The sequence below is a fragment of the Centropristis striata genome, chromosome 13 (assembly GCF_030273125.1).
Source record: "Centropristis striata isolate RG_2023a ecotype Rhode Island chromosome 13, C.striata_1.0, whole genome shotgun sequence".
NCBI classification, from domain to species: domain Eukaryota; kingdom Metazoa; phylum Chordata; class Actinopteri; order Perciformes; family Serranidae; genus Centropristis; species Centropristis striata.
Genome location: NC_081529.1, coordinates 34,564,473 through 34,852,830, shown reverse-complemented (window position 1 = coordinate 34,852,830; position 288,358 = coordinate 34,564,473). Strand labels below are relative to the sequence as shown.

At 37.2% G+C, this 288,358-nt stretch overlaps 3 protein-coding genes across 4 annotated transcripts in view; 2 read left to right on the top strand and 1 right to left on the bottom strand.

Annotated features, from left to right (window-relative positions):
* prkcab (protein kinase C, alpha, b) overlaps positions 1-54,563 on the bottom strand; it is a 203,583-nt gene extending 149,020 nt beyond the window's left edge. For both annotated transcript variants that reach the window (XM_059347130.1, XM_059347131.1), the window contains exons 1-2: positions 54,290-54,563; positions 51,576-51,607 (exon numbers count right to left, since the gene is read on the bottom strand). In XM_059347130.1, coding sequence (XP_059203113.1) covers positions 51,576-51,607; positions 54,290-54,456 — 199 coding nt within the window. In that variant the 5' untranslated portion in view covers positions 54,457-54,563. The remainder of the gene's footprint in view (positions 1-51,575; positions 51,608-54,289) is intronic.
* LOC131982622 (uncharacterized) lies at positions 48,827-51,403 on the top strand. The gene is made up of 5 exons (XM_059347148.1): positions 48,827-48,972; positions 49,067-49,125; positions 50,059-51,160; positions 51,233-51,277; positions 51,349-51,403. Exons 1-4 carry the CDS (start codon positions 48,950-48,952, stop codon positions 51,243-51,245), a joined length of 1,197 nt encoding a protein of 398 aa, XP_059203131.1. The 5' UTR covers positions 48,827-48,949; the 3' UTR covers positions 51,246-51,277; positions 51,349-51,403.
* Positions 54,564-56,735: 2,172 nt separating the features above from the next.
* On the top strand, positions 56,736-276,033 carry cep112 (centrosomal protein 112). Its single transcript, XM_059347126.1, has 27 exons — positions 56,736-56,845; positions 59,301-59,406; positions 59,611-59,801; positions 60,926-61,068; positions 74,673-74,757; positions 79,614-79,691; positions 88,834-88,881; positions 88,986-89,060; positions 104,702-104,788; positions 111,913-112,012; positions 113,434-113,552; positions 115,438-115,581; positions 126,377-126,531; positions 128,451-128,580; positions 129,894-129,986; positions 130,355-130,414; positions 133,861-133,940; positions 157,614-157,749; positions 164,328-164,435; positions 176,330-176,512; positions 194,610-194,840; positions 213,202-213,264; positions 220,549-220,698; positions 247,925-248,014; positions 265,938-266,039; positions 269,962-270,026; positions 275,612-276,033. Exons 2-27 carry the CDS (start codon positions 59,307-59,309, stop codon positions 275,613-275,615), a joined length of 2,820 nt encoding a protein of 939 aa, XP_059203109.1. The 5' UTR covers positions 56,736-56,845; positions 59,301-59,306; the 3' UTR covers positions 275,616-276,033.
* The last annotated feature ends 12,325 nt before the right edge of the window (positions 276,034-288,358 follow it).

Genomic DNA, 288,358 nt, shown 5'->3' with positions numbered 1-288,358 from the left:
TATAATCTACAACTTTAAAATGTTTTTTTTTAAATTACTACACTGTAAAAATGTCCCGTTGTTTTTACAGAAAAAAACTGGCAGCTGTGGTTACCAGAATATTTCTGCAAAAAATACAACTTTACAGAACAACTTGTAAATTAGATACATACATACATACATTAAATACATCCTAAAACTGTAGTAATTTAAAAAAAATACATTTTAAAGTTGTAGATTATACCGTCCTTTACTGCTAATTTAAGAGGATTATGCTCCTTTTTATACTAATTATTTATGCAAAATTTTGTTTTGGCTGATATTTACATTTACAGTGTTTCATTTTTACTGAAACTGAATTTTACAGTCTTTTACTGTCGTGGTTTAGCAGTTTTTCACTGTAAAATCTACAGACATTTTTTACAGTGTACAGAGGGAGAAAACCTGATAACGTCTGATTGGTCGAGAGCAGGTGGGAGGACTCTGAGTGAAGTTCAAGGTGGATTTGGCCTCGTCAGATAGATTACATCACAGCGCTTATGTTGTCCTCAGTCTCCTCCCACACAGCCTGCAGGTTGGCAGGCTGGCAGTTATCACCTTGGCTCCCTGTCTCCTGAGATCTGTGTTTGATTATGCATGTCTGGATGGCTTGTTGCAGCAGACACACAGACAGTGGAGACGCTCTCCCCGGGGTGCAGGATTGTTTTTGTTTTTTACATGTTGTCGGCTGTTTTTACTCACATTCCCGTCATACAAAATGTATTACTACTTTTTCTTTTTTTTGTGTGTTATTGTTGTTTGTTTGTTCATTGTTGTCTCATTGTGACTACATGGATGTATGTGTTGTGTACTTATGTGTTTGTAAGTTAATAACAAGTTATGTGTGTTAATAATGGTAATAATGAGTTTATAAACTACATTACTATGTGTTCTACATACATATATATAAATATTATTGTTATATAACTGAATATAGTAAATTAACATAGGGAGAAGGGATTTAATAAGCTTTGACTCCTTTTGAACACAAATAAGTGTTGAGTCTTGTTGTTGTTTCATTTTGTGTTGTTGTCTTGTATTTATTGGTGTTCGTTTGTTTTTAAATGTTCATCTTTTATTTTGTGTTCAAATAAATTCTCAATCAATCAATACAGTAAAAACAGTAAATCAGCCACAAAAAAAGCCTGTAAAAAACACTTTTCATACAGATTAGTGACGGGAATTTGGTCTCTTTTTAGTGATCCGGATCATTTGGCTCAAAAAAGTATCGATACTAAAACGTCGTATCCGGATACTCATTTTCAAAAGTATTGATGAAAAGTGTTGTTTTCTCTCTTGAAGTCCCAGAATGAAGCAGAGAAAAGTCGACTCATCAAGCTTGCCCAATATTGTGCACAGCATACAAAATATTGTTCTAATTGTTATTGTTTATTGTATTTATTTATTTTTTGCACTGTAAAAAATAATCTGTTTAATTTACGGTAAAATACCGGCAGCTGTGGTTGCCAGAACTTCACCGTAAAAATGGGTTTTCTACTGTAAATGTTTATGTGAAGATCAGCAAAAACTGTAATTTAGACTGAGTAGTCCCTTTATGTTTCGGGTAATTGTGTCCTTGTCACAATATGGTATTTCTCCATTCATTTAACATGAAAATGTTTTTATTTTTACAGTAAAACTGCATGTTTTCAAAAGTTTTTAAAAAGTTGTGTACTATTCCTTGATTTACGGTAATTAAAAGTGTATGTTATGGTGATATGCACTTTTTTAATTTACGCCCTATTTCTCATGCAATTTGACAGTGTTTTACTGTAATTTCTACAAATATTTTTTACAGTGTGCACTACCTCAGACCTGAAGCTTGTTATCATAGTTGCAGTTTCTTTTTGCACGTTTTTTATTATAAATATTAAACCTTTTGTTCTGTTAATTTTTACATGTTGCATTTTTCTTGCTAATAAAAATATTTCTGTTAAATTTTGGGGTCTTTGTTTTTATCCTGGTGGTATCACATTGAATTGTAAATTGATTCATGGATGCTCAAAGAGTGAGTCTCCAGTCTGGCTGCAGACTGTAAATATTGTTAATAACGTATTGTTTTCTACGTCATTAGTTGCCTAACACCCCTGGAATACATTATGCAGAAAAAAATTGGCATATATGAATTTAAGTTGCATGCACATGCATTACTAATGATGCACAAACACACATGCGGCTCGCATACTGAAACAAATGCAGCCAGTGTTTTCAGCACTAATAGTGTTTGTATTAAGAAACGTCCACAGGGGGATCGGATCAATTATTCCAAACTACAGGTGGGAGTGTTTGGCTGCTAGACATCTCTGAGTCACACAGGGGGAATAGTGATACTGCCTCATGAATTAAATATCACTCTGAACACAGACGCTGACACACACACACACACACAGGTTTAAACACATGAGGGCAAACACCCATTTATGCTCTCCAGCGGTGTGTTTGCACACAGAGACATATGCACATAAATGCACAGAGACATTTTAACAAACAGACATTTCTGCTTTATTTCTGCCAGACAAGATGGACACACCAGCAGCTACACATACAGTGTGCAGTGAGGACACACAATGTGGGATTTTATGGGGAAAAAATGCCCCCGGACCCCCTAGACAGATATTTTCAAAATGTCACAGTAGGATAACAATAAAGTTTCTATATCACAGTATTTCCCCGATTGTGAAGAATGTTATGTGAGGTGTTTGCTTACATTTAGCTCTCAGAGTGCACAAGATTGATGCATTTTACTTAAGAATATGCAAAATTTTCTCCCGGGGGCAGACAGTCTAGATTATGTGTCTCAAACTAGCGGCCCGTGGGCCAGTTGTGGCCCTCGTGACGATATTTTGTGGCCCCCACCTTGATATGAAAGTTTATTGTGAGTTTTATATGAATGGCACTTTACCGTGTTGTGTGTGAAAGGTCCCTTTATTACTTTTATTTGGTAATTTTGTGTCTTTATTTGGTAATTTTGTGTCTTTTTAAAAATAATTTTGTGTCTTTTTTGTCATTTTGTGTCTTTTTTAAATAATTTTGTGTCTTTTTTGGTAATTCTATCTTTTTTTGGTCCTTTTGTTTTCTTTTTTTAAGTAATTTATTTTTTCTGTCATTTTTGGTCATTTTGTGTCTTTTTTTAAAATAATTTTGTGTCTTTTTTTAATTGTGTCTTTTTTGTTCATTGTGTTTCTTTTTTTGGTAATTTTGTGTCTTTTTTTAGTAATTTAGTTTTTTTCTGTCATTTTGTATCTTTTTTTTGGTAATTTTGTGTCTTTTTTTGGTCATTTTGTTACTGCTTCCAGCGGCCCCCAGGTGATCTGAGTTTGAGACCCCTGGCCTAGATGGTTATTTATTATTATTTGCTAATAATCAATGGTCGAGAGTAAATATTTTGTATTCCGCAACTGTTGAGATTTGCACTTTTATTTTGTTGAACTTTTTTTATTTATTCATACAGACTAAAAAAAAAATCACATTTTCTATATGTTTTTCAGTATTTTGTAATATCGTCAAGAACATTGTTATCGCAAAAAACACCCTGAAACATTGTGATATTATTTTAGGTCCATATCGCCCAGCCCTAGTCTGCACTCACTACATCTGGCTCTCTTGTCTCCTCACACACACACACACACACACACACACACTTGTCTAGTCAGTGATGTATCACCTGCAGTGGTCTGAGGCTCGGAGCCCCCTGAGTCTGTGTATCAGGTGTCACAGTGGTAGTAAAGTAATGAGTCCAGCCAGCTGAAACACACACAGCACCCAACTAGACCACACAACAGACGAGTAAGCAAGTGTAAGCAATGGTTTATATTTCACCAAAAGTCAATTTTTTAATGTTCTGTTCATGTTTCACTGTTACTGTCTTTTTTTTAGTGATTTTGTGTCTTTTTTTGTAATTTTGTGTCTTTTTTTGGTAATTTTGTGCCTTTTTTTAAGTAATTTAGTGGGGTTTTTTAGTCATTTTGTGTCTTTTTTTGGTCATTTTGTGTCTTTTTTAAGTAGTTTAGTTTTTTCTGTCATTTTGTGCCCTTTTTTTAAGTAATGTAGTGTTTTTTTCTGTCAATTTGTGTCTTTTTTTGGTAATTTTGTGCCTTTTTTTAAGTAATTTAGTGGGGTTTTTTAGTCATTTTGTGTCTTTTTTTGGTCATTTTGTGTCTTTTTTGGTCATTTTGCATCTTTTTTGTCATTTTGTGTCTTTTTTGGTCATTTTGTGTCTTTGTTAAGTAGTTTAGTTTTTTCTGTCATTTGGGGTCTTTTTTTAAGTAATTCAAGCTTTTCCAGTACCTTTCAACGGTTGCAAATGTCATGTTTTAGATGAGAACTTCGATACTAAAAGGGGTCATTTCACTTAACCATAACAACAGCGATGGTATTACACTTTTAACAACTAAAAGTAGTTTGCTAATCTCATAAAACAGACTGGTATGGGAATCTAGGGGCTTCAGGAGCCCTCACATCCACTAGGAACTAGAAAAACTCCCTTCAGTAAGAAGATACAGGGGAGAGCAACAAGAAACATCTGAGAAACAAGAAGACGCAGGCGGAGCGCTCTTCATTTCAGATTATAGGCTACAGGCTGTTCAGTTTATAGAGTTTTTTCCATTGAAAATGCGGTTATCTATAGTCAGATTGCAAGAGAAATACAGTAAGAATTTCAAGCATTTACAAGCACTTAATCCAAAATCCAAGAACTTTTCAAACCTTGAAATTCAACATTAAAATTCAAGCATTTTCAAGGATTTCAAGCATCCGTACCAACCCTGACAGAATAAATACGCTCCAGACAAGCAGAGCTGCATTTATCTTATCACATCTCATTCCTCAGTAACATAAACACAACACAGAGATTGTAGCAGATCCAGGTATTAGACCAGACCGGCTACACGAGCACACATGCTAATGTAAAAGAAAAGGAGTTGAATATATATAATACATGCATACGGCGCCCGAGGAGGAAGCGTTCCTTCCACTGACTCCGGCCTCCATGTGCGCGGCGGCCTACGCGCACAGAGAGCCGGCGGTCGGGCAAAAGGTCAAAGGTCACGGCCGAGTCCCAGTCTGCTGCCTGGGGACAAGCTGATACCACACATCAACATCAGAGCATCTTCAGCTCCTGAGGCACTGCATGTCCTAGACTAATTTGTTTGGGACCAGTGAAGTCAAGGCTAAATCTGTCTCAGGACATTTTGCAACATAAATAGTACTTTTCTTCACATTTCAGTCACTTTTCATAAATTCTCTCACAGGACTTATTTATCATCTTTTCTCTCCATTTCTCGTCTTCAGCTCTCTTTTAAATACAGAGACCAAAAGGAAAGAAAAAAATATAAATCAAACCCCCTATAACCCCCCTGCAATTATAAAGCAGTACAGCCCGAGGCACCAGGGGTCTCAAACTCAAACTACCGGGGGGCCGCTGGAGGCAGGAACAAAAATACTAAAACAAAATACACAAAATGACAGAAAAAAGACACAAAATTATAAAAAAAGACACAAAATTATTTAAAAAGGACACAAAATGACCAAAAAAAAGACATGAAACTACTAAAAAAAGAAACAAAATTATTTAAAAAGGACACAAAATGACCAAAAAGACACAAAATTACAAAAAAGACACACAAAATGACTAGAAGACTAAATTACTTTAAAAAGACACAAAATTATTTTAAAAAAGACACAAAATGACCCAAAAAAGACACATTACCAAAAAAGACACAAAATTATCAAAAAGACATAAAATTATTTTAAAAAGACAAAATGACACAAAAAGACATGAAATTAGTAAAAAAAGACACAAAATTATTAAAAAAAAGACACAAAATTATAAAAAAAAAGACAAAAAATTACAGAAAAAACTAATTTACTTAAAAAATAAAAAAAATGACCAACAAAGACACATAATAACCAAAAAAGACAACTTTTTTTTAAAGACACAAAATTACAAAAAAAGTAACTAAAGGGACCTTCCACACACAACACGGTAAAGTACCATTCATATAAAACTCACATTAAGCTTTCATATCAAGGTGGGGGCCACAAAATATCGTCACGAGGGCCACAATTGGGCCGCGGGCCGCGAGTTTGAGACCCCTGGTCTCTACACAATTCACATTTTCTCATTTTAAATCAACCTACGGATATTAAAAGATAAAAAAGAGTCTTTTCTCCAGGCAGATTCCTGCTGCAGCGGCTGATACAGACGTGATACAATGTGGCAGCTAAACAGTTTGTTCTCTTACTACTGAAATATGTCTCTATCTCTTTGATGTTTGCTCTCGCCCTTTTTCTTGTTCTGTTTCTCGTTTTCTCTTCACATCAAAGCCACGAGCAGATGATTCTTACCTCTCCTACCATCCTGCAGCACTGACTGGTTGGTTCCCTGAGAAGCTGCATGCTGATGAGCTGCAACAGTCTCACATGTTGTTTGTTATCATGAATTTGTGATATGTAACAATGAGCTTCTGAAGAGTTTCTTTGTGACATTAAAGCAACAATATGTCATGTTTGAAAGAGGAGATAATAATAATATATCAGGCCTGGTGCAGGAAGACATACATACAAACCAATTTACTCTTATTTTTGTTCATATTCAAGATGTTCTCTTCGCATTGATTTCTTATTTTTGCTCCTCTGCTTAGTAAAATAAAATGTTATGAGTGTTTGAGAGCCAAGAAAATAAAAAATAAAAAGTTTTCACAGTCCACAAATTGGAAATTTGAGGAACACAAAAAATGCATGAATATCAAATCATCTGAATCAGATTACTATATATTATTATGATAGATAGATAGATAGATAGATAGATAGATAGATAGATAGATAGATAGATAGATAGATAGATAGATAGATAGATAGATAGATAGATAGATAGATAGATAGATAGATAGATAGATAGATAGATAGATAGATAGATAGATAGATAGATAGATAGATAGATATTTTTGGTAATTTTACTTTTTGGGTAATTTTGAGTCTTTTTATCTTTTTATTTTATGATAATTTTAATAATATAATTTTAATAATTTTATTATAAATTATTTTTGGGGGTTATTATAAGTCTTTTTTTAGTAATTTTAAATCTTTCTTTGGTCCTTTATTGTTTTTTTTTGTCAGTTTACATATTTTATTGGTCATTTTACATGTTTTTTTGTCATTTTAAATCTTCTTTTGTTTTTTGCTCTTTTATGACTGTTCTTATTTGGACATTTTAAGTCTTTTTTTTCTAGGTCTATTGTTTCGCAGTTCACAAAATGTAAATTTGAGGAATACAAAAAATGCACAAATGCCATATAATCTAAATCACATTATTATACACTATATTATATTTTTTATATATATTTAGCAGTCCACAAATTTTGCATTTCAGAAACCCAAAAAATGCATGAATATCATATAATCTAAGTCAGATAATTATATACTCTATTATTATATTTATATATAAGATTATTATTTGTTTTAATTTATTTTTATCAAAGACGAAGAAAGAAGAAATCTGTCATGTGAAACAACCAGAACAGTTCAAACTTTTTTTGTATCAAATGCTAAGAAGATTTTTATTTTAAGCTCCTTTCATTTTCTGTCAAACATGGCCAACCTGAACCAAGAACCTTAAGAACCTCACACTGTCACAAAATCAACATTTCACAACAAAAAAGGAGTAAAACCTCGACCAAAGGGTCACAGAAACATAGAGGAGCTCCTTCAGCTAAAAACACGTTCAGTTCAAATTAGGTGCATTTTGAAATCCGTTTCATCCAGAACTTCAACACTGATATTACAACTCGGAGCGGTTTTCAAGAAGAATCTCAGAGATCTTCTGCTGATCAGAGAGCACCACATCAGATCTGCTTCATGTGTCAGAACCAGAATCAAAAACGTCTTGCATGTAACAAAATGACCCAAAGACTTCAGTTTGAATAAAAATTACATCTGACAAATGCTTCCAGCAGAGCGTTGGTTAAGATGTGTGAATCATGAGGAATTAATGTAGAAGTATGAATCATGTTTTCTACCCTGTGATGGAGAATTACACATCCACCTGCAGTCAGATGAGCAAACACGATACTTCAATTAACATGAATCATCGCAGCCTTTACTGGCACAAAACACTGCTTAGGAAATTGTGAATAACAGCAGAAAATTTGCTGATACACACACACACATACAGGTATATCAGAGTTAGAGATATAGGCTTGGTTTTTTTTGGTTAAGTTTTTGTAGCAATGAAATAAAAACAGGCAGATAAGTAATATGGAGTAAAAGAGGTGACAGGAAAGAAAATTAAGAGGAAAAACATGCAACAAAAAGGGAAATTAAGGAAAGAAGGCAAGGGGAAATAAAACTGATTTGATTGAACTGAGTTAGAGTTTGTGTTATTGTTTTATTATCATCTGATTGTGAACCACAAAATTCAATTTAATATATTGCACAGACTAAATTACTCCAAAATGAAGCTGCATAAAATATTTCCTGAAGTCTCTCCTTTCTGTGAGAAATATGAGTCCGTGGAGGCTACAATATCTCATAGTTTCAGGGGTACCTCAGGGCACGCACTGTGGCCCCTTTATTTATTTATTTTTTTAATTTTTTTATTTATTTGTCCTGTCCTTTTTGTTTCATCTAGTTTGTTGATGCAGGGCTCTGCTTGTTTACTTGCTATTCATTTTTCATTAGTCTTTTTTGTCAGGGATTAGTTTTTCTCACCTTCTGTAAAAAACAAAGGAAACCTAACTGTCGACTGCTAATTTCTCTGTTAACCCTTAATAGGGCACTCATTGAAATACTTGCAAATTCCATATTTCAAACCTAGAGAATATTGGAGGATATTACATACTGACAGAATGTGTAAAAAAAACATACAGACCCGGGGAAGGGGGGTAATATTTTGAGAAAAAAGTTCCAAATTTATGACAAAAAAATCTCAAATTAACGGTAAAAAAAAGTTACAAATTTGTGAGAAAAAATCTCAAATTTGTGACCAAAAATATCTTAAATGAATGGTAAAAAAGTTACAAATTCATGAGAAAAAAAATCTCAAATTAAAGGTAAAAAAAAGTTACAAATTTATGAGTAAAAAATCTCAAATTAACGGTAAAAAAAGTTACAAATTTGTAAGAAAAAAATATCAAATTTGTGACCAAAAACATCTTAAATAAACGGTAAAAAAAGTTACAAGTTTATGAGAAAAAAAATCTCAAATTAATGGTAAAAAAAGTTACAAATTTGTAAGAAAAAAATCTCAAATTTGTGACCAAAAACATCTCAAATTAATGGTAAGTTACAAATTTAGGAGAAAAAAAATTCAAATTAACGGTAAAAAAAACTTACTGAAAATGTGCAGATTTATGAAATTTAAAGTGGTGAATCTGCGAGAAAAAAATTTGCTTTTTCCCCCACTTTTGTTCTCTTAAATCTGCGACTTTTTTTGTAGATTTGCCACTTTAATCGAGTGAATTTGCAATTTTTTTCTCGAAATATTACCTCCCCCCACTGAAGTTACAAAATACGGTTCTTCGCCCGATAAAGGGTTAAGTGACTGGTTTCCCAAAAAACATATTTGAAACATATTATCATCTGATTGTGAGTCAGAAGAGCTCAGAATAGTTGGAGGCTTCTTGTTCTGACATATTGTTGAGCAGAAGAGCTGATCCAGGGTCAGCCGGGGCCAAGTAGAGCAGTAGTTCTACTAAGACAAATAATGAAGCAGACAACAACTAAAACATCTCTCTGTCTGTGCATTTATATATTTTTTATATTTTATTGTTTCTTTTAATCTAAGTCCTTTGCTATCAGTTTAAAGGTCCATTCTGACCTCCTGAGTGTGTAACAGTCAGCTTCAAGCCAGAGACTCCTTGGAAAGTAACAACTTGATACTTTGGGATTTGTCAGAAAAGACACAAAATTACCCAAAAAAGAATCAAAGTAAGACACAAAATGACAAAAATTACATAAAATTAAGCAAAAAAATGACTAAAATTGACCACAAAATGACAAAAAATGACCACAATATGATACAAATTGACCAATAAAGACACAAAATGACCCACAAAGACACAAACTGACCAAAAAAGACAAAATGACAAAAAAAGACACAAAATGACCAAAAAAAGACACAAAATTACAAAAAAAAAACCCACAAAATTACAAAAAAAGACACAAAATTACCAAAAAAAGACATTAAATGACCAAAAAGACTAAAACACATGAACACTTTAACACAGTGGAGTGATTTGGCGACCCCCAGAAATCATCTCACGACCCCAATTGGGGTCGGGACCCCAAGGTTGAGAATAGCTGAAGTAGGCAAGAGGCCACACACACATTTACACATGCACACACATACTGTACTTTACACACACATCCACACACAAACACATCCAGATGCACAGATGCAAATATACAGATGCTGGACGAGAACCCACAGATGGACACTCACACATGCAGACACACACACAGCCTCCTCAGATATGCACACACTTAAACACACACACACACACACACACACTGAGAAACACACACTGGCACAGCCTCTTATTCTCTGTCCCTCTCTTAAGCCGTCCAGAAGTGTATTTTTGTAGCACGAAAACTGCCGAGCCCCAGAGAAACACAGTCACGCTGTATTGAGGTCAAGAGGATTGAGCCAGAGAACCAGAAGGCCACTGTTAGCAGAGGAGCAGTCAGTAAACTGGGAGGCTGCTGCTGCTGCTGTTTCAGCCTCTTTACTGCTGATTAATGGCACTCCACTGACAACGAGTGCACGACTCTTCTCATCATCACTCGGAGTCTCTGTGCTCGGCTAATTGGCCTAGTTAATCCACACGCCTTTTTAGCAGTCCACAAATTTTGTATTTCAGAAACCCCAAAAATGCATGAATATCATATAATCTAAGTCAGATAATTATATACTCTATTATTATATTTATATATAAGATTATTGTTTGTTTTAATGTATTTTTATCAAAGACAAAGAAAGAAGAAATCTGTCATGTGAAACAACCAAAACTGTTCAAACTTTACCATTAAAAGAAATTACTTAAAAAGAATCAAAATGACCAAAAAAAAAGACAGAATTACCAAAAAAAGACACAAAATTACAAAAAAAAGACAAAAAATGACCAAAAAAAATACACATAATTACCAAAAAAGACACAAAATGACCAAAAAAGACACAAAACGACAGAAAAAAAACTAAATGGCCAAAAAAAAAGCGGTTTTCAAGAAGAATCTCAAAGATCCTCTGCTGATCAGAGAGCACCAGTCAGTTTTTTTGGTCATTTTAAGTCTTTTTCCGTAATTGTACGTAATTTTTTGGGTTATTATAAGTCTTGTTTTAGTAATTTTAAATCCTTGTTGGTCCTTTAATGTTTTAATGTCAGTTTACATATTTTTTTTGGTCATTTTAAATCTTTTTTTTTGTTTTTTGGTGTTTTTATGACTCTTTTTAGTCATTTTACGTCTTTATTTGGACATTTGAAGTCCAAGAAAGAAAGAAAGAAAGAAAGAAAGAAATGAATTTATGTTGTTTCAGCCTCTTTACTGCTGATTAATGCCACTCGACTGACAACGAGTGCACGACTCTTCTCACCACTCGGCGTCTCTGTGCTCGGCTAATTGGCCTAGTTAATCCACACGCCTGCACCCGAGCCTGCTGCAGAGCGATTAGTCAGCCTGTGGAGTGCACGGCTCGTAGCATTTGGAGCTGAATAAGGCAGAAGAAGAAAAAAAACCAGGCAGCAGCTGTGGTGAAATGGCATTCTGTGCTTTCTGCAAGATGGTTTCAATTAGCACCTGCTACCTCCCACGCCAGCCCGCGCTCTCTATTGTCTTTTTTTATATTTCTTTGACTTTTTTTTACTTTCCTCTCTGTTCACTTTCAACAACAATGATGTGACTTTTTCGGCAGAGATAGTGAAAGAGCTTTAAGGACAGCAGGTCAGCAGGTCGCTCTGAATGTTCAAACCACTTATTGGTAGTAAAACCTGTAAAAACTGCTCAAAGTGCTTTTTGGACACAAACCATGTCTTATTCTGAAGTATTGAATTATTGTACAGTGAGAAACTCTCACTGTACAATAATAAGCTGGACACCAAGGTTATGATAGTTAACGAAAACTAACGAAATAACGAAAACTAGAATTGAAAAATCAACAGTTCTCTACATTTATTTATCTGATCTTTATCTTATCTAGTTAATGTCTTACTGGTTGTATAATAAGGCCATACAGAATAAGGCATTAATAACTACTTATATGACTAATTAAGAGCCAATATGTTACTTATTTGCATGCTAATAAGCAACTAATTAATGTTGAATATGTGTTCCTTAATCTAAAGTGTTACCGAAACTTCTTTTTAACATTTAGGAAGACTTGGATGCCAACAGGTTTTTGGATATGCGCAAAAACATTTAATCACAAGGCCGACCTTTTAAAGAATTGGTTGAAAAAAAAGAAAGAGGGAGGTTGTTCTCACATTTGAAAAAGTCCACAACCAGTTAAAAACATCCTATTTGATGCAAAGAAACAGCTGTTCCACTTTTTCATATTTTGACGAGATAAATGATATGTTAGGGAATCCACAACTTTTTAAACACAGATGATAATTTTACATTAATAAGATTATGCACAGCTGCATATAAACAGGAATACCAGTGGAAAAATATATGGTCGCTAATGTATTATTATATTATATTACATTATGAAGCATATTATAAAGATTTAGAAGGTCAAGTACCCTATATTTGCTGATTTGACCTTATAAGTCATTATGAAATGCTTTATAATGTGTTACTCTTACTGTAATAAAGTATTATGAGTTTTATGATTGATTATAATTATATTATATATTATTCTATAAGCAGATTATAATGCATTAAAGACATAGAAAGTGCTACAGAATGTTAATTTTTGTAAATATGTATTTGTTCTTAATGACTTTCTTGGTTAAATAAAGGTAAAAAAAAAAAAAAAAAACCTTAATATTGTCTGAATGTAATTACTGTCAATGACAAAGCTTCACACACTTTAAAGTTGATATTATTAATAATTTGTCTCAGATGACAATGTGAAATGTTAAAGTGTTTTCTCATAGGGATGAATCTGCAGCTCCACTCTGCTTTATGAAGCTTTATAGTCACTTTCAGCTCATTAAATTATCTGTTTAGCTGCAATTTCACTAATTGGATTTTCTCTTATTTTATCGTTTTTGGCCCCAGCAGGCAGCTGTTAAAAATAAATAAATAAATAAAAAAGAAACCCTCTTAAAAACCCACCATACACTACCTGATTAGCCCCAAACAGCAGACAGACACAGTTAGTAACAAGCTGGTGAACATATTGGAGCATTTAACAGCTAAAGAGGCAGATATTTCCCTCCGGAGGCGTCAGAAACCAAAAACAAGAGCTAAAACAGCTGATTAATGCTTTTCTGAAGAACAAAAAGAGGAGAATTGTGATCTCAGCCTCCATCTATCTGGTCAACACTCCCTCTGCTCTTGGTGCACTAAATAACTCATGACCTTTTACCGTGCCGACAGGACGATATGTCAGGGAAATGGGAAATGCATGAGGTTGCCATTTAAACCTGATTTAAACCTACAGCCGTCTTCTGCTATGAGAAAAAATGAACAATGGCTCCTGTGAGCTGTGTGCCTTTTATCCTGTCACACAGGCTGAATGAAGGATTTGATGATACATAAATGGCCATAGTGAGGAAAAGATCATAAGTTCTGATTTCTGATATTTAACCCTTTGATGCTCAACATATTGGCACCTTTTCTAAAGCACAACATGGGTCCAAAATAACCTGCATTCATTCCCTTCATGTTATTTAATGCTGCTGTGTGTTTCTGTGCTCTATCTTTTGATATCAACTTATTTTATCATTGAATATTCCAAGTATTCTTTAAATATCTTGTTTTTGAAAACAACAGATCATTATTTCCATTTTTCATCTCATACTTTATGAAGAAAAAAGTTTTTGTATTATTATATAGCTAACTACTTGGCTAAGTAGCTTGCTAAGCTAAGTACTTAGCCAAGAAGTTAGCTACGTAGTTAGCTTAGCAAGCTACTTAGCCAAATACTTAGCCATGAAGTTAACTAGGTATTTAGCTTAGCAAGCTACTTAGCTAAATACTTAGCCAAGAAGTTAGCTTAACAAGCTACTTAGCTAAAAATGGATATGGGTCATTTTTGACCCATGTTGTGTATTAGAAGAGTAGTGACACAAAAAGGGATTTTATTCAAAACTGAATAAAGGAAAACATAAAATTAGGATGTATGATGATCAAAAACAAACTAATTGAGGAAAACCTGGAATACTCATTTTTTGCAAAGATATAAAACATAAGAACTCAGTCGGGTCACTTTAGACCCATGTTGTGCATCAAAGGATTGGTGTTAGCCAGGCTACCGTTTTAACATGATAAAGGAAATATTACTCTGGGAAATAATATGTAGCTATATCTGTCTTTGGCTACGGTCTATGGTTCATCCTCAGGGAAACCATGAATGTCGGCACAAAACTCAACCAATCAAACAGCTGTTGTCTGGACTAGAGTGGTTGAAAAAGAGACAAAAGTGTGCAGGACGAGTGGTTTTGAGACTCGAAACCTTCTCTTCACTTAAACTGGTCATTTTGCTAATTTTGTGTCCTTTTTTTGGTAATTTTGTGTCTTTTTTTGGTAATTTTGTGTCTTTTTTGGTCATTTTGCATCTTTTTTGTCATTTTGTTTCTTTTTTGGGGTCATTTTGTGTCTTTTTTGGTCATTTTGAGTCTTTTTTTGGTCATTTTGTGTCTTTTTTTGGTCATTTTGTGTCTTTTTTTTTACATTTTGTGTCTTATTTTGGTCATTTTGTGTCTTTTTTTGGTCATTTTAAGTCTTTTTTTTGGTCATTTTGTGTCTTTTTTTTTGGTCATTTTGTGTCTTTTTTTTTACATTTTGTGTCTTTTTTGGTCACTTTGTCTTTTTTTTTGTCATTTTTACTGGGGCGGTTTTAGTCATTTTGTGTCTTTTTTCTCAAAAAATGAAGAAGAAGATGAAGGGTCATTTCAACGAAAAACTCCAGTGAAAATGTCACACTGGAAATGCAAACAGAAGCGTGCAGGACGAGTGGTTCTGAGACTCCAAACCTCCTCTTCACTTAAACTGCTCTACAGATTCAGCCGGCCCGTTGAATACGTCTGTGGTTAACCTCACTTTCAGATATAATTACGCCCACCGCTCTCACTCCTCTCTCTGCCGCTGACTTTCTTCTTCCAGCCCTCCACCTCTCTGCTCCACGTGAAGAGCTGCTCTTACAAACGGAGGCCTAATGTTTCACTCAACAGCCTCCACGCCACGCCGCCGTGTGAAACCTGCTCCGTCCGTCCTGCAGCCGGCTGGATCAGAGAGCTGTTGACAGACTGAACCGACGTGTCGAGGCACCATGGCTCTATCACATTCAGTTTGCATTACAGAGGCTGCAGGGCGTCGCAGCGATAATGTGCTTTTGTAATACCTGCGGGATGGAAAAAGCCTGTTCCGTGTTCAGGGTATAGATGTGTGTGTGTGTGTGTGTGTGTGTGTGTGTTGATGTATGGCTTTCTATTCCTGCTCTGCAGAGAGATACTGTATGTTGGTGATTCTGCTCCAGCACCGTCTCTTTATACTCAAATAATACAATAATGTGCACGAACATCAGCTGGAGCTTTATGTTTATGCAGGACACAAGTTATACAGGTGAAATTAATACACATTTTAAGGCAGCTATTCTCAACCTCGGGGTCGCGAGATGATTTCTGGGGGTCGCCAAATCATTTTGGAAGTCAGCTCTGTCTCCACTGTGTTAAAGTGTTCATGTGTTTTAGTCTTTTTGGTCAATTTGTGTCTTTTTTGGTAATTTTGTCCTTTTTTTTTTTTTTTTTTAGCAATTTTGTGTCTTTTTTTGTCATTTTGTGTCTTTTTCTGGTCATTTTGTGTCTTTTTTTGTAATTTTGTGTCTTTTTATTGGTAATTTTGTGTCTTTTTTGCTCATTTTGTGTCTTTTCCTGGTCATTTTGTGTCTTTTTTGGTAATTTTGTCCTTTTTTTTTTTTTTTTTTTAGCAATTTTGTGTCTTTTTTAGTCATTTTGTGTCTTTTTCTGGTCATTTTGTGTCTTTTTTGGTCATTTTGTGTCTTTTTTGGTCATTTTGTTTCTTTGTTTGGGCCATTTTGTGTCTTTTTTGGTCATTTTGTGGTCACTTCGTCTTTTTAGGTAATTTTGTTTCCTTTTTTTGGTCATTTTGTGTCTTTTCTGGTCATTTTTTGTCTTTTTTTGATCATTTTGTGGTCAATTTGTGTCTTTTTTGGTCATTTCGTTTCTTTTTTTGGTCATTTTGTTTCTTTTTTGGGTCTTTTTGTGTGTTTTTTTTGGTCAATTTGAACTTATTTAGAAAGTATAGCTGGAGGAGATGTATGTGAGAATATAGGATAATTCTATGGTCTGTTTGTTGAAAAAGTATACAGAAATTGCATTTCATATCAATTATTGTGATAGTACTGAATTGGTAGAAAAGCAAGCGCTAGTGAACAAAGCCGGTCATTGTTTGGAGAATTCATTACATTTCTAGGGTTCATCCCTATGTTCCCCGGTCCTTTTTTAGAAAAAAGGTCCTATGTTCCCCGTTTTTCCCAAAAAGGGTCCTATGCTCCCCAGTGTCATACAAACAGGGGAACATAGACGGGTCATTTCGACGAAAAACTCCAGTGAAAATGTCTTACTGGAAATGCAAAGGGATTCAGGAGCTTCTGTCATCAAAATCGTTTAATTTTCAAAAGTTGTTTATGTTGTTGTTTAAGTTGTTTATGACCAAACGTTATGAACCAGCCACTCCACCATTCACCTGAACCAACCTGAGTATTGCTAATCTGACACAGACGATCTGTTGTAGTGAGCTCCGAGTGTTAAAGTGTAACTCTGGACGACATCCAGACTTGTTGTTACTGATACCTGAAGCAGCTACCTGATAGAGGCTCTGCTATCTGATACGGCTAGTCCCTAAATTAAGATAAAAGGGGAGTGATCAAAGGTGAACAGGTGGTAAACTGAGCTTCACCTTCTCTTTCACCTTTCAGGAGGTTACCACTAACAGTCCTCTTGATCTGTAAGGCAGCTATTCTCAACCTGGGGGTCCCGGCCCCGATTGGGGTCGCGAGATGATTTCTGGGGGTCGCCAAATCATTTTGGAAGTCAGCTCTGTCTCCACTGTGTTAGTGTTCATGTGTTTTGGTGTTTTTGGTCATTTAATGTCTTTTTTTGGTCATTTTGTTAGTTTTTTTTTTGTCATTTTGTGTTGTTTTTTGTCATTTTGTGTCTTTTTTTGGTCATTTTTTGTCATTTTGTGGTCAATTTGAGTCCTTTTAGCTTAATTTTATGTATTTCTTTGGTAATGTTGTGTCTTTTTTGGTAACTTTGGATCATTTTTTGGTAATTTTGTGTCCTTTCTGGTCATTTTGTGTCTTTCTTTGATCATTTTGTGGTACATTTGTGTCTTTTTTTGGTTATTTTGTTTCCTTTTTTGGTCATTTTGTGTCTTTTTTAGTCATTTTGTGCCTTTTTTGGTCATTTTTTTGTATTTATGTAATTATGTGATCATTTTGTGTCATTTTGTGGTCAATTTGATTCTTTTTTTGGTAATTTTGTGTCTTTTCTGACAAATCCCAAAGTATCAAGTTGTTACTTTCCAAGGAGTCTCTGGCTTGAAGCTGACTGTTACACACTCAGGAGGTCAGAATGGACCTTTAAACTGATAGCAAAGGACTTAGATTAAAAGTAACAATAAAATATAAAAAATATATATAAATGCACAGACAGAGAGACGTTTTAGTTGTTGTCTGCTTCATTATTTGTCCAAAATTCGTCGTATCAACTGAGTTTGTCTGATCTGAACTAAAGAGCCAGAACATCTTTGAGCTCCTGCTTCTTTCTGCATGAACATGTCCTCCCTCTGGCTTGAATACTGAACAGGGAGATTTGTGGAGCAGCCCCATTCACCGTTTCGCAAATTCATCATGTTTATATTTCCTGGTTGTATCGTATGGATGGAGAACACAATAAAACATGTGTAGAAGTCACTGGTGACTGGAGAGAAGAAATGTGTAATGAGAAAGTGAAGAAAATGAGCTTTGGCTTAAGTTGTTGTTGGCCATATTTCTGTTTTCATAATGTAATTAAAATCCTCAGGATGCATTATTACAGACAGACATACCAACAAAACAGTTGGTGAGAAACTATGCAGCCACCTCAAACCCACACACATCCTTTTATTCACTTCAGGGCAGCGAGGATAACAGATTTACTAACTGTTTCATTCATTTAATTTAGCTGTAAGCATACACTGTAAAAATGTAAAATCTGGCAGCTGTGGTTACCAAAATATTTCCATAAAAAATACAGTACATATGTCAACATCTTTACAGAACAACTTGTAAATTTTACATCCTAAAACTGTAGTAATTAAAAAAAAACCATTTTAATGTTGTAGATTATAGCGTCCTTTACTGCTAATTAACAGGATGATGCTGCTTTTATACTAATTATTTATGCAAAATTGACATGCAGATTTTGCTTATTATGCATTGAATACCAGTAAATTAATATTCAGTTATTATTTATTGTACACTGAATACCAGTAAAATTTACAAGTTGTTCTGTAAAGTTGTTTACATATGTACATTTTTTTTTCTGTAAAAGCAACATCATTTTTTTAGTCATTTTATGTCTTTTTTTGGTAATTTGTGTCTTTTTGTGTTTTTTTTTTCTTTTTTGTTCATTTTGTGTCTGTTGTTGTCTTTTTTAGTTATTTTGTGTCTTTTTTTAGTCATTTTGTTTCTTTTTGTGTCTTTTTTTAGTAATTTTGTGTCTTTTTTAGTCTTTGTGTCTTTTTTTAGTCATTTTGTGTCTTTTTTAGTCTTTGTGTCTTTTTTTAGTCATTTTGTGTCTTTTTTGTCATTTTGTGTCTTTTTTTAGTCATTTTGTGTCTTTTTTTGCCATTTTGTGTCTTTTTTTGTCATTTTGTGTCTTTTTTTAGTCATTTTGTGTCTTTTTTTAGTCCTTTAGTCCAACATAAAATGTTATTTTCAAAAACACTATTATGCTCAATAAAGAATTTTAAATGTTGCAATTGTGAACAAAGGTTGCAAATATAACATATAAGAGGGTTACATCAAGTCCTATCATTTATATATATATATTTTTTAAATATATTTGACCTTGTCTTCAGTTTTACTTGGTATATCATCATCAAAATGAAACTCAATACCAACATTCAGTTATTATTTATTGTACATTGAATACCTGCAAATTTTACAAGCTGTTCTGTAAAGTTGTATTTTTTGCAGAATTATTCTGGTAACCACAGCTGACATTTTTTTTCTGTAAAAGCAACAGAATTAAAAAAAAATTACAGTGTAATTGATGGACTGCTTTCATGAAATCAAAGAGTATTTTGCCTTTTATTTTCTCTCTTTATTATTTTCTCTATCATGAGATGCTGCAGGAATAAAATAAAATTGAAGTTGCCGACTCCGACACACAAACAGCAGAACAGAACAGAATCTACAGTCCTACTCTCCCGTGTCATTTTTTATCCGTGGTACCCCGGAGACGCAGATCAAAAGATAAAATTCCTTCCATTCTACGATACAAGATGCCAAAAAAAACATGGTAGCAAAAGCAGTGACTCTCCCCTGTGGAGCCTGTTGCTATATTTGCCCTGAGCGGAGCAGGGAGGCTGGGAAAGACGAGGAGGAGACACGACCACGGCACCTTCAATTAGAGACTCGGACCTGACAGCCTCCGTCCCCCCACAAGAGAGCACAAGGTGCTGCAGAGCTAATACTGCAGATGGAGCAGCAGCGGTGGAGGTGGATGCATGTATGCATGCAAGAGGAGGGCAATAAAAGGAGAAGTCTGCATGTGCACTGATGTGTTTGGACAACTGGCTGCGTCTGCAAAAACTCCTGCTTTAATGAGAGTTTTTAACAATGTGTGAAAGAGAGATAATGCATTAACAGCCTGTCAGAAATACAGGCATCTCATATCACACATACACTGCAGAAAAGGTGTCTAGAAACAAGATAAAACAGTAAATCTGAGGGAAATGATCTTGCTGCATGGACAGATAATTTACCTTGACAAGATTACTTAAATTAAGATTATTAAATCTAGAAATAAACATGTTGAACGCTTAAAACCAGAACAAAACCCAGTTCAAACCACTTAAAACCAGAATAAAACCATTAAAAACCAGAATGAAACCAAGAGATTTCTTAAATTAAGGTTATTAAATCTAGAAATAAGCATGTTGAACGCTTAAAATAAGAAATTAGCTCTTAAAACAAGAATAAAAGCAGAATAAAACCACATAAAACCAGAATAAAACCCAGTTCAAACCACTTAAAACCAGAATGAAACCAAGAGATTTCTTAAATTAAGATTATTAAATCTAGAAATAAGCATGTTGAACACTTAAAACAAGAATAAAACCAGAATAAAACCCAGTTCAAACCACTTAAAACCAGAATAAAACCATTAAAAACCAGAATGAAACCAAGAGATTTCTTAAATTAAGGTTATTAAATCTAGAAATAAACATGTTGAACGCTTAAAATAAGAAATTAGCTCTTAAAACAAGAATAAAACCAGAATAAAACCACATAAAACCAGAATAAAACCCAGTTCAAACCACTTAAAACTAGAATGAAACCAAGAGATTTCTTAAATTAAGATTATTAAATCTAGAAATAAGCATGTTGAACACTTAAAACAAGAATAAAACCAGAATAAAACCCAGTTTAAACCACTTAAAACCAGAATAAAACCATTAAAAACCAGAATGAAACCAAGAGATTTCTTAAATTAAGGTTATTAAATCTAGAAATAAACATGTTGAACACTTAAAATAAGAAATTAGCTCTTAAAACAAGAATAAAACCAGAATAAAACCACATAAAACCAGAATAAAACCCAGTTCAAACCACTTAAAACTAGAATGAAACCAAGAGATTTCTTAAATTAAGATTATTATGTCTAGAAATAAGCATGTTGAACGCTTAAAATAAGAAATTAACTCTTAAAACAAGATAAAAACTTAAAACAAAACTTCCTTCACCTCAATAACTCCAAAACTAAAATCATACTGTTCAGTCCTCCAAACACAATTAGTCAATTCCAAAATCATCTCGGTCCATGTGCACTGATGTGTTTGGAAAAGTGGCTGCGTCTGCAAAAACTCCTGCTTTAATGTGAGTTTTTAACAATGTGTGAAAGAGAGATAATGCATTAACAGCCTGTCAGAAATACAGGCATTTTGTGTCTTTTTTAGTCATTTTGTGTCTTTTTTTAGTCCTTTAGTCCAACATAAAATGTGATTTTGAATCTTTTTTTTTACTTCCAAAACACTATCATGCTCAATAAATAATTTGTAATGTTGCAATTGTGAACAAAGGTTGCAAATATAACATATAAAGGGTTCCATCCAGTTTATCTTCTGTTTTACTTGGCAGATCATCATCAAACTGAAACTGAACACCAGTAAATTAACATTCAGTTATTATTTATTGTACACTGAATTCCAGTAAAATTTTCAAGTTGCATTCAATGTGAGTTTTTAACGATGTGTGAAAGAGAGTTAATGCATTAACAGCCTGTCAGAAATACAGGCATTTTGTGTCTTTTTTTAGTCATTTTGTCTCTTTTTTTAGTCATTTTGTCTCTTTTTTTAGTCCTTTAGTCCAACATAAAATGTGATTTTGAATCTTTTTTTTACTTTCAAAACACTATCATGCTCAATAAAGAATTTTAAATGTTGTTTTAAATGTGAAAGAGAGTTAATGCATTAACAGCCTGTCAGAAATACAGGCATTTTGTGTCTTTTTTAGTTATTTTGTGTCTTTTTTAGTCATTTTGTCTCTTTTTTTAGTCCTTTAGTCCAACATAAAATGTGATTTTGAATCTTTTTTTTACTTTCAAAACACTATCATGCTCAATAAATAATTTTAAATGTTAAATGTTGTTTTAAATGTGAAAGAGAGATAATGCATTAACAGCCTGTCAGAAATACAGGCATCTGATATCACACGTACACTGCAGAAAGGTGTCTTAAAACAAGATAAAAACACTAAATCTTGCTGCATATTTAGAAGTCATAACCATGAAACCAGTAGCTTTCTACAAGTAGTCATTCCAACTCGACAGGCTTGTTGGAGGCACAGGTTGACACAGTAGTGCAGGGATGGGCAACTTAATTGCTGCAGGGGGCCACCATTTTTCATGGCCACTACCACAGGGCCACATATAGGAGCGTGCACTTAACCAGATGTGATGAAACTGCAGTTTTAAATGTGTTTACAGTGCAGTAACTTAACATATTTCATGCTCAAATGCATGTTAAACAGTATAAATAGGAACACAAAAGGTTTGAAGCTAATAAAAAATAACCACTTACTGTGATTTATTTTGTTTTCAGTGCAAGAACAGCAGAACAACATTTGCAACATTTAAAATTCTTCATTGAGCATGATAGTGTTTTGGAAGTTTAAAAAAAAAAAGATTCAAAATCACATTTTATGTTGTTTTTTCTTTGATTCTTTTGGGTTCAAACTGTTGATCCAGTAAGTCAGGATGAAAAAACAATTATCAGGTTATATAGGTGAGGTTGTGCTGAAAAAAATATTTTTTAAGTGTATACAGGCAGGATGAAAAGGATTAAAAAATGGGAAAAAAATAGCCCAAAACTCCACAGAGTTAAGGAAAATCACTTGGTAGGATGGTAGAGAAGGAGAGGAGGAAGGACCCATAAAACTTTGGAGCACATCCGAATCATGGGGAGGTTACAGAAAAAAATGTCTACCGTTTGTTAACATTTGTGCTGCATTTATATGGTTTTGGAATAATAGGAGAAATTGGTTCCAAACTGGAAAAAAATCATGTGAATGGCCCTTCAAGTTGAAAAGTTGACATTATGAGATGAGAGAGGTTTGCATTGTTGGAGGTCTGTGCCTTTCTGGTTACATCTGCAACAGTGGTGGGCCGTCAGGGCCAGCAAGGCCTTCTCTGCTGGCCTAACATAACCAGAAATCATGATCATAATTATGATAAAGGTTCATTTAATTTTTAATTTTCTTTCCCTAAATATCTAAAAGTATTCATATTCTCCTCATGTCATTATGTTCCTTCCAGTGCTGTTGTTTTTAGGTTAGAGTTTTTATCCAATCAGAATTCAGCTATCTTATGTTGCCAGGCTGTATGAAATCTGCCCGGGCCTTCAGAATCAACAATGCGGGCGTCTGTGCACTGTAAGTGAACGGGCAAATACAGTTGATAGATAGTTGCGATAGCCAATCAGATCATGAGTTGTGTCAGTAAGGCCCTCTAGCTGGCCTCACGTTGAACGTGACATTTACGCGTCCTGTGATTGGATATAATATATATATATATAATAATATGGATACTTACTAGTTTGAGCCACGGCAGGGCTATGCAGATCAACAGAGTCACACCCGAGACTGTTAACGGTATGTAAATAATGTGGCGCATTGGCGCAGCTGTGTGGTTGTACTCAAAGCAACAGGTCACAGAAAGTCGTGATACGTCACGTTTTGACATGAAAAAGTTTTTTTACAAAGAGACTTGTTTATTGTGTCGCTGTCGCCAAAGTATGGCCGTCTTGTTAGTGTCTTTCTGATATTAAACTGCGATTTTGCAATGTATTGTACAATCTTGTTAAAGCTTGCTTTCTTTGTGGACTCATTTAATAAAACTTTTTGGAAAGATAATTTTAAAGACCGTTTTATTTTTAAGTTTTGACAGTAGCATATCAGATATGTTTTAATTGCTAATGCGGTATTGTTGATTTTTAAAATGCGCCGGATAATAGCCCATTTTGTAAACAACTGAGGTGATGCAATGCCTAGTAGTGCTTAAGTGTGTTTCTAACTACTCTCCAGTCCTGGTGTTATAATGCTGCATAATGAAAGGTGTTTATTGACTAAGTTGGACATCACTGAAGGCCTAAGTGTGAAATGCACCCACTCTTTTAAGATTTCATGCTTAAAATGCATGTAGTTGTACTGAGGGCCACTTCAAGTGAGGGTGCGGGCCGTATGTGGCCCCCGGGCCTCCAGTTGCCCATCCCTGCAGTAGTGTATCAGATAGAAGCTATTGAAAGTCGCTGAAATGGACAAAATGATTAAAAAAATATAATGCATGTATTTTATGTTTCCAAGGGCCAGCAATGACCAATTAGCAGCTTTACTCTAGTTCATCTTAAGTAATTAATGTGACAATGATTAAAAATCAGCATCAAGGTTTTTCACGTCATTTTCACAGCTCGGCTAAGAGCCTTCAAACTTCAGAATACTAAACTAATTAACATAAACATTTCCAAACACTATCTGCTCAGTGTTTACTCTCAGCTTATGTTTAAGTACAAATTAGCATATTTTAATTTGCTTACAGCGGGGAATTTGTTTCTGGTGGTAAATACGTTGACAGATGGACAGTCAGGTAAAAAGGGAGCGAGGTGTGAGGATGACTAAGAGCTGAGCTGCAGTCTCTTACTGGGTGACCCTCACACACACACACACACACACACACACACCCTCACACACACACACACACACACCGCGCCACAGGAGCAGGAAGAGGGAACACACGCTTCAGAAAACTGGCACACACATCTTCTAACCCTCTGCCTCTCGCTGTCTCCCTGCATCTTTGTCCTTGCACAGAAATAGCAAAATTATTACTGTGATGCCAGGAAAGTCCCATGTGTCCATCTCAGACACACACTCCCTGCTTTTACTCTGATACGTGTCTTTTAGTTACCTTTTATCTGCACCTCATGACTTTTTATTATTTTATACAGTCTATGCTTTTTACAGTACATTCAAGCATGTAGCTGACACCTTTATTATTAACCCTTTGATGCACAACATGGGTCTAAAGTGATCCAATATGTATGAGTTTTTATGTTCTATATCTTTGCAATAAATTATTTTCATCATTCAGTATTCCAGGTTTTCCTCAATTAGTTTGTTTTTGATCATCATACATCCTAATTTTATGTTTTCCTTTATTATTATTTTTTTATAAAATCTGTTTTTCTGTCACTACTCTTCGAATGCACAACATGGGGGAAAAATGACCCATATCCATTTTTTTAGCTAAGTAGCTTGCTAAGCTAACTACTTAGCTAACTTCTTGGCTAAGTATTTAGCTAAGTAGCTTGCTAAGTTAACTACTTACGTAACTTCTTGACTAAGAAGCTTGCTAAGCTAACTACTTAGCTAACTTCTTGGCTAAGTAGCTTGCTAAGTTAACTACTTACCTAACTTCTTGGCTAAGAAGCTTGCTAAGTTAACTACTTAGCTAACTTCTTGGCTAAGAAGCTTGCTAAGCTAACTACTTAGCTAACTTCTTGGCTAAGTAGCTTGCTAAGTTAACTACTTACCTAACTTCTTGGCTAAGAAGCTTGCTAAGCTAACTACTTAGCTAACTTCTTGGCTAAGAAGCTTGCTAAGCTAACTAATTAGCTAACTTCTTGGCTTAGTATTTAGCTAAGTAGCTCGCTAAGCTAACTACTTAGCTAACTTCTTGGCTTAGTATTTAGCTAAGTAGCTTGCTAAGCTAACTACTTAGCTAACTTCTTGGCTAAGTAGTTAGCTTAGCAAGCTACTTAGCCAAGTAATTAGCTATGTAATAATTCAAAAACTTTTTTTTCTTCATAAAGTATGAGAGGCAAAATGGAAATAATGATCTGTTGTTATCAAAAACAAGATATTTAAAGAATACTTGGAGTATTCAATAATAAAATAAGTTGATATCAAAAGATAGAGCACAGAAACACACAGCAGCATTAAATAACATAAAGGGAATGAATGTTGTGCATTAGAAGGGTTAATGGTGACTTAAAATAATAGGAAAATAAGGAAGGTAGTCAGTAGTCAATTAATCGAAAGTTAATAAACTATTTTGATCATAATTTTAAATTATTTTCAAGCAAACATGTCTCATATTTGACTGTTCCAGCTCCTCACATGTGCAGATCTGCTGCTTTTCTTTGTCTCATCTGATAATAAACTGAAAATCTTCTGACATTTACTTTTTTATCTTTTTGACATTTTAATTTTTTGACATTCTTTACAGAAAATGATTAAATGAGAATAAGAAACTTTGCTGATTTTCAACAGGCTCTATGTCATTGTAGTGTGGGCATTATGTGCCCATGAATAAGCATGTTGAACCTTGAAAAGACAAAGACAAGACAAGAATAATGCTACATTTTATTACTTTTAGAGCTTAAATGTTAAAAAATATAAGACGTATCATGACTCTTTGCCAAAATAGTCAGCTCAGTGTTGAAAAAAACATGCATGATGACATTGGTTTTATATTTTCATTCATCCCACTATGACCTTCTCCAGCATCAACAACACAAATTATGCATAAGTGTGCATATGAGATCTTGGAGGGGAGCGCCAAATGAAAACCACTTTTGCTTTTTTTTTTTTTTTTTCGTCCTTGGAGCCTCCAGCATCATACCTGAGGACGCTCCACTCACACACGCTGGAAAAGCTCCTGGGTGCACATTGTGCTCACCTTATGTGGGTCAAGGCTGATACCTCTGACTTAAACCATTCCTAAAATAGCCGCGGGTGTAATCACGGCAGAATTCATTAAGCACAGCTGGAGCGGAGAGACGCCGAGTGTCTCTGAATCCCCCCGAGGAGAGTCTCCTCATCCAGGAGAGACAGAGGAGTGTCGCACACAGTGTTGTTATCGATCCACTCACCTTGAGTTTTAGACGGTAGCTAAGTAACACTAAACATAGTATACGTTGTCATGGCAACAGATGGTTTATGTAGATCAGGGGTCTCAAACTTAAATGACCTGGGGGCCGCTGGAGGCAGTCTCAAAATGACAAAAAACAAGACCCAAAATGACTAAAAAAAGACGCAAAATGACTGAAAAAACACTAAATTACTTTAAAAAAGACACAAAATGACCAAAAAAAGGACAAAAAATGACTAAAAAAATGACACAAAATGACCAAAAAAAGACATAAAATTACAACAACAAAAAAAGACCAAAGAAAGACACAAAATGACGAAAACAGACACAAAATGACTGAAAAAACACTAAATTACTTGAAAAAGACACAAAATGACCAAAAAGACAATAAATTACTAAAAAAGACAAAAAATGACAAAAAAAGACACAAAATGACTATTAAAAAAGACACAAAACGACTATTAAAAAAGACACAAAATGACTATTAAAAAAAGACACAAAACGACTATTAAAAAGACACAAAATGACTATTAAAAAAGACACAAAACGACTATTAAAAAAGACACAAAATGACTGAAAAAACACAAAATTACTTAAAAAATAAACAAAATGACCAAAAAAAGACACAGAATTACCAAAAAAAGACACAAAATTACTTTAAAAAAAGACTGGAATTATTTAAAAAGACACAAAATGACCAAAAAAAGACACAAAATTACAAAAAAAAAAAACCCACAAAATTACCAAAAAAGACACAAAATTATTTTAGAAAAAGACGCAATATTACCAGAAAAAAGTAGTTAAAGGGACCTTCCACACACAACACGGCAAAGTTCCATTCATATAAAACTCACATTAAACTTTCATATTAAGGTGGGGGCCACAAAATATCGTCACAAGGGCCACAATTGGCCCGCGGGCCGCGAGTTTGAGACCCCTGATGTAGATAAAAGGAATCGACCAATAACAGGGTTAAATGTCTAACGCTGGATTGTACCGCAGGTCTTCTGTTCTGTGTCTTTTATAGAAATCTCTGCTGCAGCATCTATAATTTATAAAAGTTCAGCATGCTGCCATCTTTCACCCCAGAAAGCTCTGCTGAGATACAGAACAGTGTTCCCACTATGAGCTGGCTCTGTGTCAGTGTGTACACGGGTCACATCATCCTAGGCAGATTGTTAGACATGAGCTTAAACTAACTCCTCCAAATAAAGTGAAACCTTACAGAAACACAGTGAGCTGGGAAGTCGTTTTCTAACAGATGCTCCAACAGAGTGGGAGAAAGTTATCAGCCTGTTTGTGGTGGTAACACTGAGCCAGCTGGTTCTTACATCTTGTCACAAATCTCTTCTGTCTCCCCATTTGGTGCCATTTTTTAAAAACCACACAGATTAAATCAGTGTTGTGACTGTTCCTGTCACTCTTTACTGTAGTAAATGCAACAGCACCAACATGCAGACACACCGTTTTTTCTTGCAACCCTTACTCCGAAAAATAAAAGCCTGACAGATTTATCGGTTGATTGATAGTATCGGCCGTTATCAGTGTATCTGCTGTTCTATATGTACTATAATAAAAAGTTGACACAATATATAATGCAGAAAACCTTCCTTGGAATGATTTAGAAATGATGGAAAAAAAAGACTAAAAAAAGACACAAAATGACAAACAAAAGACACAAAATGATTAAAAAAAGACATAAGAATGACCAAAAAAGGCACAAAATGACTTAAAAAAGACACAAAATGACCACAAGAAACACAAAATTACCCAAAAAAAGACAGAAAAAGACACAAAATAACTTAAAAAAGACACAAAATGACTAAAAAAAGACAGAAGAAGACACAAAATGACTAAAAAAAGACACAAAATGACCAAAGAAAGACACAAAATGACCAAAAAAGACACAAAATGACTAAAAAAAAGACACAAAATGACTAAAAAAAGACACAAAATGACCAAAAAAAGACACAAAATGACCAAAGAAAGACACAAAATCACTAAAAAAAGACACAAAATGACCAAAAAAAGACAAAAAAGACACAAAATGACCAAAAAACGGCACAAAACGACTAACAAAAGACACAAAATGACCAAAAAAAGACACAAAATGACTAAAAACGACACAAAATGACTAAAAAAGACACAAAAATGACTACAAGAGACACAAAATGACACACAAAAGACACAAAATGACTAAAAAAAGACATGAAAAGCATTCAAAAATGGACAAAATAGCCCAAAAAGACTCCATAGAGTCAATTTAATCGTGGCAGCTAAAATCGTGATCACGATTAAAACTGCATTAATCGTGCAGCCCTAATTGGCAGTTTGGTTGCATGGGTAAAACAAGTGTCTTTGTGAAAACAGCGTCACACACGTTGATCTTCCAGAACCTTCCTCTGCTCCCTCGTCACCTCCCAGCGAGCCTCTCTGATGCTCTTTTGCCTTTGTTTGTTCAAACAGAGATTAGAAGAGAACAGCGTGTGTCATCTTACTACACTGAATTGTGTCTCGGCAAAAACACACACAGGCAGCTCCCTGACAATTAACTACCCACTCTCAGCTGAGTAATGCCGCCGAGCCTCCAAAAAGACCCCTTTTTAATGTCACCACATGACATTGTGTTATGCAAGCGAAAACACTGTGACATGATCTGCTGAGACAGTCTGCAGAAATGAAAATATTGCACTCGTGGCGGTCACTGCCGGCTGATTCTCATGAACATGGTGCAGCTCATATAAAACATCCAAGAGCATTGGATTGATATTTTATTTGACCCTTTATAACATATACAAGTTAAAGACTAAAACAAAATGAGTAAAAAAAGACACAAAATTATTAAAAAAAGACACAAAATGACAAAAAAAGACACAAAATGACCATAAAAAGACACAAAATGACAAAAAAGACACAAAATGGACAAAAAAAGACAGAAAAAGACACAAAATAAATTTAAAAAAGACACAAAATGACTAAAAAAGACACAAAAAGACACAGAATGACTAAAAAGACACAAAATGACTAATAAAAAGACACAAAATGACTAAAAAAATACACAAAATGACAAAAAAAGATACAAAATGACCATAAAAAGACACAAAATGACAAAAAAGACACAAAATGACCAAAAAAAGACAGAAAAAGGCACAAAATAATTTTAAAAAAGACACAAAATGACTAAAAAAGACACAAAAATACACAGAATGACTAAAAAAGACACAAAATTACTAAAAAAAAATACAAAATTACTAAAAAAGGACACAAAACGGACACAAAATTACTAAAAAAAGACACAAAATTACTAAAAAGACACAAAATTACTAAAAAAAGACAGAAAAACATACAAAATGACTTAAAAAAAGACACAAAATGACAAAAAAGTATTTAAAAAAACTTCAGGTTTTAGGGGCTTTTTTTTAAATTTCCCAGAGGTTTTACAGGTTTCTTTCCAAGCTTTCCAAGTGTTTTAGGCCTAAATGGGTTAATAAAGGATGTCCTTATAATCTCCACAGACAGAACTCAGACTGCTGCTCTGAACGGGGACAGTGTCTGTGGTGAATTGGCTCTGAAATGATCTCCTCCCTGTTTGTTTTTGTGCTCCGGGATGAGATCACAGAGTGGTTTTAGGATTCCATCACTTCATTCATATCTTCATTTATACGGCCTGAGATCTCAAACGTTCACAAAATAAAAGTCCCAGTCACAGCTGCTGATTTTATCCCGTTTTCCACGTAGAAACGGACTCTGAGGAGGTGAAGCCCGGCTCTCGTGTTGTGCCATGGTTGTTTTTTTAAAGGGAAGTGCTTCGCCCGGGGTGGTTGGCAGGAATTTGGCAGTGAGGGCCAAGCTCTGTTGCCATGGTAACCTTGTCACACCATGCTGGCAAAGACTTTACAGTAGCTATTAAAGATGATAATAAATACACTGTACATGTGTGCCTGTGATTGTATAACGCCATAAAGTATTAATTATATTCTGTAGAGAGAAAAAAAAATATCTTTGTATAAAATAAGTTTGTAGGAAAAAAAACATATAGATAAGATATAGAGAAGTTTTTCATTTTTGCAAGGTGCAAGAGATATCATACCGTAAAATATTGTATTGCAGTGTCTTGGCTGTACACTGTAAAAAATGTCTTTTATTTTAGATTTTACGGTTAAAAACTGCTAAATCATGACAGTAAAAGACCCTAAAATGATAAATGGGTTAATTCAGTTTCAGTAACAATGAAACACCGTAAATGAAATCAGCCAAAACTGTATTTTTTTTTACAGTATTTAAAAAAACAAAAACATTACTCCACTGTAAAATATACTGGCACCACTTGTGTAACAAAAATATACTGTAATATATATCTATACAAGCCATCACTGTAATTTTTGCATTTATTTTTTGTAAAAAAAATACTTTTTCTAACAAAAAATGTACTAAACACCATATCTCTAACAAAAATATACTGTAATATTTAATGGTAAAATCTTTAATTTATACGTTTTTATTTATAAAGTATTTTCTTGTCAGTTATATGGCAGAACAGTGTTTCTTTTGATGGAAAAACTTTTTATTTATACGGTAAAAAACGGCAATCTTAAAACGTGAAATCAACAGTGCCGATATCTTTTTACCGTAATATTTTAAAAAGTTGCACCATATTTATTACGGTAAACCACAGCTGCCGTTTTTTACCGTAAAAACAACAGTTTGTTTTTTTTACAGTGCAGTACAGAGTCAATACTTCTATACAGTGTGTGACTTTTGTGATATTTGAAGCTGAGAAACTGCTGAAATCGGAACATAGACAGTATTTTAATCCGTACTGTACACTTTTTTTAAAAATCTGTAGATTTTACGGTGAGAAACTGCTAAACCATGATAGAAAAAGACCCTAAAAAGATAAATGGGTTAATTCAGTTAAAACAAAAAATAACTCCAACAAAAATATACTGTAATATTTAATGGTTAAATCTTTAATTCATGCAGCATTTATAAAGTATTTTCTTGTCAATTATATGGCAGAAAAGCATTTCTTTTGATGGAAAAACTTTTTTAAAAAAAGTAATATTAAAAAAGTTCCACCATATTTATTACAGTAACCTTCTGGCAACCTCTTTTACCGTAAAAACAACAGGGTTTGTTTTTTTTACTGTGCAGTACAGAGTCAATACTTGTAGACAATGAGTGACTTTTGTGATATTTGAAGTTCCACGGGAAGAAACTGCTGAAATTGGAAAATAGCCAGTATTTTAATCTGTACTGTATATACTGGAAATAATGTTTGAGGTTTGTAAATGTGTAATTGCAGTGGGATTAATATAGTACTAGCAGTGAGGGCTGTAATCATTAAGACAGGATGAGATCTGATAACAAAAGACACTTCAGAGGAGCTGTTAAAATGATAACAAAATGGAAACGGCACACTTTGTTGTTACAGTAAGTGGTGAGTGGGGAGTGGAGAGAAAAGGAGGAAGAAGGAGGAGAGGAGGGAGCAACACTCTGTAGTAAAAAAGGAGATTTTAAAAAGTGGAGCAGAGACAAGCAGCGGCAGAATTACTCATAATTATCCCGGCCAGCTAAGCTTCCACTCTCAGCATAATTAATGCCATTCAGCTGGGAGACGATGATTTAAAACCGTCGATATATTAAACATTGTTCTCCACGTTCAACAAGCCTGTTTTAATGAGATACTTCTCAGTCTCAGCGCTGAGCTCGATACCTTTCAACAGATATGAAGTTCAGGAGGGAAACTGAAAGGGATGCTGCGGGATTTTGATGTCAATCAGGTTAGGTTATAATTTTGTGTCTTTTTTGGTAACGCTGTGTATTTTTTTGTAATTTTGTGTCTTCTTTTGGTCATTTTGATACTGCCTCCAGCGGCCCCCAGGTAATTTGAGTTTGAGACCCCTGCCCTAGACACACACACACACACACACACACACACACACACACACACACTTCTTGCTTTTATAGATAGATTTTCATATTAAATAAAGAAACTAGAAAATTTCCTCTGGGGAAATTCTGAAAGGGCCATGGGAGCTACTGCCGGTGTGTCTACACTATGATGAGATTCTTCAGAGATTTCAAACTATGCCCTTTAACCTCAAAATGTGTGTGTGTGTGTGTGTGTGTGTGTGTGTGTGTGTGTGTGTGTGTGTATCTGTAACTGTAATCACATCAAAGATCAAAGCAATCAACAGAATCAACTGCCACCTGAATGTTCCGTAACAATGACAGCAGATGTGGACAGACTGGAATTTCTGGCCTCGAACAGAAAGCATTTTGGGCAAAACCATAATACCTATCATTGATCCGACTTCACTTTGAGCGTCCTGAGTTCTTCTTGAACGTCGACATATGTTTTTTTTTTCATGAAAAATGAAAAAATAGCTTTGTTAGAGCGATCTAAAAAAACTGTTACATCTCCCTTTTTCAGAAATCTTCCTACGTTTTTAATATGGGACCCAATGAGGCTGTTGGTGGTTTTGGTGGATCATCTGTGCGTCCTACGCCCAAACTATAACTCTGACAGCTTTACCAGAGGATTGTGAGTGAAAAGACTAATTTTCCTACGTTTCTATGTATAAATTATCTCTGTAGAGTGGAATTTGTGGCCTGGAGCGCAGTTTTCAAATTTATTTTTTGACAATTTTTTTCTCTCCCTCTACACTCTGGCGATGATGTCACATACTGTGACACGAACATTCCGTGCAATACACACCCATTATAATCTCAGAATTTCTCCAAAAATTATCATGGTCATTGAACAGGGATTGATAAAAAACTATATGACCTATCGAAACGTGGATTAATACACCGATACACAAAACTTGTGTCTACTGTTTAAAGTTTAAATGGAGTCTCTAAAATGCTGGTCCCTACAACTATTGCTGTATGGGACCTGTGCTTGGTGCGATTGCCCCGTGGCCCTTATAATGAGCTTTGCTTTTAAACTAATGGAATCTCTAACTCAAGCTTTTTTAAAAATGTTTTTTTACAATGTGTCATAGTCAAGTAGAGCAGAGAGAACACCCACAATGTTGAGCAGGAGATTAATACTTTTTACAACAAAGCAACAGGGCTTTGATGTGTTTGATAAGAATGAATCCAGAAAGTCTCGATGTGTGGAGCTCAGAGGAGCAGGAGGACCCTGGTCACGTTGTGTAAGATGCTGATTGTTTAGGGTTCCCATCAGGAGCTCTCATCTTCCAACACCCCCACACTCCTGCCTCCTGATTGGTTAATGAGGTCCACCAGCGCTCCATTGTGAGCGGAGGAAGGGATCGGCTCCACACCCACGCTGCCATTAGGCCTCGGCTATTCACAGGCATGTGTCAGCCCTCGTCATGCTAACTGACACATACATGATGTCGCCCACGGGGGTAACAAATGTCCCGGAGAGAGAGAGAGAGAGAGAGAGAGAGAGAGAGAGAGAGAGAGAGAGACCCTCATCTGTGTGCATGATAAAGATCTCATCATTATCACTTGAGGAGAAGTAAATAGTCACTGGGTTGGAAATGAGAGGAGGCATGTTGGCTGCACTTGGTATGCAAATATATATTTGAAATGCAACAACAAACCACGCTGGTTACAGTTACGGAGACGTCACCATGGAAGCAAAGAGAAAGAGCTCCGGACTTCAGAAGAACCGCAAACAACACGGAGATGATTCACGCTGACGACAAACATCTCGCCCTCTGAAATGCCCCAAAGTAGCAAAGAACATGAGAGAAGAATGTTGTTTATTATTTTCATGCACTGTTAATGGCTTCAGATTAATTTGCTGGTGCATATCATTTTTTTGTGAGTAAATCCAAAGAGTCATCACAAAACATATTACAATCATGGAGATCCGATGTGCAAGAAAGTCTAACAGAGGAAGAATGGGCTAGAGCAGGGGTCTCAGACTCAAATTACCTGGGGGCCGCTGGAGGCATGACCAAAAAAAGACACAAAATTACTGAAAAAAGATGCAAAATGACTGAGAAAAAACACTAAATTACTTAAAAAAGACACAAAATGACAAAAAAAGACATAAAATGACAAAAAAAATACACAGAATTACCAAAAAAGACACACTTTTTTTTTTTTAAAAGACCCAAAATGACACAAAAAAGACACAAAATGACAGAAAAAAACCCTAAATTACTTAAAAAAGAAACAAAATGACCAACAAAAGACACAAAATTACCAAAGAAGACACAAAATCATGAAAAAAAGACACAAAATCACGAAAAAAAGACATAAAATTACCAAAAAAAGACACAAAATGACAAAAAAGGCACAAAATGACAGAAAAAAACCCTAAATTACTTAAAAAAGAAACAAAATGACCAACAAAATGACAGAAAAAAACCTAAATTACTTAAAAAAGAAACAAAATGACCAACAAAAGACACAAAATTACCAAAAAAAGTAATTAAAGGGACCTTCCACACACAACACAGTAAAGTGCCATTGAAGTAGATGGCTGGAATGATGAGCTCAACTGAAGATTTATTTCTCTTTTCATTTTTTCTTGATTTAGTATACACATTTAGAGCTTTATAGACATGTATATGTATCTGTGTGTGTGTATATTTGCTGCCACTCTAACCATCCTGATAAATTAATATATATCCTTGAGACAGACAGAGTTAGTGAGCAGCTGGTGAAGGTGGATCAGAGCGTTTAGCAGCTAAAGAGACAGATATCTCTCCTCCACCTCTGTTTTCACTCTGCTCTCTCTCTCTCTCTCTCTTTCATCTGCTCTCTCTCTCACTCTGTTTTCTTTATCTTTGCCAAAACTCTGCAGCAAGAAGCCAGAATGTGTAAAAGTCCTCTTTGACTTCTTCATCTCCTGCACCCTCACACTTCCACCCATGCAATTGAAAACCCTCCTGTGTTTATTGAGTCCTGCACGTACGTGTTCACCTCTGCCTCCTACTCAGCCTCCTTCAAGCTCTCCACATTGTTAAATCTTCTTTAACCCTCTAGAGTCTAAAGCTCCGGAGCACGACTTCTTCATGACGTCACGACATAAAAACATTCAGCAGCATGTTTCCTGCTGTCAGCTCAACTCTAGAGTTTTGGCTTTTACACAAGTTTCCATGTTCAATTTAATGCATCAATTCTTTTTAAGCAAAGGTGGGGAAAAAGGTGTATTAACATGGTTTTATTTTTTTTGCAGAGATTTTTCTAATTTAGCTTTGTGTATTAAGCATTTGTAATGCAATCTTTTGTGTTTACTGTTTTTTTTTTTTGTATGTTTTCTGTAATTTCTTTGTGGTTTTATCTGTGTTTTTTGTTTTTCTTTTTTGGTAAATTTTTTTGGTAAATTTTTTGTTTGTTTTTTCGTGTTTTATGTATTTTTGTGTGTTTTTTTATGTGTGTTTTTTGTAATTTTTGTGTGTTTTTTGTATTTTCACTATGTTTTTGGTGTGTTTTGAAAGTGTATGTGTTTTGTAATTCTGTGTGTGTTTTTGGTTTGTTTTCGTGCTTTATGTATGTTTTTGGTAATTTTTTGTGTTTTTTGTGTGTTTTTTGTATTTTTCTTATGTTTTTGGTGTGTTTTGAGTGTGTTTGTATGTGTTTTTTGTAATTTTGTGTGTTTTTGGTTTGTTTTCTGTGTTTTATGTATGTTTTTTGTCATTTCTTTGTGTTTATTTGTGTTTTTTATGTGTGTTTTTGGACATTTTTGTGTGTTTTTTTAATTTTTTATTATGTTTTTGGTGTGTTTGTATGTGTTTTTTGTAGTTTTGTGTGTGTTTTTGTGGGTTTTTTGTGTTCAAAATGTTGATCCAGTAAGTCAAAATGAAAAAAAAATATATGGTCATATAGGTGAGGTTGTGCTGAAAACATGTCATGGTAAAGATTCTTAAGTGGTTTATACAGGCAGAATGAAAAGGAGTCAAAAACCGACAAAATAGCCCCAAACTCCAAAGGGTTAAGTAATGTGAATGCTTCGACTTCTAAGGATTAAATCTTGTTTTTCTTCTCTCAACCACCACTCCCTCCATCTCCCTCCTGTCTTGTGTCCAGACACAGAGCTCTCCTCCCAGTGACGGCTTCTCAACCCTCCAGATGGCTCAGTTATTTCCACAGACGCTCAAACTCAAAGACTAGAGAGGAAGGGGAGGCAGGGGGCTCCAACACTCAAACACATTCACTAATGCTGCTCTGACATTTGTGCAGGAATAGTTTTCCAATGGGGATTCATAATTAATAAGTCCAACCAGAAATTCAACTAATTAAAACCTATTTTTCTGTCATATTTTGATATGATTCAGCCTTTTGTCCGTGTGTAGTATTTCCTCCAGTCAAAAACTGAATTAAAATAAAACATGGCAAGTGTTGAATGCCTCTCCTGCCGTCTGTCTGCTGAACGAACAGTAAATGCAGCATAACTGCCTATAATTATTTCTGCGTCATTTAATCTCAGTAAAAACACCAATTACATCACAGTGGGGATTCCTAACAAGAAGATGGGTTTGTGGTCAGGTGTCCACCAGATAGTTGCATTATGAATAATTCATATTTTTGCAGTTTAGGGGGAAAAAAACATGCAAATTTACTGGATTAAAGTGGCAAATCTACAAGAAAAAAAATTGAAGATTTAAGAGATTTAAAGTGACAAATCTGCGCGGAAAAAGTCACAGATTTACAAGCAAAAAGTGAAAGAAAAGCAACTTTTTTTCTCGCAGATTCACCACTTTAAATCTCATAAATCTGTCAAATCTACTAGAAAATTAATAAAAAAGACACAAAATGACCAAGAATAGATGTAAAAATGACCAAAAAAGGCACAAAATGACCAAAAACAGATCTGAAAATGACTAAAAAAGACACAAAATGACCCAAATAGATGTAAGAATGACTAAAAAAGACACAAAAGGACCAAAAATAGATGTAAAAATGAATAGAAAATACACAAAATGACCAAAAATAGATGTAAAACCGAGTAAAAAAGAAACAAAATGACCAAAAACCGATATTTTTTTCCAAACAAATGTACCTTTAGTTGTACCAGGCATTAAAATAAACAAGAAAAAATGAAGAAAACAAGGTGGTTTAATATTTTTTCCCATGACTGTACACTTTTACTATCACAGAGAATTAAACTGAGCGACTTTTTTTCTAGTAGATTCACCACTTTAATCTCCTAAATTTATTTCTCAAAATATTACCCCCTCCCCCGGGTCCATATGTTTTTTTTATTTACACATTCTGGCTATATGTAATATCCTCCAATATTCTCTAGGGTTGACATTTAGAATTTGCAAGTATTTCAATGAGTGCCCTATTAAGGGTTAAAAACCCGATAGACCCCATCAGAGCCAAACAACAGAACCTTATACAATGTATATGGGTGGTTGACGTGAACTCAAATTCAAAGTGAAAAAAATAATAATTCAAAAATATATGTCAAATGATATATAATTATATTCCCTTATATGTGAATAATTCAAAACTGAATGTGTCCATTTCTAATTCTTTACATATTATTCACTTTTTGGTGTGGTAGTCCTAAAATGTGTCCACCGGTGCAACACAATAAAGAATGTCATTATTTAATTCAGAGAATGTTGGACAGATAAGATTGATAAGCCAAAGGCATATTAGTTTGTCCCAATTATATTTCCACATCAAACATACCCCCAAAAAATTCAGAATTATGTTATTTATATACTATAAGATGTACACATAGAGACTTCACCCAAATGCCTGGGTTACGTTCATTATAATTGGTATAAAACCCAAGGAATCTTCATTTCATCCTTATAGCTGCATAGTGATGATAACATTATTGTACTATCCCACACTTTTTACATACATTTTTCTTTAAAATACCTTTTCCACTCACAATTCAATTTGTTGCACCACAGGACATTCCGTTGCACCATTGGACAACAGAGTACTAGTATGCCCATGTCGTGTACAAAGTCAAATTAATTATCAAACATTGTCAAATTTACTTTCTGCGTCTCTCTCTCAGGAAGTTCTCTTTCCTCTCAGGATCTTCATTCAGCCTCTCCCTAAACTTCCTAGACCTTTCTTTGGTGGTCATTTCAGCCTCTCACTTTCAACATGGAAATCAAACTAGCTTTAACAAAACAGGGAAGGAGATGTTATGTTTGACTAGGATGTCCCCTAGGGGTAAAATATATAATAGGAAGAGGATGGGACCTAGTATAGAGCCCTGAGGGACCCCACAGGTGAGGGGGGCAACAGAGGAGAAGAAATCCCCAAGCAGGACAGAGAAGCTCCCGTCAGCCAGGTAGGACGGGCCATCCAAATGTGGCCGTCCATTAACCTCCATTCATATTTTAGACTCGGATTATATCTCTTTTGCATATTAAAACTAATTTTTCAATAAAACTTGTAATACAAAAAATGTTTGTTTACATGTTTGCTTTCACTATGTTAATTTTCATTATGATAGGAGTAAAGGAAAAAAATAAGTGAAACTGACTTCATGTTGTACTATAGGACAGTGCGTTTCACCAGTGGACATTTTCGAAATCAATGCTAGTTTGCGGACTAGCTATATGAGAGACATTCTTCATCCTGAGTAACAGTGTTAAGGTTTACATTATTTTCAATTATCAATCAATGTAAATTGATAAAAATATTCAGATCAATACTTAAACTGCGTTGTACCAAAGGACTACCTTAAGACGACCAGTTCCAACACTGCACGGAAATAGTAATATTATGAAAATATTTGAGACAGAACTGATCTTGTGTGCAGTCCACCTGCTCCAGAGATGTCTTCTGTCCTTCCTGATTCTGGAAGGACCCCTCTCAGTAATGGGGTGGTCACATTAATGCCTGTTTTATATCTACATAATGCCGTTGCTCCAGGAGGACACCAGTTTTGCGGACAAAATGTAATGTGTCATAATAACTCTACATAGGGACCTTAACACTTATATCCTCTAGATTCATTAAGTAAACACTTGTAAGACATGCATTCAAGTATTTTAATGTATTTAGATTAATTTTTCATTAAATTACAGTTGTTTTAAGATAAGTAATGCTACCTAGTACAGTTGCACCGGTGGACAAATGTCATGTTCAAAACAGAATATTTGCATAGTTGAAGAACGATACTCATTGTTTGCAGATGGATTAGATGTAGAAGAATGAACTGCATATTAAAACATTACTTTTAATGAAATATTATCAAATTTGAGTAATATTTGTCACTGGGAACACAAAAATTGAGCGTCACGTCAACCACCCATATCAAATACACTTATACACCAATGTACTGTACAGTTGTTATGTAAGATAGAATTTTCCACAAGGTTTTTAATGATATTGTGTTGAGTCACATCTTGTAGACTCCCTATGGTGAGCAGAAATAAAGTAGGTTACAGTGAAGGTACAGCAATTCCAAGAAATAGCAATAACTGCAAGGCCCCTGAACAGAGAGGTATTACATATAATCTTTTCTATTAAGTGACTCAGTCGTCTGTAACTCTGCAACATGCGTCCCACATCCATAAGTGCAGAGATGCACACGTCACCTTTGCTACCTTGAACATTAAAAAGGTGCAGCAGTCACCAAGCTGCCAGCAGCAGGGGTTCTGTCCTCCACCCACACACACATCCTTTAGTAATAAAGACGTTTCCACTCTAGCGTCAGGTGTTGTGCAGTGGAGGTGGCTGATCACTGGAGAGTAAACAGAAAAAAGATGCTATCTGGCTTTTCAATGCACAGCAGGAAGCTGCAGACAACCCTTGATCTGCCCACGCCTGACAAACAATAAAGTCCTATCAGCCGTGCAGGGGAAGACTTTCCTGTTTCCGTTTCCCACCTTTCTAATAAGGTGAAGAAGCCTCATTATTCTGATTCTGCACCCTTTGTCACCTTTAGCAGCACAAATACGACTTCCTCACAAACACAAGCGTGGAGCTAAAACAACCCAGTTATCATAACACAGGTTGGAAAAATGGAAGAAGATAACTTCTTCTACGCTTCATTTTAAGATGAAGTGCATTTTGAAATTGGAGAAATGTAAAAATGACCGAAAAAGACACAAAACAACCAAAATAGATGCAAAAAATTGACCAAAAATGACACAAAATTATCAAAATAGACACATATTGACCAAAAATACATGTAAAAATTACCAAACAACAAAAAAACAGATGCAAAAATGACCAAAATAGATGCAAAAATGACACAAAATGATCAAAATAGACACAAATTGACCAAAAATACATGTAAAAATTACCAAACAACAAAAAAACGGATGCAAAAATGACCAAAATAGATGCAAAAATGACACAAAATGATCAAAATAGACACAAATTGACCAAAAGTGCATGTAAAAATTAGCAAACAACCAAAAAACAGATGCAAAAATTACCAAAATAGATGCAAAAATGACACAAAATGATCAAAATAGACACAAATTGACCAAAAATACATGCAAAAATTACCAAACAACCAAGAAACAGATGCAAAAATGACCAAAATAGATGCAAAAATTACACAAAATTGAATAGCCTGCATTTATTAATTAATTAATATTATAGTTTTTGATTTTACAAAGGACATGTTTATTTACACTAATTATTGTGTAATTATCAGACCGCCATTACATTTTACATCTGCTATCTGGCTTTTCAATGCACAGCAGGAAGCTGCAGACAACCCTTGATCTGCCCACGCCTGAGAAACAATAAGGTCCTATCAGCCGTGCAGGGGAAGACTTTCCCGTTTCTAATAAGGTGAAGGAGCCTCATATTCTGATTCTGCACCCTTTGACACCTTTAGCAGCACAAATACTTCCTCACCAACATCACATGAAGCATTTGAGTTAGGGGTGAGCCACATCATATCATTCATGATTATACCGGTATATTTTTTTTATGGGTAAAAAAAATACATATCATTCAATTCAATTCAATTCAATTCAACTTTATTTATAGAGCGCATTTCATGCACAAGGCAGACTCAATGTGCTTCACAATATACATAATTACAGTTGAAAAACAAAACAAAACAGAACAACAGAAAACAAGCAAATACAAACAATTAGAAAAAAAAATAAAATAAAAAAAAAATAAAATAAAATAAGATCAATTACAAATTAATTGACGAGTGCAGGTAGACAAGCTATGCCATATTCACCACATACACACTTACTTACTCACACATGTGCACCCACTCCCACAACCACACGCACACGTACACAGTTCAACCGAATGCTGTTGAAAAAAGATTGGTTTTTAATCTGTTTTTAAAAATGGCTACTGATTTGGCATGTTTAACTGAGTCAGGCAGGGTGTTCCACTTTCGCGGGGCATAAACACTAAAAGCTGCTTGTCCTTCTTTGGATCTGGTGTGAGGGATGAGTAAGTTGCATGATATCATGATATTAGCAACATTCCTACTTCTTGACGTAGTGGCGTTTGGGTTTCCCATTAATGACCTAGACTGTGGCGTCCCGCTATCGTCTCATGTGCTGCGCTAACGTCACATTTCAAGCTACTGAAAGTATATCTAATAAAACTGACCCCCTAGATAGTTTTTAATTTTATTTTTTTTATTAGTTTATTTAAAAGGGGACAGTGCAATTTCATAAAACACATGATTACATATGGTTTAAAAAAGCCAGAATTAGCCAGAAGGCTAGTTTTCATCTGTAGTCCCCTGGCCATGATGTAAAAAAGCAGAGAATTACGAAACAAAAAACAAACAAAAAAAAACACGTACAATATACAAAATACATATGCAAACACTTACGGTACAATTTAAAAAAAAAGTCAGGAGTAATTTTTTTTGTATTTGGCAACTGTTGATATTTGCAATTTACACTACATTTAGATTTAGGATTTATTTTTATTTTGTTGTACGATTTTTATTTATTTATACAGACTAAAAAAATAATTTTCCATATATTTTTCAGTATTTTTTAATATCGTCAAGAATATCGTTATCGCAAAAATACTCTGAAATATCATGATAATCCTTTAGGGCCATATCGCCCAGCCCTAGTCTGAGTGTACATTCCTGCCTTTGATCTTAAAGTTTCACATCTTGAGCTTTATGCATGAATAACAAACTGTACTCACAGAAGGAAATATGTGCATTGATTTACACTCATAGTAATAAATATTTCAGGGAAAAATCTGTTACATATATTAACAATCATACATCCCGTTGCTCCATAGTGTTATCAACAATGCAGAAGCCATTATGCATCCATCCCATGAAGAAAAAAGAACCCCATACATCCAGTCCTCCAGGGATTATCCCACATGGCTCTCTAAAAAGAAACGCATCCCTTATTCACAAGAAAAACATCAAGCGTCCTGTGGACATCCAAGAACATGCATCTCTCAGCCCACTTCCATGATGCGTTCATGGTCAAGCTCCTCTGTCAGACAGTTCAGCCTGAAAACAATACACCTGAGAAAAAATGGATGCAGTCTATTCTGGAGTATTCTCTTCCCCTTGCTATCTATTTTGCAGGGACACGAGCTGTATCCCAAATTCAAGGAGGGATTCTCAAACGGCTGATTTTCGAAGGATTCTACGTCACCGACAGTCGAAGGACTGTAAATAAACGAAGGAATCACAGATTTACGAGCAAAAAGTGAAAGAAAAGCAACTTTTTTTTCTCGCAGATTCACCACTTTAAATCTCTTAAATCTGGCAAATCTACTAGAAAAAATAGACACAAAATGACCAAAAATAGATGTAAAAATGACCAAAAAAGGCACAAAATGACCAAAAACAGATCTGAAAATGACTAAAAAAGACACAAAATGACCCAAATAGATGTAAAAATGAATAAAAAAAAGACACAAAATGACCAAAAATAGATGTAAAAATGAATAAAAAAAGACACAAAAGGACCAAAAATAGATGTAAAACCGAGTAAAAAACAAACAAAATGACCAAAAACAGATCTGAAAATGAATAAAAAAAGACACAAAATGACCAAAAATAGATGTAAAAATGAATAAAAAAAGACACAAAAGGACCAAAAATAGACGTAAAACCGAGTAAAAAAGGCACAAAATGACCATTAACAGATATTTTTCCAACCTTTAGTTGTACCAGGCATTAAAATAAACAAGAAACGGCCCAACGTCCAAGACAGAGTCCTTCTTCTGCCCAAATTCCAAGCAATATGCATTTAAATATATACGTATTTTCAGTTTACACTGAATGTTGTCACATAACTTACAAAACGTGTGTTCAAAGTCAAGCAAAACATAAACATAAACAAATGCCAGAATATTTAGCTAAAGATAATAAACGTCATCTTGACACATTGCCAGTTCAGTGCGTCTCAGTCGGCTAAAGTTATTGTTAATTCATTTCTATGCGTCAGATGATGATGTATTACGTGCAAAGTATACGTAGCGATGCCATTCAGAGAGTTATACGTGTTTATTGTGTTAACAGGGATCGACAGTCTGCTTTTATCCGTTATTCTGTGAAGATTCAACTTCAACATCTTCTTCCATTTCCACAAATATGTGTCAGAGTGCTAGGGAATAGTGTCCCCTAGTAATCCCACAGTGCTTTTAAAAAATATCCCATCTTCTTTTCATTTATTTTAAATTAAATTTTGTTTTGTTTTTTGTTTTCTTTGTTACCTTTGTCAATTTTGTCAATTCTGTATTTTATTGCACTTTCTTGCACTTTTATGTGAAGCACTTTGGTGCGGCTCAGCCGTCTGTAAATGCGATATATAAATAAATCTGACTTGACTTAACTTGACTCGATGCCGTAGCAACGTCATGTCCGAACTGGTTTTGAAATTGTGGCGCTGAATTTAAGCAGGACGTCCAGTTACACAATGACACACACCTGCACACTGAAGGCTCCATTTGTGCGTTATTACAGTGAAAGGAAGGATCCTCGACTTTGGGATACAGCCTGTGTTTCAGCAGAGTTAATTAAAACCACAGATCTCTCACTGCAGCATCACTCTGTTACATGACCCTGCAGAATGACACTAGTTGGCATGCTAACAAACACATGCTAGCACCAGGGTTGATTGGTTGATTGAAAAAGTTCAATATTTTTACAATCTGCTTCTACTCATTGGACACAGTATAATCTAAGGCAGGGGTGTCAAACTCTGGCCCGCGGCCAAATTTGGCCCGCAGTGTAATTTTATTTGGCGAGGCAATACCAAATGATTATCTTATTATTGTACTATAAAAGCTGACCCACCGGTATTATATGGCGCATTTACCGCTAATACTAGATTTATTATTGTTATTTTATTTTTAAATTGTATTAACCTGTTGAAAAACTTTATTTTGATATTTAAATCAGAAGGATGCAAATAGCAAAGAGGCATACGATTTTTTATTTAATTTTTATTTAATAAATTAATGACATTGATGTGTTTTTTATTTGAAATTTGATTTTGCATGTCTGCACTATTTAGTTATATATTGTATGTGTATAAGCGTTGCTGGTTCCATATTTAATGTTAAAGCAAAACATGTTTGGTATATATTAAAAGGTTTATTTGTTCAATGTTGGCCCGCGATTTTATTCAAGTTTTAAATTTTGGCCCATTGTGTATTTGAGTTTGACACCCCTGATCTAAGGCCTTGTAAATGCACAGCAGCTCTACAGATCAATCACACTGCAACATATCTAACTTTAACATAAAACTTGTCATTTCCAGAGACTTTTTTCCTCCTTCCAATATTTCACGATTTATTTTACATTATATTTTTTGTGCCATTTCATGTGCATGGCCCTTACTGATGACCTAATCTTAATTTCCCCACTGGTTTCATCTTGGTCTCCTTTACTCCTCGCCCCATTACTTTTCCTTTCTCCCCTTTAGCTGACACAGTATCAGATGTCTGGAGGGAAATGTTACACTAGCAAAGATGGTGGTGGCTGCAGGGTGTTGATTTCAGAAGCACAAGAGAATCTAATATGACCTTTTGACTGTTAACATGTGCAAAACGCTACATCAGATCACAGAAAGATGTTTTTCAGATAAGCAAAATTAGAAAATATTTCAGTATAAACACACATTGGGCCTCATTCATGAAACGTTAGTAGATTTGTGCGTAGATTTGCACATAAAAGCCTACGCTACTAAAAACCTACTCCGGATTCATGAACGCCGCGGGAAACTCAGATCTGATCGTAAACACGTGTGTATGATCATGAATGCCAATCCATCGTAAGGTGGCAGCGCGCTCCCGATAAACAGCAATTAGCATGAACCCCGCCCATGAATTGCTAATGACCACCATATAAGGAGGTGTGTAGAGGCATCCTGTCAACCTGTCAGTCATGGCACAAAGAAAAAAAGAACGAGAAAGAAAAAAGAATTTTTCCGAAGCGGAGATTGAAGTTATTTTGGGAGAAGTGGAGTCCAAAAAAAAAAATTTATTTTCATCTGTTAGTAGTGGTGTGACAGGGACAGGCAAAGCGAAAGCGTGGAGGGAGGTGACGGACGCAGTAAATGTGGTTTCTGTAGTGCAAAGAACTACGTCCGAGGTTAAACGTAAATGGTTTGACATTAAACTTGACGCAAAGAAACGCATTAGCGCACACAAAAAAAGTACATCTGCCACAGGAGGAGGACGCTCAGAGTCCAAATACCCCGTTGGTGCGCTCTACAACGGCCCGAGTAGCCGCGTGCGCCTCATTGTATGCTCCTGTGGTGTCTGCGGGCTGGCCAGTGGGGTCATAAGCCACGGCGTCAGTGGGTAACCCCTATCCCCTATGGATATAGAAAGGTAAGTCCATATATAACACACACATGTGATTATGCAGGCTATATTCTTACCAATGAGCCAGCCGTCTCTCACAGCTCCATCCTCCAAACGCGTGCCAACTGCGCAATTACGCAGGATGAATGCGTCATGCGTCCCACCGGGCCACCGTGCCACAACGTTTAACAACACACACTTTGCGTCACAGATCAGTTGCACATTCACGGAATGAAAGTTTTTCCGGTTAATGTAAGCAAATGCATCACCGGATGGAGCCTTGATGCGTACGTGTGTGCAGTCTATGGCACCGATAACACCTGGCATGTTTGCAACTGCGCTGAACCCCTGCATTACTTCTGTCTGCCGTTGTGCGCCGTATGGAAATTGGATATACTCTGGCATTAATTTAATGATACCTCTGAGAACTGCAGGCAGGATGCGTCAATTTACATAGATAATTCACAATTATGAGTTTAATCTGAATCTTAATCCCGCCAATTGCCAACTAATTTAACTAAATATGTTATATTTTTAATCGTTTGCCATGTTTATATCACATGTTTCAAAGGCATCTGCGTATTGTGTACATAACAGAACGCATTATGAATTAAAATTGTAATTTCCAACAGTGACGAGCATTATTTATATGCGTTCTTAAATTTACACAAGCACTACGTGTGGTCAGCAGCATGTGTAGATTTTGTTAGTAGCTACGAAAAGATCGGAGCTACTAAAATATTGATGAATGCGGAGATGCACGTAAATTTCCGTCTGCGAACGGTTTACACACAAATTCGTTCTGCTCACGTTTCATGAATGAGGCCCATTGAGTTTACATGGATGACTTTTCCCACACTTATGCTGGGCTGACACTAAAAACTGAAAGTCTTTAGTAAATCTAGGAGTTTTACTGGAGTCACGGCGCTCCGTCATCTCCATTGTTAAGTTTAAGGTAGTAATCTGTTTCATATCAGTCTTTTCAGTGACAGCAGCCAGAGGTGGACAGACTGGAATTTCTGGCCTCGAACAGAAAGCATTTTTGGCAAAACCATAATACCTATCATTGATCCGACTTCACTTTGAGAATCCTGAGTTCTTCCTGAACATCTACATATGTTTTTTTTTTTAAGAAAAATGAAAAATAGCTTTGTTAGAGCGATCAAAAAAAAACTGTTACATCTCCCTTTTTCAGAAATCTTCCTGCATTTTTAATATGGGAGCCAATGAGGCTGTTGGTGCGTGTTGGTGGATCATCTGTGCGTCCTACGCCCAAACTATAACTCTGACAGCTTTACCAGAGGATTGTGAGGGAGAAGACTAATTTTCCTACGTTTCTATGTATAAATTATTTCTGTAGAGTGGAATTTGCGGCCTGGAGCACAGTTTTCAAATTTATTTTTTGACAGTTTTTTCTCTTCCTCTACACTCTGGCGATGATGTCACACACTGTGACACGAACATTCCGTGCAATACACACCCATCATAATCTCAGAATTTCTCCAAAAATGATCATGGTCATTGAACAGGGATTGATAAAAAACTATATGACCTATCGAAACGTGGATTAATACACCGATACACAAGACTTGTGTCTACTGTTTAAAGTTTAAATGGAGTCTCTAGGTGAAATTATGCCGGAGGAGTAGACGTTTAAAAATCTCCAATTATTGTTCTTTTTCGCTCATTTTTTTTCACCCGTCCCATTCATTTCAATGCAAAATTTTGGGCAGTTTTGTATTCTGTAGAGAAAAGTAATAGCACACCGATCCTGATCAAACCGCACGTTTTGAAATATAATTAGGGCCACGGGGCAATCGCACCAACACTGGTCCAATACAGCAATAGCTGTAGTGCAATAGCAATATTGCTATTGTTATACTATTACTATATACTATTGTTATACTGTGGATTTTTTCTTCTTCCCGTTTTTCTTCTTCCTCTTCCGGAGACAATTTCGTCCCGCTACTAGTCCTACAACTTGAAGAGTTGCAGGACAAATTACATATCAAAACGTGCAATCTAGTTGTAGTCTTGTAAATAGTTTCCCTGCAAGATTGACAGTCTGTCTAAAATCTCAGTGTGAGACTAAAAACTATAACACTTGCCTTTAGATGTGAGCAGGTGTGACACAATAGTTATCCAGAAGTATTTTCCAAATTCCAAATAAGTCTTCTGATGTTTAGGTAGCACTAGTCAATGGGTGGTGTTGACAGGCCTCCACACCTGTTAACAATCGGCCCACTAATTGCTGTATGAGCAGCTGTTGCTAATGGGCTCGTTAGGTAAGAAACAGATATAAAGGAGACACAGAAGATCAGAGGTTACTCTCAAGTCCAGTCAGTCCCAGTGAAGTGCTTGTTTCAAACCATAGCTTCTGAAGAGTACAGGCTGCTGCTTTTCAGTTAACTGCCATGGCTCTTGGACTCCTTTTGTGGTATGTTTCATTGATGCTGAGCTTTTCTTTACACCTCATCTGTTTTAATGGATAGGTTTTAATCAGGTTTTTGTTCTTTACTGGCCTTTTGCAGGGTTTCCTGGATTTGTTTTTTGCTGTTTGGCTTCAGCTCTGGATTGCCAGCCACAAGAGGTAAGTACTTTAATTACCACTTCAAGCCTCAGGAATATTTGTTTCACCTTAAGGCAGGACACTAAAGGCAAATTTGGGATTTAAAACATTTTTTTTGCTTCCATAGGATCCAAAATACCCTATTGTACTTTGTCTATACTGCCTTATAAAGCCTAGCTGCAGTAACTACGCAAAGGTTAAAACTGAGAAATTGCTTTAATGTTTTTTTTTTTTTAACTGGCCAGCAAAATGGGTTATAGGTGGGTTAGTGATATGACACTTCTACATTTATTTGTTGTTTTTATGATTTATTTGACCTTTAACCCCAAAAATATAGCTACTGCACTCAGGTTTTGCTGTAAAAGTTTGATTGCAGTAACTTTAATGTGTTCTTTCAACTTTTATATTAGTGAATAAACATTTTCAAATTGATTCCACACAACCGTTTCTGTTTGGGTATTTTTTTCCGTTAACTATTGGTATTGCTTTTTTAATTCTAGGTAACTATAATAACCTTGCCCTTAACATTGATTCATAACATTGACTAAAAATGTCAAATCTCCTGTTAAATCCTTTGACTCCTGTCAAACTTAAACATGAACCACTGCTTTACCCAATGTTCAGATTTGCACATTTAATGACATGCCTCATATAACTTCAGATCTTTAAATATATTAAATCAGGCATTTCTCAAGGTTGTAGTTTTGGATTTTTGTTTAGTATTAATTTTAATTTGTGTTCAAATTCAGTTTTTAGTGTGACAAAGATGGAAACAAAGGACATTTTCACTATAATTTGTTTATTTTGTAACCTCAAAATACAGTTTCAGTTTTCGTTTTTGAAAAACTTGTTTTAATTTCAGTTGAATTAATTTTTTTTTTTATTCTACTTTCCGTTTACTATAACCTTGGTGTTTCCCCTTTTATTCACCTGTTGCGTCTCCTCATTTTCCAGGTCATGGCTATCCTCATAAGTCTGACTACCGTAACATCGGCGCCGATACCGATGACGACGCTCTGATGTTTGACGACAGCACCTGGCAAGAATCAGACCACCAACCCAGTGATCCAAACTACAAACCTGCAGCTGCACAATGGCCAGAACCTGCTGCACCGCCACAAAGCCTGCCCAACAACCCCAGTCCTCCTGAGGTGGAGAGGCCAGTTACTGGAGGTTCTGGATACTGGGGCAAACCTGAGACCCTGCAGCCCTCAATCCCCTCCAGCCCAAACTACAGGCCAGCTGTCCCCGTAAAGCCTCAACCAGGTCCTGTAAAGCCTCAATCGGGTGGCGTCTCTACTGTTTTTGTGCAACCATCTTCCAGTTTTGTATCCCAACAGCCTTCCCAAGACCAGGACTCAAACTCCGGCTCCAGTGGAAGTGGCTCAACCTTTACTCGTCTCGTCTACGAGGACGTTTTTCAATATCCATCTGAGAACAAACCTGAACCAGCTGCTTCTACAAACCGTATGCCTGCACCTCCAGCTGGTGTTTCGACTGCTTTTGCACGTCCAACAACCCATGTATCTGCACCATCCTCTGGATTTCAACAGCCTGAGCCTGTTTACAATGTGGCTGGTACGTCAGTTTCTGTTTCCCCGAACCAGGACTACAAGGAAGAGTTTCGTTATCCATCTAGAATCGCTGGACCTTCTGGTACTGCACAAGGGTACAACCAGGGTAATTATATGAGACCGCCTACATCTCCAGCTGGTGTTTCTACTGCTTTTGCACCATCCTCTGGCCAGGGTACCTACAGGAGACCCTCATCCCAAAGTTTCCCAAATATAGGAAAGTACTTTGAGTCTCGGTTTCCACAAAAACCAGCAATCAGCAAGCAAAAGGTCACTAAAACAGTGAGTGAACCGAGCCTTCCTCCCCTGCTGCCCCGTCGAATCTATATTGTCCAGTCCAGAAATGGCTACCAGCGAGCCAGGTACCTCCACACCGCCACCAGCTACACCCAGCCCACACACCCCATCGTCATGATGCCTATAAGAGCAAAGGCTGTTAAGGGTAAAGCAGCTGCCCCAAAGGGCGTGAAGAACCCTCAGAGGTATGTCGACAACTTCAAACGTCACGAAGCTTCACTTGTCTGGAACTCTACCTGATCATATTTACATTTCAGGACCAACTGGTAACCAACATGGCTGCTAATGCATCAAAGTTGCAGGTAAATGTTTAAATTAAAATGCACATTTCAAAGTAAAACATCTGTCAAATATTAACCTGATTTCTTTGCAGGATGAAGAAATTAACCCCACCAAGAAATAAAAAATAAAGCTTTTGAAAATTTTAACCGTCTGCTGTCTGTGTATGCTTTGTTACAGAAGATGTTGCAGATCAAGCTTTCAATCTCTCAAACTGAGCTTTAGCAGAATGAATGGAACATAAAAACTGGATTTTAGAAAGATGACAAAACTTTTTTTTTTTTATTTATATAATGCACTGAATGCATGCATGTGGCTTACCTTGGCATTGAAATCCTTGTTTCCCAAATCCCCTGCAACAAGAAACACCATAGCAGAATTAGTAGTGCTTTATCCTGCCTCAATAGATGCAAAGATCAAAGTTTCTGGACCTGGTTAATGCCATGAATTTAAAATATTGACGCTGAATCTTAAGCTGTTTTAGATCCCAATTAGCTCTTGCACATCAGCATCTATTCTTCTTGGGGTCTATCATCATATAAGTGACAAATACAATGTAGAAATACACAGAATTGATAAAAGACATGACATACATTATATGAATACATAACATAAAGCAAAGAACACAGACAATACATAATTACATTTCACAAAACATGGTTGACATCACAACACAAAGACAGCTGCACACTGCAAAAAGGTGTCTGAAAACACTAAATCTGAAGGAAATTATCTTGCTGCATGGACAGCAATGATTTCTTAAATTAACATGTTGAACGCTTAAAATAAGAAATTAAAGCTGCAAGCAGCGATGAACTGGCCTGAGCAGAGTGCACTTTATTTGTTTCTTACCAAGATAAAAAACTTTAGATTTCGAAGTGTTATCTTTTGAAACATGCTTTTTTTTTTTTTCTAGATTTAACAATCTTAATTTAAGAAATCTTGTAAAGTGAAATTCTGTCCATGTAGCAAGATAATTTCCCTCAGATTTACTGTTATCTTTTTAGACACACCTTTTTTGCAGTGTATCAATTAAAGTTTATATTATTGACTTAAGCTATATAGGTTTAATTTAGTAACATAAGGGAGTTAGTTCCACTGCATTACTATATATATATATATATATATATACATTGAATCATATTCTTGGATCTTGGTAAAGTGAAACAATCTCCAGCTGCCTTGTTGAATAATTATGTTCCTCTGAACTTAGACACATTTCTATTAAGAGATGATTTTGTTATGTCATTCTTAATAAAAACCATTAGTAATGACAAATCCAGTTTTTACTTCTAACCAGCCTAATGAGCTGTTACAAGTCTGAGAGCACTAAAATGTGATTAAGCAAAGGGAATGCTAACGACATTTAAGGGACCAAGTGACTGCAAACTCATCACGTTTAGGTTATTAACATAGTAAACTTGCTGAAGAACCACAAAAAGCATTGCAATAGTTGCTTTTTATAAAATAAAAACCTAATTTTCAAATTTTCCACTTACAGGTACATCTCAAAAAATTTGAATATCACTGAAAAGTTCAGTATTTTTTTTCGATCATTTCTGAAAGTGAAGTGTGAAGTAACTTTGATTTTGATGAAATTCTGAAATTGCCATTTTTTATTTTTTGTTGTGATGTACTTCCTGGTACGTAACTATGACGACCCACAGAAATTAATAAAAAATTCTAAAAAAATAAAACATTTCAGAAAGTGAAACTCGTATATTATATATCATATATCATTATGCATAGAGTTAAATATTTCAGGCCTGTTTTTCTTGTAATTTTGATGATTCTGGCTTAGAGATGATGAAAACATAAAAGTGTCTCGGTATAAAATGAGGATATTGATCAGAAGTTGAATATGTGAGTCCACAGTTGGTATTTTGTGGTTTTTTTGGGTCATTTATGCATCTGTTTGGTCATTTGATGTATTTTCTTTATGTTGTTTCTCTTGGTAATTGTATGTCTTTTTGGCCATTTTTGTGTCTAGGTACATCTCAAAACATTAGAATATCATGAAAAAGTTCAATATTTTTGTCAATCATTTCAGAAAGTGAAACTCATACATTATATAGATTCATTACACATAGAGTGAAATATTTCAAGCAGGTTTTTCTTGTAATTTTGATGATTCTGGCTTAGAGATAATGAAAACACGAAACTCTGTCTCAGAATAAAATGAAAATATTGATCAGAAGTTGAATATGTGAGTCCACAGTTGGTATTTAGTGTCTCTTTTGGTAAATATATGTCTCTTTTTGGTCATTTTATGTATTTTCTTTGTTATGTTGTGTCTCTTGGTAATTTTATGTCTTTTTTGGCCATTTTTATGTCTTTTTTTGGGTCCTTTTGTATCTATTTTTGTGTCTTTTTTTTACACAGGTACATCTCCAAAAATTAGAATATCATGAAAAAGTTCAATATTTTTTGTCAATCATTCCAGAAAGTGAAACTCATACATTATATAGATTCATTACACATAGAGTGAAATATTTCAAGCAGGTTTTTCTTGTAATTTTGATGATTCTGGCTTAGAGAGAATGAAAACACAAAACTCTGTATAAAATGAGAATATCGATCAGAAGCTGAATATGTGAGTCCTAGAATTATAATAATTAGAATATTGTGAAGAAGTTCAATTTTGGAGTCCACAGTTGGCATTTTGTGTCTCTTTTGGTAAATTTATGTCTCTTTTTGGTCATTTTTTTGTCTTTTTAGTAATTTTTGTGTCTTTTTGTGTCATTTTTGTATCCATTTTTGTGTCTTTTTATTAAACACAGGTACATCTAAAAAAATAGAATATGAAAAAGTTCAATATTTTTTGTCAATTATATCAGAAAGTGAAACTCATACATTATATAGATTCATTACACATAGAGTGAAATATTTCAAGCAGGTTTTTCTTGTAATTTTGATGATTCTGGCTTAGAGATAATGCAAACATAAAACATTTTTATGAAATAAAAAGCAACCATCAAAGTGAGAGAGGTCGGACAGACAGACAGACAGACAGACAGGTGTGCATTAAAGCTTACCATATGAAGTCTGTACAGTGGCTGCAGAACGTCGGCTGCTTGAAAAACCTCGCAGTAAATTTGTGGTTTTTCACTTCATGCACGTTTTTCTGTCGCAGGGCACCTTTACGCGCAAAACGGTTCCCAACCCCAGCCGAGTCATTATAGTGCAGAAGATGATCAGCCATGATGTGGGCAAACAAAACAAAACTACGCGTCCACAACTTGGTGTTGTCCCCGACCGGTCTGTATCAGGTCCTGGTCTCGTCACAGCTCTGGACAAAGAGTCGGTGTGTGTGTGTGTGTGTGTGGTGGTGGAGGAGCTGCTGACGGAGCGCACGCCTCCCCTCTGCCTGCGCTCCAGCTCAGCGCGTCTTTTTCATTCAAAGTGACGTCGGCGGAGTCTGCCTTCACGTGCTGTGGGAATATTGCGCTTCAATTTCAGCGCACAATTAACCCCAGAGCAGAGTTTATTAGTTTAGAGGTGCATAAACACACAATAGACGTCTACTTATGATTTTTTATGTGGATTAATTCAGGATTTTTTGTTTGTTAGAAAATGTTTTTAATCTCTAATCTAATTCTCCTCAATCCGCTGCTGACCAATCCGGTAAACTGCAGCTGTTGTGCGACATCTTGTGGACTTGCACTACATTGCATGTTTTGCAACGATTTAAGAAAGACATAGACTTAAACTGCACTGTAAGACTTTGCTGTAAATTTACAGTCAAATTCTAACAGTAACTTGCTGTATTATGATTGTACAGTATATTGCTGTGAAAACAATGCATTGTAGGAGTTATCATGATTACTCAGGCATTCCAACGATCAAAATTATATTTTTTTTTTTCAGGAATTTACTGTTTTCAGCTGAGCATGTCAGGAAAATAAAGTCATTATTTTCGAAAAGAAGACAAGTTTTATTTTATTTCTTTTTTGTCTGGGCTGAAATAATCACAGTGTGTTGTTTTTTCCAGCAATTCTAATATACAGTTTAAATGGATTAGTTGTAACATAATTTAGAGTTAAACATTTAAATGTCATGCTATTTTTTTTCTGCGTTACGAGACAGTCTGTCAGTAAACGGACCTGTATTTCTATAAAACAGTAGAGGTACTGTAAATTTTACAGTAACTTACTGGCGAAACTGCTGCCAGTAATTTACTGTAATTTTACAGTAAAAAGTTTTACAGTGTGCTCTTTCTGTAAAGGACACCCTGCATATGTTTTTCCATTTATTTTGGTCTTGCCCTTTCTCGGCTAAATTGTGGAAATATATTTGTAACCTGATTTCTTTTTCGTTTGAACCTCATTTGTCACTGTGCTTTGAACATGCACCATTTTGTTTCACTCACTTTCCTTTTGAAAAGGAAAAACAATACTATATCATCAATCTTATACAATTGGTCAAATGGCATATCCATAAATGTCGCTACATTAATCGAAAACCTCTCTTTCTTGTCTTTGTAAATGAAACCAAACAGTATATTGAGTCTATTAATAAATCTTCCAACTTGAAAGCTGTAAAAACTTTGAATTTATGTAAACTTTACAGTTTTTTCGTATGAGGACTTGCCTGTGTATTGTTGAGACCCCCTGACGGCGTTTTGTATCGTTGTTGTATTGTTGGTGTATTGTCTTGCATTGTGTTGCTTTACTAAAGTTTAAAAAAAAAATACATTGCATGTTTTGATTAAACTGGGAACCCTTCAATGTGGAGAGAGGACACTTTCAAATATTCCACTTATACTGTTGGTACATCTCAAAAAATTAGAATATCATGAAAAAAGTTCAATATTTTTTTTCAATCATTTAAGGAAGTGAAACTCATACATCATATAGAGTGGAATGTTTCAATTTTTACATCAATTTTACACACATGGGTCAAAAATGACTAATTCATCCAAATTTGATTTAAATTAAATGACCTAATACTATAATAATAATAATAATAATAATAATAATAATAATAATAATAATAATAGTAGTTTGTTTCAAATAGTTACTTCAGCAGTAAGAGGGGCCAAACACTCATATATATTTAACATGTTTATGTATAATTTTGTCACACATACAGTGGATCTGGAAGCGCTTCACTTTTCCACATTTTTTTATGTTTCAGCCTTTTTCCAAAATTGATCAAATTCATTTTTCCTTAAAATTATACACACAATACCCCATAATGAAATGTTTGACCCATGTTGTGCATCAAAAGTGTAGTGATACAAAAGGGGTTTTTATTCAAAATGTAAGAAATGAAAACAAAAAATTAGGATGTATGATGATCAAAAACAAGTTGATTCAGAAAAAACCTGGAATACTGAATGATGAAATTAATTTATTGCAAAGATAAAGAAAATAAAAACTTAGTCGGGTCACTTTAGACCCATGTTGTGCAAAGGAAATATCTTTAAAGGGAGATAAATGGGGGGAAAGTGATGGAAAAACAAAAAAAAACGAGATGCAGTTTCTATGGCAACGGGCAGACGCTACGTCGCCACGGAAACCGGATGTGTCGTAAAGTAAGGAGGACGCTAAAGTTTTGAAACGTTTTGAGCCGCCAAATCAGCGCTCAAAGTAAGTCCTGTTAAGTCTTTATTTTATATTTTCATCACTAACGGGTCTGTTTGGTCGTGTAGTGTTTAGTGTTTCAGGAAGTCTGTGAAAAAGAAGAACATCCAGCGAGCATTTAACGGGTCAGTTAGCTTGTTGCTAACTGTAGTCTCAGTCTCAGTGTAGCTAACGTTAGCTAGGCAGGTTAGCCCGTTAGTGAACACTGTAATTATTATGTAGTTGTGTTATGATGTTATGTCATGCTTATATTCCGTGACACGATGTTCCCTATTTGTTATAACTAGCAATCAGCTACGAACACTTCTTATAGCTAGCGTTAGCTAATGCTACATATACACCAGAAGACTTTGAAAAGATTTGGAAAAGATTCCTGAAAAACTATCTGCTGACATCTAAAGACATTTAGTGTTTAGAGTTTTTAGTCTCACACTGAGATTTTAGACAGACTGTCAATCTTGCAGGGAAACTATTTACAAGACTACAACTAGGAGAGAGAGAGTAGGAGGAGAAGAGGAGGAGGAGAAGGAGAGGAGGAAGAGAAGGAGCAGGAGAGAGAGGAGGAGGAGAGGAGGATGAGATGAGGAAGAGGAGATAGGAGAGGAGGAAGAGGAGAAGGAGAGGAAGAGGAGGAGAGGAGGAAGAGAAGGAGCAGGAGAGAGAGGAGGAGGAGAGGAGGATGAGATGAGGAAGAGGAGATAGGAGAGGAGGAAGAGGAGAAGGAGAGGAAGAGGAGGAGAGGAGGAAGAAGAGGAGGAGGAGCAGGAGAGAGAAGAGGAGAGCAGGAGGAAGAGGAGCCGAGGAAGAGGAGGAGGAGATAGGAGGAAGAGGCGACAAGGAAGAGGAGGAGGAGAGCAGGAGGAAGAGGAGATGAGGAAGAGGAGGAGAGAGTCGAGGAAGAGGAGACAAGGAAGAGGACGAGTAGGAGGAAGAGGAGTCGAGGAAGAGGAGACAAGGAAGAGGAGAAGGAGGAGTGGAGGAAGAGGAAATGAGGAAGAGGAGAGAAGGAGGAGAGCAGGAGGAAGAGGAGGAGGAGAGCAGGAGGAAGAGGAGATGAGGAAGAGGAGGAGGAGAGCAGGAGGAAGAGGAGATGAGGAAGAGGAGGAGGAGAGCAGGAGGAAGAGGAGAGGAGGAGGAGAAGGAGAGGAAGAGGAGGAGAGGAGGAAGAAGAGGAGGAGCAGGAGAGATAGGAGGAGGAGAGAAGGAGAGGAAGAGGAGGAGAGGAGGAAGAAGAGAAGGAGGAAGATGAGGAGGAGGAGAGGAGAGATACGAGGAAGAGGAGACGAGGAAGAGGAGGAGTAGGAGGAAGAGGAGACAAGGAAGAGGAGCAGGAAGAGGAGAGAGAGGAGGAGAAGGAGAGGAGGAGGAGGAGAAGAAGAGGAGGAGCTCACCTGCTGACATCTAAAGACATTTAGTGTTCAGAGTTTCTAGTCTCACTCTGAGGTTTTAGACAGACTGTCAATCTAGCAGGAAACTATTTACAAGACTACAACTAGATTCTTTTAGCAGTTTTTCCATCATGCTCTTAGTAAAAACTGACTAAATGGAGGAGAAGCAGCTTTTGGCTCCAGCTGCTCTAGTGTGTGACTCAGTGGTTTGTGATGAAAACAACAACAACAACAACAACAACAAAAAGAAGAGAAGACGCCACAAAATGCCCCTCACAAAGCTGAAAAAGGGTTTCTGTTTTTATCACATGAAAAGTTGATTATTTTCCAGTAGAAATTGATATAAGGAAGAATAAAGGAAAGGAACATTTAGAAATGAATTCATGATATATATTTATGTCCTATTTAATTATAATGTGTTTAATTGAATAATTATATTCATCAGCTCTATCAACTTTCATTTCGTTAATCATACATTAATCATTGATTATATATTACTTATTTATGTATGCATTTATTGATACATTTTAACTGGGTCTCCTTATTGTTCTCTTTACTAAGAAACATCTAAATATATGACATCACTAGATTTTTATTGAGGCATTATTGTGATGTTCCTTTTTCCCGTGGAAGTGGTTTTACAGGCCGGTCTGGAACCAGTCTGGAACCAGTCTGGAACCAGTCTGGAACCAGTCAGGAACCAGTCAGGAACCAGTCTGAACATCTATTTTTGGCCGTTTTGTGTCTTTTAAAAAAATCATTTTTACATCTATTTTTCACCATTTTGTGTCTTTTAAAAACATTTTTTCACATCTATTTTTGTTCATTTTGTGTCTTTTTTATCATTTCACATCTATTTTTGGCCATTTTGTGTCTTTGTGACTGATAGGAAACAGAGCAGATTACTACCTTAAACTTAACGATGGAGATGACGGAGCGCCGTGACTCCAGTAAAACTCCTAGATTTACTAAAGACTTTCAGTTTTTACTCTGGGACTGAGGCATTACACAGACAACGCTAGCCAATAGTTACTTGCTTCTGATTGTTTTTTGACACTTATTCATCTCTCCAGGACACCATGAACAAACCCGAGGACTCTTGGGATCGGCTGGACACCGAGTTTGACCTTTTTCTGCTCGACATGAAGCCATATGTACTTAAACACCCCAACAAGACAGGTGACATTACATTATTCTCCTCAGCTTCACTAAACATAGTGTAAACATGTAGCAAAGTTGCTGGTTCTATTTTGGGTTTTCCTTCTACTATTCTAACAAGTTAATGTCACTAGACAACTCCCAGAAAGTAACTGACGGTATTTAACCGTATTTAATGACCTGTAACATCATTTCCCCTGTCTCTCTCTCTCCCTCTGGCCTCAGAGCGCCAGCGTTGTGCCGTATGGATTAAGAAGCTGTGCGACCCGGCCTCATGTGGTTCAGGTCTGACCGGTCGGAAGAACCGCAACATGCATGCCCGTTTGCTCCTTCACATGCTCAAGAGAGGGTTCCTCGAGAGGCCTTTTAACAGCAAACCAGAGCCTGGCAGCCTCAAGACTCTCCCTGCCTACATGGTGAGAACAAAGTTGCTTTGGTGAATCAAAAATATTGCGATCAAGTAGTTACATAACTTAACCCTTTGGAGTTTGGGGCTATTTTGTCGGTTTTGGATCCCTTTTTTTCATTCTGCCTGTATCCACTTAAACTGTAACCACTTAAATATCTTTACCGTGACGTGTTGGTATCATTGTTTTCAGCACAACCTCACCTATATGACCTGGTTATTATTTTTTTAATTTTGACTTACTTGATCAACATTTTGAACACACAAAAAAACACACGAAAAACGAAAAAATGACGAAAAACACCAAAACACATTAAAACCACAGACATTTAAAACAACACACATAATAACACATACAAATACACCAAAAACACACACACAAAATGACAAAAAACACCAAAACCAACAACAAATTTTTTTTTACAAAAAACACGCACAAAATAACAAAAAACACACCAAAAACACAAAGTAACACACAAAAACACACAAAGAAATCACAAAAAACACACAGAAAACAGTATTAGCTGCATTAAAAATTCTGAGTGCACACAAAATCATAAAAAAACACCAAAAACATATATTTACAAAAAACACACATAAAGAACACTTAAATACACATGAAAACACACACAAAAAATATAAAAACACACAAAATCACAAAAACACACATAAAAACACACACATAACACATGAAAACACACAAAAACACAAAGAAACACACAATAAGCACACTGCAAAATTAGAAAAATCTCTGCAAAAAAAGTAAAATCATGTTAATACACTTGGTTGAGGTGTTTTTTACCTTTCCTGAAAAAGAGTTAATGCATTAAATTGGACATGGAAACTTCTGTAAAAGCCAAAACTGTAGAGTTGAGCTGACAGCAGGAAACATGCTGCTGAACGTTTTTACGACGTGAAGTCATGAAGAAGTCGTTCTGTGGACTCCAGAGGGTTTCAACTCTTTAATTTGTAGAATATTTAACTTGGAAAGTGCTGTCATAGTCTAGTCCAAATTAAGCAAAGCTTGAAACTAATGCAATTGGAATTCATTAAATTTCATTGCAATGGATTGCAAATACTGACTTAATTAACCCAATATTCACCTCCTATTCGTCTTTGAATTTGCATTTCTAGTCCATCTACTTGGATGAGCCTCTGAGTGGAGCAGCTCTGCCTGACTGGGTGACTGGAGAGCTGGCTGGATACTCTGATGACTGTCTGACTGCCAGTCTGCTGAAGGAAAGAACAAGTTCTACACCTGTTGCACAACATCACAGGTACTTTCTCTATATACACTACAAACAAGGTGAAATATGTTGACCTTTATCTTTTAAATGGACCTAAATGAATCACGGCAACGACAATCAATCATCTTTGGCTTTTAAACTTTCATTCTAGGGCTGCAACTATTGATTATTTTCACAATAGATTAATCTGGCAGTTATTCTTTTTGGTTAATCGTTTTGTCAATAAAATGGAGCTCTAATTCCCTAGAGCCCAGGGGGACATCTTCAAATGTCATGTTTTATTCTAACATTCCTACAGTCCAAGGTTATTATAGTTAACGAAAACTAGAAGTGAAACATTTTCGTTAACTGAAGTAGAAATAACAATAAAAATAAAAACGAGAGTTTTTGAAGAAACAATAACTAAAAAAACGAAAAAATGTAATACGAGCTGTCTCTGTCCATGAGTCTGCAGATTGGAAATTTCTGATCTGGCACTAAATTATTATACTCTGGTATATTAGTTCTCATACTGTTATGTTTTTGAACCAAGTACTTATTGGTGTTCATATGTATTTACAGGTCTTTTAGTTTACATCAGATTTTTCTTTCTGTTACATACATACGAAAAACTACTAAACAAAGTTATTCATGAAATGTATAAACTGACCAGTCAAACAAATAACAAACAACTAAGACTCACTGGTCTGTTTCTGACATTCTTCTAAATCAGTGATTCCCAACAATGGCGCCAAAGATCCACGGGGGGTCGCGAAGCCCTCTTGACTTTAAGGGATGTAATAAATCTAATGTGTTAAATATAGATGAGTCAGCATTTAATTCATTAGTGGGACAAAAACAACTAAATAAGGGCTACATTAAACGTTTATTCATTTATTTAAATAGAAAAATCACAATAGAAAAGTTTAAAAATAAAGGCTATATCACGAGAATAAGGACTGTGTAACATCCCTCCTGCAGTATACACAGGTAACCTCACCTAGTGGTAACCTCACCTGGTGGTAACCTCACCTAGCGGTAACCTCACCTAGTGGTAACCTCACCTGGTGGTAACCTCACCTGGTGGTAACCTCACCTAGCGGTAACCTCACCTAGTGGTAACCTCACCTAGCGGCAACCTCACCTAGTGGTAACCTCACCTAGCGGTGACCTCACCTAGCGGCAACATCACCTAGCGGTAACCTCACCTAGCGGTAACCTCACCTAGTGGTAACCTCACCTAGCGGTAACCTCACCTAGCGGCAACATCACCTAGCGGTAACCTCACCTGGTGGTAACCTCACCTAGCGGTAACCTCACCTAGTGGTAACCTCACCTGGTGGTAACCTCACCTAGTGGTAACCTCACCTAGTGGTAACCTCACCTGGTGGTAACCTCACCTGGTGGTAACCTCACCTAGCGGTAACCTCACCTAGTGGTAACCTCACCTAGCGGCAACCTCACCTAGTGGTAACCTCACCTAGCGGTGACCTCACCTAGCGGCAACATCACCTAGCGGTAACCTCACCTAGCGGTAACCTCACCTAGTTGTAACCTCACCTAGTGGTAACCTCACCTAGTGGTAACCTCACCTGGTGGTAACCTCCTAGCGGTAACCTCACCTAGCGGCAACCTCACCTAGCGGTAACCTCACCTAGCGGTAACCTCACCTAGCGGTAACCTCACCTAGCGGTAACCTCACCTAGTTGTAACCTCACCTAGCGGTAACCTCACCTAGCGGTAACCTCACCTAGCGGTAACCTCACCTAGAGGTAACCTCACCTAGTGGTAACCTCACCTAGCGGTAGCCTCACCTAGCGGTAACCTCACCTAGTGGTAACCTCACAAGGCGGTAACCTCACCTAGTGGTAACCTCACAAGGCGGTAACCTCACCTAGTGGTAACCTCACAAGGCGGTAACCTCACCTAGAGTCAGATCCAGAAGTAAAATGGAAACTTTCATCTGGTGATTATTGTTGTAATTTTGGTTTATTAGTGAAATGTATGGATTTACGCTGCAGACTAGAGTCCCTTCTAAAAATGACAAGCAAGATTATAGCTGCCTTATATGAATGGATCTAACTTCAGTTATCGTGGTATAGCACCATATAACTTTCCTAAGTGGAATATACTCTCATTTATTCCTTGAAGAGTTCACAGTTGCTTCTAAAAACGTCAATATGAAGTTCTGGCAGCCTTTTCTTTTGAAATGCTTCATGTTTTACAGACGAAAGTCAAATGTGGGGATTCAAGTATAGTTTTATGTTGTGGAACAAATAGAGTTATTGAAAAGAGAGTTCTCTCCTTGTTCCAACTGGGGGCTTGACAACGAAAAAACCTTTTGGCCAGATATAGAAGAGGCTACATATAAGATATTTATCCAGACACTCTGTGTTGATGTTCTTTTATCAGAGTGAAAACATTGAACTGAGCTGTGAAGCTGGATACACACGGCTTTCTTGACTGATCGCCCATCGTATTCGCTCGGCAGCGCTATCTGAAAAGCCAAAGACGTTGCCAAGTTCTTGCATCAGTCTGCTTGAGCTGTCCATTCTGACTTTTCAAAGAGACGCACTTCAAAACAGCATGAGAGGATGAGGAACTTCTAGTATTCTCTATCCATCTTTCTGTTATTCTCCTCTTTATGCTTTCCCAGTCGTTGAACCTGAGGTCTAACCCCCCAAAGAGGAGAGAGGACAGAATAAGGCTCGCTAGCTCGTTAGTTTGTTTCCTAAATAGTTTGATTTCTATTCTTGTATGTGCATCAGCGTAATTACAAATGGAAAACAATTATTTTTTTTTACAAAAAACACATGAAAAAACAAAAAAAAATTCAAAAAACACACAAAATCACAAAAAACACAACAAAACAAATATATATATATATATATATATATATATATTACAAACACACAAAAACAAACATGAAGAACTCATAAATACACACAAAAACACAAAGAAACACACAAAAACACACCCAAAACATTTTTTTTTACAAAAAACACACAAAAAATTACAAAAAACACAAAAATAAACATGAAGAACACATAAAAACACACAAAAACACATGAAAACACACACAAAAAAACACACAAAGAAATTACACAAAACAGTAAACACAAGTAAAAATTGTTTGATTTCTATTCTTGTAGGAGCATCAGCATAATTACAAATAAAAAAAAATGTTTTACAAGAAAAACACAAAAAACACAAAATTTTCAAAAAACACACATAATAACACATAAAATACACCAAAAACACACACAAAAACAAACCAAAAACATATTTTTTTATTACAAACAACACACAAAAAATTAAAAATAAAACACACCAAAACAAACATGAAGAACACAAAAAAAGCACATGAAAACAAAAACACACAAAGAAATTACAAAAAATAGTTGAAATGAAAAACAAAACAAAAAAACACAATTTTTACAAAAAAACACACATAATAACACATAAAAATACACCAAAAACACACACAAATCACCCAAAAACACTTTTTTACAAAAAATTACAAAAAGCACACAAAAACAAACATGAAAAACACATAAAACACACAAAGAAATTACAAAAAACAGTAAACACAAGTGAAAATAGTTTGATTTCTCTTCTTATATGAGCGTCAGCGTTATTACAAATGTGCTGCTTGATTTAAAATGTCTTGACTGAAAGTTAATGTGCTATTCAGGAACACGTGCACACACACACACACACACACACACACACACACACACACACACACACACACACACACACACACATGTTTACACGCAGATTTGCTTCAACATGCTTCCTTAAATCATCAGTCATCCTAATTTGCTGAGGGATGTTTCCTCTGACTGCAGGCAGTTTGACAAAGTGATGTTAGTAATGGCTCAGGGTTTCTCTCTCCAATTAACAAGGAGAGGCAAATCAGAGCCCAGTGGCTTGATATGCTCATTAGCATAATAATAAGAGAGCAGTGTAAGTGTAGTAAAGAGAGCTTAATATCCACCAGGGCACTGTGTGAGACAGAGTACAGGCCCTCTGCTGCCATGTGTAATTCACATTTGACTGTTGGGGGTTGTAGAATATTTGATCCTTAGAAACACATCATTAGGCCTCGCCTTTAAATATTTGTCACACTTTAACTTGCATCATTTAACCCGTGTCCCACAAGCAGAAAATATTTCTAATTCTGGGAAATGACAAAATGAAGTACATTTAAAATGCCAGCATACTTAAAAGTAGAGCTGCACAATTAATTGAATTTTAATCAGGCTGAATATCGATATACAATATATATTTCATAATATATATTTTTATTGTAAAGTGAGAGTAAATGTTCAGTCAAAGCCAAATATGACATGTCACAAGTAGTTTTATTGAAACTGAAAGTGAACATAAATAAATACTGTATATCAAAAAGACACAAAATTACAAAAAAAAGACACAAAATTACAAAAAAAAGACACAAAATTACCAAAAAAGACACAAAATTACAAAAAATTACACAGAATTTCCAAAAAAGACATAAAATTATTAAAAAAAAGACACAAAATGACCAAAAAAGGGACAAAATGATTTAAAACAGACACAACATTTCTAAAAAAAGACACAAAATTACTAAAAAAAGACACAAAATTATTAAAAAAATAGACAAAATTACCAAAAAAAGACACAAAATTACCAAAAAAAGTAATTAAAGGGACCTTCCACACACAACACGGTAAAGTGCCATTCATATAAAACTCACATTAAACTTCCATATCAAGGTGGGGGCCACAAAATATCATCACGAGGGCCGCAATTGGCCCGTGGGCCGCGAGTTTGAGACCCCTGCTCTAGATAGTTTGGGTGTGAGTTGCAGAGTGCTGGAGATATCGGTCATGATTTCTGGAAAGAGACATTTCTGTTGAGTTTCTAATCTTTTCTTTTCTTTGTTTGCCGCTTTGAGCACTACAGATAATTTCTGTGTATTGCCATGTATTTGAGAGATGGCAGACATCCCTGAGGCCAACACAGGGCAGCTCACACTAAAACAATCTATATTGATACATAGAACTGTTAGACCTACAGAAAAAAAAAGCATTTTTGGTTTTGGTCTGAACTGTCCCTTTAAATCAATTAACTGGGCTCAACATGGGCCAGGGGTCGGCAACCTTTACTAACAAAAGAGCCATTGTTGGCCAAAATAAGAGGAAAATTGTCGGAATTTAGCTGCAAACCTTATTTTGAATGAAAATAAAATAGCCTACTAAGTCTAAATTAGTCTACCAACATGACTAATTGGTCAAAATTAGCATTTATTAATATGATTTTGGAGTTTGTTATAGAAAGCTGGTCTAGCTAGAGAAACTCAAAACTAGACTTGAAGTTGGCAAAATGTATAGGTTAAGGTTTTTTAAGATTTTCATTAGCTATGCTGAACATTTTAGTTGACTAATACAGTCATGAAAAAAATGATTGGACCATTGAATAATGAAGAGCTGATATCTAGACATTTTTCATGTTTTTTCTTGATCATGATTTTGGTTATTATCAAGAAAATATGAAAAATATCTAGATATCAGCTCTTCATTATTCAATGGTCCAATAATTTTAAGCTTAAATTAAACTCTTATGATATATCTTTGTTGTTATCATTATATTTGTCCAAACAAACGAACCTTTAGTTGTACCAGACATTAAAATGAACAAGAAAACTGAAGAAAACAAGGGTGATCCAATATTTTTTTCCATGACTGTATGTTAAAAAGAAATTTTTTTTTACATTTTAACTTTATTTTTTAATTTTAACTTTATTGCCGTATATATATTTTTTTGGTCATTTTGTGTATTTTTTTGATAATTTTGTGTCTTTTTCTGGTCATTCCGTGTCTTATTGGTCATTTTTTGTCATTTTGTGGTCAATTTGAGTCCTTTTTTGCTTAATTTTATGTAATCTTTGGTCATTTTGTGTCTTTTTTGATCATTTTTGTCATTTTGTGGTCAATTTAATTCTTTTTTGGGTAATTTTGTGTCTTTTTTTTGTCATTTTGTGTCTTTTTTTGGTCATTTTGTTTCTTTTTGAGCCATTTTGTGTCTTTTTTGGTTATTTTGTGTCTTTCTTGGTCAATTTGTGTCTTTTTGTGATCATTTTGTGGTCAATTTGAGTCCTTTTTTGTTTAATTTTATGTAATTTTTTGGTCATTTTGTGTCTTTTTTGATCATTTTGTTGTCAATTTAATTCTTTTTTGGGTAATTTTGTGTCTTTTCTGACAAATCCCAAAGTATCAAGTTGTTACTTTCCAAGCAGTCTCTGGCTTGAAGCTGACTGTTACACACTCAGGAGGTCAGAATGGACCTTTAAACTGATAGCAAAGGACTTAGATTAAAAGTAACAATAAAATATAAAAAATATATATAAATGCACAGACAGAGAGATGTTTTAGTTGTTGTCTGCTTCATTATTTGTCCAAAATTCGTCGTATCAACTGAGTTTTTATGATCTGAACTGTGAGATTCTGTTCAGTGAGACAACATGATGTTAGATTGGGGGTCGCCACTCAGAAAGGTTGAGTACAGCTGCTGTAGAGGATGGTGCATAGAGAGGTTTTATGGGGAGAGTACCATAGTGTGTTTTTTTGGTCATTTTATGTTTGTTTTTTTGTCATTTTGTTTCTTTTTGGGCCATTTTGTGTCTTTTTTTGGTCAATTTTTGTCTTTTTATGGTCATTTTTTGTCATTTTGAGTCATTTTTTGCTTAATTTTATGTAATTTTTTTGGTCTTTTTGTGTCTTTTTTTGATAATTTTACATAATTTTGTGGTCAATTTAATTCTTTTTTGGGTAATTTTGTGTCTTTTTTTTAATCATTTTGCATCATTTTGTGGTCAATTTAATTCATTTTTTGGTCATTTTGTTTCATTTCTTTGGTCATTTTGTTTCTTTTTAGGCCATTTTGTGTCTTACTTGGTCAATTTGTGTCTTTTTGTAGTCATTTTTTGTCTTTTTGTGGTCAATTTGAGTCCTTTTTTGCTTAATTTATGTCATTTTTTGGTAATTTTGTGTCGTTTTTTGATCATTTTGTGTCATTTTGTGGTCAATTTGATGATTGAGTTGTTGTCTGCTTCATAATTTGTCCAAAATCCGTCGTATCAACTGAGTTTGTATGATCTGAACTGTGAGATTCTGTTCAGTGAGACAACATGCATGTTGAATTGGGGGTCTACTGCTCTGGAGGATGGTGCATAGAGAGGTTTTCTGGGGAGCAGACTGCTGAGTACCATAGTGTCTGATTGGGATAAGACCATGAAAGACGCTCAGATCACAGGCTAACATCCTGATGGAGAAAATTAGCCCGGCCAAGAGTCCTTTTATGTGTCTCTCTCATTTAGATAAGATTAAATGGAAGGAACTCGTCTGATTCCCTATGATGTGGCAACGTTTGATCTCTGTCTCACTCTCCATTAGTCAGGTGATGGGCCGGGCTTCTTTTAGCCTCTGAAAATGCTCCAATTCAAGTTCAGAGATCTAACGGCAAAGTTGGGATGATTTTCTGATGTTTTCAGGTGTTACCTGTCTTTCTGTGTGTGTGTGTTGGTGTGTGTTGTCTCACAGATCCATCATCTAACCTCATTAGTCCAAAATGCCCTGAGCAAATTCCTCCATGCATTCCTCCATTCCTCTATATTTACTGCGCTATTCCTAAAGAAGCCACAAGATGGAGCCACTGCTTTGTCTATAGCGCTCATTCAGACAGAGGAATGCTGTGGGAAAGCTAATGCAGTTAGCAAGAAAGGGGTCAAAAGATCATAAGAAACAGCTTTGATGATTAGCCAACATGTCCCCTTCATCTTCCTGTGTCACCTCGTGTTTACATGAGACAGATAATGATAAAGAGATACGGATGAAATGCTGGTTGTGAGTTTGTTTTGACACGTTAACGTGGTAATCAGCACCCTCAGTGTCAGGTTCACTGCTGTAGTTTTTCTTTAGTTTTGGCTCTATCTCCTTGTATTATTCTGCTCTCCATTTTCACCCCCCTTCCCCCCCTTTTTAGGCCTTTCTTTCTCAATTTTCTGTTGTTTTTCTCACGTCTCTTCCTCTGACTTCTGTCTCCCATGTGTGTGCTTTTTCATCCACATATGAAAACTTTTAACCCCCCTTTCCCCTTTTCCCCCTCCTCTACTTTTTTTTTTTTTCTGCTTAAGTGCGACAATAACAATGTCCTTGCTCCAGACAACTACTCAGTCACATAGATGGAGAGAATTCACTTGAAAAAAAAACACATTTGTTTCTTTAGAACGCCCAAAATTACTAGTAGACAAATGAACATCAACAACCCTGCTGGAGACAACAGTGCAACAGTGTGGATCCTAACCAAACACACAGTAAAATTAAACCTTTCTGGGATCATATCCATGTCGTGCTATGTGTCGTGTTTGGTCATTTTGTGTCTTTTTTTGGTCATTTTGTGTCTTTTTTTTTGTGGTCATTTTGTGTCTTTTTTGGTCATTTTGTGTCTGTTTTTAGTCATTTTGTGTCTTTTTTTTAATCATTTTGTGGTCAATTTGTGTCTTTTTTGGTCATTTTGTTTCCTTTTTTGGTCATTTTGTGTCTTTTTCTGCTTAAGTGCGACAATAACAATGTCCTTGCACCAGACAACTACTTAGTTATAACCAGATAACTACTCAGTCACATAGATGGAGAGAATTCACTTGGAAAAAGCACATTAGTTTCTTTAGAACGCCCAAGATTACTAGTAGACAAAACACTCAACAACCCTGCTGAAGACTGTGCAACAGTGTGGATCCTAACCATACACACCTGTTTTGGAGCTGCAGTAAAATTCATCCTTTCTGGGGATCTGGGATCATATCCATGTCGTGCTATGTGTCGTGTTTGGTCATTTTGTGTCTTTTTTTGGTAATTTTGTGTCATTTTTTAGTCATTTTCTGTCTTTTTTTTGTCTCTTTTTTTTGCTCAAAATCCGGATTCCACGGATTTTGAGTTAAGCGAATCCGTGGCTATTTCACGGATTCCTGTGAGACCAGGTTCTTAGTAAGCTATGAAGCACATTTTAGTTGACTTAAATGTCAAAACTTTTTAAAAATATGATGTAAAAAGGCTTTACAATTTTACAATTGAAGAATACAAATAGTTTTTGGTCTACATCATTGATAAATGAAAATTTTAATGGAAAAGTATATATATATATGTATTTTTCTCAGCCACGGGGGAGCCCCTGCAGGCGGCCTAAAGAGCCACATGAGGCCCTGGAGCCACAGGTTGGCCCCCCCTGCTCTATATAAAACCAATAAAAGAAAGTAAAAAAAAACAAAAACAAAACAATGTCCTTGCATTGCAGCAGTCAGACATTGATGCTGCATAAACGCTTCACGTCGTAGTGTCTGCACTGATATTGCCTCCAGGTGGTTTTAGGGTCTAGTGGAGGGGAGTGGGGATGTTTGTGTCCCAGGGTCAGACTGCCTTCCTGGGGGTGCCCCAGGGCTGAGACCTGGGCCCACTGGCTCTGCACCTGGAGGTCAGGCCGGGGTATGGATGTCAGGCTGCTTTAATCAGCCGAGCTTCTGAGGCTCTACATGGTGTTCTCATTTTCTTCTGTGTGTGTGTGTGTGTGTGTGTGTGTGTGTGTGTGTGTAGCTCTGGCCTGACTTGCCACTGCTTTGATCTCTGGGCCTCAGACTCCAGACACATCTGATTCAATTATCCTCATCCACCTGTTGACTTAGAGGCCCAAGATTGCAAAGCTTGGCCCCCTTATCCAAGTTTCATGGCTGCATGTGTTTGTGCATGTGCATGATGCAGGTGTGTGTGTGTGTGTGTATGCACCCCCCCCCAACACACACACACACACACACACACACACATGCACATACAAACCAGTATGGTGGAATAAGCTGCCTTTGCACATCAGACAAGCCTCCTCGCTGTCCATTTTTAAAACTTATCTTAAAACCTATTTTTATTCCTTTGCTTTTAACCACACACATGAGACTCTGCTCTTGTTTTAGTGGTTTATTTGTTTTTATTTATTGTTTATTTTGTGTTTTACAAATAAAGTTGAGTTGAGAGAGTTGACTATGTGAGATATAATCTGTCGGGTCTGCAGGGTTTTATTTAAAACTCTTGATCACAATTAATTATAAATTAGTAAAAAAAATAGTAAAAATTAGTAAAAGAAATATCCAACATTGTTATTGCAAAGTATTGTTTTTGTCTTTTCCTGTGATAATTTTCTTTTCAAATGTTTGTTATTTAAAGGCATGTCTAGAGCTACAATGCAACAATTATTCGATTAATCAAACAATAATCCATTATTTAATTAATCGTCAACTATTTTGATAATCAAATAATTGGTTTGAGCAGTTTTTTTTCAGTCCAAATTCTATGATTTCAGCTTCTTCAATGTGAATATTTCTGGTTTCTTTTTGATTAATCTTTTAAATAATCGACAGATTAATCGATAATGAAAATAATCGTTAGTTGCAGCCCTAGACATATCCTTAAGAAATTGCATGTATACATCAGTTATTGCTGCTCTCCCATTGTAACTGATGTGCATCAGGACATAAACAGAATACAGAAGTCACTGTTATTGTTACATCTTCACAGGTGGATATTGGTATTCTTTAAGTGTGCAGCAAGTATTTGTCAGGGTGATTGCTTTGCAGCAGTGCAAAAGCAACTTCAAATGAATTAATTAAGCGTTAAAACCGATCCAACAAACTTGTCTCAATAAGAACCTGGCTGTCACTAAGGAGTACCATCTTCTGCTGCATGGTACGGCCCTGTTTTTGCTTGCTTTTGATATCAGGTCTAGTGGTCGACCGATATGGGTTTTTTAGGGCTGATGCAGTCTTAACCGATCCCCGATATGTGCTGCCGATTTTTTTTCCGGCCGATTCTTGAAGCCGATATTGCCTTGACTGCCCTAGACTTGAAGTTGGCAAAATGTATAGGTTAAGACTTTTTGAGATTTCCATAAGCTATGATGCACATTTTAGTTGACTAATACAGTCATGGAAAAAAATATTGGACCATTGAATAATGAAGAGCTGATATGTAGCCATTTTCCATGTTTTTTTCTTGATAAATGATGATTTTGGTTATTATCAAGAAAACATGAAAAATGTCTAGATATCAGCTCTTAAATTAATCCCTTATGATATATATTTGTTGCTATCATTATATTTGTCCAAACAAATGAACTTTTAGTTGTACCATTAAAATGAACAAGAACCTTTAGTAGTGGTCGACCGATACAGGTTTTTTAAGGCCGATACCTATTATTATTACATCAGTCTTAACCGATACCAGAGAGTGCTACAGATTTTTTAATGCCGGTACTGGAAGCCCATATTGCCTTTTCTCCCTCCATTTACATGATAAAAATGACACAATGATAACAAATGTTACACAAGTCTCAATTTAAACCAAAAAAGAAACATTTATTAACAAAACAAACAGAACATATTAACAGTTGGATAGCGAATAATGTGTATGTTGTTCTAGGCCTGGAGGTGGTGGCGCCTCAGATGATCCACATATCTGATTTTTCACGTTTTTCACATCAGATGTTGCACCGAGCCTTGCCTGGTGTTGGCTCAGTGAAATGGGCTAATTGATCGGCGAACACACGCACGTATCGGCCCATGCCGATATAAGTAAAAAACGCAAATATCAGCCCGATTATATCGGCCGGCTGATAAAAAAGAAGACGATTCAGGAACATACCAATAATTTAGCCATCCTCCCACACTTAAGCGCTGTAAAATAGCTACTTGAATATGTTTAAGCTTTGATAGCATTGACTCACAGATTGCTATTGTATGCATGTTCCCTGAATTCAGGTATTTGAGGTATAAGCTGCAAATGACAAAGATGACTCTGCTTGTACTGATTTCCTTCCTGTACTATATTCAGCAGTCTTTCTAGAAACCTCACAGCAATGGTGCTTTCTAAAATGAGATAACACTGCCTGTGACAAATGAGGTTCAATATTCTCAATAGCAGGAATGCTAAAAAAGATTACATGGTGGGAAAAAGAGCGCCCATAGGCTGCAGAATGAGTGAGAAACAGTGAAACAGTGAAACAGTGCCCTCTAGAACCATTATAGATGTCTCTATTAGATGATTTTTTTCTTCTTCTTCATTGTTGTCTTACGTCTTCACATCTTCATTCAATTAGCATTAGTGGGCCATTAGTGGCTCATGTGCCTGCGCTTAATGAGATAGTTATGCCTTAGTGTGTGTGTGTGTGTGAGAGAGAGGGAGACTGTAGTGAGAATGAGAAGTGTGTGTGTGTTTGTGTGCCAATGAATATCAGCCGTTTCCCTGTTTAAAGCATGATGGACATGATGAGAGACAATGATTGAGGTGTGTGATTATAAAAGGATGGTCCAGGCCGTAGCCTGGTCCCTGTGGGCTGTCCATGGAAACAAAGTGATGTATAGCAGAGACGTTTATTGTTCAGATGGGATGAAATGCAGACCACAAACCATGCAACCAATGCCAGATGTTGATCTGTGTACATAGCAAGACAGGCTGCCTATGCAAGCACATTCATATGCAAACAGAGGGAGCAAAGCAGACATGCATACACACACACACATACTGTACTGCAGTAACTACATTTTGGGTCAAAATTGAGTTATAACTAAAAAAATGAACTCCTTAATGTCTGTTTTATCTTGTGACAACATTTTAGATTTCAATTTTGCTTGTTTTTCAGAGAAATAACTATATAAAAACCACAAAATGCAACTCAAAACCAAGCAGTAATTGCACTTACCATAGTCTGCTTTGTATATATTTACTAATTTAAACATAAAAATAATAGAAATTATAAGTTTATTTGAAAGGGAAATTATGATCTAGGTCAGGGGTCTCAAACTCAAATTACCTATGGGCCGCTGGAGGCGGTATCAAAATGACCAAAAAAAGACACATAATGACCAAAAAATTAACAGAATTACCGAAAAAGACACAAAATTATTTAAAAAAAGATACAAAATGACCCACAAAAGACAGAAAATCACCAAAAAATACACAGAATTACCAAAAAAGACACAAAATTATTTAAAAAATATACAAAATGACCCACAAAAGACACTAAATGACCAAAAAAAGCCACAAAATTACCAAAAAAGACACAAAAGTATTTTAAAAAATATACAAAATGACCCACAAAATGACGAAAAAATACACAGAATTACCAAAAGAGACACAAAATTATTTTAAAAAATATACAAAATGACCCACGAAAGACACAAAATGACCAAAAAATACACAGAATTACCAAAAAAGACACAAAATTATTAAAAAAAGATACAAAATGACCCACAAAAGACACAAAATGACAAAAAAATACACAGATTTACCAAAAAGACACAAAATTAATAAAAAAAGACACAAAATTACCAAAATAAGACACAAAATTACCAAAAAAGACACAAAATTACCAAAAAAGTAATTAAAGGGACCTTCCACACACAACACAGTAAAGTGCCATTCATATAAAACTCACATTAAACTTTCATATCAAGGTGGGGGCCACAAAATATCGTCACGAGGGCCACAATTGGCCCACGGGCTGCCAGTTTGAGTCCCATGCTGTCGGCTAAAACACTGTTTCTTTCTGTTTCTCTCTCTCTTCCCTTCCAGAAGGAGGCTGTATGAGGATAAGCCCCGATCCCGACCCTCGTCCTCCAGTCCTCTCAAACAGTCTCCCAGACGTGAAGCCAGGACGGTTAGTTCATCATCACACTTCCTGACATTCTTGTCCTAAGAATCAACAAGTTGGCCTCTCAGATTTATTGGTAGCTGTGATGACACATTGAAATATTAACAGCAAACCCCGCTGGTGCCAACACAAATAGTAGCCACAATGTTTTGCTTTCTTCTTTAATGTGGACCAATTTGGAAATTCCTGAACTCATTTCCCCATGAAGCCAGAGGAAATTCCCTCAACTCATAAATTGCTGGTTTAAGCAACTAAACGGAGCTAATGGTTGTGATCACAATACACTTGACAGTAACATTCACTTGGCTGCGAACTCATCAGGTGCGCCAAGCTGAAACTTATCTCTGTGAGGTTATAGTGCTGTTTAAGAGAGGTGTTGATTCAACTTTATTTAGACATTTTGGAGGATGTAGTTTGTGGTGCTGATGAATTTAACCCATTTAGGCCTAAAACGGCTGTAAAAACTGCCTGTAAAACCTCTGGGCGATTTTAAAATAAGCTCCTAAAACCTGAAGTTTTTCTGTAAATTCAACAGAAGTGTCAACTCTTCTACTAAATAATAGATTTTTCAGCCTCTGTAGCAGATAGAAATGAAATTCAAAAAGTATTTGAGAGCTTATAGCTGTTATATCTGAGCTCCCTCCACTATAGTCGTCTTCACCATGATTTCAGTTCTGGAAAAGTCCCATGATGCATTGTAACACTCCCATATGTATTCTCATTTTGTCTCTTTTTTTTAGTCATTCTGTGTCTCTTTGTGTCTTTTTAGTCATTTTGTGTCTTTTTTTTTTACTTTTTGTGTCTTTTTTGTCATTTTGTGTCTTTTTTTTAGTAATTCTGTGTCTTTTTGTGTTGTTTTTAGTCTTTTTGTGTCTTTTTGGTCGTTTTGTGTCTTTTTTTAGTCATTTTGTGTATTTTTGTGTCTTTTTTAGTCATTCTGTGTCTTTTTTGCTTCTTTTTTAGTCATTTTGTGTCTTTTTTAGTCTTTTTATGCCTTCTTTAGTCATTCTGTGTCTTTTTGCTTCTTTTTTAGTCATTTTGTGTCTTTTTTTTGGTCATTTCGGTTTTAATGGTAGAAATGCGGCAATGCTTTCCCACCTTAAATGGGTTAAGAGAGGTGTTGATTCAACTTTATAGACATTTTGGAGGATTTAGTTTGTGGTGCTGACGAATTTAATTGTGTTACATTGAGAGTTGTTTCTGCTATTTTTATGTTACGGTTATTTCTTTAGGTTTTAATTTTCATTGGTCATTGGTGTAAGCCGAAAGCAATCTGTATTCTGTAATAGGAGAAATGTGTAGCTTATATACAGCATTTCGACTTATTATGCTGTTTCATCTTCATTGTGAGGTTTAAAATGAAATGTGCGGCTCCATTCCAGCATTTTTCTCTTTTGTTAGTAAAGGTTGCTGACCCCTGTATTTGACTCATAGACTGTAGAAACGAAGCAGATGTAGCATCAATCATTCGTTTGTTTTGTTTGGCATTCTGGCTGTCTCTAATGGGGCTATGAGAATTCATAATGAATTTCACATGAAAAAAGTTTTTAATACTTTGACAGTATTTATTTATTTTTTTAAACTTTTTTTTATTAAGTTATTACAGGAACACTCAGAACAGAATCCCCACCCCAAAAAGTGAAAATAAATAAACATATAGATACATTTTATTAATAATAATAATAATAATAATAATAATAATAATAATGATAACAATAATAACAATAATAATAATAATGTACTTAGATGAATAAATCTAAAACAATAAAAGTTAAATATGTTTTAAAAGAGGACATATACAAACATAAAAAGGAGAGAATTTTACAGAAAACAAAAAAAACAAACAAGCAAAAAACATTGGAGAAGTACAGTACATACTGAAGAGTATTTAAGCGGGTTGTCATCTAAGCACAATGAAATCTGTGGTTGTCCTAATTAACTATTATTATAGTATTTATAAAACAGTTATACCTGTTTTATAATAAATAAAAAACACATGAAACTCAAACTTTTTACAATGGGGCTTTTAATGTGTAATCAAAGCATCAATAATCTGATGTACCTGGTAAAAGGGAAAAGGCATTTTACACTTCTTTGGCTCAACTGCTTCTGTGGCCAGAACTATTTGAGGCCATTCATACTTATCAGTGTTTAACACAATGGGTTGAATTCCTGGCGTGGTACGGAGACTTGTGACACGTTGCTTTGAACAGCCGGTGACCCGCATACTCAGCATTCCTAGATATCAAAATGAAACGTTTACTGTGTTTGTTGGAGGGCGAGGCTCTGGGACTTTAATGCCTTTTTAATCAGACGGGGCATTTAATCCCGAGCTATTCATTCAGCCATTTCTCTGTGTCAGTGCAGTTCCGCTGAGGTACACCCAAAGTCCACACTCCACCAGATCCTAATCAAATCCAACAACATCTCTCCTTTCCCTATCGCTCTCTCAACTTTATTAGATATTTCCCCCCCGTTTCAACCTCGCTGCCCAACCTCCACTTGGGTAAACTGATCCTGTATCAACAGAATCCCTGGAAGCTTTCGAATTATACTGTATAAAACAAATCCGGAGGCCCGTTGTTCGTTCGTTTTCCGTTTATTTCAGTCAATAAAAGAGAAGTAACAAACCAGAAAAAAAACCATTGATCAAAGTAAACAATAAGTAAACAGAGAAAGAAAATTGATAATAGACATTTGGACCGAAAAGTCTGAAGTATAGCTTGTTACGCCACCCTGTTACAACTCAAGTTAATTTAAAGGTAAACCCTGTCATACGTAAGGTAAACACTGTCTTATGAAAGGTAAACACTGTCGTACGAAAGGTAAACACTGTCGTAAGAAAGGTAAACACTGTCGTACCTTTATACACTGTCGTACGAAAGGTAAACACTGTCGTACGACAGGTAAACACCGTCTTACAAAACGTAAACACTGTCATACCTTTATACACTGTCGTACGAAAGGTAAACACTGTCGTACCTTTATACACTGTCGTACGAAAGGTAAACACTGTCGTACGACAGGTAAACACCGTCTTACTAAACGTAAACACTGTCATACCTTTATACACTGTCGTACGAAAGGTAAACACCGACGTACGACAGGTAAACACCGTCTTACAAAACGTAAACACTGTCATACCTTTATACACTGTCGTACGAAAGGTGAACACCGTCGTACGACAGGTAAACACCGTCGTACAAAACGTAAACACTGTCATACCTTTATACACTGTCGTACGAAAGGTAAACACCGTCGTACAAAACGTAAACACTGCCATACCTTTATACACTGTCGTACGAAAGGTAAACACTGTCATACCTTTATACACTGTCGTACGATAGGTGAACACCGTCGTATGACAGGTAAACACCGTCGTACAAAACGTAAACACTGTCATACCTTTATACACTGTTGTACGAAAGGTAAACACCGTCATACATAACGTAAACACTGTCATACCTTTATACACTGTCGTACGAAAGGTAAACACTGTCGTACCTTTATACACTGTCGTGCGAAAGGTAAACACCGTCGTATGACAGGTAAACACTGTCATACCTTTATACACTGTCGTACGTAAGGTAAACACTGTTGTATGAAAGGTAAACACCGTCGTATGAAAGGTAAACACCGTCGTACGAAAGGTAAACACTGTCGTACCTTTAAACACTGTCTTATGAAGCGTGAACACCGTCGTACAACAGGTAAACACCTTTCGTACGAAAGGTAAACACGTCGTACGACGGGTAAACACCGTCATACGACAGGTAAACACCATCGTACTGTCGTACCTTTAAACACTGTCGTACCTTTAAACACTGTTGTACGAAAGGTAAACACCGTTGTATGAAAGGTAAACACCGTTGTATGAAAGGTAAACACCGTTGTATGAAAGGTAAACACTGTCGTATGAAAGGTAAACACCGTCGTATGAAAGGTAAACACGTCGTACGAAAGGTAAACACTGTCGTACCTTTAAACACTGTCTTACGAATCGTAAACACCGTCGTACGAAAGGTAAACACGTTGTACGACAGGTAAACACCGTCGTACTGTCGTACCTTTAAACACTGTCGTACCTTTAAACACTGTCGTATGAAAGGTAAACACTGTCGTATGAAAGGTAAACACTGTCGTATGTAATGTAAATATTGTGGGGCACGCAAGACGCTTGTAGAAATGTACAATCTGTTATTTATTAATAAAAGAAATGAGCAGTCACAAAAAAAATGATAACAATATTTTGTATGCTGTGCACAATATTAGGCCTGATAAGTCAACTTGTCTCTGCTTCATTCTGGGACTTCAAGAGAGAAAACAACACTTTTCATCGATGCTTTTGAAAATGAGTATCGTATCTGGATACAACGTTTTAGTATCGATACTTTTCTGAGTATCCATACTTTTGACAACCCTAGTTGGTTGTGGTTTTTAACTTTACAAAAGGCAGGGGAGAACATGGCTGACAGGCAGTTTAGCTGCATGTGCCCCTCTTGTGGAATTTACTGCGTGACGGAAATGATGTGTAACTGCCAAACATCTGGAGTGGTGTATGTGAGAGGGAGCAAAGGGTGGAGAGATGGAGATAACGAGGGAGTAGAAAGCTGTTAGTGTGGGAGGAGAACACATGTGGGTGTACTGTATATCTGCAAGCTTTTAAAGAAGCCTTTTGTTGTTGCCAAGAGAGGAATGGTATTGTGTCAAAACGATAACCTCCATCACTGTCGGCTGTTCGCTTCCTCAGGCCAAACTGCCAATCAAACAAATCATTTCAATTCCCTCCTCTAATTTATAACACTTAATTTTGTTTTTTTCTGTTTACACACTCTTATACTAACCCCTTTTCTCCTCCTCAGGTGGATTTAGGGCTGAAGGCGGATATGTCTCCCGATGACAGTGACCTGGAGGCTCGTCTCAACAGCTGGAACCTGGGGGTGAGTCCAGGGGCCATGCCTTGAGCTGCTGCCTTACATGCAGCTGTCACTGTGCTGCAGCTCATGCACTGTGACAGTGAGTGTGATCGCCTGAGCTCTCGAGTACATCCACATCAATGGGGCAAACATGCTGAGCTGTAAAGGCAGGGTTCCCCCTAGTCCTGGAGAAATGTACATTTAGAGACTAGTGTTCCATTCAGGGAAACAGCTGGAGTTTTATTAAAATCTCCAGAGAAAGGGAACAATATTTAAATACTTTCAATCAATCAATCAGACTTTATTTGTATAGCACTTTTCATACAAGAGAGATGCAACACAAAGTGCTTTACATAAAAAAGGAGAAGGTTATAATAATAATAATAATAATAATATATAATAATAATGATAATAACAAAACATAGAAACAAGCAAACACCCTCCATTCCATTATAAACAAAGCACAAACTGAGGAAGCTCCATTTCAACATGAAGCAGTGAGGAAACACTGGAGGCAGGTTAGAAATTAATTAGATAAAATAAATAAAAAATAAAGTAAGGTATGATTTAAATATAAAAAAAATAAAAGTAAAAAAAACAAACAATAAAAAGTAAAAAAAAAAGCTAGATAAAAAAGATAAATAAATAAATAAATAATTAAGAAGTAGAACATGATAAAATATATATATAAAAATAGACTAGTAAATAGTAGCAAATAAATAAATAATAAATGTTATAACACTAAGATGCATGCAAAAATCTCTAAAAATGGTTCAAGTAAAAGCCAAATTAAAAAGATAAGTCTTCAGTTTGCTCTTTAAGATCTGAAGCGTCTCGGACCACAGAGAGAAAATGACGCTTCACTGTGGGGTTTTATTATAACTTTTGGTTTTATTAAAAGGCCAGAAGACCTGAGGGTCCCCCAGGGTTCAGAGGATAAAAGATCAGATAAAAAGGCTGGACTAAGACCATTAAGAGTTTATAAACCAGTAAAAGAATCTTAAAATCGATTCTGAAACGCGCTTGAAAGTATCAAAATGCTCAATCCACGGAGAAATGTACACAGCCTTTATTCAGAAACTGTTCCTTTAAACGAGCTGCCAGGGGTCATTCTCCGGCTGCAATGACGGTGCAGAAACACCAAATGTGCACATGTGGAAGACCCATTAACCAATCAGAGTAGACTAGGCTTTAAAGCATGTAAACATCTAAATGAAATGTAATGCAAAAATGTAAGCTTTTTAAAAGAGGAGACCAGCCTTATTTGCTGCCACTTCATCATGAATGCTGCTTTCCTGGATTCTCAAGAGAAACTCCTGGAAAATGATTTGTTAATAAGAGCAGGAACCCTGAGAGGTTGTAAAAACCCTTTCACCTAAGTCCTCTTGAAGCCTCTTCCTTAATGCAGCTCTCTGCCGTTGAAGGCGGTGAGGGTGATGAGGAGAGGAAGAAGGGTTGTGTAAACTGAGCATTTGAAGATGTGTGTGCGTCTCTTATCTGCTCTGTCTGGAGTGCACCAGGCCGGGGCTTGATAAGCACTTTGCCCTCATGTCTTTTATTCCCTTATTTATTCCCTATCTCCTCACCTGCATGACCCACAGCCTCTCTTTTTCTTTTGCTTGTCGCATCTGTCCTCTCTTCTACATTATTCACACAAGGAGGTTTTCTACAGAACAGGCCCCCCGCTTTCGGTTTTTCGGTTCTTCATCCTCTAACTCAGGGGTCTCAAACTCAAATTACCTGGGGGCCGCTGGAGGCAGTATCAAAATGACCAAAAAAAGGCACAAAATGACTTAAAAAAAAGACACAAAATGACAAAAAAAAGACATAAAATTACAAAAAATTACACAGAATTACCAATAAAGACACAAGATTATTTTAAAAAGTCACAAAATGACCCCAAAAAGACACAGAGTTACCAAAAAAGACGCAAAATTATTAAAAAGAAGACACAAAATCATTTAAAAAAGACAAAATTATTTAAAAAATACCCAAAATCACCAGAAGAGACACAAAATTATTTAAAAAAGACAAAATTATTTAAAAAAAGACACAAAATTATTTAAAAAAGACAAACTTATTAAAAAAAGACACAAATTTACCAAAAAAGACACAAAATTATTAAAAAAAGACGCAAAATTATTTTAAAAAGACACAAAATTATTGAAAAAAGACACAAAATTATTGAAAAAAGACAAAATTATTAAAAAGAGACACAAAATTACCAAAAAAGACACAAAATTACCAAAAAAAGACACAAAATTACCAAAAAAAGTAATTAAAGGGACCTTCCACACACAACACGGTAAAGTGCCATTCATATAAAACTCACATTAAACTTTCATATCAAGGTGGGGGCCACAAAATATCGTCACGAGGGACAGAATTGGCCCACGGGCCTTGAGTTTGAGACCCATGCTCTGTTCCCAACTGTCTCTCCCTGTTCTCTCTCTCTCCTGACTCTCCTCTGCCTCTCTCTCTCTCTCTCTCTCTCTCTCTCTCTCTCTGCGAGGGTAATCTGAGGTATCTATCAGCAGACGTGAAGCCGTGCACCGCTCCGCTCTGCATTCGTCTGTGTTGAGACGCTGATAAGAGGCATTGCTTGGCAACGCTCCCCCAAGCCTGCATCTTTCAAATCAACAGATGTTCCTTCACACACACACTCACACACTCACACAAACCCCCTTCAAGTTTACAGAAGTTTTATAGATGCACTGCTTCAAAGCACTCTGCTCCTCGGAAATTTCAGCACAGCCAAGCTCCACTTTATCTAGAACATCTTTAGCTTTGCTTTAGATGTTCTGAGGCACTCCTTATCGGTTTGTTCATTTCACCTCTAATGTGCAGTCAGCATGGTGGCCATACTGGACAGTAGACAGCAGATTGCTTCAGACTGCGATAGGAGTTCCTTTAAGAGACACAAAACCTGAGTCAGCTGGACCACCGTCTGTTTCATCTTCCACTCAGTCTGGGGCTCGTCTGCTTCTTACAGTCGCTTCTCTAATGGAAGTTGAGTGTTGCAGTGACAAAAAAATCTCGGTCGACTGGAATTATACCTAAACTTCAACCAATTGATTGGTCGGTTTCAGTTTCTACAACAGAGCTATAGCCCTGTTAAATGAAAACAGTTGAACCAATCGTGTCGTTTCAGCCACGTTGTTTCACATTCATGTAGCATGTGCAGAAAGCTTTTTTTCTGTATAACATGTGCAATAGGCTTTTCCTTTTCTCTTTTTTTTTCCTGAACAGAAGTAAAAATTTAAATTACTTTAGATGGACACAAAATGACCAAAAAAAGACACAAAATTAAAAAAAAAAAGACACAAAATGACCAAAAAAAGACATAAAATTACTAAAAAAAGACACAAAATGACCAAAAAAAGACACAAAATTACTAAAAAAAAAGACACAAAATTACTAAAAAAGACACAAAATGAACAAAAAAAGACACAGAATTCCCAAAAAAGACACTAAATTGCAAAACCCCCCCAAAAAATTACCAAAAAACACATTAAATGACCAAAATGACTAAAACACTTTAACACAGTGGAGACAGAGCTGATTTAAACATGATTTGGCGACCCCCAGAAATCATCTCGCGACCCCAACTGGGGTCGGGACCCCAAGGTTGAGAACAGCTGCTGTAAAACATGCACTAGAACAGACCACTCAGTACAGTGTGTGCAGAGCAGCATCAATGCTGCGTGCCATGACGTGTGATGAATTGCTGCTTAAATTTGGCGCTGGCTAAAAAAGAAAAAAAAAAAAAATCCATATTTACCAAGTGATGAATCAATCAATATCCTTCTAAAGTAGTGCCCAGGCTGAAAACAAGAATGGGATTTCTTTTTATACCACAGACAGCCAGTCATCAGGTTTGATTGAGCACGGCCCACAGGGCGAGGAAGACGTGTAGACTAAATGCTGTGGTGTAATGCTGGCGCAGCGCGCTACTAAACTTGGACGTGCTGCACACGTATGCCTGCGCGCCCACTCTTTTATTTTTGCATGCCCACACACATGCACACACTAGTGTGCACATGTTTTGTGCGAGCTCCCAGCTGGCACGGCGTCCTGTGTCATTGGGACCTGACGTGGATGGATGGAGAGGAACACCATCCACATCACAAGGCCTGGCGCTGCAGCCAAACAAACACACCGTGATTGATGGCTTCCTAGTTTGGGACTAGCGTTGAGTAAGCCGTCAGCGGGCCCGTTCAACCGCAACACAATGGAGGGCCAAGTGGCAGACACTACCACCCAATCCTGGATGAAGAAATAGTTTTTTTACGCAATTTTCTCTTGTTTGCATGCTTTTTTACCCCTCTGAAAGGCTGCACCTAACCCTAGGGCTGACAGCTTCTGGTAGCTTGGTTGATAAACCCTTGTGCACTTTAAATAGAATAGAATAGAGCATGGGTCTCAAACTTGCGGCCCGCGGGCCAATTGCGGCCCTCGTGACGATATTTTGTGGCCCCCACCTTGATATGAAAGTTTAATGTGAGTTTTATATGAATGGCACTTTACCGTGTTGTGTGTTGAAGGTCCCTTTAATTACTTTTTCTTTAATTTTGTGTCTTTTTTTTAGTAAATTTGTCTTTTTTAAAAATAATATTGTGTCTTATTTAAAACAATTTTGTGTCTTTTTTGGTCATTTTGTTTCTTTTTTAAGTAATTATTGTTTTCCCCTGTCATTTTGTGTCTTTTTTGGTCATTTTGTTTCTTTTTTAAGTAATTATTGTTTTCCCCTGTCATTTTGTGTCTTTTTTGGTCATTTTGCGTCTTTTTTTGATCATTTTGTCTTTTTTGGTCATTTTGTGTCTTTTTTTGGTAACTTTGTGTCTTTTTTGGGGTAATTTTGTGTCTTTTTTGGTAATTTTGTGTCTTTTCTGGTAATTGTGTGTCTTTTTTGGTAATTTTGTGTCTTTTTTGTCATTTTTTGTCATTTTTTGGTCAATTTGAGTCCTTTTTTGCTTAATTTTATGTATTTTTTTGGCCAATTCGTGTCTTTTTTGGTAATTTTTTTCCCCTTTTTTTTGGTCATTTTGTGTCTTTTCTGGTCATTTTGTGTCTTTTTTGGTCAATTTGTGACTTTTTTGGTAATTTTGTTTCCTTTTTTTGTCATTTTTTGTCTTTTTTGGGGGTCATTTTGTGTCTTTTTTTTTTGGTCATTTTGTGTCATTTTTGCTCATTTTGTGGTCAATTAAATTTTTTTGGAGTAATTTTGTGTCTTTTCTGACAAATCCCAAAGTATCAAGTTGTTACTTTCCAAGGAGTCTCTGGCTTGAAGCTGACTGTTACACACTCAGGAGGTCAGAATGGACCTTTAAACTGATAGCAAAGGACTTAGATTAAAAGTAACAATAAAATATAGAAAAAATATATAAATGCACAGACAGAGAGATGTTTTAGTTGTTGTCTGCTTCATTATTTGTCCAAAATTCATCATATCAACTGAGTTTGTCTGATCTGAACTGTGAGATTCTGTTCAGTAGTTGAGAACTGAGAGCTGATTTACAGTAATTCTGATTGTAGTAGAGCAGGATGTCTCCTTTTGTCGAGAGCTTATAGCGTGTCAGCTAACAAAATGTCTGACCTGTTTTTACCTGCATCACGACTAAGCAGGGAGGCAGATCCTCTTTCATGTATTTCACCTGTCACTGGCTTCCCCCGAAGCAACAGATGTGACTTTATCCTGGTACAGTAGCTGGAACTATTTTAGTCCCGAGCTTTGAGGCTCTTTCACGTTCTCTTCTCTCATCTCCCATTCATTCTGGATCAGCTTCATGTGGGCTGTGCCACAACATTAAATCCTTTTTTTTTTTTTAACTACTGAATGAGTCCCACACGAGTCGACCCTCCTCCTCTTCCTCCTTGTTCTCCCTCTTCATCCCCATGTTGAAGAGATTAGCAGCAGAACTGTTTACTGTGCGTCACTGCTGTCATCTCCAAAGTCAGCTCTGCTGCTTTGAAAGGCCGTGATCTCGCCGCTAGTTAGCAGCCCCTGTAGACAGCCCCAGTGCATGAGAGGGAAACGCTGTGTGGTAGTGAGAGTTCACAGGGAAATAATGGGGTCATAAACAAACGTCAAATATAGCTAAAAAAGACACAAAATGACAGAACAAAAATGTACTTAAAAAATTCACAAAATGACCAAAAAAGGACACAAAATGACCAAAAAAAGACACAAAATGACCAAATAGAAGACACATAATTACAAAAAAAGACACAAAATTACAAAAAAAGACACAAAATGACCAAAAAGAAGACACAAAATTACAAAAAAGACACAAAATGACAAAGAAAAAACTAAATTACTTAAAAAAGAAACAAAATGACCAAAAAAAGACACAAAATAACCAAAACGAAGACACATAATTACAAAAAAAGACACAAAATTACAAAAAAAGACACAAAATTACAAAAAAAGACACATAATTACCAAAAAAGACACAAAATTATTTAAAAAAGACACAAAATTATTAAAAAACAATTACCAAAAAAGACACAAAATTATTTAAAAAAGACACAAAATTATTAAAAAACAATTACCAAAAAAGACACAAAATTATTATTTTTTAAAAAGACACAAAATGACCAAAAAAGACACAAAATTATTTAAAAAAAGACACAAAGTGACCCAAAAAATACACAAAATGACCTAAAAAATACTCAAAATTACTAAAAAAGACACAAAATTATTTAAAAAAGACACAAAATGACCAAAAAAAGTAATTAAAGGGACCTTCCACACACAACACGGTAAAGTGCCATTCATATAAAACTCACATTAAACTTTCATATCAATGTGGGGGCCACAAAATATCGTCACGAGGGCCACAATTGGCCTGCGGACAAGGGTTTATCAACCAACCTGAATGAGTCCCACACGAGTCGACCCTTCTCCTCTTCCTCCTTGTTCTCCCTCTTCATCCCCATGTTGAAGAGATTAGCAGCAGAACTGTTTACTGTGCGTCACTGCTGTCATCTCTAAAGTCAGCTCTGCTGCTTTGAAAGGCCGTGATCTCGCCGCTAGTTAGCAGCCCCTGTAGACAGCCCCAGTGCATGAGAGGGAAACGCTGTGTGATAGTGAGAGTTCACAGGGAAATAATGGGGTCATAAACAAACGTCAAATAGTGGAATGGGGGGGAAAAATCAGGTTGTCAACACGGAGATCTTTCTGCAGTTTGTGTCACAGTAAGTGAGCTGTATTGATGTAATGCTGCAGAGTCGTGACCCTTTTTTTGCATTCAGGTAGTTTAGCAGCTCTCTCTCTTTTTTTTTTTTTTTTTCCATCTCTTTCGTTTCATATTATAATCAAAGGACATGCCGTGTCAGTGTTTGGCAAGCATGTATACACATTTGTCTCCATGTGAGGGTAAACGGAGCGGGAATAGCTTACAGATTATGGTCCTGAGTGTTGACAAAAGGGCCGTGTTGGGACAGCAAAGAGGGGCTGAGAGCGGAAACAGAGCCGGCCACACACACAACGCCTTGATGTAGCCCGACACATTCTGTCTGTCTAAACAGACAAGAGCTGACGGAAGAAACTTCAGCCGCAGCACCGAGCTTTTGATGTGTTCCCCGCATTGTTTATGACAGTGGTGCCCAACCTTTTTCTTGAGGGATCCACGTTTTTACCATTGTAAACTTTGGCGACCCCCCATTGTCCATTGCTTCTATGAAGCCGAACTCAATGTGACTTTGATAGTACCCTCTCTTTTTCTTTGTTGTTGAGATATTCAGCATCTGTTGAATAGGTGAGGTTACCACTATGTGAGGTTACCACCAGGTGAGGTTACTGCTAGGTGAGGTTACTGCTAGGTGAGGTTGCAACTAGCTGAGGTTACCGCTAGGTGAGGTTACGGCTAGGTGAGGTTGCAACTAGCTGAGGTTACAACTAGCTGAGGTTACCGCTAGGTGAGGTTACGCTAGGTGAAGTTACTGCTAGGTGAGGTTACGGCTAGGTGAGGTTACTGCTAGGTGAGGTTACTGCTAGGTGAGGTTACTGCTAGGTGAGGTTACAACTAGCTGAGGTTACCGCTAGGTGAGGTTACGGCTAGGTGAGGTTGCAACTAGCTGAGGTTACAACTAGCTGAGGTTACCGCTAGGTGAGGTTACGCTAGGTGAAGTTACTGCTAGGTGAGGTTACGGCTAGGTGAAGTTACCGATAGGTGAGGTTACCGCTAGGTGAGGTTACCACTAGGTGAGGTTACCACCAGGTGAAGTTACCACTAGGTGAGGTTACCACTAGGTAAGGCTACCGCTAGGTGAGGTTACATATAGGTGAGGTTACTGCGAGGTGAGGTTACCTCTTGGTGAGGTTACCGCTAGGTGAGGTTACGCTAGGTGAGGTTACCACTAGGTGAGGTTACCACCAGGTGAAGTTACCACTAGGTGAGGTTACCACTAGGTGAGGTTACCACCAGGTGAAGTTACCACTAGGTGAGGTTACCACTAGGTGAGGTTACTGCTAGGTGAGGTTACAACTAGCTGAGGTTACAACTAGCTGAGGTTACCGCTAGGTGAGGTTACGCTAGGTGAAGTTACCGCTAGGTGAGGTTACAGCTAGGTGAAGTTACCACTAGGTGAGGTTAATGCTAGGTGAGGTTACCGCTAGGTGAGGTTACCGCTAGGTGAGGTTACAGCTAGGTGAGGATACCACTAGGTGAGGTTACCGTTAGGTGAGGTTACCACTAGGTGAGGTTACCACCAGGTGAGGTTACCGCTAGCTGAGGCTACCGCTAGGTGAGGCTACCGCTAGGTGAGGCTACCGCTAGGTGAGGTTACCTGTGTATACTGCAGGAGGGATGTTACACATTCTCGCGATATAGCCTTTATTTTTAAACTTTTCTATAGTGATTTTTCTATTTAAATAAAACAATAAATGTTTAATGTAGCCCTTATATAGTTGTTTCTGTCCCACTAATGAATTAAATGCTTACTCATCTATATTTAACACATTAGATTTATTACATCCCTTAAAATAAAGAGGGCTTCACGACCCCCCATGGATCTTTGGCGACCCCCTGGGGGGGTCGGGCCCCCCATGTTGGGAATCACTGGTTTATGACAAACTGAGGGTGGAGGTTAGACTCTGGTGGTGGTGGTGAGGCTTTGTTAGGAGTAGAGAGAGAGGTCTAAAGTTTTTTATTTACTTTTCCAGATTGAAAACCCCAGGTATTTGCGAGAGAATCCCATTCCCTTGTCTCCGGTAAGTTGTCTAGAGGTCTCATCTGGATTTTTTTATTGTTACATGAACAAAGGTCTCTCTTTGAAGTCAACCAATCTTGCTCCTTTTTTTTTTTATCTCTATAGATTTTCAAGCAAAGCTTCGGCAGGAACAGCACCTTGGCTGAGGATCAGGCCCCACAGGTTGCACAGAACAAGGAGGTATACAACACAGTAAGAGCCCTTAGCAAACCCCAAAGCTGCAATGTGTGATAAATATCTGAATTATTTAATAATTCTCTATATAGAGTGGTCTGTTCTTGTGCATGTGTCATTTGTGTCTTTGTCTGTGTGGGTTTTTTTAAGTAATTTTGTGTCTTTTTTGGTAATTTTGTCTTTTTTTGGTCATTTTGTGTCTTTTTTTGGTCATGTTGTGTCTTTTCTGGTCATTTTGTGTCTTTTCTGGTCATTTTGTGTCTTTTTTTGGTCAATTTGAGACTTTTTGTGGTCATTTTTTTGTCATTTTGTGGTCAATTTGAGTCCTTTTTGCTTAATTTTATGTAATGTTTTGGTCAATTTGTGTCTTTTTTGGTCAATTTGTTACTTTTTGTGGTCATTTTGTGGTCAATTTGAGTCCCTTTTTGCTTAATTTTAAGTAATTTTTTGGTCAATTTGCGTCCTTTTTGGTCATTTTATGTCTTTTTTAGTCAATTTGTGACTTTTTGTGGTCATTTTTTGTCATCTTGTGGTCAATTTGAGTCCTTTTTTGCTTAATTTTATGAATTTTTTTGGTAATTTTGTGTCTCTTTTTGATCATTTTGTGGTCAATTTGAGTCCTTTTTTGCTTAATTTTCTGTCTTTTCTGACAAATCCCAAAGTATCAAGTTGTTACTTTCCAAGGAGTCTCTGGCTTGAAGCTGACTGTTACACACTCAGGAGGTCAGAATGGACCTTTAAACTGATAGCAAAGGACTTAGATTAGATCCTCTTTGTATATCCAAAGGCAGTACATGATATTTCTCAGCCTGCCCTTTATGTCCATTCTGCCTAAAACCCTTGCTCGCCACCATTCAGTGCGCTCAGCATTTGTATATAATATAAGCAAGTGTTGAGCACATACAGAAGTTAAAGCTCCCTTGACTGCTTTATGGCATTAGAAGCCCCCACAGCCATGTACATACATCTTTGTGCATGGTTTGTATTGTTGAAATGGCCGAGGCGAGCGTTCCTTTTAGGAGACAAAAATAATGCCTTCTCCCAGTGATGACAGTTTTTTCCTTATGTGGATTTAAGCTGAAAATCCCATTCTGAAAGCATGCTTTGAAGTCCCCTCTGCCCCTCCCCACCTCTGCCGAACCACCACTCTTCCCCCCCACCGCCTTTTCCCGCACTGTTAAATATAAAACTGAGCATGACTTGGCTGTAATAGCCGTGGATTTTCATGTCTGCTCGGGGAAAACGCTCCAGTCAGTTAGATGGGCTTCACCAGGAGGCTGATTCTCATGAACATGGTGCAGCTCATAGCAATAACCCAAAAGCATTGAATACATATTTTCTTTGACCCTTTATAACATATACAATCTAAAGTCACTGTGTAATATGAATTTATAATATTTTAAAAGAATTTTAAGGTATTTTCTGACATTTTTAGAGACACTGTGAGGTAAATTCATTACCGTAACACACTTAAATAATAAAAAAAAACAGCGAAAGGTTTTTTTTTTCTTTCCTTGGCAAGCACTTAAATATGCTCAAGGATAGCTGGTACTCAGCTGATTTGAGTTCTTTTTGGCTTAATTTTGTGTTTTTTGGTCATTTTGTGTCTTTTGTGGTCATTTTGTGTTTTTTTAAGTCAATTTGTGACTATTTGTGGTCATTTTTTGTCATTTTGTGGCCAATTTGAGTCCTTTTTGCTTTATTTTTTGTAATGTTTTGGTCAATTTGTGTCTTTTTGGGTAATTTTGCGTCTTTTTTTAGTCATTTTGTGTCTTTTTTGGGTCATTTTGTGTCTTTTTTGTTCAATTTGTGACTTTTTGTGGTCATTTTCTTAATTTTTTGGCCAATTTGCGTCCTTTTTTGCTTCATTTTATGTAATTTTTTGGTCAATTTGTGTCTTTTTTGGTCATTTTGTGTCTCTTTTTTTAAAGTCATTTTGCGTCTTTTTTTGGTCATCTAGCACCAAAATGTATTTTATTAAAACATACACATTTTTAATGCAAACAATTCTATCATTACCGTAACATTTAACCATTTTTTCTCATCAATTTTCATTCAGATTTTATTCTTCACACATTGTTAAAAACCATTATGTTTGATTATATTCTGTTAAATTATACATTTTTACACAAATGTATATTTATTTTTATAAAGTTTATTAAATATTTATTGTATATAAGTGTGGGGGAAACCATGACATTTTTATCTGGACGCATTACAGTAATGAATTTGTGAATCAAAAAATATTATTTTAGCACAAAACAATGAATTGTGCCTCATTCTGGCTATATTGTTCATTCATATAAAGGTGAAATATATCTAGTTTAATACAGTATGTCCTTGTAATCTTCACAGACAGAACTTAGACTGGCTTCATGAGAATCACCCAGGAGAGTGTAGAGAATGGAGGCAGAATGGGGAAAGAGGATATGAGACATGATGGACAACAATGGTCTTGGCATGTTGACACGTCTTAACAAAGATCTGTGTGTGTTTCTCATGCATGGACACACACAATTCCCCCATATACATCCACCCTGTTGGTCTGCTGCTGGGTTGATATTGAGTGTAGCAACACCAATATGAAAACATTAAAGCAGCAACCCATGCTGTTTGATCCTGCCTCAGACTAGCTGACTGGCTACATACAGCTGCGTGTGTGTGGTGGGAATATAAATGTATCACATCTCAGAAGACCATATTTATTCTTCACACCAACTTTACTTCAGTTACCACTTTATTAGGTACACCAGTTCAATTTACAGCAATGCAATCCCACTCAAAGTCTTGCTTATAATCGTGTGAAGCCTGTAATGTTAAGTAGGGCTGCAACTAACGGTTATTTTCATTATCGATTATAGGGCTGGGCGATATATCGATATAAAAGATATATTTATAAATTTTATATGTGATATGGAATTAGACCATATCACATATATCGATATAGTTCAAATTTGCACTGTGATCCTTGCTCCAGGCAAGCTTCATCTTTTATTTAAGATATATTTTTATTTAAATTTGCACTTTATGGAGCTTTGATTTTTTTTAAAAAGTGCTCCTGTTGTTATACAGTATTTATCTTCACTTAAATAAGTGGTTTCAATAAAACTACTTGTGACATGTCATATTTGGCTTTTGACTTTGACTGAACATTTTCTCTCTCTTTGCGATAAAAATATCGGGATATATATCGTATATAAGATGTTCAGCCTGAATATATCGGGATATGACTTTTGGTCCACATCGCCCAGTGGCTCAGTTGGTAGAGCGGTCACATTCTGATCGGAAGGTTGGTGGTTCGATCCCCGACCATGGCAGCCGACATGTTGAAGTATCCTCGGGCAAGATACTGAACCCCAAATTGCTCATGAATGAGCGTAGTGTGTAGTGTAAAGTGATATATAAGTGCAGTCCATTTACCATTTAACCATTTAGGATATGCTTTAGGTGTCACTACCACAGCTGTGTCCTCAGGTTCTCAGTCAGATCCAGCCCTTGCTTCTTCATAGCTCCACTCATCCAAATATGGTCATTTCTGGGTCCAAAAAACCAACATAGTGACAGCCAAAATACAAAACGTGGCGTCTGAACAGTTGGCAACAAACCACTGGGTGATGTCACAGTTATTCTTTGATATGGTGTGTGATCCAGACTGATTTTATCTCAGCAACTACTGGATAGATCGCTATTAAAGTTTCTACCAAGGTTATTGTAGTTTATGAAAACTAACTAAATAAAAATAAAAACGAGAGATTTTAAATAAAAAAACGGGAGTTTTAAAAAAAAAAAACCCATAACTAACTGAAACTGTATTTCATGGTTACAAAACTAACTAAAACTAACTAAAATTATAGTGAAAATGTCCTTCGTTTTCGTCTTTGTCAACTTTTTTCATACGTAAACCTTTTTGGTTGATATGAAATCTATTTCATGTATCTGGTTTTATGACTTAGTAAACTTATTGGGGCTGAGATGGATCAGACAAAGGAAATAAAGGAAACATTTATTGTGACCTTATTGAATCTGGACCCAACAAATACCCCATTATAAAAAACAACTAAAACTAATAAAAACTGAACTAAAACTAAGCATTTTCCCAAAAATAAAAACTAATTAAAACTAGCAAACTCACTCTTAGAACTCATTAAAACTAACTGAATTTGAAAACAAGAATTCACAACGAAATTCAATCTAAAACTAATGAAAAATCCAAAACTATTATAACCTTGATCTCTACACACATTGTTTCTAGTTTTTACTTACCCACATCCCCTGAGGTTTCCTCTTGCACCATAATGAGTTTGGCATTTGTATTTGTAGTTTAATATTTTATAACCTGGTGGATGGATTGTAATGAAAACATGCTAGACGTATGCATTTAAAATGTCTAGTTGTCCAGTAACAAATCTAATGACATCAGCCATATGCAGAATTTCCCCTTTATTCTGCTGCATTGTCTCAGTTGTCTCTGATTCCCTTTGTGAGGTTCTGGGAAATCCCTTTTAAGTCCCTTTCTGCCCTGTAAAAGAGGAATCATAATAGGTCTGTGGTTTATGACATGCTATTGTAAAGCCCCTTTTAGTTTTTATTATTTAAGATGCCCCGACTGATCATGAGTCACCATTAGCATTTAACCCTCTGGAGTCCATGAAAGCTCCGGAGCACGACACCTCATGATGCTGCAACGTAAAAACTTCAGCAGCATGTTTCCTGCTGTCAGCTTCGCTCTAAACTTTTGGCTTTTCCAAAAGTTTCCATGTCCCATTTAGCACATTAACTCTTTTTGAGCAAAGGTAAAAACCACCTTGACCAAGTGTAACATGATTTTACTGAAGTTTTTGCAGAGATTTTATTGATTTTTACAGTGTGCATTCAGCATTTAATGCAATCTTTTGTGCTTAACCCATTTAAGCCGGTATTTGTATTTGTAGTTTTTTCCACCTATTTTCTGTCTCTTGGCCAATGAAATGCATCAGAATACATGTGGGAGTGTCGCAATGCAACAGGTTGATTTAAAAAAACCCAAAAAAAAAAAAAAAAAAAAAAAACTTTATTGAAGGTTTGGACAAATAAACTCAACTTCTTATAAAAGCCACATGTATAAGCTCTCAAATATAGGTTTTACAGGCATTTTTTTTACAGGCGTTTTAGGCCTAAATGGGTTAATGTTTTTTGTGTGATTTTTGTGGGGGGTTTTTGTGTATTTTTTTGTGTTTTTCTTTTTTAATCATTTTTTGTGTATTTTTTGTGCTTTAATGTTTTTTATGTATGTTTTTTTGTCATTTTTTGTGTGTTTTATGGGTTTTTTTGTGTGTTTTTTTTTGTGTACAAAATGTTGATCCAGTAAGTTAAAATGATAAGTGGGTGAAGTTGTGTTCAAAAAAATGATACCAACATTTTTTAATTCGTTTATACAGGCAGAATTAAAAACAGTGAAAACCCATCAAAATAGCCCCAAACTCCAAAGGGTTAATAAAGTGTGTTAAAGTAAAAAAACTAATAATAATTGTCAGATCATGCTGAAGTTGTGCTAAGAAAATTCCAAATACCAAACATGGGTATAGTAAATATTCTGTGGTATATCAGACCCCAGAGGGTTAAAGGAGTGTGAGGTGGATTTTAGAGGATACAGCTGTTACCACACACACTTTCTATCCAAGTAACTGGAGTCACCAATCCCACCTTAACCATATCATCCCCAATAGCCACTTTAAGCTTTCCTGCAGAACCGCTGAAGCCTTGTCCGACCTCGCCATTGCGTGGCTGTCTAGGTCCAGTCTAGGAAATCACAGTGACATCACTTCCCTTTTAATCCCAAAAGCCTAGTTGAAAATTTACCCAGGTTTAAATCGTTATACACGCCACATGTCATTAAGCTGGCGGCAGCTTAACGAACATCTCAGCTTTCACACCGAACTCATCCTCCCGCTAAGCCACCGACTGCATTGATAAGAACGCTGACTGCTCTTTTCCTATGGAACAATGAGTGGCAGCTGAGAAACTTTGCCGCAAGCAGACATTGCTTTGAGTCACTTAGCTTATATAGTGTGTTTGCTTATGGGTGAGTTATGAAAAATGTCTGGCAGGAGCAACAAAGTCCTGCTAATCCTTCAGCACACCCAAGAAGTGCTCAGAATTATGAGGGCTTGGTCTTTATTTGGAAATTCAATTAAATGGCGTCCAACTGATGAGTCAGGTTTAGCCATAGGCCGCAGTCATGTGATCACAGACGGAGATACTGATAGGCCGTTAAAGCTAGAGTGCAGGACTTTTACTTATAATGCTGGGCTCTGATTGGTTAAAGGCTATGTCAGTCAGCCTGTTTTACCTGATAACCTAACATGCAGGAACGTTGGTGCTTTCACATGATAATTATCAGTAATGTACATATAATGGCTGAATGAGTGAACAGTTAGAAAAGTCTGATAAGTTCAGAAAATTGCTTCACTTTACTGCAATGCAGCCTTTAAAACCAGGTGAAGACAACACCATCAATATTGTGATATGAGACTGGATATTGACTTTTGCAAAATGGCATAATATGGCTGTTTCCACTACAGTCCAATACCCAGAATGAGGCGGGTCTCACTCGCCGAAACGCCCCTAATTTGAATATGAGCTGCCCGGAGCGGGCTTTTGTCGGGACTTTTTTCGTCCCTGTAGAAGAGCAGGGTCTTTTTTCTCCCCTGAAAAAAGCCTGGTAGCTGATTGGATAGAACGCTAAGCAGGATGTGACGTAGTACTGAATGCCACAACAACACGCAACATTTGTAAAAGCCAGCGAAGCAGTGTTGCCAACATAGAGACTTTGTTGCTACAATTAGCAACTTTTCAGACCCACTTAGAAACTGTTTTTCAAGAAAGCGACTGGAGACAAATCCACCGGGGTCCGGCGGCTCGTTAAGAAGAGTAAGAACGAGTCGAAACGGCACATTCCTCCTGCAGCAGTCTCTACCAGCAGCAGTCACAGAGCCGGCTAACAGTTAGCTCTGTAGCAGTACAGTGTGAATGTGCTAATAGGCTAACAGTAAGCTCTGTAGCAGGACAGTGTGTATGTGCTAACAGGCTAACAGTTAGCTCTGTAGCAGTACAGTGTGTATGTGCTAACAGGCTAACAGTTAGCTCTGTAGCAGTACAGTGTGTATGTGCTAATAGGCTAACAGTTAGCTCTGTAGCAGTACAATGTGTATGTGCTAACAGGCTAACAGTTAGCTCTGTAGCAGTACAGTGTGTATGTGCTAACAGGCTAACAGTTAGCTCTGTAGCAGTACAGTGTGTATGTGCTAACAGGCTAACAGTTAGCTCTGTAGCAGTACAGTGTGTATGTGCTAACAGGCTAACAGTTAGCTCTGTAGCAGTACAGTGTGTATGTGCTGCTGCTGCAGGAGGTGTTCACTTAGCGATCTCTGTTTGCACCAGACACTCTGTGCACAGTTAGTGATGCCGGTTAATTCACCATCACTATGTTTATGATCAGCGGAGACGCTGTGCATAATTAGCCCTGCTGGTTTGTTTATAATCAGCTGCTGACATTGTGCACAGTTAGCGACGGCGGCCACAGTTGCGTCTCCCGTTTTTAATCTGTCACAATGATGGAAAACCATACGACACCTCCAGAGTCTTTAAATGGAGACACGAGTGGACTTTAGAGAGGGCGTGGCCTGAGACTTTCCCAGTGTCCACTCTTCCCCCTAAAGGAAACACGGCTAATATTGACATATTGCCCAGCTCTAGCTAGCAGTATGGCGGTATGACAGTGTTTATATAATTACTCTCAATGCCAGAGGTTGGGAGACAACAGTTCCATACTCCGGCTTTAAAGCAGCACGTCTTTCTTTTACAGTTTTCTTGTGAGGGTGAGCATGTTGTCTTCTAGCTAACCCCATGGTACCTGACCTGAGGGATTTTTGGCAGCAGGCACAGCACATTAGATGAGTGTCTTCGTGTCAAGCAGTGGCACTCTAATGATCACAAGACCCTGTCTGGGGATCAGACCCCTTAGCTTTCTTTTGCCGTAATGATGCAGTCTCTCTAATCTACGGATCCTCTGGGATGGAGCTTGAGCTCTCAGCCTGTGATTTAGAGGGCCATAGCCTTTCTTATCTGAACGTTTTTCAAAGCTAAAAAAAGAGCAAGCTAGCGAGCCTTAGTAGTTTAAAGGGGACCGGACTGCTTCAGGCCCAGAGACACGAGGGACCAACAGGGCTCCATAATGATAAAGTTACTACTTCAAGCATTTCTGTCCTCTGTACTTGATTCTTTTGTGCTTGATGTATTCATATCAGCAATCATCTGTTTACTTTACTTTGTGTTTGGAACTAGCCTTCTTTAAAACTATGAGAGTTCTGTTTTTCACCTCAGAGATTTCAATTGTAACCAAAGTTTTTTTTTTTATCCAACCTTACCATCTGGACAGACTACAGTAAATTAACTTCTTGTCAGAGTGTGGAAATGACATCTAGCTGCTCCTCAGTAGATAGCAGAATGCTGCATACCGACTATCCTCGAGCATCTGTGTTTACCGAGGATGAAAGACGCACCAGGACATTGTACGTCTCAGGCAAGACGAAGGAGATGCACAAACGCAACCTTGCTTTGTGGAGCCTAAACAGTTAGCAGACGATTTGTGAACACATCCCTGTGAGGAAAAAAGGCCTTGACCCCCGCGCGGGTTTTAAGAAAACAGAAAAAAAAAGCAACTGTTTCCGTCTTCTCCTCACATTCCCTCTATCATATACCCCCTCCACTACCCTCTTTTTCCCTCCCACCCTCTCATCCTTTCAAGAGCGGAGTGTCAAAAAACATGGCATCTTACAGCGTTCGCTACAACTCTGAAGAAGAGAAGAGGGAAAAAAGCTGTACCACCCAGTCAGGCTGATTGAAGGCATCTCAGACGCCTTAGGTGTACGACATTCCTCCTCCTCCTTCCTTCACTGACGCCTTTATAAACAAGTTTCAAACGCCCCTGATCTAGTTTGACAAACTTTCTCCAAAGAGCATTTGAAGAGAGGATGAGAAAGTGACACCCCCACATGTGCTTTTTTTTTTTTTTTTTTCTCTCTCTCTTTTCTTTTTGGGCGCCGGCAGAATCAGGTCTCCACTTACTCTTCTGCTTTTCAATCACTGCCATCTCTCTCCCTCTCTCTTTCTCACACTTTCTTTTTTTGCTTTTTCCTTTCTACTCTGACAGGTCTCCTGTGGTCGCCTCAATTGCACAAGAAATGGTGGTAAATCAAGAACAAAGACTCAGACATTTAACGGAGCTTTGTCAAGGATACAGTGGATAAATGTAGCTGAAGTGCAATAATGAGGAGAGGCATCTAGAACAGTAGTTCCAAAAATTGAAACAAAATGACCAAAAAATTACATAAAATTAAGCAAAAAAGGACTCAAATTGACCACAAAATGACAAAAAATGAACACAAAAAGTCACAAATTGACCAAAAAAGACACAAAATGACCAAAAAGGACACAAAATGACCTAAAAAGAAACAAAATGATCAAAAAAAAGACACAAAATGACCAGAAAAGACACAAAATGACCAAAAAAGACACAAAATGACCAAAAAAACACAAAATGACCAAAAAATGACATAAAATTAAGCAAATAATGACTCAAATTGACCAGAAAATGACAAAAAAGACACAAAATGACCAGAAAAGACACAAATTTAACAAAAAAGACACAAAATTACCAAAAAAATACACAAAATTACCAAAAAGACACAAAATGACTGAAAAAAGACACAAAATTACCAAAAAAGGAAACAAAATGACTAAAAAATTACATAAAATTAAGCAAAAAAGGACTCAAATTGACCACAAAATGACAAAAAAGACACAAAATGACCAGAAAAGACACAAATTTAACAAAAAAGACACAAAATTACCAAAAAAAGACACAAAATTACCAAAAAGACACAAAATGACTAAAAAAAGACACAAAATTACCAAAAAAGGAAACAAAATGACAAAAAAATTACATAAAATTAAGCAAATAATGACTCAAATTGACCACAAAATGACAAAAAATGACCACAAAAAGTCACAAATTGACAAAAAAATACACAAAATGACCAAAAAAGACACAAAATGACCCAAAAAAGAAACAAAATTATCAAAAAAAGACACAAAATGACCAGAAAAGACACAAAATTACCAAAAAAGACACAAAATTACCAAAAAAATACACAAAATGACCAAAAAAAGACACAAAATGACCAAAAAAAGACATTAAATGACCAAAAAGACGAAAACACAGTAACACATGAACACTTTAACACAGTGGAGACAGAGCTGACTTCCAAAATGATTTGGCTGATCCAGAAGGTAATTTTATAAATCTTAGTTGGGCTTTTATTTTGGTTTAACTAAATTATGATCATCCAAAAAAAGAGTGCTGACATCTTGACAAAATTCAAACCCTTTGGATTTTATAGATTTATGGATACATATTTTCTCTAACACCCAGCATGCTGCTGATGACTGTATTGTATTAATATTTATACACTTTACCGCACTGACTGTTGAATCATATTTTTCATCCAGGCTATCATCACAGCAGCTACCCTTTGATTTTTACCAAGAGAAGGTCTAATGTGGTTCGACTGTGCCAAGCAATGTCGTGGGAATTTTGTACTTAATTGTTTTGATGACTAGAACAAACAAGAGCGAGCCTTGGGATGTTGTTAACCACCGACATGTTCACACACAGAAACCACACGTTCAAAGGAAGAACACTGTCACCCTGCTCCGGGGTTGATTAACACACCAGAACAGACAGTGACTAAACATGAGGAGCGACATCAAAGTAAAAGGCCAGTCGTCTTTCTGTCAAAGGGTCTTTTTGTTTTTCCATGTGTTATGTGTTTGAGAGCGGAGATATCTTGTGTGTCATTTGTAGCAAACTAACCAGAAATCTCACTAATGGAAGGAGTTTCTGTATGATTTCCATCCTTCGATTGTGGAAAACTGATTTTAAGCATCAGTGATGTCATTTTGTTCCAGGAAATAGCCTGGTCCCAAATAGCTAGCTGCTATCAAATATTGCAAATATTGGAAGCTACAAGCAGACTGCATGGCATGAAGAAGCTAATGCTTTTATGATCAAAGTCTCTACATTATGACCTTGCAGTGTCATGTGACCTAATCCACCTATGAGAACAAAGGCTGGACTCAAACAAGAAAAAATAATCAATTACCCTTAAAGGCAAATACAGGCAAAGCTCACACAGAACATAACAGTGGTTCACGAGATGTTTGTGCTTTGTTGTACAACATGAAATATGTTAGTAAATATCCCCACTTGTGAATTTTTAAGTTTTTACATGTCATTTAAAAGCTGGTTGATGTCACACCGAACACGGACGGGAACTCTCTCACTAGATTAAATTAACCTGATCGTCGGCGATATTTCCATTTTAAAATGCGGCTCTGCATATCTAATCAACACTTTCTACACCAGTAGTCCTCCAACCACCAGGGGGCGAACGCATAGTTAAGGTTTCATGTAGTTGCCTTAATAAATAACGAGCGATCGCTAAGCAGGATCTGACGTAGTACTCGACGTCACAACAACACGCACCATTTGTAAAAGCTGGCGAAGCAGTGTTGCTAACTTAGCGACTTTGTTGCTATATTTAGCGACTTTCAGACACCCCTAGCGACTATTTTTTTTAAAACGACTGGCGGCAAATCCAGCGACTTTTTCTGGTGTTATTGGAGACTTTTTGAGGCCGGAGTAAGAACGAGTCCAAGCGGGACATTCCTCCTGCAGCAGTCTTTCCCAGCTGTAGAGCCGGAGGGAATGTTCAGCCCTTAGTGTCCAGTCTGCAAATTGCTAATAGGCTAACAGTTAGCTCTACACTAAAAAGTAAACAAATAACGAGTGATCGCTAAGCAGGATGTGACGTAGTACTCGACGCCACAACAACACGCGCCATTTGTAAAAGCCGGCGAAGCAGTGTTGCCAACAATATTTAGTGACTTTTCAGACCCCCTTAGGGACTATTTTTTTAAAAAAGTGACTGGCAACAAATCCAGCGACTTTTTCTGGTCTATCATCTATCATCTATCATCTATCTGTCTATTCCTATTGTTTGTTTAAAAATAGGGAAAACATCTGTATTATCATTGCACTAACACGATGAATAATCGTGATTGATAATCTTGATTACAGTATTGATCAAAATAATCGTGATTATCATTTTAGCCATAATGGTGCAGCCCTACCTCTAGTCGTGTTTTCTCCTGCAAACTATTGTAGATCGTAAATTAGGTTAAGAAAACAAGTAATTAGGCTAAGGTTAGGCTTGTGTTAAAGAAGACACAGAAGAAATTAGGAAAGATGTATTGTTATTGTTACTGTCAAAGACTGATATGGTACTGTCCCTTTAATGCGACCTGCAGACCAGATAATAAGGACTGCCATGCAAATCTCTCAAAGGATAAACTGCATTTATTTTACATAAAAGAAACCTCCTCTTTTTCTCTGGCACACCCTCTGGCAAACATTTGCATTTTTGCCCCACTAGTGGCAAGACTCTAAAGCGAATAGAATATGTGTATTGAGCATTGCAGCCTCACAGGGCTGCTGTCCTCAAATAAAGTCATTCTTAACCCTTTATCAGGCGAAGAACTATATTTGGTAACTTCAGTGGATATCTAAATGGGGTCCCCATGTCTCTCTGTTTGGTCGTAGAACTCAAATTGACAAAAAAGCAGAAAAGGACACAAAATGACCAAAAAAAGACACAAAATGACCAAAAATAGACTCAAAATGACAAAAAAAGACACAAAATGGCCAAAAAAATAAACAATTACCAAAAAACAAACACAAAATGACCAAAAAAGACACAAAATGACAAAAAACAAACACAAAGTCGCCAAAAACACACACCAAATGACCAAAAAAAGACACAAAATGACAAAAAAAGACACATAATGACCAAAAAAGACACAAAATGACTAAAAAAGACACAGATTGACTAAAAAAGACACAAAATGACCAAAAATAGACTCAAAATGACCAAATAAGACATAAAATGACCAAAAAAGACACAAAATGACCAAAAAAGAAACAAAATGACAAAAAAAGACACATAATGACCAAAAAAGACACAAAATCACCAAAAACACATGAAGACTTTAACACAGTGGAGACAGAGCTGACTGCCAAAATGATTTGGCGACCCCCAGATATCATCTCGCGACCCCAATCGGGGCCGGGCCCCGAGGTTGAGAATCGCTGGGTTAACCGACTGTTAGTCACAGGATTTCTTCAACTAATCAATTACCTAAAAAAAGTCTGTCATTTAGTGTTATTATCTCGCTGCAGACAAAGGGAACGCCTTTCAAAACAAGCCATATTTGTGAATAATATTGTCACGCCAGACATGTGATAATTATTTCCCAGTAATGACGAATGACTAATGGATCATTTTGGATAAAAGGAGCATAGAAGAACAGGTCATTAGGGTTTTGTTTGACTAAGACGGAGAAGCTGACGAGCTTCAGGAGATGTGTTCCAACATGCACATGACAAGGCTGAACTTCTGATCCTCTGAAAACACTGTGTTCAAATGAAAACAGTCACTCTCTTCATGATTAACTGCCATGTGTATGCAGAAGAACACGTACAAACACACAGAGGCTTTCACTTTGTTGTGCTTACTATGGACTGACTGAAGATTTTATCACAAACATGTACACACACACAAAAACACACACTTCATCTCAGCTTCACTCTGCTGTTTTTTGAAGCTCTGCACACAGATAAATGTTTTTAAATGTTAATGTGGTTTATTTCATCATCAGCTGCGCTCGTGTGCAAGACGGGACACACTGCATCTTCTTTCATGCAGATTTATGTTATCTCTGTTATCCTGTCTCTATATATGACTTTTTTCCAAGGCGTGTCTCTAAAAAAAACCCCAGTTAGGATACAGATATCAATGTTTAACTCCCTAGAAAATATGCTACTTCTGTAGCCTGCTATAAAGTCAGATTTCATCCCTCCAAGCAGATGTTTTTTTTTTGCTTACAACTGCCTGCAACTTCATCTCATGTATGAATATATACAAACAGATTCACTGGAGAGAGCTCCAGAAATCCACAGTGTTACATTTTTTTTTTGACATTTGTGTTTCTTTGTGTTTCAAGACTGAGATGAAGATCAAAGTTCAAATTGACCAAAAAAGACACAAAATGGCCCAAAAAAGAAACAAAATGACAAAAAAAGACACAAAATGCCTAAAAAAGAAACAAAATGACCAAAAAAAAGAAACAAAATGACCAAAAAAAGAAACAAAATGACCATAAAAGACACCAAATGGCCCAAAAAAGAAACAAATTGACCAAAAAAGACCTTAAATGACCAAAAAAGACACAAAATGGCCCAAAAAAGAAACAAATTGACCAAAAAACATATTAAATGACCAAAAAAGACACAAAATGACAAAAAAATTAACACAAAATGACCAAAAAAGAAATTAAATGCCCAAAAAAGACACAAAATGACAAAAAATAACAAAATCACCAAAAAAGACACAATTGATCAAAAAAAGACACAAAATGATCAAAAAAGGCATTAAATGACAAAAAACAACAACACAAAATGACCAAAAAAGACATTAAATGACCAAAAAAAGACACAAAATGACAAAAAAACAAACACAAAATGACCAAAAAAGACATTAAATGACCAAAAAAAGACACAAAATGACAAAAAAACTAACACAAAATGACCAAAAAAGACACTAATTGAACAAAAAAGACACAAATTGACCAAAAAAAGACATTAAATGACCAAAAAAGACACAAAATGACCAAAAAAGACACAAAATGGCCCAAAAAAGAAACAAATTGACCAAAAAAGACATTAAATGACCAAAAAACAAACACAAAATGACCAAAAAAGACATTAAATGACCAAAAAAAGACACAAAATGACAAAAAAACAAACACAAAATGACCAAAAAAGACATTAAATGACCAAAAAAAGACACAAAATGACAAAAAAACTAACACAAAATGACCAAAAAAGACACTAATTGAACAAAAAAGACACAAATTGACCAAAAAAAGACATTAAATGACCGAAAAAGACACAAAATGACCAAAAAAGACACAAAATGGCCCAAAAAAGAAACAAATTGACCAAAAAAGACATTAAATGACCAAAAAACAAACACAAAATGACCAAAAAAGACATTAAATGCCCAAAAAAGACACAAAATGACAAAAAAAACCCACAAAATCACCAAAAAGACACAAAATCACCAAAAAAAGACACAATTGATCAAAAAAAGACACAAAATGATCAAAAAAGGCATTAAATGACAAAAAACAACACAAAACTTCTTTCATCCAGATTTATGTTATCTCTGTTATCCCGTCTCTATAAATGATTTTTTTTCCAAGGCGTGTCTTGTTAGGATACAGATATCAATGTTTAACTCCCTAGAAAATATGTTACTTCTGTAGCCTGCTATAAAGTCAGATTTCCCTCCAAGCAGATGTTTTTTTTTTGCTTACAACTGCCTGCAACTTCATCTCATGTATGAATATATACAAACAGATTCACTGGAGAGAGCTCCAGAAATCCACAGTGTTGCATTTTTGACATTTGTGTTTCTTTGTGTTTCAAGACTGAGATGAAGATCAAAGTTCTGGAGTCCAAGCACCAGGAGGAGAAACTGAAGCTGCAGCAGAGACACGATGCAGATGTTGAGAAAGTAAGAATCAAAACTAAAAGGAAGTAAATACTCAGCACCTTCATTTCACTAGCTCAATCTAACATCTTGCTCAAGCTCATATCTTATGAAAAAATGCATATTAGAGAGTTAATTTTAAAAATAAACTGTCCCAAATGATCTGTACACTAAAGAGAACAGCTATAAACCTACAGTTTATCCTAATAAAAAGCCTTTTTTTCTCGTTTTTTTTAGACTTTAGTAATAGCGAATTCATTCTTTGTGCATTTTGTGCGTTTTTTTTCTGACTTAAAGACAACAGAAAACAAAGTGAAAGCAGTTTTCTCTATCAGTCGAACAGCACATTGAACAGATATGCTTTCCTTCTTCCAGACCTACATACTGCCCAGTCTCAACATAAGTGGTGCAAAACAACATAAAAGTGTTTTGCCTGGTTGCTGATTGGATAGAACGCTAAGCAGGATGTGATGTAGTACTAGACGCCACAACAACACGCACCATTTGTAAAAGCCGGAGAAGCAGAGTTGCCAACTTAGCGACTTGGTTGCTATAATTAGCAACTTTTCGGCTCTTCTTAACGAGCTGCAGGGTCCGGCGGCTCGTTAAGAAGAGTAAGAACGAGTCGAAGCGGCACATTCCTCCTGCAGCAGTCTCTCCTGGCTGCAGTCACAGAGCCGGCTAACAGTTAGCTCTGTAGCAGTACAGTGTGTATGTGCTAACAGGCTAACAGTTAGCTCTGTAGCAGTACAGTGTGCATGTGCTAGCAGGCTAACAGTTAGCTCTGTAGCAGTACAGTGTGTATGTGCTGACAGGCTAACAGTTAGCTCTGTAGCAGTACAGTGTGTATGTGCTAATAGGCTAACAGTTAGCTCTGTAGCAGTACAGTGTGTATGTGCTAACAGGCTAACAGTTAGCTCTGTAGCAGTAAAGTGTGTATGTGCTAACAGGCTAAAAGTTAGCTCTGTAGCAGTACAGTGTGTATGTGCTAACAGGCTAACAGTTAGCTCTGTAGCAGTACAGTGTGTATGTGCTAACAGGCTAACAGTTAGCTCTGTAGCAGTACAGTGTGTATGTGCTAACAGGCTAACAGTTAGCTCTGTAGCAGTACAGTGTGTATGTGCTAACAGGCTAACAGTTAGCTCTGTAGCAGTACAGTGTGTATGTGCTAACAGGCTAAAAGTTAGCTCTGTAGCAGTACAGTGTGTATGTGCTAACAGGCTAACAGTTAGCTCTGTAGCAGTGAAGTGTGTATGTGCTAGCAGGCTAACAGTTAGCTCTGTAGCAGTACAGTGTGTATGTGCTAATAGGCTAACAGTTAGCTCTGTAGCAGTACAGTGTGTATGTGCTAACAGGCTAACAGTTAGCTCTGTAGCAGTACAGTGTGTATGTGCTAATAGGCTAACAGTTAGCTCTATAGCAGTACAGTGTGTATGTGCTAACAGGCTAACAGTTAGCTCTGTAACAGTACAGTGTGTATGTGCTGCTGCTGCAGGAGGTGTTCACTTAGTGATCTCTGTTTGTTTACAACAAGCACCAGACACTCTGTGTACAGTTAGTGATGCCGGTTAATTCACCATCACTATGTTTATGATCAGCGGAGACGCTGTGCGACGGCGGCCACAGTTGCGTCTCCCGTGTTTAATCCGTTGCGACGACTACTATTAGAACCTTAAGAGTTAATTTCTTATTTTAAGCGTTCAACATGTTTATTTCTATATTTAACAATCTTAATTCAAGAAATCTTGTCAAGGTAAATTATCTGTCCATGCAGCAAGATCATTTCCCTCAGATTTACTGTTTTTATCTTGTTTTTAGACACACCTTTTTTGCAGTGTATTAAGTGTCAGAAACCCAGACTGAGTCAGTAATGTTGCAGAATCCTCATTGTTGCACGTATATATCAAGTTCTAACATATAAACGAGGCTGAAACGAGGCGATAATTCCTCCTGGGGACGCTGGACAGGCAGCTCTGTTAACTCGAGAGCTCATGAAGACTAGTTAACTTTTGTTACGACGGCCATCATTGGCTCTTGATTCTATTTGGTGGCTAATGAAAAGGAAAGGAACGTGTTTCTTCTCCTTTCATCGCCCCCACTCCGCTAATAATCAGCTCTTCAAAGCTCTTTGTCGGCTGGTGAAAATAGCGGTAAAGCTGGTTTATTTCACACTCGGTGCCCATCAGTTATGCTGCAGATCAAGTATATCTGGGATCTGTCACGTCCTCGCTGTGACTTTCCCTTTGCTGCCACAGAAGCTTTTAATAAAAGGGAAAAACACTCCAATTTTCTCTCCACTTTAAGATGCCCATTGCGTCTTTGTGTTTGACAAGAGACAGGATGACAGCTCGCTCTCTCTCCCTCTCTCGCTCTCTTTAATTACATACAGATTGCGAGTTATGTCCGATTTAATTTCCTTAGAATTTTACCCAGTTGTCCCTCTAATGGCTTCAAAAGGGGGAGTGATTCAGGGGTGCACTGATGGAAGGTGGGCAAGCTCGGTTTAGTTTTAATTAGTCTCCTTATGAATAATGTATCGGCTGCTGAAAGGCTACTGGTCATTGAGGGAACAGGGCTAATGGTTGTGGATCACTACTGTGTTTACTTCTGAAATACTTAATAACCTCAGGTGAAGAAGAACAATAGATCAAAATAAAAGATGCACAATTAAAAACAAAACGAACAACAATAAATACAAGACAGCAACACAAAATGAAACAACAAGACTCAACACTTATATGTGTTCAAAAGGAGTCAAAGCTTATTAAATCCCACCCCTTCTCCCTATGTTAATTTACTATATTCAGTTATATAACAACAATAATATTTATATATATGTATGTATGTATAACACATAGTAATGTAGTACAGTGGTGCCCAACCTTTTTCTTGAGGGACTCACATTTTACCATTGTAAACTTTGGCGACCCCCCCATTGTCCATTGCCTCTATGAAGCCGAACTCAATGTGACTTTCATGGTACCCTCTCTTTTCCTTTTTGAGATATTCAGGATTTTCCTCTCCCTGACGCTTCGCCATTTTCCCATTAGCTCTGTGTTTCTGTTGATAGGCGAGGTTACCGCTAGGTGAGGTTATCTCTAGGTGAGGTTACCGCTAGGTGAGGTTACCGCTGGGTGAGGTTACAGCTGGCTGAGGTTACCACTAGGTGAGGTTACCGCTGGGTGAGGTTACCGCTGGGTGAGGTTACCACTAGGTGAGGTTACCTCTAAGTGATGTTACAGATAGGTGAGGTTACAGCTAGGTGAGATTACCACTAGGTGAGGTTACCTCTAAGTGATGTTACCGCTAGGTGAGGTTACCACTAGGTGAGGTTACCGCTAGGTGAGGTTACCGCTAGGTGAGGTTACCACTAGGTGAGGTTACCGCTAGGTGAGGTTACAGCTGGCTGAGGTTACCACTAGGTGAGGTTACCACTGGGTGAGGTTGCCGCTAGGCGAGGTTACCGCTAGATGAGGTTACCACTAGGCGAGGTTACCATTAGGTGAGGTTACCGCTAGGTGAGGCTACCACTAGGCGAGGTTACCACTAGGTGAGGTTACCGCTAGGTGAGGTTACCGCTAGTTGGCGTTACCACTAGGTGAGGTTACCACTAGGCGAGGTTACCACTAGGTGAGGTTACCGCTAGGTGAGGTTACCACTAGGTGAGGTTACCGCTAGGTGAGGTTACCTGTGTATACTGCAGGAGGGATGTTACACATGTCCTTATTCTCGCGATATAGCCTTTATTTTTAAACTTTTCTATATTGATTTTTCTATTTAAATAAGTGAATAAACGTTTAATGTAGCCCTTATTTAGTTGTTTTCGTCCCACTAATGAATTAAATGCTGACTCATCTATATTTAACGCATTAGATTTATTACATCCCTTAAAATCAAGAGGGCTTCGCGACCCCCCTCTTGGGAACCACTGATGTAGTATATAAACTTATTACTACCATTATTAACATACATAACTTGTTATTATCTTCCACACACATAAGCACACTTACACCCATGTAGACTTTGTAGGGCAGAATAGTTGGCAATGAATAAGTGTATTTGTTTTTAGATTATTTTCTGTGTCTCTGTTCTTCGAGAGTCTCCTCATGTTGTTCCTCCAGGTTTGGTAGCTGTGTTACCTCCATTCTCTGGTGATGTTGGTTAAAGTCACGGACCACCAGGCTGGAGTCCCCCTGCATTAGGATGTGGTATAAAAGCCTCAAATGAGCACCCTAAAAGCTGTCATTTCCCACCTTGTAGTGCACTCTCCCTGGACCTGACAGCGTGTCACCGTCTCGCTTGGTGGACCCCTAAAAAGACAACAATCTCTCTGGGCTCGCCAAATGGAAAAAAATTGGGTATCCCTAAATGTTTGGTGACCTTTGCGCCATGCGCCCCGTCCTCCTTTCATCTAGCCCATCCCATTCTCACAGAGAGGCATATTATTAGTGCACTTGGGTAGAACAAAATGTGAGAAAGAAAGACATTTTTGGCTTTGGGGCAATACTTGATGGAAAATCTGAGCATGACATTCTGTTGGACGAGTTGGTTTTGTTCTGTCTTGTTAATTGGACGCGTAATTAGGGCTGGGCGACATGGCCCTAAAAGAATATCACGATATTTCAGGCTTTTTTTCATGATTTCAACCTTTTTTTTTCATTTTGACTTTTTCTTCATGGCTTCAACTTTTTTCTCTTTTTTTCTAATTTTTTGAATTATTTCTCGTGACTTCTACTTTTTTCTTCTCATTTTGAACTTTTTTTCATGATTTCGACCTTTTTTTTTTTCATTTTGACTTTTTCTTTGTTGCTTCAACTTTTTTCTCATTCTTTCTCATTTTGAATTATTTCTCCTGACTTCTACTTTTTTCTTCTCATTTTGACTTTTTTTCTCTTGACCTCAACTTTTTTCTCGTTATTTTGACTTTTTTTTCGTGACTTTGACACTTTTTTCATATTTTGACTTTTTTCATGATTTCAACCTTTTTTTTCATTTTGATTTTTTCTTTGTGGCTTATTTGTCTTTTCTTTGCATTTTCACTCTTTCTCATAACTTTTTTCTCGTTATTTCAACTTTTTTCTCATTAATTTGATTTTTGACATTTGACATGGACATATCGCCCAGCCCTAAGTGTGAGTACACTTCAGTAAGGTGACTGCGGATTCATCATACCTATAGAAAACAACTTTTAGAGAAACTTTTTGAGCAGAATGAATGAATCCTTTTTGGTAATTTTGTCTTTTTTGGTAATTTTTACAACATTTGTGACACTTTTCTTTTTGTGTCTTTAGTTGGTCATTTTGTGTCTTTTTTAGTAATTTTGTGTCTTTTTTTGGTCATTTTGTGTCCTTTTTTTTGTCATTTTGTGTCTTTTTTTAGTCATTTTGTGTATTTTTTGGTAATTTTGTGTCTTTCTTTATTTGGTCATTTTGTGTCTTTTTCTAGTCATTTTATGTCTTTTTTTTGGTCATTTTGTGTCTTTTTTGGGTCATTTTGTGTCTTTTTTTGGTCATTTTGTGTCTTTTGTATCTTTTTTTTCTCATGACTTCTACTTTTTTCTTCTCATTTTGAACTTTTTTTCATGATTTCAACCTTTTTTTTTATCATTGTGACTTTTTCTTCGTGGCTTCGACATTTTTTTTTTCTCATTTTCACCTTTTTTCTCGTTATTTTGACTATTTTCTCATTAATTTGATTTTGACATTTTTTCTATGGATATATCGCCCAGTCCTAAGTGTGAGTACACTTCAGCCAGGTGACTGTGGATTCATCATACCGAGAGAAAACACCTTTTAGAGAGACTTTTGGGGCAGAAAACCACCCTTGTGAGTCTGTTTACAACCTGTTATAAATGTGTGATGTGCTTACTACCACAGCAGGCAGCAGACACACCCTCAGACAAATTGCATAATGTACACACTGTACATATGCACATTATTTAGCTGAGCCAAGGCAGCGTCTCCTCAGTGCTAGACAGTCCTTTAATACTGCCGCTCCAGCTCTCCATGGCCTTATTTCACTAATTACTCACAGATGGCAGCAGCCAGCAGATGCAGTTACCTCATCACACCTCAGCACAGGTGGTTCGCTCAGATGGTGTTTCACCCAGTTAGCCTGGAGCCTCTTTAGCATTATTAGATAGGCATGTGGAGGATGAGGTCTTGTCAGGTCATACAGTGAATTATGTACACTAAATGTTCCCCGTCCCTTTAAATAACATTTTAAAATCTACGGTTGGTTTTGTTTCGTTGTTCACAAACAATAATCCTTTAACTTCATCAGAAAACATTGATTATTTACATGTAGTAATAGCTAGTTGGACTTTGAGTGCCTTTTTTTAATAGACCTGCTATTCAATGTAAATGTGCCCTGTGAGATTTGTTTGTAAACATGCAATGGATTTTGTTAATGTTCAGCATTTTTAGCAAAATCCATCGTGTGCATACTTGAGGCCGAACAAACTGCAGTGTTTCCCCTACCATTATATTGGTCATTTAGTGTCTTTTTGGTAATTTTGTGTCTTTTTTTAGTCATTTTGTGTCTTTTTTTAGGTAATTTTGTGTCTTTTTTGGTAATTTTGTGTCTTTTTGTGTCTTTTTTTGGTCATTTTGTGTCTTTTTTTTTGTCATTTTTTGTCTTTTTTTAGTCATTTTGTGTCTTTTTCTGTCTTTTTTTGGTCATTTTTTGTCCTTTTGTGTCTTTTTTGGTCATTTTGTGTCTTTTTTTAGTCATTTTGTGTCTTTTTTGGTCATTTTGTGTCTTTTTTTTGTCATTTTGTGTCTCTTTTTTTTTTGGTCATTTTGTGTCATTTTTTGGTGATGATTTCAAAGTTCTGGAAAAGTCCCATGATGCATTGCGACACTCCCACATGTATTCTGATGCATTTAATTGGCCAAGAGGCCGAAAATAGGTGGAAAAAAATACAAATACTACAAAACGACGTATCCACTTTCCCGGCTTTAATGGTAGAATAACGCAACAGTGCCCCCCAGTTTTAATGGTAGAAATGCGGTAATGTTCCCGCCTTAAATGGGTAAATGGAGAACCGTAATGTATGCAAGCTTCTTCCACTTTCTCAACAGTAAAAAAAAAAGTGAATATTCTCAAGTGAGTGTTAAAAAAACAATTTCCCACTCCCTCCCTCCTAGATTCTGGACCGCAAAAATGGTGAGATTGAGGAGATGAAGAGCATGTACCGGGCCAAGCAGAAGGAATCGGAGGAGATGATCCGTAAGCTGGAGAAGAAAGGTGAGAGGTCACAGGATTGCAGGGTTAACTGGAGAGATGTTTACACTAGTGTCTGTGAACACTCAGTGTAAAAAGCCTGAAAAGATACAACTCCAAACGAGGCCGGGCTGGTGTAGTGTGACGTTCTCCAGCTGTGCTGCTCGATCTGAACCAGGGGTCTCAAACTCATGTTACCTGGGGGCCGCTGGAGGCAGTATCAAAATGACCAAAAAGGGCACAAATTTACAAAGAAAAATACACAAAATTACTAAAAAAAGACACAAAATGACCAAAAAAAGACACAAAATGACCAAAAAAATACACAAAATTACTAAAGAAAGACACAAAATTAATAAAAAAAGACACAAAATTTCTAAAAGACAAAATTAATAAAAAAGATACAAAATTATTTTAAAAAACCCCCACAAAATTACCAAAAAGAACTAAATTACTTTAAAAAGACACAAAATGATAAAAAAAACTAAATTACTTTAAAAAGACACAAAATGATGAAAAAAAGAAACAGAATTTCTAAAAAAGACACAAAATTATTTTAAAAAGACACAAGATTATTAAAAAAAGACACAAAATTACGAAAAAAGACACAAAATTATTTAAAAAAGACACAAAATGACCAAAAAAAGACACAAAATTACAAAAAAATACACAAAATTATTTAAAAAAGACACAAACTGACCAAAAAGACACAAAATTATTTTTAAAAAAGACCAAAAAAAATACACAAAATTACTAAAAAAGACAGAATTACCAAAAAAGACAAAAAAAATGACCAAAAAAGACACAAAATGACTAAAATAGACACAAAATTGTTTAAAAAAAGACACAAAATCACCCAAAAAATACACAAAATTATTAAAGAAGACACAAAATTACAAAAAAAAGACACCAAAGTATTACAGAAAAGACATGATTATTAAAAAAAGACACAAAATTATTTAAAAAAGACAAAATTACCAAAAAAAGTAATTAAAGGGACCTTCCACACACAACATGGTAAAGTGCCATTCATATAAAACTCACATTAAACTTTCATATCAAGGTTTGGGCCACAAAATATCGTCACGAGGGCCTCAATTGGTCCGGGGGCCACGAGTTTGAGACCCATGCTGTAAAGTTTAATCTCTCAATATGTCATATATGTGCGTTATTCTCCGTGCTTAATTTCCTTCTTCCCTGTTGCTCTCCACTTCTTTCTTCTGTCTCTAAAAGCATCTGATGAGAAACTTGGCAGAGAGAAGCGCTGCTGGCCATTTGATAGAAGCAATATCTTTTATTGACATTGATTTACTGACAGCGTATCAATGAGTGTGTGTCTGTTAGTGTATATGTGTGTGTGTGTGTGTGTGTGTGTCCATCTGTTCACACACCCCGAGGCAGGGCCTGACTGCTCTCGGTGTGTTTGTGTATGTGCTCTTCCACAGTTCAAAGTGTGCTGCGGGAATCCCAGGTCATCTCTGAGAGCAAAGAGAAGCAGATTGCTGAGCTGAAGAAGATGTCGGATCAGAGCGCCGACTCCCTGAAAAACGAGTGGGAGAAGAAGGTACGAGGAGAAGTTGAAGGGTTTGGATATTGTGCAGCCCAACCCCCTGTAAGCAGCCCTGAGCCACAGGAAGGCTGTTTGATAGCATGAGACTAGCAGACTTTGCTGCAAGCAGCCAGGCAGGCAGGCAGGCTCTGCTGCACTGTTAGAGAAAAATCTTTATTCTTTCATGCTGTGCTTAAGTTAGTGTGGGTTTTTTTAGTGCTGAAAAATTAATGCTCTTTGCCCTGGGTAAATTGCGTTTTCACTCCCGATAGCTGCAGCTAACCGAGCTGTTGGAGCTCAATGAGATCCTAATGAAATTCCCGCTTATCCTTTCAGGGTCACATGTAATGAGCACAGTTTTGCTCAGATGTAATAATAAATGGAAGAAAAAAGACTACTTAGTCATATAAATTGTGTTTATTATTCCCCTTGAATAAGCAAGGCATTCAGGGTTTGTACACATTACCAAAAAAGACACAAAAATACCCAAAAAGACACAAAATGACAGAAAAAAACTAAATTACTTTAAAAAGATGGAAAATGATCCAATAAAAAGACACAGAATTACCAAAAAAGACACAAAATTATTGAAAAAAGACAGAAAATGACCAAAAAAATACACAAAATTACAAAAAAATTCACAAAATTATTTAGAAAAGACACAAAATGACCAAAAAAAGACACAAAATGACAAAAAAAATACACAAAATTACCAAAAAAGACACAAAATTACCAAAAAAAGACACAAAAAGGCACAAAAAGACACAAAATTGTTAAAAAATTCACAAAATGACCAACAAAATTACTAAAAAAAGACACAAATTAATGCTCTTTGCCCTGGGTAAATTGCGTTTTCACTCCCGATAGCTGCAGCTAACCGAGCTGTTGGAGCTCAATGAGATCCTAATGAAATTCCCGCTTATCCTTTCAGGGTCACATGTAATGAGCACAGTTTTGCTCAGATGTAATAATAAATGGAAGAAAAAAGACTACTTAGCCATATAAATTGTGTTTATTATTCCCCTTGAATAAGCAAGGCATTCAGGGTTTGTACACATTTAAAAAAGACGCAAAATGACCAAAAAAGACAGAAAAAAACTAAATTACTTTAAAAAGACGCAAAATGACCAAAAAAAGACAGAAAAAAAAACTAAATTACCAAAAAAGACACATTATTTTAAAAAGACACAAAATGACCAAAAAAATACAAAAAATTACTAAAAAAGACACAAAGTTATTAAAAAAAGAGACAAAATGACCAAAAAAAGACACAGAATGATCAAAAAAGACACAAAATTACTAGAAAAAGACACAAAATTATTTAAAAAATGCACAAAATGACCCAAAAAATATACAAAATTACTAAAAAAGACACAAAATGATCAAAAAAAGACAGAATTCCCCAAAAAGACACAAAATTACCAAAAAATATACACAAAATTACTAAAAAAAGACACAAAATTATTTTAAAAAATACACAGAATTAATGCTCTTTGCCCTGGGTAAATTGCGTTTTTACTCCTTCTATTGCAATCTGACTATATCCATCTATAGACTATAGATAATCACATGTTCAATGTAAAAAGAGTAGCCTATCCGAAAGTGTAACACCATCACTGTTGGTATGGTTCAGTGAAATCTCCCCCTTTTAGTATGTAAGTACTCATCTAAAACATGCAATTTACAACAGGTGGAAGATACTGGAAAAGCTTGAAAATGGACCTTGAAAGTCCTTGAAAAATGCTTGAATTTGACCCCTGCTAAAGTGTACCAACCCTGAACATTACATGCCTAAAGAAAAGGGAAATTATGAAAGAGATGGTGGCAAAAAGAAATCAAGCAAAGTCGTCACAGGGAGGAAGATCTGTGGCTGATATGTTTTCATTCTGTGCCCTTCCAGCTGCATGCTATTGCCACTGAGATGGAGCAAGAGAAGTTTGAACTGCAGAAGAAACACACTGAGAACATCCAGGAGCTGCTGGAGGACACCAACCTCAGACTGGCCAAGATGGAGGCTGAATATAACGCTCGCTCACAGGCCACGGTGAGTACAGGAAGTACAGGTGTTAGCTCTGTGTTTCTATAGGAAAACAGCAAAAACAGTTAGCTCTGCAGCAGTACAGTGCGTATGTGCTAACAGGCTAACAGTTAGCTCTGTAGCAGTACAGTGTGTATGTGCTAATAGGCTAACAGTTAGCTCTGTAGCAGTACAGTGTGTATGTGCTAACAGGCTAACAGTTAGCTCTGTAGCAGTACAGTGTGTATGTGCTAACAGGCTAACAGTTAGCTCTGTAGCAGTACAGTGTGTATGTGCTGCTGCTGCAGGAGGTGTTCACTTAGTGATCTCTGTTTGTTTACAACAAGCACCAGACACTCTGTGTACAGTTAGTGATGCCGGTTAATTCACCATCACTATGTTTATGATCAGCGGAGACGCTGTGCATAATTAGCCATGCTGGTTTGTCGAAACTGTCCAAATAATATATTTAATATATTTAATAATATATAATAATATTCATTGTGTTGAATAGTGAAGACAAGAATAATAGAAATTATAAGTATAAGTAAATTATTATCTGGATAGTAATTAAGTAAAAAAGTGAGATAAAATTATATTAAGACTAAAATATAACTTTATTTTATAATATTAGGTCTGAAGTACACACATCTTTGAATAGAGTTGTTAAACACTTTTAAATACACTTATAACAAATCAATTTGAAAATGTTTATCCACTGAAAACAAAATATAAAAACTGAAAGAAGACAACAACATTATAGTTACTGCACTCTGTTTATCATCACTATTAGAACCTTTTACAGCAAAACCAGAGTGCACTAACTACATTTTTGGGGTCAAAGGTCAAATAAATCATCATGATTTATGAGCATAACAATTACATCATCAATACATGTAGAACTTGTAGAAAAAGTGTCATATCACTGAATTACATATAACCAGTTTGGCTGGCCAGTTAAAAAAAGCAGTTTTTCTCAGTTTAACCCTTTGCGTAGTTGCTGCAGTTAGACTTTGTAGGGCAGAATAGCCTCAGGCTCTTATTATATTATTATTCTGCCTTTCTGAGGCTTCAGATTTAGATATTACACAGCTCAGTCAACCATGGTGATTTATTCACTCACACAAAGGAGATGATTGAAAGCATGTGAGTTTTTTTCCACAGTGTTATTAATAGCTTGATCTTTATACCAAAATAGACTCTGCATGTAGATTTATAGGGTGGAACCAAGCGATTCTGTGTAAAATCAGACATTTATCACACCCATAGAGCCCCAATGAACTGATCCTTTGTTTAATGACAACATTTTTTACCACTGCGACAAATTAGCTAAGAGATCAGCAGTCACATCAGGCTGCTTAGGTTGAGTAGTCCACTATGGAGTCAACCCTAGTCAGCAAAACTTTCATTAGTTTTAGTTTTTATTTCGTTGTCAATTTTTGTTTTCAAGTTCAGTTAATTTTAATTTGTTTTTTTGAGTGTGTTTGCTAGTTTTAATTTGTTTTTATTTTTGGGAAAATGCTTAGTTTTTATTAGTTTTAGTGTTAGTTTTAGTTTTTTTGTGATGGGGTATTTGTTGGGTGCCAGATTCATAAAGTCACAATAAATGTCAAGTCAAGTATAGTTTATTTGTCCCAACTTGGGCAATTTGGTTGCAGTTTAGGTGTGTAAAAGACATGAAAACAATACATTCCAACACACATACATACAACAGATCACAGCCTCAATATATATATATATATATATATATATACATATATAAAAATAAAACAAAACAAAACAAAAACAATATTGCAACAGAAGTCAATTCCAGGTGAAGTGTCCCCCACATATGTCCCCTGTTTCCTTTATTTCCTTTGTCTGATCCATCTCAACCCCAATAAGTTTATTAAGTCATAAAACCAGATAGATTAAATACATTTCATATCAACCAAAAAGGTTTAAAAAAAGTTGACAAAGACGAAAACGAAGGACATTTTCACTGTAATTTTAGTTAGCTTTAGTTAGTTTTGTAACCACAAAATACAGTTTCAGTTAGTTATCGTTTTTAAAAAAACGCTCGTTTTTATTTTTATTTCAGTTAATGGAAATGTTTTTTCAATTCTAGTTTTCGTTATTTCGTTAGTTTTCGTTAACTAAAATAACCTTGACACACACACACATACACACACACACACACACACACACACACACACACACACACACACACACACACACACACACACACACATTCTTGTACTTCTATCTTTGTGAGGGCCCTCATTGGAATAGTGAAGTTGGTAGTTTTAATTAGTTATTAGAGTGACTTTGCTAGTTTTAGTTTAATTTAGTTTTTTAATGCTTTAGTGTTTACTAGTTGTAGTTTTTTGTAATGGGGTATTTGTTGGGTGGGAGATTAAAAGAGGTCACAGTAAATTTTGCCTTTATTTCCTTTGTCTGATCCATCTTCATTATGTATGACAAAAAGTTGACAAAGACAAAAACGAAGGACATTTTCACTATAATTTTAGTTAGTTTTGTAACCACACAATACAGTTTCAGTTAGTTATCATTATCATGTAACCTTTAACCCTTAAAACAAAGTCTGAAATCTCAAAAAAGCCTTTAAAGAAGTGAGGACCGGCCGAAATGTCCTCACTTTGCAGAAATGTCCTCACTCTGTTGGTTAAAAACATGTTCTGGTCCTCACTATGTAGGAAGTACAAGAACACACACACACACACACACACACAGGAAATGGTGGGAAAGTGTCTGTTCTATTTCTGATCATTTTCATGAATGAAAACATTTTTTTACAGTGTCGTCAGCAGCACACTGTATTATTTACAGTATTTTATTTATTGTATTTGTATTTGTATGGCCACAACATTGTATTTGACTCCAAATGGCATCATGTGACAACATTTTTAACACTTTGAATTTTCCCCATGTAACCTCATGTAGCATGATTGAACTTGGATTAGTACACTCATGTTTATTCCAGTCAGTGACTTCCCACCAAAGGGAATGAGTGAGAGAGAGAGCAGCATTAGACGCAGCGTGTGCTTGCTGCAGATTATTTTATATGCCAAACATCACTTTCACTGGAACAAACAGGATTCTGGGATGGGAGTATTTTTGCATAAAACTCTTCAGCTCAAAGGAAAGTGTTTACAGCTTTCATAGCTCTAATTGTAAAACAGTGACCCACACCATTCTCTGTGAAGCTGTTCTCAACCTTGGGGTCCCGACCCCAAATGGGGTCGTCAGATGATTTCTGGGGGTCGCCAAATCATTTTGGAAGTCAGCTCTGTCTCCACTGTGTTAAAGTGTTCATGAGTTTTAGTTTTTTTGTCTTTTTTTTTGTCATTTTGTGTCTTTTTTGGGGCATTTTGTGTCTTTTTTTTGGTCATTTTGTATCTTTTTTTGTCATTTTATGTTCTTTTTGGTCATTTTGTGTCATTTTTTTGTCATTTTGTGTAGTTTTTTAGTCATTTTGTGTCTTTTTTGGTCATTTTGTGTCATTTTTTGATCATTTTGTGCCTTTTTTTGGTCATTTTGTGCCCTTTTTTGGTCATTTTGTGTCTTTTTTTGGTCATTTTGTGTCTTTTTTTGATCATTTTGTGTCATTTTATGGTAATTTTGATTCTTTTTTTGATCATTTTGTGTCTTTTCTGACAAATCCCAAAGTATCAAGTTGTTACTTTCCAAGGAGTCTCTGGCTTGAAGCTGACTGTTACACACTCAGGAGGTCAGAATGGACCTTTAAACTGATAGCAAAGGACTTAGATTAAAAGTAACAATAAAATATAGAAAAATATATATAAATGCACAGACAGAGAGATGTTTTAGTTGTTGTCTGCTTCATTATTTGTCCAAAATTCGTTGTAACAACTGAGTTTGTCTGATCTGAACTGTGAGATTCTGTTCAGTGAGACAACATGATGTTAAATTGGGGGTCACGACTCAAAAAGGTTGAGAAAGTAGTTCTACTGCTCTATGAAGCTCTTATTAATGGAGACGTCCTGTAACCTCTGGGCCAGAATGACTCTCATATCTTACCTCTGTCATCTTTATAAAGGTCTTTGATCCAAGTGTGTATTAAACACACACACACACACACACACGCTTCCCAAAGCTGTGGTTTCTTTGATGTCATATGAAAGGACTTTGGTTTTAAGCAGGATCATTCTCATTACATTAATGGGGATCATCAACACCAGAGGCCAGTTGAACACACATGCTTCATCAATAGTATTGTTATCAGTATCAGTATGGCCTGTCATACATATCACACATATTGCTTCTGGCCTTAATCTGTCAGCAGGCCCACATTTAAGAGGCATCAAACAGTGGACAGGGCAGGGCCCGTGGTCAGGCCCCTCTTTTAATAATTAAGGACAGGCCAGAGAATGAAAAGAGCCTTCTGTCACTGGAAATCAGCTGCTCACACACACACACACACACACACACACACACACACACACACACAATTTGGAGTGGACTTTTCTGAGGTATTACAGCACCCTTCTTTAGTGGTTGGTTTCTCTAAGCTTAAGTCTAAAATCAATTTTTGCGCTACTATCACAAGCTTTACCGCAATCTAGGGCTGGGCGATATGTAACAAAAGTCATATCCAGATATATTTAGGCCCCGTTTACACAAGGACGCTTAAAACAGGTAAAAACGACCTAAGTATTTTATGTGAAGTGCCTTTTGTTTAGACGGTGACGGCGTTTCTGGGGCTTAAAAACACAAAAATGTGTAAAACTGTAATCCGCTCCGCCGTATCGTGTCCGTATACACTCTCATATAAATATATTTACTTCAGAAAACGATTGGCCTCTTTTATTTCATAGGCTATTTTTATTTTGGATATTTTTTTATTTAAATGTGCACTTTATAGAGCTTTGATTTTTTTTTAAATGTTCTCCTGTTGTTATACAGTATTTATGTTCAATTAAATAAACGGTTTCAATAAAACTACTTGTGACATGTTATATTTGGCTTCGACTTTGACTGAACATTTGCTCTCACTTAGCGATAGAAATATCGGGATATATATCTTATATCGATATTCAGCCTAAATACATCGGGATATGACTTTTGGTCCATATCGCCCAGCCCTAATTTGTAGTAATGGCACACTTTTGGTGTGAGGACACCCTTAGAATCAATGTTATGTAGTGTGCTTTTATTGTGAAAAGCTCTGTCTTTCTCTGTTGATTTGTTGCTGATAGTTCTACAAGTAAGTTCAAAATATATCAGTCAGTTTATTCAATATGCAGAGATGTTTTGCTTGTAGAATATTCAGTCCTACACGACTTTGACCCAGCAGCTTCAGTAGTTTTTCAGCATGTGGTTTGTTCACTTAACACTATCTGCCAATTTGTTTCAGGCCACTACTACTCCTCTGCTCACTCTGAGGGGGAGATACAGCTGCTAATAAAAAGTTCATAACCAGGACACAATGTGAAAAGTTCACTCGGTTCACATGTAAAGTATGCATGCCAAGACAAACTCAGATTGATGATTCATGCTCATTCAAACCCAGCGTACTGGATCTGGTTTAATAACAGTGAAATGAAGAATGTTCATGTGCCCAACGCTACCTGGTTGGATTTCTACCCAACGCAGATCAAAGATCTCACAAGGGGCCGACAGATATGTGTGATGTTGTTATTTTTGGACGTTATCTATGCACGGGGCAGAGCCGATGGAGTGACTGAGTGGGTGTTTGAAAGAAAGACAAGCCGCTATCTGCCAAGCTATTGCACCATTCAAACTCTCGACTGTAGTCCATACTTGTCCATGTCCAAATGACGAGATGAGAATGGTCTTGTGCTTAGAGATAAACTAGTGCGAATATACTTCTTTGTACTGTCAAAATTTAACAGAAATATTTTTATTAACAAGAACAAGAACTGTAGCTAACTGCCGCTAACGGCGGCTCTTCTTAACGAGCTGGCCTTCGGCTCGTTAGCGGCTCGTTAAGAAAAGTAAGAACGAGTCGCTGGATTTGTCTCCAGTGGCTTTCTTGAAAAATAGTCGCTAAGGGGGTCTGAAAAGTCGCTAAATTTAGCAACAAAGGCGCTAGGTTGGCAACACTGCTTCACCGGCTTTTACAAATGGCGCGTGTTGTTGTGGCGTCGAGTACTACGTCACATCCTGCTTAGTGTTCTATCCAATCAGCAACCAGGCTTTTTTCAGGGGAGAAAAAAGACCCTGCTCTTCTACAGGGACGAAAAAAGTCCTGACAAAATGGCTAAAAAAAGACACAAAATGACAAAAAAGGAAACAAAATTACCAAAAACGACAAAAATTGACCATAACATGACCAAAAAAGACATAAAATTACCACAAAATGACCAAAAAAGACACAAAATGACAAAAAAGAAAACAAAAAGACAAAAAGGGAAACAAAATGACCAAAAAATACAAAAATTGAACAGAAAATGACCAAAAAAAAGACAAAAATTGACCACAAAATTACCACAAAATGACCAAAAAAGACACAAAATGACGAAAAAAAGACAAAAATTGAACAGAAAATGACAAAAAAAAAAATAATTGACCACAAAATTACCAAAAAGACAAAAATTTACCATGAAATGACCAAAAAAGACACAAAATTACCACAAAATGACCAAAAAAGACATAAAATGACAAAAAAGGAAACAAAATGACCAAAAAAAGATAAAAATTGAACAGAAAATGACCACAAAAAAAGTAACACAAAATGACCAAAAAAGACAAAAATTTACCATAAAATGACCAAAAAAGACAAAAATTGACCACAAAATGACCAAAAAAGACAAAAATTTACCATAAAATGACCAAAAAAGACACAACATGACCACAAAATGACCAAAAAAGACACAAAATGACAAAAAAAAGTGTCAAAAAAAAAAAATAGCTGCCTTAGATAACCATATAACCCCAGTAATAGTCACAGTAAAACAGCTGTAAACTAACTCATGCATTTGTTTGACACCTGTCCTACAAGTCTCCAGTCTACTCTGTCTCCTTCTCATGTGTTCTGTTAGACTTTCTTCTTCTCACACTAGAGTTTAAAACCCAACATGAGAGCGTACACACAGTCTGACCAGCCTCAGGATATGAGTGATGCATGCTGTCTTCCAGTTGCTGGCCTCACTTCTGATACAAAAACTGTAAAAAGGTCATCCATCACTCTCTATGGCTTTTTTTTGCTACAAATTACATGTTTTTTCCATCTTCAAAGCCTCTATCGCTTCTAAATCTGTGACGGGGAGCAGAGCTCATAAAGTAGCTTATGTAGTCTGCTCTTCACACCTTGTAATTCTCCTTCTAAAACACCTAATTAAGGAGATAATGTGCTCCCTGTGAGTGTGTCCAGGTGTGCCCGGTGCAGCTCGGCTCTCTGGCAGCAGATGAGAAGAAGCTCCTCTCCATACTGAGTGTCAGCAGCAACACAGGACGCTTGTTCCTTTTCTTAGAGTCCTACGCAGCTCACACAAAGACTCAAATCTCTCTCATCGGCCTCGCTCACAGCTACTCTAGTACTCTTTACCAACACGCCGCTCCCTCCTCTTCCTCCTCTTCCTCCTCTTCCTCCTCTTCCTCCTCTTCCTCCTGTCATCTCAGGCCTCTGTCATCATCTAGATTGACTAGCACGCTCCGTCTTTAATCAGCGCCCCGTCATCGCCTTTATCAGCCTGAACACACCACATTCCACATTGTCACAAGAACACACACACACACACACACACACACACACACACACACATCCTTGTACTTTTATCTTTGTGAGGGCCCTCATTGTAACAGTGAATTCCCTTGCAAGGTTATAATAGTTTTGAATTTTTCATTAGTTTTAAACAAAATAGTTTTAAGTTCTGTTAATGTAAAACACAACTTGATGACGTGTAAACGGCCCAGTTTCCGTCTCCTGCACGCGCGAGCTTCTTCACCTGACTTAAAACATGATGTTGGATCAACTTAAATACTTAATGCATTCATGCAATTATTAAGTTCATCTTACTTAGAAAAGGTAATTCACCAGACTCAAAACATTGCTTTGAATTAATGTAATAGCAGCAGTTGGCTTAACGTAAAAATTCTAGTGGAAAATGTTAACATACTTTTTTATTAGAGTGTAGTTTTAGTTTTAATTTCTTTGTCAATTTTTGTTTTCAAATTCAGTTAGTTTTAGTTAGTTTTTAGAGTGAGTTTGCTAGTTTTAATTTGTTTTAATTTTTTGGGAAAATGCTTAGTTTTAGTTTAGTTTTTATTAGTTGTAGTTTTTTGTAATGGGGTATTTGTTGGTGGGAGATTAAAAGAGGTCACAGTAAATTTTGCCTTTATTTCCTTTGTCTGATCCATCTTCATTATGTATGAAAAAAGTGGACAAAGATGAAAAACGAAGGACATTTTCACTATAATTTTAGTTAGTTTTAGTTATTTTTGTAACCACATAATACAGTTTCAGTTAATTTTTTAAACTCTCATTTTTGAGAGGACCGGCCAAAATGTCCTCACTTTGCAAAAATGTCCTCACTCTGTTGGTTAAAAATGTGTTCTGGTCCTCACTATGTAGGAAGTACAAGAACACACACACACACACACTTGTACTTCTATCTTTGTGAGGGCCCTCATTGGAACTGTGAATTCCCTTGCAAGGTTATAATAGTTTTGAATTTTTCATTAGTTTTATGTAATGGGGTATTTGTTGGGTGGGAGATTAAAAGAGGTCACATTAAATTTTGCCTTTATTTCCTTTGTCTGATCCATCTTCATTATGTATGAAAAAAATTGACAAAGACGAAAACATTTTCAGGACATTTTCATTATAATTTTAGTTAAGTTTCAGTTAACTGTTGACTGTTAATTTCTCTGTTAAGTTACTGGTTTCCAAATAAACATATTTGAAACACAGTGCCACATGTGGACAGAAACTCCACAGTGAAATACTTAGAGAATATTGGAGGATATTACATATAGCCAGAATGTATAAAAAAAAAACATATGGACCCGGGGGAGGGGGGTCATATTTTGAGAAAAAGGTTTATGAGATTTAAAGTGGTGAATCTGCAAGAAAAAAGTTGCTTTTTCCCACTTTTTTCTTGTAAATCTGCAACTGTTTTTCCTGTGGATTTGCCACTTTAATCTAGTAAATTTGCCACTTCTTTGCCTGATAAAGGGTTATACATGCATTTGAGCATGAAGTATGTTAAGTTACTGCACTGTAAACATATTTAAAATTACAGTTTCATCACATCTGGTTTAGTGCACGCTCCTATATGTGGCCCTGTGGTAGTGAACATGAAAAACTGATTTATACAATCAATATCACACTGTATTAAAGAAGAGTTGAAACTAGTGATTGAGACCATAAACTCATTAGATAAATGTTTGCAGAGGTAATCAATCAAGTGAGATGTAGGGTCTTATTTTCTTACATTTTTATACAATTGAAGAGCTTTTTGCAGTCGCCCCTGCTGGCCATTAGAAAGAATGCTGGTTTTAAGGACTTCCATATTGACTTCACTTTTCAGAAGTGGAGGCTACGTCTTCTTCTTCGTCTTCTTCTTTTACGTAGTCTATGGAATATACTTCCATATTAACCTTTGCCAAGGTTTCAGATACCCTAGACTTCCAATAGCCGTGGTGCAACAACGTGAAATAGTCGTTTGGAGCTTTAGAAACTTTTCAAAGCAACGTCAGTTGCTGCTGCAGTTGAGCTTTTGTTGACTGGATGAAATATTTTCACTTGATAAGATCTTTGCCTGTGTAGCGTTGAAAAGGTTTCTGCTGGTTCGACCTTTGGTACAGTTTGTAAAGAGAATATGTTTTGTTATTGATGACTCACAGATCTTTAGATCATGGGTCTCAAACTCGCGGCCCGCGGGCCAGTTGTGGCCCTCGTGACGATATTTTGTGGCCCCCACCTTGATATGAAAGTTTAATGTGAGTTTTATATGAATGGCACTTTACTGTGTTGTGTGTGGAAGGTCCCTTTAGTTACTTTTTTTGGTAATTTTGTGTCTTTTTTTAGTAATTTTGTGTATGTTTTTGGTAATTCTGTGTCTTTTTTTTGATCATTTTCTGTCTCTTTAAAGTAATTAAGTTTTTTCTGTCATTTTATGTCTTTTTTGGTCATTTTGTGTATTTTTAAAAATATTTTGGTGTCTTTTTTAATAATTGTGTGTCTTTTTTGGTCATTTAGTGTCTTTTTTAAATAATTGTGTGTCTTTCTTAATGTGTGTCTTTTTTCCTCTCATTTTGTGCCTTTTTTGTGTCATTTTGTGTCTTTTTTGTGTCATTTTGTGTCTTTTTAAAGTAATTAAGTGTCTTTTTTAAATAATTGTGTGTCTTTTTTAGTAATTTTGTGTCTTTTTTTGTAATGTTGTGTCTTTTTTTAACTAATTTAGTTTTTTTTCCGTCATTTTGTGTCTTTTTTTTTTTTTTTTTGTAATTTTGTGTCTTTTTTTGGTCATTTTGATGCTGCCTCCAGCGGCCCCCAGGTAATTTCAGTTTGAGACCCCTGCTATAGATAACACCAGTACCAAACAATCTATTTTAAGTCCAACTTTTTAAAGTAAAAAAAATACAACTTGAGCAATAAAAATGTGTCATTTATATATCTTTAACTTCAAATAGTTGACATAAGTTAATTTTCAGAATAAAGGATGAAGTCAGAGTTGTGGTCAACCACATTATTAGCCACATATCTTTCATATTAGCAGGAATATTTCTCTGTGTGACTTTGCTGTCGGAGCATTCGGCCCTCTGATCCCTGGTGTTTTCTCCGTCAGTGGTTGAAGCTGTTGGTTGACTGTTGTCTCTTGTGCTGGTGGTTCAGGAGCTGACGGTGCGTGAGCTGGAGCTGCGGGTGAAGCAGCAGTCGGTGGAGGTGGAGAAGGGCAGCGTGCTGCGTCAGAGGCTGACTCAGGAGAAAACCCAGCTGGAGATCCACATCGCTTCCATCAGTGCTGAGCTGCAGGAGGCCAACAGACGGTCAGTTAAAGAAAAGAGGGGACAAATGTTTAGTGGGGAAAAGAGGATGCTTTTTAAAGCTATTTATGCACCAACTCCTTCTAGGACCTTTAGTCATTACTTAACCCATTTAGACCTAAAACGCCTGGAAAACCTCTGGGCGATTTTGAAAGAACCCCCTAAAACCTGAAGTTTTTCTGGAAATTCAACAGAAGATTTTTCAGCCTCTGTAGCAGATAGAAATGAAATTCAAAAAGTATTTGAGAGCTTATACCTATTAGAAGTTGAGTTTATTTGTCCAAACTTTCAATAAATTTTTTTTTAAAAATCAACAAACTCAGCAAATGTTACATTTGACTGACTAAAAATCCTATGCATAATACTAATACATGCCCATTAGCAAGATGCAAACATGATATGACCACTGGAAGAACAAGACATAGTTCTCATTAGCCTACTGTAATAAAACATAATAATAATAATAATCATAATAATAATAATAATAATGATAATACATAATAATAATAATACATTTAATCTATATTGCACTTTTCAGGGTACTCAACGACGCATAAAGTAATAATAATAATAATAATAATAATATATTATTATTAATATTATTATTATCTCCAGATGGCCACAAATCTGTCTGTTCTTCAGTGAAAATATGTCGTCTAAAAACATATTCCTCATCCATAAATCCCGGTCGATTGGTTCCGAGGGTTCAAAGTCAGCAATTAAATGATCGGCGCTGTTTTCATCAAGATCTCTTCCGTCACTTACTTCTGAGCTCCTCCGCTATCTTCCGTCATGATTTCAAAGTTCTGGAAAAGTCCCATGATGCATTGTGACACTCCCACATGTATTCTCATTTTGTGTCTTTTTTTAAATCATTTTGTGTCTTTTTTTAGTCTTTTTGTGTCTTTGTTTGGTCATTTTGTGTCTTTTTTAGTCATTTTGTGTCTTTTTGTGTCTTTTTTTGGTCATTTTGTGTCTTTTTTAGTCATTTTGTGCGACTAATACTACAAAACGATATATCCGCTTTCCCGGCTTTAATGGTAGAATAACGAAACAGCACCCCCGGTTTTAATGGTAGAAATGCCGTAAAGCTTTCCCGCCTTAAATGGGTTAAACATACACTACAGGCCAAAAGTTTGGAAGCAACTTAAATTTCAGTTCACAACGTCGTTTGTCTTAAAATCCAGTGTGTATTCTCTGTATTTCTGGATGTGTTTACCTTTATTGAATTGAACCATTTTCCTCCATTGACTTTTTCCATTGACATTTTCACCTATTGGTGAATAAATGTTACCAAAAGAAAAGAAGGGCTTAGTTTTAGGGTTGAGAAGATTTGGAAGAGTCACAACTTCAGTTCAAAAGTAAAAAAACAAAACAAATCACAGTTTGCATTATTCACCTTAATCTCTTTGGCTTTTGAGAGTTTGGAGACAAAAATCCCAATAAATCTCAACTGTGTTCATATCTCTGACAAAAGAAACAAGAGTTCAGATTTATACATTAAGGAAAGAAGGAAACACAAAGTCTAAGCAATAAAAACCCAAAGACCAACAAGAGTCAACATGTGTTTTAATAAGTGACTCTTTATATAATAATCATGTTTAATTTGTTGCAAAGTAAAGCAATGAAAATCTTTTTTTGTACAAATTTGATATTGCCTCCAAACTTTTGGCCTGTAGTGTATATATCGTTGTGAAATAAAAAAATAAAGTTCTGAGATACTGTTGGACTTTTTACTTGTAATTGTTATTTTATTGAGTTTGGATGACACACAAATTATGCCTATTTATTCAATATACTATCATGACTTGTGCCAGTTTAAATTTCTTCGTTAATCAAAAAAAAAAAATAGTTTTAAGTTCTGCTAATGTAAAATACAATTTGATGACGTGTAAACGGCCCAGTTTCCGTCTCGTCCACAGAAATCTGACTCTTCAGAAAGAGAAGGAGCAGCAGAAGGAGCAACACGAGGAGAACGTCCAGAAGCTCCAAGCCAACCATGAGACAGACATGAGCCACTTACACCAGGAACATGTTTTATCTGCTGCTAAGGTCCATAGAGCTCTCCCTTAACCCTTTGATGCACAACATATAAACACCTTCTAATGCACAACATGGGTCAAAAATGACCCTCATTCATTCCCTTCATGTTATTTAATGCTGCTGTGTGTTTCTGTGCTCTATCTTTTGATATCTACTTATTTTATGATTGAATATTCCAAGTATTCTTTAAATATCTTGTTTTTGATAACAACAGATCATTATTTCCATTTTGCTTCTCATACATAGAAAAAAAGTTTTGGTATTAATATATAGCTAACTACTTGGCTAAGTAGCTTGCTAAGCTAATTATTTAGCCAAGAAGTTAGCTAAGTAGTTAGCTTAGCAAGCTACTTAGCTAAATATTTAGCCAAGAAGTTAGCTAAGTAGTTAGCTTAGCAAGCTACTTAGCTAAATACTTAGCCAAGAAGTTAGCTAAGTAGTTAGCTTAGCAAGCTACTTAGCTAAATACTTAGCCAAGAAGTTAGCTAAATAGTTAGCTTAGCAAGCTACTTAGCGAAATACTTAGCCAAGAAGTTAGCTAAGTAGTTAGCTTAACAAGCTACTTAGCTAAATACTTAGCCAAGAAATTAGCTAAGTATTTAGCTTAGCAAGCTACTTAGCTAAATACTTAGCCAAGAAATTAGCTAAGTATTTAGCTTAGCAAGCTACTTAGCTAAATACTTAGCCAAGAAGTTAGCTAAGTAGTTAGCTTAACAAGCTACTTAGCGAAATACTTAGCCAAGAAGTTAGCTAAGTAGTTAGCTTAACAAGCTACTTAGCGAAATACTTAGCCAAGAAATTAGCTAAGTATTTAGCTTAGCAAGCTACTTAGCCAAGAAGTTAGCTAAGTAGTTAGCTTAACAAGCTACTTAGCGAAATACTTAGCCAAGAAGTTAGCTAAGTAGTTAGCTTAACAAGCTACTTAGCGAAATACTTAGCCAAGAAATTAGCTAAGTATTTAGCTTAGCAAGCTACTTAGCTAAATACCTAGCCAAGAAGTTAGCTAAGTATTTATCTTAGCAAGCTACTAAAATGGATATGGGTCATTTTTGACCCATGTTGTGCATTAAAAGAGTAGTGACACAAAAAGGGATTTTATTCAAAAATGACTAAAGGAAAACATAAAATTAGGATGTATGATGATCAAAAACAAACTAATTGAGGAAAACCTGGAAAACTGAATGATGAAAATAATTTATTGCAAAGATATAGAACATAAAAACTCAGTCACTTTAGACCATGTTGTGCATCAAAGGGTTAATTGATGCACGCTAAGTGCTTCTTTTTTTTTTACCAATGTCTTCTTTGTTTCTGTCTTTCAGGCGTCTGAGGTGATGGAGGATTTAGAGAAAAGTGTCGCTCTACTGAAACAGCAGCTCCTGGACAGTGAACACAGGAGACACCAACAAGTTAGAGTAAGACTTGGGTGATAATATGCATTTTTTTTACTCATTAAAAAAATATACCGGTATAATATTGTCTATTTTAATCCAAACGGAACCATGATTTACAAAATGAACATCTTGTGTGCATAAGAAGACTTAAAACTTGGAGAATATTTACTGAGGCAATTAATCAAGTAAAAAGTAGCGTCATTTTCTCATGGCCTTCTACACAATCTAACTGCTCTTTGTAACCAGTGGCGAAGAAAGAAAGAATGCAGTTTTAAGGCACTTTCCATTGACTTCACTTCTTAGACCCCAAGGCTACGTTCTTTCTTTTTCCACTCTGTGGATGTGTCAGCTCTGCCACACGGTATCATTTCACCTCTGCTTCCTTTCAGGATCAAGAGATGAAGTTTCAGCAGGAAAAAGATGAAGTGCAGATCAACTGTGAGAAAAAGGTAGTGTATGTACTGCAGGAAAAGCGATCCTCTAAGCTCCATAGCTTCTGTCGCTGCATTAAAACAGCTCTGGACAAAGTTATTACGGTCAAGTGGAGATCAAAGCTCACAGTCACATGTTTTCCTTTTTGGTTCCCTTTACTTTTAGATTTGTGTCTTTTTTTTTTAGTAATTTTGTGTCTTTTTAAGTAATTTAGTTATTTTTCTGTCATTTTGTGTCTTTTTTTGGTCATTTTGCGTCTTTTTGTCTCATTTTGTGTCTTTTTTTAAATCATTTTGTGTATTTTTGTGGTAATTCTGTGTATTTTTTGGTCATTTTGTGTCTTTTTAAATCATTTTGTGTCTTTTTTAGTAATTTTGTGTCTTTTTTTGGTCATTTTGTGTCTTTTTTAAAAATAATTTTGTGTCTTTTTTGGTAATTCTGTGTATTTTTTGGTCATTTTGTGTCTTTTTTTTGGTAATTCTGTGTATTTTTTGGTCATTTTTTGTCTTTTTTTTAGTATTTTTGTCTTTTTTTGTAATTTTGTGTCTTTTTTGAAGTAATTTAGTTATTTTTCTTTCATTTTGTGTCTTTTTTTAGTATTTTGTGTCTTTTTTGGCCATTTTGTGTCTTTTTTAAGTAATTTAGTTATTTTTCTGTCTTTTTTTTTTTTTTTTTTAGTATTTTCGTGTCTTTATCCGTCATTTTGTGTCTTTTTTTTAGATCAACTGAGAAAAAGGTAGAGTGTGTAGTTGAGGAAAAGCGATCCTCTGAGCTCCATAGCTTCTGTCGCTGCATTAAAACAGCTCTGGACAAAGTTATTACGGTCAAGTGGAGATCAAAGCTCACAGTCACATGTTCCTTTTTTGGTTCCCTTTACTTTTAGATTTTATGTCTGGTCTCGTAAAATCAGAGCTGTGATTAACAGGTAGATGAAGGCTTTGGAAAAGAAGAAAGAGGAGGATGGAAAATGCATAATTTAGCATTAGAGTTATCAAGCAAAGAAAGTTTAGAATGGAAGTTAGAAGCAATATGAATAAACTTGCAGAGTCTGCAAAAGAGGACATTCACAAGGGCAATTTTTCTCATTGAAGTATATACTGTATACACTGTAAAAAAAGAACTGTTGTTTTCACGGTAAAAAAAACGGCAGCTGTGGTTGCCAGAACTTTACCGTAATAAATACGGTGCAACTTTTTCTAATATAACGGTAAAAAGATATTAGCACTGTTGATTTCACGTCTAAGATTGCCATTTTATTCCATTTTTTACTGTATAAATTAAGCGTTTTTCCATCAAAAGAAACACTTTTTTTGCCATATAATTGACAAGAAAATACTTTAAATGCTGCATAAATTAAAGATTTTATCATTACATATTACAGTATATTTTGCCATTTTATTCCATTTTTTACTGTATAAATAAAACGTTTTTCCATCAATAGAAATGCTTTTTTGCCATGTAATTGACAAGAAAATACTTTTTTTTATTTTTTTATTTATTTAAACAAAACACAACATAAATCACCAATAGACAAACATTGAAAAAGAATAGAAAAAGAACAACAACACCAAAATCACAAAACCATCCCAAATCAATAAATAAAAGACAAGAAAATGCTTTATAAATGCTGCATGAATTAAAGATTTTATCATTAAATATTACAGTATATTTTTGTTAGAGATATGGTTGTTGTTTAGTACATTTAACAGTGAGAAAAAGTATTTTTACAAAAGAAAAATTTAAAAAATGACAAAAATTATAGTGATGCCTTGTATATATATATATATTACATTAAATACATATTACACTGTATTTTACAGTGGAGTAATGTATTTTTCAAAAAACAAAACTATAGAAAATACAGTTTTGGCTGATATATACGTTTACAGTGTTTCATTGTTACTGAAGCTGAATTAACCCATTTATCTTTTTTTTTAGCAGTTTTTCACCATAAAATCTACAGACATTTTTTACAGTGTAAAACTGTTTTTTACAGTGTACATGGTCCTACACTTAATTGCCTTTACTTGAGAGACCCTCTTCAAAGCGGTGGAGCAGCTGTAAACCATAGAGAGAAGAGACCACTGTTACCAGTCTGAGCTGGACCAGACCGCTCCGAGCCAGACTTCTAAGGTGAAAGTCAGGTTTTAAAGACCAGCTGCACCTGGGTCATCTTCAAAGGTCCACAGCTCTAACTGGCTGGCACACCCAGAGACCCAGAGACCCAGAGACCCAGAGACGGGCCCCTCTCACTGATACACCTGCAACAACTTAACAGGCCCCTGTGCACTTCATTCAGGGTCGGGGGCAATTTAAATTAAGCTCCTCTGGAGGAAAGTCTGCTCTATAGTTTTGATGTTTCCTCTGTTTTTTACTCCGTCCTTGTAATAATCTTTCCCTTTATTCACCTGCTGGATGGGGACATAAGATGTAAACCAGGGGTCTCAAACTCGTGGGCCAATTGTGGCCCTCGTGATGATATTTTGTGGCCCCCACCTTGATATGAAAGTTTAATGTGAGTTTTATATGAATGGCACTTTACCGTGTTGTGTGGAAGGTCCCTTTAATTACTTTTTTAAAATAATTTTGTGTCTTTTTTAATAATTGTGTGTCTTTTTCAATAATTTTGTCTATTTTTTTTGGTCATTTTTGGATCATTTTGTGTCTTTTTTGGTAATTTATGTCTTTTTTCTGGTCATTTTGTGTCATTTTGTGTTGTTTTGAGATAATTGTGTGTCTTTTTTGGTAATTCTGTGTATTTTTTGGTCATTTTGTGTCTTTTTCGTAATTCTGTGTCTTTTTGTAATCTTGTCTTTTTTAAGTAATTTAGCTATTTTTCTGTCATTTTCAGTTTTTTTTAAATAATTGTGTATGTTTTTTTGGAATTTTGTGTCTTTTTTAAATAATTTTGTGTCTTTTTGGTATTTCTGTGTATTTTTTGGTCATTTTATGTCTTTTTTGTAATTTTGTGTCTTTTTTAAGTAATGTAGTTATTTTTCTGTCATTTTTTCTTTTTTTTAGTAATTCTGTGTCTTTTTTTGGTCATTTTGATACTACCTCCAGCGGCCCCCAGGTAATTTGAGTTTGAGACCCCTGATGTAAACAATGAAAGCAAAGGTTTTTTCATTTTCCTTTTTCTTTCCCCTGGAAAAAATGTCTCTTTCCACTCGTCAGGAGTGGTAAATGAGACACGTGTAGGAGGCCAGAGTCTGGTATCTGGACACAAGAAGAGCCCATGTGGCTGCCACAGATCCAGAGTGAGAGGCCCTCTGTGCAGGCAGATAGACTCAGATGGAGCTTTTGATGGGGTGATAGAGAGAAGAGAGGAGAGCAGATGCACAAGGTCACAGGCAGGAGAGTTTTGTTGAGTGATGTTTGATGATGTCTGCTCTTGCACTCACTTGCACCCCTCGTCTCTTTCTGGCTGTCTCTTGCTTTTACCCTCACTCTCTCTTTCCCTCAGGTTTTGGCAATCCACAGTGAAGCAGAAAAAGACAGAACAGAGGCTAAGAGGAAGATAGCCAAACTGGAAGATGCACTCAGGTACAGTGAGAAAGGCCAAACTAAAAGTGTTATTTGTTGCAGTGAAACATTTAAGTGTCTGTTTTTTGAAATTGTACAGTGTCTGTTTTACATTTGAATCTAACAGAAATCCTTTTTATTTAAAACTGATTACAGAGTTATTATTCAAAAATGCTATATCAAATCATACAGTGTGTTTACATGCACAGTTTAATCGAGCTATGCTTAAAAAACGATTTGCCGACTAATAGGACTTCTGTCCTTGTCCCAGTTTACATGCAACTGAGAAAACTGAATAACTGTCGGGAACGTGTCCTCCTCCTCAACACTGGGTGGAGATATGCGTCGTTTCAGTGGGTTAATATGGCGCCTTTCTGTTGACCTCAGTTTGACACTTTGTGCCGTCGCTATTGACCAGTTAACGCGACAGGCTAACGCGACCGGCTAGTGTGACCGGCTCATGTGTGACCGGCTAATGTGAACAGCGAATGTGTGACTAGCTAATGTGCCACCAGCTAATGCGACTGGCTAATGTGCGACCGGCTAATGCGACTGGCTAATGTGACCGGCTTATGTGCAACCGGCTAATATGAACGGCAAATTTGTGACCGGCTAATGTGCGACCAGCTAATGCGACTGGCTAATGTGACCGGCTAATGTGCAACCGGCTAATGTGACAGGCTAACGTGACTGGCTAATGTGCGACCGGCTAATGTGCAACTGGCTAATATGAACGGCAAATTTGTGACCGGCTAATGTGCGACCAGCTAATGCGACTGGCTAACGTGACCGGCTAATGTGAACGGCTAACGTGACTGGCTAATGTGCAACCGGCTAATGTGAACGGCTAACGTGACCGGCTAATGTGCAAATGGCTAATGTGAATGGCTAACATGACCGGCTAATGTGCGAGAGGCTAACGTGACCAGCTAACGTGACCAGCTACTGTGCAACCGGCTAATGTGAACGGCTAACGTGACCGGCTAATGTGCAACCGGCTAATGTGACCGACTAATGTGAACGGCTAACGTGACTGGCTAATGTGTGACCAGCTAATGTGCAACCGGCTAATGTGCAACCGGCTAATTTGAAGAGCTAACGTGACCGGCTAACGTGACTGGCTAATGTGCGACAGGCTAGGTTATGAGCCAAACAAACAAAATCAAAGTACACATCAAATAAATTTTTCCCAAATATGGTTTCTTCAATTTTAGGTAGTTATTATTACACTGATGTTTGTTTACGTGTTAGTTTCCAATAAGTTAAGTTCTACTTGGAGTGTAACATCATGATTACCAGCTGGGATTGACTCAGGATCGGTCGTGCAGGTGTCGCGTCGGGACCTCGGTACCACGACTCCACCAGCCGATCACCACTACAAAGACTCTGGCTTCAAATATCCAAGATGGCCGCCTCTGTATCCGACATATTTTGGCTTCATTTTTGTAAATTGGGAAAAAAAGTGCAGACACGTCATCCATCTTTATACACCGTCTATTTTACAGATGCAGCAAACAAAAGACTCAATAGCTGATCTCTTTGAAGTCTGAATAGAAATTAATTGATATACACTTTACATGAATCATATTAGTGAGCTCTAAAATCATCTGTGATGTGTGTGTGGTCCTCCACCTTCCTGTTGTTTGACATAATGGTAGACACACCGTCACCATGTCAAACATTGTGTGTGTATGTACTGCAGAGTTGAATTATCTCGAGCTGAATACTACAAATCAATGAATACAGCCAAGGAGTGTGTTTGTGTGTATGTGCAAACATAACACAAACCCGATCATAATCTAAGAATATCACCAAAACATAAACAGAGCGATTGTGCCCAGGGTTATTTGACAGTTTTATGTACGAATGTTCTGTGTTATTACTTTATTTTCCCCTTTGGTCATGAAATTTCCAACACTTATTAGTATCACACATTTGAGCCTTGACTTTGTGGCTTTACACTTTATTAGAGAGTTGTTTAAGTCCGCTGACTTGAGTCTTTGATCATAGGAACAGTGTGTATGAATTCTGATTTAAGGTGGAGTTTGGCTTTAACAAGCTAACCCTTGCACACTCTCTTTGATCTTTTTTTATAACTGTGAGTCGTACCGGTAGAGTCGGGAGCCTGGTAACTGTGGTGAGAAGTCATACTGATCACAGCTTTACATGTGATAAGCATTTGTGATGTCCTGAAGAAAACTAGCAGACCTAATCCTGTGCTCTCTACACAAATAAACTCATCACACTGTGAGGGAAATACAGTGGTACTGAAACTGAAAAGATAGAAACGTCATGACATGCCATAGAAATATTTAAAGTACATTTTACTAAACTTGGGGATGAGGAAAAACAATTTAAAACATGTTAAAGCTCAGTGTTTCCCCTACCATTATATTAAAATTAAGCAAAAAAGGACACACAATGACCAAAAAAAGATACAAAATGACTAAACAAAGACATAATATGACCAAAAAAAAGGAAACAAAATGACCAAAAAAGACACAAATTGACCAGAAAAGACACACACTGACCAAAAAAGACACAAAATGACCAAAAAAGACACAAAATGACAAAAAAAAGACACAAAATGACCAAAAAAGGAAACAAAATGACAAAAAAAGACACAAATTGACCACAAAATGATCAAAAAAAGACACAAAGTGACCATAAAAGATACAAAATGACCAAAAAAAGACACAAAAAGACACAAATTGACCAAAAAAGACACAAAATGACCAAAAAAAAGACACACAATGACCAAAAAAAGATACAAAATGACTAAACAAAGACATAATATGACCAAAAAAAGGAAACAAAATGACAAAGAAAGACACAGATTGACCAGAAAAGACACAAACTGACCAAAAAAGGAAACAAAATGACCAAAAAAGACACAAAATGACCACAAAATTATCAAAAAAGACACAAAATGACCATAAAGACAAAAAATTACCAACAAAAAGGAAACAAAATGATCAAAAAAGACAAAAAAATGACCAACAAAAGACACAAAATGACCAAAAAAAGACACAAAATGACCAAAAAAGACACAAAATGACCACAAAGACAAAAAATTACCAACAAAAAGGAAACAAAATGATCAAAAAAGACAAAAAAATGACCAACAAAAGACACAAAATGACCAAAAAAAGGAAACAAAATGACCAAAAAGACACAAATTGACCACAAAATGATCAAAAAAAGACACAAAATGACTAAAAAAAGACATTAAATGACCAAAAAGACTAAAACACATGAACACTTTTACACAGTGGAGACAGAGCTGACTTCCAAAATGATTTGGCGACCCCCAGAAATCATCTCGCGACTCCAATTGGGGTCGGGACCCTGAGGTTGAGAATAGCTGCCATACAGGACCACATTACTTGGTCTCAAGCAGATTACAGTTTTTCCCTGGCGAATCTAGAATGTGTTCCGCACAATTAAACACAACAAGGTCCATTCAGCTGCAGCCATACACAGCCAGGGCCAGTCACAGTGCCATCGCCCCTCTTGAGAGCTTCTCAACTGTTTGTCACTATATAACAGCAACCCAGAGGCAGTGGATTAAAGAGAACCGGGTGCCTTTTTTTGTTTTCTTGGGTCCCAATCAATAGCTCAAGGAACTTTGTGTCTTAGCCAAACACTTTTTAAGTGCCCTCTAAAAACAAGGATAAATCATTTTCCTGAATGAGAAATTGTATTAAGCTGTAGGACATGGTTATTATTACTGTTCCTTTGTGTTTCTGTCAGTGTGAAACAACATGAAAACACATTTTTGCAGTTTAGTATTCAGCGTAAAGATCGCAAAGGGACATTGATGGTTGTGGCTGCTTATTGTTTGTTGCGCTTGTCATTGTCAGCCCGGCAACAGAGGACGAGCTTAAACACAGCAGACGGATCCGTTTGTGCATAAATTATCCTTGTTGTTAGTATCAGTAACGAGCCAGTCATTCCCTCGTTTAGTGTTAAACACTGAGAAACGGCAAGTGGCCCATCGGGCTCTTAGCTAATTAAGTACTCAGGCTTCACACACACACACACACACACACACACACACACACACAACGTGCAGTCTGATGTCTACCTGCCTGCTGTCGTGGCAACACTGACGGCCTTTAAAGGCGATCCAGGAGAACTTCAAAGTCAAAGCAAGACCGCACGCAGGGGTGTGTGTGTGTGTGTGTGTGTTTGTGTGTGTGTGTGTGTGTGTGTGTGTGTGTGTGTGTGTGTGTGTGTGAAGATGGGAGGATGGATGATGAAATTAAACAAGAATTGCTCAACACGTCTGCAGATACTATGTGCACTGTTTTATGATGTGTTTGTTGATCCACACAATATCGACCTAGACTTGTTAGTAATATTTTGATATTTTATGACAACAACAGATTATCAATCAATCAAATTTTATTCAAGACTCAGGGTCCATAGGAGACGCGATATTAAAAACAGGAAGAATACAGGAAATAAATTACACAGCAGACAAAAACATCAACGGGGGGTCACAAAGCCCATTTGATTTTAAGGGATGTAATAAATCTAATGTGTTAAATATAGATGAGTCAGCATTTAATTCATTAGTGGGACAAAAACAACTAAATAAGGGCGACATTAAACATTTATTCATTTATTTAAATAGAAAAATCACAATAGAAAAGTTTCAAAATAAAGGCTATAACGCGAGAATAAGGACATGTGTAACATCCCTCCTGCAGTATACACAGGTAACCTCACCTAGTGGTAACCTCACCTAGCGGTAACCTCACCTAGCGATAACCTCACCTAGCGATAACCTCACCTAGTGGTAACCTCACCTAGCGATAACCTCACCTAGCGGTAACCTCACCTAGTGGTAACCTCACCTAGTGGTAACCTCACCTAGCGGTAACCTCACCTAGCGATAACCTCACCTAGAGGTAACCTGACTTAGTGGTAACCTCGCCTAGCGGTAACCTCACCTAGGGGTAACCTCACCTAGTGGTAGCCTCACCTAGCGATAATCTCACCTAGTGGTAACCTCACAGAGCGGTAACCTCACCTATTAGTAACCTCACCTAACAACAGAGGCTACATAGAAGAAATGGACAATGGGGGGGTCGCCAAAGTTTACAATGGTAAAAATGTGGGTCCCTTAAGACAAAGGTTGGGAACCACTGAGTTAGAGCAACAATCACATTATTTTCGGACAAGGCGACTCATAAATGTATACATCAGATTACGTAAAATCGCTTCACAGGTGGGCACACCCAGGCTAACAAATAGCTGGCTTGCACTGTGCCATCTTGGCTTATTTAACAGTAATCACAAAGCATCATTATAAGCCTCCTTCAGTTTGTGCATGCTGTTCACCTTGTAGTTGCACCACAAACGTGCAGCATACAGGGGTTTGCAAAATGCTTTGAACAGTGTAACTTTGACTTTGTAAGAGCAAGCAGTGATTTTTGGTTGTTTGTATGGAGCATATATCTATTGTCCACACCCCTTTCTTCATATGGTTCACACCTACTCTTTCTTTCCAGTATATTAAAAAAAAAATAAAAGAAATCACCCTGTCCTGCCATGCAAATAAGCATGCGTCAATTTGAGTTCCAGGTCTGTGTTACTATAGCAACAACAACAGAAAAGCACTACAAAGCTTGTGCGGAGAACAAGTTTCTCTCCTCTTCTTTCATCCCGACGTGCCTCAGATCATTACAGGGCATTAGCATAGAGATGGAGAGATGTGCCACAGAGGGGGGAGAAAAGGGGGAGAGGCAGCTCATCTGGGGAACAGCTTGCCTGCTTTTGCAACAGTGACCTCCAAATCACAATTTAAAAACATCAGAAAATCACCTGAATGTTTAAAGTAGAAAAGGAAAAACAGCTGGTTTATTTCTAGATTATGATATTCCTCTCCCTGTGTCTTTTTTTTTTTCTCTCTCTCTAACTCATACCATTTCAGTCCTCCTTCCTGCAGCTTGGCACCCAGCTGGCTTTATCAAAACCATGTGCCTGCTAAGGTGTGGTGCAAACTCTGACTATGTCTGTGCAGCTCAACTTGTGCTTCAGTTTGATCGTTTACAGTTTGGAGTGGCATCAGCTTTAGGCAGCTGGAGGGAAAGCACGCTCAGTTTTTATGAGAGGCTACTCACTGGCTGTCCAAGCCTGTGAACACACTCATACTACCGTGGATGGGATGTGTCATGGTGTGTGGGGTTTACACCAAACCATTCCTTCAGTCATAATCCTGTTAATTTAAAGTTTCTTGCTTTGAAGCTAATGTTTCACTTTCGTGCGTTCTGTACACATGCACAGCCCACCACCAAGCTGCTGTTTGATGTAGCAATCACTTCATGAGAAGTGAAAACATTTCTTTTTGTAGAAAATGAAAGCCCCCAAATTGTAAAAAGGCAGGTTTTTGTGGTTATAAAGTATGTGTAGGTGCTATATAAATACTGTGAAAGTTATCAAAAGCTCATTCCCTGAGAGAAACGAACACAGCCCAGAAATCAGAAACTATGCATATAAACAATAGGTCGAAGTCGTTCCCTGGCTGCAATGACAGTGCAGAAAAGCCAAGAGTACCAATGCAGATTAACTGGAAACACTGACACCCCTTTGCCACCAAGGCAGTTCAGGGACCAGTTTGGGCTTGGGTGACTAATCTCGGACCAGTTCTCCACGTTTCGGCTAGAACCGACTCTCGGCAGGGAAAACTGGTTCCACAGTGCAACAACACGCGCCATTTAAAAAAGCCGGCGAAGTAGCGAGTAGTCACAAGCGACGATAAACATAAGCTCCTTTCATAGTGTGGTCCCGCAAATCCTGCTATACTGCTGTTAAGATCTGTGCCAGATCTTCGGCTTAGGGCGTTAATAGTGATCCCGCAAAGGCAAAGTAATATTCTGTCCTTTCATAGTGCAGTCTGGTGTCGCGTAATGACATGCACAATAGTACAGTGCTAACAGGCTAACAGTTAGCTCTGTAACAGTACAGTGTGTATGTGCTGCTGCAGGAGGTGTTCACTTAGCGATCTCTGTTTGTTTACAACAACACCAGGACACTCTGTGCACAGTTAGTGATGCCGGTTAATTCACAATCACTATGTTTATGATCAGCGGAGAAGCTATGCATAATTAGCCATGCTGGTTTGCTTATGATCAGCTGCTGGCGTTGTGCACAGGTATTGACAGCGGCCACAGTCTCCGTGGCTCTCTAGTCTGTGGAAAAAACACAAACAGGCTCTGAGAAACAACAATAATAACAATGACAATGAATAACAATGTGTTTTTTAACATTAAAGCATGTAAACACGTTGAAGTAGAAACCCAAAATACAAGTATGAACCTGAAAGTGAACATGATAAATGTTCCCCTTTAATTAAGTGTGTGTGTGTGTGTGTGTGTGTGTGTGTGTCTGTGTGGGCCTGTGTGTCATTGTTTCTTGCGTGGTGTTTGTGCAGCACGTCCACATGCTAGCATGAGATAGAGCCTCGTCTACTCTTAAAGGTGTAGGATGCACCCAGTATGGTCTTTCATGTTACTTTGTGTGTGTGTGTGCACATGCATACCCTACATCTGTGTGTGTCTTTGAAGTGGTCTTATCTTTCTCAGCATTCCTCTCCCATGACAGGAGGGATGGAGGGAAGCGGGGGTGGTGGTGGTGGTGGTGGTGGTGGTCCGGAGTGGGACCAGAGGTAGCCGAGCAGCCTGCAACCCCAGTTATTGTTGAGGGGCAGGAGCAGGTGGAGGTATGGATCCTGAATATTGAAAAGCTTCAGCGAGGCTCAATATTTACTCCCATGGCAACGGCACTGAAAGAGCAGGATGGAGATGGGTTAAGCGCCGGTTCGATACCACAAACCTGACAAAAGGATGTTTGTAAAGAGAGCTTTAACTGGGAACCATAGTCAAGGTTGTCAGAGTTAAAGGCAGTTTCATCGTCAGATACTCTTGTTTATTGTTGTTTTGTCAAAAAACAAGAAAATATCACTGCCAGGGTGAAATATTAGTTTCACAAACTTCCCACTTTGATTGCTTAAACTAAATTGGTTGAAAACATTCACCTGCTGTCTTTTTAATGGTTCTAGACCAGGGGTCTCAAACTCAAATTACCTGGGGGCCACTAGAGGCAGTATCAAAATGACCAAAAAAAGACACAAAATTACTAAAAAGAAAAGACACAAAATGACAGAAAAAAACTAAGTTACTTAAAAAAGACACAAAATGACCAAAAAAGACACAGAATTACCAAAAAGAAAATGAACAAAAAAGACACCAAATGAGTGAAAAAACACTAAATTACTTTAAAAAGACATAAAATGACAAAAAATACACAAAATGACAAAAATATACACAGACTTATCAAACAAGAGCACTAGATTATTTTAAAAAAGACAGAAAATGACCCCAAAAAAGACACAAAAGACAGAAAATGACAGAAAAAAGACACAGAATTACCAAAAAAGACTAGCCTGGGTATACCCAGACTGCCTTGCGCGCTCGAATTTAATTTCGAACCTCCAGACGGTCTGGCAACCAAGCCAGTTTTGTAGCCCTGTTTTAGGGATCCAATCACAGAGCGGGGAGGGACGGTGAGACGATGACGCGTCCTACTCAGCACTTGGAAGCTTTCCGGATCCAACATGGCTGCTGCAGACGCGAAACTCTCTTTAGCTGTAGACGGTGTTTTAAATAGTTTAGAGCGAAAGTTGAAAGGTGAAAGGTCTCTCGGCGGCTCCGCTGAGATCACCGGCGTTATGGTAGCGGGGCTATTAGCGTCGCTAGCGGCTATTAGCGCCGCTAGCGGCTAATAGCTATTAGCATCGCTAGCGGCTAATAGCCCCGCTACCGCGGACAGCGGAGCCCCCAGAGACCCGCAGCAGCTTGTTTATTGCCCATAAAATCAGTGGATGTGTGTGGCAGAATGACATGAGGGGGAATAAAGCGTGAAAATAAATAATCTTGCAGAAAGCGAGAACTGGAGAAGCAAAGCAGCAAGCAACACTCTCTCACAGACACACACACAACAAACATCCATCTCTGTTGCTCTACTACGTCATCTGGTATAACTGATCTGATTGGCTAAGAGCTACCTACAGACGCTTTGATAGACATTCTAAGCGTCCAATAAACGGCTCCGGAGGATCGTAAACCACACCTCCGCTACGGAGAAATAAACGGCAGATGTCCAGACCTAATCTCCAATGAGATTTGGTCTGGTGTTAGCCAGGCTAAAAAAAGACAAAAAATTACTTAAAAAAGACACAATATGACCAAAAAAAGACACAGAATTACGAAAAAAGACACCCGATTATTAAAAAAAGATACAAAATGACACAAAAAAGACACAAAATGACAAACAAGAAAGGAAATGATCAAAAAAAGACACAAAATGAACAAAAAAAGTAATTAAAGGGACCTTCCACACACAACACGGTAAAGTGCCATTCATATAAAACTCACATTAAACTTTCATATCAAGGTGGGGGCCACAAAATATCGTCACGAGGGCCGCAATTGGCCCGCGGGCCACCAGTTTCAGACCCATGCTGTAGATGTTTTGTTTTAAAACAAGATGCCTGTAAAAAGAACGTGACATGCGGACATGATGTCTTACATAAATTATATTATAAAAAACTAAAGGCTAAAGTTGAAAGAAAGAAGCAGCATTGTTCTGTTTATATAGTATAGTTTTATAGTACGGTATTATAAATAACAATAAAAGCTGTTTGTTCTAGTATTTGGGCTCATAGTTAATTGGGCTGTAAGGCTAATCTTAGCATCTGCTACCACTGCAGGGAAGTCTAATTTAGCACGTCTAGTCAGAGTTTCTTTGTTAATTTTGAATGAAATGGAGAGATTATGAGGCAGATAAGTTTCTACTATGTTAACAGCTATTCTGCCGTTTTGTCATTCAGCTGTAATTTGTCATATCTGTTCATCTCTGTGTCTTGTTTCACTTCATATGCGCGCCTGATTGATATTGTGACATTTCCATATCACGGTGTAATGGCGTTAAACGCCTCTCCATGCCTACGTGACTATCATGCATAAGTAGAGTTGACATTTTTTACAATAAGCTAGCTTACTTACAAATATGCACTGACAGTATTGTTATTACAGTTAATTAATGTGCTGAAACAACTCAATCCGGTTAGATTGTCTTTGGGGCTTCCAACTTCAATTTTTCCATTGTGAAATGTCAGGGATATGTTAATACAGTGTGTTTACTTTAGGGACTCGTGCCGAGTTGATTTAGCATATTACGCTGTAGTTTGCATAATTCATGGAGCCAAATAGCATCTAAATGCACAGTGAAGGGGGAAAAACCCTGTTCCAAACCACGCCACGAGTAAGATCTCTTCTTTTTTAGTTTAGTTTTTTGTTTATTATTAACTCTATGAAGTCTGTGTCTTTTGTTGTGTCTTTTTTGGTCATTTTGTTTTTTTTTGTTGTGTCTTTTTTAGTCTTTTTGTGTCTTCTCCTGTTTGTTTTGGTCATTTTGTCTTGTCATTTTGTGTCTTTTTTTGTTCATTTTGTGTCTTTTTTAGGCATTTTGTGTCTTTTTTATTTCTTTTTTTAGTCATTTTGTGTCTTTTTTGGTCATTTTGTGTCTTTTTTAGTCCTCTAGTCCAACATAAAATGTGATTTTGAATCTATTTTTTACTTTCAAAGCACTATCATCTCAAATCTAACATATAAGAGGGTTCCATCCAGTTCTATCATTTTATACTAAATATATTTGAGCTTGTCTCCAGTTTTACTTGGTATATCATCATCAAATTGTTTTATTAATATTTTGAATTGACACATATAGGACGGTGCACTTAACCAGATATGATGAAACTGCAATTTTAAATATGTTTACTGTGCAGTAACTTAACATATTTATGCTCAAATGCATGTATAACACTATAAATAGGAATACAAAAGGTTTGAAGCAAATAAAAAACTATTTTTTTCAGTGCAAGAACAGCAGACCAACATAAATTGCAAGAAGTAATTAAGTGCATTTTTACACTGCACTTTTAAGATTTCATGTTTTTGGTCATTTTGTGTCTTTTTTTGTTCATTTTGTGTCTTTTTTGTTCATTTTGTGTCTTTTTTTGTTCATTTTCAGTCTTTTTTTGTCATTTTTCGTCTTTTTTTGTTCATTTTGTGTCTTTTTTGTTCATTTTGTGTTTGTTTTTTTGTTAATTTTGAGTCTATTTGTTTATTTTGTATCTATTTGTCTTCAGTGCAGTAACTTAACATATTTCATGCTCAAATGCATGTAAAACAGTATAAATAGGAATACAAAAGGTTATAAGCAAATGTAAAATAACCACTTACTGTGGTTTTATTTATTTTTTTTCAGTGCAAGAACAGCAGACCAACATTAATTGCAAGAAGTAATTCTGTGCATTTTTACACTGCACTTTTAAGATTTCATGCTCAAATGCATGTAGTTGTACTGAGGGCCACAGCTACATGTCTGGTGATATATTTATGACTTTCTGCACTAAAAACAAGATTTCTAAACAAAATAAAAGGTGCTTTTAGGACAGATATATGTCTAATAACAATAAACAGTGAGAGTACAACTTCTTGTCTCTTGTAGTAAAGAATGAGTTGTGTAGAAATACTAAGTAACTTTCATGTTTTGTGTTGTGAACTCCAAAGCCTTTTTGAAGTAGGAAACAGGCATGTAGCATGTCTTCTTCTTCTTCTGTCCCACGCACATGTTTATCCTCCCACATAGTGGTGGTGTCAGCCTCGGCTGCAGCACATTCTCTTCATCCTCTCTCTCCTTGGGGTGTTTAGTCGGCTTTGACACACGAACCAGCGCGAGGGAAAGTCGCTGCTTTCATCCCGCTGTTGCAGGGAGCCAATGAGCGTCATAGGAGACTGTTTGTATAGTTGAATTGAAATGTCATCTGTCATGTCCAAAACGCTTCAGAAACGCCACGAAGAAGCCCTTTCTGCAGCGTCCAGTCATCTGCAGCTAATGCTGTTCTTGACTTTTCTTTGAAATTAATCTATGCAGGGGCTGTAATTAATCATTATTTACCTTTTTAATCACTTAGTCCAAGAAATGCACTGTAAAAAAGGTGTTTAAAAACAAGATAAAACCACTAAATCTGAGGGAAATGATCTTGCTGCATGGACAGATAATTTACCTTGACAAGATTTCTTGAATTAAGATTATTAAATCTAGAAATAAGCATGTTGAACGCTTAAAATAAGAAATTAACTCTTAAAACAAGATAAATTAAAGCTGCAAGCAGCGATAAACTGGCCTGAGCAAAACTTTAGATTTAGAAGGGTTTGATTTTTTGTTCATTTTGTGACCGAAAAAAGATGTATCATGACACATAAAAGACACAAAATGACCAAAAAAAGACACAAAATTACTAAAAAAAGACACAAAATGACTAAAAAAAGACACAAAAATGACCCAATAAAGACACAAAATGACCAAAAAGAGAAACAAAAGACGTAAAATCACCCAAAAAAGGCATAAAAAGAAAAAGAAATACCAAAAAAAGATGTAAAAATTACCAAAAAACAAGACACAAAATCACCAAAAAAGGATGTACATTGAGATATAAAGAGACACAGAAATAGTTTTTTTAAGAAAAAGAAACTTAATCATTCAACATGATTAGACATGCACTGCAAAAAAGGTGTGTCTAAACAAAATAAAAAATAAAAAATCTGAGGGTAATGATCTTGCTGCATGGACTCATATGAACTACTGTGTTGTAGAAAAACATACAGTCCGTTCCCTACTCACAAATTTAAATAGTTCATTCTCAAATGGTACTTGAAAGATATTTTGATATCCAGCTTACATATATTCAGAACATTATGACCTATTAGTATTACGGGAACCTGGTCTCACAGGAATCCGTGAAATAGCCACGGATTTTGAGCCACGGATTTTTTCACTAAAAATTAGAGAACTGTCCGCCATGTTGTTTTTTTCTGACCGCCGGGACCTTGAAAGTCACGTGACTTCGTACAAACCAATAAAAACATTTTTTTCCATGGAATAGCCACCGGATATGATTGTCATTAACTTGCATTGTAGTGAAATCCGTGTCAGTTTCACGGAAATTTGAGTGATTCGGTGGCTATTTCACGGATTCCTGTGAGACCAGGTAGTATTATGGGTAGGTTCATTTAGACTCAGTAGGCTGTTTAATCTTCATTGTAAGGCTCAAAATAAGTTATGCGACTCCATTATGATATTTTTCTCTTTTTTTTGGCCAACAATGTACTTTAGTTAGTAAAGGTTGTCGACCCCTGATATAAAGTAGTTACATTTCAAAATGTCCAGTAGAAGAAACTCTTTTTGGGTTTGAGGAAATGTTTGGTTGGCTGCTAACATTACTACTTCTATGACTGTAAACACCCAGAAACTGTCACTGATGCTACTGTGAGAGATGGAAATATTAATGATGCCTCTTTTCTTTTTACCTATTCGGCCGTTTTGCTTCATATCTTAAACTAAGAATTGCTGTTTGCAAACAGGCCACATTAAGCTCAAAGATTCTCAGTTTTCTCTCTTTTTTTTTTAACTCTTTCTCTCTTTAGTCTTTAATATGTTCTTGCCCTTGTGCTGTCTCTCTTTTGTGTTCACTTATTTGTGGTCTGTCTCTTATTCTGTGTCTGTTTCTGTCTTCTCTCTCTCTCTCTCTCTCTTTCTCTTTCTCTGGGGATGAAAACCAAGCCTGTTTTATTTTTTCTTCAGAGGGCGCTGAATATTTCAGTTTTGCATTTTCTCTCTTTTTATGTGCTCCCTCGTTTTTTTTTCCAGGCCCCTTTGATGTGTCTGTGGATTCGTTATCATTCCGTTTGGATGAGCTCACAGACGCAGATGCGCGGGCGCTCGCATGCACTTGCGCACACACACCACGTGTACACACACACACACTCTCACTCTCTCTGTGTCTTTTTATACTAGAGACCAGAGGCATCCGCATGCAAGCGTGCATTCTAGTCTGTTTGTCAGTCTTTTCCATGCGCTGCTCCACCCACATCACAGCCCATACAATTCTTAAATACCCTGCTTACATGAAAAGAATATTTGCATAGGCAATTAGAGCTGCTTCTGTGTGCATTCTCTTTAACGTGTACTCTTTTATTATCTCCATGTTAATGCTTCTATACCATAAGTTACTTGTCTCTGTATGTGCAGCATGTCATGTGCTGTGATGCACGCTCACAATTACACATTATTTCTGTTTGTGTTTTTCTGTCTTTTTATGTCTTTTTTGTAACTTAACGTCCTTTGCTTCTTTTTTGGTCATTTTATGTCTTTTTGTGTCTTTTTTCAGTGTTTTTTTTGGTCTCTTTGTGTCTTTTTTTGGTCTTTTTTGTGTCTTTTTTGGTCTTCTTTTGGTCTTTTTACATCTTCTTTTGGTCACAAAATGACCAAAAAAGACAAAAAATTTACAAAAGAGATCAAATTAAAGCTGCCAGCAGCGATGAACTGGTCCGAGCAGAGTGACCTGACAATTTTTTGTTTCTTACCGAGATAAAAAAACAAAAAACATGTCATTTTTTGGTGTTTTTTTGTCTTATTGTGTCTTCTTTTATGATTTTATGTCTTTTGTTTCTTTTTTGGTCATTTTATGTCTTTTGCTTCTTTTTTTGGTAATTTTGTGTCTTTTTGTGTCTTTTTTCAGTATTTTTTTTTGTCTTTTTTGCTGATTTTTTATCCTTTTATGCCTTTTTAGTGATTTAACGTCCTTTGCTTCTTTTTGGTCATTTTATGTCTTTTTGTGTCTTTTTTTGGTCTTTTTGTGTCTTTTTTTGGTCTTTTTTGTGTCTTTTTTTGGTCTTTTTTGTGTCTTTTTTTGGTCACAAAATGACCAAAAGACAAAAAATGTACAAAAGAGATAAATTAAAGCTGCAAGCAGCGATGAACTGAAAAAACTTTAGATTTAGAAGTGTTAGATAATACATGAAAAGAATATTTGCAAAGGCAATTAGAGCTGCTTCTGTGTGCATTCTCTTTAACGTGTACTCTTTTATTATCTCCATGTTAATGCTTCTATACCATAAGTTACTTGTCTCTGTATGTGCAGCATGTCATGTGCTGTGATGCACGCTCACAATTACTCATTATTTCTGTTTGTGTTTTTCTGTCTTTTTATGTCTTTTTTGTGATTTTACATCTTTTGCTTCTTTTTCTGGTCATTTTATGTCTTTTGCTTCTTTTTTTGGTCATTTTGTATCTGTTTTTTTTTTTGTCTTTTTTGCTGATTTTTTATCCTTTTATGTCTTTTTTGTGATTTAACGTCCTTTGCTTCTTTTTTGGTCATTTTATGTCTTTTTGTGTCTTTTTTCAGTGTTTTTTATTTTTTATTTTTGTGTCTTTTTTGTGTCTTTTTTTGGTCTTTTTACATCTGATTTTGGTCACAAAATGACCAAAAAAGACAAAAAAAATTTACAAAAGAGATCAAATTAAAGCTGCAAGCAGCGATGAACTGGTCCGAGCAGAGTGACCTGAAAATTATTTTTCTTACCAAATTATTTTCTTGCCAAGATTTTTTTGTCTTATTTTTTTGTGTGTGTTTTTGTCTTTTTATGTATTTTTTGTGATTTTACATATTTTGTTTCTTTTTTGGTCATTTTATGTCTTTTTGTGTCTTTTTTCAATATTTTTTTGTCTTTTTGCTGATTTTTTTTATCCTTTTATGTCTTTTTTGTGATTTAACGTCCTTTGCTTCTTTTTGGTCATTTTATGTCTTTTTGTGTCTTTTTTCAGTGTCTTTTTTTTGGTCTTTTTGTGTCTTTTTTCTGTATTTTTGTGTCTTTTTTGTTTCTTTTTTTGGTCTTTTTACATCTTAGTTTGGTCATTTTTTAACCAAAATAAGCCAAAAGACAAAAAATGCCCAAAAGAGATAAATTAAAGCTGCAGGCAGTGATGAACTGAAAAAACCTTTAGATTTAGAAGTGTTGGATAATACATGAAAAGAATATTTGCATAGGCAATTAGAGTTGCTTCTGTGTGCATTCTCTTTAACGTGTACTCTTTTATTATCTCCATGTTAATGCTTCTATACAATAAGTCACTTGTCTCTGTATGAGCACCATGTCATGTGGTGCACGCTCACACACACAGGCGGCACGTGGCGTTGTGTGGTTAGGGGCCGTCCGGAAAACGCCGGCACCCCTCCTGTCTGCCAGGCGGCTGGATGGCGGAAGCTCTTTCACCCTTTCTAGCACAAACACTCCTCTCTCCTCGCCGCCTCCCCTTTAAACAGCCGTTTAGGATTGAGGGATGAGAGGACTTCCTCTTTAGAGAAGGCACATCTTTAATTTGAGCCTCCTCTCCTTCCACTTTTCTGACCAGAGATCCATTTAAAGCCAAAGGGCCGCCCTGGCGCTGGCACCCCTCTCCTTCCTTTACCCTCGGAGTCTCTCCCTGCCAGGCCTCCCTCACTCTTTTCTCTGTCCTCTCATCTCACCCTCATGGCTCTGTTATTGATGGTGACACACTGTCTACCGCTCTAAAAAAGGACTCAGGAGGTTAGTTAGTATGACTTCAAAACAGGAGCATTTTCAGCATAAAAAATACAATTTGTTACATGTCCATTGTTCTATTAAGTTGATAACTAAAGTAAGAAATTAACTCTTAAAACAAGATAATTCGCATAAAATAGCAGAATGATACATTGTATCAAGTGGTTTAAGGACAGAGGGAGAAGCATGCATATAAATAATGTCGCCATAATCTAAAACGGATAGAAATGTAGCATGCTACAGCGCTGAGGAATACAGGATTTATTTCTATAAAACAATGCCAATAGATGCTTCAGTTTCTTTAAAAGTTCTGCATCATGTAATCTAAAAGACAATTTATCATTCAACCAAATATCCAAGTACTGATAACAAGAACCGTTTCCAAGGGAGTCCCATCTTCTGCGTCAAGGGTGAACTTATTTAAGTCAACAGTATGTTTTTTTTTTTTTTTTTAAATCATCATTTTCCTGGGATTTAGAACCAATTTAAGGTTGGACAGAGTTCTTTGGATAATGCAGAAATCATTTTGAAGATTATTTAGAGCTTGTTCAACAGATGGAGCAAAATAATATATGATTGAATCATCAGCATAAAGATGAATTAAGCTATTTGTGACACCACAATTAAAATCATTGATATAAATAGAAAAAAGCAGAGGTCCTAAAACTGAACCCTGCGAACCGGTCCATGTCCATTGTTTTATTAAGTTGATAACTTATTTCATGAAGTTGATCAAAATTAAAAAATGAAGGAAGATGTCTTAATATTGTATTACAATATGTCTGACTTGAGTGAAATAAGCAACCTGGTCTCACAGGAATCTGTGAAATAACCACGGATTTGCTTAACTCAAAATCCGTGGAATAGCCACAGAATCACTCAAATTTCCGTGAAACTGACACAGATTTTGCTACAATGCAAGTTAATGACAGTCATATCCCGTGGCTATTCCAACATACAAAGTGATTATGTACATTCACTGACTGAATATTTAGAAAATAAAACATATATTTCTCGCTAGAAATGTGATCAAAATCCATTTTTATGCAGAAACTAAGTCAAAATATAGATTTTTTTCACTAAAAATGAGAGAACTGTCCGCCATGTTTTTTGTTCTGACCGCCGGGACCTTGAAAGTCACGTGACTTGGAACAAACCAATAGGAACAAATATCCATGGAATAGCCACGGGATATGACTGTCATTAACTTGCATTGTAGCCAAATCCGTGTCAGTTTCACGGAAATTTGAGTGATTCCGTGGCTATTCCACGGATTCCTGTGAGACCAGGTTCAAGTTATTTATAATCAATAAAATTGAGGTAACAATTTTTTTTTTGAGTAGAAAGAAAGTAAAATAAAGGAGTTTTAGCAACTTAAATAGAGTAATTTGATCACTTATTAACACTAAAACGTTGATATGAATATTGAGTTGGTTCAACATAATGAAGCTTGTAGAGGACAAAACAAATCATGTTGGTTGTACGAGACTAATTGAGTTAGTTCAGTTGTAAAAGTCTCATTGGAAATACTCAATAATGTCTTAGTTGGAATTACTTAAAAAGATAAATGCAAATTGTTTTGCATTGTCAAACATTTTTTTAAAGTTGAGCCAGTATTATTTTTTTAGAGTGTACCGCTCTAGTGACCACACACACACACACACACACACACACACACACACACACACACACACACACACACACACACACACTGTGAGTTATTCTCAGAGGAATCTGAAGGTGCCATGTGTTCACCTGCTCTCTGCAGCTTTATAGAGCATAATATGTTTCAATGTGTCACATACTTGAAGTTAGCTGCAGTGGGTTTTTTTCGGTGTATCCTCAGAGGTATAGGCCCAGCAGCCAGCTCCAACTTAGTCATAGTGCATTCCTTGAGTAGAGTTGTCAGTCACACACAGAGTTTGCGACTGAGGCTCACGAACAAAGGCAAACGCACATGCGCGCGCTCGATCGCGCACGCCCAAAAAGCTCTGTCGGCTCTCAAGCGAGACACACACCCAATTCATTTCTGCTCTGCCTTGGAAGTTTAAAAAACTTGCTATTTCTGTGACATCCTCTTTTCCATCTTCCTCTCCCTTTTCCTCTTTTCTTTCTTTTTCCGTACCAGTCTCTCTCCGCGTATCCTTTTGTGTCTGTCGGAGCCCGGAAGGCAGTCATGCAACGAGACTGATTAATAATTACAGAGTACACAAAATTGGGAGAGAAAAAAAAACAATTTCTTTGTCGTTTGATGTCCGACATGAGAGAGACCAAAATTACAAAGAGACAGAACACTATAAAGAGGAGAGAAAGCTTGCACATTCCTTTTTCAATCCTCTGCTTCTGTTCTTTGGCTTTTTTTTTTTTTTTCCTCATTTTGCTGTTTGTATCTCCTCTGACTTTCTGTTTCTGTTTTTTTTTTTTTCATTCGGGGTTCTATCTTTATAAAGTCGTGGCTTTGATTTTGGCAAGTGATCAATCACTTCAGAAAAATGCAAACTTGTGAACATGTGTCTTCAGGCAGACTATAGTTGTCTCTGCAGATATAGTTTGTTTCATAGCTTTATGTGCTACCTGCTCTGCTTTCATCGCTGTGTTGACACAAGTTTCCATGTCCAATTTAATGCATTAACCCTTTTTTAGCAAAGGTTAAAAAAAACACCTCGGAGTGTATTAACATGATTTTACTTTTTTTTGCAGAGATTTTTCTAATTTAGCTTTGTGCATTTAGCATTTGTAATGCAATCTTTTGTGTTTACTGTTGTTTTTTTTGTTGTTTTTTGTAATTTCTTTGTGTTTTTATCAGTAGTTTTGACATATTTGTGTTTTTTGCATTTTTATTATGTTTTTGGTGTGTTTTGAGTGTGTTTGTAAGTGTTTGTTGTAATTTTGTGTGTGTTTTTGGTTTGTTTTTTGTGTTTTATGTATGTTTTTTGTAATTTCTTTGTGTTTTTTTAATGTTTTTTGTAATTTTTGTGTTTTTTGTATTTTTATTATGTTTTTGGTGTGTTTTGAATGTGTTTGTATGGTTTTGGGGGTTTTTTTTGTAACTTTGTGTGTGTTTTTGGTTTGTTTTTCGTGTTTTATGTATTTTTTTTGTAATTTTTTCGTGTTTTTGTGTGTTCAAAATGTTGATCCAGTAAGTCAAAATGAAAATAATAATCAGGTCATATAGGTGAGGTTGTGCTGAAAACAATGATACCAACACGTCACGGTAAAGATTTTTAAGTGGTTTATACAGGCAGAATGAAAAAAAGGAGTCCAAAACCGACAAAATAGCCCCAAACTCCAAAGGGTTAAGTAATGTGAATGCTTAGACTTCTAAGGATTAATGGAGCAGATCCTGTGTGAATTGTAACACACACCCTTCACAGTCCTGCTTTGTGAAATACAGAAACATTCTTGGAGAACAGTATTCCCCCACCAGCCGTTATGTGTTGTAATTTTGTCATAGTTGTTCTTCTAATTGGTTTAAAGTCTCAGCCACTGGCCAAAAATGAATTCTTCCTCCTGCTTGTCTGTCCACAGGGAATAATTATCCATACAGTGAGTGTTAATTTACAAGAGAGCAGGAGACAAGCGCACTGACACACAGCCACACATACACATAGCACTGTACCCAGCACACTGTGAAAAGCCAGTTCTATTTCTATTCTATTCTTCCCCTAACATTGTCATCTCTGTGCATTAATCAGAAGAAGAGTGTTGGAAGGTTTCAGTAGCTTTTCCAGTGAAGCTGCAGAGCTGCACTGCAAAAAAGGTGTTTAGAAACCAGATAAAAACAGTAAATCTGAGGGAAATGATCTTGCTGCATGGACAGATAATTTACCTTGACAAGATTTCTTAAATTAAGATTATTAAATCTAGAAATAAGCATGTTGAACGCTTAAGATAAGAAATTAACTCTTAAAACAATATAGTTGTAATTAATTCTACGTTATTTTTCCAGACTACATGTATGGGCATGTGATTGCACAAGTATATTTTTGTCCCCAGCAATGTTCTCTGTCATTAGGGGAATATATTGTTTGGTAAAAAAAATGTAGCAATATGGCTGTTTCCACTACCGGGCAATACCCGGAATGAGGCTGGTCTCACTCGCCGAAACGTCCCTAATTTGAATTCGAGCCGTCCAGAGCGGACTTTTGTCTGGACTTTTTTCGTCCCTGTAGAAGAGCAGGGTCTTTTTTCTCCCCTGAAAAAAGCCTGGTTGCTGATTGGATAGAACGCTAAACAGGATGTGACGTAGTACTCGACGCCACAACAACAAGCAACTTTTGTAAAAGCCGGCGAAACAGTGTTGCCAACTTAGTGATTTTGTTGCTATAATTTGCAACTTTTCAGCTCTTTTTAAGCGTCTCGTTAAGAAGAGTAAGAACGAGTCGAAGCGGCACATTCCTCCTGCAGCAGTCTCTCCCAGCTGCAGTCACAGAGCCGGAGGGGATGTTAACCCCTTAGCCCCTTAGCGTCCAGTCTGCAAATTGCTAATAGGCTAATAGTTAGCTCTGTAGCAGTACAGTGTGTATGTGCTAACAGGCTAACAGTTAGCTCTGTAGCAGTACAGTGTGTATGTGCTAACAGGCTAACAGTTAGCTCTGTAGCAGTACAGTGTGTATGTGCTAACAGGCTAACAGTTAGCTCTGTAGCAGTACAGTGTGTATGTGCTAACAGGCTAACAGTTAGCTCTGTAGCAGTACAGTGTGTATGTGCTAACAGGCTAACAGTTAGCTCTGTAGCAGTACAGTGTGTATGTGCTAACAGGCTAACAGTTAGCTCTGTAGCAGTACAGTGTGTATGTGCTAACAGGCTAACAGTTAGCTCTGTAGCAGTACAGTGTGTATGTGCTGCTGCTGCAGGAGGTGTTCACTTAGTGATCTCTGTTTGTTTACAACAAGCACCAGACACTCTGTGTACAGTTAGTGATGCCGGTTAATTCACCATCACTATGTTTATGATCACTGGAGATGCTGTGCATAATTAGCCATGCTGCTTTGTTTATGATCAGCTGCTGACTTTGTGCACAGTTAGCGACGGCGGCCACAGTTGAGTCTCCCATGTTTAATCCGTCACGATGATCTAAAGCCATACGTCACCTCCAGACCTGAGACTTTCCCGGTTGCCACACGGCTAATGAGACTTAATGATATTCAGTTAACATAATAACAGGAATATATAATATCCAGATTTTTGATTGTATTTCAGCAGCAGGTTCCGTTCAGTAAAATGTCCTGAAATGGATTCAGGAGTCTGCCAACTTCTGCTACAAATCCAATATAAATATCAGATGACAAACACTTGGAGCTCTAAAACGTCTCAGATGTGAAGCCACGTTGACATGATTGTTCATAGTCAAGTCTTTGTCCAAGTCAGAAACAAATCATGTGTTTTATTATTGCATGACTACAGAGTTTGCTCATCTGTCATGAATATAAAAGGGCATTATAGTAAGCCGGGCATTTATTAGTACTTTTTAGTCAGCTGAAATCATCCTTTTTTTTTCAACTTTTTTTACATTTTCTGTTTTATATTTTTATTGATGTGTATACAAAAACAGCAGAGGGACATACTTATATCAGGGTACAATCAGGGTAATTCTGTGTCTTTCTTTTAGTAATTTTGTGTCTTTTTTTGTAATTTGTGCCTTTTTTGGTAATTTTGTGTCTTTTTAAAATAATTTTGTGTCTTTTTTGGTAATTTTGTGTCTTTTTTAGTAATTTTTTGTCCTTTAGTAATTTTGTGTCTTTTTAAAATAATTTTGTGTCTTGTTTTTGTTAATTTGTGTCTTTTTTTTAGTAACTTTGTGTCTTTTTTTTTGTAATTTGTGTCTTTTTTTTGTAATATGTGTCATTTTTGGTAATTTTGTGTCTTTTCAAAGTAATTTAGTGTTTTTTCAGTAATGTTGTGTCTTTTTTAGTAATTTTTTTTTTTTTCTGTCATTTTGTGTCTTTTTTTTAGTAAATTTGTGTCTTTTTTTGATCATTTTGATACTGCCTCCAGCGGCCCCCAGGTAATTTGAGTTTGAGACCCCTGATCTAGAGAATACCTGAGACATGGTGTCGAAGTAAATTTGCCAAAAGTTCGTCAGAGCTGGACAAGAGAAAAACATACGTAAGATTACAGGGTGAGCCTCCACATCTGTCTCAGACATCGACCATATTTGGGAAAATCTGTGCCAACCTTGTCTTCGAATAATGGCATCTACGTTTTTTTACATTCTAACATTTCTCTGGTTGGACAAGGTTAATATTAATATGTGCTCACTGTCTGACTGTATATTTCAACATGTAAATTCTCAGATGGTTTACAAAAATAACACCATCCAATTCATCCTTCACTTCTACCTCTGTCGTTCTTTCTACCCTTATTCCATCCATCCCGACACACACACACACACACACACACACACACACACACACACACACACACTCCCTCCATGGGTTGGGTTTGACAGCTGCTTGGTGCTGCTGCATGTGATGTGGTGGCTGGGCCTGTTGGCTGGCTCTGACAGCTCTCAGTATGAGGCTGTCCCTCTCACTCTGCCTGTCAATCCACCAGCCTGCTACTCCAAGACCTGACATTTGGCAGCAGTAGCAGCAGTGTACCGGCACTGAAGACACACACACACACACACACACACACAAGCAAAGTACATGAGATGATGGACACTGAACATTTGTATGTTATGACTTTTCGGTAACACTTTATATTAAGGTGCACGTATTCAACATTAGTTGCTTATTAGCATGCAAATAAGTAACATATTGGCTCTTAATTAGTCATTATTAAGTAAATATATTCTTTCGAACAGCAAATGTGAGAATGCTGAGCAGCTTTCTTTGATGAGACCCTTTAATATGAATATTGGGTAAACCGAGAAGCAGAACCTGTGGATCAGCACCAAGCTGGACATTAAAAATCATTAATATACTTTTTTTTAAAGCATTCATTAATTATCCTAAACCGCTTATTTTTAAATGTAATATATTATACAACTGTTAAAATGGCATTACATCTGGTGAAGGGTGCATTCTGACTTGTTTAGGGCTTCAAACTCAAAATGTAAGATTTAGGAGATGCCAGTCTTGACTTTGAACTTGAGTGCAAAGACATGACATTTACTTGTGATGTGCAAAACAATGACTTGGTCCCACCTCTGTTCATTCCTTTGTGTGTGTGTGTGTGTGTGTTTGGTTTACAGGGAGATGGAGGGCCAGCTGGACAGATCCAGAGAGAGCCAACGGCAGCAGATCCAGCAGGCAGACATGGCACTGGAGCAGTTCAAGAAACAGGTGGAGCTCAGCTCTGAGAAGACCTACGCCGACATGAAACTCCAGGTCTGTTGCACACACACACACACACAAGCATAAAGTCCATATGTGTATTAGCTAACACAAAGCAGTATCCATGCACACCTGTTTTCTATAACATGTGCATACCGTGCATCCAGTCAGCCTAATATTCATGCACATTAAAACATTTTTGTTTCCTGTTGGGTGCCAAATACGGATGCACTTTTAACCTTCCTCTCTTTTATGTTTGCTTTACCACAAAGGGGTGAGCTGGCAGTAACCAAGACACTACACAAACACTACACACACACACACACGTACATATTTTGTAGTTGCAGAGACACAGCCTGACCACAAATGCAACAGGGCGCCACACTGGCTACACTTAAGTTCCTCCTGATGTCTTTCTTTCTTTCTCCTCTCCCTCCTTCTCTGCCCTTCACTTCCATTTCAGATGCCTTTATTGTCATTGCACAGGGAAGTACAACTAAATTTGCTATCAACCCGTCCAAAACGTATAAAAACACACAAACAATATGACAGAGGTGGACAGGACAGGAAGAAAGAGATGAAGAGAGAGAAATACAGCACAACACGAGGAGAGGAAAGGAGGAAAAAACAATGAAAAAAACCTCAGCAACATAAGCATAATACACTTTATAAACATGAACAGACTTATGACTCACTAACTGTGCACAACGTCAGCAGCTGAAAGCAGCATGGCTAATTATGCACAGCTTCTCCGCTGATCAAAAGCATAGTGATTGTGAATTAACCGGCATCACTAACTGTGCACAGAGTGCCCGGTGCTTGTTGTAAGAAAGAGATCGCCAAGTGAACACCTCCTGCAGCAGCAGCACATATGCACTGTACTGCTACAGAGCTAACTGTTAGCCTGTTAGCACATACACACTGTACTGCTACAGAGCTAACTGTTAGCCTGTTAGCACATACACACTGTACTGCTACAGAGCTAACTGTTAGCCTATTAGCACATACAGACTGTACTGCTACAGAGCTAACTTAGTCTGTTAGCACATACACACTGTACTGCTACAGAGCTAACTGTTAGCCTGTTAGCACATACACACTGTACTGCTACAGAGCTAACTGTTAGCCTGTTAGCACATACACACTGTACTGCTACAAAGCTAACTGTTAGCCTGTTAGCACATACACACTGTACTGCTACAGAGCTAACTTAGTCTGTTAGCACATACACACTGTACTGCTACAGAGCTAACTGTTAGCCTGTTAGCACATACACACTGTACTGCTACAGAGCTAACTGTTAGCCTGTTAGCACATACACACTGTACTGCTACAAAGCTAACTGTTAGCCTGTTAGCACATACACACTGTACTGCTACAGAGCTCACTGTAGCTAACTGCATAACTAACGAAGGCCGTCTCGTTAACGGCTTGTTAAGAAGAGTAAGAAGGAATCGCTGGATTTGTCTCTTTCGTCACTTTCTTGAAACAATAGTCGCTAAGGGGGTCTGAAAACTCGCTCAAATTAGTAATTTGCAGATTGGCAGCTAAGGGGTAAACATCCCCTCCGGCTCTGCAGTTGGGAGAGACTGCTGCGGGAGGAATTTGCTGCTTCGACTCATTCTTACTCTTCTTAACGGAAGAGGAAGAGTACGAACGAGTCTCCAAAAGTCTCCAATAACACCAGAGAAAGTCGCTGTATTTGTGGCCAGTCGCTTTCTTGAAAAATAGTCTCTAAGGGGGTCTGAAAATTCGCTTAATTTAGCAACAAACTCGCTAAGTTGGCAACACTGCTTTGCCGGCTTTTACAAATGTCGCGTGTTGTTGTGGCGTCGAGTCTTCATCACATCCTGCTTAGCGTTCTATCCAATCAGCAACCAGGCTTTTTTCAGGGGAGAAAAAAGACCCTGCTCTTCTACAGGGACGAAAAAAGTCCTGACAAAAGTCCGCTCAGGACGGCTCGTATTCAGCGTTTTGAAACCCGCCTCATTGCGGGTATTGCCCGATAGTGGAAACAGCCCTGTTGTCAGGCAGCCATCCGGTCCTGCAGCAGACTTCTCAACTGCTCCTATACTAAAAAATATATATTATAATAAAGTAGAAATAAGAATATTATCCACCCCAGGCCATTATCACTTATTTAGTCCCAAATGAATGATATGATTGATAATCCTGCTCATTAAGCAGATGCGTTCATTCCTCTACCACCACGTGTTGACCTCACTTCCTCTCAGTGGGCGGGACGTGGGACGGCTGGGTTCCTTTGGAGAACGGTTCCACCGTTAAAGCTGCCAGACTAATTAGTACGTGAGGCCAGCCTCACGATCAGCTCTGCAAACCGCGTGGGCTGCTGCTGCTTATTGGGAGAGTTGGCCAATCAATACGCACTCAGCTGTAAACTTCTGATGCTGTCTTACAAGACAGTTTGGCTATAGGCATTTTTGTTAAGCTCCTTTTTTTTTTTTAGCTATACTGTGTGTGTGCTGTATCGACGAGGCAGCAGTGTGTGGTCCTGCATGTTGGGGAGATTAGGAAGTTTTAGTCACTGATTAGTGAAGTTTTTGGGTAAATCTGTAATGTTGTAGTGGAGAGTAGAGAGTTTGTGTGGGAGTCAAGTTCCTGTGACCTTTGTCCCCCCAGAGTGCATTTAAAATGTGTGTCGTATTGATGGGAGATGAACTATGCTGCTTGCATCTTTGCTCTAAAGAAGGCAGAGAAGTGAGATGTCAGAATGAAAAGTAAACTGTATTCAAGAACTCTTAGGAAAAGAGCACACTAACTACGAAAAAACAGGGTTCGGACAAAGTTTTACAAGTTTGGAAAAAGCTTAATTTTAAGCATTGTGTTTTTTTAAAGTTAGGAATGTGCTTGAATTCAGTATACTTCTTGAAAAATGCTTCATCATGTAAACTGCAGTCCTCCTGCAGCAGTCTCTCCCAGCTGCAGAGCCGGAGGGGATGTTAACCCCTTAGCGTCCAGTCTGCAAATTGCTAACAGGCTAACAGTTAGCTCTGTAGCAGTACAGTGTGTATGCGCTAACAGTTAGCTCTGTAGCAGTACAGTGTGTATGTGCTAACAGTTAGCTCTGTAGCAGTACAGTGTGTATGTGCTAACAGGCTAACAGTTAGCTCTGTAGCATTACAGTGTGTATGTGCTAACAGGCTAACAGTTAGCTCTGTAGCAGTACAGTGTGTATGTGCTGCTGCTGCAGGAGGTGTTCACTTAGCGATCTCTGTTTGTTTACAACAAGCACCGACACTAAAAACTGTTCCTATTGTTTGTTTAAAAGTAGTGCAATAAAAATACAGATGTTTTCCCTAACATGATGAATAATACTGATTAGTAATCGTGATTACAATATTGATGAAAATAATTGTGATTATCATTTTGGCGTAATCGTGCAGCCCTAGCCTGGACCAACAGTGACTGTACACGAAAAACTACTACTACTTACTTTATTTTACTCTATTTTCTACCCTACTTTCTTCTTTACCTTTTCTAGTTGTCTTTTTGGATATTTGTATGTTTTTGTCTATCAGTAATGCAAAATAAATAAAAAGTAAAAAAAAACAAAAACATGCATTCAGTGTTAAAACAAAGAGCGGGTAAACTAATTCTGGATTTGTAGTAACAATTTAGATGTGAAGATGAATGTTTTTGGGTAAAGATACCTTTAATGTAAATGGTAAATGGACCTGCACTTATATAGCGCTTTTCTAGTCACTTTGCGACCACTCAAAGCTCTTTACACTACAGACTGCACTCATTCACCCTTTCACCCAAACATTCATACTGGTGGCAGAGGCTACCCTAAACGGTCCCACCTGCCACCATTGGGAATTCATTCACACACCGATGAACGCAGCATCAGGAGCAATTTGGGGTTCAGTATCTTGCTCAAGGGTACTTCGACATGTAGGGTTACGGTTCGCCATGGTCGGGGATTGAACCACCAACCTTCCGGTTGGGGGCGACCGCTCTACCAACTGAGCCACAGCTGCCCCAATGTGCTTGAAAAGTGCTTAAACTGCTGTACAAACAGTGTAAAAAGTGTTTCTGACAGCCAGAGAGCTTCCTGCTTCTTGAATACAAGTCTCTTTTTAAAAAAAAAAAAAATTCTACCAGGATAGGAAGTGATATCATCTTCTCTCAATGCTTGGAAAATGTCTGTACTGCTCGTCTTCCTTCTTCTCTTCCCTCCTGTTCTCATCCTTCCATCTCTTGCTCCTTCCATCTCCTCCATGGAGCCTCTGGCATCCCAGTCTGACTTTATCCTCAGCTACATCAAAGCCACAGGAGAGAGGAGAAGAGTCTTCTGCATCCCTGTCATCCTCCCTCCATCCCTCCATCCCTCCATCACTCCATCACGTTCTGCTGCAAACCCTTTAATGTCATACAAGTTTCTCACTCTTCCTTTTCATCCTCTCTTCATCTTCTGCCTCTCTGTGTCTGCAGACGCTGTTGTATCTAAACGGATTATCTGTATCACTCCCAAAATCAGACTGCACTTAAAGGAAAGAGTCTGCCCTATTTTGGTTCGGGGAAAAAAAAAAAAGAAGAAGCACCAAACAGAATCACATCTCTGTTGCATGCACAGTTCAAAGGAGGCTTCAGCATTTTAAATGGATTCATCAAAACACATTTAGCATTTCTTGGGTCATTTTGTGTCTTTTTTGGGTCGTTTTGTGTCTCTTTTAAATAATTTTGTGTCTTTTTTAAATAATTTTGTGTCTTTTTTGGGTCATTTTGTGTCTTTTTTAAAATAATTTTGTGTCTTTTTCAGTTATTTTGTGTCTTTTTTTCTCATTTTGTTTCTTTTTTATATAATTATGTGTCTTTTTTTAAATAATTTTGTGTCTTTTTCGGTTATTTTGTGTCTTTTTTTTCTCATTTTGTTTCTTTTTTAAGTAATTTTGTGTCTTGTTTGGGTCATTTTGTGTCTTTTTAAAATTATTTTGTGTCTTTTTTTGTGTCGTTTTGTGTCTTTTTTTGCGTCGTTTTGTGTCTTGTTTGGGTTGTTTTGTGTCTTTTTAAAATAATTTTTGTTTCTTTTTTGTCATTTTGTCTTTTTTAAGTAATTTTGTGTTTTTTTCTGTCATTTTGTGTCTTTGTAATTTTGTGTCTTTTTTTTTGTTCTTTTGTTTATCTAAACGGATTATCTGTATCACTCCCTTCCTCTCTCTGTCTTTCTTTCGTTTTTAAAAATCAGACTGCACTTAAAGGAAAGAGTCTGCCCTATATTGGTTCGGGGAGAAAAAAAAAAAGAATCTCTGTTGCGTGCACAGTTCAAAGGAGGCTTCAGCATTTTAAATGGATTAATCAAAACACATTTAGCATTTCTTGAGCGTTACACACAGCAGAGCCCAAATACAGAGGCGTTTCACTGAATTACATTTCCAATTGTTTTGATTATCATCACCTGAACAGAAAATGTGAAAGTGTAAAGCTGCAAGGAAGTTGGGTTAAGATAAATAGCGTAAATATTGTCAAATCCCTTTTTTTTTTACAGAAAAACACAAAGTCCTCAAAGAGGAAGAAGCCTGAGACTTTCTCACTGCGTCTCTTTTACTCTTCATCTTTCATCATAGCACCATAATTATGTCATACTTTGATAAGTAGGTGAATACATTGATGAGCTTGTTTTACATTATCATTATGATAAGATCACACATAATGAGATGAATGCATTTCTGCCCCATGGCGAGTCATTCCTTTCAAATTAAAAGAAAAAACAGCAGCACTCTGCATTGCTTTTTTGGGGGGGGGGTAATTTTGTGTGTTTTTTTAAATAATTTTGTCTTTTTTTTTGTAATTTTGTGTCTTTTTTTGTAATTTTGTGTCTTCTTTTCAAATAATTTTGGACCGTTTTTGGTAATTTTGTGTCCTTTTTTTTGTAATTTTGTGTATTTTTTGGGTCATTTTATGTCTTTTAAATAATTTTGTGTCTTTTTTTAGTAATTTTGTATCTTTTTAATATAATTTTCTGTCTTTTTTTGGTAATTTTCTGTCCTTTTTTAGTAATTTTGTGTATTTTTTGGGGTCATTTTGTGTCTTTTTTGTGTCATTTTGTGTCTTTTAAATAATTTTATGTCTTTTTTTAGTCATTTTGTGTCTTTTTGGGTCATTTTGTGTCTTTTTAAATCATTTTGTGTCTTTTTAAATAATTATGTGTCTTTTTTTTGGTCATTTTGTTTCTTTTTTAAGTAATTTAGTTTTTTTCTGTCATTTTGTGTCTTTTGTCATTTTGTGTCTTTTTTTTTGGTCATTTTGTCTCTTTTACATTATCATTACAATAAGATCACACATAATGAGATGAATACATTCTACCTCATTCTTTTAGAATTAAAAGAAAAACAGCAGCGTTCTGCATGGGTTTGATTTATTGTACTTAAGCTGTGATTATGCATGCATCAGCTAGAACTAATGAAAAATATTGAACAGGATATAGAACAAAAATGTATGTCCAATCTAATAAAATACGAGATGCTGAGCCTCGTATTGTGTATGGTTTTCACCAACATTAATCTGTTCCAGATTGTGAATCCAGCCTAAATGCTTTACACAAACATTTTATCATTTATATATTTGAATGTTGAATTATTTCCACTCTTTTTCTTTTCTAATTGGTCCAGATGGAGAAGGTAGAGGAGGACCTGACCCGCTCCAAGTCCCTGAGGGAGAACCAGGCCAGAGAGTTCTCCCAACAACTTGATGCACTCAGACAGAAATATGAGCAGCAGGTCTGTAACCTTCTCTCCATCTGCCTACAGTCTGTTTGTCTACATGTATCTATCTGCACGTGTCAATAGTTTTCTTTGCTTCTCTGTTCATGATGAATCCAGGAGGGCAAGTTCTCTTCTAAAGTTTTTTTAAATCTTGGTAAGAAACAAATAATTTGCACCAAATCCAGACTTGAAGTTGAAATGACCAAAAAAGACACAAAATGAGAAGACAAAATTACCAAAAAACACAGAAGAAGACACAAAATGACTAAAAAAAGACACAAAATGACCAAAAAAGGTACAAAATAACTAAAAAAGACACAACAAAAGACACAAAAAGACACAAAATGACCAAAAAAAGAGACAAAATGACTAAAAAAAGACCCATAAAGACACAAAATGACACAAATGACCCAAAAAAAGACACAAAATGACCAAAAAAAACACAGAAGAAGACACAAAATAACTAAGAAGATAGAAAATAAGAAATTAACTCTTAAAACAAGGTAAATTATCTAACACTTCTAAATCTATAGGTGTTTTTTTATCTTGGTAAGAAACAAATAATTTGCACCAAATCCAGACTTGTTGCCTCCATCAGACTAGAAAACAAAGCAGCGTGGAGCCCTACTGTAAATTTACCTCTAAAGTTCTGGCTGTAAACTCCATGAGGCCAGTTTCAGTTTGATGATGATATACCAAGTAAAACTGGAGACAAGCTCAAATAGATTTAGTATCAAATGATAGAACTGGATGGAACCCTCTTATATGTTAGATTTGACACCTTTGTTCACATTTGCTACATTTAAAATTCTTTATTGAGCATGATAGTGTTTTGAAAGTTAAAAAAAAGATTCAAAATCACATTTTATGTTGGACTAAAGGACTAAAAAAGACACAAAATGACCAAAAAAGACACATAAAAGACAGAAAATGACCAAAAAAAAGACACACAATGAGAAGACAAAATGACCAACAAAACACAGAAGAAGACACAAAATAACTAAAAAAGACACAACTAAAGACACAAAATGACAAAAAAGACACAAAATGACCAAAAAAGATACAAAATAACTAAAAAAGACACAACAAAAGACACAAAATGACCAAAAAAACCCACAAAATGACTTACAAAGACACAAAATGACCAAAAAAGACACAAAATGACTTACAATGACAGAACATGACCAAAAAAGACCTATAAAGACACAAAATGACACAAAAAAGACACAAAATTACCCAAAAAAGACACAGAAGACACAAAATTACCCAAAAAAGACACAAAATTACCCAAAAAAGACACAGAAGACACGAATAACTAAAAAAAGACACAAAATAACTAAGAAAAAGACACAACAAAAGACAGAAAATGACAAAAAAAAACACAGAGGAAGACACAAAATGACTTACAAAGACACAAAATGACTAAAAAAAGACACAAAATGACCAAAATTGTTTCGCTAAATACACAAGATACAAATAAAAAAGAGTCCCACTAGAATAAAAACCATCACACACAATTACAAAATCACATTTATGTTGCTAGTAGAGATTTAGTGTGTTCATCTTGTTTTTTTGCAGTCTATTGTTATCTTCCCTTTATTACCAGTGTAGCGTTGGGCAGCTGCAGCCAGCCGAGGGGACTGACTCCATTTAGAAGCGTCGTGTTATTTCTCTCCATCTGTTCCAGCTGATTAATTTCTCATGATAAGGGACACGCTTTAGATTAAGCTCGGATTGCAGCTCAATAAATATCTTAAACGTTGCCAATTGAAAACTAATGCAATCTGCACAGCAGACGCTCGTCCCCTTATCGCCGCGTCTCTGTCACTCGTTTTCCATCAGGAGTCCAGAAATCATCTTTACCACTGGTTGAAATCCAGCCTGCTGATAGGAGGACGTCTCTAAAGAGCATCAGATTCAATTAAAGCACAGAAACGGATATTATGGGAGGCAGACGACTCGTTGTAGGCGTCGAGGAGCAGAGTTTATATTTCTATCACTTACATTTTACACTTTAACCTCTCTGGCTCTAGTGGGATCTTTATCTCTGGCTCTGTACTTTAACAATGTCACAGAATATTTTAGACAGAAAAGAAAAGAAAAAGAACATCTACTCTCACCTCTTTGTGGCCCTCATGACGATATTTTGTGGCCCCCACCTTGATATGAAAGTTTAATGTGAGTTTTATATGAATGGCACTTTACCGTGTTGTGTGTGGAAGGTCCCTTTAATTACATTTTTTGGTCACTTTGTGTCTTTTTAAAATAATTGTATGTCTTTTTTAGTAATTTAGTGTCTTTCTTTAATAATTCTGTGTGTTTTTCTGGTCATTTTGTTTCTTTTTTGGGTCATTTTGTGTCTTTTTTTCATAATTTTGTGTCTTTTTTTTTAATAATTTTGTGTATTGTTTGGTCATTTGTGTCTTTTTGGTCATTTTTGGTCACTTTTTTAAGTCATTTAGTGTTTTTTCAGTCATTCTGTGTATTTTTTTGGTAATTTTGTCTAATTTTTTAGTAATTTTGTGTCTTTTTTTGTAATTTTGTGTCATTTTTTTGTAATTTTGTGTCTTTGTTTTGGTAATTTTGTGTCTTTTTGTAATAATTTTGTGTCTTTTTTAGTAATTTTGTGTATTTTTTTGGTCATGTTGTGTCTTTTTTGTGTGTTTTTTAATAATTTTGTGTCTTTTTTTGGTAATTCTGTGTCTTTTTTTGTCATTTTGTGTCTTTTTTGTGTCATTCTGTGTCTTTTTTTGTCATTTTGTGTCTTTTTTTGGTAATTCTGTGTCTTTTTTTGTCATTTTGTGTCTTTTTTGTGTCATTCTGTGTCTTTTTTTGGTCATTTTGTGTCTTTTTTGTGTCATTTTGATACTGCCTCCAGTGGCCCCCAGGTAATTTGAGTTTGGGACCCCTGGTTTAGAGAGTGTTATCTTCAGCTCTCTTTTTCTGTTGATGGCAGCCATATAAAGTCTATGAGAACCAATATATCTTCCAAGCCAATTGGAAGGTCAATCTTGGTGTCAAAATCTACATTTTCTGGGTCAAAGAAGCATTTAAATATAGCTATAGCTATAGCTAATAAAGTTCAATTAAATGTATGCATGTTATTCATTTTTCAGAATACATGCACCGTATATGACCTAAAAGAATATATGTCTGACCACTTAGGAACTTTGAAATTACGTAAAAACATGGCGAAAATGAACATATCTATTATCTATTATCTATTATCTATTATCTATTATCTATATCTATTTCTACCTCTAGTGCAGTTGTTTGGATGAGCAGCTCTCAAGAAAGCTGCAAGCTGCAACACTGGAGGTCAAACAAGTGACCCATTCTGAAACAGGCATGTTTTAAACAGGCACTTTACTATTTATCATAAATAATCATGAGTATACCATGGATGGTTTTGTCAGGAATAATCACGCAGCCCTGCATAGCAGCTAATTGCACCACGTGATAACAGATTCATGCAGTATATATTTTATGTAATTTAGTTTTTTTCCTGTCATTTTGTGTCTTTTTTTGGTCATTTTTTTCGTCTTTTTTGGTCATTTTGTGTCTTTTTTAAGTGATTCTGTTTTTTTTCTGTCATTTTGTGTCTTTTTTGGTCATTTTGTGTATTTTTTTGGTAATTCTGTGTCTTTTTTTGTGTCATTTTGATACTGCCTCCAGTGGCCCCCAGATAATTTGAGTTTGAGACCCCTGGGTTAGAGAGTGTTATCTTCAGCTCTCATTTTATGTGTCTCCGTAACTTGTGTCCAACTATACAGGCCTACAAAGCATAACTATGCCAAAAATATTTATATTTATATGAGGAAAAGAATAACAAACACTACAAAATAACTAAATATGACAAACCCTAGTAAAGGGCAGCATTTATATATAAAGAAAGAACATTTTTTTAACTATATTGATCTATGCGATATGGTCAAATTCCATATCACATTTAAAATATTTGTGTGTGCAGTTGTTTGGATGAGCAGCTCTCAAGAAAGCTGCAAGCTGCAATACTGGAGGTCAAACAAGTGACCCGTTCTGAAACAGGCATGTTTTAAACAGGCACTTTACTATTTATCATAAATAATCATGAGTATACCATGGATGGTTTTGTCAGGAATAATCACGCAGCCCTGCATAGCAGCTAATTGCACCACGTGATAACAGATTCATGCAGTATATATTTTTAGATTGCCAGCAAAATATAAATAATTCTCAAACTCTTGAATTTTCCCTTTAAATTAATTAGAATTTAAAGAGTACAGCACTAACTGGTGGAGCATCTCTATCCCCCTTATATCCACCACAACATGATTTATTCCCAGCCAACCAAACCAGCACTCAACCTGTGTGATTATAAGCATGCAGACACTCATTTTCCAGGCCAGATGAAGTTTTACACCGTGTGTAATTTGCTGTAGACAGTTATAAGTGGAGGATAAGGCAAGCTTTATTTCCAAGGAGTTGAGAAATGGCTCTCCAATATTGATTTACTCCATGACTGAACACTTGTGTTTGTAATTATAATGGGGTTTATGGAAAGGAGGAGGGGGAGGGGGAAGGGGGGATCACACTTTCAAAAGATTTAAATAGGATTTATGATGTTAAACCAGTTTAAATGGGGAAAAGTGGGAAAAAGCATCTTTTTTACTTCTTGTGGCAGCCGCATATTGTCATAAAAAGGCAGACAGAGCCGCTTAAACCATTAAACAGATTGTATGTATGTATATCCAAAAGACGTTTTCATGCCTCTATAATGATCCAGTAACTGTTAGAATTTATCTGAGTGTCCTGAGTGCAAAACAACCGCTACGATTTATCGCTCTGAAGGAATCATAAATTGTGTCTCATGTGAAAAAAACAGGTAAGTAATCAAAGCGTCGCAGTAAATATTGAAGTGACGATTTTCATCTCCTGCTACAGAGAAGTGGGGGAGCAGCTGACAGTTGAAGACAGCTACACAGGGTTAGCAGCACATCAGGAAGCCTTTTGTCTTCAAGATAAAACCATATAAAGACAAAGGGCCTGTCTGTGTGATGATGCTGATATGAGTGCTGGTGACATCAGCTGCACAGTTAGAAGGGTAGAAAAAAACTGAGGGGATTTATCTGTATGCAGATGATGTGTGTGTGTGACGTGTGCACACACAATCGTTTTATCTTGTGTGTGCATTCTGCAAACTGGGACACATCCGCACCACCACAAGTACTTGGTGTAATTCTGTGTCTTTTTTTGGTCATTTTGTGTCATTTTTTAAGTAACTTAGTTTTTTTTCCGTAATTTTGTGTCTTTTTTGGGTCATTTTGTGTCTTTTTTTAAGTTATTTAGTTTTTTTTCTGTCATTTTGTGTATTTTTTAAGTTATTTAGTTTTTTTTCTGTCATTTTGTGTCTTTTTGGGGTCATTTTGTGTCTTTTTTTAGTAATTCTGTGTCTTTTTTTGGTCATTTTGTGTCTTTTTTTAGTAATTTTGTGTCTTTTTTGGGTCATTTTGATGCTGCCTCCAGTGGCCCCCAGGTAATTTGAGTTTGAGACCCCTGTTTTAGAGAGTGTTATCTTCAGCTCCCTTTTTGTGTGTTAACGTAACTTGTGTCCAACTATACAGGCCATTTTTAAGTAGTTTTGTGTATTTTTTGGGTCATTTTGTGTCCTTTTTTGGTCATTTTGTGTCTTTTTTGGGTAATTTTGTGTCTTTTTGGTCATTTTGTGTCTTTTTTTGATAATTCTGTGTCTTTTTGGTCATTTTGTGTCTTTTTTTTAGTAATTTTGTGTCTTTTTTGTGTCATTTTGATGCTGCCTCCAGTGGCCCCCAGGTAATTTGAGTTTGAGACCCCTGTTTTAGAGAGTGTTATCTTCAGCTCCCTTTTTGTGTGTCTACGTAACTTGTGTCCAACTATACAGGCCTTCTTTAAGTAGTTTTGTGTCTTTTTTGCGTCATTTTGTGTCTTTTTTAGTAATGTTGTGTCTTTTTTTGGTCATTTTGTGTCATTTTTTAAGTAATTTCGTTTTTTTTTCTGTCATTTTGTGTCTTTTTTTGGGTCATTTTGTGTCTTTTTTTAGTAACGTTATGTCTTTTTTTGGTCATTTTGTGTCTTTTTTTAGTCATTTTGTGTCTTTTTTTTGGGTCATTTTGTGTCCTTTTTTTTTTTATTTTGTGTCTTTTTTTGGGTCATTTTGATGCTGCCTCCAGTGGCCCCCAGGTAATTTGAGTTTGAGACCCCTGTTTTAGAGAGTGTTATCTTCAGCTCTCATTTTGTAAGTAATCAAAGCGTCGCAAGAAAATATTGAAGTGACGATTTTCCTCTTCTGCTACAGAGAAGTTTCTTCAAGATAAAAACCATATAAAGACAAAGGGCCTGTCTGTGTGATGATGCTGATATGAGTGCTGGTGACATCAGCTGCACAGTTAGAAGGGTAGAAAAAAACAGAGGGGATTTATCTGTATGCAGATGATGTGTGTGTGTGTGTGTGTGTGTGTGTGTGTGTGTGTGACGTGTGCACACAATCGTTTTATCTTGTGTGTGCATTCTGCAAACTGGGATTCAGCGCACACATCCGCACCACCACAAGTACTTTATATGCCAAGGTTTTAATAGTTTTGGATTTTTCATTAGTTTTAGTTTAAATTTCGTTGTGAATTTTTGTTTTCAAATTCAGTTAGTTTTAATGAGTTTTTAGAGTGAGTTTGCAAGTTTTTAGTTTAGTTTTTATTAGTTTTAGTGTTCGTTTTAGTTTATTTGGAAGGGGCTTTGTAATGCAAGATTCAAAGAGGTCGTAATAAATTTTTCCTTTTTTATTTCTTCGGTTAATCAAACATCCAAAGAGTGTTGAGCCGGTGACATGTTTGCTCAAGCACACTTCGGATTACCTTAATAACTGAACGGATTACGCTATCGGAAAATTTCCAATGTTTTCTGAAAGCTAAGAAGTTGCTCTTTACAGCCAATTTGGTGTCATTACGGTGATTTCACTGGTGCTTCTCCTGGAATTATGAATGAAAAAAAGTTGATAACTTTTAAAGTTGATAGACGAAAACTAAGGACATTTTCACTATAATTTTAGTTAGTTTTAGTTAGTTTTGTAACCACATAATACAGTTTCAGTTATCGTTTTTTTTAAATTCTAGTTTTTTTGCTTTATGCGTACCCGTGCATGTGTGCATTGTGCCTCCACTGCACACAGATTGGTGTCACAAGATTGCAGGGGTCAAGTTTGTCCATTCAGACGCTCACAAAAGAAACATTCTCTGGAGGGCGGCTTCAATGGGACTTTAAAAAGGGAACTAATGTATGAAGGAGCTGTTCTCCAGCTGGACGTCACGGCGTCCTCACAGAGCTCTGCCTCTTGACGTCGGTGTGATGCAGTGAGGTCAGACGGCTGGTTTGGGGTCAGGACCTCGAGAGTTAAGGGAAACCTCAACAGCGTTCCTCGTTCTTCAGATGTTAAACTGGAACAGTAGATAGCCAGAAGGGAGCTCTGCAGACAAAGACTCCCACCAAGGCCAAGCCCAGTCTTACAATGTTAACGAAAGGAGAAAATATTTAGTTTATGTACCCTGTGATTGTGATTTTATACAGTAATAACAAGGTTTTCCACGGGTGCTTGAAATCCTTGAAAATGCTTGAATTTAAACGTTAAAAGTGCTTCGATTTTGGATAAAGTGCTTGTAAATGCTTGAAATTCTTCCTGTATTTCTCTTGCAATCTGACTATATCCATCTATAGACTATAGATAATCACATGTTCAATGTAAAAAATAATGAGTAGCCTATCTGAAATGAAGACAGTTCCTCCTAAAAGTGTAATCCGTAGCGTGTCGTCTACACTGACAAGACACAAAACTCTGATCTGATCTGCTCACGTCACGTATGTGTTTACGTCACATCAATGCTCCAGTACAGGAAATAAACAAACATGTGGGATTATTTCCATGCGTGGGACCTTCAAGCTGCTCTGGCAGCTCTAATAAACTTACAGGAGTCTTTCCACCAAATGTACAGGATATGTACAGATAGTATTAGTGAACAGAGAAGGATCTGGAATCACATTCTGGATGCAGCAATTCGTCGGAGGCGAGCCAGACGGCTTTGGAGGAGACCTGAGAGATCTAGTGGATGGTGGAGAACTTTGTGGAAGGAGAAGTAATGGCCAAGAAAAAAGACACAATGACAAAAAAAGATACAAAATGACAAAAAAGACACAAATTGACCAAAAAAAGATGCAAAATAACCAAAAAAAGACACAAAATAACCGAAAAAGACACAAAATGACACAAAAAAACCCACACAAATTGACCAAAAAAGATGCAAAATAACCACAAAAAAAGATGCAAAATGGCCAAAGAAAGACAAACTGACAAAAAAGACACACATTGACCACAAAATAGACACAAATTGACCAAAAAAGACACAAAATGACCAAAAAAGATGCAAAATGACCAAAAACAGCCAGACGGCTTTGGAGGAGACCTGGGAGATCTAGTGATGGTGGAGAACTTTGTGGAAGGAGTAGCTGATGAAAACTTCCACATGCCCAGAGATGCTCTTATGGCTTTAAGTGATGCCGCCTGGCTGCATACCCAATCACATTCACACACTTTAGATCACCGTATGCAGCAGATTTCCTTCTGAAAACACTCGTCTAAACGCAGAATAAAAAGTGAAGACGAGACGCCACTTTTGCGTCTTCTGTTCAGACCTCCATCATGTAAACGGAGCTTTATTGACTATCATACAAACTGACTTGCAGGTTTAAGGCCCTGAGGTTCCTGCTTGGTTCTTCCTTCCAACCTTCCACCAAGTTTAATGAAAATTGATCCAGTAGTTTTGGGCGATCCTGCTGACAATAAACTGTAAAAATCACTCCTATGGTGGAAGCAATAAAGGAGTCTACTTCAGAGACTTTATAGTGTATAGTGCACCTACTGGACACACAAACCTACTTATATTCAGCAGCACTCACTGGCCATCTTCAGTTCAAAACCTACAGTGAGGAATAAGCGGTTTGTCTGCCTCCCCTCCCCTCCCACACTCACCCACAGGCTCCCCTGCTGAGACCAGACAGGCTTCTGTTCAGCTCTCCTCAACGGCCTCTTCTTTCTTCCTCCTTCCCAAACATTTTAGATTTCCCCCCTGGGGCTGAAAGAAGCCCATTACCTCACTGTCCTGTCTCAATGCAGCAATGCACACACACACACACACACATACACACACACACAGCCATGTCAGGCCAGGCTGACAGGAGTCGTGCTGTGCGTTAACACCCGACCCACTCTGTATCTGTGGCACCAAGCTGTGCTATCACCGACTCAGTCTTCTCCTCATAAACGCCACGCCGGTCCCTTTAAGAACCGCAGCACCCAGCATCCTCCGCTGCACGCTGGCGCTACGTGATGTCACAACCAGGCTCCTTGCTGGGTCTGCTCCCTGTCATCTCCTCTCCGTCTTTTTCTTTAGCTGTTTTTTTTGCTCACAATGGATCTATCTTGCCCATTTCTTCATCTTCGTTTCACCTCAGATCCCCTCTTTCCTCCAAAAAAACCCCCCGTGGCCCGAGACTCTAAACAGGAGCGAACAGTAAGCCACGATGTCCTCCCCCCTACTTTCTGTTACCGTTTCTGGTCCTGCTGTCCTGCTGGGGAGTTCTCGAAGCAATTGCCTGCTTATCTAGTCTGTCAGCTGTAACTTGTGCTGCTGTATGAAGCTGACTATCCCTGAGGGACAACGTGTTCTGGCTGTGGATCTCATTTGTGTCTATTCATTATGGAAAATGAAGGCGAAGGTGCAAATTTGTCTGTGGAATGCACCGTAGTCAACATCGCCAGTGGCACCATGTGGAAGATGTTGCCCACATCCTGCACAGTGTTTGTCCAATGGAGCATTGTGAACTATTATGCATTGGAAAAATTGGGAGTGTGAGGTATCCTGAGGGTATGTGTGTGAAAAATTGAAGCTTTGTGCCCCATTAGAAGTGTTTTATTTTCTTCTACTGTATTGTGTCTGCAACCTTTACTAACAGAAGAGCCATTGTTGGCCAAATAAAGAGAAAACATGTTGTAATGGAGCCGCAAACCTTATTTTGAGCCTTTTGATGAGGAAGAACAGAGCCTATTTAGTCTAAATGAGCCTACCAACATTACTAATATACAGTAGTGTTCAATATAATAGCAGTCCAATGTGACTAACCAGATCAATCCAGGTTTTTAGTATATTTTTTATTGCTACATGGCAAACAAGGTACCAGTAGGTGCAACAGATTCTCAGAAAACCAACAAGACCCAGCATTGGTGATGTTGCCCACATTTTGCACAGTGTTTGCCTAATGGAGCATTGTGAACTATTATGCATTGGAAAAATTGGGAGTGTGAGGTATCCTGGGGGTATGTGTGTGTGTTTGTGTGTCCGCCATGCCATTAACTGAGCCACAGACACAAAATACATTTTTATCCAGCTATAGTTCTTCCCGTTGCCCTTTTCAGAAGGGCATTTAGCAAAGCTCTCTCAAAACCTGCGGGGTAAATTCTTGGCTTGCCCAAACGAAGCGTCCATTGTGGCCTTCCTCCCAGTGCTGGGACAGGGGATCCGGCTTCCTGTAGATAGTCCCTCATTCATCACCTGCTCTGAATAGCATGCAACGTCCGAAGATAGGCCCGTGGATAGAGCAGGCACCGGGCACAGAGGCCGTGGATCTCCGCTTCTCTGGCAGGCCAGGTAGGGTGCCGTCAAGCACAATGTGCAGGGGATTAGCTTCAAAGCAGGGAAGCGAATGGGCCCCAAGCCCCTGCTGTCCTTTCAAGGCTCTCTGGCTGGGGTTGCACGGCGGGATGGTGTGGGGGTCACTGGTCCCCCCCGCCATGGGGGAGTGGGAAGGGAACGGAGCCTGGGAAAGGCTTGGGGGGCTTGGGCTTGGGAGCTCTGCTGCCAAGGCTCACCTCTCAGCAGGTGACTCCGCTCACAGTCGTGCTGGGATGCAGACTTGCTTCAGCTGCCAGGATGATTAAGCCCTGAAAAATTGGAGCTTTGTGCCCCATTAGAAGTGTTTTATTTCCTTCTACTGTATTGTGTGTAGCTGGTTGTAACTCATTGCAACTAAAGTCTACTGTATGTTTGTACCGTAAGCTACAGTCTGACTTCATATATCCTTCATTAGTCGCATAAAACCCAATGCTTGCAGCCCCGCTTGAGCATAATCCCGTTAATTGTGAAAACATGGAAACTGATATCGAAAGTGAATGGATTTGAAAATGGTCGAATTAATCCAAAGAATGTAATTACAGGTAAAAACGCACTATCAAGAATGTTTAAGCGTCTCCGTGGTTCACCTTCAAGTTCTCGCTGTCCTCGCCGACCTCTTCATTTTTTTTTTCTGATTTGGGTTTATAATGATCATCATAGTCATCGCCTAAGCCGATTTTCGCATGCTGTCAGGCGCATAGCATGGGGCATCGGGTAGTTACTGCAGCCAGATGGCTAACCCCTACCAGCTTGCATGCATAGCCCAAACTAGCTGCTCTTTTATATGCCGATGGCAGAATAGGGCGAGGGGGACAGATTTGAAGAGAGAGAGGAGTGGGACATTGAGGTCTGTACAATTGCCAGTAGAGGTGGGAGGGCGGGGGTGCAAGCCAGATGTAAACACATCACATCATGTCGTTCCTCTGACAGACAATGTGAGGAAGCGGAGAAACTTTTCCCGCATTTTTTTCCCACCTTTTTTTTTATTTTTATTTTTTTACCAATTTCGCCCGAAATTGCTAGGGCACATGGGTGTTCTACGTGCAGAGAGAAGGGGTTTATGGAATAGGACGAAGAAAGGATGAATGGATCAGTGGATGGACAAGTTGTCATGACGACAGGATTGCTCTGAGTGTGTGTTGGCTGATGAAGTCTCTCTTTGCCTGCTTGTCCAATCAGATGGCTGAGCAGCGCATGCAGCACGAGCAGGAGAGGACGCGGCTACAGCAGCAGCACAGCGCGGAAAAGGACAGCCTGGTCCAGGAGCGCCAGTGGGAGGTGAGCAGCCTGGAGAGGCAGGCCAGGGCCGCCCTGCAACAGCACCAGCAGCACACCCAGGAATGGAGGAAGCGCGATGCCCAGGTAGGGGGTCTCCACTGATCCACGTTTGCACACACACACACACACATGCTGACCCACCGCTCTCCCGTGGACAACCATTTTGTATTTTGCCCATTGACGTTTTCCTGGGGTTTCAAAAGCACAGCGGGTTAAGACACTTTTTTTTCATTTTTTTTTTTTACTTGAAGCAAGACAGATATTGGTAATGGGGCGTTTGCAGTGTATCCGGTACGAGCGTACGGAAGAATTTTAGTTGTTGCTGTTTGAATAAAATTTAATTTTTGGTCAAAAATGTCGCTTCGCGTAAGTAAAAGTAACAAAAAACGGGGGAAAAATTGAATAACGAAGTAAAAAAAAAAAATCACCCAGTTCCAACTTCTACCATTTTTGGAATGTTTTTGAAATTATTTCTTATCGCAGCGGGGTTTCGTGATAGAAGAGCAAAGACTTGAAACCCAGAAACCACAGGTAGCCAGATGAAGGAGAAAGAATCTGTTCCGTTGAGCGCCAAGCTTTTATTCCCAAAAACCCCGGGTCGGATCTCTCTTTTATTTTCCGCTGTACGGTCGTGGACCGGCATCAAGCGCCCTGCTGTACTCCCAGCGAAGTGTATCTCTGCATGGCATTCTCCTCTCACCGCAGGTAGCCATCTCCCTCCGGAAAACGCTGGTTATTCTCTTATTCCAGCATAGACGGCCACAATGAGTGTTTGACATTTGGGTCTATATTAATGGACGTCCCTGGCAATGAAAGCTCCATTCTGTCACCATTTAGCCAAACCAGCAGCAGGTCTTCATCTCAGAGCTCCTCGCTCTGTCTTCGCCTCTCTCCAGCCTGGGCTAGCTTGGAGCTCTGTGGGGGAGCCATTTGAAAAACGAGCCCCCAGCTGGGGATGTGTTTGACTCCTCGGGCTTCCACATGAAATGGGACATTGTCAACATGCACAGAATTTAGTTTATTGGCCATCGGCTGGAGACCGGGGTCCAGCCAGACAGACAGACAGACAGACATATGTTGAGTTTGTGGATAAAATGTGTTCGCACCAAATGACCGGCGAAGAAGTCGGACATAACGCCAAATGTTTCTGTTTTATTTTGTCACCACCAAATACAGGCTTTAACGGCATTTAAGAGAACAATTACATATACAAAAACACTTGAATTTATTTATTTTTCACCTTTTTTGAAGGGTGAAAGTATTTTTCTTGCAAAATGCAACAATATCTGATGACTTAAAAGACTCTCGAGCTTTTACATTTTTTGATAATGACAAACATTTTAGATCATAACAGAGAAACTAGAAGAGATTCTCCCACTAAGGATAAAAAAATGGCCCCCTGTTGCATTGCATTGGTAATCTTTGGTGCATTTATTTTATAGACCGCTAGAAGCCATTTCATACCGCCATACTAGTAAACTACTATACTGCATAGCGTTTAAAATGTCCAGGCTTTATCGGCATTTAAGAGAACAATTACATTTACAAAAACACCTGATTTTTTTCTGTTTAAAGTGTTTTTTTGCACTGTATAAAGGGTGAAAGTATTTTTCTTGCAAAATGCAACAATATCTGATGACTTAAAAGACTCTCGAAGTTCTAAATTTTTTGATAATGACAAACATTTTAGATCATAACAGAGAAACTAGAAGAGATTCTCCCACTAAGGATGAAAATGGCCCCCTGTTGCATACAATACAATACAATACAATACAATACAATAAATCTTTATTATCCACCATGGTGGAAATTAAAGATACAGAATTTCATTAAAACATACAGCAGTTGAGAATGCAGTTAAAACATCGCCGGACAAAAGCACCACATATTTTCCACATGCTCTCTATCACTATAGGTTTCAATTTTTGATGGGCGCCACTTCATCAAGATTTTGGATCGGAGATGGCACCCATATAAGGTCTATGAGAACCAATATATCTTCCAAGCCACTACGAAGGTCAATTTTAGTGTAAAAATCTACATTTTTGGGGTCAAGGAATCATTTAAAGCTCTTAAAAATATCACTCGATGATTATTTGATGTTCATTTTGGCAATATATATAACTTAATTTCCAACTCAGTTCCTAAGCGTTCTGACATATATTAGTATAGGTCATATGCAGTGCATGTATTCTGAAAAATTGATAACATGAATACATTTAATTCAACTTTATTATTATTTATTAATTCCAGTGTGCCATGCATGAGCACCTTGCACCACAGACACTTGCACCTTTAGTGCATGTTATCAATTTTTCAGAATACATGCACTGTTTATGACCTATTATAATAATCATCAAGTGATATTCTCAATAGCTTTAAATGATTCTTTGACCCAGAAAATGTAGATTTTGACACCAATATTGACCTTCTGAGTGGCTTCGAAGATATATTGGTTCTCATAGATTTTATATGGCTGCCATCTCCAAACTGCAATCTTAATGAAGTGGCTCCTACCCAAAATTGAAACTTATAATACAATACAATACAATAAATCTTTATTATCCACCATGGTGGAAATTTGCCTTCGGCTCACCGTAAAGATACAGAATTTAATTAAAAACATACAGCAGTTGAGAATGCAGTTAAAACATAGAAGAAAAAAAGAAGAAAAAGACAATTAAGAGCAGTTAAAAAGTTAGTGCATCACTTATGTTGAAGTAAACAGAGCACTTAACAAAGGAACTGCTCTAAATAAACATTGAACAAGCTTAGAAACTCGAACAAACAAACAAACAAACAAGTGGTAAGCACATGGTTATTATTTGGATATAGAGAACATGGAAAAAATGTGGTGCTTTTGTCCGGCGTGTCCCCTTTATTTATCTAAACCGCCTGACTAATAGAATAAGAGAGAAAAAAAAAAATTAAGAGCAGTTAAAAGTTAGTGCATCACTTATATTGAGTTGAGGAGGCGAATAGAGTTGGTGCATTGCTAATCTTGGTGCTTTTATTTTATAGACCCCCATACTAGTAAACTACTATACTGCATAGTGTTTAAAATGTCTTCAGAAAGAAAAACTATTGAGGAAAAGCTGTATTTTTTGCCTATTTTGGCCGTTTTTGAATACTTTTGATTTTGCCCTCCATGTAGCACATAAAAAATGTTTTCTATACCCATATTTGGTATCCATTATTCCTTCACCTATATGATCTGACAATAATTTTTTCGATTTAACCTACTTTATCAACATATTGAACCCAAAAATACACATGAAATCCGAGTTGAAAAATGATACTATTTACTACAACAAAAACCACAAATATGCTCAATGAACTGTTTTGGAACTTGAAAATGTAAACATCGGATACAAATATGAACATATAAAAAGGTAAAAATTTAAATATAATAAAACTATGTACAAAAAAAGTCCCATAAAAACATGTATATTTATAGGCGTTTTTTCCTTATTAGCTGCAACTCTTCAAAACAAACTGTGCGAAATTATATATTATGATTATTATCTTATCTTATTATCATATCTTTGGTTTTACATGACCTGGGAGTGTCATTGTTGAATGTTTTTTTGTTAAACTTCTCGTGATCATAGACCCCAGAGGGTTAATGTTCCCTTGTCTAATATTTTTGGGAAATGTCTTTCACAGCCCCGATGGCACCCAGCTAGTGTGTTATTTGGTTTTTTGGGAGATGCCGTCACAACAGGACACTTCTGCTGATAACATGCTGTCCTACTGGTGTCAAAATGACGCGTCGTTTGACAAATCTGAGGATCTCAGGAGGTGACAGAAAACAAACTTCCCCAGCGCTCATCTCATATTCTCAGTTCCTGTTTTTTTGCTCGTGCGGCGTTTCGAGTCGAGATCAGACGAGCTGCCTAATGTCAGATGTTAAAGCGGCAGAAATCAAGATTTTTTTTTTCACTCAGGCCTTGGAAAAAAAGATGGAGGACAGGATTGAGAGGATTGTGGAAGTGGTGGAGGATGTGATCTGGTTTGACTTCCTGTGTGGATGTGCTCTTAAAATGACAAGAAGCTGACACTCCAGCAGCAGACATGTTTTAAAGATGAGATTTTTTTTTTCTCCACTGAGCAAAGTCACTTATTATTAAACACTTTTGCATTACCAGAGTTGTTTACTCCATCTCCCTGATAGAAATGTATACTGCATATTACTTATAATTCAATCAGTGCAACATTGTTACAAATTGGTCAAACAAAACATGAGTAATGAGTAAATTTAAGTAATATTTTCAAGTTCGTCTGGATGAATTGACTTTTTGGCTCAATTACCACATAAATTGAGTAAAATGTAACTGAAATATTATGTTAACCATATGGAAAACCTGAGTAGAAATCACTAAACAAACTGAGTAAATATAATTGAAAACATTTGTAGGATATACCTGCAAATTTGCTTATGATTTACTTAAAAAAAATGTGTTGTACTGACTGATTTTACACTTATTATTACAGATATTTAAACCATGTAATCTGTGAGTCAAATATTAATTTATTATGAAGAAGTAAACTTAATTTATTTGTGGATATTTTACACAAAGATTCCTGCTGGTAGTCAACTCAGATACTCATCATGATGATATTCATCATTTTTATTTAGTATGCATATCTTTATATTACTGTCACATTTACAGGCTCCTTGAATCATTTCTTAGCACAGTGGTTCCCAACCTTTTTCTTGAGGGACCCACATTTTTACCACTGTAAACTTTGGCGACCCCCCCATTGTCCGTTGCTTCTATGTAGCCGAACTCAATGTGACTTTCATGGTACCCTCTCTTTTTCTTTTTGAGATATTCAGCATTTTCATCTCCCTGTTAGGTGAGGTTACCGCCAGGTGAGGTTACCACTAGGCGAGGTTACCACTAGGTGAGGTTACCACTAGATGAGGTTACCGTTTGGTGAGGTTACCGCTAGGTGAGGTTACCGCTAGGTGAGGTTGCCACTAGTTGAGGTTGCCACTAGGTGAGGTTACCGCTAAGTGAGGTTACCGCTAGGTGAGGGTACCACTAGGTGAGGTTACCGCTAGGTGAGGTTACCACTAGGTGAGGTTACCGCTAGGTGAGGTTACTGCTAGGTGAGGTTACCACTAGGTGAGGTTACCGCTAGCTGAGGTTACTGCTAGGTGAGGTTACCACTAGGTGAGGTTACCTGTGTATACTGCAGGAGGGATGTTAAACATGTCCTTATTCTCGCGATATAGCCTTTATTTTTAAACTTTTCTATAGTGATCTTTCTATTTAAATAAATGAATAATCGTTTAAAGTAGCCCTGATTTAGTTGTTTTTGTCCCACTAATGAATTAAATGCTGACTCATCTATATTTAACACATTAGATTTATTACATCCCTTAAAATCAAGAGGGGCGGTAGCCTTTCTGGGCCTGTAAAAGTCATAAAAATATTAATTGAATTTTGAAAAAGAGCATTTTTGTTGCTGTATACAGAGCATTTCCTGTGAAGCAAATGCCACAGCTTCTTTTCTTTCATTTCTCTTGTGCTCCTGGGAGGACTTTCATAAAGGACACACTCCCACCACATGGGTCAGATGGACAAAGACGTGATCATCAAGAGACATGTCGGTTAACAGACAACACAAACGTCTGCCTGGGCGATTGAACCCAGGCCTCATTATTTCTGCCTCTCTTTCTCCTCCTCCTCACTCTGTCTCTCAGTCTTTTCCTGGATTCAGTTGCAGGGACAGTTGCAGCTCGGAAGTTGGCGAAGTGAACAGCAAATGTCAGTCACACACTCAGAGGATGAGTAATACCCACTCATCCCCTTGATGTGGCGGGACACTAATAAATAGCATTCCTGACTCTTGCCTTGTGTTTGAGAATGAGAGCCAATGAGTCGTAGCAGCAATTGGAAGGAAGAGCTAAAATAAAACACACACACACACACACACACGCTGGGACACGTTGTCCTCGTTCCACCAGATTGTGTTAACCAAAAAAACTCACCCACTGTGTAGCTGCTACACATTAAAAGGCTAAAATGACACATGTGTTGTGTACATGGAGCTTTTATTGGTCAGCATTTACACTCCAAGTTATCATTTATTTTACTGTTCGTGCCCTAATTTATGTCCCCAATGAAGGAATTATGAATTAAAGCTATAGTTGTTTTTTTTTTTTTTTGGCAGCAATCCATATTAACCTTGTAATTTAACTCTATAGAGTCTTGCACTATTTTGTCCATTTTTGAAAACCTTTTCATGTCTTTTTTGTGTCTTTTTTTAGTTATTTTGTGTCTTTTTTGTCATTTTGTGTCTTTTTTGTGTCTTTTTTTGGTCATTTTGTGTCTGTTGTTGTGCCTTTTTTGTTATTTTGTGTCTTTTTTCAGTCATTTTGTGTCTTTTTTTGGTCATTTTGTGTCTTTTGTGTCTTTTTTGGTCATTTTGTGTCTTTTTTCAGTCATTTTGTGTCTTTTTTGGTCATTTTGTGTCTGTTGTGTCTTTTTTCTAGTCATTTTGTGTCTTTTTGTGTCTTTTTTTTGTGGTAATTTTGTGTCTTTTTTGGACATTTTTGTGTCTTTTTTTGACCTTATGAAGAAGTCGTGCTCCGGCGCTTTCGTGGACTCCAGAGGGTTTAGTGGTCTGACAGAAAACTAGTCTTCTGTACCTCCTGTTAGAAAATCTAGCCCCATATGGGAGACTTTGGCCAATCGTAGGTCACTACAGGAATCGGCTGTTATATAACCGTAGATGCGCGTGCACGTCCCTTCAGATGGTGAAAGTCTGATTCAATGGCTGGAAATCCTGCAGAAAAAGTTGTTATTGCAATATTTGCAACAGCTGTCTGCCCTGCAAAGCATCTCAGACAAATCAAGATGGACTTATCAAATAGAGAGTCTGACAATAAACCCAATAAAATGTGTCAAAATCAGCAAAGTGTTTTTAAAGGACGGTATAATATAGGTTGTAATAGTTTTGGATTTTTCATTAGTTTTAGTTTTAGTTTTAATTTCGTTGTGATTTTTTTTTTATTTTGTTTTCAAATTCAGTTAGTTTAAATGAGTTTTTAGAGTGAGTTTGCTAGTTTTTAATTCGTTTTTATTTTTAGTTAGTTTTAGTATTGTTGTAACAGGAAATTTGTTGTGTGCGAGATTTTAAAAAGTCACAATTAATGTTTTATTTATATTTGCTTTATTTCCTTTGTCTGATCCATCTCAGCCCCAATAAGTTTATTAAGTCATTAAACCAGATAGATGAAATAGATTTTATATCAACCAATAAGGTTTACGTGTGAAAAAAGTTGACAAAGACGAAAACAAAGGACATTTTCACTATAATTTTAGTTAGTTTTGTAACCACGAAATACAGTGTTTTTATTTATATTGCAGTTAACAAAAATGTTTTTTTCAATTCTAGTTTTCGTTATTTCGTTAACTATAATAACCTTCTTTTTTTTTGGAGATGGATGGTAATGTTGCTAACAGGTTAGCCTCCTGCTACCTGTAGCCAAAGGCTCTCTGCTGCTGCTAGAGGAGGGCTCTATTTTTTTAATTCTGGCCTTTTTGTTTGTGTTTTTTTTCTTTTTTGCCATTTCCAGAAAACGGCCTACCCCGGCTTTAAGCTGCTGGATTTGAGCCCTGCTGTGTGTGTGTTTGGCATCCCACCGACTCACAGGATTAACTCACAACTCCCACCCATGTTGACCTGAATGTTCTTTTTTAACAAAATAAACCATTTGTTTAACTGTTTTTTAAAATACTACAGTATGAAAGGAGGCCTTCGTTTGTCCGTCCAGATGATGAAATGTCCTGTTTGCCTGCAGCCAGTTTCTTTATTGTTCTGTCAGCTGATCAATGCCCCCCAGAGGACAGAAGAGTTTTTATAGACTGTGAGGATCCATCACTAGTTACACTAGGGCTGCACCATTATGGTACCAATCATATGCACGCTTATTTTAGTCAATATTGAGAAAGTAATTATTAAATGTGATTACTCACTCACTTTGGAAACATCAGCATTTGTTAAACTTTTAATTGAACTTTAGCTATAATTAAAATGGAAGACAAATATGTTTAACATAGTATAGGAAGACTTGTTCCAATGTTTGTTCCACTCATAATTTTCTATTTCTCTTTAAACCATGGCTCAAATTACCTGGGGGCCGCTGGAGGCAGTATCTAAATGACCAAAAAAAGACACAAAATGACTGAAAAAAACACTAAATTACTTATTATTAAAAAAGACACAAAATTATTTTTAAAAAAAGACACAAAAATATTTTCAAAAAGACACAAAATTACTAAAAAAAAAAAGACACAAAATGACCAAAAAAAGACACAAAATGAATTTAAAAAACACTAAATTACTTATTATTAAAAAAGACACAAAATTATTTGAAAAAAAGACACAAAATTATTTGAAAAAAGACACAAAATGAGATTAAAATTAAAAATTAAATTAAAGGGACCTTCCACACACAACACAGTAAAGAGCCATTCATATAAAACTCACATTAAACTTTCATATCAAGGTGGGGGCCACAAAATATCATCACGAGGGCCACAATTGGCCCGCATGTCGTGAGTTTGAGACCCATACTTTAAACCATTGTAGGACTCATTTAATATTATCTACAAAATTAAGCATTTTCAGAGAATATGAGGATTCTTTGTGTTATGTGATAAAACAGTTTGCTATTGTTCTTAATGTTCATGTTGTGTGTGTGTGTGTGAGGCCTTCCAGTTGTTAAACATCAGTCAGAGTTTGACTTTTCCAACTAGGACAAGCATCATAAATTCATACGGAGCCCGTGTTATTTTGCAAACAGCACCAGCTCCTCCTCAAAAACTCATTTATAGGTATTATTTTCAGATTAATTATGTCTTTTTCTAAAGGAAACGTAGCCGCCATCTGGACTTCAAACGGCATGAAAGAGAGCGAAGGAGCCTTGTGAGGTCTTTCTTCTGGGTCGTGATGGACTAAATAATGATGCTGTCAATTTTTCAAAGCGTTTCAATCCCGAGTACGTGATTAAGACGAGTCAAATGAAGAGGGTGATGACAGAGTGAGTCAAAGCTGAGAGGATTTCTGATGAGGAGAACAAGGCAGACAGCTCCTCCAGCCTGCTCCTCTATTGTCATTTACCAAATGATTACTGCTCCTTCAGATTTGGCTTCGTCAAGTGGTTCCCAGTAGCAGATCCCACTGATTCCATCACATCTCCCCATGTAACGCTCATCCGGCTATTTACGTTAGAAACTCTAGCTGATGGAGATCGATTGATCATGTCTGGAGTCATCAGTGACTCTGTGCTCTGTGATGTGTTGACTGTTATTTACTATGTGCATACATCACATGTTGGATTTCTGCCAGATGCTTTTTTTATCTGGCTGACAACAGTAAAACATTCATTACAATACTCCTCACCTACATTCACTCACACATCACACATTCATGCAGATGTTTTATAGATATATGTATATGATTCTAAACACTTATACATTATTTATCTTTTAAGGAAAGTGGGTTGCTTTTGGTTATTATTGTCAGTAATATTGATATGTATGTATATATATATACAGTACACCTTCTCATTCAATGTGTTTCCTTTATTTTCATGACTATTGACATTGTAGATTCATCAAACTATGAATGAACACATGTGGAATTATGTACTTAACAAAAAAGTGTGAAATAACATGTCTTATATTCTAGTAAGCAAAGGGTGGTTACTTTGAGGAATCTAAAATACAAGACATGTTTTCAGTTATTTCACACTTTTTTTGTTAAGAACATAATTCCATATGTGTTCATTCATAGTTCTGATGAATCTACAATGTAAATAGTCATGAAAATAAAGGAAAAACATTGAATTAGAAGGTGTGTCCAAACTTTTGGCCTGTACTGTATATATATATATATATATATATGGATTACTTAACCCTTGATGCATATAACATATAAACACCTTATAATGCACAACATGCATTCATTCCCCATGTTATTTCATGCTGGCTGTGTGTTTGAATATCTTTTTTTATTATTAGAACGGATCATTATATCCATTTTTCCTTTCATACTTTATGAAGAAAAAAGTTGGATTTCTGCCAGATGCTTTTTTATCTGGCTGACGACAGTAAAACATTCATTACAATACTCCTCACCTAAATTCACTCACACATCACACAATAATGCAGATGTTTTATATATATATATGTATATATATATATATATATATATATATATATATATATATATATATATATATGATTCTAAACACTTATGCATTATTTATCTTTTAAGGAAAGTGGGGTGCTTTTGGTTATTATTGTCTGTAATATTGCTATATATATATATGTATATACAGTACAGGCCAAAAGTTTGGACACACCATCTCATTCAATGTTTTTCCTTTATTTTCATGACTATTTACATTGTAAATTCATTAGAACTATTAATGAACACATGTGGTATTATGTACTTAACAAAAAAGTGTGAAATAACTGAAAACATGTCTTATATTCTAGTAAGCAAAGGGTGGTTACTTTGAGGAATCTAAAATACAAGACATGTTTTCAGTTATTTCACACTTTTTTTGTTAAGTACATAATTCCATATGTGTTCATTCATAGTTTTGATGCCTTCAGTGGGAATCTACAATGTAAATAGTCATGAAAATAAAGAAAACGCATTGAATGAGAAGGTGTGTCCAAACTTTTGGCCTGTACTGTATATATATATATATATATATATATATATACATATATATATATACATGCATGCATAATGTGGTTAATGGATTTTAAATACAGCATGGCGCATTTCCCCCTTTTCCAGCACAAATACTTTCTTGTGTAACATTTGTTTCTGTTGAATATTCAAATCAGGTCCACACTGCAAAAAAGGTGTTTAGTCTAAAAACCAGATCAAACAGTAAATCTGAGGGAAATGATCTTGCTGCATGGACAGATAATTTACCTTGACAAGATTTCTTAAATTATTATTATTATTGCCCGAGCAGAGTAGCACACTGCAAATTATTTGTTTCTTACCAAGATAAATAAAAACTTTAGATTTAGAAGTGTTAGATAATTTATCTTGTTTTAAGAGTTAATTTTTTGTTTTAAGCGTTCAACATGCTTATTTCTGGATTTAACAATCTTAATTTAATAAATCTTGTCAAGGTAAATTATCTGTCCATGCAGCAAGATCATTTCCCTCAGATTTACTGTTTTTATCTGGTTTTAGACTAAACACCTTTTTTGCAGTGCAGCATGAGGACCAGGGGCCAGATTCACAAAGCATTCTTAAGAAAAAAACGCTTCTTAAGTACCACTTTTTTCTTAACTCTGCTCTTAAGACACAATTTAAGAAGATTTGGTATTCATGAAGAAATTCTTATCTTTTCTTTAGCTTTTTTCTTAACTTTCTTCTTAAGTTTTTTCCTAAGATAGAACTTGAGAACAAATGAGATTCTTGAAAACAAAGTTCTTAGATTTCTTCTCATATTTCTTCTTTAAGAGAATCCCTCAGCAGTCTGAAAACAGATACAGTGGAAAGAAAAGTCTTGTTTGGATTTACTCCTTTACTTCTCTACTTTACTTGATTTCTATAATATTTAGTGTATGATGTTTATGATCTAGTGATCTTAAGTTAAAAATCTAAGAATGCCCTAAGTGAGAAAACTAAGAAGTTCCTAAGACATACAACAATTCTATAAAAAAAGGTGAATATCATTTAAGAACATTCTTAGGAACATCTTGTCTTTTCTCTTAAGAATTAAGTTTTGTCTTAAGAACACTTTTGTGAATGTTGCCTGTAGGAACCATTGAACCATTGAACCAACGACCCATTGAAATGAATGTCTACAACAGTCTAAGTGGATGAAACTATCAGAAATGAAGCTTTTCTCTCCTATCAGTAGGAATATTTTTTTTCTAGATGGAAAAGAGGCAGGAAATTATGTTTTGAGTGATTTTTTTGTGGCGCAAAATGGCAAAGCTGTTTCCTTTGTAAAAGTCTAAAAAATAGTGTTTCAATATGGCCTCCTGAAGGTCATGTGACAGATTAAAGCTTTGCTATTGGTTCCCTAGACTCTTCCCTCTTTTTAAAGTATCACATCACTCAAAAACATGCATTGTAGAAATCTGACAGAAATTCCCAAAATTGGGAATGTTGTCTGAGGGCAACACCGTACCACAGAGCAGCTATTCTCAACCTTGGGGTCCAGACCCCAATTGGGGTCGCGAGATGATTTCTGGGGGTCGCCAAATCATTTTGGAAGTCAGCTCTGTCTCCACTGTGTTAAAGTGTTCATGTGTTAATGTGTTTTTTGTCTTTTTTTGGTCATTTTGTGTCTTTTTGGGTCATTTTGTGTCTTTTTTTGGTCATTTTGTGTCTTTTTGGGTCATTTTGTTTCCTTTTTTTTGTCATTTTGTGTCTTTTTTGGTCATTTTGTGTCTTTTCTGGTCTTTTTTTATCATTTTGTGGTCAATTTGTGCCTTTTTTTTAGTCATTTTGTTTCTTTTTTGGTCATTTTGTGTCTTTTTTTGTCAATTTGTGACTTTGTGGTCATTTTTTGTCATTTTGTGGTCAATTCCTGTTTTGCTTAATTTTATGTCATTTTTGGCCATTTTGTGTCTTTTTTGATCATTTTGTGTCTTTTTTGATCATTTTGTGTCATTTTGTGATCAATTTAATTCTTTTTTGGGTAATTTTGTGTCTTTTCTGACAAATACCAAAGTATCAAGTTGTTACTTTCCAAGGAGTCTCTGGCTTGAAGCTGACTGTTACACACTCAGGAGGTCAGAATGGACCTTTAAACTGATAGCAAAGGACTTAGATTAAAAGTAACAATAAAATATAAATGCACAGACAGAGAGATGTTTTAGTTGTTGTCTGCTTCATTATTTGTCCAGAATTCGTCGTATCAACTGAGTTTGTATTATTAAGCTCAAACTTCTCCACCTGTCATGCTAATGCATGCAAACTGTATTTTGTAACCGCAGTCATTCGAGGTGTCAAAGCAGTAAAAGCAGGTGTAACTAGCGTAATCAGATTAATTATAGGTCTGCTCCATTTAGGTGTGCCTGTGAGCCAACATGCACCATAACAGGCTGCTGGCACTGACATGCCAAGATGGAAAACAGCTATTATAAATGTTATTAGTTACACTTGTGTTTGCCAAGCCATAAATATCTGCTGTGAGAAAGGTTTCGCCTGTTTATAGTTATGTCACCTTCATGTAATGCCGTTTTTTTATGGGGATGACATCACTCTCTTATGCTATCACACAAGCACAATAATTGCAGATGTACTGAAATGAGAAATGACCCATTTTCCCTCTTTATTGTTTGTTGTGTGTGTTTTGTCAGAAGTGACTCCAACATGGAGATCCTTCTTGTAAAACATGTGGACACTCGTCATGAAAACATAATTGGTATTCTTCCTACGTGGGAGGTTTTCATATTATATGACAATGATAGGAGGGGCAGCTTTGTTGTGGTTGTAATCAAATAAAGTTTTATTACCAGCACATCCTGTTCAGTCCATGAAGGATGCTGCTGTAAACCGCCAGAACACAGCTTGCAAAGGGCAGTTACCAAATTACCCAAATTACCTGGGGGCCGCTGGAGGCAGTATCAAAATGACCAAAAAAAGACACAAAATTACTAAAAAAAAGACACAAAATGACAGAAAAAACACTAAATTACTTTAAAAAGACAAAAAATGACAAATAAGACACAAAATGACCAAAAAATACACAGATTTCCCAAAAAGACACAAAATTATTTTTTTTAAAAGACACAAAATGATAGAAAATTACCAAAAATGACACAAAATGACAGGAAAAAACACAAAATGACCAAAAAAGACACAAAATTATTAAGAAGTCACAAAATGACACAGAAAATACACAAAATTACAAAAAAGACACAAAATTATTTAAAAAATGACACAAAAATGGCACAAAATGACAGAAAGAAACTCAATTACTTAAAAAAGAAACAAAATTACAAAAAAAGACACAAAATTACAACCAAAAACGATACAAAATTATTTTAAAAGACACAAAATTGTTTTTAAAAAAAAAGACAGAAAATGACCAAAAAAATTACACAAACTTACTCAAAAAAGACACAAAATGACCAAATAAACTAAATTACTTAAAGAAGAAACAAAATGACCAAAAAAGAAACAGAATTACCAAAAAAGACACAAAATTATTAAAAACGAAACAAAATGACCAAAAAAAGACACAAAATGGCAAAAAAAGTAATTAAAGGGACCTTCCACACACAACACGGTAAAGTGCCATTCATATAAAACTCACATTAAACTTTCATATCAAGGTGGGGGCCACAAAATATCGTCACAAGGGCCAAAATTGGCCCGCGGGCCGCCAGTTTGAGACATCTGCTCTAATCCGACACCCTCCTGCTTGGTCACATCAGCTGCTAACATGTTGCTGCTCTCTTTCCTTCCTGAGGAGAAACTCTCCTCTACTTTTGGCTCTTTTGGCCTCTTTAAGTTCCTAAAGTGTCACCAGCGACGCCTCTGTTCTGCTAGATTATACCCTCACTTATTAAAATATTTTTTAGGGGAAGGCAGATCATCCAACATTTGTTAAAGAGAGAATTATACATTAAAGACTCTCCGGGGCTCACATCTAATAGCGGCTTGGCCTTGAAGGCAGCAGAGGAGCAGTGAGACGGGTAATGTGGAGAGACAGCAGAGTGGGACAGACACAGAAAGACAGGATTGCGTGTGTTTGTGTTTTTTTACCTTATATTCTCTCAGAATGTGCTGCATGCCATTGTATGTGTGTGTGACAGCTCAACCATGTGTGTGTCTGTTTGTCTGTGTGTGTGTGTGTGTGTGTGTGTGTGTGCCAGCGTTGGAGGCAGTCTAACACTGAGCCACAGCATCTGCCTGTTTTTGTGACACTCCTTTGAAGTCTCTTTGATTCTCCCCAGTGCCCGCTAAAAAAGACTTCAGACACTTTCTGTCTGATTGCCTTAACATGGCGTTGTCCTGGGATGCCCAGGCTTTTGAGGGGAGGGGGGGCGAGGGGGGGGTGGGGGGGGGGCACACAGTGCAAACCACAGTAAGAAATAAAAAGCAAGTAAACCAAGCAGAGTAATGAGGATGTGCAATAGCTTGGGAATACGTGCAATATAGGTAAGGAAGTGTGAAACACTGCAGCTGCAATGCTTCAGACACTCACCTACACTTCACTACAATGGGTTTTTTTTTTTTTGCTTGTTGTGAATTGTAGAGAATGATCATATTATACCGGTATAATAAGATCATTCAGATAACTTTGTGTGATTTTGTGTTATGCATTTGCTTTTGGAGCACAGTGAAGATATGATTACTACATGTAACATACAGTCATGGAATGGAAAAAAATATTAGACCTTTGTTTTCTTGTTCATTTTAATGTCTGGTACAACTAAATGTACATTTGTTTGGACAAATATAATGATAACAACAAAAATAGCTGATAAGAGTTTATTTTAAGAGCTGATATTGAGACATTTTCCATGGTTTTCCTTGATAAAGATTGTCTGTAGATGTAAAAATGACTAAAAAAAAACACAAAAAAACCCCAAAAGACACAAAATGACCAAAAATAGATGCAAAACTGACCAAAAAATGACACAAAATTATCGAAATAGAAACAAATTGAACAAAAATAGATGTAGAAATTACCAAAAATACAGTCATGGAAAAATTACTAGAGTTTTATTGTTTTCTTTTCTCTTTTTCTTTTCATTTTGATCATTTTTATATCTATTTTTGGTCAATTTGTTTCTATTTTGATGATTTTGTGTCATTTTTGCATCTATTTTTGTTCAAATTGTTTCTATTTCGATAATTTTGTGTCATTTTTGCATCTATTTTTGTTCATTTTGTGTCTTTTGGTCATTTTATGGTGTGTTTTTTGTCATTTTTACATCTACAGTCAATCTTTATCAATAAAACCATGTTAAATGATTAGATATCAGCTCTTAAAATAAACTCTTATCATCTATTTTTGTGGTTATCATTATATTTGTCCAAACAAATGTACCTTTAGTTGTACCAGGCATTAAAATATACAAGAAATAATATTTTTTTCTAATAATTTTTTCCATGACTGTAGATGGCACATGTCATATCGTGATCGCAAACACAGCATGTCCTCACACTGATGCCTGAAGTTTGAAATAATGTGAAATGTACATTAAGAAATCAACTCCTTCAGTTTTGAGGCTGCAAACAATCTTCACCACAGCAGCAAATTGATGCAGTTTTGTCCAAACAGCAGCTTATCTTCTTCCTTTTGGCATTTCCCAAACAACTTCCTTTTTTTTCCAGGTTATTTTTGCATCTATTTTTGGTCATTTTGTGTCTTTTTTGATCATTTTTGCATCAATTTTTTTTGTCATTTTGTCGTTTTTGGTCATTTTTACATCTATTTTTGGTCATTTTGTCATTTTTGGCCATTTTTACATCTACTTTTGGTCAATTTGTTTCTATTTTGATATTTTTGTGTCATTTTTGGTCATTTTGTCTTTTTTTTGTCATTTTTACATCTACAGTCAATCTTTATCAAGAAAACCATGAAAAATGTCTCGATATCAGCTCTTAAATTTAATTTTTATGAGCTATTTTTTCCATGAAGTTTGAAATAATGTGAAATGTACATTAAGAAAACAACTCCTTCAGTTTTGAGGCTGCAAACAATCTTCACCACAGCAGCAAATTGATGCAGTTTTGTCCAAACAGCAGCTTATCTTCTTCCTTTTGGCGTTTCCCAACAACTCTTGAGATGTAAGTTCACTGCATGTGTCAGGCCGCTCTTATTCCTCCTGTTTCAGAGGTGGAGGGGTTGGGCTTATTAGCATTCCTGCTATGTAATGTTGACGCTCACTGGCAGCACTATTAAAGGTTCTTCTGGGTAAAGTCAAGGCTGAGCAGTTCAAACAGAGAGAGGTCAGGCCTTGGCAGAGATCCTGCACAAACACAAAAAAACTAAAAAAGCAGAAACATTTAAGCATGTTTGTCAAACTTTCACACACTCAGAAACTGTTTCTCCATCTCTTCAGCGTCTGTTTAAACATACAGTGTATTGACAGTTAGGATAATTGTATTGGGGTGTGAGCTGGAGATATCTATTTATTTATTATTATTATTATTATTATATGTTTTTTTCTTTATTTTCGGGTTTATAGGTTACAGAATATATTACTGTTTCTCTTCCATATTCGTCAGGAAATTTGATCCAGACAGATTTTTTTCATTTTTGAGTGCCAGAAATCTGTAAATACGGAGAGGAATATGTACATAATCTACATTGGTATATTAATTAAACATGTTAACCCTGTGGAGTGTCCTGGAGCTCCAAATAATCCAGACTTGTTGCCTCCATCAGACTAGAAAACAAAGCAGCGTGGAGCCCTACTGTAAATTTACCTCTAAAGTTCTGGCTGTAAACTCCATGAGGCCAGTTTCAGTTTGATGATGATATACCAAGTAAAACTGGAGACAAGCTCAAATAGATTTAGTATAAAATGATAGAACTGGATGGAACCCTCATATATGTTAGATTTGACACCTTTGTTCACATTTGACACATTTAAAATTCTTTATTGAGCATGATAGTGTTTTGAAAGTAAAAAAAAGACACAAAATGACTAAAAAAAGACACAAAATGACCAAAAAAAGACACAAAAAGACACAAAATGACCAAAATTAGACACAAAAGACACAAAATGACTAAAAAAAAAGACTCAAAAAGACACAAAATGACCAAAAAAAGACACAAAATACACAAAATGGATTAAAAAAAAAGCGACAAAATGAGAGGACAAAATGAAAAAAAACCCCACAGAAGACACAAAATGACCAAAAAAGGACACAAAATAACGATAAAGACATGAAAGGGATTAAAAAATGGACATAATAGCCCTAGACTCCATTGATTTAAGACATAAATCCATCAGGAGATGTACACAATTAACAAAATTATTAAAGTTGCCTACATCATACAATACATTTACATTTATGTATGTCATTGTGTAACAATATAGACAATTTCCTCCCACATTTCAATGATAATAAATTCAATCTTAACCTAAAATCACCTCGGAGCCTGCAGGACATTAGTTGAAACCTAAATCTACTGTCCGTCTCTTCCCAGGTGATCTCAGACCTGGAGGCCCAGTCGTCTGGTCTCCGTGAGGAACTCCAAGGAGCTCATGCCCAACACAAGCAGCAGCTGGCTGAGATGGCTTTACTCCTGGAGGAGGAGAAACAGAAGGCCTTCCTGGAGAAAGAGGCGTCGCTGGAACGTCTCCGCTCCGACATGGAGCGTATCCGCAGAGAGCTGGAGGACAACTACCAGCAGGAGAAGGACGCTGCTCAAGAGAAGGTGGGTGAAGATGGGACAGGATCCGTTATACACTCTATATTCCCTCTATATGTGGATGAATTACTTTTGAACAAAGGCGACATAAAAAGTGACGCCTTAATTTGCTCACAATCAGAAAGTAGCTGAAAAAGGTGCAGAGAACACTGAAATAGACACTCTGAATGAGAGTGGGACGGGTAGTGGGAGTGATGGGGCGGAGTGTGACGAGGCTTCAGATCGTGTGTCGAGAAATCCAGGAAGTCTTTTTTGAAGCTCGTATCGAGGCTGGTTTCTTTAAGGACGAGTGACGTCATCGATGACGTTGAAGCCTCGCTGGTTCAGGGAATGGTTCCAGTGTTGGCGTGATATATGAACATATATAAAGATCAATGGATCCCTGCAAAATTGAGTCCAAGCACAGTGGCAAAAATACTCTTTCTTAATAAAAATGAAGTCATCATCATCATCCCAGTATTCATCAGCTCAATCACTGTCTAATCTCTGGAAAACACTCCAACAGTTTTAACGTAAACATCTCATGTCCTGTTGGATTTATTTAAACATTGACTGAAATCATACTGACATTTTTTTCATTACTGACATTAATAGACTTTTACCATTACCCAAAAATGTATCAAAAACAGATTGAATGAATGAAGCACACCAAATTAAATTAAACTGCTCTTGGCAGTGATTATCCCCATGCTGAGTCAGTGTGTTTACATACACAGTTTAATCGAGCTATGCTTAAAAATCGATATTGGCGTCTAATCGGTCTTCTGGGTTCTCACCTGGTACTCCGGCTGACTCCCGCAGTCCAAAAACATGGACTAAGGTCTAACTGGTGACTCTAGGAGTCGCTGGATTTGTCTCCAGTCGCTTTCTTGAAAAATAGTCGCTAAGGGAGTCTGAAAAGTTCCTAAAACGTCGGCAAAACTGCTTCGCTGGCTTTTACAAATGGCACGTGTTGTTGTGGCGTCCAGTACTACGTCACATCCTGCTTAGCGTTCTATCCAATCAGCAACCAGGCTTTTTTCAGGGGAGAAAGAAAGAAGCCCCTGGTCTTCTACAGCAGTAGTTCTCAACCTTTTTGAGTCGCGACCCCCAATTTAACATGCATGTTGTCCGCGACCCCCGCTCACTGAACGGAATCTCACACGCACAGTTCAGATCACCCAAAAAAGAAGTGATCAAAAAAGACACAAAATGACCAAAAAAGACACAAAATGACCAGAAAAGACACAAAATGACCCAAAAAGAAACAAAATGACCAAAAAAACAGAAAATGACTAAAAAAAGGAAACAAAATGACCAAAAAAGACACAAATTGACCACAAAATGATAAAAAAAAGACACAAAATGATTAAAAAAGACACAAATTGACCACAAAATGATCAAAAAAGACCCAAAAAAGACAGAAAATGACCAAAAAAAAGATATTAAGTGACCAAAAAGACTAAAACACATGAACACTTTAACACAGTGGAGACAGAGCTGACTTCCAAAATGATTTGGCGACCCCCAGAAATCATCTCGCAACCCCAATTGGGGTCCCGACCCCAAGGTTGAGAATAGCTGGTGTAGAGTACTATGTCACATCCTGCTTAGCGTTCTATCCAATCAGTAACCAGGCTTTTTTCAGGGGAGAATAAAGACCCTGCTCTTCTACAGGGATGACAAAAATCCTGACATAAGCCCGCTCTGGACGACTCGTATTCAAATTAGGGGCGTTTCGGCGAGTGAGACCCTCCTCATTCTGGGTATTAGACTGTAGTGGAAACAGCCCTAATGGTGCCATCAGCATCCACACTACATGTACTTATGTATTTGTATGAATGAACTCTTTTGGTCAAGGGAAATACCCTTTTGACATGAACACACTAGTTAGTGGATTGGACTTAAAGCTCAGTCACAGAGTGGAAACCACAGCAGAGCCATTATCCAGCTCTGCTTTCTGCTATCTTAGTGAACCAGGAAGTACTTCAATTAGAACTTCTGAGCTTCCTCCTCCCTTTCTTTCTTTCTTTCTTTCTTTCTTTCTCTCTTTCTGTCTCATATTCGCTCCCCTCATCACTACAGAAACTGGACCCACGGCTAGGAAATCACCCATAATCTTGTGCTGGTCTAGCAGGAAGCTGACCTAAGGTGGTGTTGATCAGAACCTAATCCCTCGGCAGGTCCCATCAAAGAGAGCCTTTTTCATTAGACACCATCCCGCCCCAGCTGCGCAGCATTAGCCCCGGAATGCAGGGACCTCCAAAGCACCCAGTCGGCCATTTTGGCTCCATATGGCACACAGAACCAGAGCCACAGATCCGAGGAAAAGAGTGTGTTTATTACAGAGTAATCCTCATTTGAAGAAATCACGCTATTTCCTATCAGCTCCATTTTTTTTTTCCTTTTTGGATATGTGAAGGCTGTTTTGCAGCTAAAAGTTATTTTATCTTTTTGGCTCACTTTAATTCCTCCCCCTCTCTCTTCCCTCTCTTTTTTTTTTTATACACTGGGAAAAAATGACCCGCAGTTGTCGGGGAATCTGGAGTGGATTCAAAGCAGCGATGCTGACTGTTGAACTAAGACTGATAACACTTTAAGCCATGTGCTAGTTTCACTTTTTATGAAAGAGATTAATGATTTCTCCGTCCTTTTTGTCAGCTGAAAGTGCACGCTTCTAAAAAAAAATAATAAAAAAAACCCACCAAAGGTTGAACGTCTTTTTCCTCCCGTTTTTTTTCTACTTTCTAATCTGTCTCCAAGTTTGACTTCGGAGTGGGCAGGGAAAAAGTTTCACTACTTCATCTTCATGCACCCGTTTTTTTTTTTTTTCACGTGGGATTGAAGTCAGCCAGCTCTCAGATCCATATTGACTAGTTCGCCCTGTTTTGTAAGCTGAAAATTTCTCATTCTTTTGATGCAGACAGAAATGCTGTCCTCTGCAGTCCACCATCCTCTTGGAAGCAGAGCCTGAGCAGGCCAGCTTTTCCTCCTCTTTTTTTTTTTTTTTTTTTGAACACATCTCCCAGATCCTGGAAAGAAAAAAAAAGGGCCAGAGAAATCCATTAAATCCATGAATGGATTCCCATCAAAGACGCAAGCGTTTAAGGGAGAGACAGAGAGGGATACAGGGTGGAGGAGGTGGAGGAGGTGGAGGGTGGGGGGGTGTTTTGGGAGTAGACAGTCGAAGCTGTTGGAATGAAATAATGAGAAACAGAATATCAGAGGAGATAAGATCAGACGTTCAGATAGTTCCATACATTTGAGCCTCACCAGAAAGGAAAAGAGGAAAGAAGGAAAAGTGATGGAGGTGGGCTGAGAAGAAGGTTTGGGGGGTTAGTAGGGTGGTTGCAATTGAAGTTTATCTTTCTAAGTGTGTGTGTGTGTGTGTGTGTGTGTGTGTGTGTGTGTGTGTGTGTGTGTGTGTGTGTGTGTGTGTGTGTGTGATGGGTGAGACCTCCCAATCTCTCTGCTCCACTGAGGGGCCTGTGAAGCTGCCTCTGTGCCTGATAAAGGAGCCTCATCTCTGGGCTACAGTGAGCACCAATCCTGCCTCTCACCCACACCACCACCTCCTTATCTGACTTCCTTATTCTCCTCCACACCTCCACCACACCGCACCGTCCATCTCTCTCTCTCTCTCTCTCTCTCTCTCTCTCTCTCTCTCTCTCTCTCTCTCTCTCTCTGTGTTGTGGCACAGCAGAACATTAGGGTTTTCTATAAAGAGTTACCAAAAGTCAGGGCTGGGCTTTGAGGAAGTGTGGGAATACTGTTTCTTACCACACGTGCATACACACACACACACACACACACAGACACACATTCTAGTACTTCTATCTTTGTGAGGACCCTCATTGTAACAGTGAATTCCTTTGCAAGGTTATAATAGTTTTGGATTTTATTTATTTATGTATTCATTCATTCATTCATTCATTTATTTTAATTTTATTTTTTTAATTATTTAATTTTTTATTATTATTTATTTTTCATTAGTTTTAGTTTTAATTTTGTTGTGAATTTTTGTTTTCCAATTCAGTCGTTTTAATTAGTTTTTAGAGTGAGTTTGCTAGTTTTAGTTTAGGTTTTATTTTTTTGAAATGCTTTAGTTTTGGTGTTAGTTTTAGTTATTTGTAATGGGGTATTTGTTGGGTGGGAGATTAAAAGAGGTCACAGTAAATTCTGCCTTTATTTCCTTTGTCTGATCCATCTTCATTATGTATAACTAAAATTAAAGTGAAAATGTCCTTCATTTTCGTCTTTGTCAACTTTTTCAGTTTTGTAACCACACAATACAGTTTCAGTTAATTATCATTATCATGTAACCTTTAACCCTTAAAACAAAGTCTGAAATCTCTAAAATGCCTTTAAAGAAGTGAGGACCGGCTGAAATGTCCTCACTTTGCATAAATGTCCTCACTCTGCTGGTTAAAAACGCGTTCCGGTCCTTACTATGTAGGAAGTACAAGAACACACACACACACACACACACACACACACACACACACACACACACACACACACACACACTACTCTGCATGACTCTAGCATTAAAAAACACGGGTCATATTTGCTAACAGTGCTTGATAGGCAGGACTTTTATGGTCTTAAAGTTTGGTGAGTGGTGAAAAGCTCTTTGTGCCGGGCCTCTTCACATCACACAGCTGTATCATACTCACTCCCTGCTTATCAATAGTCAAGATCTCAGATACTGTGAGACAAAAGATCAGCAGGCCACAGGTTTGATAGGACATGAATAGCGTCTGGAACCATGAATTCATATTGTCTCTTAGTCTCGAGAGCGCTGCTTTTTGATCTGCTTGGAGAGATAAGATGTCCAAATGTTCACTGATATGCGTGTGTGCTTGTGTATAAGTGTGTTTTAGTGAAAGCGAAAGGGTGCACACACTCACTGTATATGTGCTTTGTATGTCTGCATACTTCACATGTACTGCATACACTGGCAGGTCCTCATTCTTATGGTTTTAGAGAGCCACATAGGACCCATTGCTATTTTTTTTAGGTGGAGACAAGGGATCTTTAGTGGGAGATCAACAGTAATTCTATATGCAACATTGAAGTGCTATACAGGGTCAGCTGGGGCTGGTAGCTCAATTGGTAGATCGGTCGATGGTTTGATCCCTGACCATGCAAAGTGTCCATCCATCCATCCATTTTCTTTTCTTTTTTTGGGGCCGGGTCGCGGGGGCAGCAGGCTAAGCAAGGTATTACAGGCGCCCCGTGCAAAGTGTCCTTGGGCAAGAAACTGAAGCCCAAATTGCCCCTGATGCTGCACCATCGATTGTATGCATGGTACACTGACAGGTCGCACCGTATGCTAGGTTTTGTCATGTTTTTTAGTCATAAATCTGTAATTAACATTGTGTTTTGATAAAGCCCTATTCAAATGTGAAAGTTTGAACACTTTGGAGGAAGTATATGAAGGCCACGCATATGCTGAATTATGTCTCGTGAGATGATTTGGTGCTAAATTTAGCAGTGTGTATGTGCCTGTTAGCACATACACACTGTACTGCTACAGAGCTAACTGTAGCTAACTGTCGCTAGCGGCTCCTTAAGAAGAGTAAGAAGGAGTCGCTGGATTTGTCTCTAGTCGCTTTCTTGAAAAATAGTTGCTAGGGGGGTCTGGAAAGCTGCTAAATTTAACAACAAAGTTGCTAAGTTGGAAACACTGCTTAGCCAGCTTTTACAAATGGTGTTGTTGTCATGTAGAGTACTACGTCACATCCTGCTTAGCGTTCTATCCAATCAGCAACCAGGCTTTTTTCAGGGGAGAATAAAGATCCTGCTCTTCTACAGGGACGAAAAAAGTCCCGACAAAAGCCCGCTCTGGACGACTCGTATTCAAATTAGGGGCGTTTCGGCGAGTGAGACCTGCCTCATTCCGGGGTTTGCCCGGTAGTGGAAACAGCCCTATAGAAAAAACATGCAAAGATTTGGTGTCAAAAACATTTTAGAGAGGTGTGTTCTATGTTCTACTGTAGGAAAGCCAGACACCATCTGAATGCTCTAGCTCTCTAGTTTTGTGGTTTTAATGTTTCATGTAGCTGTGTTTCTGTTAGAGGTCACAACAGGTCAGAATAAAAAAGAATATTTATACTGCTGGCAGAAAAAGCATGGTTTCTGCCCAAAACTTCATGGGATGTATGTCTGCAAAGGGAAGACCAGTTGAATTTAATTCAGATATCTCCAGGTGAGAGGTCAAGGCCAACATGGCCATGCCAGTTTTCCCTTGCCATAAAACTTTTGAGCGTAATTTAGCCCCTTTCCCAGCAAGCTAGCATTAAATGGCGTGGCCAATGGATGCCTTAGGTTATCTTGTCTCATATGATACCAGTATCTTCAATCTAGCGTTAAAATGAAGCAAAGAAAAGAGGTCTCTAGGGGTTAATTGCAGGTGTAAATGTCAACATGCATGTGTATAAAAAGAGTTTTGGATTATTCCTCAGGCTAATAGTAGGAAAGCAAAGTGTGTGTCCGTGCCCGTGTGTGTGTATATGTGTGTGTATTTGTGGTACTTCCATGTGTGTGTCCCTTCAGATCAAAGGGACAGGGCATTTCATCAAACACTAACCAAGCGTGACAAAACCACCTGGAGGCAAACATCAGCCAATGAGAAAGCAGCTTTTTGGCATTCAGTAGCCAATCCCTGCTCCCCGTGTCACAGCAACAGTGTCCCTCTGGCCATGTCCCATGTGACTCGCTTGACATGAAAGTGCTCACTCTTTTTCTGACACACACCCACACACACACACACACACACACACACACACACACATGCACATGCACATATACACAGGTTCAGCATCAGAAAGCTGAAGGCCTCTGTCTTGCAATTAGTGTCTTTTTCCTCCTAGTGTATGCACTTCAAAAAACTTGAGTGGTTCTTCCTCTATAAGTTAGGTTGGCTTACACATGGTATGACTCAATATAAATCTAATGAAATCTCAGAGCTGGAAGACCCACCTGCAGGTTTCAGCTCAGAGAGAGTTGTGAACCCCGGCCCATGAGGACGGTGTGTCGTTTTTGCAGCACCATTGTTGGTTGTCTGAATAGAAATGCATCAAACATGCTAACATGCATTCAACGGGGTCATCCCCTATGTTCGCCGGGTCCTATTTTCCCCGTTTTTCCCAAAAAGGGTCCTATGTTCCTCGTTTTTCCCAAAAAGGGTCCTATTTTCCCTGTTTTTCCCAAAAAGGGTCCTATGTTCCCCGTTTTTCCCAAAAAGGGTCCTATGTTCCTCGTTTTTCCCAAAAAGGGTCCTATGTTCCCCGTTTTTCCCAAAAAGGGTCCTATGTTCCTCGTTTTTCCCAAAAAGGGTCATATTTTCCCCGTTTTTCCCAAAAAGGGTCCTATGTTCCCCGTTTTTCCCAAAAAGGGTCCTATGTTCCCGTTTTTCCCAAAAAGGGTCCTATGTTCCCCGTTTATCCCAAAAAGGGTCCTGTGTTCCCCTGTAGCAATACATACCGGGAAACATAGGACCCTTTTCCAGAAAAAGGTTCCTACGTTCCCTGCAATCTATCAATCTCGACAGTAGACTCTCAGCATGTCCAGCAGGCCTACCGTCGAATGGCCCACCTTAGCTCAAGCAGCCCAAAACTTAAATTTGCACAGCAGCTACTTTCTGGTTACTTTGCAGTTCATTTTTTGGCTTTTTAAACAGGGTTAGGGTTAGGGTTAGGCCTATTTGCCATGGAATTTGGCAGTAATGGTGGAAAAAGTAACAGACCGGGGAACATAGGACCCTTTTTGGGAAAAGCGGGGAAAAAGGGTCCTATGTTCCCCGGTCTGTTACTTTTCCCACCATTACTGCCAAATTCCATGGACTCGGGGAACATAGACACGCTCCCCATTCAACCATGACCGAACCATGACTTCTATATACTGTTGCACCACTAATTTCTGAGGCTATTTTGTATCCAATCTCTCAATCAATCAATCTCAATCTCGATTCAGTCGAGGTGGATAATACGCCTCAACTGTGACCATCGCTTTAAAAGCAAACAACAAAACTTGTTTGTGATCAGGGATCCAGCTGGAGGAGAGGATTGCGGTGGCAGTTTGGTACCTCCGCTTGGGCACAGACTTCAAACCCTCATTTAAGTTGTTTGGCAAAAGAAAATCATCTGTGTATAACTTTTGTTTGTTACGCCATGCACAAAGCTGACTAGGCGATCGTTTCATGTGGCCGGAGATGCATCTGCTTTCACACTATTTTCCATGTGTGGACACATGCACCCCTGACCATCCTTACATGTGGTTTGACTGATTGGATCTTAATGTGTCGTCAATGTGTTCTTGTTGAATCCATTTCCATATTTAGAGCTGTGCATTCGTGAACAGACCACCCAAGAGGTTTTTAGTGCAAAACATGCACACCGCTGATTTTCCAATTTCTCACTTTGCCAGTGTTGGTTACTTTGTTCTTCTTTTTTCTGTGGATCAGTTTGTGTGGATGTCTGTTCCTAATCGGATGGGACCAATAATACATCTGGCATTGTTGATCTCTACCTGTGTTTGTTTTCATCACTTTTCATTGACATAAGAAGAAGAATTTCCGCAAGCAGTGATGATACTGTGTCAACAAAGCTGTGAATATATTAGATATTGAACCTTTGTGTCCTTGTCAAACTACAGAGAAGTCTGAAAGGAATAGTTATATATATATATATATATTTACATCATCTTCAGGTTGTATGAGGTATTTATCTATAGTCAGTGAACGCCCAAAAGTTTGGAGAAGCTGGCAGGATTACCAACACAAAAGGTAAGAAATGTACTGCTCTGGATGGGGGCAGCACCAGCTAACATATGTGATCAAGTTTAAGCTATATTTAGAATAATTTCACCACCTTACCTTACTGTCAGAGCCCTTTCTGAAGGAGAACTAAGGTCATTATATATCCTCTCGCACAAAAACAAACTAACCAATCGAGGCAGTGTCAGACGACCAACTCCTGTGTTCTGAAACGGTAAATGACTGTTTTTGTCAAAGGAGTCTGGTGGGCTTAGAAAGAGAGTAAATAACAGCTCAGTTTCCCCTCCATAAACTTTAACAGGCCCGTCCAATGGCAAGGTAAAGACAGCAGTGACCAGGAGTCTGTTTTTGTTGTTTGATTTGGTTGTTTTTGTGGCTTTGAAGAGAGCATATATAATGGTTTCAGTTCCCTTGAAAGGGCTGTCTAAATATAGCTTAAACTCAAACTGGTATTGATTTTTTTAGGTGTGCCTTTTTTTAGGTGGCTAAAATATGTTTTACTGCTGTCCCTATCCACAGCTGTGCATTGCTTAGCTTCCAAAGTGGTTCTCCTGCCTGCTTCTCCAAACTGGAGGTGGATCTACAGTAGATCAGAATGCAGATATCTGCATTCTGGTTGCAGAATGCAACCAGATAATACACTCAGTACATTTACATGACACTTGAAAAAAAAAATGATTGCCTTCATCTGACTATAACTGGACAACTTAAGTGCATGTAAACGTGTTAGTCCGATTAATGTTGGAGTTCGCCAGCTCTGATTAGGACACGCAGATAATGTGATTGGAATAGGATTTCCGCCGGTATGTATGACAAGACAACGCATACTCAACCCCCCCACGCGTATAACCCCGGAACAAAAACATTAAAGAAAGCCGGTCAAATTCACCGGTCACAGTAGCCGGTCACATTAGCCGGTCAAATTAGCAGGTCACATTAGCCGGTCGGAGTAGCCGGTCACATTAGCCGGTCGGAGAAGCCAGTCGCATTAGCCGGTCGGAGTAGCCAGTCGCATTAGCCGGTCGCATTAGCCGGTCGCAGTAGCCGGCCAAATTAGCCGGTCACATTAGCCTGTCACATGAACCGGTCACATTAGCCGGTCGCATTAGCCGGTCACATTAGCCGGTCGGAGTAGCCGGTCACATTAGCCGGTCGCAGTAGCCGGTCAAATTAGCCAGTCATATTAGCAGGTCGCATTAGCCGGTCAAATTAGCCGGTCACATTAGCCGGTCGCAGCAGCCGGTCACATAAGTCGTTCGCAGCAGCCGGTCACATAAGTCGTTTGCAGTAGCCGGTCACATTAGCCGAGGGCACAAAGTGTCAAACTGAGGTCAACAGAACGGGCGCCATATTAATCCACTAAGAAGACTCATATCACCACCCAGTGTTGAGGAGGAGGACACGTTCCCGTCTGTTATTCGTTTTTCTCAGTTGCATGTAAACTGGAACAAGGACAGAAATCCCATTAGACGCCGAAATCGATTTTTAAGCATAGCTCGATTAAACTGTGCATGTAAACACACTGAATGTTTCTTGTTTATATTCACATTCATTCCTTTGTACTTTGAGTCTCTGTGAGTGAACCGTTCTCTCTCTCAGCCAGAAGATGGTGGTACGAGGTTGTTGTCATTGTTGTTGTTGTTGTTGTCATAGCCACGTCTTGTTCTTCTCTCTTGCCCACTGTCACTGCTGACTTATTAGGTTGGTCCTCTGCCATTTGGAGATACACCAAATCACATTATTCAGTCGGTCATGGATTAGACGAGGAGGAGAGAAACATAGGCTGAGGGATGATCAAAGAGGGCCCGCATTCACCTCACACTAACACAGTAAATGGGAGACAAAGAGATGGGGGAGGCAGAGCCAAGGATCTGATTTTCGAAGAGAAGGAGATAAAGTTCAGGATGTTTGGTGTCAGGCATTCACATCATTGGATCCACGCATCTGCTGTTGATATATGTTTACATCATAGCCGCTTCACAAACACACATTAAAGCGTTGGTGTGTGAACATATGCTGTGTGTTTGTGTGCGCATGAGCAGACCTATTTGAGCTCCTTCGTTTCCTCAGTGCACCATCGGGCCCGGCGGCGGAGAGAGAGAGTGAGTGAGTCACCCAGCAGATGAAAGAGTCAAAGTAAAGGCTCTGCCGTCCCAAAAAAAACATCACACAGCTCCCTTGCTCACTTTTTGAAGTCATCCAAGAGGAGGGAGGGAAGCGACACACTTTCTCAATCGCATTAAAACATGGCGTCGGGCAGCTTCCCATCTTGTTGCACGCTATAGATTACACTTTGGTTTGAAGTGGAGTTTTAAGTGGGACACCGTGATATTGGGCTCTGTTTTTTGGGTTAAGTTCCTAATTCAACTCAGACTTATCCTACATCGCCACATCAGGCAGACTTATTGATCAAAGCAGGGATGGAGGCATAAATAGATGGGAAGTGAGCTCTACCTAGGCAGAAAGACAGACTTTCATCATAGTTCTATCAAAGTTCAAAGTCAAGTCAAAAAAAAAAATCTCTTTTACCAATTTTTTTAACAGTCGTCTTAAGTTACCTTTGCCTATAAAACAGTTGACAAAATTCTGTACACAGAAAGCATAAATGAGATGTTTTTTTCTGTGACATGACAAACATTTGTCATAGTGTCCTATGGTGCTCTTCTTGGAGAGACAACATGTTGCAGTGCTCTCTCGCCTGCCCTTCCAGTGAGGAGAATGTGGTGCATTGTCCTTTAGGGTGCCCCTCCAGTGAAGAAAACATGTTACAGTGTCATCTAGGGTGCTGTTCTCATGAAGAAAGCATGATGTAGTGCCCTCTAGAGCAGCTATTCTCAACCTTGGGGTCGGGACCCCAATTGGGGTCGCAAGATGATTTCTGGGGTTTTTTTTGGTCATTTTGTGTCTTTTTTGATAATTTTGTGGTCAATTTGTTTCTTTTTTGGATCATTTTGTGTCTTTTTTGGTCATTTTGTGTCTTTTCTGGACATTTTGTGTCTTTTTTGGTCATTTTGTGTCTTTTTTGATCATTTTGTGGTCAATTTGTGTCTTATTTGGTCATTTTGTTTCTTTTTTGGGTGATCTGAACTGTGCTTATGAGATTCTGTTCAGTGAGCAAGGGTCGCGGACAACATGCATGTTAAATTGGGGGTCGCGACTCAAACAGGGTTGAGAACTACTGCTCTAGAGCACCCTTAAGGAGTAAATGTGGTGCAGTGCCTTCTAGGGTGCATCTCCAGTGAGGAAAACATGATGCAGTGTCATCTAAGGTCCACTTTTAGTGAAAGAAACAAGATCCAGTGTCCTTTAAGGTGCCCCTCCAGTAAAAAAAAAACCTGTACTGTCTTCTAGGGTGCCCTTCCTGTGGAAAAAGTCCAATACAGTGCCCTTAAAGTGAAAATTGTCATGCAGTGGGGGTTAGGGTTAGATAAGCACCCTTTCTCACTCGCCCAAGCAAGAAGGGTTGTCTGGTGAGACATCTCACTCATATTACTCAGAGAACCGGGGTTATGTAAGTAACCTAAAGTTTTGCGCAACCGCTGTGATCTCTGGCGCTCCCGGTCCCCAGGTTGGGAACCCCTGCTCTAGAGTCCTTAGGGTGCCTCTCCAGTGAAGAAAACATGTCTCAGTGTCATCTAGGGTAACCTTACTATGAAGACAGCATGATGTGGTGCACTCTAGAGCGCCTTTCAAGTGAAGAAACGTTAAACACTGTTCCCTAGAGCAGTAGTTCTCAACCTTTTTGAGTGGCGACCCCCAATTTAACATGCATCTCCACGCACAGTTCAGATCATACAAACTCAGTTGATACGATATTGTGCATTTATATATATTTTTTATATTTTATTGTTACTTTTAATCTAAGTCCTTTGCTATCAGTTTAAAGGTCCATTCTGACCTCCTGAGTGTGTAACAGTCAGCTTCAAGACAGAGACTCCTTGGAAAGTAACAACTTGGTACTTTGGGATTTGTCAGAAAAGACACAAAATGACCAAAAAGACACAAAATGACCAAAAAAAAAAGACACAAAATGACCCATTAAATGACCGAAAAGACTAAAACACATTCACACATGAACACTTTAACACAGAGCTGACTTGGCGACCCCCAGAAATCATCTCGCGACCCCAATTGGGGCCGGGACCCCAAGGTTGAGAATAGCTGATCTAGGATGCCCTTACCATGAAGAAAGCATGATGTAGTGACTCTAGAGTGTCTTTCCAGTGAAGAAACACTGAACACTGTTCCCTAGAGTGCCTTTAAAGTTGAGTAAACTGGATGCAGTGCCATATTGGTTGGCCTATATTCTATAAAACTCTCTGCATGCTGGTGCCCCACTGCTTGCAGCTGGTGCCTTTTTTATTTCTTCTTCTTTTTTTTACCCGCCCCTGCTCTTGAGTCTGTCATTGGTTCCAATGCACCACAGCCTCAAACTAACCTTGTTCTCCCGACCTTCTGCAGCCGGTTAGATGTTAAGCCCACTCACCCTGATAGTAATGGATGTAATTGGTTTTCTGATAGCAAGAACTGGCTGGTTGAGTGTGTAATCACTGAACATTTAGTACGTTGTGTGTCTGATGCATGTTTATCTGTGTGTGCCTGCCTGTGTGTGCCCATGATGCATTATTTCTGTGCTGCGTGTGATGTGGCTCTGACAGTGAGCAGCAGGGATTAAGAGAATCACTACTGACAGGCAAGTGATGGCAAACTGTGAAATGGAAATAAAGTCTCTTGTCATTACAGCAGCAACTCTCTCTCTCACCCACATAGATACACAGGCAAGACAGCAATGATTACAGACAAACGAGCAAATAACATCTCCCAGCTCTCCCTCGCTGGCAGATTGAACTCAAATTGTTCTGAGAGACATGCAGAGTGAACAGAGGATCGTTTTGAATGCTTACAAATGCTGCTGACACTAAAAGTAAAAGCTTTTCTTTGAAATCTTTTTCTTTTTTTGTTTATGAGAATGAACCACACAAGTCAGCTCCCCGGGGTGCAGTATGCAGTATGTTTATGAAACCACCAACATCTATTATAAGAGTATTTTTTGTGACTCATCGTCATTTTAACCCTCTGGAGTCCAGGAAAGACTTCTTCATGATGTCACAACGTAGAAACGTTCAGCAGCATGGAGTCCTGCTGTCAGCTGAACTCTGAAGTTTTGGCTTTTCCACAAGTTTCCATGTTCAATTTATTGCATCAAAAAACAACCCACCTTGACCAAGTGTAGTAACATGATTTTACTTTTTTTGCAGAGATTTTTCTAATTTTGCAGTGTGCATTCAGCATTTTTAATGCAATCTTTTGTGTTTACTGTTTTTTTGTGTGTTTTTTGTAATTTCTTTGGGTTTTTATGTGTTTTATGTGTGTTTTTGTAAATTTTTGTGTTTTTGTAATTTTTTAAATGTTTTTGGTGTATTTTTGTGTGTTTTGATGTGTGTTTTGATGTGTGTTTTTGGTGTGTTTTGTGTTTTTTTGCGTGTTTTTTGTAATTTTTTATGTTTTTATGTGTGTTTTTTGGAGGGAAAAAATTGTGTTTTGTGTGTTTTTTGTAATTTCTTTGGGCTTTTATATGTTTTATGTGTGTTTTTGTAAATCTTTTGTATTTTGTAAAAAAATATGTTTTTGGTGTGTTTTGAGTGTGTTTTAATATGTGTTTTTGGAGGGTTTTGCCTCTTTTTCTGTATTTTTTTATGTTTTTATGTGGGTTTTTTGGAGAAAAAAAGTGTGTTTTTTTTTTTGTTTTTTTGTGTGGTTTTACGTATGTTTTTTTTTGTAATTTTTTTTTGTTCAAAATGTTGATCCAGTAAGTCAAAATGAAAACAATAATCAGGTCATATAGGTGAGGTTGTGCTAAAAACAATGCTACCAACACGTCACGGTAAAGATTTCTCAGTGGTTTGAATGAAAAGGAGTCCAAAACGAAATAACAAAACAAAACAGCCCCAAACTCCAAAGGGTTAAAGAGATCCCTGCCCTTTGAATTATCACCTGTCAATCGCTCGTCACATTGTGTGCTCCCTACGTGTGGAGTGACATCACCCTGGTGTCAGTTTTATATCTCCTGTCAGAGTTCAGCTCCGGGACGACCAAGCTGAAAACCATAATTGCTCTTTAGCAATGCGAGATGATTGGAAACATATCGGACAAAAATGCCATATGGAGTCAATATCCTGTCCAGGACGATAGAATGCACTGAACAGAATCTAAAAATACTGGAAACAGGCACACTGACTTACACACACACACACACACACACACACACAGAAGGATTACTCCATTGAGAAATGTTTACTTTGGTTTCTTCCTCCTCCTGCAACAATAGACCGGTCCATTCCTAACAATGCAGCTGCACACCTTGAGCAAATCTCACTTCTAAACGCACAAAGATCAAACCATGGAGGTGTGTTTGGCCTCCATGTGTCCTGTTTGTCCATTGTCTGTGTTTGAATAAGTGTGGCTTGTGTGCATATCATTAAGTGTGTGTGTGTGAGAGAAAGAAAGAAAGTTGTCACCCGTTTTCCGCCACTCCCGTTCTTTTTTTTAAGTGTGCACGTGTCTGTAAGTGTCTATGTGTGTGTGTGTTTGGCCTGGTTCCCACTGCAGATTATTAATTAAGTTCTGGTAAGCGGTGCATGCCTTGCCTTCAGATCCACTTCCACTCTCTTTAACACACGCACACACACACACGGTAAGCGTACACATGCACAAACACACACACAGACACACTTCAAAGCAGCCGCACTCCACACAGCTAGGATTAAGAGGCGATTGAAGAGCCTGATACAGCCTCAAAGTGCCTTCAGCACAAAAATGCCTTTGGCAGGGCACAGGTAGTCTCTTTGAAAGTGCTTACACACACACACACACACACACACATACATATGGCTGGGCTTTTAATTTAGCTCTGATTTTTTTTTCTCTCTTTGTGTTTGTCACAGTCCTGCTGGGCTATTTCTCCTTGTATGTACTATCCATATCTTCATCTATTCAACACACAGCCATGTTTAATGTGTGTTTAGATGGTTATGCTGTATAATGTATGAAGTTGTACAATGCTTCCTGCTAAATTCCCCAGTGAGCGTAGAAGGTAAAAGGAATAGGCTAGTAGCAAGCTCTTTACGTTTTTATGAAAACATCTGAGCCTGTTTGCATGTCAATATGGCCATATGTTTCATATGAACACACACATATGTGATGAACTCAGTCATATACAGTAACAGAGCGTCACACACACCTCATTACCTCACAGTCAATTACAAAGATGATGCTTTGATATAACTTTGATGTAAACGTTTTCACTGCTGAGACACATTTTAGTCTCAGTTTGAGAGTTATTGATAGAAAAATATATAATATTAACCACCAGAGTGGCACTTTAACTAAGCTGTAGTCAAGATGGAGCTTTAAAGAGAGACAACAAATGTGTCAGCTGTAAAGAAAAACATCGAAGGACTCCATTTGCACCCCCTCTCCCACACACACACACTTCTTTCTGTTGCCTTTTCTTTTCTACACCCTTCTTTGTCTCCCCCTCTCTCATCAGCTGCTATAGGGCCCCTAGGGACCAGCGGGCTGCCACTCAAAGAGCCCTGGCGCAGGAAGACAGGCCGGTATCCTTGGTGATGGCTCTGTGTTTCCGTGGTGACAGGTGTGTCCGCTCAGAGGCGGGCGCTGCTGTTTGTCAGGAAGTGTTTGGATGGCTGCAGAGTCCACAGCAGCTCTGGTGATGATGGCTGCTTCAGTCACACGCTGTTTGTTAGTGAGTTGTCCGTCTGTCAGTGGCTGTCAGGACGGGGGGGGTCTGTGAGTACGGGTAACTGAACAGGAGCGGGGCCCAGGGGCCAAACGTGTCAGGGGCCCCCACAGGCCCTCACCTGCAGAACGTCACCTGAAGAGACACGAAGCAGCCAGAATAACCACAAAGAGAGAAAAAAAAACTACTTAGAGGTGCAAAACTGCACCAAAGAGATTTTGAAAAGCAGCAACTACAAAGAGACACAAAATGACTACAAACTACTAAAAGACTGCAACAATAAAAAATGAAAAAAAGTGACACAAAATTACCACAAAGAGATACGTAAAGTCTATAAAGGACACAAAACTACAACAAAATAGCAATTATACACTTTTTGTTTTTGGTGAGGCCCTTTGAATGTCTATGCCCAGGGGCCGATTATCTCAAAATCCACCGTGTGTGTGTGTGTGTGTGTGTGTGTGTCACGGGTCTCTGTATGTGTGTTTTTGGTGCATAAATTGGGTTTACTGCATTTTTTTTTTACATTTTCTCAATACTTTTCTCCATGGCTTGAGTGGTATTTTTATATTTCCTATGTAAATATGAACAGGAAGTGATGCAGAATGACACAAAAAGATGACAAAGAGACCAAAACAACTACAAAAGTGTGCAAAACAACCACAAAGAGACACAAAATGATTGCAAACTACAAAAAGAGAGAGATACATAACATCTATAAAGAGACACAAAAGAAGGCAACTATAAAGTCTTGGTGGGGCCCTTTGAATGTCTGTGCCCAGGAGCCCATTATCTCAAAATGGTTTGTGTATCATGGATCTCTATGTGTGTTTTCTGTGTATTAATCTGCAAAATACTGCCTTTTTAAAACGTTGTCTCAATACATTTCTCCATGGCTTGTGTATTTATAGGTATTTTTATGTTTCCTACATAAAAAGGAAGCTTCAAGATCTGAAAACAGAAGGTGCTTATTGTTTATCACTGGCTCATCAATGGCATTGCAAGATGCTAACTCGGGTTTAGAGAGCAGGTTTTCAGAGTTTAATTTGATCCACATCCCCCTGAAAAGACTTGCCTGCCTTTCAAAGAATGACCTATATCCCCCATTAATTCGAGCCTCGGTCTCTCTGCGGTACTTGTAAGGACCTTGTCACCGCGCGTACAGACCGCCATCGACATCCCCGTCGAATTCCACCACTTCACACCTAATTATCTCACTCCACTGTTTAGCCTCTCATTGAGGCTCTGGCATCACAACACAGCTAGCCCAACGCAGGCAGATCTCGTATTAGACGCTCGCAGTCTCTGCTTCCAGCTGGCTAGCTTCCCACAGAGAAACAACCGAAAACAAAGAGCCGAGTGCCGCTCAATAAACTCCCAACAACAATCCCCATTCACTCCTATTCTGCCTCCACCGTGTTGTGTCTCCCAGCTTCTCCCGATCGTCTCCCCTCTTTTTTTTTTCTCCCTATAGCTAATTGGCAGCAACGTTTTAATTCCCCCCACCCTGCCCCCCTTCCTGTTAAGTGATGAATTGTTGGCAGGGGATCAAAGAGGAGTGGTGCCCACTGTGCACCATGCCCGTCACTACCTGCTGGCACACATGAGCATTGGGATGGCGCCGAGCCAAGGGGCCACAGGCCTGCACCGCCAGGACACACTGCCAAGAGGCAGAGGTCAACATGAGTGTGTCTGTGTGTGTCTGTGTGTGTGTGCATGGGTAGGTTGGGAGGGTTAGTGTGTGCACTTCCTAACAGAAGATTCAATTTCCCAACTCTGCCTCTTTGTGTCTCTCTATCCGTCTGTCTGCATATCTCTTTCTCACACTCGCCTCTCCCTTCTTGTTGCAGACCAACAGCAGGTTGAAGCAGATTGAGAAGGAGTTCAGTCAGAAGCTCGCCAAGTCTGCCCAGGTAATCAGTTTTCTCTTCTACCCTTCTTTTTACCCGCCTTTCATTTTTATATTCCTCTTTTTCCACTGAACCGCTTGAAAGATTGGACAAATGTACCGATGGGAGAGGTGAGGAAGCAGACAGAACCAAGACACACACACTGGTGAACACACAGCAAGCCGGGCAGCCCTTTACCCTTAAACAGAAACACACACACACACACACACACACACACACATATCAGTGTTTCCCCTACATTCATTCAGCAGCAGTGCACCGCCGCTAAAAGCTAAAAGGTAACGTTCAAGCTTATACACGGTCTATATAGCGATTAGCACAGGTAATGTAACATAATATCAACATAGCATCAACATAGCGTAGCTCCTTAAAGCAGTGACGGCAGTGTTGCCAACTTAGCGACTTTGTTGCTAGATTTAGTGACTTTTCAGACCCCCTTAGCGACTATTCTTCATAATAGCAACTAGCGACAAAGCTAGCAACTTTTAGGTGTTACTGGAGATTTTCGGAGACTCGTTCTTACTCCTCTTAACGAGACGCGGGGGGCGCTAACAACGAGCCAACGCGGCCCAGTCCTCCTGCAGCAGTCTCTCTCGGCTGCAGTCACAGAGCCGGAGGGGATGTTAACCCCTTAGCAACCAGTCTGCAAATCGAGCATGCGCAAAGTCGCTGCCGGCTGGTTTACAGTCAGCATCTCTTTTGGGTCACTTTAGCTCAGGGGTGTCAAACTCTGGCACTCTAGTGTTATTTTATTTGGCCCGCGAGGCAATACCAAATTATTATATTATTATTGTACTATAAAAGCTGTATTATATGGCGCATTTACCGCTAATACTAGATTTATTATTGTTATTTTATTTTTAAATGTATTAACCTGTTGAAAAACTTTATTTTGATATTTAAATCAGAAGGATGCAAATAGAAAAGAGGCATACGATTTTTATTTAATTTTTATTTAATAAATTAATGACATTGATGTGTTTTTTATTTGAAATTTGATTTTGCATGTCTGCACTATTTAGTTATATATTGTATGTTTACAAGCGTTGCTGGTTCCATATTTAATGTTAAAGCAAAACATGTTTGGTATATATTAAAAGGTTTATTTGTTCGAGGCCAGATTTAGGAGGAGGGTTGAAATTATGACAGAAGACAGTTCACTTGCAGTACTAAACATATTTAGGGTGTTTTTACTCTCTTTTTGTCTTCCCTACAACGTTATTCCTGTCTCCTACAGCGTCCATTACAATTACTACACATGATAAATTATGCAAATTAGGCGATGACGTCATTTAGCAACTTTTAGTGACTTTTTGGAGCCAATAGCTACTTTCCTTACTAAGGACTTGGCAACACTGCTAATTGCCACGGACACAGCAGCTAAAAAGATTCTAGGGGAAACACTGCATCCCATATCTGGCATGAGATCTGTGCAGAGCTCAGGTAAATAAATCTAAACATAAAACACAGAAGATCGTATTACATAAAGAATATATAAAGTTCTGCTGTCTGGCTTTTCCTTGTTACTGTTCCTCCTCTTTCATCTCTGTGGCCCGAGGTGTTAGAGGTGAAAGCTCTCCTTCACAGCTCAAACACACTGGTGTGAAGTCAGGACCAGTTTTAAGGTCTTATACGTGATACGTTGGATATGTTTTTATAGTACAAATCTTTGCCCTTAAAGCTGCAATAATCAATTTGTTTACACAAGAGTGAATCAAATACCTACGTTTAACGTGGAAAGAGGGCGCTGGTAGGGAGCTAGGAGAGAGTGATGTTGCTCAGTCTCTACTGAATGTGCTAAACAGCAACAGGAAGTACAATAGTATAGTACAAAGTATAGTACAATGTTTGCAGAATGTACGTGTTTAGGAAGTACTGACCATACAACTGGATAATGAGACTTGGTTTGTACTGCACGGAAATTCGTATATGGATGTTTTGATCTAGTTTTGCTGTTGTTAATTAAATATGGCTGCATGTAGATGCATACAATATCTTATTCTAAAATAAACAAGTGATCATAAAGAGTGTGAGATTAGACCGGACAGATCACCAGCATCATATTCATGTTCTAACTGAACAAACTGTGGATAATAATAATAATCATTCAGATCCATCATTCAAGTTAACAGGAGTCTCAAGTTTGGTGATTAGCAACCAACTTCTCTTTTATAAGAATCCTCTTTCTAATAGAAACTCTGGATTATGCATGAAAAAGTTGAAGACGAAAACGTTACTTAGTTTTCGTTAGTTTTGTAACAACACAATACAGTTTCAGTTAGTTATTGTTTTTTTGTATTTTTTTAATTCAAGTTTTTATTGAACTATTCAACTCTTCAAGGCTCAGGTACATGGCAAACTTAGTACATGTCTCCACACAGAAACAGGTAGTTATTATTATTATTATTATTATTATTATTATTATTATTATTATTATTATTATTATTAAGAGTTTACAGTGACAGTCTCAGCACATTTTTGTCTCTTAAAAGGTATTAAATACAAAATAAACTGAGTACATGATAACTAATGACAGTAACTGACAATAACTGACAATAACTGACAGTAACTGACAGTAACTGACAATAACTGACAGTAACTGACAATAACTGACAGTAACTGACAGTAACTGACAGTAACTGACAATAACTGACAGTAACTGACAGTAACTGACAATAAACTAAACATGTATCATATCTGTACACACAAACACATCATAAAGATGTTGCTGGGGTATACAATATTACCAGATCCCCTCTGGGGGAAATAGCACAAAACCAGGGTCCTGAATCCTAGTTAGTTAGTTATTATTTACATTTATGTAATCCCAGAATCCCAAGGGGTCACCCCGAGTTATTGTTTTTTTTAAAAACTCTTGGTTTTATATTTATTTCAGTTATCAAACATGTATTTTTCAATTCTAGTTTTGGTTATTTCATTAGTTTTCATTAACTATAATATCCTTGCTTCATACCTGTTTCTCGTCCTCATGTCATGGCGTCTTCTGTTAACACCTCCAGTCGAGGGCCGTATGTTTACCACCACTGTGTCTCCTCAGATTGAGCCCATTTAAACCTGAAGTAGTCCTTCTTCTCTCCAACCTGGAATATAACTTTCCAGGACACTTTGTGTCATTCAGCAACATTTCTCAGAAAGTTCATGCAGCTTTACCTCACCAGTTTAAAAGATCCAAAACAGCCTAAGTAGTGTTTACATTACAGAAGAAAAGAGTTTTCTCCTTGATTATGTAGCAGGGTAAAATATCACAATCATTTGGCCATAATTGCACCTCGTTACCCAAAGAGGAGATTCAAAAGGAGGAGGGGGGGGGGGGGGGCTTTGTTGTTTTTCTTTCTTTCTTCTCCTCTTTAAATCCCCCCATTTTGGGTTGGCTGGCAAAGGCACAGAGTTGAAAGCGGGGTTGACAAGCAGATGTTGTGAGAAAACGGTAGCTTATTAGGTTACACAATGCTCGACTTCAAAAGAAGTCGGATGCTGTGCGAAAGTTCAGCCATGTTTGCCCGCTTTGACGGAGCGCTACGCCGCCGCAGACGGAGCAACAAGTGATTAATCCTCTGTTTTGGGGACACAAAGCTGGCACAGGTTCAACAAACAACACTCTCTCTCTCTCTGTCTGACATTAAAGAAAAGTCTCTGTGCGCAGAATTCAACACCTTTGTTGAAAAGTGTGCTGTTAGACAGAAGGTTATGCTGACGCTGGGGGGTTTGTGTATTAATATGCGTGATTAACGCGCTGCTGTTTGTCGTGGGCTTGGGCAGCTTTGTTTTTGAAAGGTAAAGGTGGAACTGTTGCCTTCCCCTTGGGGCGACTCAGTCAAATGTAAACAAGAGGCCTTTGAACCTCAAAGGCTAACCCCAGTTGTTAACCCCTCGCTGTCTGACAGGGGGGCACCACTCTTCAGCTCAACTGCATGGCTAATAACCCAATTAAAAACATACCACGCCATACATTATCCTGAGGGGACTGCAGACCTTAGGATTTAGGTTTACGTGCGTTCACACACACACATTTCCCTCTCTCTCGTATGCATGTTCCATCTTTGTCTCTCTTTCTCATTCAGAAACACACACACACACATATATGCAGACACTCCTAATTAGTGTCTCTTCAATCCAATCCTGTGTGTTAAGCGTCTGGCTGTGAGTGGTCCTCCTGGGTGACCTGTGAACCCAACAGGCCTGTGCACTCTCTCTCCCCCTACTTAATGATGAGGCTACTGTGGGTGGTAGCTGTGGTGCTGAGGGGAGATCATTACTGTATCCCTGACCGTCTCACCGTGGGAGTATATGGGAGGTGGAGGGAAGCTGCCATGGGAGGCTCCGTGCATGAGAAGCAGCGTGTTCTGGAAGGAGAGGTGGAAGTTCACTCAATATGCAAATATAGCTCATTTATTTCAGCACAATGCTGGTTGTTAAGTTCCACAAAAACGTGTTCACATGTGACCTCTGAGGCATGTTTTAACCAAATATACGGTCTGTTTAGGTATTTATTTCAACATAAGGATGAACCCATAGAGAATCATCACCTAACTTTATATGGAGTAAGATCGCTATCAAAAAGATGTGTTTGCATGATTATAACCATTCGTATTCGTAATGTTAAACATTTGCATGTCATTAAAATAGTTTTAGTACACAAAATTCTGCTTTCATATACGTGAGTCTGAGGAATTGTTTGGGTTAGGATTGTTTTTATGTGAGTACAACAATAAACAATTAAAATAAACAATAATAATAAAAACTGCAATGGCAGTAATAATAAACAACAATAAAACAATTACAAATAAGAACAATAATAAAAACAACAATGACAGTAATAATAAACAACACTAAAACAGTGCAGACAAAAATTGATAAAATTAATATAAAATATATACTTAAATATGTAATTTGAGTACACTTTGATGCTGGTAATGTTGTACTTTTACTTTGTTATGAATGCAGGACTTTTATAGTGGAGGAATTTCACAGTGTGGTATTAGTACTTTTACTTAAGTAAGGTACCTGAATACTTTCCCCACCACTGCTAACAATGTCTAAAATAGTTATTACATTTTGCAAATTGGTTTTCTGCTCATTAACTATTGATTCACTGACTTGTCATTTCAGCTCTTTTTTTTTTATTGGCTCCTTGTTTTGTAGCCTTAGTTATTCACCTTTCTGTTTACATACAGGTGAATTCACAGCGGACCTGATCATGCCTTACCTTTTTTTTTTTTTTTTTTTTTCTACCTCCAGTTCAGGGAGAGGTAAGCCTGCCTTTAGCCCTGAACAGAGAAGCTAGCAGGCTGGGGAAATAGACAAGTCTCACCAGACCAATTACAGACTTAAAAAGGCCTGGCTGGCTATCAGACAGAAAAAGGTGCTGTGGTCTATATATATATATATATATATATATATATATATATATATATATAAATATATACAGGGATAACAAGACAGACAGCTGAGTTTACTAGTTTACAGTACCGCCACCGCCTGGGGCTAAAGACCAGCAGATGCAGGGAATCCATATTGTAAAATAATTATTACGCCCAGAAATGATGTTCCCATAATAATGTGTCATTTGTTGCTTTCATGTGGCTTTCCTGCTGACAAAATAAGCCTAATCTCCCTCTCATCTCTCTCTCTCTCTCTCTCTCTCTCTCTCTCTCTCTCTCTCTCTCTCTCTCTCTCTCTCTCTCTCTCTCTCTCTCTCTCTCTCTCTCTCTCTCCGTGGTCGACTCTAACTCCCACACAATGTGCAGATTCCAGCAGGCTAGTCCTCCAGAGTTTGAACATGGTAAACAATTATCTGTCTAGCCCAAAGCTAGCAGCAGCACTGCCCCCCCTCAACCTCTGTCTCTCTCTTTTTCTCTTTCCCCCCTTTCTCTCCCTTCCTCCCTCTCTCTTTTTTTTTACTCTCTCTCATCTTTTCTCTGCCTTTCCCTGACAGTGGCTTAAATAGAATGTTAATTTTGACTGGAGGATTTCAAAGCCGAGGCAGTTCCTTTTCATCTTGGTGTGCACCGCAAGTTCACCAACACAAAGTCACTCCGCTCTTCAAAAAGGAAGTTGTTTTTTCCTTCCTGTCTACTTTTTTTTTTTACCACCCTCTTCTCTTTTTCTCTCTCTGCTTTCTCTGTGTCGTCTCAAAAAAGACACCAGACATGAGACTCTGGGAAAAAGCAGTTTTTCAAGGTGATTGTTACTGCCATCCAAATAATCTGTGACGAATGTGGAGCACATTTTCCATCTGATGCCAGTCATTTGTGAGACCTTTGAAATGAAGCAAATCAGCATTTTTTTCGTCCAGTGAACACGTTTGGCAACAGGTTTTTTTCTCTGCAGAACATTATGTTACTGCAACACTTGTTTCAAACACAAGCATAGAAAAAGAACATATAAGTTAACGATGCATTGGGAAAAAAAGCTTGGGCCATTTGCCAACAAGTCAGCTTATCTTTATATGTACTCACTGACCAGTGGATAAAACACTGAGTAGTCAGTTCTCCCTCTGGTGATTCTCTGTCAAGCCTCCACAAATCAAGAAAAAGACCTCACACATTCATTTTCTCTCTCTTTTCTTTTCTTTATGAGTGTTTTTATTGGTTTTTGTTTGCAAACAGCAAGACATTGTTACATGGAACAGAGCAAACTTTGTCTCCCTATTCCCCCTCCCATCCCCACCAAATAATAAGTATATATATATATATATATATATATATATATATATATATACATACACTCACTTTAATTATATAGTCAAATACTGGAAACAGTTACACTACAGGCCAAAAGTGTGGAAGCAACTTAAATTTTCTGTTCACAATGGCTTTATTAAAAACCAGTATGGATTCTTTGTATTTCTGGATGTGTTTACTACATGATCAGACTTTAACTTTATTGAAATTTAACCATTTTCCACAACCGACCTTTAGGTAAACATTGATGTTAGCAGACCATTGCTAAATAAATGTTAACAAAAGAAAAGAAGGGCTTAGTTTTAGGATTGAGGAGATTTGGAAGAGTCACAACTTCAGTACAAAAGTTTTAAAAATCCCAATAAATCTCAACTGTGTTCATATCTCTGACAAACTACCACAGAAATGGCTCAAACTGAAGCAGCTGAGTAAAGAAACAAGAGTTCAGATTTATACATTAAGGAAAGAAGGAAACACAAAGTCAAATAGTTTGTTTCTGAGCTTTCATGCATGCCTCTTTCCAGTGTTATACTGATTTTATTTTCTCTCTTTTTATCTCTCTCTCTCCTCTTTCCACCTGTAGCTGATTGCAGAGCTGCAGACATCAGCATGTGACTCAAAGGAGGAAGCTGTTCGTCTGCAGAAGGCTCTGGAGAAGCAGCTGGAGGAGTCAAACGTTCGATGGGACGAGGAGAGGAGGACGATAACTCACCACGCTGATCGGGCCAACAAGGTCAGTGTCAGGCACTGTTTCCACTACCGGGCAATACCCGGAATAAGGCGGGTCTCACTCGCCGAAACGCCCCTAATTTCAATACGAGCAGTCCGGAGCGGGCTTTTGTCAGGACTTTTTTCATAAAAAGCCTGGTTGCTGATTGGATAGAACGCTAAGCAGGATGTGACGTAGTACTCGACGCCACAACAACAACACACGCCATTTGTAAAAGCCAGCGAAGCAGTGTTGCCAACTTAGCAACTTTGTTGCTATAATTAGCGACTTTTCGTCTCCTCTTAACGAGCCGCCGGCCCCCGCGGCTCGTTAAGAGGAGACGAAAAGTCCTAAGAGTAAGAACGAGTCGAATCGGCACAGTCCTCCTGCAGCAGTCTCTCCCAGCTGCAGAGCCGGAGGGGATGTTAACCCCTTAGCGTCCAGTCTGAAAATTGCTAATAGGCTAACAGTTAGCTCTGTAGCAGTACAGTGTGTATGTGCTCTTTAAAAAATAAAAACTCTACTCTTCTATTTCTTCTTTCTAGCATATAGCACTTACGTAGCGATTACAGTTGGCTCTTAAAGTTTTGTACTTACTTGATTCCGGTGGTCTAAGGCTTGTACCATCAGGTCGAATGCACTACAATTGTAAGTCGCTTTGGACAAAAGCGCTAAATGAAATGTAATGTAATGTCTTGCTGCTGCTGCTGCAGGAGGTGTTCACCTAGCGATCTCTGTTTGTTTACAACAAGCACCAGACACTCTGTGCACAGTTAGTGATGCTGGTTAATTCACCATCACAATGTTTATGATCAGTGGAGACAATGTGCATAATTAGCCATGCTGGTTTGTTTATGATCAGCTGCTGACTTTGTGCACAGTTAGCGACGGCGGCCACAGTTGGGTCTCCCTCACCCTTGCCTCTCTGCTTCTGTCAACATTAGTAGGTCCAGAGTAACATAACTGCAATATTATGACAGTTATTATCAGCATATTATAGCTGAGGTACTGTACCTGAAATAAAGACCACCTGCAGTGACATTAGAAGAAAAAATTACACTTTTAAGAAGTATAACATAAACTTTCATATGCAATGGTGCTATATGGTGTCACAAAACAAGGAGTATTTATTTAATGGGTGAAGTACATCCAGTAACTTGATTTATCACCAGGCAAGATGTATCAGGGTTTGTCTGATTCAGCTCAGCTGTTGATTCATCACAATTTATGCTGATTTGCAGTAATGAGTCAGAAATTTTCCCTATTGGGTAAAATGCTGGAGACGTTTTGCCCAATTTAGTCTGCAGTCAGCTGAAGCTTGATATAAACCAGATGTTGTCTAATGCTTCACAAGACAAAAAAGGCGGATAAATGAAGCAAAAATAAAAAAATAAAAATAAAAACTCTTAAAACAGAACATTACAAAACATACCAATAACAATATAAGAGTAAAAAACAATACAGAAATAGTAAAATAAATAAATACTATTGGTTGGTCTGTGATATTTGCAGCAGTTTAATAAAAGAAATAAGCACAGAAAATAGGTCCAAAATGATAATCACGATTATTTTGATCAATATTGTAATCACGATTATTAATCACGATTATTCATCATGTTAGGGAAAACATCTGTATTTTTATTGCACTACTTTTAAACAAACAATAGGAACAGTTTTTAGTGTGCACAGAGTCTCTGCTGATCAGAAACATAGTGATGGTGAATTAACCAGCATCACTAACTGTGCACAGAGTGTCTGGTGCTTGTTGTAAACAAACAGAGATCGCTAAGTGAACACCTCCTGCAGCAGCAGCACATACACACTGTACTGCTACAGAGCTAACTGTTAGCCTGTTAGCACATACACACTGTACTGCTACAGAGCTAACTGTTAGCCTGTTAGCACATACACACTGTACTGCTACAGAGCTAACTGTTAGCCTGTTTGCACATACACACTGTACTGATACAGAGCTAACTGTTAGCCTGTTAGCACATACACACTGTACTGCTACAGAGCTAACTGTTAGCCTGTTAGCACATACACACTGTACTGCTACAGAGCTAACTGTTAGCCTGTTAGCACATACACACTGTACTGCTACAGAGCTAACTGTTAGCCTGTTAGCACATACACACTGTACTGCTACAGAGCTAACTGTTAGCCTGTTAGCAATTTGCAGACTGGACGCTAAGGGGTTAACATCCCCTCTGGCTCTGCAGCTGGGAGAGACTGCTGTAGGAGGACTGTGCCGCTTAGACTCGTTCTTACTCTTCTTAACATTGAGAAGAGTAAGAACGAGTCTCCAAAAGTCTCCAATAACACCAGAAAAAGTCTCTGGATTTGTCACCAGACACTTTTTTGAAAAACAGTCGCTACGGGGGTCTGAAAAGTCGCTAAATGTAGCAACAAAGTCGCTAAGTTAGAAACACTGCTGATTTGCCGGCTTTCACAAATGTCGCGTGTTGTTGTGGCGTCGAGTACTACGTCACATCCTGCTTAGCGTTCTATCCGATCAGCAACCAGACTTTTTTCAGGGGAGAAACACGGCCCCGCCCCCTGGTGGTTGGTGGACTACTGGTGTAGAAAGTTCTTGATTAGATATGCAGGAGGGACGCATTTTAAAATGGAAATATCGCCGACGATCAGGTTAATTTAATCATGGCGTCATGATTAAAATGCGATTAATTGTGCAGCTCTAACAGAAAGTCTTTGAGCTTCTATAATGTTGTAATGACAGCTGGACTACATATAGGCAGAAAGTGCCAACTCATATAATAGAGGGGATTACAAACTGCACCAGCTTTAGTTGGTCTTCAAGGACATTTTATCGGTTCTCTTATCTTCCTTACTCCTTAATCTCCTCACAGTCATGTACTTCCTGTCCGAGTCAGTGGTGTCTGTAGTGTCTGTTCATGTGCAGAGGGAAACCTTTAGACTCACAGAACAGGGGGGCGTCTGTAAACTGCATCCTCAAAAAAGCCTTGTCTGGATTTGACTTTTATGGAGTAGACACGAGCTGCTTTTCTTTTGTTAAAGCACACTTACAGTTTGTGTGCATGTGCTCTGTCATTTTTATGGCTGGCTGCAAACTCCATAGTGTCTTTAAGTGGCTTGTGTGCTCTGTGTCTGTCTGAACCTTATAAATCTGCCTGCTGCACCCCACTTTCACAGTTAAACTCCTTATTTTTTAGCCATAACCTTTTTATTTCTCACTTTACGTTTATTTACATAAAGGGTGAAGGTGAAGCAGAACTTTTTGTCTGTAGAATTTACTGTGAAAAACTGTTAATCATGACAGTAAAATGATAAATGTAGTAACAATAAAACACTGTAAATGTATATATCAGCCAAAACAGCATTTTTTACAGTTTTGTTTTTTTTTAAAACATAACATACTGATAATAAAATACACTGGCACCGTGTTTGTAGCAAAAAATATACTGTAATATATATACAAGGCATCATTTTTGCATTTTTTTTTTTTAAATACTTTTTCTCACTGTTAAATGTACTAAACATCATATCTCTAACAAAAATATACTGTAATATTTAATGGTAAAATCTTTAATTTATGCAGCATTTATAAAGTATTTTTTGCCAATTATATGGCAGAACAGAGTTTCTTTTGATGGAAAAACTTTTTTATTTTTTACGGTAAAATATGGAATAAAATGGCAATCTTAAATGTGAAATCAACAGTGCTAATATCTTTTTACCGTAATATTAGAAAAGTTGCACCGTATTTATTACGGTAAAGTTCTGGCAACCACAGCTGCTGGTTTTTTACCGTCAAAACAACTGTTTTTTTTACAATGTATAATTGAAGCGGTTTAAGCTGTTGCTCATAAAGTTGGAATAAAATAATTTTTACCTCTTTCCATGAAATGATTGTGACAATGTCATTTATTATTGACAGATAAAGTGTAGATCTTCTCAAATCTTTATTTATCAAATCTCTTCCAAACATATCACAATGAAAATTAAACCACAATTAACAGAGGATTGTGTCCGAAAACAAAATTATTCCAACTTTATGGGCAACAATTTTTCTTGAAAACCCCAACAGAATAAAAAACAACAACTACAGCCCTCATCCTGCATCTCTCCCGAACTCTGTCCGAAGCCCTGAACAAGCTCCTACTAGCACAAGACTCTGAACTTAATTCTGCTTAATATTAATTCTAATTGCTTTATAAAATGCAGTAAATTATCTGGTTTCAAGCTGCTGCTGGTAAGAATACTAATAATGTTGCTAATATTGTTATAATAAGACTGTGTTAACGTGAAGTAACTCAATTATAGCAGTAAAAAAATGTAAAACTCCAATCATTATCTCACTTTTCCATTTATTTTAAACACAACATACATTCAAACCACAAAAACAATAAAGAGCATGTATGTTATGCAGTAAACCTGCAATTTATTAACCTATTAACTAAAGTTATTCGTTAACTTTATTAATTTATTAAATGCAAAAATAGTTGTTTTTTTTCACACGGTGAAACTCAGTGTTTCTGCAGAGGTGCGATGCATGCACGCACATAGGTAAATCGCCTTCAAAATAAAAGATATCCAAGGTTGACAGAGTGAACAAAGCAATGAAATAGAATGTGCAAAGAACTTATGTGCAACTTGTTAGATTTTTAGATTTGATAGCTTTAGTTGAGCAACACATGTTGCTTGCTTTTGGCATGTTTTGCTCTAATTCATCTTGACTATAACCACTAAAACAATATAAAGAGCATGTATGTTCTGCAGTAAACCTGCAATTTATTAACTCTATGCAAAAAACAATACATGTTTTTCACAAGGTAACTGAGTGTTTCTGTGGACAGCTATTGCTGTAGCGACCAGTGCTCGGTGCAGTTGCCCCGTGGCCCTAATAAAACACATAAATAATGACAAGCCTTTCAGATATGGTGAGAAAATCAGGCAGCAGAAAATCAGGCAGCAGTGCACAACGAAGCCCCAGGTCCAATAAACATGATGCTACTCGTTGATTATTTTTTTAATGTTGATTTATCTATAAGCCCCTTTTATTGCTTTTAGGATCGGACTTGGTAATAATATTATTATTGCCTGGATTCATAATAGTCAGATGTCTGTAACTATAAACATAAAACACCTTGATGAAAGGATAAAAGGAGTCTCCTCCATAGCCACAGAACTCCATTAAACATTAGCTAAAGGTTAGCCTCAGCAGCTCCTCTGACTGTTTCACAGTAAATGTCCTGGACAATAAACCTTTGGACAGTTTGCTCCTCTATGTACTGCACTGCACTGAAAAAAATATTTCACTTCATTTTTTCCCCTGATCTTCACCCTCCTCCATGCAAATGTGTCTTTCTTTTATTCTGCCTCATGCCCTAGCAACCAGACAGGGACAGAGTGGCAGTTGATTGGGTGTGGCTCACTAAATAAAGAGTTGTTGTGTCTGGAATCAGGACACGCTTCCAAACACAACCTTGTCTGTTTGTGGTTTGCAGCTGCCTCACATAGTAAGGAGGCAGATCTGTGATTCTCCCTTCAGATCTGGTCTCCTTCGGTCAGACTTTCCTCCTAAAGTGGACACTTTGCTCTGAAATGTCTGTAGCCGTATATGATGGGCAGCAAAGACTGTCTTTGGTCCAAATCACTCAAAAAAAAAAGTAAAAACTCCAATCATTATCTCACTTTTCCATTTATTTTAAACACAACATGCATTCAAACCACAAAAACAATAAAGAGCATGTATGTTATGCAGTAAACCTGCAATTTATTAACCTATTAACTAAAGTTATTTGTTAACTTTATTAATTTATTAAATGCAAAAATTGTTGGTTTTCTTCACAAGTGTTTCTGCAGAGGTGCGATGCGTGCACGCACATACGTAAATCGCCTTCAAAATAAAAGACATCCAAGGTTGACAGAGTCAACAAAGCAGTGAAATACATAAATTGTTGAAAGTGCAAAGAACTTATGTGCAACTTGTTAGATTTTTAGATTTGATAGCTTTAGTTGTGCAACACATGTTGCTTGCTTTTGGCATGTTTTGCTCTAATTCATCTTGACTTTATGACTTGACGATCGTTTTTTTAACAGATTTTTTAACAGACGTAATAGCCCAAGATTTCAGAGGGTTAATACACTATAATTCACAATTATGTTCTGGTTCTCCATTGGGACTTGAGCACCACCTTTAAGGAGACTTGTTGACTCTGACTCTGGCTACACTCGCTCTTATTGTAGCCTTGTTGCTTGTAATGTAACTGTACCATGACACAAACACAAACACTGTCTCCTCTGCTGTGTTACAAGACAAGACACAGGCCTTGGCATCTGTGTTGGAGCAGACAAAGGCTTTCTGTTTCCATTATCTGTGTCCTCATTATTAAGATCCCCCCTGTATTAACCACCCGCTAATGAGACTCCAATTAATGCTTGAATTGCTTATTAAAGGCCAGACACGAGGGGAAGAAGGAATCAATGAGGCAGTGAAAGGTACGACTGGTCAAACAGCAAATCCAGAGACAGAAAATGAATACATAAAATAAATAATTGGTAAAAAAAAAAAAAAAAAACTTGAAAGAAGAGGGAAGGGGGATGGGCAGTATCAAAATGACCAAAAAAAGACACAAAATAAAAAAAAATAAAAATAAAAGACACAAAATTACAAAAAAGACACAAAATTACAAAAAAGACACAAAATGACTGAAAAAACACGAAATTACTTTAAAGACACAAAATTTAAAAAAAAAACAACACAAAATTACAAAAAAAATACACAAAATTACCAAAAAGACACAAAATTATTTAAAAAAGACACAAAATTACAAAAAAAATACACAGAATTACCAAAAAAAGACACAAAATTATTTTTTAAAAAGAAACAAAATGACAGGAAAAAAACTAAATTACTTAAAAAAGACACAAAATTACAAAAAAAGACAAAATTACAAAAAAAAGACACAAAATGACCAAAAAAATACACAGAATTACCAAAAAAGATACAAAATTATTTTAAAAAAGACACAAAAAACACTAAATTACTTTTAAAAAACACAGATTGACCAAAGAAAATACACAAAATTACCAAAATAGACACATTTTTTCTTTACAAAAAAGACACAAAATGACCAAAAAAACACACTAAGTTATTTAAAAAAGACACAAAATTATTAAAAAAAGACACAAAATTACCAAAAAAAGTAATTAAAGTGACCTTCCACACACGACGCGGTAAAGTGCCATTCATATAAAACTCACATTAAAGGGCAGACACGAGGGGAAGGAGGGAATAAATGAGGCAGTGAAAGGTACGACTGGTCAAACAGCAAATGTAGAGACAGAAAATGAATACATAAAATAAAAAGTTGGTAAAAAAAAAAAAGTTGAAAGAAGAGGGAAGGGGGGATGGATGAGATGGTGCACAATGAAGGGGAAGAAGCAACAAAAGGATGGAGGAAGTGTGGGGATTGAGACAGCAAACAGAAGGACAAGGGAAGAAAGGGGGAGAGAGGGAGAAGAGAAAGAAGTGGCGGAGAGCTGTCAGTGGGCCATGGAGGGAGTGTGTCGCCTGCTGACATTGTTTCCATGCTGCTCACTTCAAAGGGCTGGGATTATGAAGAGAGCGAGGGGCTTCAGACAATGGGAGGGGAAGAAAATAACATCAAAGTTAGCCGCGCATTTGAATTGGGATAATCCCAAAACAGTTGTTCTGAATGCATGCTGCACCGGATCAGATGTCCCTTCTTCTTTTTTCTTTTTTTTTTCTTCCCTCGCCAGCCCCGTTCTGCCGTTTCTAGCCTGAATTTAGCTCCCTCTGCGGCTCTACTGTACTTGTGACTTTTTAAATGTGGGTGTTAACTGCAGAGAACTTTGTATCTCGTAAAGACCTTTTTTTAGAACAACGCTAGAACAGTTAAGTATGATCATTATCTGGGGTTTTCTGTTAGAGTGACGTTTAGGTGGAGGGCTATTTATGGCAGGGGACTCAAAGTCAAATTACCTGGCCACTGGAGGAAGTATCAAAATGACCAAAAAAAGACACAAAATTACTTGAAAAACAAAGACACAAAATTACAAAAAAGACAACATTACTAAAAAAAAGACACAAAATGACCAAAAAAAGACACAAAATTACAGAAAAAAATAAATGAAATTACTTAAAAAAGACATAAAATTACAAAAATTACAACATTACTAAAAAAAAAGACACAAAATGACCAAAAAAGACACAAAATGACTGAAAAAACACAAAAATTACTTTAAAAAGACACAAAATGACCAAAAAAATACAAAGAATTACCAAAAAAAGACACAAAATTATTTTAAAAAAGACACAATATTACCAAACAAAGACACAAAATGACCAAAAAAAAGACACAAAATGAATCTATCCATCCATCCATCCATCTACATGCATAGACTGTATAAAGGAAGTGGACAGAGCTACTGTGGCATTTGTTCGGTTTGTGGATGACTGTCTGTTAATCGTCATTTTTTGTTGTTGTTGTTTAGCCAGAAGTGACTATATTTGGGCGTGAGGGTGGAGCTAAGTTATAATTGAACACTAGGTATGGAGCTTCCTTAACGAGGTGCAAGAATGAACATCCGACTCCTGTGGTTAACCAAAATGTTGCAGTTAACTTCCATGAACTGAGAACACAGTGTGAAAGGGAAACATGTCTAAGATAATAAAACAACACTTAACCTGGACCACGCAGTGGCAGCAATGTGTCAATCAGTCATTTGCAATATAAAAATGAAACATTTAGCAAAAAGTCTTGTAATATCCTCCAATAACACTTCAGGGTTGACATTGCCCTATAAAGGGTTAACCTTACTTCCTGCCTTGTTTCCTGTGAATGATCTCTCATATGGAGTTGTAGTCGGTTATATTTAGGTTACCAATTATCTCATAACAGTGGGCAAGGCAGGAGTGGGCAGTTTTAATGCTCTGGAAGCAGGCCAGTGTCAAAGGACTGTGGAAGGTGAAAGCAAGATGAAAGCGTTGTATTTGCTTTCATCTGTCCAGTCTATTCATATCAGGTAAGGGGAATGGGAACCAATATAGAGGAAGCCAGTGTAGAACATTGGGACGCAGCCAACGCTTGGGTGAGAGGATTATTCACTTCCTGATGTCATCTGGTTCCCTGCATGTGGTATCTTGGTCAAGTGTCTCCATTTGTGGATGTGGTTTTGAGGTGAATGTGAAGTTTAAACCTCTGAAGTCCAGGAGATTTTGGTTCAAATGTGTCAACTTCCTCTGCATTCATTTCTGTCTCTGTTTAGCATCTTTCAGTCTGTCCTGACATCACATGCATGGCTCCTTTTTCTCCACACAAACTTGGCTATCAGTCAGATTTTTCATTTTATTTTAATTAAAGTATAAAGCTGCCGAAAATACAAACAAAAGACACAGGTGTCTATGGAAATGTACCTTTTTTTAACCATTTGTACACACAAAAACAGTTTTAACCTCAAAATGTGTGTGTGTGTGTGTATGTTTGTGTTTGAAGCATGTGTATCTGGAGGAGTGTGCGCGCTTACGCGCATGTGTGTGTGCGCGTTTATCTGTAACTATAATCACTTCAAATTCAAAGGCAATCAAAGCAATCAACATAATTAACTTCTACCAACTGTCAATGTTCCGGAACAGTGACAGCAGCCAGAGGTGGACAGACTGGAATTTCTGGCCTCGAACAGAAAGCATTTTTAGAGCGATCTAAAAAAACTGTTACACCTCCCTTTTTCAGAAATCTTCCTGCGTTTTTAATATGGGAGCCAATGAGGCTGTTGGTGCGTGTTGGTGGATCATCTGTGCGTCCTACGCCCAAACTATAACTCTGACAGCTTTACCAGAGGATTGTGAGGGAGAAGACTAATTTTCCTACGTTTCTATGTATAAATTATTTCTGTAGAGTGGAATTTGCGGCCTGGAGCTCAGTTTTAAAATTTATTTTTTGACAATTTCTTCTCTCCCTCTACACTCTGGCGATGATGTCACACACTGTGACACGAACATTCCGTGCAATACACACCCATTATAATCCCAGAATTTCTCCAAAAATGATCATGGTCATTTAACAGGGATTGATTAAAAACTATATGACCTATCGAAACGTGGATTAATACACCGATACACAAGACTTGTGTCTACTGTTTAAAGTTTAAATGGAGTCTCTAGGTGAAATTATGCCGGAGAAGTAGACGTTTAAAAATCTCCAATTATTGTTCTTTTTCACCCATTTTTTTTCGGCCGTCCCATTCACTTCAATGCAAAATTTTGGGCAGTTTTTTGCGACATACATCGCAAAAATTCATATTCAGTAGAGAAAAGTAATAGCACACCGATCCCGATCAAACCGCACGTTTTGATATATGATTTGTCTAGTAGCGGGACGAAACTGCGAAGAGGAAGAAGGAAAAATCCACAGTATAACAGTAGTGCTCGGTGCTTTGCCCCGTGGCCCTAATAAAGTTATAACTGTACATAAAACATGTGTATTTTCAATAAATAGATGGACTAAAGAGGGTTAATAGTGAGGTTATTGGGCTTACTTTAGTACATGATGTGGGCTTGTGTGGCCGTGTGCACAGGCCGTGTTTCTGCAAGAGTGTGTGTGTATGAGTGTGTGTGAAATGTGCAGCTGCCAAATCTGACAGAACTCAAGCCCACATTAGCCTGCCAAGAGAAAGGTACAAAGACACACACACACACACACACACACACACACACAGGCCTTGTCTCTCCTCTCTCTCTTTCCAACTCTGTATCTTCGAACTCTTTCTGTCTCAAACTCTCTGTCTGCCTCCACACACACACACACACACACACACACACACACACACACACACAAGCACACATGCTCACCTCGCCCTGCCAAAAGGGAGAGGTGGCTGGTGAATAAACAATGGCACTCCGCCCATAGTGTCACCCGCCTGGGCTTTGATCAGCACCGCTGTTCCCGCTCCCCACAGCAGTGCTTCCTGTCTTTCTGCCTGCAGAATGCTGCCATGCCCGCACACACACACACACACACACACACACACACACACCCATAACCTAGTGTTCATGTCTCATTCTTATACATGCACCTATAGTCTTTATCTGTATCTTTCTGTCCCTCAAACATAGCTTTGAGTTAGTGCCCTGGTCTCTACATCTTTCAATAGTGTTGCATTCTCACATAACACACACCCACATATGCACAGTGTTTTCACACACACACACACACACACACACACACACACACACACACATAGGAATGCAGACACTTTGATCCAGCAGTAACTTGTAGTGCGAGTCAAAGGGAAGGTCCTGTTGTAGTGTCCTGTGGGTGAAGTGACAGCAGACACATTACATAATGCAACAGTGACCATTGTCTCACTCTGTTTGAGGCTGACAGTGAATATATATGAGCTGCACAGTTCTCTGTACACTTGACTTGACAGTGTGGGCTGTGCATTTCTTTGTCGGGTTTAGATGGAGTCCACGTGATCAAGGTGCTTTTGCTTTTATGCATGTATACTAGTAACAAGGGACAAGGCTCCTGTGAACACACACAAACACATACACATTCTTGTACTTCTATCTTTGTGAGGACCCTCATTGGAACAGTGAATTCCCTAGCAACGTTATAATAGTTTAGTTTATTTTTTTTGATTTTTATTAGTTTTAGTTTTAATTGGGTTGTGAATTTTTATTTTCAAATCCAGTTAGTTTTAATTAGTTTTTAGAGTGAGTTTGCTAGTTTTAGTTTAGTTTTTATTAGTTTTAGTTTTCTTGTAATGGGGTATTTGTTGCCCAACTAAATGCCCAACCATAACCCTAACACCTGGTTACCTTTACATAAACCTTATTGTAACCTTTAACCCTTAAACAAAGTCTGAAGTCTCAAAAAAGCCTTCAAAGCAGTGAGGACCAGCCAAAATGTCCTCACTTTGCAAAAATGTCCTCACTCTGTTGGTTAAAAACGTGTCCCGGTCCTCACTATGTAGGACGTACAAGAACACACACACACATTCTTTTACTTCTATCTTTGTGAGGACCCTCATTGGAACAGTGAATTCCCTAGCAACGTTATAATAGTTTGGGATTTTTATTAGTTTTAGTTTTAATTGGGTTGTGAATTTTTCTTTTCAAATTCAGTTAGTTTTAATGAGTTGTTTAGGGTGAGTTTGCTAGTTTTACTTAAGCTTTTATTAGTTTTCGTGTTAGTTTTAGGTTTTTGTAATGGGGTATTTGTTGGGTGGGAGATTAAAAGAGGTCACAGTAAATTTTGCCTTTATTTCCTTTTCCTTATCCATCTTCATTATGTATGAAAAAAGTTGAGAAAGACGAAAACGAAGGACATTTTCTCTATAATTTTAGTTAGTTTTGTAACCACACAATACAGTTTCAGTTAATTATTCTATTCAATTCTAGTTTTCGTTATTTCGTTTTCTTAAACTATAATAACCTTGTTCCCTAACCCTAACACATGGTTACCTTTACATAAACCTGATTGTAACCTTTAACCCTTAAACAAAGTCTGAAATCTCAAAAAAGCCTTTAAAGAAGTGAGGACCGGCTGAAATGTCCTCATTTTGCAAAAATGTCCTCACTCTGTTGGTTAAAAACGTGTTCTGGTCCTCACTATGTAGGACGTACAAGAACACACACACACACACACACAGACACATTGAAGGGGGCTAGTTGTAGCAGCTGCAGTTTGTCTGTAGTTGTGTAGTTATATATGCATTAGTTTCTGAGGGGGTTGAAAGGATGACTTTGCCTGTGGGAAGGAATGGCAGCAGTGGATCAAGAACAGGTGTGCTGGGAACCCAAAGAGCTGCTTCAATCGTTGTGTGTCTGCGATTGTCTTCTCTGTTGGCGTGTGTGTCCACGTCCTTCAACACGTGTCCATGTTCTTCATGTCAACCTTGAACCGCGCATTTGTTTACTGAAGTTAAAGCCATCTGTTATTCCATCACTTTCTTCTCTCTATGTGTGTGGGCATGAATACTACTTATGCAATTTTTACTTATAGTGTGTTTCCAGTGTTAACATGAAATCAAATTACTTTTTTAAGATATTTTTGGCCATTTTTAAGGCTTTATTGACAGTGGATAGAGGGTGAAAGTGGAAGACAGAGGGGAAGACATGTGGGAAAGGGCTCCGAGTCGGATTCGAACCCGGGCCGCCCGCTCTCCAGGACAAAGCCTCACGGCCTGATGGATTAATACACCGATACACAAGACTTGTGTCTACTGTTTAAAGTTTAAATGGAGTCTCGAGGTGAAATTATGCACATTAGAGGGTAGGAACCAGGCGGCAACCTCCAGGTCTGAGGAGGGAGGCAAACAAGGAAGTGCCTTCTACCGAAGATTCCAGCAGGGGGCGCTGACGGCTGCTGCAGAAGCATTTCTGTCCATTCATTTCAATACAAAATAAGAAAACTTGTCACTTGATTTATGACCTCAGAAATGTTTTTCAGGACACTATGGTCTCAATCACTAGTAAAAAATCTTCTTCAAGACAATCTGATGTTAATAGTGTAAATAATGGCCCCATTTAGAAGAAAATAGAAGATAAAGAATCATATGATTTGGGGCGGGGCTACCTTTGATTGACAGGTCACTAACAAGGCGAGCCGTCATCAGGAGAGAAGCAGAGCAATGCGTATCCATGGCAACGTGTCAATAAAGTTAAATATAAAGTTATATAGATAGTTCTATAGAAAAAGGACGTTTAGCAGTTTTGGTCTCATAACTGCTGGTTTGGTTTGGAGGACTTGTTGATTGTTTAGCAACTTTTGTTGCTGAAAGAAGTTGATCATTTTTAGCCTTGTTAGGTATAACCCACATAGCCAGTGTACTTGCTCAGTTATTACCAAATTTATAGCTATTTTGTAGAAGCTTGGGTTCAGTCCAGAAAGGGCTTATGTGGCCATTGTTCTTCTAATCCAAAAAGGAATGAGGAAACTGTTGTCAGTCAGGCTGCACTAACACTTGTAGTTCAGGCCTGTTTTGTCCTTTATATTAGCATCAGTGTCTCATCTTGGATCCTTATATCTATTATGTGAAGGCCAGGTTCCTCTCTCTCTCTCTCTCTCTCTCTCTCTCTCTGACTCTATTTATCTTTGTGAGCACCCATCTGCCTTCATGTCCATGTATATGTTAGTGTGTGTGTACAAGACTACATGTGTGCTTGGTGTTGGCTGATTGATGACTTTTCCGGCTGTGGGCAGATTCCCGGCAGTGTTTGATCCACATATCAGAGGAGGTGGAAGTAGAGAGAGATAACATTCCAGGATGCAACTCTGGAACGTGGGAAGTGGAACAGCTCATAGAGAACATACTCGCTTCTCGGACAACAAACGGAAATTACTCATTAAACCACATGCCTAATGCGAAGTACAAAGAAACCGTGACCGCCTAATGTCTTGTGCTTTCCCATTTGAAGATTCCCAAGTATAGATGAATGTGGGCTGTAGGCAGGCTGCCATTACTGCAGTGGCACCTCACTTATAAACTCCTCTATAGCAGTGATTCCCAACAGGGGGGGCCCGACCCCCCCAGGGGGGCGCCAAAGATCCACGGGGGGTCGCGAAGCCCTCTTGATTTTAAGGGATGTAATTAATCTAATGTGTTAAATATAGATGAGTCAGCATTTAATTCATTAGTGGGACAAAAAAACTAAATAAGGGCTACATTAAACGTTTATTCATTCATTTAAATTGAAAAATCACTATAGAAAAGTTTAAACGTGTAACATCCCTCCTGCAGTATACACAGGTAACCTCACCTAACGTTAACCTCACCTAGTGGTAATCTCACCTAGCGGTAACCTCACCTAGTGGTAACCTCACGTATTGGTAACCTCACCTAGCAGTAACCTCACGTATTGGTAACCTCACCTAGTGGTATCCTCACCTAGCGGTAACCTCACGTATTGGTAACCTCACCTAGCAGTAACCTCATCTAGCGGTAACCTCATCTAGTGGTAACCTCACCTAGCGGTAACCTCACCTAGCGGTAACCTCACCTAGTGGTAACCTCACCTAGCGGTAACCTCACCTAGTGGTAACCTCACCTAGCGGTAACCTCACCTAGTGGTAACCTCACCTAGCAGTAACCTCAGCTAGTGGTAACCTCACCTAGTGGTAACCTCACCTAGTGGTAACCTCACCTAGCAGTAACCTCAGCTAGCGGTAACCTCAGCTAGTAGTAACCTCAGCTAGTGGTAACCTCACCTAGCAGTAACCTCACCTAGCGGTAACCTCAGCTAGCGGTAACCTCAGCTAGTGGAATCCTCACCTAGCGGTAACCACACCTAGCAGTAACCTCACCTAACATCAGAAACACAGAGCTAATGGAAAAATGGCGAAGCGTCAGGGAGACGAAAATGCTGAATATCTCAAAAAGAAAAAGAGAGGGTACCATGAAAGTCACATTGAGTTCAGCTACATAGAAGCAATGGACAATGGGGGGGTCGCCAAAGTTTACAATGGTAGAAATGTGGGTCCCTCAAGAAAAAGGTTGGGAACCACTGATTTAAATCATAAATAAGCATAATACTTCTGATGGGTTTAAGCAATGACTCAACACAGTGAGTGTAAATTCCCTCAGCTAGCCGTACATATATAGAGACATATTGTTGCCTGCTGATATTTGTTACCTGTGTGACTGATTTTCCAGTGTGATACATTCAACCCTAAAATAAAACTGGGATCTGTTACATTCTTAAAACTTTGAGGAGTTTTTAGGCTGCAATTGTATTTACAGGTTTTGCTAAACTTTACATCCATTAAATGATATATATACTATTTGATAAACAGAATATATGTATGTGAGCCCAAATACACACACACACACAGGGCTTATGGTGCATATTTCAGAGTTGTTTCCTATTCTCTTTCTACTGTAGTTCACAGCCGCTGAAAGAGACTGAACGAGACGGAAAGATAGAGAACAGTGTTTTCCCCCTGTGGGCATAGCTCGGTTGCAACATGTCTTCATTACCGCGGCAATTGTCTTACTATTTTCATCAGTACTAGGAAAGGCACCTCGGTAACTGTGCCGACATGTGTGCATATTGCAATAGACGAGCTAACTGTTCTGTTTGCTGTTCAGGAGAGTTCGCTGCTGCACCGCCATCACCGTATCTTACACATTTCTGTTAGAAAACAGCCAAATTGTGACAGTAACATACTGTTTTCCATTAAAAAAGGTATTATACTGTAGAAAACAATGCTTTCTGGGCATTGAAATACTTGCAAATTACAAATTTCAACCCTAGAGAATATTGGAGGATATTACATACTGCCAGAATGTGTAAAAAAAAAAAAAAAAGAAAGAAATACAGACCTGGGGGAGGGGGATAATATTTTGAGGGAAAAGTTTACAAGGTTAAAGTGGCAAATCTACTAGAAAAAATGTGCAGATTTATGAGATTTAAAGTGGTGAATCTGCGAGAAAAAAGTTGCTTTTTTTCTCGGAAATGTGCTACTTTTTTCGCGCAGATTTGCCACTTTAAATCTCTTAAATCTGCAACTTTTTTTCTTGTAGATTTGCCACTTTAATCTCGTAAATTTGCAACTTTTTTTCTCGAAATATTACTATTATTTTAACTCATACTTGACCCTAATATGCCTTCATAGTCAAGTTCTCCTGGTACAAGTCACTGAGGAATAACTGTTTATACGAGTGTTTCTTGCAGATTTTTTTCTAAATGTTTCATTTTTACATTGGAGGTCAATAAAGTTAATATTATTATATTATTATCATATTGATTGGTCAGATATCATGGTGTCACTGTCTGTGACGTAGCCTGATCTTTGCTGATTAGCTGGAAGAAAAATACATTTTGATATCCACTGAAGTTACCAAATATAGTTCTTCGCCCGTTAAAGGGATAATTCATAGTGCTCTATTTACAAAAAATGACTGCATTGTATACCGATCATTATTTTTGAGATATTAAGTCATTTTGAGATACTAAGTCCTTATTTTTGACATACTTAGTCATTATTTTGAGATACTAAGTCATTTCTTTGATATACCAAGTCATTACTTTGAAATTTTAAGTCATTATTCTGATATATTAAGTCATATTTTTGACACACTTAGTTGTTTTTTGACATATTAAGCCATTATTTTGAGATAATAAGTCATTATTTTGAGATACTCAGTCACTACTTTGATATTTTAAGTTATTATTTTGAGATATTAAGTTATTATTTTGAGATATTAAGTCATTTTGAGATACTAAGTCCTTATTTTTGATATACTTAGTCATTATTTTGAGATATTAAGTCATTTTTACATATTAAGCCATTATTTTTTAGATATTAGGTCATTAATTTTGAGATACTAAGTCATTATTTTGAGATACTTAGACAGCGCTTAATTCATAGTAATTGACTTTCAGACAGTAATATACAATTACTATTTACAACACATGACTGCATTGTGTACTGCAACAATATTGCAACTAGCTTCAGCACTATATTGTGTTTAAATCTACTGTAAAAAATCAATGAAATGCAGGATTTTACTGTAATTCAGTATGTGGTTTTATCACAGTAACATCCTGTTCTAGCTGACAATTACAAGACAATCTTTTCCAGTGCAGCTTCAGTTTGAAAACCAACTGTGGGTAAAGTGCTGTAAAGCACCGCAGCAGTGAGAGAAGTCAATTCATACCAATATCAGTGATGTGTTTCAGAGGGGCTGTCCTGGTCCACTCGCTAAAACACATCTTTTTATTCCCACACACACACACACACACACACACACACACACAGACAGATAGCAAAGCAAAAGCAAAAGTTTTACTTCTCTAACACCTCAGGAGGGAGACCTCTCTCCTCCTCCTCCTCCTCCTCCTCCTCCTCCTACAGCTTCTCTCTTACACTCACTTCTTTACCTTTCCCACAATCCTTTGATAAAAGTGCAGATAAAAGAGCGTCTGTGCTCATCTCTCTGGCCATCCACCTCTCCTTGAGGTTAGCACCTCCTTTATTATTTACTATCAGATCAGTAGACGTACACACACACACCGCCTTGTTCTTCTAAAGCTGCTGTGCATGTGTGGGCGCAGTCCACATACTGTGTCTTTGCTTATGTATGTGTGTGTGCTTCATGCCCCTTGTGTATGTATCTGTTCTTACCCTTTTGCTTGTCTGTGTGAGTGTGTATATATGTGTGTGTGTGTGTGTCCTTGGCTGCAGGCGGTGCAGTGTGAGGTTTTCTCTGCTGTCTGAAGTCGTCCAGCCTCAGTGTCATTAGAGGATCTCTTTAATCCAGACTTTGGGAGAAACTTCTGACAGCACGCTGCAAATAGAAGGCCCCGCCGCACATGAAGAGCAGCTCGGCTCCTAACAAAACACCAAGTTTAAAGAGGCCCCTGGCCTTTTTTTTTCCTCCTCCCACTATATTCCCTCCCTTCTTTCTTCTTTTGCTTTTTTTCCCCTGCCCTCTGTTGCTTTTACTTCACCCTAGGGAAACATGCTTGCCTTATCTGCGCAGGAGGACCACCCAGGAAAGATGACTCAGGCAGCGTTTGTGCGTTTTTTTTGCAGCCTGTGTGTGTCTGTTTGTGTGCATTCGACACTGGAATTGCACACTCATTTGACTGAGTGGTGCACTCGCATTTTTAGAACTTTTGCTGTTAATATTAATGCATGCCTACACCTGCACGGATCGCTCTGAGCGCTGTGTTTGTTGGTGCTTGCGTGCGCATGTGCCTCGCTAATCCTTTGAGCCAGAGTTTGGAATGAAAGGCAGAGAGAGGCACGCTGCTGATGGAGAGGGGAGAGAGGCCTGCAGAACCTGATAATGCAATAAATTCCCGATAATGTAATAACACCGATAATGTAATAAAGGTTATAATAGAGGTTTTTGTGGAAAAAAAACAACTAAAAACGTAATTTTTTTATGTTAAAGTTGAGCAAAAGTGTTCCTAAGAATTTTTTTGTCTTCAAGTTTGGTTATTGCAAGATTAGTCTAAGTGGCATGTTAAAAGTCCTAAAAGTCTTAAATCTAACTTGGGGCTGGGCAATATGGCCAGAATCCTAAAATACTGATAACATAACAATATGTAACACAATGTTGCAGGTTTTCTGGTAATTCAATTAATTAGTGCAGCATCTATCTATCTATCTATCTATCTGTAGGAAGTATGTATTCGTACATTACATGCCTCACTACAACGTCTGCAACTCCATAAAGCACTAACTTGAGTCCATTGAAAATGTAATAAAACCTGATAATGTAATAACTTCCCGATAATGTAATAACCCCGATAATGTAATAAAGGTTATAATAGAGGTTTTTGTGGGGAAAAAACAACTAAAAACGTAATTTTTTTATGTTAAAGTTGAGCAAAAGTGTTCCTAAGACTCCGTAATTGATGTAAGTTTGTGTGTTTTTTTGTCTTCAAGTTTGGTTATTGCAAGATTAGTCTAAGTGGGATGTTAAAAGTCCTAAAAGTCTTAAATCTAACTTGGGGCTGGGCAATATGGCCAGAATCTTCTCTCCAAATATAGGTAATAAATACTGATAACATAACAATATGTAACACAATGTTGCATGTTTTCTGGTAATTCAATTAATTAGTGCAGCGCCCGTAGGAAGTATGTATTCATATATTACATGCCACACTACAACGTCTGCAACTCCATAAAAAAATAACTTGATTCCATTGAAAATGTAATAAAACCTGATAATGTAATAACTTCCCAATAATGTAATAAAGTGCATTTCCCAATAATGTAATACACTTTTTACTGTTTAAAGTTTAAATGGAGTCTCTAGGTGAAATTATGCCGGAGAATTAGACGTTTAAAAATCTCCAATTATTGTTCTTTTTCGCTCTTTTTTTTTTTTTAAATTCATATTCCGTAGAGAAAAGTAATAGCACACCGATCCCGAGGCCCTAATAATCTTCCTCAGTATCTCGCTGTTCCTCATCCTCACCCTTCTGAGCTTTTCTCCCTGATATCCTCCTCCTGTCTTATCTTCTCAGGCTTTTAGCTTTTGCATTTTGTTTACTTTTTTCTCCTTCGTGCACCTTTCTCTTTCATTCTCCTCCACCCCCCCTCCATCCCTCCCTAAGGAAATCTGATTTCCCCCTCTCTCTTCCTGGCCCGTTCACAATGATCCCAGTCTGTGTTGCTGATAAAGACCATATCACCCCCAGCATCTGGAGACACTTTACAGGGTCCTCTACACATGGTCATTCACGCTCTTTCACACACTAAATACTATAGAGACAAACCACATCTTGTGTTTAAATTGATTGTTTACGTGTGTGTGTGGAACATGTGTGTGTGTATACAGTACAAACTGGGTTAATGATAAAGAGGCAGTGGACCAAAGCTGCAGCACCTGCAGAGGTTTTTGTGGAATTGTACGTCCAAGTCCTCTCTCTTCTTTACTGGGGCTCATTTTCAATTCTATAGGAACTAGTGCAGAGCCTGTAGGAAGAAGTGAATAAAGCTAAATCTCTGCTTAGCATGCTAACCGCGAATAATATACTTTTCTTTTCATAAGGTACCACACCATCCAGCACATTGAACATTGAACATTGATAGGCTGTTTACACAGAGCAGAGAGGAGAGGACAGGACAGGCTGGAAAATCACAATACTTCAATATGTACAATATGTGAGGAAAACTGTTTTGATAATTTTGTGTCATTTTTTGACACTTTGTGTCTTTTTTTGGTCATTTTGTGTCATTTTTTGCCATTGTGTGTCACTTTTTTTGTCATTTTTAATTTTTTTATGGTCGTTTTGTGTCATTTTTTGGTCCTTTTTACAACATTCGTGTTTATCAGACTAGTGCAGTGCCCATAGGAAGTATGTATTCGTCTGCAACTCCATAAAAAATGTAATTTTCATAGGTACCACACCATCCAGCACATACCAATTGAACATTGATATTCGCTGGAAACTATTAGAATATTATTGTTAAATGGAACCTTGTAGCCACTTTAAAACTCCTAAAGATAGGTAGGCTAAATAGACTTCAGATGAGATGAGTCAGGGTGTAAAGCCAGAGTGAATTGTTACTGACCAGGTGTAGGCCTATCACACAATGGGGCGGAGCTCCACTAAAAGGGGCGGAGCTCCCCTAAAAGGGGCGGGGCTCCCCTAAAAGGCGTCCGATCAGAAACAGTGCAATGCCGCAACTCGTCCTACATAAATAATGATATTTAGAAAAATGAATTAAAAAATCTTCAAAATCGAGGATGCACACCTTCGTGCCATGACTAATTGTCATGATATGAAGATATGAAGGGCGGCTGTGGCTCAGTTGGTAGAGCGGGTTACCCACCGATCGGAGTGTTGGTGGTACGATCCCCGACCGTGGCAGCCTACATGTCGAAGTATCCTTGAGCAAGATACTGAACCCAAAATTGCTCCCGATGCTGCTTTCATCAGTGTGTGAATGAATTCCCAATGGTGGCAGGTGGCACCGTTTAGGGCAGCCTCTGCCACCAGTATGAATGTGTGTGTGAATGGGTGAAAAAGCGCATAGTGTGTGGTGTAAAGCGCTCTGAGTGGTCGCAAAGCCACTAGAAAAGCGCTATTTAAGTGCAGGTCCATTCACCATTTACCATATGACCTAGACAGACATCCACACACACAAACACTTCTTGCTTTTATAGATAGATTTATGAAACTGATCAAAATCTGAGACTATTTTAATTTGATCAAATGTTCTTAGTTTGGCACATTCCCCAAAAAGGATGGCATTAAATACACTTTAGAGAAGAATTAAAAAATGTCAGTCCATAGTGTTATAATTGCACAGCCTTCAGTGCTGAAAAATAAATAAATAAACTGAAAATTGAAACAAATCGTGACCTTAAAATCAAAAGTCTGAACAAAATCATTACTATCCACTGGATTAAAGTCTAAGTCAAACACTCTTATTCAGACTGCATCAGGAGGTCATGCAGGTGTTTGGAGGCATCAAACTTCCCCATTTATTCAATTCGTTTCACTTTCTGTTTCTTGAATTAACATTAGTGGCTAGCAGAGTGAGTGTGCTATCTGCTGCTGTGAGCCTCACTACAGTATAATAAGACCATTATGTCTGACAGCAATGAAGTCTAAATATTTCCGACGGGCCTTTCTGACTCACAGAGCGCTTCTATTCATCAGCAGAATCATCCCATACGATTCTATTAATGAAGTGACAAGTGTTGAACTTCTACCCTCACAGTTGTTTTGAGCACATCAGATAGAAGAAACCACATGAAAGAGAGCAGCGCGTCACCAGTGAGACCATTAAGTCAGCTTCACTTCCCAGAAGGCCGTCCAGAGACGCTGTGTCACACTGAGGGGAAGCAGGGGGGGGGGGGCTGTGCTGCCTTTAAAGGAAACATCTAAGTGAGGTTAGAGTCACAAGTGTTGGAGGAAGGACGGGTCTGAATCTACCTACTAGATCAGGGGTCTCAAACCCGCGGCCCTCGGGCCAATTGCGGCCCTCGTGACGATATTTTGTGGCCCCCACCTTGATATGAATGTTTATTGCTCCAGCTGGAGCTTTGTTTCACTTGTTTCTATGACGACGTTAACAAAAAGAAAGGCAGCTGTTACCGGACCGTTTATTATCTGACGTGTTGTTGTTACCACAAGAAGTGGAAATGTTATGGAATTTTGTGTCTTTTTTTGTAAATGTGTGTCTTTTTTAAGAGTAATTTTTTTATCTTTTTTTTTGTAATTATTTGTTTCTTATTTTAAAAGTCATTTTGTGTCTTTTTTTTGGTAAGTTTGTGTATTTTGGGTCATTTTGTGTCTTTTTTTTTTGTAATTTTTTATCTTTTTTAAAAGTAAGTTGGTGTATTTTGGGTCATTTTGTGTCTTTTTTTTTAGTTATTTTGTATCTTTTTTAAAAGTAAGTTGGTGTATTTTTCTAATTTTGCGTCTTTTTTAGTAATTTGGTGTATTTTTGTGTCATTTTGTGTCTCTTTTTTTGGTCGTTTTTAAGTAATTTAGTTTTTTCTGTCATTTTGTGTCTTTTTTTAAAGTCATTTTGTGTCTTTTTTTGGTAAGTTTGTGTCGTTTTCTAATTTTGTGTCTTTTTTTTCGTAATTTTGTGTATTTTTGGGTAATTTTGTGTCTTTTTTAAGTAATTTAGTGTCTTTTCAGTCATTTTGTGGGTTTTTTGTGATTTTGTTTTAGTAATTTTGTGGGGGGGGTTTTGGGTCATTTTTAAGTAATTTCGTTTTTCTGTAATTTTGTATCTTTTTTTTAGTAATTTTGTGTCTTTTTTTGGTCATTTTGATACTGCCTCCAGCGGCCCCCAGGTAATTTGACTTTGAGACTCCTGTTTTAAAGGAAAGATCTAAGTGTCTAAGCGTCACAAGTGTTGGAGGAAGGATGAGTCTGTGTCTACCTACTAGATATTCTACTGACACGCAGCAATAAATACACTTCTCAATCATTCATATTGCCCAATGTGAGATCACACTCAGTATCATTCGACCTTCGTTTGACGTGGAAAAAAAAAACAAAAAAAAGGCAGAAACCTCACATTCACGTGTCTCGGCCACTGGAGAAACGTATATAAATGGTGTCAACTCCACTACAAATGCTTTTTTTCGAGTGTCGTCGAGCCTTTTGATTCACCAATAAACAAAAAGAAATGATGAAACTGAAGGCAAGGGGTTGCTGTGGATGGAGATGTGGGCTGTGATGGGTTCGTGACTGGCTCAGAAATAGCCTGATTAATAGGATCAACGTGCTGGAAAACCGGCTGCCTTTCATGCTGCACAGCTACAGAACTGACCTCAACATGCTCCAGAATCATAATAGCCTCTTAATGCTTGTTGATCTAGGAATCACTCTGCTAAATGAACCACTGCAGAGGAACCAGCCACATTATGGAAATGAAAATCTTTCTTCAATTCTAGTTTTCGTTAACTATAATAACCTTGGTATTTGGTCATTTTAAAGCAGGGGTCTCAAACTCGCGGCCCGCAGGCCAATTGTGGCCCTCGTGACGATATTCTGTGGCCCCCACCTTGATATGAAAGTTTAATGTGAGTTTTATATGAATGGCACTTTTGTGTGTTGTGTGTGGAAGGTCCCGTTAATTATATTTTTGGTCATTTTGTGTCTTTTTTTGGTCATTTTGTGTCTTTTTTAAACAATTGTGTGTCTTTTTTAGTAATTTTGTGTCTTTTTAAAATATTTTTGTCTCTTTTTTTTGTAATTTTGTCTCCTTTTTTTCTTTTTGTGTCTTTTTGTGTCATTTTTTGTCTGTTTTGGGTCATTTTGTGTCTTTTTTTTAATTCTTTTGTGTCATTTTTGGTAATTCTGTCTTTTTTTTGGTAATTTTGTTTATTTTTTAAGGTATTTTTTTTTTTTCCTGTCATTTTGTGTCTTTTTGGTAATTCTGTGTATTTTTTGGTCATTTTGTGTCTTTTTTGTCATTTTATGTCTTTTGTTGTATCTTTTTTTAGTTATTTTGTGTCTTTTTTTTGGCCATTGTGTGTCTTTTAGTCATTTTGTGTCTTGTTTTGTGGGGGGGCGTCATTTTGATTCTGCCTCCAGCAGCCCCCAGGTAATTTAAGTCTGAGACTCCTGTTTTAAAGGCAACATATTATGCTCATTTTCAGGTTCATACTTATTTTTCATTTTAGGTTTATACTCAGATTTCATGTTTACATGCTTTAATGTTCAAATGTGTGAGAAATTGTGAGATCGACTGCGTTAAACAATCTGACAGCAAAGCTTTAACTTCCTCTCTACTCAGTAGTTCTCAGAGAGTCGCTACCCAGAAGTTCATCCAGACCCTGAAGCCTCACAGTCTGAGTGTGATTTATGTCAGTGTGGTGGGTTGTAGATCAGGCCGGTCATGGCTATCACCTGGACTGTGTTTCCCTTCAGCTCTGAGAATTGACAAGGCAACACCTGGCCCGCTCACTCAGCTCCACTAGAGAGACACCACGGATAATACTGATGCTAGCCAGTAGCCACATACACTTGTTGGTGTGTGTGTGTGTGTGTGTGTGTGTGCGCTCTCTGCTTTTCATGCAGACTAATCAAAGACGAAGTGTCCACATGTGCACTGGGAACATCTGGTTCTGCGTCGCATGCAGGAACTGCGCCTTTCTTTCCACTGCTATCACTTACAGGCAGAGAGGGAAAAAAGTCCTACACACACACATACACACACACAGTGCATTTTCTTTTTTTGCCCAAATCTTAGAAAGCAAAATTTTTTAGATTCTTGGTAACACTTTATATGAGGGAACACATCTTCAACATTAATTAGTTGCTTATTAACATGCAAATAAGTGACATATTGGCTCTTAATTAGTCATTATTAAGTAGTTATTAATGCCTTATTCTGCATGGCCTTATTATACAACCAGTAAGACATTAACTAAGAGTTTTCCCTCAATAGCCTCAGAATTATTGATTATTAGTAGTAAGTAAGGAAGTTGTTGGTAAACTAACATTGGTGCAAGTGACCCAAGTAGTTAGCTTAGCAAGCTACTTAGCTAAAAAATGGATATGGGTCATTTTTCACCCATGTTGTGCATTGTGTATTAGAGTAGTGACACAAAAAATGATTTTATTAAAAAATGAATAAAGGAAAACATAAAATTAGAATGTATGATGATCAAAAACAAACTAATTGAGGAAAACCTGGAATACTGAATGATGAAAGTAATTTATTGCAAAGCTATAGAACATAAAAACTCATACATATCGGGTCACTTTAGACCATGTTGTGCATCAAAGGGTTAAAATCGTAACTCATATACAACAACTTCCTTACTTACTACTAATAATCAATAATTCTGAGGTTACTGAGGGAAAAACTCTTAGTTAATGTCTTACTGGTTGTATAATAAGGTCATGCAGAATAAGGCGTTAATAACTACATAATACTGACTAATTAAGAGCCAATATGTTACTTATTTTCATGATAATAAGCAACTAATTAATGTTGAATATGTGTTCCCTAATATAAAGTGTTACCAAATTCTTTATTGGCACCCTATGGGGAAATGTGATCAACTCAGGTATTTAGAGTACTTTTTCTTATTAACGCCAAATAAATAGTGATCCTTAAAGGAATAGAACTTTACAGAAGCTGAAGAAGTTTTCTAATTCCCTCAGTGAGCGAGTCTCTCTTTCTGTCTGCCCTTGTCTAGAAATGAGTTTGGGCTTAATGAGGCCAGCTTGGCAGTAATTACTGTCATGACTTTATTATTAGCCTTTTAACACCAAAGACTAATCACAGGCTGCATCTCTTCTCTCTGTCCTGTCTACCTTTCTCTAGTCTCTCATCGCCTCTGACGCTCTTCATCACTCTTGTTTTCTCAGCCTCTCGTTCACATTTGTCTCTTTGCAGCTCAAATGTAACATTAGATTAATGCAGGGGTTCCCAAAGTGTGGTGCGTGGACCCCTGGGGGCCCATAAACTGTCTCTAGGGGGTGCACGAGATGAAAAATGTAATGGCGGTCTGATAATTACACAATTACATTTTTTTGCCCACACACACAATAAAGACTGAAAATAAACATTTCCTTTGTAAAATGTTAAATCAAAAACTGTAATATTAATTAATTAATAAATGCAGGCTATTCAATTTTATGTCATTTTTTGTTCATTTTTGCATCTATTTTGGTTGTTTGGTAATTTTTACATGTATTTTTGGTTAATTTGTGTCTATTTTGATACTTTTGTGTCATTTTTGCATCTATTTTTGGTTGTTTTGTGTCTTTTTCAGTAATTTTTACATGTATTTTTGGTCAATTTCAAAATGCATTTCATCTTAAAATGAAGTGTAGAAGAAGTTATCTTCTTCCATTTTTCCAACCTGTGTTATGATGACGGGTTGTTTTAGCTCCACACTCATTTAAACTATCTGCAATTTTTGTTCAACGCGGCTCAAAATATTATAACATTTCCCCAACTTATCTGTTTTCTGCCTCTTTGCTCTTAAAAGTGGAAGCTTGTCCATAACTTTGTTGCATTATATTGAAACTGTGTTTCAGATCAATTCAAATGCGAGAGCTCATTGTTTTGATCGTGATTATTTTATTATATGTGTTTTGGTCATTTGAGCATGATTAAACATGCTGCCTTTAATATGGCTATAAAAAAAGCTAATTGCATCAACCCGATAGGGACATAGAAGAGGGTGCACTGCTAAATAAGTTTGGGAACTGCTGGATTAACGTATATCACTTTGCTTCACATTACAACACAAAGATCTGGACTCTGACTGTCTCTTCTTTTTCCTGCAGGCTCTGCAGGAGAAGGTGGAAAGTCTGCAGAAGCAGCTGCACGGCTCAGAGAAGAAGCTGCTTAGCAAAGAGCTGGAGACTGAAGAGAAGGTAACACACTCACTCTTTTTTAATCTCCATCTCTCACTATCTGTTCTTTATGCTCGTCAGGCGTTCACCAGAGAGGCTGGCTGACTCATTTGACACTATTACCATTGCATCACCCTGGGTGCCTGGATTTTTTTTTTTTCCACCTGCTATCCTCTAGCCTGGCTAACACTATAAGACTATATCACTAATGAGATCTAGTCTGGAAACCAGCCGTTCATTTCTCCGTAGAGGAGGCGTGGTTTACGATCCTCCAGAGCCGTTTATTGGGCGCTACGAATGTCTATCATAAGCGTCTGTAGGTAGCTCTTAGCCAATCAGATCAGTTATACCAGATGACGTATGTAGAGCGACAGAAATTGATGTTTACATAGCCAGACTAGCCCATCTCTACTTTGAGACTAAAATGCTCAATTCTGCTTCTGCAACATTTTTCTGCAGCATGTTCTGACTCTGGCTGCTCTGTAGTTTCAGCTCACAGTCTACCGGGTGTGTGTGTGTGTGTGTGTGTGTGTGTGTGTGTGTGTGTGTGTGTGTCTGTGAGAGAGTGTTGCTTGCTGCTTTGCTTCCCCAGTTCTCGTTTTCTGCAAGATTATTTACAGTGTCATCCACAGTGTCTGCCGTTGACTTTACAAACTCAAAACTATTTTGTACAAACTTTTTTTTTCTAGGATTTAGCAATCCTGTGAATCACTAAACTAAACTAACTATCTTGAACACTACTGTACCTGCAATGTTTGTTGCCTTATGTAGGGAAAGTGGGGGGGGGCGAATCGGGTTCACTATGAATCTGGGGGGACATACCCCCCCCCCCACTATTCCATCTTAATCATTGCATATTTTAATGAATTATTGTAAAGGAAAATAAGGATTCTGTTTTATTTAAGGCGTCATATTTTGACAGTCTTGTTGTAAATTCTGTGGTGGATTCTGCTAACACACCCATGTGCTCTTATTTGGAAAGCTACATGTGTCTGCTGTTATTTTGAAGGCAGGTCCAACACGTTCTTACCGTCTACACGCCTTATGGTGTGTTTAATTTACACTGAAAGTTGGAACTTGAAGCTCGGAACGTCAAAAATTCTGACATTCGCGTAGACCTTGAACGCACCATTAGCCATAGCACACAAACGCTGGACTCTCTATGTGCTGCAATGTGAATAAGTCTAACTAATGGAGATTAATCCTCTGTTTTGCGATGTTTGTTGCCTTATGTAGGGAAAGTGGGGGGTACGAATTGGGATCACTATGAATCTGGGGGACACACCCCCCCCCCCTCCCTATAGAGCCGTCTGCACGCATGCCAAGTGGAAAGGATTTGTAGCAGTCTTTTTTTATGTTGAGTCTTTTTTGGGGGATTCTCTGAAAAGCCCAGTGGAAATTAGCCAGCTAGCTAGCTGATTAATGTTATGCTGATGGGTTTTCATTTGGTTTTAATGAGGCAAAAATAGCTTAGTGGAATTGGGTTAGTGGGCCTACTATGTGAGTGAATAGTGGTGGTCAGCATCATTAACATATATTAGCAACTATTAATGCACAAGCATTTTAATACAACTGGAAACTGGACTTTTGCTCATGTTTGGGTTACAACACTGGATCTTTGACTTAAAGTTACTTGAGGATATACAGGTACATCTCAAAAAATTTTAATATTGTGAAAAAGTTCAATATTTTTTGTCAGTTATTTCAGTAAGTGAAACTTTTTTTTGTCTTTTTTGGGTCATTTTTGCATCTATGTTTGGTCATTTTATGTATTTTCATTGTTATGTTGTGTCTCTTGGTAATTTTATGTCTTTTTTTGGCCATTTTTGTGTCTTTTTAGTCATTTTTGTGTGTTTTGGGGTCATTTTTGCATCTATTTTTGGTCATTTTGTGTCTTTTTTTACACATGTACATCTCAAAAAATTAGAATATCATGAAAAAGTTCAATATTTTTTGTCAGTTATTTCAGAAAGTGAAACTCATACATTATATAGATTCATTACACATAGAGTAAAATATTTCAAGCCTGTTTTTCTTGTAATTTTGATGATTCTGGCTTAGAGATAATGAAAACACAAAACTCTACTGTCCGTTAGCTGGTAGCACAAGTTTAAGTTCAGCTGTCTCACCTCCAGTCAGCTGGATTTCTGCCTTGAGACACTTTCTAACCCACTAAAAGACAATATAAAGGTACGACACCTGAATATTCCAATTTTTTTTTCAATATATTGCTGTTTTCTTACTTGGAAAGATGCATTCTTTCTTAAAGGGAGGGGCAGACGAGCTTATTGTACAGTTATCAGTGGTGAGTGTGGCTGTCACTGGTAAATAACTTATATGAAGCCTTCATTATTAAAAGAGGAGGATAAAAATTGGGGTTGAATATAACCTAAAGGTAAATATAACCCTGTATACTGCACTACAAAGTCTAACTGCAGTAACACAAAAAGTTAAACTGAGAAAAACTGCTTTTCAAGTTTTTTAACATTTTTAACTGGCCAGCTAAATTGGTTATGTGTAGATGACACTTATTTCTACATGTATTGATGATGTAATTTTTATGCTAAAAAGAAAATCATGATAATTTATTTGACCTTTGACCCCAAAAACGTAGTTACTGCCTCTGGTTTTGCTGTAAAAGGTTCTAATAGTAAACAGAGTGCAGTAACTACAATGTTGTTGTCTTCTTTCAGCTTTTATATTTAGTTTTCAGTGGATAAACATTTTCAAATTGATTTTGTTATAAGTGTATTTTCATGTCTTTTTGTGTCTCTTTTGTGTCTGTTCTTGTGTCTTTTTTTTAGCTATTTTGTGTCTTTTTTAGTTATTTTGTCTTTTTTGTGTCTTTTTGGTCATTTTGTGTCTGTTGTGTCTTTTTTTCGTTATTTTGTGTCTTTTTTTGGTCATTTTGTATCTTTTTTTTGTCATTTTGTGTCTTTTTTTTGTCATTTTGTGTCTTCTGTGTATTTTATGGTCATTTTGTGTCTACTTTTCTAGTCATTTTGTGTCTTTTTGGTCATTTTGTGTCTATGGTTGTGTCTTTTTTTTAGTTATTTTGTGTCCTTTTGGTCATTTTGTATCTCTTATTGTGTCTTTTTTGGTCATTTTGTGTCTGTTGTTGTGTCTTTTTTTGGTCATTTTGTATCTTTTTTATCATTTTGTGTCTTCTGTGTCTTTTATGGTCATTTTGTGTCTATTTTTGGTCATTTTTGTGTCTTTTTTTGACGTCATGAAGAAATCGTGCTCCGGCGCTTTCGTGGACTCCAGAGGATTAAGACATTTTGAGATGTGGACCCTTATAGACACTTTAAAAGTGTTAAGATCAACTCTTAAATTGGGTATGCTGATTTTACTGAGAGAGAAAGAAAACTCCTGGAAAATAATTCCTTAAAAAGAGTGGGTACCCTGACCTGGTGCCCCCGGCCCCTCACCCCTCGGTTGCCATCCTTACTAGACCCTCCAGGGGGCCACAAAACATTAAAAAAACTGGATCCCCTCCTTTCTGCCCTCCCCTAATCACTCTACCATCTCCTGTTCAGAGCCACAGATATGCCCCCTCGCACATTTCCCAAATTCCTTGAGATTTGGCTTCAAGAGCCAGCGCCTAGGGCCAGGAATGCCACCACCGCCTGTGTTCAGAGGGAAGCCTCTGTGTGCACACACACACTCCCCATTGCTCTGCAGAATGCCCTGTAATCATGCTCTGTTTTGACCTTGACACACACAGAGAAGAAAGCACTAATGACTACACTCACACAGGAGGCTCTTCTTTGTAGCCTGGTATGTACACCAAAGGCATTCATGCTCTTGTGTCCCCTCTGATCCGCCCACTGACCCTTGTACACACTTCACACACTCGTCACACACCTCGGTGTCTGGCCACGGTCATAAATCTGCAGGAAGGGGTCAGTGGTTTTTAGGAGCCGCTGGTCACTGACCCGGTCCCAGAGGAGCTGCACGTTGTTTCCTATAACTTAAGAGGAGCCGACCCCTGAACCCGCCTCATGTAAAGTCAGATTATATCGTCCACTGTGTCTAAAAACAAGATAAAAATACTAGATCTGAGGGGAATTATCTTGCTGCATGAACAGATGATTTCACTTGACAAGATTTCTTAAATTAAGATTATTAAATCTAGAAATAAGCATGTTGAGCGCTTAAAATAAGAAATTAACTCTTAAAACAAGAATAAAACCAGAATAAAACCAGTTAAAACCAGAATAAAACCACATAAAATGAGTTAAAACCAGAATAAAACTACATAAAACCAGTTAAAACCAGAATAAAACTTCATAAAACCAATTAAAACCAGAATAAAACTACATAAAACCACATAAAACCAGAATAAAACCACATAAAACCAGAATAAAACCACATAAAACCTGAATAAAACTACATAAAACGAGAATAAAACAACATAAAACCAGAATAAAACATAAAACCATTTAAAACCACATAAAGCCAGAATAAAACCACATAAAACCAGAATAAAACCATTTAAAACCAGAATAAAACCACATAAAACCAGAATAAAACCATTTAAAACCAGAATAAAACCACATAAAACCAGAATAAAACCATTTAAAACCAGAATAAAACCACATAAAACCAGAATAAAACCATTTAAAACCAGAATAAAACCACATAAAACCAGAATAAAACCATTTAAAACCAGAATAAAACCACATAAAACCAGAATAAAACCATTTAAAACCAGAATAAAACCACATAAAACCAGAATAAAACCAGTTAAAACCAGAATAAAACCACACAAAACCAGAATAAAACCAGTTAAAACCAATCCAATCCAATCCACTTTATTTATATAGCACATTTAAACAACAAAAACGTCTCCAAAGTGCTGCACATAGAATCAACAATAAAATAAAGACACAGGACCAAAAAACTCACGCAAAGTTAAAAAGCCAGGGAATACAAATGGGTCCAGATAAGTGTTTTTTTTTTTTGTGTTATTGACTGTGAGATCTTTCAATGAAGACACAATTTATTTATGTATTGGTGAAATATTTTCCCACAGATCACCAATAGCTCTCTTTTTGCACAACAGAGCTACAGATGCAGGTCTTGAAATGAATGTACCTGCCTTCTAGTCTTTCTAAAAGCTCTGAAAAAATATTATAAAATGATTATAGGGCTTTATTTTTACCAACAAAAACATGAGCAGTGGATTCTATCTTCCGATCCTTTTGGTTAATGAGTCAAAACATAAAATTTGGGCATCAAAACATGAAGTATTACTCAGGTCGATGATGTTGATTGCTCCACTGCTTTAAAGATACTGACATAAATATTGTGAATGTCATTTTTATTAAGTTCATTTTATTATTTACGCCTTTATTTAGCACATTAAATCACTCGAAACCAACTTAAAGCCTGTGGGCTACAGAGCCTTAGTCTTCCTTTGGCTGAAATATCTCGATACTGGCGCCAGAAAGAAGATTTCAGATACGAAAAACTCTTCTTTCTAGTGTAAAATCATCAACATTATGATTTAAATCAGGCAATGTGTCACAGCAGAGAACTGGTAAACAAGAATTTGATTAAACATTTGGTACCAATTGTACATACGTGACAGATCTTAACTCACTGCCACAAACACATTTCACTAATTTATCACAGATTGTTTTTGCTGCGACAAAGTTGGCAGCAAAGACACAAACAGGAAGTGTGCCATAGTCGGATGAGAATGAAGGAATATCAACAGTGATGATGCCTCAACAGAGACAAGGCAGGATCTGGAACGATGAGATCTGAAGCACACGGTTATAGTGAGCTTTTTAATAAGGTGCAGCCACTAATATTTCAAAGTCAATTACGTCTTCATCAGAGTGAGAAGAGCCAGAGACATGTGAAGTCCATTGCTGTCTCTCATAGACTCTCAAAATTTTGCATTGAAATGAATGGGACGGCCGAAAAAAAATGAGCAAAAAGAACAATAATTGGAGATTTTTAAACGTCTACTTCTCCGGCATAATTTCAGCTAGAGACTCCATTTAAACTTTAAACAGTAGACACAAGTCTTGTGTATCAGTGTATTAATCCACGTTTCGATAGGTCATGTAGTTTTTTATCAATCCCTGTTCAATGACCATGATCATTTTTGGAGAAATTCTGAGATTATAATGGGTGTGTATTGCACGGAATGTTCGTGTCACAGTGTGTGACATCATCGCCAGAGTGTAGAGGGAGAGAAAAAATTGTCAAAAAATAAATTTGAAAACTGCGCTCCAGGCCGCAAATTCCACTCTACGGAAATAATTTATACATAGAAACGTAGGAAAATTAGTCTTCTCACTCACAATCCTCTGGTAAAGCTGCCAGAGTTATAGTTTGGGCGTAGGACGCACAGATGATCCACCAACACCACCAACAGCCTCATTGGCTCCCATATTAAAAACGCAGGAAGATTTCTGAAAAAGGGAGATGTAACAGTTTTTTTTAGATCGCTCTCACAAAGCTATTTTTTCATTTTTCTTAAAAAAAACATAAGAACTCAGGACGCTCAAAGTGAAGTCGGATCAATGATAGGTTTGGTTTTGCCAGAAATTCCAGCCTGTCCACCTCTGTTGCGGGGCATTGGCAGTTGGTGGCAGTTAATTCTGTTGATTGCTCTGATTGCCTTTGATCTTTGATGTGATTACAGTTACAGATACACACACACACACACACAGGTAACTTTATGCAATTTTTGTTACACACACCCACAAAAGTGAGCATAAGCGCGCACACTCCTCCAGATACACATCACACACACACACACACACACAAACATTTTGAGGTTAAAGGTCATAGGTTGCTGTATAAATAAGTACTTGAAAAGGAATGCTTGTTGTAGGTGTGCTCCTTGTATATTATATAGTATCATAACATTACTAGTATTAATTGTTTGAAATCTCATCATAGTGTACACACACCGGCAGTAGCCCCCGTGGCCCTTTCAGAATTTCCCCAGAGGAAATGTTCTAGTTTAATCTGCTGCTGTAGCTGCTCAGCTGTCTCTGCACCCTGTGACTCTCTGCTGCTGTCACTGTTCCCTGGTTGAGACCAGCAGCTTTACAGTGCACAGAGCTAAACATGCGTAGGAGTGTATGGGCACCTCTTCTTTTGTCAACAAGTCACACTTCTACTCCCAGTGTGCAGAGAGAGACTGTCTGAATCATAGATTTATTCCTGCCTCCTACCCAACTCTCACCTCAGGTCAGGTGTGTGTTTCACTGTGTGTGCTGCATGTCAACAGCTTTTCTATTGTCTACTTGGTTCATGTGTGATTGTTTGCATTAGTTTATATGCATAAACAATAGCTACTCAATAAAATTGAGGCAACAGATTGCATGCAGTATTATTCATTTATTAATTAAATCTAACTAAGTTACAAGTTGAGTTAATAACAACTTAACAGGAAGTGCCTGTCAATTAAAAACTGACTAATTCTATTGTGTTGGATTCATTCAAAATTCTCTTGATTTATAATTACATACACATAAAGATTATATTTAATGTGGTCAGAATCAAAATAAGTAGATTCTATCTCAAACATTTTTATATTAAAGTTACGTAAACGACTCCCTCAAAATCAAGGACGCATTTATATTTAACCCTCTGGAGTCTGCAAAAGCGCCAAGGCATGGCTTCTTCATCACATCCAGACGTAAAAACAAAGCAGACCACAAAAAGACACAAAATGACGAAAAAAGACATAAATCAGAAGATAGAATAACAACAAAAAACCCACAGAAGACACAAAATGACCAAAAAAGACACAAAATGACAAAAAAGACACAATAACCGACACAAAATTACCAAAAAAGACACAAAAAAGACAAAATTACCAAAAAAGACACAAAATCAGAAGACAGAATAACCAAAAAAAAAACCCACAGAAGACACAAAATGACAAAAAAGACACAACAACAGACACAAAACTAGATTCTGAAAGGGCCACGGGGGCTACTGCCGGTGTGTGTAAACTATGATGAGATTCTTCATGCGCTTACACGCGCATTTGTGTGTGTGTGTGTGTGTGTGTGTAGCAAAAATTGCATAAAGTTACACGTGTGTGTGTGTGCACGTGTGTGTGTTTGAATGTTTGAAGCATATGTATTCATGTGTGTGTGTATCTGTAACTGTGATCACATCAAAGATCAAAGGCAATCAGATCAAACCAATCAACAGAATTAACTGCCACCTGAATGTTCCGGAACAGTGACAGCAGCCAGGGGTGGACAGACTGGAATTTCTGGCCTCGAACAAAAAGCATTTTTGGCAAAACCATAATACCTATCATTGATCCGACTTCACTTTGAGCGTCCTGAGTTCTTCCTGAACGTCTACATATGTTTTTTTTTTAAAGAAAAATTAAAAAATAGCTTTGTTAGAGCGATCTAAAAAAACTGTTGGTTTTTTTTGTGTCCAATAATAAAGCTCCACTCTGAGTCTCATCACTGGGCTGATATCTCTGATAGTTTATCTGCGTAGACTTGTCCCTGTAATCCGATCCTTCACATGCAGAAACAGCCTTTCGGCCCCGAGCTTCACACAGATGCTGCTGCTCGCCTTAACACTGGCAGGGCCCTCGCAGGCTCCTTTCACTTTAAAAATGGCGGATCAGCAGCTCGCTGTGTGGTTGAATTCTCCTTGAAGAGAGCAGCAGAATGCTGAAGAGTACAGCTCTTTGTATAAATACATAATGATACAGTGGGCTGCACGGTGAACTGTACACGTTTCAGAGATGTCTTCTCCTGCACCGTGGGACTCACTCGTGGTGAAATAAAAAATAAATCATTCCTGTAGTTGTTTCCACTATTGATGCAGACATAAAAATGCAGAGGAGTTGAACTTAAGTTCTTCTGTGTTTCCTGTGTGCTTGTTTTTGTTGAGGCATATTACATCAGCAGCTACCAATCCATCCCATATACTTCTAACAACTTCAATAAGATCTGGAGCCACTTCTAATCTCCTCCTGCCTTTTTCTCTGCTTTTTTTTTTTTTTCCACTTTTGTGAAGCGGTTTCTTTTTTTCCCCTCTCGCAGCAAAGCGTTTTTGAATTCAAATCGCTCCTTGGTGAACTCTCTGAGTGCCAACTCAGTGGATGTGGAGGTGCAAACTTTGTGAGTGGCGTCATTTTTGATGTACCCCCTTGTTCCTGACAAGGTTTTTGTCACTTTGGAACAAGGGGGTATATCAAAAAATGTCTTTCCAGCAGCTTCCAAACCTGTCCCACACACACACACACACACACCCCTACTTCATTAGCATACATCAAGCTTCCCAACGATGTGACAAACTTCATTTGAACGTTGAAAGTGTTGAGGGCTTGTTTCTTTCTGCTGGCAGCTGTCAGAAACCACACCATGTGACAGTAGCGAACGCAAGGGAAAGTCAAAACCACAATCTAAAGACTATATATAGATGAAATGTTGTCATTTTAAGATGACTGGGAGGGGAAAACGACTGCCGCTCCTCGCAGGCTTCAAAACCAGAGAATCACACTTCATCGGGAACAAACACAATCTCTTCTTTTTTTTAAAAAAGAGCTGTGGAGATGAAACCTGATTTCTTCTCCTGAAAGTCAAAGTCCCTTTTTCATTTCTCATCGCGTTGACTTCAGAAAACACAGAACAACTGACTGTGGACTCACATGTTGAACTTCTGATCAATATTCTTGTTTTATACTGGGACACTGAGTTTTGTGTTTTCATTATCTCTAAGCCAGAATCATCAAAATTAGAAGAAAAACAGGCTCGAAATTATGAATCTATATAATATACGAGTTTCACTTTCTGAAATAATTGACATATAATATTGAACTTTTTCACAATATTCAAATTTTTTGAGATGTACCTGTGTAAAAAAAAAGACACAAAATGACCAAAAATAGATACAAAAATGACCTAAAAAATACATAAAAACCCAGAGATACAACATAACAAAGAAAATACATAAAATGACCAAAAATAGATGCAAAAATGACCAAAAAAGATACAAAAATTAACAAAAAAAGACACAAAATGACCAAAAATAGATACAAAAATGACCAAAAATGACTGAAAAAGACACTAAAATGACCTAAAAAAGACATAAAATGACCAAAATACACATCATAACAAAGAAAATACATTAAATGACCAAGAAGATGCAAAAATGACCAAAAAAGATACAAAATGACCAAAAATAGATGCAAAAATGACCAAAAAAAGGACAAAAATTACCCAAAAAAAGACACAAATAACCAAAAAAAGACGCAAAAGGACCAAAAAGAGACATTAAATTACCAAAAAAGGACCTAAAATACCAAAAAAGGAGACAAAAATTTAAAAAAAGGACAAAAATGTCTAAAAAAAGACACAAAAGAACCAAAAAAGATGCAAAAGGACCAAAAAGAGACATAAAATTACCAAGAGACACAACATATCAAGGAAATACATACAATTACCAAAAGAGTTGGGCCTCCTTTTGCATGAATTACTGCATTAATGCGGCGTTGACTTCGGAAAACACAGCAGAATCATCAAAATTACAAGAAAAACAGCAACTTGAAGTATTTCACTCTATGTGTAATGAATCTATATAATGTATGAGTTTCACTTTCTGATATATTTGAAAACTAGAGAATCACACTTCATCAGGAACAAACACAATCTCTTTTTAAAAAGAGCTGTAGAGATGAAACCTGATTTCTTCTCCTGAAAGTCAAAGTCCCTTTTCATTGCTCTGGGAGACAGTGGCACACTTCTTCTTCTTCTTCTTCTTCTTCCTCCTCCTCCTCCTCCTCCTCTTATTGTGTTTCCCTTCCTCGTTGTTCCTCCTCACACTCATGTGGAGTCCGTCAATGACCAAAACCTCATGCAAGGTTTGATCAGCGCTATTGTTCAAAGCCTCTCCACATCTGTCCAAATGGTGAGGAGGCTCTTTTTTTTTGCCTCCTGCCACCTGTCAGCAAAACAAACATGCCTTTGCTGTTAAAAAATATGTTGAAAGAAGAGAAAAATGTGTGTTTGCGTAAAGAAACAGAGATGTGAGAAGAAAAAAAAAAAGGCAAAGAGATGCAAAGCTGAAGGGACCAGTGAGAGATCTTCAGGGAGTCTGAGTGGAGAGATGCTCTGGTTTGAATTTAACATTGAGAGACTCAGTGAAGTCAGACATTTGAATCGGAGCTTTACCTTCCCTCGTCTGCTTCTTTCTGCATCTGTTAGTGGAGAATACGTTCCCACAACAGAGATGCTGCTATAAAAACGGCTGCTGCATCCGCCCACGCACATTGCATAGTAAACTATAGCTGAGCTTTAGTTAGACATGCTGAGGAGAGAACTGATTGCAAATCCTTTGGTCTGCTACTGTGCAGAAAAGGCAGAAATCTGGAGCTACAGCTTTAGGTTTGATATACAGCACATGTACATGTACAGGTGTATCTCAAAAAATTAGAATATCGTGAAAAAGTTCAATAGTTTTTGTCAGTTATATCAGAAAGTGACAATTTTGGAGTCCACAGTTGGTATTTTGTGTCTCTTTTTGGTCATTTTGTGTCTTTGTTTGGTCATTTTTGTATCTTTTTTGGTCATTTTGTGTCTTTTTTTTACACAGGTACATCCCAAAAAAAACGAGAATATCATAAAAAAGTTCAATATTTTTTGTCAAATATATCAGAAAGTGACATTTTGGAGTCCACAGTTGGTATTTTGTGTCTTTTTTGGTCATTTTTGTGTCTTTTTCGGTCATTTTTGTATCTTTTTCGGTCATTTTTGTATCCATTTTTGGTCATTTTGTGTCTTCTTGGTCATTTTATGTATTTTCTTTGTTATGTTGTGTCTCTTCTTGGTAATTTAATGTCTTTTTTTAGGTCATTTTTGCATCTATTTTTGGTCATTTTGTGTCTTTTTTTTACACAGGTACATCTCAAAAAATGAGAATGTCATGAAAAAGTTCAATATTTTTTTGTCAAATATATCAGAAAGTGACAATTTTGGAGTCCACAGTTGGTATTTTGTGTCTCTTTTTGGTCATTTTGTGTCTTTGTTTGGTCATTTTTGTATCTTTTTTGGTCATTTTGTGTCTTTTTTTTTACACAGGTACATCTCAAAAAATGAGAATATCGTGAAAAAGTTCAATATTTTTTGTCAGTTATATCAGAAAGTGACAATTTTGGAGTTCACAGTTGGTATTTTGTGTCTTTTTTGGTCATTTTTGTATCTTTTTCGGTCATTTTTGTATCTTTTTCGGTCATTTTTGTATCTTTTTTGGTCATTTTGTGTCTTCTTGGTCATTTTATGTATTTTCTTTGTTATGTTGTGTCTCTTTTTGGTTATTTTATGTCTGTTTTAGGTCATTTTTGCATCTATTTTTGGTCATTTTGTGTCTTTTTTTTACACAGGTACATCTCAAAAAATGAGAATGTCATGAAAAAGTTCAATATTTTTTGTCAAATATATCAGAGAGTGACAATTTTGGAGTCCACAGTTGGTATTTTGTGTCTCTTTTTGGTCATTTTGTGTCTTTGTTTGGTCATTTTTGTATCTTTTTTGGTCATTTTGTGTCTTTTTTTTTACACAGGTACATCTCAAAAAATGAGAATATCGTGAAAAAGTTCAATATTTTTTGTCAGTTATATCAGAAAGTGACAATTTTGGAGTTCACAGTTGGTATTTTGTGTCTTTTTTGGTCATTTTTGTATCTTTTTCGGTCATTTTTGTATCTTTTTCGGTCATTTTTGTATCTTTTTTGGTCATTTTGTGTCTTCTTGGTCATTTTATGTATTTTCTTTGTTATGTTGTGTCTCTTTTTGGTTATTTTATGTCTGTTTTAGGTCATTTTTGCATCTATTTTTGGTCATTTTGTGTCTTTTTTTTACACAGGTACATCTCAAAAAATGAGAATGTCATGAAAAAGTTCAATATTTTTTGTCAAATATATCAGAGAGTGACAATTTTGGAGTCCACAGTTGGTATTTTGTGTCTCTTTTTGGTCATTTTGTGTCTTTGTTTGGTCATTTTTGTATCTTTTTTGGTCATTTTGTGTCTTCTTTGTCATTTTATGTATTTGCTTTGTTATGTTGTGTCTCTTCTTGGTAATTTTATGTCTTTTTTAGGTCATTTGTGTGTCTTTTTCAGTCATTGTTGCATCTATTTTTGGTCATTTTTATACAGGTACATCTCAAAAATTTGAATATAATGGTCATTTTGTGTCTTCTTGGTCATTTTATGTATTTTCTTTGTTATGTTCTGTCTCTTTGGTAATTTTGTATCTTTTTTAAGTAATTTAGTGTTTTTTCAGTCATTTTGCGTCTTTTTGGGTAATTTTGTTCCTTTTTTGGTAATTTTGTGTCCTTTTTTTTGGTCATTTTGTTTCTTCTTTCAGTAATTTAGTGTTTTTTTCAGTCATTTTGTTTCTTTTTTGTAATTTAGTGTCTTTTTTAAATAATTCTGTGTCTTTTTTGGTCATTTTGTGTCTTTTTTAAGCAATTTAATGTTTTTTCAGTCATTTTGCATCTTTTTATTCTGCTCATTCTGTTTCCTGCAGGTGTGAAAGCACCCTGAAACAAACCCCGATAACTAGTGTGTCTGTCCGTCCAGTAAAACTCCCTGTGAGTCCTGGTGAACACTGTTGCAGCCGTGCCCATTCTAATGTATGGGAAGGGAAATGGAGACAGCATGGCCACAAAGGAGCTAGTAATTTAGGCAGAGCGGATCTCTCATTGCTGTGGCGACTCCACCATACATGAACCAAGAATGCACAACTATGGAGCGTGGCTTTTGAAGAATCTCGACTTATATTGAGAGTGGTTGGTAAAGGATGTGTTTATTCAACCATTGTTTATTGCTCCGCTCTGAGCTAGTGGAGTGTGTTTTGTCTTGGCTTGCCGTTCTGTTATGACTACAGAAGCTGCTATACATAGAGAGACTTTCAGAAAATCAGCACTCCCGGAGCTTCAGCTGATTTTTTGACTCCCCGCACGTTCAAATTAAAGCCTCCGAAACCCTTTTTTTTTGCCACTTGTTTGAAAAAGGTCACTCTCAAATTATCCTTGACTTGATTCTCACACAGAGAGAAAAGAGACATATTTCTGTAAACTTCAAAATGAAAAAGAGTAGAAGGAGCTCTGAAAAATTGGCAAAGTTGTGGAAGGTCCCTTTATTGTTGTGTTGTTGTTACCGGAAGAAGTGAAAATGTTATGTAATGGAATTTTGTGTCTTTTTTAAAATAATTTTGTGTGTTTTTTGGGTCATTTTGTATCTTTTTTTGGGGTCATTTTATGTCTTTTTTAAGTAATTTAGTGTTTTTTCAGTCATTTTGTGTCTTTTTTTGGCCATTTTGTTTCTTTTTTTTAGTCATTTTGTTTCTTTTTTTGGTAATTTTGTGTCTTTTTTTAAGTCATTTAGTGTTTTTTCAGTCATTTTGTGTCCTTTTCTTGTTCATTTTATGTCTTTTTTTGGTAATTTTGTGTCTTTTTTAAGTAACTTAGTGTTTTTTCAGTCACTTTGTGTCTTTTTTTGGCCATTTTGTTTGTTTTTTTAAATCATTTTGTGTCTTTTTTTAAGTCATTTTGTGTCTTTTTTATGTAATTTAGTTTTTTCTATCATTTTGTGTCTTTTTTTGGTCATTTTGTGTCTTTCTTGGTGATTTTTTGACTCCCTGCACGTTCAAATTAAAGCCTCCGAAACCCTTTTTTTTGCCACTTGTTTGAAAAGGTCACTCTCAAATTATCCTTGACTTGATTCTCACACAGAGAGAAAAGAGACATATTTCTGTAAACTTCAACATGAAAAGGAGTAGAAGGAGCTCTGAAAAATTGGCAAAGTTGTGGCAGTGTAATCTGGTGCACACTGTGCCGAGACAAAGTGAGCTGCTTCATGTTGGGATCATTTATACTGGAGGCTGCTTTGAAGTGCTTCCCAATCCCTTTCATTGTGCCCAGGAAGATTAATTAGCCAAAGCCAGAACAATCAGTTAAATCCACAACAGGAAAATTATTTTAGGAAAACCAATCTTTTTCCCTCCCCCTCACCTCATTCACGCTCTCTTCACATGAAAGGCTGGACTGATGAGAAGAAAGGAGAGGGGGGGGGGGGGGGGGGAGATATTCTTAATGTTAGCTGGACTTTAACTCTGTCAGAGACTTTCTGCTGGCTGAATGCTCAGACTCTCCCCTGGTTACACCTTGAGATATGTGGCTGGAAACGGCCCCGCTGGTTCCTGCAGCTCTCTTCAACTATCCATCAAGCTCCACATTAATTGATTGGGCAACTCTTTTCAGAATGCTGTAAATGCTTTTTACAGTACTGTAAAAGCTCTGTGTGTGTGTGTGTGTGTGTGTGTGTGTGTGTGTGTGTGTGTGTGTGTGTGTGTGTGTGTGTGTGTGTGTGTGTGTGTGTGTGTGTGTGTGTGTGTGTGTGTGTGTGTGTGTGTGTGTGTGTGTGCGCGCGTGTGTGTGCGTCCATTCATGTGTGTTTGTGGGTAAAAAGGGCTTTTGCGCTAACCAAACCCTTTTCAAACCCTTGTCGAGGGGTCACAGGAAGTACCATATTTGGTCAACATAAAACTATGCAGAAAAATGGCTGCAGGGGCTCTAAGTTTTCTTTTTTTGGTGATTTTGTGCCTTTTTTTGGTAATTTTGTGTCTTTTTTTAAATAATTTTGTGTCTTTTGGGTCATTTCGTGTCTCTTTCTGGTAATTTTGTGTCTTTTTTGGTAATTTTGTGTCTTTTTTAAATGATTTTGTGTCTTTTTAGGTCATTTTGCGTCTTTTTTTAAGTTATTTTGTGTCTTTTTTTGGGTCATTTTGTTTCTTTTTTTAGTCATTTTGTGTCTTTTAAGTAATTTCGTTTTTTCTGTCATTTTTTGGTCATTTTGTGTCTTTTTTTAAATAATTTAGTGTCTTTTGTCAGTCATTTTGTGCCTTTTTTTGGTCATTTTGATTCTTTTTTTTTATTAATTTTGTGTCTTTTTTTGGTCATTTTGTGTCTTTTTTAAGTAATTTAGTTTTTTCTGTCATTTTGTGTCTTTTTTTAGTCATTTTGTGTCTTTTTTTGGTCACGTTGATACTGCCTCCAGCGGCCCCCAGGTAATTTGAGTTTGAGACCCCTGATTTACAGGCAAAAGGAACAAACAGAGATAAACCGACTCAGTAGCACAGGAAAAGGCAGAGAACCCAAACTACCAAACCAAACCAAACTATCCATCAAGCTCCCCATTAATTGATTCGGCAACTCTTTTCAGAATGCTGTAAATGCTTTTTACAGTACTGTTAAAGCTCTGTGTATGTGCATGTGTGTGTGTGTGTGTGTGCATGTGTGTGTGCGTCCATTCATGTGTGTTTGTGGGTAAAAAAGGCTTTTGCGCTAACCAAACCCTTTTCAACTTCTATAATCAGACTCTGGTTTAGTGGAGTGTAATTTAGCCCCAGACAGACTTCCTCCAGTCCTCCCAGTGGAGCTAGCTGCTAGCTGCTAGCTGCTGCTGCAGCGTTTGATGTGTGCTGCCCTCCACCACGGCCCTGTCCTCTTCCAAACCCAGCGCTGTCAGGACCCTGAATGCATTGTGTCAAACGTGGCTGTAGCCTTCAGCAGCCAGTAGGGGGCGTGGTGCAGAGCCAGGCGCTCCGGTCTCTGGACCCCCTGTGGAGATGAGAAGGAGCTGTGAAGAGCGAGGGAATACTCTGAGCCATGAATAAAGAGGGGAGACCCTCTGTCTGCCTCTGTGTGTGTGTGTGTGTGTGTGTGTGTGTGTGTGTGTGTGTTCTTGTACTTCCTACATAGTGAGGACCGGAGCACGTTTTTAACCAACAGAGTGAGGACATTTTTGCAAAGTGAGGACATTTCGGCTGGTCCTCACTTCTTTAAAGGCTTTTTTTTAGATTTCAGGCTTTGTTTTAAGGGTTAAAGGTTACATGATAATGATAATTAACTGAAACTGTATTGTGTGGTTACAAAACTAACTAAAATTATAGTGAAAATGTCCTTTGTTTTCCTCTTTGTTGACTTTTTTCATACATAATGAAGATGGATCAGACAAAGAAAGAAAAATTACTGTGACCTCTTTTAATCTCCCACCCAACAAATACCCCATTACAAAAAACTAAAACTAATAAAAACTAAAGCATTTCAAAAAATAAATACTAAACTAAAACTAGCAAACTCACTCTAAAAACTGATTAAAACTAACTGGATTTGAAAACAAAAATTGACAAAGAAATTGAAACTAAAACTAATGAAAATTCCAAAACTTTTATAACCTTGCAAGGGAATTCACTGTTCCAATGTGTGTGTGTGTGTGTGTGTCTGTGTGTGTGTGTGTGTGTGTGTGTGTGTGTGTGTGTGTGTGTGTGTGTGTGTGTGTGTGTGTGTTCTTGTACTTCCTACATCGTGAGGACCACAACACGTTTTTAACCAACAGAGTGAGGACATTTTTGCAAAGTGAGGACATTTTGGCCGGTCCTCACTTCTTTAAAGGCTTTTTTTAGATTTCAGACTTTGTTTTAAGGGTTAAAGGTTACAATCAGGTTTATGTTTTAAAAAAGATAATTAATTAACTAACTAACTAACTAACTAAGTCTTTTTGGGTCATTTTGTGTCTGTTTTGGCAATTTTTACAGTTATTTTTGGTCATTTTGTGTATTTTTTCAGTAATTTTGTGTCTTTTTGGGTCATTTTGTGTCTTTTTTCGTAATTTTCTGTATTATTAAGTCATTTTGGGTCATTTTGTGTCTTTTTTGGGTCATTTTGTATATTTTTTAAGTAATTTTGTGTCTTTTTTAAGTCATTTAGTTTTTTCAGTCATTTTGTCTTTTTTTGGTCATTTTGTGTCTTTTTCATTGTATGATTTTTGATTGCCAATTGAAAATGTAAAGAATGAATGAAACACGGATTCTAATGTCTGATATGGATTTATGAATGTATTTCTAATCTAAGCAGCCTGTTTGTTGGGTCTCTCAGGTGACGGTGGTGCGTCAGGAGTACGAGGAGAAGATCAAAGGTTTGATGCCAGCGGAGCTGAGACAGGAGCTGGAGGACACCATCTCCTCCCTGAAGGCTCAGGTGAGACCCGCCTGGCTGCCAGGAACACATCAGACCCAGAGAGGACCAGAACAAACACGCTGACACATTCAATCTGCTGGCTTCAGTTTCAGGAATGTTTCAAATCCTCTGTTTTACTCAGCTTCTCATTTACAACCTGTAAACTATTCTTCCTGTCTCCTTTTCTCTTTCATTAATACATTTACCCATTTAAAAGTACAGAATCAAACTTTTTCACATTAAAGTCATGATAGTTGTTGTATGGGTCTTTTTACTAATCCTCTTTATAAAGTTTAATCTGTCCTGGTCTCTCCATCAGATCACCACACTGTAAAAAAGGTGTTTAGTCTAAAAACCAGATAAAAACAGTAAATCTGAGGGAAATGATCTTGCTGCATGGACAGATAATTTACCTTGACAAGATTTCTTAAATTAAGATTATTAAATCTAGAAATAAACATGTTGAACGCTTAAAATAAGAAATTAACTCTTAAAACCAGATAAATTAAAGCTGCCAGCAGTGATGAACTGGCCCGAGCAGAGTGACCTGATGATTATTTGTTTCTTAAAACTTTTTCTTTTTTTTTTTTTTTTTTTTTTCTTTGTCTTTTTATTGGGGGGGGGGTTCTATGTCTTTTTTTGTGATTTTTCAAAATTAGGGCAATGTGGAAACAATCTATGTAGAGAGGATGAGGCCCCAGTTTAACTTCCCTGTGTCATCCCAGTCTAATTGTGAAAAATAAGTAAAATAAGTGTCTTTTGTTTCTTTTTTTTGGTGTTTTTATGTCTTTTGTGTCTTTTTTGATCATTTTATGTCTTTTTGTGTAATTTTTTGTGATTTTTCGTCTTTTGTGTCTTTTTTCAGTGTGTTTTTTTGGGTGTTTTTTTGTCTTATTATGTCTTTTTTGTGATTTTACATCTTTTGTTTCTTTTTTTGGTCATTTTATGTCTTTTTGTGTCTTCTTTGTGTCTTTTTTCGGTCATTTTGTGTCTTTTTACATCTTTTTTTTGGTCACAAAATGACAAAAAAAAAAGACAAAAAATTTACAAAAGAGATAAATTAAAGCTGCCAGCAGTGATGAACTGGCCCGAGCAGAGTGACCTGATGATTATTTGTTTCTTACCAAGATAAAAAAAACTTTAGATTTCAAAGTGTTAGATAATTCATCTTGTTTTAAGAGTTAATTTCTTATTTTAAGCGTTCACCATGTTTATTTCTAGATTTAATAATCTTAATTTAAGAAATCTTGTCAAGGTAAATTATCTGTCCATGCAGCAAGATCATTTCCCTCAGATTTACTGTTTTTATCTGGTTTTTAAACACTTTTTTGCAGTGCACAGTCATGGTGCCATGTTGCTCCATTGAGCCGTGTCTCTTGCTATCAATGGACCCATTTGACACTGAATAATAATAATAATAAAGGGCATTCACTTTCCCAGCATTGACACTGTAAACAGCAGAGGGATTTCTGTAATGCTGATAGAAGCATGCAGTGCCAGTTTTATAAAAGCGTCTCATCATAAACCCCTGCCTTGTTCAAATAGTCCACCAGGATCCTGTTTCAGCGTTTAGACCGCAGCGCTGTGATGGGATCTGTTTATAAGATGTAATTCATGACCAGAGTGGTCTCTCCTCTCATTGACAACGTCTTGGGTTTTGCACATTAAAGTGCATTATTTTTACATGGCGAAAAAAAGGTGGGGAGAGTTTTGGTGTCTCTGGAGGCATCCGACCACATTCGGTTGGGGTTTTGCATCCACTCCACCACTGTGAAGAGCCAAATGTAATGCTAGAAGCTTCCTGAGGTCTCCCCCACACAGAGGAATGTACCCACGGCTCCACTACGGTAGTCCCACAACAATACGGATTCCTTCGGAGCCGTGATTATTCTGCCAGGCTGTAGATGCCGTGTAAATGTAGATGGGGTTTATTTTCACTTCAGCCAAAGACACTTCATAAATAAACTCACACTTTGTAGCCAAACAAAAGAATGGTGCTGGCTCCTCTCTAACCTCAGCTAACCTGGCTCATAATCTGCTTTCTCTGAGAGGGACACACACAAAAAGAGTAAAAAAAGACACAAAATGACTAAAGAATGACCAAAAAAGACACAAAAAGACTAAAAAAAGACACAAAATGACTAAAAAAGACACACAATGACTAAAGAATGACCAAAAAAGACTAAAAAAAGACACAAAATGACAGAAAAAAGACACAAAATGACTAAAAAAGACACAAAATTACAAAAAAAATACAAAAAAAGACACAAAATGAGTAAAAAAGACACAAAATTACCAAAAAATGACCAAAAAGACACAAAATGATTACAAAAAGACAGAAAATCAGAATACATGTGGGAGTGTGGCAATGCAACATGGGACTTTTCCAGAACTTTGAAATCATCACCAAAAAAAGACACAAAATGACCAAAAAAAGACACAAAATAACCAAAAAAAGACACAAAATTACTAAAAAAGACAAAATTACTAAAAAAAAAAAAAAAAAGGACACAAAATTACTAAAAAATGACCAAAAAAGACACAAAATGACTAAAAAAAGACTCAAAAAGACACAAAATGAGAATCCATGTGGGAGTGTCGCAGTGCATCATGGGACTTTTCCAGAACTGAAATCATGGTGAAGACGACTATAGTGGAGGAGCTCATAGCTAACAGCTATAAGCTCTCAAATACTTTCTGAATTTAATGTCTATCTGCTACAGAGGCTGAAAAATCTATTATTTAGTAGGAAGATCTTCATAACTAAACTGACACGTTGTAGCCAACAGAAGGAGGAGCTGCCTCCTCCCTAACCTCCTCTAACCTCCTCTAACCTGCTCTAACCTCCTCTAATCTCCCTCTGTCCCCATGTGTCCTGATCTCCTGACCTCCACCCAACAACCAGCTCTTTCTTACACTGAGCCAGCCCCCTCCACCCACAACACAACCACCCAAAGCCACAATTACTCTTTTTACTTCCACTGTCTCTATTATGATGCACTGATTTCCTACTTTCCTCATGCTGATTAACCCATTTAAGGCGGGAAAGCATTATCGCATTTCTACCATTAAAACCTGTTGGGGTGCTGTTGTGTTACCATTAAAACTGGGAAAGCTGATACGTCGTATTGTAGTATTTGTAGTTTTTTCCACCTATTTTCGGTCTCTTGGCCAATGAAATACATAAGAATACATGTGGGAGTGTCGCAATGCAACATGGGACTTTTCCAGAACTTTGAAATCATCACCAAAAAAAGACAGAAAATGACCCAAAAAAGACACACAATGACCAAAAAAGACAGAAATTGACTTAAAAAAGACAAAAAATGACAAAAAATAGACACAAAATGACCAAAAAAAGACACAAAAAGACACAAAATGGCCAAAAACAGACACAAAATGACTAATAAAAGACACAAAATGACCAAAAAAAGACATAAAATGACCAAAAAAAGACACAAAAAGACACAAAATGACTAAAAAAAGACACAAAATGACTGAAAAAAGACAAAATTACCAAAAAAGGCACAAAATGACTAAAAAAATGACCAAAAAAGACAAAATGGCTAAAAAAGATACAAAATGAGAATACATGTGGGAGTGTCTCAATGCATCATGGGACTTTTCCAGAACTGAAATCATGGTGGAAGTCAACTATAGTGGAGGGAGCTCAGATATAACAGCTATAAGCTCTCAAATACTTTTTGAATTTCATTTCTATCTGCTACAGAGGCTGAAAAATCTATTATTTAGTAGAAGAGTTGACACTTCTGTGAATTTACAGAAAAACTTCAGGTTTTAGAGGCTGATTTTAAAATTGCCCAGAGGTTTTACAGGCATTTTTTACAGGCGTTTTAAGCCTAAATGGGTTGAACAACTAATCACAGTGTTTTTTACATATATGACTGTGTGGTAAAGTGTGTGTTGTGTGTTTTTGCTGCAGGTGACCTTCCTCCAGAAGAGAGCCTCTCTGCTGCAGGAAGACCTGGATGCCTGTCGCAGCAGGAGGTCAGCAGCATGTTTACATTGTATAGAAACGTGTGTGTGTGTGTTTGTGTCTGTACATAGTTCATGTGGAAGTTTGCCCTTCTGTACAGTACAATGCATGTATACAGAGTTCCTGCTGATCCTCAAGAAGTCTTGAAAAGCATTGAATGAAATCATCTAAAAATAGAGCCTTAATTGCTATTAAAATGTCTTCAAACTGTGATTTCACAGGAACACAAAGTCCCCAGGAAAAAACAACTAAAAACGTAATTTTTATGTTAAAGTTGAGCAAAATTGTCCCTAAGACTCAGTAATTGATGTCAGTTTGTGTGTTTTTCTGTCTTCAAGTTTTGGTTATTGCAAGATTAGTCTTAAATTGTATTCTAAGTGGCATGTTAAAAGTCTTAAAAGTCTTAAATCTAACTTTGGGCTGGGCAATATGGCCAGAATCTTCTCTCCAAATATAGATAATTTAATACTGATAACAACAATATGTAACACAATGTTGCATGTTTTCTGGTAATTCAATTAACTAGTGCAGCACCCGTAGGAAGTATGTACTTCCACTTACTTTTCATAAGGTACCACACCATCCAGCACATACACATTGAACATTGATATTCACTGGAAACTATTAGAATATTATTGGAAAATGGAACCTTGTAGCCACTTTAAAACTCCTAAAGATAGGTAGGCTAAATAGACTTCAGATGAGATGAGTCAGGGTGGAAATCCAGAGTGAATTGTGTTACTGACCGCTTCTTGCTTTTAAAGATAGTTTTATAATACGGGTGATTTTCTATTCTGCTTTTCTATCGTCAACAAATTCAATAAAAAGACTCCAACTTTTAACAAGAATTAATAGCCTAGTTCAGGTTATTCGTGTGCCATTAACCTATATTCTCCAAAAACATTAAAAAAAACATCAATGAACCACATCACTTGTGTATTAATCCCAAGAAAAATGCAATATTTACTCCTGCTTGAGTATCGAAAACTACAGTGTCCAGCTGTTTTAGGAATGACTGAGCCTTTTAAAATATATATACACAGTCATGAAAAAAAATATTAGACCACCCTTGTTTTCTTCAATTTCTTGTCCATTTTAATGCCTGGTACAACTAAAGGTACATTTGTTTGGATAAATATAATGATAACAACAAAAATAGATGATAAGAGTTGAATTTAAGAGCTGATATCTAGACATTTAACATGGTTTTATTGATAAAGATTTGGGTTATTTTTGGCGCTTCTTGCTTTATAGATAGAAAACTAGTTTATATGAAATAACCATATGGTAATACCTATTTTTTATAGTCTATACTAGCAAAACAGCTTCTCCCTGGTTCGCTCCAGCTTCGATCAGACTGTAAAGTATCGTCCAAATCGCAAATATTGCTGTAAAAACAGTTCGGCTGCTGGTTTTCCGACATTGCGATAGAAACTATATAGAAAAAAAGCCCAAATCTAACTTTCCTCAAGCTGTAGGAACCCTGCTATAGTATTTTCCTTATTTCTGCACCATTGTAATTAGAGTTGGTAGTATATAAAAGTATAAAGAGCCAGAATGAGTCATCTGCTGTACACTTTGTTCTGCACTATTAATGCCGGTACATTAGATGGAGTCTTTGACAGCCTCCAGTCCTGAGGGCTTTGATTTGCCTCCCATCAATCATACTGTAAAAAACCATTTATGTCTTTATGAAAAGCAGCGTATATGTGCCGTGATGAGACGCTCCGTCAGACGACGCTATTTAAGTCGGGAAAGCGTAACCGCATTTCTACCATTAAAACTGGGAAAGCGGATATGTCGTTTTGTAGTATTTGTAGTTTTTTCCACCTATTTACGGTCTCTTGGTCAATGAAATGCATCAGAATACATCCAGAATCCAGAACTTTGAAATCATCACCAAAAAAAAGACACAAAATGACCAAAAAAAGACACAAATTGACCACAAAATGACCACAAAATGACCAAAAAAGACACAAAAAGACCAAAAAAAGACACAAAATGACCAAAAAAGACACAAAAGGACAAAAAAAAGGACACAAAATGAGAATGCATGTGGGAGTGTCGCAATGCAACATGGGACTTTTCCAGAACTTTGAAATCATCACCAAAAAAAAGACACAAAATGACCAAAAAAAGACACAAAACGACAAAAAAAAGACAGAAAAAGACACAAAATTACCAAAAAAAGACAGAAAAAGACACAAAATTACCAAAAAAAGACAGAAAAAGACACAAAACGACCAGACAAAGACACAAAATGAACAAAAAAAAGACACAAATTATTGTAGTTAGAGTTGGTAGTATATAAAAGTATAAAGAGCCAGAATGAGTCATCTGCTGTACACTTTGTTCTGCACTATTAATGCCGGTACATTAGATGGAGTCTCTGACAGCCTCCAGTCCTGAGGGCTTTGATTTGCCTCCCATCAATCATACTGTAAAAAACCATTTATGTCTTTATGAGAAGCAGCGTATATGTGCCGTGATGAGACGACGCTACCGCTCTCATCTCTGCAAACATCTCTCAGGACTGTCACTCACACACATCACAGTAAATAACCAGTTATTCCACTGTAGCTCCACCTCGCTGCTTAAAGTGACGGAGACGCTGAGACACTCAAAGGAACAGTCAGTCAGACGGAGATGACTCCATGATGGCGTTGTTCTTTAATATGGATGTTATAATGTCGGTTTAATGGTTCAACACTCAGGGCTCCACGGGAAAAGTTTCAGGCTCTTCCTTTTCGTTTCTTCCTTTGCTTGTGACATCCATTTTTCTAAGTTAGCGCATAAAAACCTCGTCCCCCCTTATATCAGCCGATCAATCTTCAGCTTGGATCAATGCAACTTGTACCCACCAGCTCTGCATGAAACTTGGGTGCAAGGTTATTATAATTAACGAAAACTAACGAAATAACGAAAACTAGAATTGGAAAAACATTTTCGTTAACTGAAATAAAAATAAAAACTAGAGTTTTTTTAAAAACAATAACTAACTGAAACTGTATAGTGTGGTTACAAAACTAACTAAAATTATAGTGAAAATGTCCTTAGTTTTAATTTTTGTCATCTATTTTTTTTGTCATCATAATTCAGTGTTTCTATTAGAACATGCAACACATGGTAAATATGTTTACTGAGACTGGGATGTCTACACTAGAACCAAAATTCAAAACACCCAGAACTGTAAGAGTTAATAACCTTATTGGGGCTGAGATGATAAACCAAAGGAAATAAAGGAAACATTTATTATGATCTCTTTGAATCTGGCACCCAACACACAGCCCATTACAAAAAAACTAAAACTAAAACAAATAAAAACTAAACTAAAACTAAACATTTTCAAAAAATAAAAACTAAACTAAAACCAGAAAACTCACTCTAAAAACTAACTAAACTAAAAAGAACTAAACTGAATTTGAAGACAAAATTAAAACTAAAACTAATGAAAAATCCCAAACTATTATAACCTTGCTTGGGTGTCATGACTGATGACCAACTGGTCTTCCAGGTTCGTGTGTCCTCAATTGCCAGATCGTGTCAATTGTACAACATTGTTGTACAACCCTGTACAACATCAGGAAGATCAGACCCTACCTGACCCAACAATCCACATAACTCCTGGTTCAGGACCTTTTACTATTGTTGTGATTTAATTTGAAGATGTATTGAAATATCAGACATATAGCAGTTTAAAAATGCATCACATATGGGTTGACAAACACACATAAATCTGAGCAACAGTCACAGTCTCTTTACAGGAAAGTCCTGCTTGATTAAGATGTGAGCAGCTCTGATTTAGGAAATCCCACTGCACCATTTGGAACAATAAGAGGAAAGCAAAAGACCTGACGCTTTGGTCTGCTAAACCAGTGATTCCCAACAGGGGGGGCGCCAAAGATGTAATAGGGATGTAATAAATCTAATGTGTTGAATATAGATGAGTCAGCATTTAATTCATTTGTGGGACAATAACAACTAAATAAGGGCTACATTAAACGTTTATTCATTTATTTAAATAGAAAAATCACTATAGAAAAGTTTAAAAATGAAGGCTATATCGCGAGAATAAGGACATGTGTAACATCCCTCCTGCAGTATACACAGGTAACCTCACCTAGCGGTAACCTCACCTAGAGGTAACCTCAGCTAGCGGTAACCTCACCTAGTGGTAACCTCACCTAGCGGTAACCTCAGCTAGCGGTAACCTCACCTAGTGGTAACCTCACCTAGAGGTAACCTCACCTAGTGGTAACCTCACCTAGAGGTAACCTCACCTAGCAGTAACCTCACCTAGTGGTAACCTCACCTAGTGATAACCTCACCTAGTGATAACCTCACCTAGCGATAACCTCACCTAGCGGTAATTTCACCTAGCAGTAACCTCACCTAGAGGTAACCTCACCTAGTGGTAACCTCACCTAGTGGTAACCTCACCTAGTGGTAACCTCACCTAGCGATAACCTCACCTAGTGATAACCTCACCTAGCGGTAACCTCACCTAGTGGTAACCTCACCTAGCGATAACCTCACCTAGTGATAACCTCACCTAGCGGTAACCTCACCTAGCGATAACCTCACCTAGCGGTAACCTCACTTAGCGGTAACCTCACCTAGTGGTAACCTCACCTAGCGGTAACCTCACCTAACGGTAACCTCACCCAGCAGTAACCTCACCTAGTGGTAACCTCACCTAGTGGTAGCCTCACCTAGTGGTAATCTCACCTAGCGGTAACCTCACCTAGCGGTAACCTCACCTAGTGATAACCTCACCTAGCGGTAACCTCACCTAGTGGTAACCTCACCTAGTGGTAACCTCACCTAGCGGTAACCTCACCTAGTGGTAACCTCACCTAGTGGTAGCCTCACCTAGTGGTAATCTCACCTAGCGGTAACCTCACCTAGCGGTAACCTCACCTAGTGGTAACCTCACCTAGTGGTAGCCTCACCTAGTGGTAATCTCACCTAGCGGTAACCTCACCCAGCAGTAACCTCACCTAGTGGTAACCTCACCTAGTGGTAGCCTCACCTAGTGGTAATCTCACCTAGCGGTAACCTCACCTAGTGATAACCTCACCTAGCGGTAACCTCACCTAGTGGTAACCTCACCTAGCGTTAACCTCACCTAGCGTTAACCTCACCTAGTGGTAACCTCACCTAGTGGTAGCCTCACCTAGTGGTAACCTCACCTAGCGGTAACCTCACCTAGTGATAACCTCACCTAGCGGTAACCTCACCTAGTGGTAACCTCACCTAGCGTTAACCTCACCTAGCGTTAACCTCACCTAGTGGTAACCTCACCTAGTGGTAACCTCACCTAGCAACAGAAACACAGAGCTAATGGAAAAATTGCGAAGCGTCAGGGAGACGAGAATGCTGAATATCTCAACAACAACAAAAAGAGAGGGTACCATGAAAGTCACACTGAGTTCGGCTTCATAGAAGCAATAGACAATGGGGGGGTCAACAAAGTTTACAATGGTAAAAATGTGGGTCCCTCAAAAAAAAAGGTTGGGCACCACTGTACTAAACGACATTGTAGAATTGTAGCTTTGAGTCCTGATGCTGGACTAACCAAAGTCTTTCTGTACAGGTAACCTAGGAGACCCACAGCCTGACGCCACGCCCGGACATGAAGGATAAGACGTCCAATCAGATGTGAGCATTGTTGACTGTTACTAATATTTCCCCACCTGTCCTGTCACGCCACTGGACCAGTCATCTTTTCATTTGAAGTGCTGTTGTCTCTCACGGTTCTGACAACATATGAACTATTTATTCATTTTCAGATTTTATTTCCTTTTTTTTCTGTTGGAAGAAATATTCACGTTCTGATTACATTGTTGAGTTTTTTTTATATCACTAACTTAATGTTACAGTTATTGATATCTTTAACAAAAATCCATCATTTTTAATAAAAAACTTTTGCATCATTTTCTGTTGTCATGCATTTATTTTTTTTTATTCTGTGCATGCTTTTCATCTTCCAATACCTCATAATTAGTCCCTGAATGAGGGGAAATGGTGCTGTTAAAAAATAGTTTTTGTGTTATTAAAGCAAGTTTACACACATGGGTCAATAATGACCTTGTGCATTAGAAGCGTAGTGATACAAAAAGTGATTCACTGAATTGACAATTTGAGTATATGTGTAACTATGTTTGTCTTATTTTGAAGGTTTAACTTTAAAAGAGTTGTTAGAACCAACAGATTACATTGGAAGATCATATATTTTAACATTTGAGACTTAAAGCCACCAAATAATAATTTACATTGGAAAAACACCAATTTAACAAAAGAGGATAGTTAATATTTGTGTCTTCTTTGTCAGGTTTTAAATTGGTGACAACATATAAACACCTTCTAATGCACAACATGGGTCAAAAATGACCTTGTGCATTAGAAGCATAGTGATAAAAAAAGGGTTTTTATTCAAAAAGTAAGAAATGAAAACAAAAATTAGGATGCATGATGACTAAAAACAAGTTATTTGAGGAAAACCTGGAATACTGAATGATGAAATGAATTTATTGCAAAGATAAAGAACATAAAAACTTAGTCGGGTCACTTTAGACCCAAAGGGTTAATGAAAAAAACATATTTTTTAATAAAAAACAACTTTTGCATAATTTTCTGTTGTCATGCATTTATTTTTTTATTATTCTGAGCATGCTTTTCATCTTCAAATACCTCATAATTAGTCCGTGAAAGAAGGGAAATGGTGCTGTTGCCCTTGTTTTTATACTTAATGTAGTGTGAAAAAGGGTTTTTATTCAAAAAGTAAGAAATTAAAACAAAAAATTAGAATGCATGATGACTAAAAACAAGTTATTTGAGGAAAACCTGCAATACTGAATGATGAAATTAATTTATTGCAAAGATAAAGAATATAAAAACTCAGTCGGGTCACTTTAGACCCATGTTGTGCATCAAAGGGTTAATGAAAAATCCATCATTTTTCATAAAAAACAACTTTTGCATCATTTTCTGTTGTCATGCATTTATTTTTTTTATTTTTCTGTGCATGCTTTTCATCTTCAAATACCTCATAATTAGTCCGTGAATGAGGGGAAACGGTGCTGTTGCTCTTGTTTTTATACTTAATGTAGTGATAAAAAAGGGTTTTTATTCAAAAAGTAAGAAATGAAAACAAAAAATTAGGATGTATGATGACTAAAAACAAGTTATTTGAGGAAAACCTGCAATAATGAATGATGAAATTAATTCATTGCAAAGATATAGAATATAAAAACTCAGTCGGGTCACTTTAGACCATGTTGTGCATCAAAGGGTTAATGAAAAATCCATCATTTTTAATAAAAAACAACTTTTGCATCATTTTCTGTTATTTTTTTATTATTCTGAGCATGCTTTTCATCTTCAAATACCTCATAATTAGTCCCTGAATGAGGGGAAATGGTGCTGTTGCTCTTGTTTTTACATGACCACAACATGCATGTAAGTGAAGATTAGCTCTGTAACCGAACACTAAAGTCAAAGACCTTGAGTTCTCGTCTCCCTCATCACTATTTAGCATCGTTTTTCTGCTCGGGCCCCTCATTTGAAGTGTAAAGAGTACTTGGGGGTTTGTGGTCGGTTCAGATAAAAAGTCGATTGTTTGAACCTCGGGCCAAGCGCTACAGTCCTTGAGCTCAGAGTTTCTGCCTCCGCCACCACTTTGTGTTTTACCAACGGCTCCACTCAGACCCAAGCTGAATGAGTCAGAAAACGGACGCCGTGTCTCCAAGTCTCCTCCGAGGTTGTTGGGTTTTTTTTTTAATATTTTATTGCAAGGCTTCTTACTTTCACAAACATAATCAGTCATTTCGTTTTCTTTACAATGTTGTACCTTGCATTTTTTTCCTTTTCTTTTTCAAGGTATATATTCACAAAGTAAATAACAAAACATAGGGTAAACAGACAAACACATATATACAAGGCAAACTGGTATTTCTCAAATCTCCAAGAAAAGGAATAAACAACAAACGACAAAAACAACAACAACAAAAATAGAAATAAAAAAAATAAATTAAAATTAAAAAAATTAAGAGAAAAATAAATAAAAATAAAATACAACAAAAAATATAAATAAAATGTTAAAAAATTAAGAGAAAGAATAAATAATAAATAAAAAATATGCTAAAAGATATGCTAAAATAAACTAATGAGAAAATAAGGAGTGGTGCATGCATGCATGTTCATGAACCTGTGTGTGTGTGTGTGTGTGTGTGTGTGTGTGTGTGTGAGTGTTAGTGTTAGTGTTGGGGTGGGCACCATTTAGTTCATCTTCTTAATTTGATTAAATATTTCCACTGTTTGTACCAGCCTTTCTTTACAGTATAACTTATTCCAAATATGTATTTGTTCCCTATTTCTAAAAGCTAGTCTTTCCATCTCTAAACTTTGTTCTGCTGTTAACCCTCTGGAGTCTCCAAAAGCGCCAAAGCATGGCTTCTTCATCACATCCAGACATAAAAACAAAGCAGACCAAAAAAAGACACAAAATGACTTAAAAAGACACAAAATGACCAAAAGAAGACACAAAAAGACACAAATGACAAAAAAAGACACAACAACAGACACAAAATTACCAAAAAAGACACAAAAAAGACAAAAAGACACAAATTACCAAAAAAGACACAAAATGACTTAAAAAGACACAAAATCAGAAGACAGAATAACCAAAAAAAAAAACACAGAAGACACAAATTGACCAAAAGAAGACACAAAAAAGACACAAATTACCAAAAAAGACACAAAATAACTAAAGAAGACACAAAAACAGACACAAAATGACCAAAAGAAGACACAAAAAGACACAAATGACAAAAAAAAGGCACAACAACAGACACAAAATTACCAAAAAAGACACAAATTACCAAAAAAGACACAAAATGACTTAAAAAGACACAAAATCACAAGACAGAATAACCAGAAAAAAAAACACGGAAGACACAAAAAGACACAAATGACAAAAAAAGACACAACAACAGACACAAAATTACCAAAAAAGACACAAATTACCAAAAAAGACACAAAAAAGACACAAAATGACTTACAAAGACACGAAAATACATGAAAAGGATTTAAAAAGGGAAAAAATAGCCCCAGACTCCAGAGGGTTAATACCCATGCTCTTAATGTTGGTGTATTTGATTGTTTCCATGTTTTAGTCATCTGCTCTTATCTTTCCTTTTAAATGAAAACCTAACCAATGTTGTACCTGCAAAGGCTCTTTAAACTCAAACATGTACTTTAGTCTCCGTCCTGCAAGGTTTTATGATGATAATAACATTTGGTGGAGCGAGGATGGGCTCCGTAACGGGCCCACTGGAGTTTTGTCTCTCTGGTAGGTGAAGAATGCACGAGCTGGAATATTTGATCATTTGAAAAGAATCCAGTTTCTCCCTGGAAAACAATTTGGAGGCGTTATTAAATTCCGAAATCAGATTTGATTTCAAAGAGGCCCTCTTACACTTATTTGCATTGGAATTGCTTTCTTTTTACACCCGCAGTTCACGCACTTCCATGTGTTCCCATTGTCTGTGACCTGCTCTGCTGTCTCCAAACGAAACACTATACCCCTCTCTCTATTTATTTGATGTGCTGATTCTGCTGCCCAGGCAAAGAGAGAGAAGAAACACAAAAAAAAGAGAGAGACGAAAGGAGAGAGGACTGTCAGACCGACATCTGAGAAACAGGAATTTAGTCTTTCAGCACAAAGCCTTTGTAGAGTCTGTTGTTTCTGGATGAAGTGCACAGAGGATTCAGAACTATTGCAACACTGCATCATACGTGCATATGTGCACTTGTGTACTTGTCACTTGTGCAATGATGGTTCAGAGAGAGAACGGATCAAGGTTATTATAGTTAACTCAACTAGAAGAGAAAAAACATTTTCGTTACCTGAAATAAAAATAAAAAAACGAGTTAAAAAAAAAACGATAACTAACTGAAACTGTATTTTGTGGTTACAAAACTAACTAAAACGAACTAAAATTATAGTGAAAATGTCCTTCTTTGTCAACTTTTTTCATCCGTAAACCTTTTTGGTTGATATGAAATCTATTTCATCTATCTGGTGACTTAATAAACTTATTGGGGCTGAGATGGATCAGACAAAGGAAATAAAGGAAACATTTATTGTGACCTTATTGATTATTGGCCCAAAAAAGAAACAAAATGACCAAAAAAAGACACAAAATGACCAAAAAAGACACAAAATGACCAAAAACAGACACAAAATGAAAAGAAAAGACACAAAATGACCAAAGAAAGACACAAAATGACCAAAAAAGACACAAAATGATCAAAAAAGGAAACAAAATGACCAACAAAGACAAAAATTGACCACAAAATGACCAAAAAAGACACAAAATGACCAAAAAAGACACAAAGTGGCCCAAAAAAAAGACACAAAATGACAAAAAAGACACAAAATGACCAAAAAAGACACAAATTGACCACAAAATGATAAAAAAAAGACACAAAATTACCAAAAAAAGACACAAAATGATAAAAAAAAGACACAAAATGATAAAAAAAAGACACAAAATGACCAAAAAAGACATAAAATGACCAAAAAAGACAACATGACCAAAAAGACACAAAATGACCAAAAAAGACACAAATTGACCACAGAATGATCAAAAAAAGACACAAAATTACAAAAAAAAGACACAAAATGATCAAAAAAAGACACAAAATTACCAAAAAAAGACACAAAACGATAAAAAAAGACACAAAATGATTAAAAAAAAGACACAAAATGACCAAAAAAGACAAAATGACCAAAAAAAAGCACAAAATGACCAAAAAAGACACAAATTGACCACGAAATGATAAAAAGAAGACACAAAATGACCAAAAAAAAGACATTAAATGGCCAAAAAGAGGGTTAACGTTAAAGCATGTAAACATGTTCCATTAGAAACTAGCATGGACCTTATAAATGAGCCAGGTCCCTTTAAAGCACACTGGCTCCATTAGATTTCCTTCGCTTGGAGCTGCTACCAGCGTAGATCTGAAGGGTGATGTGATCTCGGCCCGTATTTTGCTCATTTACACCCAAACAGGCTGCAGCCATAACCTCTCCTTTAATCTGTGATATTGCTCTGACATAGTTTCACTCTAATTGATTGTCTACCGCCAAAATAACCTCCATAATTGTGCTTGTGTAAATACAAGCCATGAATGTCATTTCCACACAGCCGACACGGCCCCATTAAGGATCAAAGCCGGCGCTTCCTCTCACTTATCTGCACATCAGACGCTGGACTGTTGTGTGACAACAGTAAAGGGCAGCGAGGAGCTCCACCAGGCTTCCACCGGGCCCACGGCCGCTCTGCTCTCATTTATATGGGCTTTTTTGGTGCATGAGTGCACAAAGGCACATTTAAAAATCATTGCACACTCTCAAAATGCACACAAGATAAAAACCTGCCTCGTGGCATGAATCAGAAATGTAGAGCAACTTGCAAAAAAAAAAAAAACGTGGTACAGAGGAACCCCAAACCAGTTTTTGTTTTGAAGTATTTTATTCCTGGAGGATATCTAAGAGGTTATTTGAGGACGTGCATTTTTGTTTGAATATGTTTTTTTATTATTATTATTATTACAATAGATCATTATATCCATTTTTCCTTTCATATTTTATGAAGAAAAATATTTTTTGTATTATTACATCAAATGTATAATGACTGAAAACAAACTAATTGAGGAAAACCTGCAATACTGAGTGATGAAATGAATTTATTGCAAAGATATAGAACATAAAAACTTAGTCGGGTCACTTTAGACCATGTTGTGCATCAAAGGGTTAAATAGAGCAGTAGAACTATGTTTGTCTTATTTTTAACGTTTAACTCAAAAAAAAAAACACTGGAAAATCACATATTTTAACATTTGAGACTTATTAGAGCCACCAAATAATAATTTCCATTGGGAAAAACACCAATTTAACAAACTAGGATAGTTAATATTTGTGTCTTCTTTGTCAGGTTTTAAACTGGTGACAACATATAAACATCTTCTAATGCACAACATGGGTCAAAAATCACCTTGTGCATTAGAAGAGTAGTGATAAAAAAGGGTTTTTATTCAAAAAGTAAGAAATGAAAACATAAAATTAGGATGTATGATGACTAAAAACAAGTTATTTGAGGAAAATTTGCAATACTGAATGATGAAATTAATTTATTGCAAAGATAAAGAATATAAAAACTGAGTCGGGTCACTTTAGACCATGTTGTGCATCAAAATGTTAATGAAAAATCCATCATTTTTAATCAAAAACAACTTTTGCATCATTTTATGTTGTCATGCATTTATTTTTTTGTTATTCTGAGCATGCTTTTCATCTTCAAATACCTCATAATTAGTCCCTGAATGAGGGGAAATGGTGCTGTTGCTCTTGTTTTTATACATAATGCACAATCATTTTAGTAACTTAAATCACTGTTTTAGGCCCAAAAATACAAGTTGGCTTTTTTGCAGTGTGCTAAGAAAATACCCAACATGAGTATAGTAAATATAATGTGGTATTTCAGACCCCAGAGCGTTAAAACGCAGCAGTGATATCTAATCAACTGTAGTTTCGGGGTGATTTGAGGTCGCTCTCTGATTCTCTCATTCTCTGATTCTCTGCGTTTACTCGAGCTGCACATGTGACAAAGTGTGTGTGCACGCTTCACTGTGACAGGCCTGTGGGATCGACTGTACATCAGCCTGTGATTGACAAAGTCACTGTGCATGTGCATGTGTGTGTGTGCATGTGTGTGTGTTTGCGTGCACCGTGTGTGTGTGTCACTGGAGCTTTTTATAGCGCTGTATTCTGAGTCAGACCCTAGGAGGCCTGTGTTTGGCTGCTGTACGCTGCTTGCATAAATAAACCTGTTTATTGCCAACACTTCTCACACACACACACACACACACACACACACACACACACTGATGTCTTCCATCATGTTTTCTGCCTTTGTCTCTCTCTCCTAGCTTGTATCACTCTCTCTCTCTTTGTTGATTCGGTATTTATGGCAGTGATTCTTCCCCTTTTTTTACCCCGGCACTGTCACTCAAGTGCAACAAGAGCTATGAAAAGGATCCGCAGCTGTGTGATATGAGAACAAGTGTGTTAGAGGCTGCAGCAGCAGTGGTGGAGAAGGCAACGCAGGTTGAGTTTGTGTGATTGTGGCATGAATGTGACGGTGTGGGTGGAGCAGAGGGACAGAAGACACTAAAGACAGAGTGGGAGGTTTGCCCTCTGTCTCCGTCTGGATATCTGATATATATACATTTATATCTACGTCTCGCTCTTTGCATTTATCTCTCTCAGCCTCTTTTATTTCTCTAAACGTATTCTTGCACCAGAACTGGTAATGACATCCACTCTAATGCAGATAAAGTTAAAAAAATGCATCTATTTTATGCTTCTTTTTCGACTTCTTCATGACGTCACAACGTAAAAACTGTGCAGCATGTTTCCCTGCTGGCAGCTGAACTCTAAAGTTTTGGCTTTCCCACAAGTTTCCATGTTCAATTTAATGCATCAATGCTTTTTTTTAGCAAAGGTTAAAAAAAAAAAACACCTCGTGTTATTAACATGATTTAAGTTTTTTTGCAGAGATTTTTCTAATTTAGCTTTGTGCATTAAGCATTTGTAATGCAATCTTTTGTGTTTACTGTTTTTTTTGTTTTTTGTAATTTCTTTGTTTTTAATGTGTGTTTTTTTCTAATTTTTGTGTGTTTTTTGTATTTTTATTATGTTTTTGGTGTGTTTTGAGTGTGTTTTTATGTGGTTTTTTTGTAATTTTTTGTGTTTTTATGTGTTTTTTTGTGTTCAAAATGTTGATCCAGTAAGTCAAAATGAAAATAATAATCAGGTCATATAGGTGAGGTTGAGCTGAAAACAATGACACCAACACGTCATGGTAAAGATTTTTAAGTGGTTTATGCAGACAGAATGAACACGAGTCAAAAACTGACAAAATAGCCCCGAACTCCAAAGGGTTAATGGATGTGAATGCTGAGACTTCTAAGGATTAACTTTTTTAAAGTATTTTCCAAAGTGCAACATTTAAAAATGTTGTATTACTATTGAAAGAAGGGCCTGAAAGATATAGGAGTTGTGAGACCAAATATTGATTTTAAAAGGGGGAAAAGTCACCAATTACCAATAAGGTGGCCGATATAGTGAATTTTATCAGCTGGAATGAAAATAGGCCTTCTGTGTTTGGACTGTGCATCAATTTTAGTACTACTGGACCTCAGTGCAGCCTTTGACACTGTGGACCACACCATATTACTTATTTTAACCTTTACATGCCTTTGCATTATGAAGAAGAACTCATTCGCCTAGAAATAAGCATGTTGTAGAAGTACCAAGATAAAAAAAAAAACCTTAAGATTTAGAAATGTTAGATAATTTATCTTGTTTTAAGAGTTAATTTCTTATTTTAAGCGTTCAACATGCTTATTTCTAGATTTAATAATCTTAATTTAAGAAATCTTGTCAAGGTAAATTATCTGTCCATGCAGCAAGATCATTTCCCTCAGATTTACTGTTTTATCTGGTTTTTAGACACCTTTTTTGCAGTGTGCTGGCTGAAACACAAAAAAGAATCATATTTTCTCTTGATTTGATAATTCAGTGTTTTCCGCCAAGCATCTGACATTTTTGTTTTGTCTTTGTGTCTTTTTTTGGTAATTTTCTGTCTTTTTTTGGTAATTTTTGTGTATTTTTTGTGTCTTTTTTTGGTAATTTTTGTGTCTTTTTTTGGTAATTTTTACATCTTTTTTGTGTCTTTTTTGGTATTTATTTTGTTGTTTTTATGTCTCTTTTGGTGATTTTATGTCTTTTGTTTCTCCTTTTGGTCATTTTGTGTCTTTTTTGTTCATTTTGTGTCTTTTTTGTGTCTTTTTTTTGTAATTTTTACATCTTTTTTGTGTCTTTTTTGGTATTTCTTTTGTTTTTATTTGCAGTGTGCTGGCTGAAACCCAAAAAAATCATATTTACTCTTGATTTGATAATTCAGTGTTTTCCGCTAAGCATCTGACGTGAAATGTATCTGCATATGTGACATGGTGCATACTTGAATGTGGTTTTGAGCACTATTGAAGTTTTTTTGTCAAGTGAGACAAAACGTTTGAGGCGTCAGAGCATATATATATATATATATATATATATATATATATACAGTACAGGCCAAAAGTTTGGACACACACCTTCTCATTCAATGCGTTTTTCTTTATTTTCATGACTATTTACATTGTAGATTCTCACTGAAGGCATCAAAACTATGAATGAACACATATGGAATTATGTACTTAACAAAAAAAGTGTGAAATAACTGAAAACATGTCTTGTATTTTAGATTCCTCAAAGTAACCACCCTTTGCTTACTAGAATATAAGACATGTTTTCAGTTATTTCACACTTTTTTGTTAAGTACATAATTCCACATGTGTTCATTAATAGTTTTGATGAATCTACAATGTCAATAGTCATGAAAATAAAGGAAACGCATTGAATGAGAAGGTGTGTGTCCAAACTTTTGGCCTGTACTGTATATATATATATATATATATATATATATATATATATCTGTTGCCATGGTGCTCACCCTGTTGATGTGTCACGCCCCTCTAATGGAGGAACAGGAAGCGAAGGGGAAAGAGATAAAAATCTGGCATCAGTTGAATGGACGAGCCAAGTTAATCAGCTCAGCAGTCAGTCTGGGAACCCTGTGCTCTCAGAGTCAGCAGAGAGGAAGATGGGGTTAAAGTGATGGCTTCAGGATGAGTGGGGGACCTCAGGGTTTAGTTTAGGGTTCAGACTGATCTGGAGACGGATGGCTGTCCCGTCAAGCATGGCGGAGCAGTGGCGTCCATCCGTCCTGTGAAGTGTCTGCGTGGCGCTCCAGCAGAGGAAATGAAAGTCATTACTGTCAGTGTGGAGTGAGCTTCATGGCCCAAACGGGATTAGACAGTGCATCCGACATTGTTTCTATACATTGGTAGACTTAAAAGTCAAGCGCAAAATGGGATTAAAACGAGGGAAAAAAACCAATAAATAACCTTCAACAACCCCCCTCTCCCTCCCTCCCTCCCTCTCTCTCTTCTTGCCTCTCTTTTATTCCTTCGCTACCAATTCCCTATTTCATGTCTCATTCTTTCTTCAGAGTCTTTTCTCTTTCACCTGTCTCTCTCTCTCTCTCTCTCTCTCTCGTTCTGACACATCTCCCTTTCCCTTCTTCCACCCTTCACACACTCATCCCCATCATCAAAATGCACAGGTAGGCGCCGACTCCCACTCGCACTTTACATTCTCTGTTTTGCAAAAAAAAAAAAAAAAACATCCTTCTGGGGCCAATTGGCGCTTGAAATGCAACTTCATTCCCCTCAAACTGAACCCTTTCAAAAACAAGCCCCCCCCCCCCTCCCCCCCGTTCCCCCTACCACCCACTATCTTTTTTTTTTTTTCTTCTCCTCTTCCTCTTTCAAAACAGTCCCATAACAAGCTGGCGAATTGTTGCCCTTCCTTAACTTTTAAGGGTATTATGCACCATGTCCAACTTCAAAGCCTGTCTTAACTCCACACTTTAATTGTATCTTCTTCCCGCTCTCTCTCTCTCTGCGTGCCGTTCGATTCTGCTGACAACAGCACTTCTCCCTTCTTCTTCTTCTCCTCCATCCTTCTCCTCCTGCTGCCACTCTTTGCTCCTCCATTATTGTAGGAGCCTAAATGCAGTTTTTTTGTTGTTAACCCTCTGGAGTCCATGAAAGCTCCGGAGCATGATGTCACAACGTAAAAAACGAAGCAGCATGGAGTCCTGCTATCAGCTTTTCTGTGTCAGTTTTGGCTTTTCCACAAGTTTCCATGTCCAATTTAATGCATCAACACTTTTTTTAGCAAAGGTAAAAAAAAATATTTAAAAAACCTCGAAGTGTATTAACATGAATGTACTTTTTTTGCAGAGATTTTTCTAATTTTGCAGTGTGCATTAAGCATTTGTAATGCAATCTTTTGTGTTTACTGTTTGTTTTTTTTGTCATTTCTTTGTGTTTTTTATGTGTTTTTTTTGTCATTTTTGTGTGTTTTTTTTGTCATTTTTGTGTGTTTTTTGTATTTTGATTATGTTTTTGGTGTGTTTTGAGTGTGTTTGTATGTGTTTTTTGTAATTTTGTGTGTTTTCTGTGTGTTTTCTGTGTGGTTTTGGTTTGTTTTTCGTGTTTTATGTATTTTCCATGTCCAATTTAACGCATCAACTCTTTTTCAGCAAAGGTAAAAGGTTCTTTTTAGGGCCGGGACTCGATTAAAAAAATTAATCTAATTAATTAGAGGCTTTGTAATAAATTAATCGAAATTAATTGCATTTTAATCGCATATAAGTATTTGACCTGAGAACAGTGAGAAGTAATTTTTTTCACATGGATTTTTAGTATACCATTGAATAATGACTGAATACATAAGCTTAAGCAACAAAAATATTGTTTATTTTGTTCAAGTCCAACAGACCAGTGACATTTTTGCCATTAAGTGTAGCAATAGCATATTTATAAATATATTACATTTCATAAATCCAGGTAGCCTATAGGTAGGTAGACCTTCTGTAAACTAGAATACTTTGGTTTTTGAAGTAAAACACAATCCACGCTAGCTACCACACTAGCTGCTAGCTGCTATATGTTTAGCATTGAGGTGATACTTGAGGCTGGATGTGAATTCCTTGTTGCCTAGCAACACAACCATGCTCTTATGGACGCCTCCATCCGTTGGTTTTTAGTAACTAAATGTCCCATCATCCACGGGGCCAACCAAAGGTCTCATCAGCTTCTTCCTTCATGTTCACTGTGGTTTGTTGTTGTCTCAACTCATCAACGCTAGTTGGTGCTCCAGTATAATCGGTCCTCCTGAAACTCATCCAGTGAGAAACGTTCCGCGGTGCAAAAATAAGTGTAATTAAAATGTGTAAATTTTTTTAACACGTTAATTTTTGTGTAATTAATTCATCTTAATTAACGCGTTAAAGTCCCGGCCCTAGTTTTTTTGTGATTTTTGTGTGTTTTTACGTGTATTTTGCAATGTTTTTGTGTATGTTTTTGCATTTTTCTGTTTGTTGTCATTTTTTGTATATTTTTTGTGTTTTTATGTGTTTTTTATGTATGTTTTTTGTAATTTTTTGTGTGTTTTATGTTTTTGTGTGTGTGTGTGTGTGTGTGTGTGTGTGTGTGTGTGTGTGTGTGTGTAGTTTTTGTATTTTTTTCGTGTGTGTTTTTGCGTGTTCAAAATGTTGATCCAGTAAGTCAAAATGACAAAAATAATAATCAGGTGAAGTTGTGT

What these genes read in the sequence shown, in the direction of transcription:
- LOC131982622 (XM_059347148.1), top strand. Translation starts at nt 48,950, where the DNA reads ATGGCTCTTGGACTCCTTTTGTG. An exon ending in GCTCTTGGACTCCTTTTGTG is followed by an intron (nt 48,973 to 49,066) that starts GTATGTTTCATT and finishes GGCCTTTTGCAG; the next exon opens with GGTTTCCTGGATTTGTTTTT. An exon ending in TGGATTGCCAGCCACAAGAG is followed by an intron (nt 49,126 to 50,058) that starts GTAAGTACTTTA and finishes CTCATTTTCCAG; the next exon opens with GTCATGGCTATCCTCATAAG.
- cep112 (XM_059347126.1), top strand. Translation starts at nt 59,307, where the DNA reads ATGAACAAACCCGAGGACTCTTGGGATCGGCTGGACACCGAGTTTGAC. An exon ending in ACGCCGACATGAAACTCCAG is followed by an intron (nt 157,750 to 164,327) that starts GTCTGTTGCACA and finishes TAATTGGTCCAG; the next exon opens with ATGGAGAAGGTAGAGGAGGA. An exon ending in ACGCTGATCGGGCCAACAAG is followed by an intron (nt 220,699 to 247,924) that starts GTCAGTGTCAGG and finishes TTTTTCCTGCAG; the next exon opens with GCTCTGCAGGAGAAGGTGGA.